Here is a 217,289-nt window from a genome sequence, read left to right as displayed (position 1 = left end):
GGAGTAGAAACCAGATATCTGGTTTTGGGAAAATAGCAGAGTCTCTGATAAATTCATGGTCTTCATGGCATCCATCTTTTCCAGTTTAGCAGCTACACCGTGAAAATTAGGAGGTAATACTAGCTTGAATACTCTCTGAACCTCTTTTATTATAATTTTATTAATATATTAATTATTATAAGTATTTAATAAAAATATAATAATTATTAAATAATAAATATTAAAATATATGAATTAACATTATAATTTTGTCATAATATTAAGCATTGATAAATCTACTTAATTCTACTGAATTTTATTCTTTTTTTTTTCGGTGCTCTACATTTCTGGCAAATGTAGAGTTCCCTAAGAGCTCAAACAAACAAACAAAACAAACAACAAAAACAAACAAAACACAAGCAATACTAACCAAACACCAAAAAAACCCCAAAACAAAACCCCAAACCAACAAAACAAACAAATCAAACAATGGCATATGAGTTTTACATCCATCAAAATACTTGTATGGGGAGTGTTTATTTTGTCAAGGAAAAAAAAACCTGATGTGTAGAAACTGGATAAAGAGAGGCTGTATTCTGACTAGAAGGAGAGCTTGTCTACAGCAGGCTGGGGATTATCCACCCCTGTGATGTGCAGTATACAGTATATTCTCTATGTTCAGGATAGAAAAAGTACAGAAGGTTTAGGCAAGTGAGGATAAAACCAGAGAAATATATTTAAAACATATATCTAGGAATTACATATATATATATGTATAAATTTTCCCTGTTCTGAATAAAAGAAATCAACCAGGCTCTTGTATCACCCCTACAGCTGTATCAGCCTGTATTGTGTAACTTTGAATCAGAATTTTTGAAAATTCACACCTTCTAGACTGATCTGAATTGCTCTTTCCCCCTTCTTCAACCGTATTTCCTATAAAGTTATTATATAGGATTAATAACAAAATTACCTTCTGGAGTTTAGAGATGGAAGCTTGTGCAATCCTGGGTTTCTGCAAAGCACACTGTGTGTTGTCAGGCACACCTTTTATGGGGAGCTCAGAAAATGTCTGACTTCTAGTAAAATCTCATCACAAGCTGTGCTCTTACAAATCAAAACCTAGATGAGGGATGATTTAAAAAGCCCAGCTGTTGAAACAAGGTAGGTATGCATTTTATATAATCAAACATTACTTATATGACAGTCTCGTGTGAACAACAGCTAATATCTCTCCTGATAATTATTGGAAGAAATTATTCACTGTGATAGATAAATTTAAAAATGGTGTAAGCAATCATCTGAAAATACGTCTTTTCATCTTTAATTTCCTAATTCTTACCTCATTAGGCTAGATGATTGGGTATTATTATGATTGACTGCTTTATTAGAGGGACATACAACAGTAAGGGCTTCTGTATGTCACAAGAACATGAAGTCTTCAGCTGCTCAGTTAAGTACATGAGTGAGATGAAATGACAGCAAAGTACTTCTGCAAAAAGATGTGATATGAAACCAGATTTATTTAGGACAATCTGATAGAGAAAATTGAATGTTGGGAGTTCCTCAAAAACTCTGTAAGCATTACTCTATGGGATTCAGGCTGCAAAATGGTAACAAGCTGTAAAGAATATTGGTTTTGACATTTCCTATAGCAGTGGTGAAGATAAAGGAGGTGAGCAGTCTGTGAGATCTGAGTGATTGTCACTAGCACTATCACAGTTGCTATTTATTATGGAGTGTGTTCAACAGTCATTGCTGGCAAACCATCAGCTGAAGTTTTGCCAGTGAAAGTCCTTATGTTTAGGATCAGAGCTAGTTGCAATTATGGAGGGATGACTGCACAGTCCCTTGACTTTCTGTCAGTAAGTGGATGTGTTACATTAAGTTGTATTCCTGTACTCAGTAGATCTGTGCATCATTAGGGCTACCCTTGAAAACATATTCATGGTCACATATTGGATGTATGCTAAAATAGGTGAGGCTATAAAAACAGTTCAAGCTTGTGGATGTGCCTTCAGTTTCCTGCTTTAAACAGTTTTTGAACTCTTCATAAATGTTATGAATGTTAATGTAGGTATTTGGGGAAATGACTGAAGTATTTCACTTTCAGGTATCTCAGATCTGCTGTTTCCTGGGTGTTAATTACTGTGTTTAGGAAACAAAGATTTTGCTTTGTTTTGCCCTTAGAACTTCTCATGAGAAGGGAGGTTAAGGATCAACTCTTGTTCTGTTCTTCCAACATAGGCCTTTAGCTGAATTTTCTCACCCTAGTGAGTTCAGTCCAAATCATTAGGTCAAATCTTTCCGTCTTTATTTCCCCACTTCTTTATGACTTTTCCCATTTCTCCCAACATCCCACCTCCTTCCCACTCTTTAACAAAGCAAAGAGTTTACTGACTGTAAATATGAGTAGATGCAGCAAATTTTCAGACTGCATCACAGGACCAAAGCAGGCAACAATTTGGATTTGCCCATACCATTTGAGGAGATTCAAAACCTGAGACTATGATTAGTGATGGACTATGGCAGGAAAACCTTGACACTTGCTCCACTATAACAGGAAGGAAATTTTGTCTAGTTAGACAAAACTTTTTTCTGTTAATCCTAATGTTGAGAGCAGTTTTTTGTATGTTTTGGAGCGAAAACCTTTGCTGATGAATACTTCTCAAAAATACTCTTTTTTTTATCACCAGAAATTGTAGTGTTAGTTAAACATAGATTTTTTTACAAGATAAATTAATTCCTGAAATTATTTGCTATAAATCTTACTTTGCAGCTTATATAAAAGTGTAGTGAATGGGAATATGGATGAGACTATGAAAGGCAAAATGGGGAAGTTAAGGATGTTCATATGTAAAATAAAAGTAAATTATGCAAGACCTTGAGTAGATGTTTATAAATGGTTTTTAGCTATTTTTAAGTGGTGTTCCTGAAACTACTTCATATTGGGTATATTAGATATAATTAAAAGTAAATTGCCTCTAAGAGAACAGGAGGAGAGTTAATTACTCTGGAGTATTCAAATACTTCTGCAAAACTCTTGGGTGTTATTGTATCAGACTTCCATATTCTTAACGCTTATGAAATATGCAATACACAAAAAAAAAAAAATCCTTTCTATACAAAATGGTCAGTGGAGACTGCTAGGAGTGACATGTCATTCTGTGGTGCTGTCAGCTTTGACTGTTTTCCAGATTGCCCCGCTGGGAGATGCTGACTGCTCTGTGTGATGAACTTTGTAGTTTTGAAAAACTGTCTGTCAAAGAGGTGCTCTACAGAAAGTGGTGAATTTACTTCCTCCATGGATGAGCTGGTTATTTCTTCCTTGTTCCTAGTCCTGGCTTGGGACTTAGGAGCTAAAAATGCCACATTCTGTGGCATACAGAAGGAGTGGGATGCATGGAGGGAAGTAAGAGATTTCAGGACATGCTGAGATCCTAGATTCCATCTCTTTAGTCCAAAGTCCACTGATCACAGTGGGAGTGTCCAGTGTCTGTGATCAGACAGGACTTGTGGACAGAGACTGAATGTGAGAGAAATGTTTCTTGAAGATAGTTTTGCAGGGGTAGGTAATGTTGGGGTTGTTTTATTTTAACGTGCCAGGTGCCTCAGGGCAGCACTGGAAGTGAGGTGTTCCATTTTAGCAGCAGATGAAGCAGCAATAATACAGGCTCCTCTCTGTTCCCTCCATGGTGTGCCTGACTGCTCACTGGGAGCAGCAGCAGTTCAGTGACCGTGCTAACTCAAACATGGGCCTCAAGCTGATGTGTGAAATAATCCTGGTCCTAGTGGGAAAACCTGTTTAGCCAGAAGGATATGAAAACATTAGGTAATTTGCCAAGGTTCTGATAGCTTTTTTTCGTTCTGGGTTTTGGTGTTGTGTTTTGTTTTTAGAGTTTTCACAGAGCTTTTATACTTTTCACAGAGGCACCAGAAAGAAATTTTTTAAGAGGAAGAAGTTTTCAATTTTTTGAAAAGGTACCTAAACTGTATAAAACCATTTCATGTTGGCATGACAAAAGTTCACTGTTATCACACAAGAACAAATATTGCAGAGATTTTGCATGGTCTAGAAAAACAAAACAGTCTGCAGTGTCATAAAAAAAGATCACTTAAGAGCAAAGGTGTGGCAATTTGGCTGCTTAAATATCTGAACCTCTGTGGTTGGGAAAGTCTGCCAAGTGGCAAAATACTGGAAGGAGAGGGGTGGTTTTTTTCTGTCATACAATAAGGCAGTTGGATTTTTCCTTGGCAGTTTATCTCAGCTTTGTGTCACTTGCCTAGAAGGCTGAGGCCATTTCAAGACATTTGAGAATTGCAACATAAAACTTGTTAGCTCTTTATTTATATATTTTGTATGTGTATATATAGCACGATATATATAAGTATAAAATTAGTAACTAGACCGGATTTTTCCCAAGGTAAATGACCAGTGCATTCCTGAAGAAAGGGGAACAAAAAAAGAAAGCAGCTTCAGTGCTGAGCTGCCCAGGCAAAGTGGAAAATTATGAGAAGCCCTGAGAGCTCACCTAAAACAAGGCACCTAGTCCAGATACACTCCTTTTTCTTACAGGAAGAAATGCATGGCTGTGTGTTGACTGTGTGACCTGCCACAGAGTTATCATTTGACCTGGAAAGAAGGAAACCTCTTAAGCTCTTCCCTGGCTTAATTCTGTTCTAAGCCCATGACTCCTGTATCCCAGACACATGCCCCCATCATCAGATTTGCTTAAGCTAGGGAGGTCATCTTTAATACACCAGTTGAAAAGCAAAATAATTTCTTGAATGTTGATTTCAATTGATGCTTAATCCACAAGGTTTTACATTTCCGGACAGGGATCATCTGGCTCGAGTGTCAAATCTCCCTGGCCCGGCCCACTTTAATTTGTTGTTCTTTTTCCTATGAACTGAAACCACTTCAGACTGCTGGCTATGACAAGCTTGCTCAGTGGTAAAAACCTGAAGTTAGTGACCATGTTTCCAGCAAGGGAGGAGACTTGAAAACAGCAGGTGTTTATTTCCAACAGGACTGAGCACACGTGCAGCCAGGTCTCCAGTTGCTTTGTCCCAGGCCTTACACAAAACCTGTCTAATGTGGGAGGTATGCTTTCACAAGCTGTACAGGGAACAGAATGAAAATGCTGCTGGACATTGGAGCAGCATTGCTCTTTTCAAGTGTGACTCTTGGCAGAAATTTAAGAGGCCACCGATTCAGGCACCACTGTGGTTAATGATTAGACTCAAGTTCCTCTGTAAATCCGGCCTTAAATCAAAACCCAGGAGGAATTTGAAATACCTGAGAAATGGGACCTCAGTTACAGTGGCCTGCTTTGTGCTATTTTGCTCTGATTTGAGTTTTGTGCTTTTAGATACATCAAATATAATTTCCTGTTTGAGACTATTCTGTTTTTTCCCAGGTTAGTAGAGAAATTCTTACTTGAAAGCAGTATCTTGGTTGTGTGGGAGAATGACTAAAAATTTTTTAGAAAGGAATAACTAACTCTCTTAGGAAGAATATTTTTGCTTTAGGGTGAGGAAAGACAGCTGTGTCATTTTGCACATTGTGGACAGGTTCCAAGTGTGTGTATACATGGTCACACAGACAGACATACAAGAATTATTAGCTTGTACGTTCACATTAATAGTAAGGCAGGCATAATAATGACCAGTATTGACCTAGCTGTTACAGATCTGGTCATGATAGATGGAACAGGTCTATCAGCTCAAGTTCTTGTATCAGCTACTGTTCCCCCAAAAGGGGAGGTAATCATTATGACACTGATCTATCTCTTGCACTCCACTAGCTTTATTGGGAAATCAGTGTGAATAAACTGGATCAGCTGAACTCTGCTTAATCTGATCTCATGATTTAACCAGGCATCTGGAAAAAAAAAGGCTTTGGCCAATGAATGAACATACATCTGGTTTTAAACACGAAGTTACTGAACAAGAATTAAACAGAATCTTGTCTGAACTTTTGAAAAAGATATTTGTCAACTATAACACACTTTAAAACCCCCACACTAAACTCATGCTTACTTCTGTCAGCAAAATCTTAAAATCTTAACAGTACAGGTCAGATTAGTCTTTAACTTTCTTACAAGGGTAGGTCAGCTGTATGGCTGAGGACACAGGTCAGAAATAAGGTAGTCATAATTACTTATAATTTTTTTCATTTAACTATAAGCATCATGTTGTAGAAGGACAGCAGCAGGCAGATTTTATTTTCTCTGCAGTATACGCATCTTCAGAAAACATCACTAAGGACCATTTTTTTGCACTCTATGTTACTTTGCTTGTAAGCTTCACTTGAAGAAAAAGCTATCCTGGTCCTTAATTATGCTAGGTACCAGAAGTCTTGGCCAGAGACTATTCTGAGTCACAGTCTCATCTGTCAGTGCCTTTTCTTCTTTAATACTGAGAGGCATCCAGGCTTTTTTGAGGCCTTCAGGCTTTCAGAATATGGCATGATTTGAAACATCATTGTACCACAAAATCTCATTCACTCTTTTGAAAAGAGCCACTTGCAATCTAAATATATTTGCCAAAAGAAACTAATTATCATAATAGCTTTTCTTGAGAATTTTATTTTTGTTAGAGATGCCCACCTGTCTGCCAATGCCTAAGTCTGTTTTTTTTTTTTCTATATGTAAGGAATAATCTGTGGAAGAAGAATCCCACATGCATAGAACTAATGCTATTAAATGCTCTACAGCTCCCCTGAAACACATATAATCTGAAATCCTGAAAAACACCTTACAAGTCAAAAGCAAGAACTGTATGTTTGCTCATAGAAACTCCAGCAGGATTTCAGCATATTACTCTGCAGAAAAATTATTATTTTTATTATTATTAATAACAACAATTTTTCTCAAAAAAATTCTGAAGCATACTCTTGTACAAAATTGTCATAGCTTTTGTTAGTATTCCTCAGAGGGTAAATTTACTCAGTGTGTGTGACTTAGTTAAGAGTCCACAGAAACCCCTCCAGCACATCACCAGACATGGATCATAACTGTAAACAGCATTACTGTTAGAACAGTTTTTTTAACATTAGTATTATTGCATATAATGAAATTTGCTTTGGTTCCTGAATAAGAACTCTCACAGATGCTTCTGTATTTTGGGCTTATCTACCTTAACGCTTTTGAAATTTAACTCTTCTGGTACAGTGAGACAGCATAGAAGATCCTTGGGATTTTTGGGGCAAGGGTAAGTGAAAATGAAACAAAATCCTGATTCATCTACTTGTTTGTATCTCTAGATGAAGCACACTTTTGTGCAGGAAACGGGTAACAAGGGCAGCACTGAGAGCTTCGGCTCCACGCCGGACACTGAAAAACGGAGCTGCAAAGCGGCAAGCGTGAGGTGAAAGCCGAGAGGCCTCTCGCGTGCCAGGCCGCTGAGGCCTGAGCCCCTCAGTGCCGTGCCGGGCCCCGTCCCGCCGCAGAGGCAGGGGAGCGCCCCGGGCCCGCCGCCCCGGCTCCTTCTGCCGCTGCAACCGGCGGCCGGTGCCCCCGGTGGTGACGTCAGGCCGCTCGCCGTGACGCCTGCGCTCAGCGCGGAGCGGAACCGGCCTGCCCGGGGAGGGACCCGCGCTCCGTGAGGGAAGCGAGCTGGCGGCCGGGAGGTACCGGAGCGCACGTGGAACGCGCTCCTCGCGTTCTGCTCCCGTGCCCGTGGCGGGGCGGCAGGCGCAGCCCGCGCCTGGCTCGGGGCAGGGGGGGGACAGCGCGGGGCGGCCGCGGGGACACGCAGGGACAGCGCGAAGCGGCCCCACTGCCACCGTGGCACCGGCGGCGCGCGGGCTGCGGTCCCGGCGTGCCCTGCGGGCGCCGCTTCCCGCTGTCCGTGCCGAGGGCTCCACCTGCAGCCGGGCCCGGGCGGCAGCCCAGCTGAGCCCCACCGCCGGCACGGACTGAGGAGGGAAGGAGGGATGGGCCGGGCTCGGCTGCGGGAACCCCGCTCGCCCTTGTTTAAAGGTGCCCTCCTTAGGTTGGCAGCCGGGCGCTCCGGGGCGGTGCCACCGGAGCCCCGGCCTCACGCTTTAGGTAGTTTGGCTCTGAAAGAAGAGCGAAGGTGATACAGGTGCCTGCGTGTGCCTGTTGCTCCAAGTATACCTGGTTTTCCCTTCCCTTATTTATCCAGGGAGCAGCGGGGCATTACTGCTGCTGTAGCTTTTCCCTCCTAAGTCCCAGCTGCAGGGAGCCTGTAGGGCGTTCCTGTGTTAAAGAACAAGTTATATATACTGTGTTGCAGGTAGGCCCTGTGCCCCAGCCTGGTTAGTCCACAAGGGGCTTTCTCTGCTCTGAGAACTTGCCAGGAAAGGCAGACGCATGGGTTGGTTTCAGGCACTTGTGTATACTTAAGGAAAAGGACAGACCGGCTGCTTGTTCTGTTTGGACTCTGTCACAGGAGACCAAAATCATCACGAGTTGGTGGTGGCCTGGCACACTTAGTACCACGTGCTTTTTTGATTATCACTCATCCAGAAGGATTTAATAGACCTCAGTGAGGCCAAGGGTAAGTTCTAAGGACTGGGACACTCTTTAGTGATTATTGAATAGCTTCCACATGTGTAGAAGTAACTGAATAGACCTGAAAGAGGATACAGGTGGAGAGTGAAATAGTGAGAGGAAGGGATGAGGAGAAATGCATAGAATTATCTAATCAGAAAGCAAATTAGGAACAAAAGGAAGTACTTTCCCACAAATAATAAAACTCGTTGCCTCGGGATGAAGACAGTATAATTGGGTTCCAAAAGGATTTATTCAAATGTATGGAAAAAAGATTCATTGTTACTGCTTAACTCTGCCTCTGTCTCCTCAGGAAATCCTGAAACAGCTGATTGGTTTCTAGAGCTTGCAGAATAAAAGATCATTCTACAGAAGTACTTTCTTTGTGTACTCCATTCTAAACATCAAAGCTAGCTACTTCAGAATCGTTTCATATTTCAAAAAGCTTTTTTTCTTCCTTCAAAAGCAGAAACAAAAAACCCCAGGCCAGTGGTAAAACACAGTCTGACAGTATTAAACCAGTGTAAATTCAATAGTTTCAAATCATACTCAGTAACATTTGCACTGGTGGGGTCCAACACAGATACTTTGGATGGAGTGAGACCTTGAGGCTAAATGACTTCAGCACAAGAATAGTGGTTGCAAGAACAATATAATTACAACCAGTACATCAGCTTTGAATAAGCAGCTGAACAATACATTACGGCCTTTAGGTATAAATCACGTAATTCATCAATTGAATAAGGATTGCCATAACTCTGGTATTGGAATGCTTGATTATGTGCGTGATTCTAAATTTTTTTTACTGGTTCATAAATATTTAAAAATTAACTTTCATTTGTAGAGGTGGTGTCTAGTTCAGCTGTTTATTTTGAATAAAAAAGGAATACAAATGAATGAATAAAAACCAAATCACTGATTTTGTGCTGTTACAAACTGCTGCAAACAGGTAAAGCCTGTGATGTTTACAAGAACAGCAGTTAATGTCTTGCTCTACTGGACACGAAGTTGTTGGTTTATTTGCAGTTTATGGATTATTTTGAAGATGGGCAAGGTCTGTGCTGTTTTTGGAGGATCCCGTGGGATAGGCAGAGCTGTGGCAGAGCTCCTGGCGCAGAAGGGCTGCCGCCTGGCCATCATTGCTAGGAACCTGGAGGTGGCCCAAAGCACTGCCCGTGACCTTGGTGGTACGTATGCTGCTGTGCCCTTCTCTCTGCTCCGTGCTTAGGTGAATTGTGAAAACAGCATTGTTAAAACCCCTCCTTGTTCAACTAGATGGAAAGGAAAATAAAGGCTGAGGAGTATTAAAAACTAGCTGTATTGCTTCGATTCTGTTTTCACAATGGTTGTTGAGAAAGCAGATTACCTTTTTTATCTGCATGATGGGAATTTTAAGATGGATGGAATTCTTTGGGGTCACAATAGAGGTGGTGTGAATGGAGTCATCCTCAGCTCCTGAAGAAGCCAGGATGGAGGCCAGTCTGCTCATGCTGAACTTCTGACTCCAAAAGGCAAAAAATATTAAACAAGGAATTGTCACATAACTAATGAATACAATACTTGAAAATAGTCTTTATTTAATTGCCTGGGGATTAAATAGGTTCCTTAAATTATAGCTAGTTCAATATCTGTTTTGCAATTGAGCTGATACATTCTGAAGAAGATTTATGAATTTTAAATACAGCTTTTATTGTGATGTTACAAAAATATTTCAATACAGCAGGACATCTGGCACTTAGCTGTGATGTATCCAGTGAAAAAGAAGTCCAGAAGGCTTTTGAGGAGATGCAGAGGAATTTGGGTCCTATTAACTACTTGGTTAATGCAGCTGGGATCAACAGGTTGGTTACTCCTTACAAGACTATAGGTAATTCTAAATGAACGCAGCCCACTGTAAGGTGCTCTGGCCCTTTGTGCTTGGTAAGAGTGTTGTTAATGAGCACATCTGAAAACAATATTAAGTGCTTGCCAATATTTTGTTCCTGATGGCAGTAAAATGCTAACAGATGATACAGCTTTCACTGTAGTTTCTGCATTCTGAGTTTGACTTCCCCCTCTATTCTTTCTTCCACTTTTTCCCCCCAGAATGGTCCAAAACAGTGCTTGATACTACTCTGCAAAGGAGGCTCTGTGTCCAGAAGCATGGCTAACTTGTTTTTTGCTACGTGTAGCTCTAGCAGCATTGTCATTTTGAATGCTCAAATGTGTGGAACCACATACACTCCCATTCATATTCTGTCCAATTTTTTTTTAATGAGTAAACATCATCGGGGGGTTTTTCATTGAATTCTTTGGGTTTTTTTGGTTTGTCAGAGATGGTTTGCTACTGAGAACCAAGACTGAAGATATGATAGCCCAGATTCACACTAACCTTTTGGGAACAATGCTGACATGCAAGGCTGCTCTAAAGGTCATGATTCAACAGCAGGGAGGTGCTATTGTCAATATTGGTAAGTTTCTTATGTAAGCCAGTGGAGTTCTGTGTACTAGTCTTCTGGAAATGTTTAGCAGGTGTAACATATTACATTGCTTGTTACAATTCACTTGTTTTCCTTTTCCTTGTATTTAGACAGTCTATATTTAGCCTTTCTTTTTAAATGCTTATTCTTTTGTGTAATTTCAGCAACTTCCAAATGGCTTTTTTAAAGTAATTAACACCTCAGAGTTTGTATTTTATTGAAAAAAGAAACTTTGCTATTCTTCACCAATTCTTTCAATATCTATATATACCAGATGCTGGCAATTAACTTAGAATTGATAGGTTCAGTCAGTTTCTTTCTTTCTTTCTTTAATCTGGGCAAGGATACTTTTTTTAGAAAAGTCTTAATTTTTCTCTCCTGGTGCTTGCTGGTCAACATAGATACATGAATTATACAAAAATCATAACTAATTGGGACATTTGCTTATCCTAGCAGGCTAAAGTGCATAAAGTCATGCATATTTCACTATTTCCTTGTGATTTCATTTTTCATTCCAGGTTTAAAACTAAAATGATAAAGATAGTACAATGTTTCAAGTTACCCATTTAATCTTCTCTTTGGTGTTTCTTTATTTTAGGGAGTATTGTAGGACTTAAAGGCAACTCTGGTCAAAGTGTGTATAGTGCTACCAAAGCAGGATTAGTTGGATTTTCACGCTCTCTTGCTAAAGAAGTAGCAAAAAAGCAAATTCGAGTCAACGTTGTTGCTCCAGGTTAGTTCTTGAGGAATTCCTGCCTCCTTGACTGTTGCAATTCATTAAGACTGTGGATATTTATTGTGCTCTGAATTAAGACTATTAATTTCTATTAATTTCTATTATTTTCTTCAGCTTTGTAAGCAAATATTTTTAGTATCTTTTGTTTGTTTGTTTAAAGCATAATACGTTCATTTAGAAAACGTTCAGTCTTATTAAGGGAACACCAAGAAATTTGGGAGAGTGAGTCTACCTATTCCTCTATCCATTATTACATAATGAATGTAGTTTTTCTTCTTTGATCCTTCTTCCAAACTTGCTGTCCTTGCAGAGGGAAGGATTAGATCTAATTAGAGATAGGGAGCTACCATTGTCTCCAGCTAGAGGATGCTTGTTTGGTATTAGGGAATCATGACAGACCATAAGAAAGCTGTCATAAAAGCACCCCTGTCTCCTGTAGTAAAAGGAGGAAGTCATGAAAGTTATTTCTGTAAGCAAAGGCTGTGATTTTGTAAGATGATCTAGTTCAAGCAAACTGCCACCCTTAAGGAAAAATCCCTTCTGTATTTTCTGAATTTTTCCACTCATAACTGTGTACACTGCAGCTCACCTTCTACTGCCTCTGATGCCTTTCAGAATCCTGCGTGAACCTGTTCAGCTTGTGAACTAGGCAGGAAAAATACTTTTATTCTTTAGTGAGTTAAGCAGCTCATCCACAACCATCATAAAGGGGCAGAGTATTACAGTAGAAAGCAAAAGGGAGGCTTTCCCTACTTGATGGCAGCTAGAAGGCAGGTAAGATCAGCTCTTTATAAAGCTGCAGCTTGTGTGTAGGGTTGTGCAGCCGTGGGAAAGCCAAATTTCAAATGATGGAAAACTGTAAAAAAAGGTCCTTCAAAAATGTCAAGAAATATTCTTCAAATGAGTGCTCTAATAAAAACTATGCAAGAACTGCCATAAGTTCTAAAATAGAATGCAAACACTTTAAAGTCTGAGAGGGTTTCCTGCCAGACATTTTGTGCTCATATTTTAATTGAGAACATTTTGGTGAAATGAGTATATTTTGTCTTTTAGAATAGTGATATTAAATATAGTTTTTTGATTGAATTTTAGTTACTCTTTCTTGTTTGGTTTTGTTTGGATTTTTTTAATGGACTTCTATAGATCTCTGCATTTTGGTTATTGCATCATTGCTTCCAAAAACGAAGCAATGATGCTATAACCAAAATGAGAAAGTGGTTTTGGCCATCAAATGATGTGGGCTGCTTTGGGAGACTTTGAAGAATGGTAACTGGTGCTGAATCCTGGTAATAGATTTCACTTTGTAAGATTCAGTGGGAAATCCACTAGATAAATTTAGTCAAAGGTTAGGTAACTCTTGATATATCTCTCTGCTCTTAGGCTTTATTCACACAGAGATGACAGCTCATTTGGAAGAAGATCAGTTGAAGAAAGCAATTCTCCTTGGAAGATTTGGAGAGCCTCATGAAGTTGCACAAGCTGTTGTCTTTCTTCTAGAAGCCTCATATATTACAGGGAGTGTTCTGGTTGTAGATGGAGGCTTGCAGCTTATGACCTAAGTACTGCCTTGGATAAATGACTGCTTTAATGTCATGATGGTCATATATAAATATGTATTAAATAAAGGGAGAGGGTTGGAAATCATTTGAAGATTGATGTACATAATTGGCTTGGTCTTTTTTAGTCAGAGGAGAAATTCAGCAGCAGTGAAGTGCAGCGTGTGTGTTTAGCTGCCTGAAAGAGTCTGTTTGGTGTTGCAAAGTCTGTGTATGAAACAATTTGAAAAAGATCTGGTTTTGATACAGTGATAGCTTTAATAATGTGCTGATGTGTTTTTAAAGCACTGTATTTTTATAAAGTCCTGTTTGTTAATTTGGGAGAGAATGCGATTTTATTTGAATTATCATGTTACACAAAGGTTAATAAAGTGCAAAGACATGTTTATTGGGTGGCAGGTATGATTGCATCAAGTTCTTCAAGTAGGGTAAAGATTGTGAACTGCATAGTTTTGCATTCTTATCAGTTAGTCCCTACAAAGTAGCAAGGAGTTTCCTTTGAGCTTTGTTTGTTTGTACCTAACACTATAAAGCTAGGAACTTCTAGATCTTCAGCATACCTGAATTGCCTTTAGAAGCTTTAATTATACAATGTGTTTTTATAAAGACAAAGCCTACTCGGTGCCATTCCTGAATGTCTGTACAGCACTCACTCAAGCCAGGGGCTCTTGTGTGTGCCCACTGAAGTATTGCTACAGCATTGGAGCTGCTAATCCTGTCGTGCTCTCAGCTTGAGCTGCACATGCACTGCTGAGCACTACAGCTGCAGACCTTGCTCTGTAAGACACTGCAAGGACTCAGTTGATGCTTAGAACATGGATCACTTCCAGAGCACCAAGTCAAGGCGTTTTGTGTTTTGCTCTGTATCTTCATGAACACTCAGTTCAGCTGTTGAGCTCCCTCATATGTGTGTATAGTCAATAAAATGGCCATTTATTTTATTCAAAGCAGCTTTTGAAGCAGAGTAATTATTCCGCTGTAAATGATTCTGAGTGTTCCTGTCTTGCTGAAAACTTACCAAATGTTTGACCTCAGGCTTTTCTATTGAGCTCAAGTAATTTTTGATAATTTATGTTTTTATTATCTCTGAAGAAAACTATGAATGTCATTCAGGACCTTCAATTCTTAGCTCTGGTGTTCATTGCATCATGATCCAGATGTTGATTCAGCTTTTGAAATTACTTTCCATCTTGGCTCACACCACAATACAGAAAGATCTCACTGATGATAACTGTGTCTTTAAAGTTGGAGATTTTCTTCATTTGTGCAGCTGAGAAATTTTGTCTTTGTGCCAGAAAACAATACATGTTCAAGCTTCTTGCAGGTATGTATTGAGAAATAATACAAAGAGTACTTATATGATCAGGAGATTTTACACTTGGTTGTGCTACTTACTTTGGAATATAAAATACCATGGAAGTAATCCTTCCAGAAGTCCTTATCTTCCTGTTATTGCTGTTATGTGTCATATGTGTCTTTGCACCAAAAATATAATTGCTAATTATGTTTTTCCTTGATAGAAGGAATTGGCGAGAGATGATGTGAAGTTTTTCCAAGGGCACTGAAGGTGAGGAAGGACAGCTGGTACATTTTCACTAGTCAAGTAGGAATATGTCAGTGACTTGGCTGCTGCCCATACCTGCCCTTGGTATTTTACAAACAAACCCTGTGTGACATTTCTTGACCAAAAGCCAAACCTAAGAAACTAGAAATAATTTCCTTTTAGTAAGTTCTGACCCTAATTATTATTATCCTTTTTTTTTTTTTTTTTTTGGTAAGGGAGTTGTTAAATAAGTTATTAGCAATGGAATTTTTAGTTTATATTTGCAATTAAAATCTGAAATAATGCTGTCCGAAAAATCTCAGCATGCCACAAAGTAATTTCTTTAAAAGCTTCCAGTACATACTATGTTTTTATTATTGCTGTTGCCATAGGGCCAGACTGAAGTGTTGGTAGCTTTAAATCATACTTTTAAAAAGCTTCCCCCCCACCCTTTTCTTTGAACTGGTAAATTAGAACTGAAAACTGGTTAACATAATCCTGAATCTGTCTGACCTGGTGTGATGTCTTGGACAGGGGAAGTAGGGACTGTGCAGGGTAGGTAGCAGATCAGGTGTGTGTCTCCTTAGAAGACTTTGGTATCTCCAGCAGTTTGTGCCTGGGATATTTGAACCCACCAGTGTGTATGTGTAGCTCTGGTTGAGGCCTGCAGGCATTAGAAACAGCCCTCAGGTGCTCTCTCTTTCGCTTTTGAGTTTGTAGACCTCTATCTGATCCTGCCTGCCTTAGTTGTTTCTGTTTCGTACTGAAGTGTCATATTTCTTTTAATTACTTGTTGCTGGAGAGCTGTTTTGTATCTTAAATTGTCTTTATTGAACTTTGCTTTACTCTTCCAGTTTCTTAAGGAAGAAGCACCAGGTAGAATTTTTTGCAGAATTCACAGTGGATCTATTAAAAAAATTAAATTATTTGATGTTTTGTTTTATATTGTGTTTAAAAATGATGCCTAGGTGTTTTGCTTTTTCCTAACCTTTGCACTTATATTTTCAGGACAATAACTCAGTCTTGAATAATTAATGGTCAACTTGGAGTTCCACATATATTACAAAAGTCTGAATTTTTGTTGTTTTTCGGCATAAATTGTTCTCAAATTTGAGTCTGGTTTGCTGATTCTAACACCTATTTCCTCATGGTTCTGCAATTTTTTAATTATTTAATCCCTTTGTGACTTTGACTGACTTAATGTTACTAGAGTACACTGTGGCATTCAGAAACTGCTGTCTCAGAGCCCTTAGAAATAGGTTGTACTTTACCTGCTCCACCAGGGGAACTATGGTGTTTTATTGGCACTGCACATCCTTAGGGGAGAGCATCTGCTGATTCATACCCTTTGTCTTCTATCTTTAAACAACATACTGATATGACAACTTCTTTTGGCAGCACAACATCTTTAGTAGTTTTTGGCAAGGGAATGTGTCAGATGCCTTTAGAATTTCAAGTATGCACCATTATTAGCTCTCAATACTCTCATCTCTTGCTTATCAAACATGATTTTCCTTTGCAAAAGCAGCTCTGTATGTTTATCCTGTTATTTTCTTGGCTTTAGAACAATTTCTGGCACTTTGCTATATACAGAAAAATATATTTAGGCTCAATTCCCTGGATCCCTCTGGAATCTCTTCTTAAAAAAAAAAGTGGTCCTTCCACCCACTAAAATCACAAGAACTTGCTGTCATACTGGTCAGCTTCTGGTCACTTGAGGCAGGTTTCACTCAGAAGTTTCCCACTGCAGTTACTTGGTTTCTTTTAGAACTGGGGAGTGAAAGCCCTCATCTATCCCCTTTGTCACTCTGTAACCTTTCCTGATGTAAAGGAAGGAGTAAAACCTTCAGCGAGGTGTCTGTAGAAGTTCTCCTCTAATTCCTTCATGGTACCAAAAACTGATCATAGAGATTTGTTCAGAGTCTGGGGATTTTTTTTCTCAGTGAGTTTTCCTTCTCTTCCTTCTCTGAGCTGTTTGTGTTTTACTTTAATCATCTGCTTGTCTTCTTCAGGCACAGTTCCTGTTCCTGAGGTGCCAATGCACTTCTGCAGATTATTCCTCTGCACTCTGATCTGGATGTAAATGTTACATTCAGTGACTGATTCCATTGGACTCCTAAAGCTAGATTGCTGGTTTTACAAAGGTTGATGTTTGAATGCTAGGAGCTTCCCCCTCTCCACAAAAGATTTAATTTGATGTGTGTGTTTAAAATTGTTGTACTGAAGTTCAGTATGTTCAATCTTAGTGTTGTCATTGGTCTGCATCTTAATTTTGACTTGTCTTTTTGGCTTCATTTTAATATTTTCTTATTATATGTTGCTTCTTTTTTACGGAAGTCTGAGGTAGTGGACTTCTGTCTTTATTAATAAACTTGGTCAATATAAATAAAAGTGAAATAAATGCAGAAATAAAAGTCACCATTCAAAAAAAAAAATCACTATTTGAAAGTAGCATTTTGGCTCAGGCCGTGTATGGCTGGGGTGACCACAGCCAGAGTTGGGTGGCCCTGATCAGTTGCATGAAAAAGAATATATTAAAAAAGTGATCTTGGCCTCTTCAGTGTGACATTTATCCAACATACTCATGACTTCTGTCTGTCATCACAGTTACATTGCTGGCCTTAGACGTCTCAGATATCATAGCTATGGCTATATATGTCCATCTTAATGGTGTGAGTACCAATATCATCTAATAACAGAGTTTACCTTGCTAGGTTTGGAAATTCAATCCATGTTTGATTGGATGATTTAATATGTTGATATTTATTTTTATATAAAAATATAAAAATATTCTTCTATATATTTTGTATCAATATCTTACTTTTTTATTTTGCTTCCATCATATTTCTGGTATGTCTGTTTTGTCACTGTCCTTGATTAAAAGCAGACATTTGGGCTTTACATCTTGTGCTGCTGGCATTTTTGCCAAGCTGTATATAAATGTTTGGGGTTTTTTGCATATGGGTGTTGGTGGGTCAGACTGCACTTGACTGACTTACAATGATTACTCAATTGAATTTTGAAAACTTCTCTGCACTATCATATTAGATACGGTTTCTGTGATTCCATTACTAATGGAAGTGAGAAAATGTGCTCTTATCCAGCTAATGTTTCTTTACCTGCTATGTTGCTTAAAAGTCTCCTATAATCTCTTAAACACTAGCATCTTTTTTCCTTTTTTTCTCTTTAAGAATATTTTATGGCTTCCCACTACTCCATGTTTCTGCAGTTTTTAAAGAATCTGTAGTCCTGTTCCTAGAACTTTTTTTCCAGGTGTGCATTGAAACTTTGCCTCATCCACCTAATTTTGGGAGCATTTAAAGAAGGCTGCAGTGCAAGTCTGGTCTTTAACGTACTCTGTGTTTTATTCCACATCTTTTCTCCTGCCCCACCCCATCTCACTGTTTTGTACATGGCCTTTCACTGCCATCACAGAATTTCTAAGGAGACCATCAAGGCAGGTTTTGAGGGTGGCTGCTTTTGCAGTTGTCATTTAATTCAGCATGCAGTCCTATTACACAGCAACCCTCTTTCTGACTCACCCATAATGATTGCTTTGAGTTTTTACTCAGCTGGGTTCCTGCTTCAGAGAGGATATCCTTGCTAAAAGAAGGTTGTGTAGCACAGTATTGTGACCTGCCTAGTCACTGCCAAGTTTGGAAACCTAAAATTGTTCTTCTGTTGGCTTTGAGTTTGATTCAGTTCAAAGTTCATAGGTAGTGTGATTTGCATGTTCTGGGGTTTAGTTGAAGCACATTGTAAACCTAGACAGTTAATTTTTTTGTATTCTTCTCTGCATTTTTCTAATGTTTGGGAAGATGATGGATTACTCTTGTTCATCTTTTGTCCTAGGTAGGACATGGAGCCTTACTTCTCCTTATCTCTTAAGAAATATGTTTGTAACTTAGAATTTGCTGTAGTGAGCTCACTGTCTAGCAGTCTTCTTGCTCTTGGGGCATCTGTTGCAATGGATGGGCTGGATGGCCTCTGAGCAAACCTGGTCTAGTGGGAGGTGTCCCTGCCCATGGCAGGGGGCTTGGAACTAGATAATCTTTAGGGTTCCTTCCAACCCAAGCCAACTGTGATTCTGTGATTATTGTCAGTAAAAGTTTGTAGCAGGACACATAAAATGTTCATGAGGTGGTTTTGGTTTGGGATTTTTTAAAAGATTGCAGCTGTAAGGAGGAGCTCTGGTGGGGAACAGCTTTTGCAGACTGTGGTAACAGAAGTATATGGTGTTGTCTGAGTTGGTGCATGCTGAGTAAGGGTTGTATCCCATGAAGAGATTTCACTGTGGCCTCCTGAGGGCAGTCTATCCTAAGGCATTATTGTATTGGTAATGACTTGGTGAGTAAACCTGTATTGTTTTAGGGAAGTAGCCTGTGTAGATGCTAAGCTGATGGCTGGCATCCCTGTTACTGGTTTTGTAAAATCCTGTTCCATATATCCTGAGCTGCTGGAAGTTGTAAGGCATGACTTTTAGAGATGGAAAGGATTTCATACTGTGATTAGTGAAATTTGGATAGGAAGTGGATATCTTAATCCCAGCCTGCAAAATCTCTTCGTTATAATAGCACCTACAATTAAATGATTATTTATTGCTGTAAGGCAAATTTTCCTGCCATAAAACCATACCTACCATATGTTGCACAGTGTGAGGTTGTATTACATGACCCTGAAATGTATATTGCCTGTTGCAATTATGGGACTTATTTTTTTTTGAAGAACAGTGTAGTTCATTTAAGTAAAGCAAATGAAAAATGAACTCTCCAAGGCCAGGTGCTCCCACTTGGTTCAGTTAATCAATATTTGAAAAGACAGGTCAAGTGTAGTTGTGGAGAGAAGTCATTGGGTGTGCTTAGTGCCTGAAGAAGTAAGAACTCTGGTAAGTCCCACGTTATATTTGATTTTCACACACACTGTTCAATATCAGATCATATGCTAAAAGCTTCTTTTTGCTGTGGATATGTCTGTTAGTAAAAAAATGCTACCTGTACCTTGCCAGACATCTTTGGATCAGCATGACTATAATCACAACTGGTCTGGTATTTTTTATGGTTTTATTTTTATGTTATCAGCTCATATCTGGTAAGGTCTGGGATATGTTTTGTTCATTGTATATAACAAAACTGCCGGTTTGAATATGTCAGTGTCAAATGCAGTGGGACAACACCCAAGTAAAAGCCACCAAAGCTTCCTTGGTATCATTACACACACACTAGGGCAGTGTTAGTGGGAGTGTAGGGGCAGATGTCACTGAACAAATGGAGTTGTGTGGATGTTTCTCAACTTTCCCAGGCTGCTGGCTGATGCTACTGAGGTGCCCTTGCATGTGTAGCACGGTGATGAGTTTGAAATTACTGCATGATTTTGAACAGTTTGTTTAAGAATAACTGCAAAGTGATTATATGTAATTGCTGAAGCTTCTTAATGAAGCAGTTTGATGTTTTGTGAATTCTGACTTGCAGATCTCCCAGCTCAGTATTTTTAATGCTGAATGCACTAAACTACATGTTCCAGCTCTGTGCTGGAGGCTGTACTGTCAACACTTGGATGCCAATGACCTGTTAAAAGCTCTCAGTTGCAGTTTTAATTCTGAGCCTCTCAATATGGCCTTCTATCCTAGTTTTTCAGATAGTTGGTAAATTTCTACTGCAGACTTCAGAGAAAAGAAGGGATATAGTAATTTCTCCTATTTTGTTTAGATGTCATTTAGTGCACATGCATGTTTTTTGATGGTGAGATGTCCCTTCCAGCAGCAGACTGGAACTGCATCCCTTCTTTGCAGGCTCTTGTAGCTCTGTTGTTGGAATGCATATATAGCACAGAGAGCAGCTATAATTTTATAGCTCACCATAATTTTCAGGATACCAACATGGGAGAGGTCCTTAATTTGCAATAGATTACAGGTGTATATGATTTATAGTATAGTATACTATACTATATAGGTATAGAAAATCTTATTTTCAGCAGCTTATGCAGTAGCTCAGAAAGGTCCTGTTTGACAGTCTGGATTTTGTAGCCTCAGTTCTCTACAAATACTCTGTGATATCTAGGCCAAGAGTTGTTCAAAAAAGCTTGATGACAATATGTTTCCCTGAAACTGTGTTGTTAAGCACACAGGAGAAAAGTGCTAATATAATCCATTTGGTGTGATGAGATTTGTAGAGCTCCTTCTGTAAGTGTTGTAATCATTCTTTGCAATGTCCATGCACTGTTACTTTTTTCTGCTTTCTTGTTCTGCAGCTGTTTCTGGACCAGTTATGCTACTACAGAACTAGAAAGTGATAGCAGTTACAAGACATGGCCAGTCCCCAGGGTTACCACCCTGGGGACTTTTACTGCTAAAGTGTGTCTGTTACACTGCAGTTGTTTTATAAAGCACAAAATTTCTCCTTCTAGGTAGTGTTGAACTGGAGTTTGTCTCCATCTGTATGGCTGCTGAAATCACTGCTGTGCAGGTACTGCTGCTCGTTGTCTGGCTTTTTTGCTCTAGACATGACTGAGCATTATGTTCCAAATACATTTTTAGTAGAGATGCAGTGCAGTATTAGATAAGTTTATGTTTTAATTACTTCTGTTAAAGAATGCAAAATGGCCTAATTTTGAGTTAGAGTTGCAAGCTTTAAGACAAGTCAAAGAATACTGTGTGCTCTCTGGAATACATTGTAAATTCCTTGGGGCAGGAACTGTGTTTCCATCTGCCTGATGTGTTTCACATGCTCATATTTCTGTTCAAACAGAAAATCTGTGCAGAGAGAAGGCTGTTTCTTTTAGTTCAGGAGAATGATATAAATGTCAGTAAATTCTATCCCTTGCATGTACATTTGAATGGTGAGGGAGTGAATTAGCCATTACTAGTCATATCCTGCACCAGAATAGTACTACCTTGTGTGCTAAATGCAACATGAATAATCCAAGCAGGCATTTCTAGTCTATGCTTGAATTTATCTATAGTGCACAGTGTGGGTTTGGCAGTTGGGTCATGCAGTCAGAGCATGCAGCTCATCCTCTCAGCATCATGCCATGTTGGATAATGTGAGCTCGTGAAGTACTTACATATGAAATCTGTTTGGGCTACTTGCAGAGGTGAGGATGTAGCAGTCCTGATGTGGAGAATCAAGGTGTTTCTTAGCATACACCCTAAGTGAATTAAAATAGACCTTAAAAGTGGTGATACAGAAAGAAATGATGATTTATAAGCTGGAGTTTCAAGCTGGACTGGTTTTGATCCCCAGCTCCCAGTTAGCTGTGATGGAAGCACATTGTGCTTGTTAACTAATGATTGCTGTTGCCTTAAAGCTGTAGGATAAAGGCTCTGTGTGCTAAGGTACCCCAGCTGATGGAACAACCTTCACACATGTGGAATTTTGCCCCTCACTCTTGGTATTCTTGACAGAAGTTTCTGTTGTCGTTCTGATGGTTGTTGTATTGAGTCTCTGATTGCTATGAATATGCTTGGACTGATCAGCTTCCTATATCATTAGAAGTCTTCCCATACCTAAACTGGAAGTCTTGAAAATGTCAAGGCTTGTTTTTTTAGTCTTAAAATATGCCAAAAGTACACTCTCAGGTCATACTATCTATCTTTGGACTATGTGGAAGAAGATTAAACTTCTGAAAGTTACTCTGATGCTTCCAAGAATATTTGCTTTTTGGCTTGAGAAGTTAACTTGCTTATGCCTCTCTTCTATCTCTGACTTTGTAAGCCCAAACAATCCTGGTAACTAAGTAACAGCACAGCTGAATGTTTTCATAAAAACAATGTTGCTGCTTAGAGATGTGATTTACTGCTAAAGTGTGTCTGTACATATATACAGAGGCAGAAAGTGATGATGACCTCATCTTCAACAAGTCTCAGTTTTTTAGTCCTCAAGCCAAAGCCAAACTTGCTGTGAGCAGACAGCTTCAGTGACTTCAGTTGCAAGATCGCCGTGAATGTCAGTGCTTGCTTAATTGCTGACATAAGCCTGTTTGCAGTGATCAATGCTTGAAATGTAAACCCAAAAGAAAAAATGGATAATGTTGCATCTTTCCTGGTATCTTCACATTGAAAAAAGGAGAAACTAGTTAATAGTCAGGATTTTGTAAGTAAATCTGACTTATTTTTTTAAATTCAATTTTGATATTGTGTTGTTATCAGGCTCTTAAATTAATTTCCCAGTGCTCAGACCATGTCTTTTGCTTAGAATCAGTTGTAAGTGATGACATATTGCAATTATTAGAAATACAAAACAGACCTGCATATTTTCTAGCCTATTAAAAAAAAAGTATCTTCCAGTTCCTCTATTTGGCAAAAGTTTCTCAGAATTTATGAGTAATTTTCCTCTGTGCTGTTCAAACAAGATTCCAGGTCACAAGCAGATTATTCTGATAAATTCTAGTAGTTTTTAGATGCTGCATATAGGCCTCATTTAATCTGTATTCATAATATTTAAATTTCCAAATCTTACACTTGAATGCTTGTACTGAAACAGTTATTAATCTTTACCAGAAGGAAAGCTTTCTATTTGTGTAATATTTATTGATGCTAAACCCACATTATATCAGCACAACAGTCCAAAGTAATGATAATACATTTTTATAAATACAAATAAAAAGTGGCAAAATAATGCTAGTGAAGCTAAACAAAAAAGTAAATTAGCATGTCACAGTTGAGGAAAATTTGGCAAAAGATATGACATACTTCTAGAATATTAGATTATTCCCACCTGACAGACTGATGTTAATCTAGATTAACCATCCCCATTACTAGTCATATCCTGCACCAGAATAGTACTACCTTGTGTGCTAAAGTTTATTAGTCACTAAAAAACAAAACAAACTTTGTGTACTTACAAAGCAATACACGTATAGCAGTAATGCAATATATGGTGTACACAATTACAAAATTAAAAAAAAACAACAACAAACAAAACCCTAAGTACAGGACTTCTGAATAAATGAACTGAGATAAAAGATTTCAACACTTTTATTATAAATAATGAAAGATACCATATATGTGCTTCATATAAGGAATACAGTGTTTTCCTTTCCTAGCAAAGTATCATAGCTCGTACCATCAAACACTCATTTTCCTTGTCAGGCCTAGTAATTTTTCCATCCATTCTCCCTCCCTCCCTCCCATTCAACTGAAATTCATTTGGTTCTAATTAAAAACTACCTAGTCAGGTGTGACTTAAGTGGGGCTCCACTTCCAGATGGATTTGCCTTGCATTCTGTAAGTAGCCTTCAGGCTTTTCACCTGTGGTGCACAGACTCTACCTCTCAAAAGAGTTGATGTTTTCCTGCAGTCAGGAGAAGGAAAAAATAAAATCTACCAGAGACATATTATGTTAAGAAGAAAAACAAAAAAGCAAATTGCATTTTTTTGCCTATCTTCATTTTCTACTTCCTCAGATTTGCAAACTGTCACCTGTGGTGTATACTTGTCACTTAAATCCATAGTGTAGTTTCAGTTTCAATCCATTTTTCACTTGCTATACATTTCTAAAATCCTCATACATATTACACAAGCTTTAAACAGTCAAACATTCCACACATACACTCCCTAGTTTTCAGCTCACCTTAGAATTTCAGAATCTTGAATGGGAGTATTACAAGGTTACACACTGCTGTCTGGAAATCCAGAGAGTTTCAATCTCTTGCCCAGTCCCCCTCCCACCCCTTGCAGTAACTCACTGCAGTGGTTTATACTATCAGCATTTTTTCCCATCTAGTTACCAATGTGTAATCTGGAGTAGATTGTTATTAGGTGTCAACTCTTCTTTGTTGGCCTGCAGAAGTAAAATTACTTCTGCTCAGACTGCCATTGCTATATGTTTGTAAATAAGCCTCCTCCAAGACGGCAAAAAGGAAAAACACAAATGAATTGAAAGTTAGGGTGTTGATGTCCATACTAACGGCATTGAAAGAAAGATTCTTTTTTCATGGTTGAATAGAAAGCAGTTTGCAGAGATACAGCATTTGCTTACATTTCTTTTCCTTGTCCCTTCCTGTTTCATTTTTATAGTATTGCACTTGTTCACCGTAGCTGTCAGAGTGTGTGTAGCCATTTTAGAACTGTTGATAACCCTTGAACAAAACATCTTGCACCACTAAGGCTGTGTAGCATCTACTTACTGCTTACAAAGGTATGTAGTGAAAAATCTTTCTCTCTGATGCATTTTGGCCTCTATGAAAAGGGTTATGAAGCAACATAGGTTAAAGAACTGGTGAATGTGATTTATTGTGCAATGTGTACATTTCTATTAATAATCTATCTATTCTTCTAATTTGGTATAATGAATAAGGAATATATGGTTACTGTGTTTGTTGTTTATCTTTTGTACATGAAGGTGTCTGCCCTTGCATAAAGTGACATAGGAATATCATTGGTCAAGGCAATGGCTTTCAGTGTTTCTGCTTTGAAAGAAAATGATGGAAGTGGCAGTTGAATTTACAGATCATCGCTCTCTACCAGGCCAGGCTGCATTGTCAGGTGCACTGGGTTTGCTTCTGGCTGGAAAGCTGCTTTGATGTCTAGTCCTTGGTCACAGAGAGCAGCGTATCGACTGGCTGAGGGCCGCACCTTCTTTGGCTTGGTCTGCTGAGGGGGTTGTTGCCACTGAGCTGTAGATTGAAAAGGAAAGAACAAGTGTTAGCCTTCCTGAGTGGTGCACCTAAGTGTGCCAGATGCTCACTCAACCCTTTGTGAAGCAGATAGTAATTTCTGAGAAGCAGAAAACCATTATATCAAAGGTAAATTTGTTTAATTTCTTTACATTGTTGTTTTCTGTTTTTTTTTTTTTTCTCAGCATCTAGTTTCACCTTCCAATGTGGTAAGTAAATACAACAGTCTGTGTTACTTTTTGGCATTGTTTTCTATTTCCTTGTGCCACTGAGAAGGGTGACAGCAAGGAGGTTGTTTCTGTGCACTCCTGTTACATTAACAGACCTGTTCTAAGGTGAGTTGCTGCATATAAAATGAAATTATCTGGTTGCCATTGCTACCCCTTGTATACTGAAGAATGCTGAGTCAAATCTCTTATTCTCAATTCCCACTTAGCAGCACCACCCCAGAAACCATCCTTTATCAGTCTCTCCCCTTCCCCCTCCAAGTTAATTCTTGCTATGAGAAGACTGGTAAGAGATACTTCTTTAAGAAAATATGGGTCTGCTTTGGAACAAACTGAGTAATTAAGCAGAAAGCCATAAAAACATCTACTACACTTTTGGTAGCTGTCACAGGTGTATTACAGACTAATGTACAAAAGAATACAAAAAGTTAGGGAAGTGCCAGCAAAACAATAGTAATAATGATCCACAAAAATCATACGATCATGCCATTATCTGTTGTTAATTAGCTATATTTAATGTACTACTTAGCAAAACCAGAAAGCATGCAAGCTTGTTTTGCTTTAGGTGTCTGAAAGATGGTGAAATATACTTTGACAGAGCATTTGTTGTCTTGAAGTGGATGTTTGCTATGATGAGAAACTATAAACAAAAGAAAGAGAGACCAATGTAAACCATTCTGTGAACAACCCAAAACTTACAGAACTGTTGCTTTTGGGGGGATTAATATGATCATGAAAATTGAAGCCACTTACTGTAAACATCCAACCTGGCAGTGCAAGACACTATTCCAGCCTCATTCTTAGCTGAAACAGTGTACCAGCCAGCATCCTCCTTTGTAGCTCCCTGAATAAGCAGGCAAATGTAGCCGTAGTTATCCTGGTGCATGCTAATCAAAAGAAAAGTAGAAAATTACTATTTAAATCATAAACTGGTGTAAGCTGTTTTAAAATGGCATTATAAACCGACCCAATCTTAGTTACAGATTGATTACAGTGTAACTTTAATTGAAGTTTTAATTAAAATGGAACTTCCTCTGAACTTAGCAAGTGGAAAATAAAGCCTTGAGTATGCTTGACAATTTGGCAGTTTAATACCCTGTATTGAAAACTAAGAACAAAAAACACTTGAAGTAACTTTTCTTTCACGATTATGGATTAAGACATCTGGAGTAGCAGGAACACCGGATCTTACCCAGACTTTTTGTGGAAAGGATAAAGAAACTCGAGGAAGGTCTTAAAATATAAAATACTGAATTGTAGTTGGTTAACTGTACAGCAGAATTATGAATCACAGTTTTCTGCTGAAAAGCACAGAGTGTTCCTTTGGAACCTTGATTTTCACTAGCAAATTTCTGTAGTTTTGATCCAGGAAGAGTAAAACTAATTCTCCTCTTGCTTAGAGTGCAAAGGTAGTTGTATAAGTCTAATGATGGAAAACAAGACACATTTTATTTCTGGTTCAGGCACCAGGCTGGATGCAAGTTTGAGTAAATGTCATAAATTATTACAATCTCTAGTTAATATTTATGAGATACCCTTTACACAAAGCGTTCATGTGACCTTTTAGGTTTTTATTTGTTTTACAGGATAAATCATTGAAGTTACACATGGGGAGGTTATTCTAAGTCAGTCTAACCTCACTCGGTCAGTGTTGTATGTGAGTGACTCGTTCTCTTTCTTCCAAAATATCTGAGGAGATGGCTCCCCCGAGATTCGACACTCCAGTCGCACTGGGAATCCCTCAGTCACACCTGTGTTTTGAAGCTTCTCTATAAATACAGGTGCTTTTTGTACTTCCTTAGCTGTGAAAATAAAGATTGCAGTTATGTTGACATTTGTCTATGAAAACATAGCCTTTCTTTCAGCAGTGTGCCAAAAACAATTATGAAAGACCTAAGTAGCAGGAAATGTAAGTGTTGTCTTCATTAATCATGAAGTTCAGTCCTGGTTCCTCTGAAGAAAACAGTCCCATCATTATTTTAATTGGGGGAAAAGTAAGTGCTAAAAAAGCTGATTCTGTCCTAAAATAATTGAAATGTAGAGCATGACAACTAGATAAACTGGCTGCACTATGCTTGATGAAAAGTGCTCCTTCATATTCCACAAAAGCACAGACTTTTAACTGAAGAAGGAACTGCTGTAGCAGAAGTCTGCAGTGGCATTAGTCTGATGTGCTGTGAAATGCACAAGGCATTCCCACTGGCTACCCAGGGGTAGACGTGGGTCTGCACAGATTGTCATTACAAAGAAACATCCAGGGAAATTGCCTGGTTTGTGGCCTCAAGGCCAGCAGCCCCCTTTTCTTAACTGTGTGCAAAGACATTACATGCCAGATAACTTATGCCACAATGTAACATGAATGGCTCACCTATAAATATACCATACTTCTGTTACTGCCAGGTTTCCTTTTCTTACCCTCCACCTCTCAATGTGTCTTTTGACATCATTCAAGTTTCCTTTTTTCACGCTATCCTGGCAGTGCTCAATCTGAAAGCTTAGCATGAAGAGTTACCTGCAACAGTGAGCTCCAGGCTGAATGAATTCTCACCAGCTCGATTGCTGGCAATGCACGTGTAGATTCCAGCATCTCTGGATGTGACGGGTTCTATGATCAAGGAGTGCACCCCGTTCTCGCGCACCAGCATTTTGTGAGAGCTGTCAGGCCGAATTGGTCTGCCATTAAGTTGCCAGCTTAAGTCTGGAGTTGGTAATCCACTAACCTTGAGTGTAAAGAGAACAGTGGGAAATTGTTTTAGCCACATGAAACGCTGGAAGAGTCCTGACTTGTTTCTTCAAGGAAGTTTGGTTTGCTTTGCTACTGCAAGTGTACCAAAAGATTTAAAGATCTAATTCTGTCCTGATTTACACATTGAGTCAGTTGTAGTCATTTACTTAACTTTCTGGCCAACTCCCTAAATTCCATGATGTCTTATGGGCGAGACTGAAAAAAGATCAATGTGTAGATAGGCTAGAAGTTAAATAACAATACATTGCAAAACAAAAGGGAGGGTGACACCTTTTGTCTTTTTTATTGTTTGCTCTTCAGGTGGAATGAGAAGATACTCCTTTCTAGATTAATTTCTTGTTGGAAAGCTTGCAGACAGAAGGATGTTAGCTGACTAACTACTGACCTCTGAAGTTGCATTCCACTGAGGTGTGCCCTAGTGACAGCACCACCTGCACTAGTTAATGCTTGGTCTGTGTGGACAAGTCTTGCACTCTTGAAAGCTGTGCCACTTGCTGTGGGGACTGCTTCAGAGCAAACAGCTTCTTCCAAATAGGTCAGCATAAAGTAAGCAGAAGTCACCCAAGCCTGATTTATTTCTGCTCAGCAGAGTCATAAATCAGGTTTATACTGTTTGAAACTTTTAATGGGGGCTCAAAACTCAAGTAGTAAAAAGACTTAAAATGTAGAAACACATTGTCTTTATAGTGCATGCTGCTTCCCTCCACACCCCTGAATTCTGTAAATCAGTTTACTGTGAGCTCCAAGATCTGCCTGAAGCACTTTCATTGGACGGGAGGGAAACTTTTACTGTCCACTTACTCACTCATAAGCAATGAGATTAATTACCCTGCTAACAGGAGCCGAAACTGCCAAAAGGCAAAATTGCTTTGAAAAGAAACCAATGTGGGTTTTGAGTCAGCTGATGTTATCAAAAGGCTGCTGCTACCCTTTGACTGACACTTGCCTTGCAGTCCATCCTGCACAGTTTTCCTTCTTGAACAGTCAGGTCTCCAGGAGCCTGCAGAAAATGAGGCCGGAAGAATCGTTCCTGAATTGGTTCATTTTCATCACCACTGTCCCTTGATCGAGATCGTGGTCTTAAAATAACATGAAATAAAGGTAAATTATTTTTTTTCTCTGCTAAATCAGAAGAACCATAATCACTTATAAGACTGGTTTGAATTTTAAACCACTTCTTTAACCTATACCATAATCACACCATATTTACACACATGCACTGGTAGCATTTGGCCCAGACTGAGTTAATTATGACACTGCAGTTATTTAATTACTTTCATTTAATTCACATCTTGTGACAAACTTGGACCTATAAAACAATATTGCTACAGAGAAATAGCTTGTAATATTAATTGATTTTATGAATTATAGTATTTTTGTTTAGTTTTTAACTCACTGAAATACAAATAAAACAAGTTGGCAGGGCTTGGCATGTAGCTTCAGTTCCCCATTTCTAGTGTCCTGTGTATTTAATCCCCTCGCTGCTGCTGATCACACCAGAAAGTACATGGACTGTTCATTAATCATGGTTCCCTTTCAGCAAATAGCAGCAGCTAAAAGCTAACTCATCTCAGTTGACAAGAGACCTTTCACATCAGTTATGTTCTCTTGTTCTGCACTACTGAAGACTGTACAGAAAATTCTGTGTATTGAATTGTTGTGGATATATTTATTCCTCGTTTAACAGGTTTTTTGTATGAGATACTCTTGAATATTTTCAATGCCACCAAATTGTGTAATTAAAACAATGAGAATTTCAATTGTGAGAAACAGAGAGAATAACTTTGGTTGCTAGTTTTTTTTTTTTTGTTTGTTTGATTTTTTTTTGGTTATAAAGGTGCCTTAAACAGTTTGAAAAATAATAAAAAGGAAAGAAAAATAGCTCCTGTCCCATACACAGTATCAATCACCTTAAGCTTCCATGGTATCGTTTAATCCATTTTCAGCACTGGCTATTCTTCGCTTTTAATTTAACCCATCAAATCTTTTTCTAAGTGATTCCTCATTTAACTGGATTTATGTTTCTATTGAAATTAGATGATTCCATTTGTTTGATTTAGTAATCAAATAATCTTGAAACAAAATTTTATGTCCATTTTTGTCCTTGCCTGATCAGCTCCAGTAGGTTCCATTCTGGAGCCAGCTGCTGCCTACAGTAACATCCTGTGTAAAGAAGAGGAGCTACTCAAATATCCTCCAAAGACCTCTTTTATCAATGACACATTACAGTGAAATTCTCCTATTTGAATCCCACATTCTGTTAACTTCTTGCCAGTGTTTTGTTTTGGCCACTGTTTGCAGTGTCCATGCTGCAGTACCAGTGCCCAGTACAAGTGCTTTTCTACTGCCCAAGGTCATTCTCCAAGTTAAAATAATTCACAACAAAAAAGAGCCTAAAACCCTCAATGGTCACATTTGGAAAACATGCTGTACTATTGCATGGGAGATAAACACTCCAGCTGCCTGCTGTGCTCCACTGAGGCTGCAGTTAGAGTTGCTTGTACTTGATTTATTTTGCCCTGCTCTGTTGTTGCCCTTTTTTCTGCTATTGCTGTGTTTGAATTGGCCAAGCATCAACTGTGCTATGGTATTCTCTTATTAATGCCTCAATGCCGACTTTTTAATGATCATCACAGTTGTCAGACAGCTATGACTGAAGGCAAATGGAGGGGCTGGGGGAGCTTGTGTAGATATCCATTCAATACTGCTTAATAATGTAGGGCTGGATACTGAAATGGGAAACAGACTGACATCCCTGCATGCACTAAGGGCTCATGTAACTCTCCAGGTGCCTAAATCCATGTCTGGAGCACCTCATAGGTTTTGCCACTTGAACATGTCTAAAGCTACTTCAGTAGGTCCAACATTGCAGCTCGTAAGCAACTCTGAGCTTTAATTGGTGAGCTCCTGATCAGTTTGGAGACATAGATGCCAGGTAGATGGGATAGAAGATGGAGAGCAAGGAACAAGTGTACTGCTATTGTTTGGTAATGAGTTCTGCAAGACCAAACAGAAATCATAGCATCTAGTCAAGTGAGTGCTGCACAGTGCAAACAACTTGAGCAAAATCTGCCTCCGCATTATTGATAAGCATCCTGTTGATAAGGTGCCAACAAAGTACAAGTAACTGATGCTTTGTAAGATTTTGCAAAGCTGAGCCAAACAGGTGAACTGGCATTACAAAAGTGTGAAAGCCACCGACTCACTGCTGCAGCTGCAGGAAAAGGCAGCACTGGTCAAAACTGGAAGGTGTGTCTGGGGAATTTATGTTACATAAAATGGAAAACAAAGAAGTTAAGAATTTGTGAACACAGATGTTGCATTTCTACCTCTTTGTAAGTTTACCCTAAAATCACAGACTCTTTTTTAAGCCTTTGCTTTGAGAGGTGAAACTAGGGTAATTTCAATTTTAAAATATTTTGTGGTTTTAAACAAATAATGAAATGAGTAGAGCCAAGTAGCTTCAGATGTCTAGGAATGACAAATTGCAAAAGACTGGAATAACTTTGATTCGTTGTGGGCTCTTTGGAGTTGCAATGTGGCCATCACGTTGCAGAGATTAGTTTCAGCAGAACTGACAGCATGTACTAAATGTGTCCATGGGAGACTCCATGGATTGGTACAATACAATGCACTGGAAATTTCAGTGAGTAAGAAGATGAAGACTTTATGACTGGCCATGTAGTAATGATCACTAATTTGGAATAAAGGAGATTAAGTTCAAATTAATCTCCTAATGGAGAGTAGGGCGATAGGAATATTTAGTTTTAAAATCTTCTTTAAATCTCATGTATTTTATGATTTATTTTGGACTCTGGCTACCATGCTTAGGTGACACAATGTTTGTTGAGCACCTTGTCATCAAGGGGATTGAGTCCAAGCTTTGTACACATCAAAAAATTCAAAAATGGCCACCCACATCAAGTGATACTAAGAAAATGATGTTTGTCAGCTAAGCAGATTTCAGAAAAATACGTTGAGAGTGAAATAAAACCCCAGAGTTCTGCGAAAACACATTCTGTAAGAGATTAAATATACTTCAGGAAAAAGCTTGTCAACAGTGTAACAAGTAATAAAATTCATTAAGCTAATAATTACACTTGTAATAAAAGAAGCAAAAAATGGTTTTGTTATTCTCAAGCAGAAAACCTTATAGAAATAATATCATGGTGCCATAGGAATATTATTTATCAAAAGTCAATGGCAATAGACATGACAAATACCACAGTATATGGGAGAACAGTAATTTGGGATGTTACATTAGAAAAGCCAATGGCAGGACTCTGTCTTAGGAAGGTTTTATGTGCTCCCATTTCATCAGTCTTGGGTTAACCCTCCCGTGGGCGTAGTGAGAACTGTCACTAAACAGAGATTCTGTGCTGAATGCTTACAGTAACTGCTCTTCCAGAGCAAAGATAATGGGATAAGCCCTTAACATGGTTGTTTTACAGGAACAAGAATCCCCAATAATTGCCCCAATTTTAATTAAACTGCTCTACAGAAATCCCTTATTTCTAATTCATTACCCATTACCACTGGATGCTCAACTCAAAGCAACAGTGGTTGCTTGAGTGCCTGTCTCCATTAGAAAATATAATACAGCCAGAAGTGGCCTTGGACCTTGAATGCATTTGGAGAGATTGAAAAGACCCTCCTCCATTATTACCTGAGGGTTCTGTCCCTCACAAAAAGAGAGACACACAGATTTTGTTCTTCAGGAAGCTGCAGGAGTGGCAGCAGCTTGATGCTTTCACCCCTACCTACATTCCCATAGTCGTTGCTTTTAAAGGTCTTTCTCCTTTGTCACCCTGTGTGCACTGACTTATTTAGCTGAAACCTGATTCTTCATGGCAGCTTTTCTCTTCAGGGGTAATGTGGACTTTCCATTTTTACCATTACCTGAAGGTGCTAAGTGCATTAGTGACTGGAGAGGCTACAGCAGGTGGTCCCAGTCTTTTCTGTGCTGTTCTCACAGTGCAGCCTGGCAGGATATTCCCCTCCAGAGGCACTCTAAGCTTTGGGCTTAACACAAGGTGACACACTCAGAGGGAGTTGGTGGCCATCTCAGAGAATTGCTGGGAAATGCTTTCAGGGTTCCAGTTTGTTCCTTGCAGGAATAAGACTGACAAGATCTTTTAACCAACCAGCCTCACTTCCTAACACTTTATGGCTACCAGAGGGGGAAGAGAGCCTGTTTTACATACAGCAGTTCTACATTACATACTAGTACCAGTACTAACTGTTACTTAAGTCCTTTCCTGGTTCTGTACTGACTGTGTAATTACATGTTCTCTGTTGGGCAATATTGAGATTCTATGACTGTTGAAAGCATTAAGCAAAACACGTCTTATTACAGCAGAATCCAGAAACCAGAGCCCTCCACTGCCTTGAAACAGTTCTGATTACCAAAATCAACTTTTTTATATAATCTAAAGTTGTCTAAGCTGTGCTAAACAGCCTCATAAATGCTTTAGGGCAAATAAAAAAATTATTTGAAAGGAAAAATTCCCTTCTATGGTCCAAACACATAACCCATCGCTTCATATGGGAAAAACTGTAAACTCACCAAAGATAAGTTTAATACTTTATTTCTGACTCATAATTCCTTATAAGAAACTGAACTGAAATATTAAATACTGAAATACTAAAGCATTTCTAATGTAAATCTGATAAACCTCTTTGGCATGCAGTTATTAAATGAACACTTCCTAGAAGCTGCAGAAGATGGAGGTTCCTGGTAGAATCCTAATCACATGAAATATTTTTAAAAAGTCTAAGTGGCAGGAGCCTTCCCAACAGCTGATAGTGTAATTTGAAATACAGAGTAACTAGTGAACACCACAGAGAAAGGAGGAGACAGGGAAATGTAAAGATATTTAAAATTCATATCATTTCAGAGGTTGCTTATACTTCTGAGTGTGCAAGTTCTGTAGCAATTTCAGACAGCAGAGGCCCCATTTCTTCCTGAATGCCATGCTTTTAGCTTATCTGCTTACCTCACATTCTTTACCTTACCACAGTTATTTTACAAAATCCTTATTATTAAAAGAAAAAAAAAAATCATCAAATACCTTCTTATGTGAGGCTGACCTGAAGGTGACCAAGGACTGCGGCCTCTTTGATTTACAGCTTGAACCATCAGCCTGCCCGTGCAGCTTACTCTGCCCTGTTCGGATGACAGAGAGAAGGAACATTAAAAGACTTAAAATATGTAATAATAAATGTTAAACCAAATCTGTTATTTTTTTTTCTAACCATTTTATCAGCTTCCAATCTAACGCAGAACAGACTGGAAGGACTGTGATTCATTCATGTTTGGTTTTTTTTTTTCAAAGACTGTTAATACCACTGGCAATCAAGTTCCAAGTTCTTATTGACTGTTATTGATCTGGGCAGGAGGTTTCCTCTGTGTGTGGCAAGTGGGCAGAAGATGGCCCATGATGATTGTTGGCAGTTACCAACAGAATTGCTGCCTCCAAAGTGGATTGATCTACTTGATCTGGTGGGCCCAAAAGTCAGAAAACCCCTCATTATTGTGAAAGCCAAAAGAATTTGACAGGTATGTAACAGGTCCTCTCTGCAGAGTGAATCTGGTTTGAGGAATTGCACTGAAAGGCACAGCTGTGCTGATGGACATTGGTGATAATTCAGGTTTTTTTCAATGAATGATAAATAAAACATGGCTCTGATGTATTTGGCCCCCTTTTTTCTTTTACTTTGTGTTTTAGAAGTCAGATTTTCCACCGGAAGCACTAGTCCTAACAGATTTGGGATGAGACTGCCCTGTAAAGGGTAAAAGCATCTGGTGGTCATAATAAATAACATCTCTGACCCCTGGGCTGGTAGCAGTAAAGCAACATCCACATCAGCTTTGCACTGTATTTCAGCTCTAAGCTGTGGGCTCCACACTCAAGTCTGCCAGCACAGAAGTGACAAATATTTTTATCACGGTACTTGTGGGGTTGCAAATAGCAGTTCTTTAAGAACTGTCTGAAGCCCATCAAAAAACAATTTCACCAGACTCACAAGCAGCCTTCAAATAGCAACAACTTTTGTGTTCCCTTAGAAATGAAGTCTGTGTTCCACTTTTATTCCCATGACCCATTTAGTCCGCAAGGAAAATCCCTGCATTAAAATAAACTATTGTGCAAGACCCACAGTAATTCTTTATGTAAAAGCCTTATTTTCCCCCTTATGTTACAAGACCATTGAAGACATCTGGAACAAATGAATTTCTATTTTGGGTACCACTGCATATTAATATTTTTCTGGCAGGTGATGAATTCACATAGTTTGGGATAATTTCTGCATATCTTAATAGATGATGGTGTCACAAATGGAAACACAAAGGGCAATAAGGAATTTGGATAGGGAAGATTAAGCAGGAAGCCAAAGACTTCAGAAAAGTCACAGGATGGAGAGGATGGAAACAATGAGTGGGAAGTAATTCACGAGATGATGCCCTAGAAACTAAGGGAACTCCAGCCTGACTGTGGGTGTGTAATGCAAAGAAGCCGAGGGAATGGGATAAAAAGAAAGATGAAAATAAGATCTTGATGTGAGCCCATACAGTTCATAGAAAGAGCTCAGTTAAGGGATATGATCTCTAACTAAAGGCCTAAACCAGGCAAGGTTTTGTGTTTGTCTAGGCCCAGGATCCATTTGCTCTGGATAAGCTTCTATGGCAAATTTTACAACAAACCCCAGTGGTGTGTCAGAACTTCAATTCCAGCTCACTGCACTTTATGCCGTGGGCAATGGGGCCTGCCGTGTTAACTACCATGGACTATCTCCAGGGTCTGTCAACAAGGCATTCTACACATAAATCCTATTATGTTAGCCCAGATCATGAGATGGCATCGACTGGCAGAGCTTTTATGGACTGAAACCTTTAATAAAACTGATTTCTATTAGCTGAGAGCATATTTTTTGCTTTAGAGTTTGGTGATTCCAATAGCAATGACCAAACACAGCAACAGCCTAGCAAATATCTACCAGTCCATCAGAGTTCTGATGTGAGCTCCCTTGTATTTACGTACTTTGCTCTCTTAAGAGAGCGAAGGTTGCCAAATCTGCTGAGTTTGTGATAGCTTTGAGATGTGGACAACTTTCCATTAGAATTGAGAAGACTTTGCCAAAATTATTTCCACTCAGGATGACTTAAAAGAATTGGAATCCAGATCTTTGAGTGTGAGAAGCCAGTACATAAACTCACAGCCCTTCTTTGCCTCCATTGTACTGTTAAATGCATAGTAAAAACAAGCAAATAGTGGAAGAGATAAGTATGTTTGCTTGGGAATTACACTGTAAAAAGGAGGATGCTTCTGGTTCTTCTCCAAAGAGGGGAAAAAAGCACAAGCACAGAATTTTATCATTTAACAAAGCTGCTTTTTCAAGCTCCAAGCTGGGAACCACACAAACCCAGCTCATTTTAGTACTTCCAAAAATCCACTAACAAAGTAGTGCCATCAATGACCAGAACTGGTAACCTGGGTCACTGTTGTGTCATTGAATGAACATTATCCTGAACAACAAATGCTCCAAAGTAGGCTGTAAATATTCAGGGACAGAGTACAGTGCCCAAACACAAAGGCACTTTGTTCACCAAGTTCTCCAAGACTTCGGATCACACTATAACACTACACAGCAAACCTCTGTGCATGCACTGAGACAACACTTAGAGGAAGATGAACAGGAGCATTTCTTACCTTGAGCATGCATATATTTTTAAACCTGTTGTGAAATTTCACAACTTAAATGGTACCTAGTATTGGTAACAATGTCATCTATGTGTATAAGCTCCCAGCTTGAACAATTCCATGGCCTGATGCTATTTCATTAATATTTCTTTTATTTTCTTTACTTTTCTACATATGTATAAACAATAATTAAACCACCTATATATTTAAGCACTGCAGTTCATAGAATTTTCCCAAAAGCTATATGTTGCCTGTGTGTACAACCCCTTGTATTCACAAGCCCTCTGCAGTATGAGCAGAACTGACAAGCTGAAGAGTGAGACAAAAATGGCAGCGTCATGCTGAGTAACCTAGCAACGTGCATAACAGAGCACAACACTCCTGCTTAGATTAAACTCTGTCTCAGTGATACAGTTTGTTATTCTACAGTGTGATTCTGCTTGCAGGCCTAGTCTTGGCAAGATATTTGGCACTACAGAAGAAAATAATTCATTACATCCCAAAAGTTGTGTTACTGCTTTGGTTTCTCACAAGCAACTCTTTCGCCTTAATTTGCTGTGGTGTAGGAAAAGTGGATTGAAGAAGCTACTCCCATAGGATGAGTGACCTGTAAGTTTGGCTGTGTCTAATGAACTAGTAGGTTTCTGCTGTGTACCTCAACTCTTGTATTAAATCTATAAAGAAAAGATGGCATTGCTAAACCAGTAACACTCAGTTTCAGAAAAGCACTGTTTAAGATGAACGCAGGACTACTACATAATAGTGCTAGATTTTTTTGCCTTACAGACTTGCAATCTGCCTGATGTAAGCATGTTGAGGTGTGATATACTCCCACTCATTTCAAAAAAATTTGCCTCAGTCAGTGAGCAGGGTGAACAAAAGAAAGTTAAATCTCTGGACTGGGTTACTTCTGCTGGTAAACTGGATCTTTTTCTCCCTTTATGTATATGTACTATCCATGCTCAGTTAGAATACTGAGGTGTTATCAGCTGAAACAACTAGTGTAAGACTAATTAAAAAATGATACCACTCCCCCTGAAATCTCAAACCATAGGAAAAAAACCTACTGTTGAGTTGCTAATCTCTTGGAGATAGAAAGGTCCCACCCTAATGATGCAAGATGAAAACAGAAATCTAACTTGCATACTTTATGGTGACTTCATCATTTAATTAAATCATGCATATGTGAGCTGAGATAGTTTTCTGAAGATTTATGTCCAGAAGGATGTTTGCTCTGGAGCCAAACCTTCATTTACCTGTGGGTTAGCAGCCATAATAGTGTAATTCCCATCATCATCCAGGGTGGAGGCTGCAGTATGCAGTGAGCAAGTTCCATCAGGTTCTCTTTGAATTCGGTAGTGATCACTTCGTTTGGAAATTTGCTTCCCATCTTTAAACCAATAAATCTACAGGAAAAAAAACAAAGCACAGCTGGTAAGAGGTGGGTGCTCATTGCCATAATTTCTCATTTAATAGCACTAACGAAATTAACTGCTGAAAAACTCTCGGGTAAGTAGTAAAAGAATACTGCTTTGATCAGCTCCTCATTCTATGAGTCACTTTCACTAACAGTTACAAGATTATCAGTGGTCCAAAGAGAAACAACAGCCTGAACGATTTCCAACAGAACGTACAGGTGCATAAAGGCTGAACATTTCAAGAACTGAAACTAAATGTAATTACAAAGAAGAGATTACTGATTTCAGAGATTACTAAATTTACATTTATTTTGCCTAAATCTGAAGAAGTTGCAGAAAAACCTTGAGAATGCTTTTGCTCTCTTTTCAGAAAATAAAAACATAAATAAAAAAACCCAAGATAATGATAGGCTTAATTAATTCAGTGATGAATAAAATAGAAGCAATGATCTCACTGTTGAAACACCCGTTTTGTCTCGTATCCGTTACGCTGAGTGGACTGGACCAAAATGCCAGAGGCGATAGAGCTGCTCAGCTGGCAGCGAGCAGCTCAGTGTGTGGAGGGGCCAGCTCAGTGTAGTGACATGACTGAAGCTAACAATGTCACCCCCGTGTGACAGGCCAGCTATGCAAGTGGACAGCTTTGCAAAGTCATAGGAAATACTTCAAAGCAAAGCAGCACGTGGACATCTGTTAATAACTGCATGCCAACACCAGCACAGGTCCAAGCTGCACAGAACTCTTAACCTGGCTATCAAACAGAGGGCTTTTCCAGTACTTTTGATACATAATTTTATTCTCTGGCTGACCCAAGATATACTTTCAGTGAGCCAAAAAAATGATGTATGCGGGATAATATCTTACAGTAATCCATGAATTACACACACAAAAAAATGTACTTTTAGTGTCTCAAATTTGAAAAAATGACCTAGCTTTCAGGAGGTTGTTTTTTCATTTTTTTTTTTTTAACATTATAATAATAAAGTAAAATCCCAAACTGATATCTGCTGGAATCAAAAGTAAATGTTGAATGCATAAACACACACAGAGGAATATCTGAAAAATGTTATACTAGGAAGGCTGTACTCAGCTGCCCAAATCCATATTTAAATAGAACATTATTTGCTTGTTGTTTCTGAAATGTGTACTACAGATGACATCAATTGTGTTCAGCTTTTGAGACAGCTGTGAAGATTCCTACATCATTTTTAGGAGGCCAACTCATTCAAAGTACAACTGTATTTGTCCTGGTCCTGCTGGGACTATTTTGCATGAGGAAAACACACACTTTGCTCAAGCTCATTCTTGAAGTGGGAATTTAAGGCTTAAGAGTGAGGAAAGGGTGCTGGCTCTCTAGTAAAAAATGAAGTGACAGAGCAATGTGCAATTCCATTCCTGATAGAGTTTAATCTGCTGGGTTCTTCATATGAGCCAACATTTCAAAGCTTGAAATTCACTCACTCGTGGCAAAGGGAAAACTTTTGAATTTAACAAAAAACAATGGAGGATTTTTTTGGTGAAAATCAGTGAAAATTTTCGTTAAACATTTAGTACTGTGTATGATTTTCATATTAACAAGCATTATGCGTAAGTTGAAATGATTTCATTTCCTCAATAGCTGGTTATACTTGTTTCCCATTTTGTCTGTCAGCAGCCTTGCAGAGGCTCTGTGGCCTGAACAAAAGGTTTAGTCATCTTCTTGTCTGCTGACAGAGCACTTACTGGAGATGTAAGAGATATTTGATCACTTATATACACATGCTAATGGCGCTAAAACAACATTGCTGCAAAAAATGAGTTTTAACTTGCATGCTTTACATGTGTCATAATGTTGCTTGGAAATCTACTGCATTAAGTAGTAACTATTTAATACCAGTACACTTATCAGAAATATCAGGAGAAATATCAGGCTCATGAAAATACACACAAATATTAAAGGAACCAGCTACCCAAACATCATGTATATGTTGTCCAAAACTTATATCAACTGAGCATTGGCATCCCATATGAGCAATAAATCCTTAATATTACCTTTATCTTACATGGAGTTAATAAGTGAAACAGAACCACTGCAGGAGACAATGGTCCTTGCAGTGAAGTATTTTCTTTCTAGAATAACTTTCAGTATATGTACCATTAAACTACGTAAGCACTGAACACTGCATCTGGATTGCTTTTATTTGCACCAGATTTTCAGAAACCAGTGTGCAATGACTGGGAATACAATGGTATACACAGTACAAAGGGGGGTTTGATCTTGGGCAGCACAAACATTTTTAATCACCAAGAATTATATTCAGCCATGTGAAGAGTGAGCAGTATGAGATTTATGTAACATTTATGCCTCAATTAACCTCCTGTATGGCATTGTCTTAATTCTGAGGAGAAATAATCCCTTAAAAAGAAGTATTGCATAGTCCCTCCTGTAGCACCACATTGGTGGAGGTTCTCATTTCAATGAGAAAATAGTTTTACATTATTGCAAAGGTTATAACAAAGAGTAGGCTCAGATTTAAAAAGTCATACATATGAAGACAGAATTTGCACATCAGTATTCAATTTATATGGCATGTTCAGGGGAAAAAATAATCAAGCCAATAACTCTGCTTAGAAAAATCCCTTGTAATGAATGCCAGATTTTAGAAACACTACAGTCCTTCCCAAAGTCATTCCTTGGCAGACCTGACAGAATACTTAGAAGGGAGGAGCTTCAAGTTAGTAAATTATTTCCAGCTTTTCATTTGCCAGAGTAAAAAAATTATTCACAAGCAACACTTCCAGCTTAACAAATGACAGTAGAAGGGCAGCCCTCAGCCACTGAGCTTTTCAAAACTGCTGTCTTGGAATGCTCTGGCAGATGAGGGGGAGACACTGCCTTGGACATTTGTGAAGCCTGGCTAACAAGCAGCCATACAACAGGACTGATATTGGTTCCATCCCAAGAAACTTAACAAATTACACAAAGCATCTGTGAGTGAGTGGAACAAAGGGCCAGAGTCCCAGGTGCAAGAGCAAATCACTTCCTAATGTGCATGCTTTGACACTGCAGGAATCACAGGGCATTCACATCAGATGCTCCTCTGTAAGGGCAGGCTTTAGGGGAAGTGCTAGGAATGTGGCTTCTTGCCTGTGCAATCCTTATCGCCCCAGTGGGGGAAAGAAGACATCCCCTTTCATCTGTCTTAAATCACACAGAGAAACTACACCTTAATTGGAAACTGTGGAAATTAGAGAACGGTGAAGTTGACTAAGGCTGACTCATAATAGGCCATCTAGCAACTTAGTCATAAGCCTCAGGCAGAAAGAATATCTCTGCACACACTGCACTTCTGTCAGCAATAGACCCAGTTGCATTCCACCCTTGTTCAGCACAACAGACTCTTACCTAGGGTCATCTCAGAAGTAAGGCTAGACATGAAAAGTTTGGTTTCAGTCAGACTGGGCTTATCTTCCCAGTGTATGTGTCTTCAGTTTGAAGTAGGAGTGCTTTTTTGATATAAATATACTGATCTACCCCGCTTACTTTGCAGTGGTTCACATCATGTTGTGCTCTTGGAGCACAGAACTGGATTCCTTTCAGATGAAACTAAGCCAGAAATGTGCTCCAAGAACTCATCTAGTGTGCATCTGCTTCAGTCTGTGGGACAGGATTAGAGCTAGCCTGGAGTAAAACCCTCTGACGTGTGTAGGGGTGGATATCGCATTCTAGAGATTTTCTTTTTCTGGTCTGCACTCTTTGCTGATGTAGATGTAGCCCTAATTCTCTGTTGTTCTTCCTCTGCTACCTCAAAAAGTCCTTTTTTTAAATTAACAGCTTGTACAATATCATACACTATCATTGGGCATATAAAGTCACTTGCATTTCTCTCTGTTTGAAATCCTAAGTACCCATAAAACTTACACTAGATGAGAGATTTGGATGTGAGTGCTTCCATGAAGGTCTTATGTATCAGACAGGGCAACGTTGATCTTGTCTAAGAAGATAAGAGCCCCTGTCCACGAGAGGTCACTGTGAGAGCTGTGAGGACTTCACAGGGAAGACACTGGCTTTGGCAGGGGAGCTGAAGAAGCTGCTGCTGTTTGCTTGCTGCATAATCAGACAGTTGATTGCCAAGCAATTTTTGAAATGGTTGTATGCAACCTATCCAAGGAGGGCATTCTTCCAGACTACTGACATCATGCAGCTGGTACTTTTATATTTGCTACAAGGAAATGCTTCCCAAGCCCAACCCTCCCTCAGAAGTTCATCATTAAAACCTCACCATCATGTCTCATCTTGCTGTTGGGATATATGGGAGCTTATGGTATTTTATTATGCCTTCTTCTACATTCCAGTAAAATCCAGTCTTGCTAGCATGTGTAGATGCTGAAGAATGAGAGATACCATGCTGGCTTCTCAACTAAAACCCACATACTTTTGCATTAGTATCTTTCCATGCCTGAACTAATTACCCATGCTAGCGAGATGAGGTGGCTTTTGGGACTCCTATGCCAGCTCATGTGGGGCTTTCTTAGCATTGCACTGCATTCTGTGCCACAAATGTACCCTGGAGGTAATTCTGAAAATGACAGAAGCTTTATTTCTAGATAAAATAATTGAGAAGAAATCTCAGGAGGGAGTAACTGAGAGCAGAAGCCGCATAGTAGCATTTTTTACTAGATTTGACTGAATAACTCCAGTTACCTCAAAAGAGATTCAGCAGTTTAAGCCAGATAGAACACTTTCTTGACAAGTGTGAATACCTCCTGTTCCTGTAAGATACAGCCCAAAGAGTCCAGAGCCTGATGGTAAAGGACGAACATAGAACTCTTCAGAGAAGTTCTAGAAAGATTTATTGTTTTTTCTTACCTTTGGCTTTGGATTTCCTGCCACTTTGCATGTAAATGTGACTGGCATTCCCTCAAAGATTTTGTAGTGCTTCAGCTTTATCTCAAAATATGGTGACATACTGTTATCAATAGGTTCATCTCCATGTTGCACTTCATCATCTGATTCTTCCACAGGAGATCTCTCCAGCCTGTATTCAATTTCACTGATCAGCCTTTGCTCAAAGCTGGAGACTTTATATTCCTGTCAAATGAGAGGTAGATATTAGTGTCCTGCTTCAACACATTGCTCAGGAAGATACGTTCTTAATGTTTGGATTTTTTTATTTTACCAATCTTCAACAAGCCATTAAGTTTTTACATATAAAAGGAAACTGTATCTTGTTGAAGAAAAACACTATAATCCATGTCTCCAATAGCTTCCCTATGAAACAATCAAGACATCTGGTATGAGGCAAAAACTGTATTTCATGTTGTCTTAAGGTCTAATTTATAAGGGGAAAGAAAGTCATTGGTTGCTTTCTTTCCATTAAAAAAATCCTATAAGAATAAAAGTATTCTGAGGCAGTTCATAAAGACAAAAGGAACACACTAATATTTCCTTGAGGGTACAGACAGATTTAGGGTGGGTTTTGTTTCCAGATGGCTAGAAGACCATATGGTTCACATCTGCTATTTGCATAGAACTCCACCAGAGGCTGAACCAGAAGGATAAAATTATTTTGTTTACAGTTGCCTGTAAAAATGAGGACAAAAATAAGAGAAAATTGCAACAGTGGCAGTCCATGATAGTTGTTTCCCTTTGCTCCTGTTGCTATGATCCCCTTTGTGTGGGATCCTCCCTTAGAAACAAAATTTACCATAACCGTATTGAAAATATAGCAAGAAGAGCAGAAAGGTTCATTGAGTGTAAAACACTCTGACTTGCTTGAATTTGTTATGATTTGCTGATATACACTGTTATTTGCTTTCTTGAACTGTTACTTTACTGAATTCCTGCTTGGAATCTTGATAAGAGCGATAATGTCAGGCTGTAAAACAGCTCAGAAGCAGAAAAAAATATTAGTCAATGCTCTTCTCAGTCAGCAGAAATTCAGACACTCTTTCAAATTACTTTGGCCATTGTCTCTGACTCTTGTTGTATTTAAGACAGAACATGCATCTCATGCAAAGTATCTTTTCACATCCCCATCCTCTGTTGCTGCCTCTGGTCTGAGAACAAGGTGGCATGTTTCTGTCATCAGTTACAGAACCAATCTTAACCCTTGATAATAGCAAAAAATGGAAGAGCAGAGGAATACACTGTAAACTGCAGATAGTTTTAAAATTTCTTTGTTTCCTGAAGTGCACCATAAAAGTAAACCATGAAGTATGTGACACAGTTAGTATCAGGTCAGTGTATGTTATTGTTACAGCACAAAGACAGTGGAGCACACGATGATTGCTGTTAAACTGTCTGCACTCCCACAGGCTTCTAGAACAACTTGAACATCCTCATAAATGGAGTGCAGCCCAGTTCTCCACAGTTATTAATGCTAGATGACCTCTTGTTATTAACTGAGAACAGCAGAATGGAAAGGGAAAAGAAAAAAAAAACAGACTTAAAAACAAGACAGAAAAAGGTGAAAATGATAACCTTTTGAATATCCATGGGACTCACTACAGAAGACCCAACAGAGCCAGCTTCCTGCAAGGGTAGAAGAAAAGATCAAGAGGCAGAAAGAAGACCAAGAGATATACATGACAGTTCCTCAGTTTTTATCAGGAGAATGTTCTTTGTGAAGCACTATAAGCAAACGAATGCTACACATTTCTGAATAGCAGCTCTGGCATCTGAACAATGGAGAGCGTCTACCTGGCCTTTCAAGCAGGCTTTCTGCTGTGGTTTTGGTCTGCACCCAAAAAGTGCCTATTACACAAATAAAGAGAAGATGGTTTCAAGACAGGAGATGCATTTCTGCCTTCAGAGACTTAAAGGTCAGGACAGAGCAGGATAAACGGAAGAGTTTAAAGCAGAAAGCAGACATTTGAGAAGTCTCAACCTTATGGAAAAACTGAGCAGTAGACATGTGATCCTCCAGTTTATTGCACTAATAGATAACATATGACTTCTGTAATCAATAACCATCCTATCTTGTGTATATTTGTTGTCTTATGTAGGACTTTATTTTAATGACAATCACAGTCAGTAAAAAAGAAAAGCTGAAAGGCATTTTTCCCTGTGAAATTGTAGAGTTATGTGGCACCTGTATAGCTGGATCTTCTTCTGGCTCCTGTATATTGAAGACAGTTGCAGCACTGTCTGCTCCCAGCAATCGACGAGCCATTTTTTCCTCATATGTTAATCTCTGAACAAAAAATAAGAAGGAGATGAGGGGCCAGGCAAAAGAAAGAAAAGATATTTCTCCAACTACAAAGCAGTACACAGTAAGCAATGCTTAAAGTAATGTTGATAAAAGAGAGCAGCAATATGTTTCTAACAGAAATTTTCTACCACAGTTTGTAATGCATTTTTTCAGTATTACAAGTGGCTCTTTTGGCTTAAGCAACCCTTACACTGACTCTGCCATTTGTTTCCATCCTCGTGCCAGGAACTTGGGTAGGAATGAGCAATAGGAACTGCTTAAATCGTGGCCATCAGAAGAGGGCATATCAAATCATCCCAAATCTTATCCAAGTCATTCTGCTCAGTTTTTACATTAGAATCACAAGGCAGAAAACAGTGCCAAAAAATGATAAGGAGATTCTACTCTACTTGAATATTTTGTCCAAAATACAGAAAAATGTATTCTTCAAGATTTTAAAATTTCTATTTCTTCTTACTCTTTCAGAAATTTAGGAGACAGCTTATAAAATACAATTTACACTGAAAAAACAAGTTCAAGGAAAATCTTAATGTATAACTCAATTATTTCATTATTAGTTTTCCTCCTGCATTTACAAATGCATTTCAGACACTTTCTTATAAATCAACATTGCAAAAAAATGCAAGTTTGTGGAAGACAAATTCATTTCATGGTGAAACACTTCATTTAAGGAGAAAAATGAAAAATGGATGAAGAATGGAAATTGTAAACATTACATCTACTGCATGTATGCTTTTAAAAAAAAAATCTCATGTAACTTATTTTTGTCTTAATGTCATATTGCAGCTAAACCAGCAGGCTGAAACTCATGACAACTAGGTAGCAGTGTTGTCTCAGTTACAAGTGTCTAAGGAAATCATGACCTTTTCTTCACTTTTATTTCTTCTGCAGTCAATCCAAGTGCCCACTGCCATGATTACACATACAGAATTTACCCAAGACAGGAATCTGCAAGGCAAAAGCCTCAAGGCAAGCACCAAACAGTTTATTTAGTTTAAGCTCCCACATCATCTGATCACAGTTGGTATTTTTTTTTTTTTACCTTGGGCCATGTGGGCATTCTCAGGACATTCCATACATTTGCCCAGGCCAAACATCTCCCTCACTTTCCAAAACAGGCATTGACAGTCATTCTCAGCCCACTTCCTTTGAAAAAACAGGAACTAATACACTATGGCAGTGATTTTGCTTAACTGCTACAGAAAACTGCCAAGTGCTGTGCAGTCAATGGAGAAAGGTAACAGAAGCAGCAAACACTCTGAACATTCTCCCTACTTCACTCCATTGACCTTATGAAGAACCAAAATTGAGCAATGTTGATAGACAGTCTAACTCAATGGGATTTCTTGAATTACACCCCACAGTTTACAGCTCAGACCTAGTAGCAAATTTAGTAAAATTCTGGGCATTGTCCTGAGAATCGCAAAATTCCACTTCCTTTCAAAGTGACACAAAGGGATACCAAGGTATTCAGATTTAAAAAAATATGTTATTGACAAAAGAGGGGTGACAATTTACATTTTTAAAATTACTTTCCCCTTAAAAGAAATTCCTGCTTCAAAGATAGTGTCTTAATAACTGCAAAAAATTCTTAGGGAAGTTGCTTCTCATCAACTCTGAGCAGGAAGAATTTGATATTTTATCTTTCATATGTATCTTAAGTGCATAAAAAGGAACAGAGCTCTTTGTGGCTGCGCATTTCCATTGCTTGATATGCTCATTTTACCTCATTTCTTGACTCCTCAAGCAGGTCATTAACCCTTGAGTCTGTAAGTTAGTACTATGGGTTATTTCTATTCTACTGGTGAAAATTCCATCAGTCAAAAGAATCTAATGATTCCCCAGCTGCAGAATCTAATGATACCCGATTCCTACTGGGTTGTTTTTCATAATGAACTGCCTTGTACCTCCTCTGATGTCCAGTTACCACCTACTGCTTCTCCCATCATCCAATGGCTGGGCACAAGGTAGAATGAGCCTGGACTGAAACAGAGCTGTGCATGTTCATCCACTCAGTAATGAAAAGTCAAAAGCAAATAGCCTTTGAGGCTCAAAAAGTCATGGAGGTGCAGACTGTGCAGGCTTCTTATGCAAATTCATCATTTTGGTGACCTCCATTGCTTTGTTAAGTCCAAGTAAAGTTGTCAAAGAGGAGATGGAATGATAGAACAAAACGTACACTCTCATTCATTTTGGAAATGCAGTTTTGAAAATTCAATTAAAAATTATAAATACATAAAAAGCAATCTACAACAATTATTTTATATGCAGCATATCTCAGAAACTACCAATGGTGCCCACGCTCACTCACTCCCATTCCCCAGGGTGTTTATGTTTTCATACCGGTTGCCCGTTGTTCAAAAGGTCTTCTTTGAAGCGAAGTTTTCTCTCCAGATCCTGAATTACAGCATCTTTTGACCCTTGAATCTCTTCATCTGATGCTATCCTAGCAGTTCTGCCTGTTTTCTTGGGAAATCCTCTGCAAAACAGTACCAAAAAAAATCATGACCTTTCCTGAAGTAATTTCTATTTAGCAATGTATCTGGAATCCCTGCTATTAATGAAGAAAACAACATTGTGTCCTTGAAACTAGAGGTCTGACATCTTTCTTTCTACCATCCCTCCTAACTCACACTACTGATTAAATGGTTAGTTTAAGGACAAAGATGAAACTATCCTTTATTTGGGCTTTAGTTAAAATAGCCCTCAGGATTGCTTGGCAATGGCTGTAAACACCGTACACTCACAGATGAGCAGTGGCAATAAAGCAAAATGAAAAGAAACATGAAAGAGAAAGCATGACTAGATAAGTGGGGATGGAAGATAAACCAGGTTCCTGTGGAGTACCAGAATAAAGATCAGGAAGATGTAAGACAAGGCAGTTAATTATTAATTTCATTTATTATTTATTAACTAATTCCTTGTACAACTTTGCAAAAACTGCATAACTTCATGTTTATTCTTCATATCTCAGTGAACACATACCCATAAGGCAACATATAAATGCTGTTGATCAAAGAAGAGCCATTCACAGCCTGGGGAACACTGGGAGAAAGAAAAGTCATCCTTGAGAAGCAGTTCTCAGCAGCAAGATTTCCCAGTGGAATAGCAACCATTTAGCAGTTCACATTCACAGAGTTAATTTATTCCTCTTATCAGCCTACAGGATAGAATTGCACTTTCAGCAATTTTCCTCCCATTTTCTTAAACAGTCCAGGAAATTTTATTTTTCCTGACTGCACTAATATTTAACACTTTTCAGTAATGTTATCATGGCTTTATTGCTGGAAATGCCCAACATGGGTGGTTTCTACAGGAGATCAGCTGTTCTTAACACAGTTGTGAAGAAATCAGCATTGCTATCATATTTAAAACTTGTAGCACACCCCATTTCTGCACTTATAACTGGTTCAATATTAGTTTACAGGGTCTTTAAACCTCTGTTGAGTAAATAGGGCTCAGCTGCATTACATGGGAATGACATGGAAAACATGGAATTGAATCATATAAATAAACAAACACAGATGACAGGGATAGGAAAAAAAAATCAGACTAGCATGTAATGGGCAAATTTATTTCCAATACTCAACTTAATATTTTAATTACCAGTGCCAAAATTCTAAACAAGAATCATACATAGATAACAAATTTTCTTGGATAATATTAAATTCTATGTTTTTATGGATAGAGAGACTTCATTCTTCAGCAAGTGCTTTGAATGGTAATTTCTAGCATTAGAAAATATGAAAAGACACACATATAATGTCAAAAGCCAAAAAGGAATTAAGTGAGTAGATGCAGAAGACAATAGTTGGAAACATTCCTAACTAAAACATTTCATATTCCATTGCTGTAACTAAATGTAAAATGTGAAAACAGTGAAATTCTTGTAAAAAGGACTGCATTTTTACATTAAATCACAGCAGAAGAGCAGACATTTGCCTAATTTCACAAAGAGACAGAGAACTACATCCTTTGCCCTAGAAATATTCATCTGTTAGCTGGTGACCACCAAGTAGAATAATTCCCTCAGCTTTCAGCTGGGGGTCTTCTCAGTCACGAATAAGAAAGCAAGTCTCCTCCACTCTGTTCTGGGGAAGAGATGGGAAAACTGTCCCATCTTCAGGGAGACAAGAGAATGTCAAGAGGCAGGGATAAGGTCTCTTCAAGAAAAAGATGCCTCAATAACTCCAGAAATTAGGTACAGTAAATGTAAAGGAAGACATGGAAAGAAAATGGACAGGAGAGAGTGGAAAGAGTGGATGAGAAGGGAATGTCACTCAGGTAGGCTTGAGATTTGCTGGAAGGCGAGTGGGCAGGTGCCATCTGCTTCTCCCCTTACAGTCCTTCCCTTCACCTCCCAGCCCTTAATCACCTAGGCCAGCATTGCCAGAAACCAAATTTTGTCACTTTTTAGGCTACCCCCTGCCAAAAAAAAAATAAATTGACAAACAAACAACGACACCCAAACAAAACAAAATAAAACCCAAGCCAAAAATCAGCCAACTTCAAGGCAGGAAATTTCAAGTTTGGCTTCACCTGTGCCAGCTTTTAATGGAGACATGCACCCTCCCTTGAAAATTCCAAGTGATACATTAAGAAACAGCTTTTATTTCTCATTCTCACAAATTTGATACTTGACTAATAAACAGAGTTTTACCAGAAAAAGGCCTGCTTATGCCTGGAACTCTCTCAATAAGCTGTGAAGGTGAAATGTACAGCTAACCCAAGTAAGTCACAACAGTGTATGAAAAAAAGAATGTGCTATGTGCTTGGGAGTGGATTTCAAGTAAAGGATTTTCTGAAGCACTATTGATTATGCCTGAAAACAAAAACCCCTAAGCAAATACACACATTTTTCACAGGGAAATGAGTACCCACAGAATTTAAAGTTAGTAAGTTCAACATCCACAGAAAAACAATATCACAGTCCATTTCTAAACAATGTTGGATAGTAAGAAAATGAAAATTGAATCATGTCAAACCTCATGTTTATCTCTCTGTCTGGCTGAAGGGCATGCAAACAGGCAACAAGAAGTAGCTTTAATACATTTCAGTTTATGGCTTCTGAGTTAGCCTTCAGGAGCTGCTGTAAGCTCCCCTAGTAAATCAGTGAAACAGAGCCTGGCTGAAGTTTCTATGATATGGCTGCATAAAGCTATTCAGTCTGAATATTCAGCTATTCAGAGATAACCAGTGATTTCTTTTTCTATCAAACCAAAATAATATAGTCCAATGAAGCATTTCAAAGAGCTCTGCATACTAATTTGAGCACTTAGGATTTTGGGCTTAATTGGAAAAGTGAAATAGAGAAACACATTTCTCAAATTGGCTGACACTTAATTTGCAGAGGCTGTAATTCATTTGCAGGTAACAACTGCCACTTATAATAATCTTCATGATTTGTCTAGAGGTATTCTAATGATGAAACTCAGGAAAATGTTCAAAGCATGATAGCAATGCTAATGGAAAATTAGCCTTAACATGTTAAGCAGCTCTTGAGAATCTATGAGATGAAAACTTGGAAAATAGCACTATTATTTCAAAAGGGAAAGAAATATAGTTCCAGGGCATGGCAGCATAAGACATGAAATGGAGCTGTTTTCCTGTATTCCTTGCTCTTAGACACTGAATCCAGTTTTACCACTGCATTTCAAGAAAAATACAGCAAACTGGAAAGTTTTAGAACAGGAAAACTACCCGATGGTTTTAAAAGCACAGCTTTTGTGACAAACTACGTCACACACAGAGAGGCAAAAATTCTTGTTTATTTCGTCAGGAAATTAGGAGAATGAAGAGAGACAGGCAAATCAAATGAAATGTCAGAAATCAGACTACAGCTGACATCAGAAAAAAGCTGGTATTTAATCATTCTTCATGTCCACTGAGGATGATAAGTCACAATAATTTGAAGAAGAACAGGCCTAGCTTAGACACAAACAATGTAGAACTCTCCTTCCTCCACTCTACAACAGTGACATTTAAACACTGAAGCAAGTTAGGTAGCAAAGTTACAGAGGAATTTTATTTAAGAACAAGGTATGCAAATATGACAACAATGGCCTGGGGATCCTGGGGAACTATTAATAAGAGAGACAGAGTCCTTAACAACCTCCCAGATCTCTGGTTTTGTGTCAGATGATCCTGAGCTCTGCACAGTCCATGTGGAAGTGTCACCCAAGACCTAGTCAAGGCAACTTGCCTGAAAAGTAGATTATCGTGCCTTTATTAAGTATTTAAGCAAGGAAGCAGTTAGTTTAAAAATTTAACTATAAAAGTGAGCACCGGTCAAAATTTCTTCAAATACCTTTGGAAAGATTCTCTCTTCTTCTTTTGGTACTATTTTAAACTGGGACAAAAAACTCCAAGCAGTGCATAAGGAAACACAGCTCTTCCTGCAGATGCTCTGTTTCCACCCCCTCTTCAGAATCTCTTTCTCTAAATATATACACTTTAAAAACTGTCCAAATAGATACATGTCTGCATATATATATATATATATTATATATATATATATATATATATATGCATACATACATACCCCACAGCAAGTTAACTCTTAAGACATACATTCTTGGGATGAATTTCAAAATGTCTACAAAGCAATGATAACAAATAGAAGGATTTTAGTAAATCTATCTTCCAAAGCACAGATCCTTTCAGCCTGAGTAATGGTTTACATGGCAAGACAGCCTGGCAGCAAACTTTCTTCAGCTGCTTTTGCAAATATTTTCCACCATCCTTACATGTCCTTATCTGGATGCATTTAGCTCCAAAGATTCGTGTCCTCAGTGACGCATTAGCTTTCTTTCTGTCTTCTCTCAGGGATAATATCAAACAAAAAAATCTGCCAATTCATTTATGTATTCATATGTTCATTCTTTGCCCAAGGCAAATTTCAGATTTGCTGCTTTAATCTAGCAAGAGACAACGTATTTCAGGCTATTGACAGCATCAGTCTCGAGCACATAACCATCACCACAAGTGTGCAGAGAAATGAACAGCCTGGGGAAGTAGGCTGCAACTCATATGGATTTTAAGCACCTCTGAAATACACATCACCTAAGTCAGTGGGGGCTTGAATCCAGGTGTAGATAAAAACAAAAAATGTCTGAATTTTTTGGTCAGAAAGGGTGCAATGAAATTTCCAAAACTGTCATCTTAATTCACACAGAGATTTTTGACAGCAAAGATTTTTGCAGCCTTGACTTGGCTCTCCTTAGTTTTGAATATTTGCCCTGACATTTATTTAGAATGAAAGCCAAACCAGCAGTACTTTTTATGTTTTAATTACACAGAGTGCATGCTGGATGCAATTCTCTCTTTTCCTACGTACCTTTTACAGTGTAAACAAGGGCAACAGGCTGGCTGTTGTTATCCTTCCAAGAACAAATTCCTGTTTGCAGCCAATATGGCTTAGTTTCACAGAAATCCAAATTAATTCTCTGGTACTGAGGTAATGAACAGTAACTTGATTTTTTTTTTCCTTTAAAACTAAAGCCTTCCAAAAATACAGCTAATTCCTGCTCACTTCACACTTTTTTTGCTTACTGTAAAAGCAAAGTTACTACAAGCACTGTAACAGGTCACAAACTTTGAAGCTGCAGCTGTATAATAAAATTTAGTCTGATCTTGTCATACATGCTGTGGAGACCAGGAGCTTCAGCTGTGTCCAGTAATGTGATGTTACATGCATCTGAATTAAGGCAATGCCTGAAGAACAGACCTGACTAAGGATGACTTCCAGAAAATGGAACAAATGTAACAAAGGTTCAATTATTTCTACTATGCAATGTTCTGAAACTGTGGTTGAAAAAAATAAATCATGTCTCAGCACTGGATATGTTAAGACAGAAATGAACAATATAAATTTCTGAACATCTTTGATCCCTCTTAATGTTTAGATAAAAAAGAGTACAACTCACCTACAAAGTGCTTGACTGCTACCACTTTTTTTCTCTAAAGCTTATGTTTAAAAATGCATTTGTACTCATGAAAAGAAGAATTACTACTTTTTCATTCCCCTGTTCAGTTCCTTCCCCTCCTGAGCATGCTATCTCTCTGCCTCATGCTGCACTGGTTACTGTAGCTACATAAGCACCATTTGCCTTTCAAAAGATGTGCATGTATTTTGTTATCAAATCAAAAATCAAATCCTTATTTTGTAATCTGCATTTTTTCTGATTGTTACCAGCAGTATGCTAGAACTGATGGTCAAGAAGAAATAACTAAAGCACCAACTGCTCCTGAATGTAGAAAAGGCTGGCACAATCCTCAAAGTCCTGAAATATTTAGAAGAACAGGCAACTGCGAGAAGCATGTGAAGAAAAAGCTACACTGGACTGGGAAAAGGTGTCATATCCAAAATATCAACTAATTCCAGTTGATGTGGTGTTACTGGTTAAGGTATCCACAACTATCAAGCACTGTACCTGGCTTTCACACTCACAGATGTTTTTGTGGTATTCAGATCTGTTTAAAATAAAGAAGTTATACAATTAAGTAGCCTGAAAAGAAAAACCTGCAGACTAAAACAAGCATCAAAGCCATGCTGTGAACAGCCTCTCTGTCTTTTCAATAGGGAAATACATGTACTAATTCTCTTAGTTAAGTTCACTGCCATCTTCAATATTCTTAAGTAGCTGCAAATACAATTTTAAAAAAGAATGGGATAATACATATCTTGAAAATTAATACTTCCAGATGCAATGATTGTCAGGATACTGTTATTTAGGCTTATGTCTGTGTGTCTCCATGTTACATCCTTGAGCTCTAATTTTGCACAGCTTTAATTGATTAGATCTGGGGCACAACCTGGATTTCTAAGTTCAAGTGGAACAAACATGCATTCATCATATCTCAGAAAAGTTGATATGGATGTATTTTATGATAAGCACTTGCAAACACAAAGTCCCAATATGAACTGTTTCTTAGCACGACCAACAAGAATTGGTGTGATATCACAGCTAAACCCCTCATGTGTTGGTATAACAGCCACAAGTAGTATCCAACCTATGGGAAAAGAAAATTTTCAATAAAATTTAAACAAAAATTGTTTAATGGGCAGGAGCAATAGCTTAACAAAATTGGAGGTTGAGAATGAATGCAAACACTGATATTTTCTGGAATTTTTCCAGTCACAGCAATACTTGCCTTTAGTTATATTTTCCCAATATGTTATCTGGGAATACCTCCAGGTATGACGGAATAGGCAGCAAAGAGAGATGAAGTCTCTCTCTCTCTCAGTAGCAAGGAAACACCCTGACCTGTCTTCTCAGTTTGATTCTGGAGTTCTTAATCAAGGTACTTCTTCCTACATAACCTCCATTCTTAAAAAGTTGTGACAAGCATAACTTAGAGAAACCGGAAAAGTATAAGTCCCATCTACATAAGAGAGCAATGCAGTTTACTCTAAAATGAAAGCTGGCTTTTGTGCTGGGAGAGTGTTGAAGGCTGTAAGACAATAAGATAGAGAAGTGTATTTTTCCTGAGAGTGGTCACCATCATTGCAGGTTGACTAAAAGGAACATGACGATTCCTAAAATATTTCTTTCAACTGCATTTGAGACAGAATGCAATGGACAAATCACAGTACACAGCTGCAAGAACAGATCAGCAGCTCTGATTCAAAGGGGAAAAAAGTGCAATCCCTTTCTGATATTGCTTTTCTCACGATTCTCACATAATCTCCTTTATGATTTGGATTTAATGTTCTAAAGGTCACTGAGACAGCAGTTAAATTTTGTGCAGAATGATAAAAGCAGCTTATTTAATTACCTTCTACAAGGTAATTTGGAATGCCTTGCATTCAAATAATGCTTTCTTTTCCATTTTCCATCCTTTTCCAGGAAATAGTAACTTATAATTCATGTTCTTTCACCAATTCTGTACAGTCATATTTTTTTCCTGTTTTTAACTAAGGTAGTATTACTGAAGGTATCTAACTTAAGAAAAGGTCTGTTTTAAGGAAAATAATTAATTTTTAATGTTGCCTTCAGAAGGATATATGTATAGCTAACAATATATATTTCTTACACTTAAAAAGAGATCCCATTTTCCAGGTTGGATAATTTCACACCCTTTAGTGGCAGGTGTTATACATTTTAAAACCAAATATTCACTAAATAAATAGTCAACCAATCCTTCTCACAGGATTATTTGTGCTTTCACAAATGCTCATGTAAACATATAATGTATGTGCTTGGCTAGAACTTTTAGGTATACTTATCTCTGTTCCTTCACATGTAACTTTTTGATTTCTTTTCTAGGAAGAGAGAAGATCAGTTTCTAGCTTCTACAAACTTAACTGTGAACTAACCCCCCTCAGTTGTATGTTTCTGTCACATTAACTCTCTTCCCTGAAAGTGTTTTGTAACTAAAAGCTAATGTGAATACAACAGATCCACCCACCCTGGAGTTTTCTTTAGGTAAAGAAGGAAAGAACTGAGATTTTTAAGAACAGTGTTCTACAAACTTACGCCAGCCAAGTTTTACCTCAGAAATTACTGACAAGGGCTCATAATTCCCTTAAGTACTTAATTATCTATGCAGTTCCACTAGCACTTCTCTTCTGCTGAATAACACAATGCTCTAGCAAGACACAAAGTCTACCAAATCTATTCAATTAATAAAAAAGGTTATTGCCAAATCTTGTTCAACTAACACCACCACAGCCACAGCTTGAAAATACTGGTCACTATAAAAAGTCTAGAGCTTACTGGAAAATCGAGATATAATTTATTCAAGGGAAACACTCACCATATTGTTGCAAATAAATGCTTAAAATATTTAAAGATTAATTAGTAGATATTAATGTCCAAATAAAATGTAGTAAATTCACAAGTAGGTATTCCCATAATACACGCAAGACTGTAAGACCACATGCTATTAAAAAAAAATCCAAAACAACCAAACCACAAAAAACTTCATTCCAAACAAATTAACAATTCCCACTGCAATGCTTCCAAATCCATCCAAATTTAACTGGAAAGAATATTCATTGGTTCAAACTGGTTTAGCTAATGCAGTCACTTCCACAGAATCTCAGGGTTCAAAACCAAGGAAAATGTTGAAACATTAGCATGGTATTTACTGTTCATAGTCCCACAGGACACAGGAATTGAAGAGAGCGTTAGAAATGTTCTTAGAGAACTACAGAATATTCTGAGTTGGAATAACTCAGAGAAAAACTGAATCCAACTCCTGGCCCCACAGAGGACACCCCAAGAGTTACGCTGTGTGCTTGGGAGCATTGTCCAAACACTCCTTGAACCCTGTGAGACTGGTGCTGTAATCACTTCTCTGGGGAGCCTGTTTGAGTGCCCAAATATCCAATCTTGCCCTAATATCCAACCTAAACCTGCCCTGACTCAGCATCAGACCATTCCCTCAGGTCCTGTCACTGGTCACGACAGAGGAGAGGTCAGTGCCTGCACCTACTCTTCCCCTCATGAGGAAGTAGCTGCAGTGAGGTCTCCCTTCAGTCTCCTTTTCCACAGGCTGAACAGACCAAGTGACCTCAGCCACTCTCCATTCAGCTTTCCCTCAAGGCCCTTCACTATCTTCATTGCCCTCCTCTTGACTCTCTCTAATGGCTGAATGTCTTTTGTGTACTGGGGTGTCCAAAACAGCACACAGGACTGGAGGTGAGGCCACGGAGTGCAGAGCAGAGCAGGACCATCCCCTCCCTTGCCTGGCTGGCAATGGTGTGCCTGATGCCCACCAGGGCACGGTTGGCTCTCCAGGCTGCCAGGGCACAATGACTTTCCATCAAGCAGGACCCCCAGTCCCTTTCCAAACAGCTGCTCTCAAGCCTCTCATCCCCCAGTCCTCTGGTATAGCCAGGATGGCCCTGTCCCAGGTGCCAAATCTAGCACTTGCCTTCATTAAATTTCATACTGGGGGTGATTGCTCAACTCTCTGATTTGTCAAGATCTCTCTGTAGGGTCTCTTTGCCCTCAAGGTAGCTGACAGTTCCCACCAGTTTAATAGCACCGGCAACCTTTGAGTTCTGCATCAAAATCATTTATGAAGAGCACTGGGCCTACAGTGGAGCTGTGTGGAACTCCACTGGTGACTCTCTGCCAGCCTGATGTAACTCTATGTACTGGAATTCTTTGCGCCTGACCCATGAGCCAGCTGAGCACCCATCATATGATGTGCTGATCCAGCTGAATGCTGGACATGTTGTCCAGAAGAACAGCATGAAAGACAACTGAAGTCCAAAGAGATTACATGAACCGGCTTCCTTTGCTCAGCTAGGAGGGTTACCTTGTTATAAATGGAAATTAAACTAGTCAAACAGGGCTTTTTCCTAATGAAGCCATTCTGGCAAATGACTGCATTATCCTTCAGGTGTTTTTCAATAAAAAGAGTAATCTTCTCCATAATTCTACCAGGCACTGAAATGAGACTGATAGACCTGTAGTTTCCTTCGTGCTGTTGTTGAAAACTGGGACAACGCTAGCAAGCACTGAGTCAAATGGCACCTCTCCAGATTCCCAAAACAGTTCAAAAAGTCATGGAGAGGAGTCTTGTAATGACATCAGCCAGCTCTTTGAGGATTCTTGGATGAATCCCATCAGGCCCCATAGACTTACAGGGATCCAGCTGGAGCAGTGATTCCCTCACAAGTTCAGAGCTGACTCTGAGTTTATAATTCTCAGAATCCTCATCTTTCAACTCAGGGCACTGGGACCCCCATAGTTCATGACTGGTGCTGAAGACTGAAGAGAGCATTAACCACCTCTGCCTTGTCTAGGTCCCTGTTCGTATGGTGAACACCCTCATAATTTAACAAGCCACTGGTTTTTTTTGGACTGCCTTTTGTAACAAGCATATTTTTAAAAGTTCCTTTTTATTGTGCTGCACAGTACTGGCTGGCTTCAGCTCTAACTGAGCTTTTGCCTCACAATTTTCTCCCTATGGAGGCAACCAGCATCTCTGTAGTCCTCCCATGTCACCTTGCTTCTGCTGGTCAAACATTTACTTTTTTTTGCATTACCTCTAGAAGAAGATTCCTCCCTAGACAAGTTGGCCTTCTGCCTTGCCTCCTTTTCCAACATTTTGGAATTGCCTGCTCCTGTGCCCATAGGAGGTGGTGCTTAAAAAGTCACCAGCATTGATGTACACCAGCATCATCAAAAAATATTTTCCCAGGGGACCTTACTCATTAGTTCCCTAAGCAGTCTGAAGTTTTAAATCCAATTGCTTTGTGGTAGCTGTGGCCAAGACAACCACCAATTTCCACTTCAGTCATAAGATTCTCTCTGTTAATGAGCAGCAGATCAAGGAGGGCATCTTACTGAGTTGGCTCTCTTAGTGTCTGCACCATGTAGTGATCATGTTTAGGACCCTCCTGGACCCACTTGTATTAGCTGTATGGTATTCTCAGTTAACATTTGCCAAGTTGAAGTCCCCGTAAGGATAAGAGTGGTTAACTTAGAGATGTTCCTTAGTTCCTTAAAGAATAACTCATCAGCATCACCATTCTGGATAGGAGGTCTATAGTAGACTCCCACGATGACCTCTGCATTACTTGTTTGTCCCTTAACCCTTATCCAGAGGCTTTTGACTGTGCCATTGCCAACTGTAAGCACCATTCACTCCAGATCCTCTATTACATACAGTGCCAACCTCCCTGCCTATCCCCCCTGAAGAGCCTGTAACCATCCCTCATGGCACACCAGGACTCAGTGCATTATGCCAAAGATGGGGCTGGGCCAAATCTTTGAGCTCCTCTTGCTTTGTCCTGCACCTCCATGGATAGATTTCTCTTTTAAGTAGAACAAATATGATAAGTGCATGGGAAAGGAAATGACCAAAGAAAGTTGATGAACAGAAGGTTTGACTCCAAGAGGAGTAACAAAGACTTTTGGTTTGAATACAGCCACAGAGAACTTTACTGGTGCTGCCTTTGTCCATTTTCAGAAAATAACTGCCTCCACCAGCAATGTTTATTACTTTACCTTTATTCTGTTCCTACCACAACACAAAAATGAAAAAAAAGATGCCTACCAAGTTCTGCTTTTGAGGAGCAGATCTGTGGTTGTGCCAAGATTTAGCAATGACAAAGTCTTTGAAGATAAATGGCTTGACTAATATTTCAGCTGCTGAGCAAAACTTTGAATGTTGCAATTTATTTCTTGCACCCAGTCTGTAAAGCACACTGTCAGGAAACAGCATCATCATTTTCAACCAATAGATCTTGGAGATCATGGCAAAATGGTGAGACCACAGAAGTTATGAAATAGTGTGTAGAGCTCAGAAACTATGTCTCAGAAAGATAATTGTGCTGAAGAGGACTTGTGAGGAACGAGCAAAAGACAAAGGAAAAGAAGCAAAAAGTGAAAGGGGCCAAAAAAAAGAATTAAGGCTACAGCACAAAGCAAAGAGACCTAAAGCTGAGGGGGAAATGGAGGCCAGGGGAACTGCTCAGGAGTGGTATTAGAATTATGGGAAACAGAGTAATTTACTCAGCAAGACACACCAGACATTAACCTACACAGTAACTTGAAAAAGGAGAAGCCAGGGAAAAATTGGCATCAAAGATACATAACAATAGATTATGGCTTTTCTGCATCACACAGTACATATTTTACCATGCTTTAATGTTATAATTCAGATGACAAATGCTCACTGTGTATGTATGTATACACACACACATATATATACACACATAAATTATACACACATACATTCAGTATAGTTAACACGATCCAGCTCCCATCTGGACTTTATTTCCTGAGGGAATGCAGAAAAACAGCCAACTACCTCATCCTCAGCTCAGACCCTGAGGTTGCTGCCTTGTTGGGGTGGGGGAGGGAGGAATATACATAGACACACCATCATGTGAATACCCAGACTGGCTGCTGCACTTGGGGAAGTGAGGGGCATGGTAAAGGAGGAAGAATCTTTTCAGAGTTGTTTCTCTGTCCAAAGATCAAAGGGAATGAGGAAGAGCACAACTAATGCCTCAAGTGAGAATGTGTACTCATAAGCACAGAGTAACAGGGAAAGAGGGACACAGCAGAGGCTCAAGCTGCTGCTATTACCCTCACAGCACACAGAGGTGAGCTCAAAAATGAATCCAGCTCTTGTCAGAGTTGTATTGCTGGACTAGAACCCTTTCTTGGAAAATCAAGGGTAATCGCAGGCTTCAGTAGGCTGTGCTTACTGGTCAAGCTGTCAGTAAATTAATCATGCAATTTTCAGTGCTCAGTATCAATGGTGAAACTCAGCCAGTGCAAAGGACACAGTAGGTAGAAAATCACAACTATTATGACTGCAAGGGCAAATTGTTCTATTTATTAATTTTTCTCCTAAAAATGTTTCATGGCCAGACTCCATAATGAGCTGTATGAAACAAATCAAGATAAAGAAATACTTTTTAAAACAGATACATGACTTATTACTTAGATATCTGTCCTCTTTCTTCTTTCTCTTCCTTTTCATATCTTGGATTGAAATAACAGAATTTCCCACTGCAACAGTATGTAGCTGAGCAAGTCACCTAGATACTGTAGATATGTTTAGTCAAACTTCTGGACAAAGTTATAAATAAGCCTTGGATACAGCTATTCTCATTTTTGTTCTTCAGCATGTCTTTTTGTTCTCTAAGGATGGAATGAGAGTCTAGTGCCAGTGGAAAAAAAAACTGATCTATGATGGGAGCTGACATGCTCCAAAATACTATTTTGGCCTTTAGAGAAGACAAAAGGGGAAAATAAGTGTGCAGAGTTGTTAGGGATGGGGATTCTGTTTGTTTTTACGCACTGCTATTTTAAATCCCTCCCTAAATGCTTTCCCAAACTTCCTCAGAACAAAATCTCTAGCCAAAGCCAATGAACTATAATGGCTGTTATATATATATATAACTGTTATACTTTGTTATCAGCTGTATACTTTAACACCTTGTATTTTCATTATCACAAAGCTATAGGGACTTCTGAAAGACACTCTCTTTACTTGACAGTGCTCTACCTGCAGATGTAATAGGAACACAAATTGCAAATATCACTGTAGATGTGACTGAAAGAATTGGGCCATGAGAAGAGTTTTCTCGGATCTGCTTCCACTGCTCTGGGCCTGCAGAGCCTTTTGCTCCTGCTTTCACATTTTCTTAAACTCCAGTTTAAAGCTTCAGCTTCTCATCTTTTGTGTTCCTACTGTAGGGCTCTTTCAGAATCTCACTTCTGTGAGGGTTAAAAAACTATCTCACATCTCTAGCACAGAAGCATTTGCAATTTATTCACACATCTCTCCCTCTCAGATAACCGCTAACAGCAAAGGGCCCCAGAAAAGTACAAATGAAGCAAGTGCAATAATCTTCATTACAATCTGCAGTACATCAAGGAGCTCATCAGCTGATACTTACGGAGGCGTCACTCCTTTCGGGAGGCCTAATGCGTTGACAGAAATGGGTGGTGGCTGGGATGGCAGCATGGAGCTGAGAAAAGCTGCTGGAGACTGGCTGGAATTAGGAAATCTTGGAGTTGGAGACAGGCTGTGGGAAGGTGAAGAAAGTGAAGGAAGAGGAGGGGGTGGAGGAGGTGGAAGTGGAAAGGAATCGCACACTGGATATGTTGCTGTTGGACTAAAGACAGGTGGAGGTGGGGGTGGAGGGGATGGAGAAGAAGGAGACCAGGCATATTCCCCTTCTGGAGCAAACTGCTGAGAGAAGGGAGGAACTGGCACTCTCCCAAACTGTTTCTGAGAAGCAGTTGGAGACATAGGAGAAGGAAGGCTAGATGTAGATGACCCAGAAGATGGAGTCACATAACCTGAAGCAGGGCTGATGTTCTGGGCAGCAATGAACTGCTTAGGCCGAGCATAGTTGAAGGAGCTGGAAGACTGCATGGTTGGGGAAGTATGAGAGTTAAGAATACTCATTGGCACGGGAGAGGTGGCAGACTGGCTGGACTCAAGCTCCTGGAAGGAGGGGGGAGGAGGAAAGGAAGGAGAAGAGGGAGGGTGCTGATGATGATCAGGTTGCTGTTGGTGACGATACCACTGTCCACTTTCTTGCTCCAGACGAATTTGGTTCTGCAGCTGCTGTATTTTTTGGGGGTCCCTGTGGGAAGGAAAAATAGACAAAAACATGATCAGACATGCAGCTCTGGCTGGGGAGGAGGTAAAAGTTCCACTGGTCTAGGGTCCAGGAAAATTGAAAGAGAGGGAAAGTTCAAAGCATTTACATATGTTGAATAGCCCTACTTCTTCAGAGTTAACACATGGCTACAAAAACCCATTTTTTGTCCTCAAGGTGAAGGAAAAAGGTATGCATAATAAAATTTAACAGAACCATCAAGTCTTCACAAAGGTAAATTATATGGCAATTTGAAGCACTTAGGATATTTTAAAGGCACAATCCAGATAATGAAATTAAAGGTAAAAGTACTGAAATTCTTAACAGGGTTTCTTTTTGTTTCCTGTGATTCTTTTTCAATGGCCCTGTTTCAATAATAAGGCTGAAATATTTACCTAACTTCAGCCTTAGCTGAATTTCTGCTGTAGACTCTGTGGGCCAATCAGGCAGACCTAATTACAGCCATACTTTTAAGGAGTACTTGGAGACAAGGGACCAACTTCTGTGTTAGAATCATCCATGTATGTAGATGAGCAAAGACTTCTGAGAAGCATCTGTAACCTAGGGAAGCTGTGAACTGAGCTTCCCCAGGTCTTTAGTCTCACTTTTTCTCCCCAGTTTTATTTTCAACTGTAGATCCTGAGACGAATCTTAGTAGATACTTAATATAGTTCTGAGGCATTGCAGTACTATCAGCTCAAATGGAAGTAAGAATTTTATTTAAAAATGCAGAAAATCACAGCAAGAAGAATAGAGACTAAAAAAGTTAATATGCAGGAGTGCTCAGAATCTTAATTAAGGGGAAAAAAAGACAGAAAAAAGTAAAATGTTCAGCAGTGAAGCAAATCAGAACTGGGGCTTTTTTTTTTGTCTCAATGCAGCTGTTTGAAAGACATTAAGCTCAAAATTAACTGTGTGGTCTATCATGTGACAATACATCAGACTGATTTGCTTGAAATTATCCTTTTTCATCTGGAAAACGTAACTTTATCTCAATACTCCAAATATCCACAAAGTTTCAGCATATGCACATATACCTTTTCTGTATATGTAATATATAAATACTTAGTTGTATACAACTATGTCATTGTTTATATATAATTTAGGTCATCTAAGCAGACATTTTAGAAGCAGTTTGCCTAAGGCATGGCATATGAATGTATGATTCTGGCACAACAATATACTTTTGTTGATAGCAACAAAATTAGAAATGGTAATAACATCATATTTTCCACTTGAAGATTAATTTTGATATTCCAGCCATCTACATTTCCCAGAAAATGTTTTCTGACAATAATTCTGCTTATGATCTCTGGCCAAAGGAGACTGCTTAGATAAGAAAAAGGGGAGCAAGCTGTTTTAGGGCAGAAAACCGAAAAATCAGTAACTTATACTTTACAGTTGCCTTTCTTTGGTATTGTTGTAAAGATGGTTCAATTCTAGCAATGTCTCACTAACAATACAAATTTCAGCAATTAAAAGGAGATTATGTTTTTTACTTAAATTAGCAACAAGAACATTTGGAAGTTACAGTTCACTTTGTAAATTTTATAATTCATTTTTTCATGTTGATAATAGAGATTCTAAATCCCTATCAGTTCAATTTTTCACTCCACAGGACACAGGCTGAAAATTATTCTTCTATTTTTGTGAACATACTTAACAGTCACCTTTATTTAAACCAGTTAAAACAACACAATTTTAGTTCCCGTCAACATTTGACTTGCTTAGTTGATGACAGCAACAGTTCAGGTCACTTCTGACTGGACAGAGAAAACCCTGTGAGATTATTACTTTCACCTCATTCTGCATCTTTGGCCTGAATATTTGCAGACCTACTGTCCAATACCTGTAAAATTATTAACAAATAATAGTTATTTTATTTTTCATCATAATCGCCCTCAATTTTTTTTGATTTATTACAGACAGACTAAGGTAAAAAAACAAAAAAGGGGAAAATTTAGCATTGTAAATGAGGTGTTGAATATAGAAGAAACTTAGCTGTCTCCAACACTACTATGTTTATCCAACATGTGCTGAAAGCAAGTAGGAGTGTCATGTCTTGAGACCTTTTTATTTGCATTTGCCAAGTCACATGGCGCTGCGCCCGGCCAGCAGCATCCCACAAATGCCCATCTATGGCCCTGTCAATGCAATACAGCACTGCAGCACTGCCCTGCACTGCTGCTGACCCTGCCAGGCAGAGGCAGAGACCAGATTCAGGGCATCTCTACAAAAGGGTGACAGGCAAAAATGCGGTTGTTTGACTCTCACACTAAGCTTGACTTGAGGCTGCAGGAATATGCATGCCTGTAAATCAGGGTCTATTAGCCCAGGACAGTACTGATTCTGGTTGAACAGCCTTTGGTCAGCTTAGAATCCATCTAAACTAAGTGTTTGCTTAAAAAATAGCATGCAAACACAACCATTATCACATCAATCCATGGGGCAAAAAACCACAAAGACCAGCTTAGAGTAAATTTTCATGCCAGTTGTAAAAGTGCACAATGCTTGTCTGCAAAGGAATGTTCTCTACCTCAGAGCTATTCTTTTAATAGCAGACACTGCCATATTATTTTCTTGAGGAGAGGTACCCTAGAGATGTGTCATTATGAAGGAGAACAGGAGAGGAAACAATAACAATTCATCAGTGTTTCTTTGGAATGACACCATCAGTGGTGGAAGTTCTACATAGGTAGATCCCTGAAAGATAATTCTGCTGTGACAAAGACAGGGAGAGCCCAGCTGCCAAAATTATGAAAATTATTAATTTCTCATTAGTAGGGAAACAAAGAAGGGAATTAAAAGAGTTTGGTTTTTGGATGAGATTACAAGGAAAACTAATTTAATTGTAATTACATCCTCTTTCCAATTAGTTGAAATATGTTTTGTAATTTAAAAGAGCACACATGCATTCAGGAAACACATCAAGCTTGTTTAAACAATAGAACATAAACTTATTTTTTCATGTGGAATTTTTTATTTTGCCAAATAATTATAACAATATAAGAATAAGCATTTAAAAGTACTTTTTTAGCAAATTCAATCTGTGAATGGTAAAGGTAAGTAATTAGAAAAAAAATCATAGCTAGGGTAAAATGAATATTGAGAAATTCCATGAACTCACTGAAAAGCAGGCCTAGTGTTACATAAATATGTTCAAAAGTTCTGCTTTAGAGTTTATAATGTTTTTCCAATACCAGATATTCTTAACCAAGATATTAAAATACATTTTCAGATGATGCAGTAGGTATGCTAAAACAGCTCCAAAATGCAAGCAGTAAGGCAGTAAGGTGTTAATGAAAGCAGACATTAGTTACAAGAGAGGCAAGGTTTCTGAGCCATGCTGCCTGTGAGAGCAGCTTCATGCCCGGGTTTGGTACTGGGCACTCAGAACATGCTGAAGAAGGTGATGCCTTTCAGAGCAAAGGGATAGCAAGAAACATTTGAAAACAGATGTTAAAAGCAAAGACGAGGGACATGAGACATTAGGTTTCTTGGTGGACAACAATGGTTGCCAATATATACACCACAGTTTAATAGCTACTAGAGAAATCATATTTTGAGGTATGCACTTGGTTTAAATCACAATAGGCTGGTTTATACTTTTATTCCATTTTCATAATGCTTTTTACTCGTGAAAACCCCTGTATCACATTGCTTTGAAAACACAGTAGTATGTGACTGAGAATTAAACTGGTAACAACCACCATCAGGAACTGTAACTCCAAGTCCTGAACACAGTGGAGTAAAGGAGGGACATAGGTAGTGGTTGCACATCTCTCCAAGTCTCCACAAGACCTGGCTGCTGAATTGCAGAGAACATTACAGCAGATGGCATTTCCAGGAATGCAATAAATCCTTCATACTTAACATCTCTCCTGGGCTCATTCACATATTTCCAGTAATAGGGTATGTACCAGCTTTACTTTTATCTTACATTACAAAGCTTATTTAGAGAAACAATGTCCCTCTTCTGGGAAGCATCCTACTGTTTGCAGTTTAATCATCAACTTTGTGTACCTTTAAACACAAAAGTTCATATGGAAGCTCTTCTATCCAAACAATCTCTCTTGGAAGGGGAAGTTCCCAAAAGGTAGAGAAATGCTGTTGTAGCCTTGAAGCCTTTGTATATGAAATGAACCCTACTGAGTTATGCCTACCACGAAGTATGCAAGGCCACTGGAATTTAGTCAGTGTTTTACAACACAGCACACAAAGGTAAATGGAAATAAATAACCACAGGTAAAGAACTAAGATTAAGTGATGTTTTCTATAATATTTTCAAATTCCAAATTTTGTCCCTCCTGATCGCAACAAAAGAAAATGGAAAGCAGACAAAGAAAGGTTTTTTTTTTTTTTTTTGAAAGAGAGTCCTATTTATCTCAGGTATGAAAGAATAGCGAGCTCCTTTCTGTCTGAAGTCATTCCTGAGCAAAAGCAGACCAGCTCCTTCACAATCCTATCAGTGACCTGCTCTTTGAGAAACAGATGGTCCAGTTCTACAGAAACATATAAAACATCCCACTGAAACGAAGGCACAAGAATATTTTAAATGAAAAATGATCCGAATTAAGCACAACTTTAAAATGTTGAGCTATTTTTCTAAGTTAAGATTCAAAAACAATACCAGAAAATGCCTGTATATTCAGGTAACAACGACTCATCTGTGTGAACTCTACTTTCCTAAGAAGATCTAGCTTCTAACTCAAGACTATTGCTTCAGATTTATGCCGGAGCATAAATCACTATCACACCGTATCAAATGGCAGGGGCTCTTCTCATGAAGTTCTGTGTCAGCAGCTCTTTATGTATAGATGTATTTTTTATATGTGTGCATTTAGATATATTTATCTCTAAACTTTGGTATTTATACAATAAAGTTTTCCCCATAATTTGTTTATTTATTAAAACTGGAATGTATCACATATATTTATATCTTTCTAGCTCCTGGGCAGCCAAACCAGATAACTGCTTCTGCATCTGTGGCTCCCAGCAGCTGGTAGGACAGATCTGCCAGGTAGCTCTTAAAGACATTTAATTTGCTTTCTACAAGTACAACATGGGTATTTTACTGATATAGTACCTCTTGAAAATTCTTAATTTTCTTAACTACTTCTGACAATTACTATTTAAGAAGCTAAAATGTACATGCCAACTTATCCAAAGTGTAATATGTAATCACTGATACCTGGAATTCTACTCTTGGCAAAATTCCTAATGCAATTTAAAATTTTCCACCACACTTATCAATTACTGAGTTGTTAAAAATGAAAAAAACCCCAAAACCTAACTTAATCTGCCAGTGAATTGAACTAACAGATGTACTGAAAAGAAATGCTCAGAATACAAAAGTAACTCATATGCACTGAAGAAATGTTTGCTTATTTTTAGAAATGTTAAAAACATACATATATGTCAAGGCAAGAATGTGAAGCAAAAAGAGAATAGTTGCCTCTTTTAACAAAAACTGCTATGTATTCAACACACAGACAGCCTCCAGGCTGTATCAATACAAATGCATTTAGACAAGCTTTAGGTTTTCCGAGACTGAACAGTCCCTCATATTGAGGGGGAGGGGAAAACAAAAAAGAGGACGGTTTTAAATGCTGCAAGGGTTCATATTTCTGTAAGACTAGAATTATCAGTTAAAAAAAAAATGGGGGGGAGACAGGTGATGGAGGGGACAGGATGGGGGAATAACAAGAACAACAACAACAACACTACCACACAAAAACCAGCACCAGTTTCGGTTCTAGCATGAAAATATTCAGAGGTATATTTTGTCTATAGTAACATTACAGGGAGGATGCAGGTTGTCATTACAATTTAAACCTCATTCTGGGTAACTTGATGGAGAGCTATAACTAGGAACCATCACCAGCAGCTGCAACCCTTCAATATTTTTATTACTTTCCCTTCAAAGCTTAACAATCTGAAAATGCAGATTTACACAAATATTTTCTGTCTTTCAGGTTGATATAGAGGAGCATTTATAATTAGTTTCAATGTAATCTAATACACTCCTAGAAGAAGAAATATGGTGCAAGAGCTAACACAGGGACTGTGTTATGAGCACTCTGTGAAACTGAGCTTAACTTTTCATCTAAGAAACTTCATACACCCAGATGAGAAGTGTAAACCATTTGCGTTCTTTGTGAACTCTCTCGTAAGGAAGTCCTGCTGTAATCTGGCTGTTAAAACCTTTCTATCTATCCTAAAAAAGTGGCCATTGTAGCTGTGCCCATTTTCCACTCTGGTTTGATTATCTGTCAAACACATCAAGGTAATTTCTGTGCCTAGGAAACCAGCAGTGGAGATGGTGCCAGTATTCAGCAAACACGAGCCATTCTTTCAGAGACAGGAACCATTTTTTACCCCTCAATACCACTGCAGGGACATTTTTCAAAACATGCACCAGTGAGATAACACATTTAGCTTGGGTACAGAAAGAGAGGAAATGGTGCTCTTGTGCACATTCATTGTTCCCAAAAATCATAAAGATACAAAACAGCTTTAGCAAAAATGCTAAACTTCGTATCTCTGGTAGGGTTAGATCATAAGAATTGGTCTGGTAGTCAAAAATCTGTCTGGCTTGGTAATTCAATTGTGTTGCACAAGTAGTGCACAGGCTATCCAGTGACAGATATACCAGTTAAAATATTACACAGGCAACAGGTTTTACTGAGAAAGGAAGCTAAAAGTGTTGTGTTATTAAAAGGTAAATTGCACTGAGACATTAATTACAATGCAGGTTCCAATTGGCAGTTGAATCAGCCCAAAGTGTAGGAAATCATTACTTGGAATGCAGGAATGAACTGGCCTGCAAACAGAAAAATAGCTCTTCTGACTCTGATTATGCTATACTACATAGAAGGTTGTGTTCTGTGCTGATTGGTGTATATTCCAAGAAAATATGGGGTGGAAAAAAAATAATCAAAGTATGAAAAACCGTGCTAGCCTAAAACCAAAAGTGAACAGAAGAAAAAGACATAGTACTATATGGAAAAACACATGTACAGTTGTCTTTTTTAATTTACATATTTATTTTAAGTTTAATATATTTGATTAACAAGATGCTGTATAAATCATCACATCTTATCTACTACTGACCACCAGATTTCTGAGATTTGCTTATTTTAATGCCACTCAATAACTGTTCCAGTGGGCTTAAAACTAGACTTCCAGGTCTTCAATATTAACATTCCATCTGTCAAGTGTGTTCTTGGGTTACATATAAAAATGACTGCTTTGTACTATTGAAAGAGATTTTATTCATGAGGAAGAATGGATAATATACTAAAAAGGGAAAAAAACTGAGTGGCTACTGGGTGTCCTGCCATTAAAGGGAGCACACAGTTGCTCACAATGTGTTCTTAGGAAAATTAAAATTTCAACTCTCTATTAAAAGTACTCACAAGACTAAGGTGCCTTTAAAACCTAAGTTCTAGGCCCTTTTTCAGCTATTCTGTATTCACAAACAGGTCTGACATTTGAGCAGGTAGCTGCCTCATGTAAAGCTGGAATATTACCAGCTGACATATCAGTAGTTAATGTTACTGAAACTCAGTGGAGGCACCCTATTCTTAACCCACCATATGAAAAGGAACAACTGAAAATGAAATAAATACATAAGAACTAGCATTTAAATGAAAAAATTATATACTTCTGCAATTCCATTACAATAACACGATAGACTTACTTCAGGTGTCAGCCCCATCTTAATGCCATAAGAGTTTAGTGCTATACCGTTCTTCCTGAAGTCCTTCTGTGCACACAAAAATAATCCCCTCAACAACATACACTAACTTTTATGGAAGGAGGAGATGTACCAGGAAGTAAGACCGACTGCTAAAAACAGTAATAATCTTTCAATCTTGTTGTCAGGAGCACTGGAAACTGAAAATAACATTGCAGCATTGCCCAGAAGTTTTGTGACATTTATTCATCCAATACAATCTTAACACAATTATAACTTAGGCTTGATACAGTAGAAGATGCTATATTCCCAAAAAAAAAAAATAATTTACAGGGCACTGTCACACCTTATTTAGCCAGACATGCACTTCAGAACTGTGAGTTTGGAGGCTGAACTTTGTTTGTTTTTAAAAGGTGTCATCCCCCATGTATAAAGAGACAAGAAAAATTATACCCAAAATGTTGTTAAAGCACCCTCAGATATGAAGAGCTGATACTTTTTGCAAGGGCATTGTAAACATAATTTCCCTGCTGCTTGGCTAAAACAAACAAACAAACCAACCAACCAACCTTTCAGCAGTATTACACAGATGTCACTGCTGCTTTTAAGGAGTCAGAATATATTATGTGCCTGAACATTTGACTAGACCTGACCAGTACTAATTACATTCCTTGTCACCACAAAGAGAAACAATGCATACTGTTGTTACGTGAATTTGGACACTGACATATAACCAGAATTAGTTTCTTGCAATGGCAACACATAATTTTAAACAGAATTTTGCTCATAAATAGATATAGTGATGTAATGGTGAGATTTTTTTTTTTAAACTGCTAGCTAAGTGTACAGTATATTGTTCTGGAAAGCTTAAATGGAATACTTTATGCATAAATGGCAGAGCAAATTATTTCTTTTGTACTTCAGGGTGAAAATACATTCCATAAAGATGATTCACTTCAGGTACTAGTTGTTTTTTACTATAGCAAACAACCTTGAGTATGGGAGACATATAGTAAAGACTTCTTCTCTGAATTAAACTCCACCTTAAGTGATGTATAATCACATAAAAAAGAAGGAATCACACAGGCAAACGTGTAATGATAAACACTTGTTATAGACAAATACTGTGCCAATGAGTATGAATGGCTGGCTCCTTCCCTAAAATTGTTTTGAATCTTGCTTAGCTTCCAGTGAAAGCAGCCAGGCATCTTATACAGAGAAAACAAAAGGAAGAAGTATATTTCATTTTTTCCCAAATGAAATTGTGACCAGCATGGTGACTAGCCAAAAACAAGGAACCTGACACTTCTCCTAAGGGAACAGTAAGGACACATCTGCATTTGGGTTTTCCCTTGGGTCAGAAATGTGCTTTTGAAACAAATTTCCAACCATTTCCCACTTCCTTTTTCTCTGGTTTGCATCCATGAGAAGCCTCTCAAGAACATGAACTCCTCCCCTATTAGGTGAAATGAACTAACCAACTTGAGCCACTTGAGTCCATGGAACAGACTGGAGCAAGTCCAAAAGGAAAAACCAAAATCCCAAGCTCAATGACCCTGAAGTGTGCAGATACAGCACCCTCAGCATGTTTCTTCACCCTATGGAGCCACCCTTGTCTCTGTGCACTATTTGCTAATGTAGGCTATACACTGAATAAACTACCATGAGGTGATAGCCAAACCATGCAATCTAAGAGGCTTTTAAAACTAAGTGTGTATACCACAAGAGGTTCTGGCTTCATATTTTGTGTGTCAATTTCTGGTAAGTCAAACACATTTCTTTCTAAATGAATATGCTGAAAATTAATTTATTTGATTTATAGGGTTTTCTTTATAGGGTTTCTTTACACTTTCAAAGTGTACAACATATTGATGTGTGCTATATGTCAAAAATAGGGTATCTTGCATATTATTTAACATCTACATATTCAGAGACAATGTATTGACCTATCCTAGTTAGCAATTTTACTATTTCGATGTTGTAGTATGGATTTTCCTATTTGATTACCTGCAGCTGACCTCCAGAAATCAATTCCACTCCTCACATCTGCCCTGCAGTAAAAAAACCTCCCAGACAAAACAAACGTGTCTTTTTTGCTTTCAGTCTGATCACAGAGTAGTTTGTAAAAAGCTAGTTACAAAGTGTATTTCTCAGGATTTAAAACCACTTTGTCTGACAATTATTAAGATTCTCTCTTTTTGGACTCTGTATTTTGATGACTCATGCACCTTCTTAGCCTGGAGCTGGACACTCTCTGAGAGAGAATATTAGAAACAGCACTTGTCTGATTTAAGGGTTCCAAGTTATATTTTTCCATATTTATTAAGATAAGATTTATGTTAAAATGAACATTCCAGAATGGATGACAAGAAGAGTGGTTTACCTACTCCTGTAGTAAAGTTCATTTGGTTTATCTTGACCAACAGCAGTTTGTTCTGACCTTATTGTCCCTGTGGTAGAAGGTTTTTACATTGTATATGCACTTTATTCCTGCCCACGTTCCTTGCCCACAGCAGGAAGGTTGGAACTAAATATTTTTTAAGGTCCCCTCCAACCCAAACTGTTACACGATTCTACATATAAATTGTTTCCTTCGCATAAGTAGACTACTAAAATTACTTTTGGAAACTATTGGTAAATCACTGTTAGTAAACTGAAATTAGAAAAAAGTAATCTATGCTTTGTTTCTACCACTCTAAGTGCTAGCAAGATGGAAAAAGTGCTATACATATCTCTCACAATTAATCCAACATTACTTGTGTGTAAACCTCCTCTACAAGTATCACAACAGCTTGGACTCCAAGTATCATTTACCTCAAAAACAGCTGAGATAGAGAAAGAGAAAAATTGGCCTGTGTTTTGATAAATAACCAATAGTTCCATATCAAATATGTCATTTAGGACTTCCAGGTCACTTCAAAGACAGAAGGATATTGACATTAACAATATTGGAAGCACTAAAGTCAGCATCACTGGGGATCATATGGTTCTTCCTTCTTTCCACTATGAGTTTCCACATCATCCTGTTCCTCTCAGCAATACTCAGATCATGGTATAATGCTGGTCTGCCTTCTCATCTGTCTCCCTGCCTCTTCCCTTGGGCTACCTGCACGTCTTCAGCAGCCCCTGTGAGCTTCAGAAGGCCTACCTAGGGTGTACCATACCAAAATTCATGACTTTACCTTCTTTCTCACTATATGTTCTAGCTTCTCTGGAAAACCATGCTTCATTCTCTGGAAATCCATGATTCATTGTTGGGAAAACACTGGTCTAAAATAACCTCATCTACTACAGTTTTATGCCATGAACTCAAGGAAAGTTATTTGAGGTGTTTGAACCTGCAAGACCCTTGGGTCTCTGAGCCTGTTTACTTCAGCTACTTAGCCACAAAGAAAATTTACCCAGTACACTGACCTTGCTTTTCACTTGAAGGATCCTCCTAGTTCTATTCCATTTCAGGTAGAAACCTCAAGCATGGCACTCAGTGCAAGTGTATACAATAACAAAAGCATTTGGATGATTTGAGGTCAGCTAATTGATTAGACAAATCATACAAAATATGCAGAAAAAGAGGTAAAAAGCCAAAAAACTAGAAAAAACCAAAAATAATTTAAAAAATTAGTAGTTCTTGTCATAAAGGTACAAAATATTTGTATTTGCTTTACAAATAAAGCAAGGACATTTAAGTTCTCCAACAAGTTGTGCTATGTATCAGGAAAAGTGAGCACCCAGAACTGCAGAAAGACTCTGCTGCTTAGTATTTCTGTTTGGAGGAAAACAAGTACATTCCCCTACAGTCATCCTCTTTCTCATGCCAAGACTGTAATGAGTCCATGCACTCAGACTTACCACACTAATTACATTCTCACGCCCTAAAGGCAGTGTTGTTTGAAGCTGTCCATTCTTTGGTCATTTCATAAACCTTCAGAGACTGCAGTTTTCCAAATGAATTTCAAGACTTCAACATTCAAGTTACTTAAATAATCAGTAATCCACTAGGCCTTAGTTTAAAAAATGGGGAAACAAACTTTGCTAAGCAAGAATTGATAGCACATAATTCTTGCTGTACACTGTCCAGGCAATTCTTCACAGATTAGTTATGTCTGATCTTCTACACTAGGGAGAACATTTGCCTGCAAAAGCCTAATACTAGAAATGGCATCTCATGATTCAAGATTTTTTGTTTGGTTTAAATTTGTCTAATTTTTAAAATCTAACATTTGAAATTAAGAGGAATCAGTAAGGCAAAAGTCCTTATGACTTATGAAATGTTTTGTGAAATTTCATAAGGACTTATGTCCTTATGAAATGTTTTTTGACCCTTGGTTGTCTCAAAATTTTTTCTCATGATTTTTAGCAGCATGATCTACTTCCCCAATGAATCACTCAAAATGAATGAGAAGAGATCTACATACTTGGAAATAGTAACAGAATCTCGTAATCATTTTCAAATCTTCTACACATTAGACAGCTTTATATTTCTGAAACAAGCTCCAGATGTGTACAACAGTAATATTTGATTTGTGATATGACTAAAAGATCATTTGCCTTTTTCTACTGGCCTTCAGTTTGATGTCATGTTGCTCTAATTCTTCTAGTCAAAAGGAGATACATAGGCAAATGTTCTCATCACTCCTCTTTGGCATCTCACATAACTAGTAGTACAGCCTCCTAGATAGTCAAGTAAACCTGCAGGGTGCTGTTCAGACTGTGTAAATTTGATGCCTAACGTCAGAATGTATGAAGACTCCCTCAAAGAGCATCTTTAGAAGTCATCCCAATAAACCACAGAATGAAGACAGAAGACTCAGATATGAGCACAAAACACATAAAATGTTCAACACATCCTCAGTAATGCAGATAAAAATAATACTACCCAAAATTCTTTTCCTCCACCCACAACTTAGTAGCTCATGAGACAACTGGTTTCACAATCACACTAAATTTAGCATTTAATTTATTAAAGTACCTTTTTTCCCATATACATTACAAGTTAGTTAATTAGTAGGACAGCTCTTATTTATCAATTAACAAATGTACTCAGTACTCTTGATGGGGAATATTCTTTTAGGTGGAATTAATATCAGGGAGGATCCATAGTTCCAACACTACCACACCCAGCTAGTGTCACCCTGTAGGAGTAGAATTAATAGAAAAGGTCAAATTGTTTAACAGCATTATGAAGTAACATTGTTAGAGTCAGGAAGAAATCTTGTGATTATTTATCAACACCATCAGCTGTAGAACAAAGAATTGAACAAAAGCCAGGAGGAAAAAAATCTACTTGTTTGAAAGGAGACTCATTTACTCATTTAAAAAGCAGTTCTAAAGAAAGTCAGAGAAGGTGATGAACAAAGATATGCCAAACTGATTTTAAACCTTGCCAGAAAAGCACAGTATCACACTGTATTCTGTATGAAGAGGAATGTGAATATTTCAGACCAGAAGATCAGACTGGAACAGGAATGTCAAGCTTAGTTTTAATCACATCAATCCTGCCAACTGGTTAAAAGTGAGACATCTGCAGTGCTTAGACTAAAAAGACTCGGATCAATGTAATTAACTTCCTTGTACTTTATGTTCCCTAAACAATCAGCAAAATAGTTCAATTAAAATGTTAAACAATGTTTTTCAGCACAGAAACATATCTTGGAAGCACAAACCTAAAAAAAACCACCCTAGTCTTTTTATGCACCAGGAGCAAATCTAGCATTTACTTTTCCCAAGTTCAACCACTTTTATTTCTGTAAGATGCCCCCAAATCTTTTTATAATTCTTTCAATTGCATATAAATATAATCTCCTGGTATTAGTATATTAGCTTGGCTAAATATAGAAAGGAGCACTCACTCGTGTTTTATGGAGCATTTTCTTTGGTATGCAGCTAATATAAATAAAATGAGCAGAGAGAAGCTGGCAGTGTTCCACTGACATTACATCACTTTTCCTTAATAGGAAACCTCTCTGCAACTTAACATCTTGCTTTAAACACTCAGAAGTGTCCACAAACTCTTCAGTGAGGATCATCATATAAGGCCAGGAGTTAGCTGCAAAAGGCTAGAACATGAAGCTGGATCCCCCAGTACAACACTGAAAAGAAGCTCTCTAGTGAAAACCACCTTTTAAATGTCACCAACCATGGAGAAAAGGAGTTGCTTAATGTCTAAGACATCTGTAAAATGTACATAATTCCTGTAAAAAGTAAAGGACAAAGCTCTAATTTCTATGATGCTACTTCTGTAGACTCAGAAATCCCTCAAGAAACCAACAGATTAAAAACAGAGGCCTAATCCAACAGACATAAATAGGACAGAGACACAAGTATCTATCACAGTTTCATTTTCTGCTTACTCTTTGTGTTTCTCAAAAAGACAAAATCTTCTATTTTGAAGAAATTATTGCTGTAAAATATTATATGATATTCATTTACTAAGAGACAGATGTTGCCACCCACATAGGTTGAGCTCTTCACCAAAACAATAGGACTTTTTGACTGTACACAAGGAAAATAAATTATATGTGCAGCAAAACCCAGTGGATCTACAAGATTCCTCTGAGAAAAAGACAAGACCTTGCACTCAGTTTTTCTCATCCATCACTGAGATTGCTACTTTTTATTGTGCCATACTTTGAGGCATGAAAAGCAATCCACATAGTGCATGAAGAAGAAAAGAGCCCAGAGAAATTTATGTTCATGTTGTAATTAACATAAATATAAATTCCTTTTATTGTATTTCTAATGTGCATATTGCCAAGCAAAAATCCAATTCCCCTTCAAGTCTGCATGCTGTACTTGCTGGCATGGAATTTTATTGAGAACATAATTTATTGAGGCACTGTCACACAGACACACACATGAACACAAAAATGTATTTATCACAGTACAAAAAGTCATGGTAGGTCATTTCGTCCTCTGCTTCGTCCTTTCCAAAAAAGTTTGAGAGAAGTTCACTGGGTGGCTCCTACTGCTTTTAGTTGCAGCTGTGCAGCAAACAGTCTTAAAAAATTTACAGTAATTGTTGCCATGTTTACATCAGTGGCTCTCAATAAAGAAAATACTTATCTAGTAAAGGTATGCAAAAAATAAATGTAAGCTGAGCTACACTGAATATCACTGTGATTGCTCTCACTTAGGAACCACCTGCTCTTACAATACCATGAACTCTCTGTTCCACTTAGTAAGGCATCTCTTAATACTTCTTTATGTCCAATCCTGTTCTTTCACTGTCATTTGTGCTGGCACAACAGCTCAGGACCCTAACAGAAAGGGCAAGTGAACTAAAAGTTGAAAGTCTACATAGGACTGGATAAATTGATGGTTTTGTTTGTTGGTTGGGGCTTTTGTGGCTTCGTTTTGGGTGATGGTTTTTTTTGTTTGGCTTTTTAAAGTCTTGAGTCTGTTCACTAATTCAGACTAAAGAGCAGCCACCCAAAGGGTTCTGCTGCTGCAGCAGCAAAGTGCTGCTTGTCCAGGACCAAGCACTGAAAGCTGGACCTCTCATAGCTCACACTGCCAAGGCAGGGCTTGCAAAGCCCATCTTTAGTTGGCAATTGTGAAGGGTAAGAATGAACTTCCACATCCATTCTTCTACGGATGACTTTGCTGTTTACTTTCTCAATGGCAATAACCAAATAAAATCATGAAGTTTTATTTCACATATACATTTTTAATTCAATTGCCCCAAAAATGAATGAAGTCTTTAATGGAGGTAAAGCCAAAATATAGTTTACAACAAGAGAAAAGTAATTTCAAACTGGTTAGTGTGCCCATTGAAAAATTGGAGAAAATTTTACTTCCATTGCTAGAACTATCTAAAGATTTCAAGTAGGGGTATTTGTGCAATATTACACTTTTACCAAGAACACAGTAAAGGCCTAAAAATGAGGACATGTAGATTAAGACTTGATTGCATGAATGACAAATGTATAACTAACAATATTCACTTGACCAGTTTCATCTTTGTGCATTTTTGTTGATCCATGAATTGGCTACTTCCTCCATAACTAGATTTTCTTTTTTCTAAAACAATATTAGAATTATTAGCATCAGCCAGTGTTAATTTTTCAAACTATCATTTTAGCAGGGGTTTCAACTAATGCCTAATTTTGAGAAAACATCAGGAAAAGCATAGGAATGAAGTTAAACTAAATAGAAAATAATAAAGCACTTATATTTATCTAACAGTAATTGAATCTTATTACAATAAAACTTCACCAAAAACAGAGGTTCTGCTAAGTAAGTTGCTATAACTCTTAGGTTTCAACTATCACACTGTGTTGCTGTGTTATTTTAAAATCAGAGAAAACATCTGCTAAAATTAGCTGTAATGGAAAAACATCAACTGCAAGTCTCTCACTCATTCATCCCACCACTGTTATTATGCAAGTTATCCTACTCTATACAGCAACCACAAGCAGAACTGATGTGCTAGCTGGCCACGTACATGTTGAATCTATCATCTTTTTGTTTTATCACAGAAAAATCAAGTTACAACTGATTTCCAAACTTGTGTAAATGAATTCAGGATCTCACATTAGTGGCTTGAGTGTTCAAGCACACAGACATACCATCGAAACCAACAGGAGCAACAGTAATTAGTAGCTCTGAAAATCAGGCAACTTTCATATGAATTTAACTTCATTCAAGTGAATTTGAAAATTTATGTTGAAAATTCATCCATGAATGGAAATACATTTAAAAATATTAGGTTTTGCTCTCAGAGTAATATTTTTTTAAAGAAGAATGAAGCTTCTCAGTAATTTTCTGTTACTTAAATATCACAGAAATTCTTGGAGATGTAAATGTTTAAGGTTAAGTCCAATCAAGTAGCAACAGAAAAGGAAAGCATCTGATCAGCATTTGTGACTGAAGTGAATCAGTCTCAATGCTCTTTCCAGAAAACTTGTTACAAGTTTTCTGGAAAGAGCATTGAGACTGATTCACTTCAGTCACAAATGAAATTATATCAGATAAATACTCTTACCACAAGTGCTCCTAACTACTTAGGCATGCATACTTATTATAGAACAGAAACAGAAAAGTTTAGAGTCAATGAAACACAACTAAGTAAACCTGACAGTTCCTAAAGGTAGCATCTGAATATGCTACCTTTTGCATCAACCTTTATTAGCTCATTTAAGCAGTGAAAATACCGAAATCTTTCTTTTGTCCCTGGAAGATGTCCCAATATACAAAGGAGTATGAGAATTTTTTTGGTGGATATTGACTCCCTACCTTCAGTGTAACTCTAGAGTTTTTTCCAAGATTTACTCAGACCGCAGAGAAGGCTTACCATGGCATAAAAATTCAGGTAGTCTGAATAACAGTGATGAATGACATCATCTGGTTCAAAAATTGGAATAAGTGGTATGGCAGAATTTCTCACAAGCTCAGGAAAAGTTTTTTTTGTTAAATGACCAAGGTAGCAATAATATATAACTCTTACAAGCTGTAAACTGGAACAGGCTGCCCAGGGAAGTGGTGGAACCACCATCCCTGGCAGTGTTCAAAAACTGTGGGGATATGGCACCTGAGGACATATTTTAATGGTGAACTTGGTGGAGGTGCTGGGTTAATGGTTAGATTTGATGATCTTAAAGGTCTTTTCTATGCAATATTGAGACACCTCAGACAATGAAGTTTCAGAAGACAAATCACGTTGAATAACAGTTGAATATTCACGTTGAATAACAGTTTAAAATGTTTAGAAATGTATAAATCAGAAGGTATCTCCTTCAATACCACCAAATTATCAATTAGTTAACTTTGGCTTAGCAACCAGTTGTACTAATTCTATGCAGTACTTTTCACCTAGTTTAGAAATGTTGCTTTTCCCTCTGTGTTGGGCAAGGAAACATGAAACTAGAGCTGAGGGAAGCAGTTGGGCTGGTGAAATTATATCAGATAAATACTCTTACCACAAGTGCTCCTAACTACTTAGGCATGCATACTTATTATAGAACAGAAACAGAAAAGTTTAGAGTCAATGAAACACAACTAAGTAAACCTGACAGTTCCTAAAGACTTTTATAACTCTGAGTTATTCCCAGCCATTGTCTGGCTTAGCCTGGATATGGTGTACAACACTATTATTTCTGATGGCTTACCTATCTTTCAGTATTTAGGCCAGTGAGTAAATTCACCAACAGCAGTAAATGAAATCCTTATTTTACTGGGGAACAAAAAATCCAAACATGCCACAGATAAACCCTAAGAGTTAGCACCTCAATGAGTATTTAAGTAGAAAGACAGTTATTCAAAAACATTGGACAATGTGTACTATCATAAGAGCAAAACTAATAATACTTTCTGAAAAAAAGACACTGAAATGGTTTCATTTAACCAAAAGCATGAGTTTAGTTTAAACATGTTCCTGTCCACACAACATGCCAACCTGCACATCAACGTGCAATACTCATATGAACGGAGTCTGTGCAATGCACGACCTGATTACAGACAACAAGACTATTAGGCACATTCAGCAATTTACAGGACAAACCATTAATTTAGACCTGAACAGGTACATCCAAAAGCATGCAAGGAAAACTCTGAAACGTTGAACACATTCCTCAATAAGGAAAACACATTTTTCATGTCCTTCAGTATCCAAAACACTATTTCACTACCTCCTTTCTGTCCCTAATGCATCATTTTGCAGTTAGGTTAAATTATTCTACAAACTTCACCATTGGTCAGTGATTTTAGCAAACCGTAGAGTTTTCAAAATGATGGGCAATTAATTGAGAAACTGATCATATTAGTACTTTCCTTCCTTTATAAGTAGCTCAACAAAGAAGTTTTCAAATTCATGTAAAACACTGACCCACTATATAACACAACTATAACACAACTTTTGAGGAATCTGAGGTTATTAAACAGAGGAAGCATCTGAGAACAATTTCAAAAACCAACCACTGAGAGTAACATCAGTAACTCAGGAAGCTTGACAGCAAATTTCCATTATTCTACCTCTATCAAAAAGACCAATGATGACAGAGAGAACTTCCATAACTCAGAAGCACAGTAAGTATTATTTAATTACGAATTTGTGAAAATTTTGATCTCTCAGACAAGCAGCTTCTGTTTTGTATCACTCTTTGTATGGGGCCCTGGCCTTTCCCTTAATTAGAAAGGTCCTATTCACACCTTTTACAACTCTCTCCCAGACATCCCAGTTACACTCTGATTAAATCCTACATTACCTGCATAATCAACTTTGCTCTGCCAATATTGGAAATTCTGGCATATATAATACATATTTTTGAAGAAAAGAGAGACTACTAAACAAAATTACTGGGCATCACAGAGCTCTGTATGTTAATACAAATTCACTCAACTCCCCCAGCTTTCATTTACTGCCGATCAGCTTCCTGCTTAAAAGCATTCCAATTCTATTCTGTTCTGCTCTTTATCAATGATCATGTTCCTTCAAATATTAGCATTGCAAACAGTTCCTCTGATCCAGTACTCTTACAGGAATTCACTCAGTAAACAGGGCCTGTCTCTTGCATTTGTAGGCAGTAATGCTTAAAGCACAAACATCTATCTTCTTAACCCAAAAAAGGACATAATGCAAGTGTTGTGTTTTAGTCACAAACGAACAATTAGCCTCAGTGGTCAACAGAGCTTTCTTGTAATTTATTATAATTAACTGTGCCTAGGTCACTCCTCTTTTCTAGTTACAGTCTACCACAAAAAAAGTCCAAAGTTTGTGCCCAACAGGAATGTTAACTTTACAAAGTTTCAAAAGAGTTTCAAAGACTGTTAAAAGTAAGGATGCAATAGCTCTGTCTGGCAACTTGTAGAAGGAGTAAACTGCAGCCAGAAGATGATGAAACCCTCATTTACAAATGCAGCCATTAACAAACCAAACATCCACAATTTCTGTGTGTGCTTCTGAGATCTAAATTTCCTGATACTTCTGTGATCCTGCAGAATCCCCGGGATCATCTGTTGAAGAAAACTTCCAGTGAGATACCACACACCAGCTGCATATTCTGAAACTCAGACAATCACAAACCCCTGCTCCTGTAAGATATCAGCTCCTGCTCCAAAAAGCACTGCCTCCTCCCCAAAAAGATTCCTTAGAGTTGAAACCAAGTCCTTGATTTTGGGCTAACTGCAATGCATGTGGCCAGTGCTAAGCCTCACTATGCCGGCAATGGTTCCAGCGCACCAGTTTGCACAGCACATGGCGCGCCTTTGACATCAGGACTAGAGTGGTGCAGTGTGCTTCCACCTAGGGCTGCAGAGAAGGCTCATGTGCTGCTTGCAGCTGGTTGCTGATGGCAGCCATGTAAATGGTAGGAGAGCAAGGGAAACCTGACAGAGATCCTGATTCTGGGCCTCCTCCTCCTTTTTCAGGGTATTTAATGTGATTCTGACAAATGTCATTATTGATATAAATTGTCTCTGTATATCCATCCATCAACATGACCATTAACTTTTGAAAAGACGGGAGACATGAGAACCTAGAGTTTTAGAATCAGTGTATAATTTTATTTCTGAAATCACAGAAGCACTTAAAGTTGCTGTGGTTTTTGGGTCAGAGATAACTGTAGATGTAACCTCAGAGTCAATAGCTGAAAGTTCATCCATTGTTTTAGAAAATGTTGACATATCATTTTGATTTTATCTTAACAGACACTCCTTTTTTTCTTTCCATCTATGTGGAAAATGTGCATGCAACAGTCATCTAATTCAGTTGCATATCCATTAAAGCAGTATCTAAGCATAAGTGTTCCTGAATTATAACTGATAGAAAAAAAAAATCCTTTCTTAAAAACAAACACAAACAAACAAACAAACAAAAAAGAAAGAAAAAATATAGAAGAGGCTTAGGTATTGTAATACAAAGCAGAAAACAGAAGCAATCATTTTCCAGAAATTCCTGATGAACCACTCAAGAAAATGTTAAACAGTTAATAACTGCAAAATCTCTAGCAGAAACTCTAAAAGTCACTAAAGATAAAGGAATGGAAACCACATGTAACATTCTAGAGACTCATAAGACAACACAATGTACTTTCAATATAGTGTGAACTTCCACAGTCTCACCTTATGGATTTCATATGCCTACAGACACTCATAGAAGAGGTGTCTCTCTTTTTTACATCACATATAGATCTCCAGATTTTAAAAAATATAGGAAAATTATAAAGTTTGATTTCCAATCAAGACTTTCTCCTAGAGCACAGCCAAGCAGTATGGCAATCTATTTGCTGCCTGAAAAAATTGCCTACAAATGTTATATGTGAAAAAATAAGCATTATTCAGCAAGGACATTGAACTCATGTACGTAAGTATTGCCATAGATATACAAAAATCATCAGGTGGCATTGGAAACACAAAAAGAGTAGAATTTGACCATGTCAGATGAGGAAGATATGTATTCTGAAAAAGAAAACAATCTGCAGTTTATAGAGAAAAATACAGTCTGGTAGCTGAGAAATACAGATGAACACTTCTGAAACCCAGGCAGTCTTTTCATTGAAATGCCTGAAAGGCATTTCTTTATATGCACCAACTCCTCTGTAGGTGTGGATATCAATATTCCCTTTAAATATTCTTTATGTAATTCAGGTTTTAGGCACCTCAGATTTGCACAGAAATAAACAGCATCATCTTGCTACAGGCTCACCATCAGTAATGCAATACCAAGTAACTCATGCCTTTATTAAATTCCCTAGAAATTTTAACAGGAAATACAAATCACACACAAACATAGACTGCATGAAAATACCCCATCCACAAAATATTATGATCACCCCTGGGATTTTCAAAGCTTCACTTCTACTAAAAATTTCACTAGATCTTGGGTCAGATCAAAAAAAACCATAAATTAGGTTGCCTTCCTGAAACCTTCAAACACTGCAAAGCAAGGCTTTGTATTTCAGAGCCAATGTAAGTAGAGTGAGGTTGGCTAAAATAAATAGAGCACCACTGGGTTTCTGAGCAAGGAAAATCTACTTTCATTTGTGCAAAACTTTCTATGTTGCCTTGGTAAATCTCCTTGCTGGCCAAAGTTGGCTATTAAAATAGTTTTTCACTTTAATAGCTGCTTTAAACAAAGCACCCCCATAAGTCAGGTAGAGATTTTATAGATGTGTCTGTGTAAGGACACACACACATACATATATTCACATACCATGAGATTCATATGCACACAGAAACAGAATTGCATTATCTTCTTTAATAAAAAAATCTGCATAATCTGCTCTTTGAAGTTAGAAACATTTTACACACATCTGGATGTACATACATACACACATGGCACTTAGAACTGAAAGAAATAATTGTGTTTCTAGCGAGTGCTTTCATACTGTGATTCAGCCTATTCAGAAGAACTAATTCAGCCGTAGAGTAATAATTTAAAAATACTTCAAAATCCAACTACAGAAAAGTAATTATGGTATTTCAAGGATAAGTCTTCCAAGTTGTGAGTAAGGTGCAAAATTGGGTAGGAGCAAACTCAGCTGAAAGCTTGGCCTAAGCCCAGCAGGTTGGCTCTCCTGAGAAAAGTTGCTATAACACATGTGGGTCTTGATTTAAAACAGATTTGTGTATTCAGTGTAGTTGGAGAAATACTTTTTAAATGGATCTGTAGCAGAAGTAAAAAAAAAAATCTAAATATTCCATTCTCTTATTCTATTCACTAGAGCCCAGGCAGGACCTCCTAATGCAGTTTGTCCTGTCTACCAGATACTGCCTGAATGCATTTCTTGCTCTCTGATGTACATTTCTTTTCATCACAGGAGAGGAATTCATTTTCATTTGCAATTTAAAAATTAAATCCAGCTGACTGAATCTTTATCACAGTTCAATATTTTGGAAGAGACCTTTAAGATCATCAAATCCAACCATCAACCCTGCACTACCACTGTTAACTTCTAAACCACTAAACATATAATGTTTTTTTTCCTGATGTCTAATCAGAATTTCCTCCTTCTCAGCTTGAGGCAATTAACTCTGATCCTCTTACTGCAGGTATGGAAGAATAGACTGATCCCCATCTCCACACGACCTCATTTCAGACACTTGTAGATAGCAATGAGGTCCCCCTGAGCTTCCTCTTCTCCAGGCTTAGCATCCCCAGCTCCCCCAGCCAATCTTCATGTTCTCCAGTCCTTTCACAAGCCTTGTTGCCCTTCTCTGGACATGCTGCAGCATCAAAATGCCACTCTTAAAGTGGGAGGCCCAAAACTGAATGCAATGCTCAAGGTGTGGCCTTGGCAGTGCAGAGTACAGGGGTACAGTCCCAGTGCTGGTCCTGCTGCCACACTATTGCTGACACAGGCCAGGATGCCATCAGCCTTCTTGGCCTTCTGTTTGAGAACAAACAAAATTTTGTAAATGCTAGGATTCAAACAAATCCACTTGAGATTGTAAAAGCTTAATATTAATGTTGTAAATGTAATACCTTGTGTTTTCCCATTATTTACACACACACCTCAGGTTCTGTGTTGTTGTAATAGGTACAGTAGCATACAAAACAAGTATCAGCCTTTACTGGGAATTCAATGGGGTAATAAGGTTGGTATAAACATTAATACCACTAAAACAGTGGTTTTTGTGTGCTAATCTATTTTTACATTTATGTCTGGAAAAAAAATGTAACCATGTTGCCAATGAAAACCAAAAAAATCTTTTCCTGTACATTTCTGCTGGCTGACACATCATGTCTGGAAATAATAGTCTTTTCTCTAAAAAACCTTTGCTTTAAACAATCCCAAAAGAAAAATAAGATATGAGCCATCTTATGAAAATTTACCAGAACTTGAACATTTTGTCAATGCAGTATAGATGCATAGATTCAACTCTTCAACTAAATAACTCTTCCATATTATTAAGGAAGAGATAGGAACTCAACCCCTCATTACCACTTTCTGCTTGAAATACACTATAGTGAACTGTGATACCACATTGGTTTCTCAAAGAGAATAACTAGAAGAATTATTTTTTCTTATCCTGTGTTATATTCTAGCACATATAATGTAGACCATCTTCTGAAATTGGTAAAAAACAAAGTCTGAAGCCCATTTTAAACAGAAATTTCAACAGGAACATATTTTGTTGATGTGAATGAATACAATTTCCCAGGCTAAGAAGAATGTCCTGGGGAGGACTGGAAAGAATTCTGAGTAACTGCTACAAACAATGGTTTAAGATAATCTAAGGTAATCAAAAGATTTCTTACTCAAATTATCACTGGAGAGATATGCACACTACGATAACTAGGGAAAGCAGATTCAGTTGCTTCTTGGCTCACCTCACACAGGTGAATAAGGCAGAAAAATCCCAGCAAGAAATTGAGCTCACTATATTTATTTATTTATATAAAAGTAAATGCTGTTTATCTTAAAATTCCTTCCCTTTGTGGAAGGGGGAAGTGCTGGGGAGTGCCATACACAATACACTAATTACAATCACTTTCTGCTTCAATAAAGGAAATACAAACTTCCTGCCTTGGCAAAGATTAGAATGTCTCAAGCAGGTGGGAAAAGGACCATGTAAGTGTCTAGACAGAAATGTGGAGGAAAAGTATTTCCTAACTTTTCTATTCATGTGCTAACCCAGAAAGTGGACTACACATGTAAAGAGAACTGCCTTAATTATTGGTTCTTCTACTTTGATAATTATGTTTTTAATTATGATAATTACATATTTAATATATGAATACCAAATGTTAAATTATCTATATCGCTCCAATAAGTTCTGACACTTGTGGTCACAAGACTCTTCACCTTCTGCAGGTAAGAGGTTAAAATGAGTCTTCTAGGCATACTATAATATGGTTAGTAATTATTCCATACATATTCTTCCAAATGAGTCTATTATTGCTATGAAATCATCATCATATTATTGCTATGAAATCAAGTATTTCTATTACTGAGTGGGCACTTTCTTCCAAAGGGAACTTCATTACTTAATCTAGCACTGAAATGCTATCTGTTAAGAAAGCAGGAATGTTTCCAATGGAAGATGATACATGAATACAAAAGTCCACAGGCATATTTTGATTAAATAATATTCCCAGTATAAAAGATTTCCAGTCAATTATTATGTTCTCAAGAATATAACTGGGACTATCAGTCAATTTATATGTTCTACATAATCCTGAAATTTTTATTGGGAAAACAAAACCATAGGGCCACCAACTCTTTGCAGCTCAGTAAAGGTCCAGTACAACCCCCAAATACTTGAAGACTGTGCTCTGTGCAGTTATCTACACATTTTTCAAATTAGAAACTCAGCTCTTTAAAACCAAAGGCCTTTATCTTCATGTCTTTCAGGTGTACTGACAACAAATATCCATAATCTATGGGAAATTATGCTCTGCACACAGAGAAAACCCACACATATGACATCACACTCACTGACAATCTACTCTGCTCGCAGGCACATGGATCCACATGAATGCTGGCATAAGTAAAATTGAAAAGCAGCTAATTTAAATAGAAGCAGATGAGAAATTAGGTTGTTGTTAGAAGAATACAGTATTTTCCATTAACTACATCATTTTACAAGTATGATTGGCTTGCTTTGCCCAGCTGAGAACCAGGTAAGTTCAATAAGGTATGTCTCTCATGGATCATTTTGAAACAAAGTAATAAGAAGAAATTCTGTAGAGGAGAAAAAGAAGAATTTCTTCACAGAATTTCTCTGAGCTGACCAGCATCCCACAGGTCAATTCCAGGCAGACTGCTTCCTTGGTCTTCCAATGCCTAAAGCCCAACAGCTGAACATTACTCATCAGATTTACCACTGTGTCCTTACAAAAAAGGAGGCATGCTGTTCTAACATAGCTATTAGAAATGGCTGCTGCAGTCACACAGACCACAAAGTGGATGACAAAACTGCAATCACGCTCCCGCTTGTGGAGTGTTAGATGCCCTCCACAACCATCATATCAGCTCAAAAAATTCTGCAGTGCAAAGTTTTATATGTTGCAATCATCACACAGTCTCTCCAAAGAGAAAACAGTAGGCTCAGGCTAATCAGTAGGCCCACAATAATTGCTGCTTGAGTGTCCAGCAATATGAGTTTTGCCAGTAATATAAACAAAAAAAAAAGAAGAAACTTAAGAACACTTTGAAGATAATAGAGAATTTTCTAGGATTCCAGTGTAACAGCACAAAAACATTTATCTTACATCAGTGGTTTTTAATTGTTAGTTAAAACACACTTAAAATTTTCAGGACTGAAAAAATTCAGAAAGCTGCAAGAAAAGTTATGTGATGTACATCTGCCAACTGCTAACAAACCTTTACCACATATCCACCACTGCAGTCTTAGGAAAAGTGCTACATCAGATTGCAGTGTGTGATAACTTGCTAAATTCTGACTTTGTGATTATCAGATTTCCACTATCTCAAAGATGAGAGAAATCTCATCTCAAAGAGGAGCTCCACTATCAGATTTCCCCTATCTCAAAGATGAGGATTTGTTTTATCCAAATGAGACACTCCCAATTCCAACAATATCCTACTTGCGTATTCCTACATGTTTCAAACATTGCAAGAACATCTGTCTATCTTCTACCCCATATTTCCAGTTTCTTTTATTCAAACTCTTATCACTCTCCCCCACCTTTTCCCACAGGGTTTCTCCTTCTGGCCAGGAAAATCAGTAAAAGAACATGATTTCACAGACAGTTCTTTCAGGTTTTGTTCCCCAACCAAAAGCAGGATGCAACACAATCTCTCTCAGAATCTTGTTCTCACAAGTATTTGCCCCATTTTCATAGTGAAATGGTTTAGATACAATCAGTGGACATGTGCTGAGAGTCATTTAACTTTTTCTATGATTTTTTTTCCATCCTCTTGTTATCAATTCTATATCTTAATCCTTTTATGTCTGGTATGCATTGTGAATCACAGACCAGCTCTGGATGTCTGGAAACTGCTGGGCTTTCTTAAAGAATGCCATCAAAACTTCTTCCATCCCAGAATGCCAGTGTACCTCTGTGCACACAAACCTGTGAGTGAACATAAAACTTTCTGCACAGCATGTAATCCATCTTACAAAGTTAATTTCAGAAATATAAGGTTTGTTCACAGGAATCAGGGTTTCAGTTCAATACAGCCAGAGAATACCATGGAAAAACAGTTTCTTGACCTCAAAGCCTAATGAAACTTCGACTGTGTCCACTCCTATTTTTAGATGTGTGCTCTGCAGTGCCATATTCCTTAATATAAAGCTGACCCAAATGTTCCAATAGCAGACGTTGGTTTTTCTTTGATAGCCAATGCATATCTCTGCTTTCCAAGTTTCTGTAAACACATCATTATAAAGAAGGCCAGTCTTACTTTTCCCAGCCTTCTTTCTAATTATGTGCCTACTGCCAGGAAACTTTTTTTTTTTTTTTTTTTTGTGTCTTGACTACAAAATTTTAAACAAATATCTTATGCGTGCTGCAGACTTGGAAAAGAAGGGGAAAAATATCTCCAAAGCCGTTACTGTTATAGGTTACAAAGTTACTAAGTAACACCAAATTCTTTTCAACAAGCAGTGATAAATATTAGACGAAAAAATTTAGCTACAAGAGTACATTAAGTTCTAGATGACCAAATATGTCTTCCTTATAGACGTATGAATTCCACAGAACAACCCAGAACTCCAATGTTTGGTTTCATTTGGGTAAGAAGCTGTGGCAAATCTTCTAAAAGATCAAGTCTCCCGCCCATTACCAATTCTCTTCATCCAAACTATCACTGGGTCCCTACAGATGTCTCGTACAAAGAAGACTGGGAAGGCACTCACAATTTACTGCCCTATCATGTTGTTTAAGGACTGACTTAGCAAGTCTTGGGTAACAGAGATGCACAGAGCCGCTGCCGCCACATCAGCATCCTTTTTTTGCCTATGGAAACATCAAGGGGACGGCCGGGGTCGGCAAATAAAGTGCATCAGCCAAACTCGAATGCGACTACAGACGATGGGGCAAACGAAAAGACCAAGAAAGAGTAGATCAAAAGTAGAAGTACTCGAAAGAAAGGCGGTCAGCCCGGTCCGATTACCGCATGATTTCATGTGTCCTGACCTTTCGCCTCCCATCACCGCTTCTGCCGTGAGGTAACCTCATCTGCAGAACACACGTCACCGCGAACTCCTGAAAGTACCCTGCCGTCTTACCTGGGCACGGCGGAGCGGGCAGCTCTCACATAGCCGAGCGCCGGTGTCCCGGGACGCGGCGAGCGGCGGCGGGCGCGGAGCGGAGCGGAGCGGCGCCCGCAGGTACCCGGGGCTATATAGGGCGGGCCCGGGGCGCCGCTCCGCGCCGTGACTCACTGAGGAGCCGCCGCCGCCGGCGCGTCCCACTCCGGCAGCTTCACGTTAAGAGTCCCGCGGCCGCCCCAGGCGCCCCGAGGCGTGCGGGAGGCGTTACCAGGCTGCCAGGAACGGCAGCGAGACGCGGGTTTCCCGCAGCGAGTCGCCATCGGGATGTTTCTATCCGCTGCCGCAGCCTAAGTCTTAGTTACTCCCTCGGAGCTGCAAGAATTGTAAGCCTGTGGTACACTTTTTGCCCAAAAATGCTCGGGTCCCAGGCTGGAAGTTCACTTTTTTTCCTTCCAGGAACATCCATAGCCAGCAGAAAAACTTAAGAAGGCGCTGCAACAGCCTAGGGAAACATCCCAGGCTCTCCCATATTGCCATACAGCTGCACAAAAGTGTTGCTACGAGAATTTACATGAGCTCTTCTGCTAGGCAAAAGTTTCCATGATTGCCACATCATCTTCCTCCGCATGACAGAGCGGGTGGGATGGCTACAAGTTTGATGTACAACTGCAAAAGTGATGTCTCAAGTTGTTCCTCTAAGCCCTTTAACATTTCTGTGTTCTTTTAAATTAACACTTATGCCACTACTCATTACTACCAAGACCTCAAGTATCCAGGTTAAACTGAATATAAAACTTTTTTCAGAAAAATATCGTGCTATTGCACTGTAGTCATCTGTTTTACAAATAGTCTCCTGTGCGTTCTTCACCTGCCAAAGAGTAGTAGCATCAGTGATCAGAAAAAATTTACCATATGATATAAAAGTCTAGTTGTTTTGTGATCTAACTATGTAAAACCTTCCTGAGTGTCACTTACTCTAAATACATAAATTACTACTACATATTCCACTAAGGCATTCATTTGAAGGTAGATAATTCTTCGTTTTTCCTCTTTTTTTTTTCTTCTTTTTTCCCCTCAAGGAGATAAAGAGTGTCAGATTTCTGTTGTTGACTTCTTACAGGTTCCATGCCAACATCAGTTTTATAAACAATTATAGTACACAACTAATGACTAGTAACACCTACTTCAACATCTGCTTAAAACAAGATGGATAATCTCAAAAGATACATCTATAAAATCACTATTCTCAATTCCATGCTTAGCCCATGGAGGTGATCAGTGGTATCACTTCCATTTACTACCTCACGAGCAGCAAGTAAGCGTATGAACATGCTGCCTTTTATCTCTGCTCAACATCCTGGACAACACTCAAAAAATTTAGGGCAGGTGAAAGCAAGGGTGATCCTCTTTCTTCTCTGAGCTCCAGTTTCCTATCAGTGTGTATTATAGATCAGCTCTGGATGCCTGGAAATCTGTTTGATTTACAAGAGCATCACCATAACTATTTTCTCCTAACTGGTATGAACCCCCAAAATGAGCAAGGCCTCTACCTGAGAAATTTTATTCCACAGTGGACAATGCAGAACAGGGTAGCACTGAAAATTTCTCTGCTTACTCAACCCCTGTCACACCTTTTCACCATTAAGCCCTCTTTAGGACTCAGAACTCACTCCACATCACTCAGTCCCTCCAGAACACAATAGGAAGAACAGAGGAATGCTGCCAATTAGGAAGAAGGGCGGGGAAAATGAAGCATCTCCCCATTGCTAGAACAGAGTGGCATGCCAGAACCTGGCAGTCAGAAGGCTGGCGCTGCACTAGCACCCTGTTTCCAATTCTGGTACATGACTCTGGGGAAGAAGCATGGCAGCTCATACACATAGTATTAAGATAGTACAAAGATAAAAGGAGTATCATTCATGGCTGGTCAGGTCTCTCTATGATTTTTGGTAGGTATGCTTGTCAAGAATTTTATCTAAAACTCAGAACACAGTTCTGTTATGGCCTGTAACAGGTGCAGATAATGTAACACACACAACAAAGAGCACACTGATGTACAGTAGGAAAAGTCAGTGATAGAAAAACATTACCTGGACTTCACATCTCTTAACTGCACTTTCTCTTTTGTATTTGATTATAACAGATTGAGATAATACTGTATCATAAATATGCATTAAGTTCTCCAACATTTTTTCTGTCACAGCTCTTAAAATTTTTGCATGTAGGAATTTTATGTCTGTGTGTGCATGCGTATGTTCAGTTCATGGGTTTGAAAGTTGAAAGCCGAGACAACTTGTGCACATCAGCTTAGTTCAAGATACTTGCTTGTCTCTGACTCCACAGCCTATTCGGGCATGGAAAGTGAAAATGAGGCTCAGCTTACTGGGAAACAAGCATAAGGCACATTGCAAGATCAAGATCCAAAGAGAAAAGAAGCAAAACCATATGCTTAACTTAATATGATCTGTGATTCTTTCTTGTAAACAACTTTGCCCTATAATTCTAGTCCCAGGAACATTTGTTTCTGATTTAAGGAGTTTCCAACTATCTCAACAGCATGACTAGCAAACTGAAATGAGGAAAACTAATTCACACATAAAAAGACAATTGCCTACAACTCCAATTATGTCCTAATATTTAAAAGAAATAATTAAAACATAATCATAATGTTAACAAACAGCTTTTGGAAAAATGAAGTAAATGAGCCCAAATATTAATTTCTGTGGACCAGGGAAGATAATGGTAGATGTCCCTAGCAAAGCAGGAAAACACCAAACTGCCTGAAGTTTTCTTGCTAGTGTTCATTCAGACTTTGAGAAGTTTCACAAAATTAAGATCTACTTTTCAAATCACCCCATAAATAAAATGAAATTAGTAATGTTTGGAGTACAAAAACTAAAAGGATTTCTTCAGGAAAGAAAAGCTGAAAATGCAGGAAGAAAACATTTAACAAAGTAATCACATCCCAGCAATGAGTGAAAATAAATGAAAATAACTCAATGGACGTCATGAGAGAGTCTGTCAAATTCTTAAACTATTACAGAATAATTTGTAGCATTTAAATACAATCTTTTTGCCTGCAGTGTATCTTCAGGGAAGGAAGTGTATTTTAATAGTGTACATATAGTTCTATAAATAAAAACAGCAGCTGTTTCTCAGGTGCTATAATACAAAAACCTACACTTTTGTTTCCTTTCTTATCTTTGCCCCCTTGATTTTCCCTCATTATGATATGTAAAAATTTAGCATTGTAGCTGCTGACTTAACTGACACATTTAAAGCTACACTGGAGTGTGCAATTCTGATCACAATAGTTAAGACCAGAAGTCTCAAATTTTTTAAATCAAGACAGAATGTTTTGACACAAGAAAAAAATCCAACAAATGAAACTTAAAATTAAAAAATTCTGAGATCTAGGAAGAAGTTGTGATTGAGATTCAAACGGTGTTTTCTAATGAGGGAGACACATGACATGAGATTCATTTGGTCTTAAAATCTGGAAATTAATGCAAGGATATAGGCATGCCTGTAAATCAACCCAAACAGTATTCAGCTAGCTACAATGCAGCTTTGCATCGCATTACAGTTCCAACATCATTAAACTCAGATGGAAATGTCAGTAAAGTAGGCCCGAAGGACTGACCAGAAGAGGGAATTGAAAGTTTACAAGTTTCCAAACTGATTCACATGCAGCTTACTGAATTCAATGATCTATGGAGGCCAGTCCAGCAATTTCCTTGTTTTTCCTACATAAGGGAAATGCATCCCATTTACACCAGCTGTGCAAAATAAGCTTTGGCATGCCAACCATTGCAGATTTTAAATTTTTTATTTAAAACAAAAAAACTATCTCCATAAAACTACATCACCTCTCATACTGTGGGACAAAACTTTGACAGAAAAGTCAAAGCTTTCCTGCATAGCTTTGAATGTGGATTCCTAAGCCCTGAACAGGACACCAGTTTTCTTGGAATGCATGAGAGTTTGAGATTTCTTTAGAAGGCCAGAATGCAAAATTAGGATTTCCCAAAACTAAAAAGTGACTGACGATACCTCTGACATGGTAGTTACCAAACATGTGCTGGTCCAAAGCATTTAGTACTATTTCAAGTATTCTGTTCTACCTAACTTGACTGGTGTTAGCCGACACTGAGGCAGTAACTGTAAATTGCTTTGTCTGGTCTTATTTCTGTTTGATGAAATTCACAATGTCTGAACTGGAAGTATCAAGCTATTTGTGGCTTTTGTTGTTCTTAGCACTTCTGGTAAATAAAAGATCACATGTGTGTTGCAAGAAAGAATATTTAGGCAAACATTTCCCATCACTTTCAACTCTGAAATACACACTATTAAAGTTATGTGCTTTGCAAAAAGGAAAACACAGCTAGGGTCAACGCTTGATAGCAAATCATACTGCAGTCTCTGATCTAGGAAAACAGGATTCAACAACAACAATGACAACAAGAATTTTGTCCACATTTCTAATAATACCAACAGAAAAACAAAAATTAGAAGTTTCTACTACTGAGTCAATTTTCATAAGGCAGCAGTTATCATTTTGTGGAAATACACTTATACTTGCATTTGTGCATACACATATAGTGATGAAGTGACTCCACTTAAGGTTTCTTTGTTATACCACAATTTCATCTTTCAGACTAAAACAGCAAAGGTCCTCAGGGTAAAAAATTAAATTATATTGATCAGACTTATTGTGCAGCCCCTATGACAGCACAGAGGAAAACTGTGGGTCTACTATGTAGGCACTTTCTAATAAGGAACTGGAACAGTGATGGTTGAACAACAAGCATATGGAGAAGTCAGGTATCCCAATGACTTACTTAAATTCCTAGATACTTCAGTACCCACATGATTGGTCTGTTTTATCCATGAGTAATCCATGAGATTTCCTGGCCTACAGAACTACTGATACTGCAATATGTGAGAGCTCTGGAAATTAAATATAACAAAATATAGCCTAGAAAAAAAGCCCATTCACTGCTCAGGCTTTACTTCATAGTAAAGCTGACATAACACTTTTCAGCTGTGACACTGAAACTCACTTTTACAAGCACTGCCACAGATTTATGAGAGGTCTACCTGCACTTCAGATGCTAAAATTGTTAGAAGGCTTAAAAAAAGTCACAGAGGGTCACAGCCGTTTGAATGCCACCTGAAAGTTCTTCCCAGTTCTGAACTCAAATCTCAACAGTACATTCCCTTCCTTAATAGCCCCAATATGGCAATAGTGAGCGTGTTGTATCTTTCAATTAGCTACACTTCAGTAACTTACAGCTGCTGTAATTGTAAGGCCTGTCAGGAAAGATAAAGAAGCTGTTTCTTCTGAACCAGACTTCCCTACAGTATTTAAAATGTTTTTCAGTAGCTGTTTATAAGCTGATCTTGTCACAATTTCAAGATCAAGGCAAAACTTACTTCCTTTCATTAGGATGTCAAGCTCACAGTGCATGTAATTGTTTGCTGTAAAGGCTGTGACTTTAGGACACATTCTGTTGCTTACACTTGCAAACCAGAGCAAACCAGGCCAGTACGTTAAACCTTACTGCTGAAGTTTGTGCCCACAGCTATTTAGTTTTCTCTGTTCTAGGTTCCACACACTCAGCAGAGATTATAGCTCTTCCTTCAGAATATTTGTTGTGTGGATTTTTCCTGCTTTCAGTCTGAAGTGAAAAAGTGAAAGGTGTACTTCCATGTGTACTTCCACCAGGAATAAGACCTTTTAACTTCAGCCCATATAAGTAGGTAAAACAACATGCCAAGACACTGGATCACAGGGCATGAATTTTACACCTATGTTTAAACCAGTACCTAACTTGCATTTCTGAAATTCCGTAACATTTTTCCATATGTTCTTATGAAATGCTTTTCTATCTGAATCGTCAGGACAGTTCTAGTGTTTTCTATTTTCTTTACTCTCTTTCTCTACTACTGCTCTTAACTGCAAAGACACCTCTGACTCTCAGGGGTGCCTGTGTAGCCTTTCTAGATGAATTTCTAAGTTTTCATTAGAACACTACAGTAGACAAAAACTTATAACATGTTTTCGTAATGCCTAAAATTATCTGCAATGGGACTCTTCTTTCCCCTTGGCAAAGGATGACTCATTTATCTTCAGCCTGCTAACCAACGGGCTTGCCAAAGACCCCCCCTTTCTAAACAAAAATCTGTAGAGAGCTTTCAGAAACATGAGAAAATATGACAAACACAGCTTGAGGCCGGCTGAAGATCACAGAAGGATACGGACAAGCCTCGATCCCCTGCATTCAGCGCTCGGCTGGTAACAGGAGAGAGCAGCTCCCTGCACACAGACTGCTTCTCCGGCTTCCCTGGCATCTCCCCCTCTGCTCCTATTCTGAAATCCTCCAGCTCCAACTTCCTTATTTGGTTGCCGGGACTGTTCTTTGTCTGGCTGAGCCCCCCGGGCCGCGCCGCCTCCGGCTGGGCCCGGCCCGGCTCCAGCGGGCCACCCCGCCCGGGCCCCGGGCGAGCCGCGGCCATGCCCATGTAAGGAGCAGCTCCCCGCGCCGGGCGGGCCGCGCCTCCGGCCGGGGCTCCGTGCGCTCGGCCCCGCAGCAGCCGCGGATCCCGCCGAGCAGCAGCGCTCCCCGAGCCGCCCCGGCTGCGTCTGCAAACCGCTGGCAACGAGACAAAGGAAAATGAAGCGATGAAGTTCCAGTGTAAAAACTCAGAGATTCCTGTCGTGTTTTCCATTGTTCTTTAGAACAGGTTACAGCGTGTCCTGTGGGGATTTCACTGCTCTGGTGTGCTTTCTGCAGGGAAAAGGAATCCCTCAACACTGCTACCTACTTTTTTAAAAGTTACTATTCTGTTATGCTACGTGAAGAAACAAAGCAAGACTAGCTTTACTCTCAAAATACCCCGAAACTTCTAAAAGTAGGGTTTCTAAAGAGGAGCTAACCTGCAGGAAGACAGTGAACACTCCCTACTGCTGCTACTGTTGCTTGATAGTCAGTTTTAGTAGCACTTCAGGTACTTCATGAGATAGAATTGACAGTCAGACTGGACATGTCTATATAAGAGCCACAGCAAGCAAGGAAGAACACTTAAATAAAAAACAAAAACCCAACCAAACTGTAGTCCTGCTAGTCACTGTATTTTTTTTGTTCACATCTTTTAGATTTAGTCTTTTTTAGTCGATTTTTTTTTAAACAAAGATCAAGGAATCCCGTAGGAAGTGATTTCTTTCTTTAAATTTAAATGAGAAAATGACAACACTTCAGGAGAATATATACTGAATATGTCCACACTGATAGCTGAAACAAAGGTTGATCCACAGAGATCTAGTTATCTAAGGAGCTTGTTGAGCTGTTACTCCTTAAAAGGAACACCCTTAACAAAGCAGTGATTTAAAATTAGTAGAAGTGTTCTGAGACAGTCCTTTCATGCAGTGTGACAAGAAACAACATTTTGAAAAAAATCAAAGAAGGTATAGCTAAATTTCAAACTTTATAATTCTGTCAGTGAATCTGAAAGCATTTCTGTATTTCTCAATATGGTTCCCTAGCATTAAGTTATGAAAACAAGTCAAGCTGGATGTTGGTTGAAGCTGAAAACAAGTAGTAAACTGGAACAGAGAGCACTGCTTTAAGACACTGATGTACAGGGTAATAGTGATTGCTCCTGGACACAAGTGCCTGAAAAAAATAATTACAGAGAATACAAAGGTGCATTTATAACCACCTTCCTGTAAGACTCCAGCTGCACCCAAGTCAGTTGTACTTTCGGTTCAACAGAAAACTGACTCTGGTATTTTTATACCACATTCTTGCCCTCAACAGAGGCCTGAACAAGTTTGTTTACTTGTGAGAAACTCTTGAACTAGAAAAACATAAAGAAACAGCTTAATAAAATAACAGAATAAATAGATTGACGACATCATAATTACATTACATATTTAAATTAGCATGCTAAAATTCACCTCAGAAAACAAACAAACAATTTCAGCAAAATAAGAAACGTATAGGAACAATTTAGGAGAATTTATGCCCAGAAAGATCAGGTTTCAAGTTGTCTGTTTCAAGAATAATGTAAATAAAACGTTCCTAACTGAAAAAAGAAAATGCTAAAATAAAAATCCAACTTACAGAAATATTTTAAGAATAAATTAAACTAAGGTCAATATAGCATTGTCAAATAGGAATTTAAAACAAAATGCGGTATCTTATGGAGCTCATCCTTTCTACTGCTAAAGGCTGCAGAAGTACCAGGTTATTTCAGAACTAGTCCATCATCTTCAGCAGGTGTTCAGGCTACTGACAAATAACTCACTGCTGATTCTGCATGCAATTTACTGTCCAGGCCCTGTCATCTGACATCAGTTCATCTGAATGGAACAAATGACACCACAAGAGACATGTTCAGGGTAGGAGGACATATCCTTTGACCTTTGATGTGCTGTTCTACATTTGCTCTTCTTCTGTTTCTGCTGCAACAGAAACTGGCAATGCTCTCAAGAAAGCTATCTAAAAATCTAAGATAAATGCATATGAAAGCTTAGGTTTCTACCCTTGCAGGAAGAGTGACCTCTCAGAGGTCTGGAAGTTACTACTCAACTGACTTTCAAAGAAAGTTCCAGTCCTCTCTCTGTCTGGTCAAACAGGTTTCAAAGTACAGGTTTTGTCTCTCTAAATATTGCAGATAGCTAAATTGCTGCCATTGGCCCCAGTCAACTTGCAATCTTTAATGTGTAAGTTTATTTCCATACAAGTAGAGCATATCTGCTCGCTGTGCCATCTTCTCTTTCCAGTACCTGCCAGTCTGTGTTTCCTTTACTTCCCCAAGTGGACCCCCTCACTCCAGCTATTCCACAGCTCACAGTAAATCCACAGGTGTAACTAGACTGAGCCATGGCAGCCTCCTTTTCACAGGTTTGAAGCACTGTCCTCAGAGAACATGACCATATCCTGTCTCTCCTTCACTTCTGCCAGAGGGTGCCTCATGCTGTCCAGCCCCACGTCCATGTTGTGGCAGTTTCTCATGTGGTCAAAAACTAGAAGGCTCTGCATGATGGTGGAACAGAAATGTGCCATAGAGGACCGCATCATTAACCCAACAGACTTGAACAGTTTTATCATATGAATATGAAAGTATTCAACACCAGTGCACAACCACTTACCAAGGTTAGAGTACTAGCAACAACTGTTTCAACCTGCTGCTTGGAAACACTGAATTAAAAAATTACAAAATCTTTACTATTATTAAAGGCATTATGAAAACAATGAAAAAAAAACTCAGCATTTTATCAGTAAATTAAAATAGATTTTCTTTGCTAATGTTCAGCTTTGTAATAAAAACTACTGGCATTGTAACATTAGTGTAACATTTAGTGATATTGTAAAACATATTCAATAACACAAAATCATATTTCTCAGACTAAACATCTTAACATAGTCTGAATGTATAGATACACACATTGATAATAATACATTTTAATACAGATCTTCAAAAAATTCCCTGCCAAAGCATGAGAGTGTGCATTAACTTAACTGATAAAACAGGCCCACTGTACAGTAGCCAGTTTGTTCATTAGCACAACTGTCCAACAATAAATTCTACACATCAGTTTATAGTTTCACCTAAATTATCATTTAATATTAATGTGTGTTTTTATGATTATAGACCCATGGTAGCAATATTAATTATATAAGAAACACGTGTGTAATCATATCAAAATAATATTGTCAGAACTTTCACTTAGAAGTGCTAAAACTTATGCTGGGAGAGACCTGTATGAAAGCTACCCTGAAATGTAAGGTAGTTATGAGTGGTCAAAAGTCATGCACTGAGTTATATTTAGAGCATCAGTCAAGGACAATGCACATGTCTGAGAGAGCTGGGCACAAATTCTTGGGAAGAGGAAGCACTATTCTCCATATTCATAGCTGGCAAGGCCCATTGCACTTAGACCTGGAAAAAATTTACCAACATGTTTCCATCAAAATGGAGAAAATACACAGAACAGCAGCAGAAACAACTGTCATCTGCAAGTAGATGACCATTTTTCAGTGTGGTTTTACAAAGAAATATATAATGCATGACTTTGTTACATAACTAGTGATATCTGCAAGTGGTAAATAGTAAATAAGCACAGAATGCTGTGAGGAGCAGCAGAATGAAATGAAGAAATGAAAAATTGAAGCTGATTAAAAATGGAAAACTTCTTAGTCTTATTCCATAGTTTGACTCATCTCAGTCTGTTGGGCAAAATAGAAGATCCATATATTAGACAGGGATAAACAGAGAATAAAGCAGCACAGTAACAAAAGCTACAATACAAAAGAATTTTAGCTCTCTTGGTGCAGTGTTTTAGTAAGATCTTCCTTTGTAGGATGCTTACAAGTTGAACAGGAATTTGAGGAACGAAAACCTCCCATTATGTATAACAAAAAGACATGAATCATGAAGACTGGGGATGTCAAAGCACAACATGCTAAAGACTTAATTTTGGTTTAGAAATTAGGTTTCTTCTTCTAGACATTTAAAAATATAAAACCAGAACTAAACAAAACAAAACAACCCTCAAAAAACTTCAATAGTAATTTGCAATAACTGATTTTATGGGTAATGTACTCCTTGTGGGAGTTCAGAATTACTTTTAGAAGATTTGTAGACAAGATTTTTATGCCCTGTTTACATTTTCTGGGAGCTTAAGAGAAAACAGTCTGAAATAAGCTGCAGCTAACATGCTACAGGAAATGAAGAAAGAGAACCAGACTTCTCAAGAAAGATTTACATTTATGTAATGGTGATGGCTATATTTTGGCTTAGAAAAAGGAATGCAATTGTTCTAAAATACACAGAAAAGCTGTTGACTAGTGTTTCTCCATACTTAGTGGATCATGAGCCACTCTAACACTGTACACTGCAACAAAATGCTTTTTAAGAGAGCTCTTTCACCATTGCACGATACTTTGATGTTTATAGACCAAAACATCTTGCATCAGCAATTCCTCTCTGTATGGCAACCAAAGGGACACTAAGCCAGCACAGCCCTCGCCTACACCAAATGTGTTGGTGCAAAACCCACCAGGACATTTTCCATGGTTTCCATGGAGGAAGCATTCAGTCTGTTGGTTAGCGGTAATGCGTTCCTGGAAGTGTAACATCATCTTTTGTGAAAGATGTCCACAGCACATTGATAGAATAACTTGCAATCAGCTTCTCACCACTTTGTAACATTTCCATTTGTGGGAATCAGGTGCCTTTGAAATTGAAGTTTAGAAGTTGAAATTAATTAAAGGGGTGTGCTTACTGCATCTTAAGGACATTATAGCATGCAAACACTTCTGTAGAGAAATAATTTATTTGACATTATCTGAATAGTGCCAGAAATCAGGCTTTTTCTCTGCACTAAACTATGCCTATATTTGGCTTGATCACAAGCTTTTTTATTCAAGAAACAAACAAAACCCCTTGCTACCAAAGATTCACCTTTGAAGTGTTCAGTATGACATCATTATTTCAGCCAGATTTTTTTCCATTGGGTCGAAAGTCCATGAATCACACAGGTTGAGTGGCCTTTGGGGGATCTCTGGACTGAGCCTGGCTTAGAAGGATGCTTCTCCACATCTTGTTCTGACTCACAGATAAAAGGCATAAGAACTGAAAGTAAGGGGTTTATCTTGCCTTCATTCCCAACATTTGTTCAAGATGACAGTAGGGCAAGTTGTGAGATGCTGTACAGTGAGAGAACAGAGATTAAAGGAACTTCTTGTAGCTGACTTTATAAACGCATTTTCCTGTAGTTTTTGAGATATGTTTGGGTAGAAATGGATGAACAAACTTGTCCAAATTAGTTTTAACTTTGGTTTTGACCCTGTCTTACATGTTCAACTTCCACAGAAATCCTTTGGAGAGTCTGCACCATGCATTTCTTTCTAGACTTTTTACTCTTATATTTGGGAAGCATCAAATTTTGGATACATCAGCTTTTCAGCTGAGTTGAAAATAAACTGCAAAGGGATATAGTATCATAAAACTTCATTTCAAGAAAGTACTGTAAGACAAATATGTTTAGACTGCAATAAGCCTGAATATTAAAAAGCTACATTTCATTCAAGCAGGATTATTGGAACAGTTTTGCAAAATCTGTGATGTTTGACATAAGCCTGCAGATTTGGATGCCTTCCTAAGATATATTTTTCTTAATCTAAATTACTTCACATTAATCACTTCATTTTTGCTATCTAGTTTCCAGTGAATGCTGTGCATGTTTTCCCATTTCTTTTTTTCCCATGACCATAAATGGTAAAAAGATTGTGCCATACTTTTAATTATTTCTGCTGTTTCATCTTGAATTTTGATAAAAACTTTACCACTCTTGCTATGCAATTCTATTTTTAAAAGGCAGTTTTCACTTTAAACTCAATTTAAACATGCAACAAAATGTCCACACTTCTGTAGTAGGATAGAAATATTAACCTGCAGATATCCAGAAGATTCTGAAGTATTCTACATATGTTTCTTCTCCAAAAGAGTATTTTTCATTGTTAAAGTGAAAATTTAAATAAAAACAAAACTGGAAGTATCTTTAAAAACAAGGTTGAACAGGTATCCTGTAGCAAAATGTCAATGAAGAAGCAGAAACATAGAGTTTCTTAAAAACATTGTTAAAAGCACAGAAATTCTGTTTATCTGTATAGGTACAAAAATTTTGCAAGTATGCAGTTTCCATGGGTTAAAAAGAACATGCTCTGTAAAAAACCAAAAATCCATGCTCAAAAGCCCCAAATTTTGGCAGTTTGTTGCGTTCTTTTGTCTTACATGAGTTGTTATGAATGACATTTTGCTTTCACATGGTTTTATTAGTTTTTAAGTTCCTACTTGAATTTTTACCTAGGCTTTAAAATTATAGGATTAATAAGGGTAATGGAGTAGATAACATAGGTGCTAAGGTGCTTTGATATTTTTCTTTTTACAGTGTTAGGCCGTGAGAGAGAGAGATGTCTCTTTGACAAAGCTAAACAACACACAACACCTGCTTTCAGAACATGACAAAGACTGTGATGTGAGGTTTGATTGAGGAGTACTTCATGCTCAGGGAGGCTGTATCTCAACTACAACTTTGAAAGCTCAAAGTTCTTTCGAGAAGATATACCCCAAAAGGAGTGCTGCAGGCCAGAGCCTAGAGGTGCTGAAAGTTTCATGAGCTTCTGCTTCTGCAGATACCCACTGTGAAGGCAAGTGCAACTGCAGCAGTCATCCTTAAGCAGCAAACTCAATTCATGGTATCACAGCTATCCTGCTGAATAATTATTTACACATTCACATTCTACTGATATCAATAAGTACAAACAACTCCAGAAACAGAAACCACACCAAAATGTGTCTTGACTTTTCAACGACTAAAGGAGCAAAGCTGAGCATGGACCTCTGAACTATTTGCTGCGCATAAACTCCCCTTATTACTAGCAGGTCTTTTCACTGGCACACAAGGAATTCATAATCTCATTATTACTCTAAATTACTTGCTCTTCCTTGCACTTTTTTTGGTGTGTTTTAAGGACCTTTTGTCCCCCCTCAGCCCACCCTAAAGAACTGCAATTCTTTTTTGAATTTTGGATACAGTCAGCTAGGTAACTACACCAGCTCACTCTTTAAAACCCTGCCTGTCTGACTGATTTATTTGCATCACTATTTCCTGGCTTGTTCATCTAAGAAATACTGTATAGCTTCCTTTACTCAAGTACACATTCCAGAGAATACAACACACAGAGAAGTGAGGAAAACAGTCCCACGTGTATATAAAAGGCAATACAGTATTTTTATTTCTTTCTAAATTTCCCAGTAACCTATGAGAAGAAACCTGCCCTAAATAGCACTGACAGGAGAATGATATTATCAGTAGTATGGTGTGATACATGATCTGGCATGTGATTCTCAAAAGATGAAATAAGTCTGATAAGTCTAATCACTAAATATACTTTCTTATCATACTTTAATCAGATATTGCCTGGACAGCATCCCATACATTCTACAATAAAACAACATATAAGTTAAAGTCTGGGCTTTTGAAATAAGGAGCTGCAATTCTGGTCACTGATCTGGGAAATGAAAACATTGAATCTCGTCAGAGAATGGGAAAAGAAAAAAAAACCCAAACCAATAGTCACCAAATAAAAGCTGAAAATTTTCAGAAAATGATAAAAGGAAAAGAAAAACCAACCCAACAAACACAAAGAGAAGGAAAAAAAAAACCCAACTCACACTTAGTAAAGCCTATAGGAATCAACTGGCTTCAGACCAAAAAAGGCTAATGGAACATAGATTACCTAAGGAGAAGTGAAATAAGTTTCCAAGAGCCATGGAAGTTGTTTAAGACAAGTACTCATTGTACAGGGAAAAGAAAACAATTCCACTGGACCATTTTCCAAATGCCTGATCTTGCACTCCTTGCACAGCCTAATTCCCTTGAAAGTTATGAGTTCAGGCTACGTGTTTGGGTTACATAACTATGTCTTAAAAGACAAATGCAAAGTAGTACAAAGCAAAATTACACACAAACCCAGGATTAGGGAAAAAAACCCATAGCTAGACAAAAACCCCTAGAAATCTGGAAAGAAAACTGCAATGAAAATAGCTAGAGGTGAGGTATATTTCTAATCCCTTTCCATAGAACTGGAAAAATACTGAGGAGGAAATTCAGAATAAAGGGGGTGAAACTGTGAAAGTTAAACAGTCTTGACAAAAAGAGAAATATTTGAGTAACATTTCCTAAACTACTTTAAAAGGGAGTAAACTAACCAAATGCCATCTGAAATTGGCTGTATGCCCACCACTTTGGTTGACTTTAGGGTCAGTAAGACAGAGGACAGACATAAGCTAGTATAGCTGAAAAATCGATACAAATACAGTTAAAACACAGATGGAATTAATTATAGAGCAGCTGGAAATGCAAAGAAATAGTTCTGTGGATCCATACCAATAGTATAACTTTGAAAAATATTCTCCAAGTATGAAAGTGCTTTACAAAACAAACAACTTTAAGAAGTGGTGTTAGATGTAGTCATACTACAGAAAACAGACTGTTCTACTCTGAATGTCTGGCATAATAGTTCTGATCAGTTTAATAATGTTACCTTTCAAACCAGTCCAAATAGACTTGCTAATGAAGATCAACAAATCCTTCACATGATTATATAGTGTGCATATGACAAGATCCACTGGACAGAAAACAACTGCATAAAATTAAATGGGAAATTTTAAGTGGTTTCTTTCCCCCTTGATTTTCTACTAATATGTATTCTGGGTAAATTTTTGAGGTATTTTTCAGTTTTAAAGAATTCCTGTAAACCTTTCAAGACATTCACCATCATCAAGATTTTTATTCTGCAGGGCTTCATGTCAGAATCAACACAATAAATGTTACCACGAAGTATTACTAGAGATTAATTGTTCAAGAAAGTTTCCCAAGGTACTACTGCACAGGACAACCAGTGATATCTTGTAAGTTTTACATTTCAACAGCCCCTATTCTAAAATACTCTGTACCAAGAGTGACATGTGAAAGATTTTTGTTAAGGATGTATCAAAGCAACCTTACACACACAAAAAATACAGTTTCACAGTTAATTTGGGCCAATACTGAAAGGGTAGTAATCTGGTGAAAAAATGAACTTTTTTTTTTTTGCTTATTTTTTGACTATATCAGCTACCTAATTGATCTAGTCATGTGGCTACATGATTGCTGGTGCCTTTGCAAGAGGAGAAGTTGTAAGGTGGGGGTTGAGGAATACAGGTTAATCCTTTTTGTGGCAAAGTATGGTCCTTGGTGCAGCATATTCCAGACAAAAAACTACCCACTGCAAACAACATGAAGGAACTCAATTCTGCCATGTATCTCCTTAAGGTGTATGTGGCATCTGAGACTTCAGATGAAGAGAATAAAAAACTGTGAATCTTCACACTTAGTGATTGGACAAACAAAGCATAAAGAATTTATAAAATACTTTTTAGAGAAAACTATGAAACTCAAAGAATAGCAAGTTGACTGAGAAGCAGGTTACAGGTATTTCATTGATAGGAACTCCACTTACTTCAGAATGCCAGGTCATTTCTGAACCACAGTATGATAACTACAGTGGCAGAGAGAAACCTGCCAGGGCACATACTGCCCAGCATCACCAGCTCTGTCCCTCTGCAGTCCCATTGAAAGGTCTGGCAACACCAGCTGCATAATGCAACCACAGGTTCCATCTACAAAGAGTTACTATTGAGTGGCTGGTGTCTTTAATTCATCTTTACTGAATAATGAATTTAAGCATACATTTGTTTCTAAAAGTGTTCATCTCAACTCAAAAAAATTTTACTCAGTCATGTAACTAAATTCATTTATGTGCAGTGGCCTTAAATCCAAACCACAGTTAGTTCAGCTTTGAGTCACTGGACCAAGAGATCTGTAGGGCAGTCTGTCTGGCTACATTTCCATGAGACAGGTTCTTGTCTCACTGCAAGGCAAGGGGGGAAGAGAAACTATATTGGAAGGTTTTCAAGAACTTCTCTAAGCCTTTCCAACTACATATCAACTGAGCCTTCAGGATACACTAAGACTAAACTGTAATCCTGAGACTGTTCATGAGAGTAATTCTGACCACAAATAAATGTCAGGAATATTCTTCATACTTGATCCAGAACATAGATTGATGTGATGTTGGTCTTGATATTCTGCAGGACACTGTCAAAGAGTTGTCTTGTTTAGATCCTTCCTTTGGGACCTTCAACTCTTCGATTTGTTTGTCTGATGTAAGCTAAAGCTCTCCTCTCCTCCCACCTCATGGCTGAAGTACATTGCTCCAAAATGTTTGTTGGTTTTGGGGTTTTTTTAAATAATGAAAAATAACTGAAGGAGATTTAGTAATTATTATATACGGCTGAAAATGGGACTGGATTAATAATTTTCAGTCTGAACCATTTCTTGATCCCTAGCATAGACAATAAGTTTGGGTAAAAAGTAAAAGGGAAATACATTAAAATAAATCCAATGTTACACAGGTTATATTAGTGAGATTGTTGTAGCCCAGCAAATGAACAGCCAAAGCTTAGAGCAGAAAATCCTCATGGCATGTTATGGTTACAACTGCAGTTTATAAAAAAAATCTACAGTTCCTGTGTAAACAGTTAATAAATCAAAATGTGGAGGTCACTAAAAATTGTGTTATTCCCTAGTTCTCTATTTACCCAATTTCACCAATCAGTATTTTGACATCGTTCCTTATTAAAAACTTCTACCAGCTTTTATAATCTACTAGATATTGGGTGAAAGTGAATGAATATGATTCCATGACTGCTTTTACTGAAAAGCAAATACTCCTCAGGATTTTTAAACTCCTGCCAATATATTTTTATAGCCATGAAAAGCAAGCAGCCTTGATTGAAATTTTTATGCAAAGATAGAAGCAGACATCCACAATCAACCAAGATAGGCACCAGCTTCCCTTTGAATGTGTAAGTAAGATTAATTAGAAAGTTAAAATAAATAAGCAAAACCAGTGGAACTGTCATTCTAGTTGCCTCATACATTTTTTCACATAACAGAAGGACAGCTTTACATGAAGATGGCATATTCCTAAATTCTCAGTATTCTCTCGAAAGAGCATACAGCAGGACACTTTCCTCATTATGGAAAATGTGATTACATATTCATTGTTTTAAGCAATATTTTTGGATTTTGACAGGAAGGAGATGCATAAACTATGCTGAAGTAGTCTGTATTGGTATTTCGGTTTTCAATTCAGATTTGTAGTAGTGGGAGCTACAGGCAACCTAGCATAGAAATTAGCAAATGTCCAATAGCACTGATTTGCAAGTTCTTCGACTTTGATAAAAAGTAGAAGAAAACCAAGAAAATCAATCTTCTTACATGGTAAAATAAAATTTGAGAAGAGCGAATAGTGCACCCTGAGTCTTTTCACGAGAAAAAATCATAACGTGTGTTGATGGGGCACCTGGACCCTGAAGTGCTCTTGGGCTCTGCAAACCAATTATCAAAACAACCACTGTAAGAACTTGCCCCTTACTAACAACATCAGTGATGTGTGAGCAGGCTCCTAATATAGCTTTCTTTGTGTGCCCTGAGCAGTGTGAACAACCCCTTGCCTTTGCAAGCAGCCTCTTGCACAGTGACTGGTAAGCATTTGCTTTATGTCAAACACTGGAACAGTTTTTCCGGTCACAATGCAATAGAATTCCAGTTTGTCAGGAGCTGTAATTGCCCTGTGTGCTTGCTAGATAGACCTGTATCCTGTGAAGCAACACAGTTTATATCAGACCTAACTAATGTTAAAGTCATAAGGTCATAACTTCAACAAACCAGTAAGTTCTTTCATGAGAAGTTAGCTGTTAAAATATTAAATTTAGTAAGTGAGCCATTGGTTTAAGAACTTTCAATTCTGGAAGCATTTGAATTTGTTACTTAAGTCCTAGCAATCAGACTAAGTCTGAAGTGCTTCATGTGTGAAAATAAAGAAGGAAAATAGCCTGACAGTCAAGAAACTACAAGCAAATAAGGGTTTCCTGAAATACCTCCCCTTAGGGAGCTTAAACTAGGAGACTGGGAGTTATAGCATGCTTCACTGTTAAACTGGAGCATGGAATTATCTGAAGGAAAGATGAACTAGCAACTCACACTGTGTGAAAATCAGTGGGATGAAGCGCCTCTACAGCCTCTTCCTAGTTTACAGTAAGTGGCTACAATCCTTCCTAGGATGCTTTTTTCCCCTAATACAATAACAAAAAAAGTTCCATTCAGATTCTTCTCTAAAAGGCAATGCATGAATGTTTCTCATTCTGTTTCCAAGCAGACTGATAAATATATGCAAACAAATACAGGCCCACAGGGAGAAGAGTCTGGTTCAGCAAGTTAGTATAATTCATTCTGAAATGCTCGATTGTTCTGGCTGGAGCACCCAGTGTTTTTAATCTGCCCAGGAAAATCCTTTTTCACATTGCCACTTCAGCAAAAGAAAGCCATCGTAGAAGCATTTTTATATTTTTTTTTTGTTTGTTTGTTTTCTTTTTCTTTGTGGACATAGTTTTAGAGTCATATCTTTAAAATGAGAAAAGCCAGCTGCAGCATACAGCTCATATCAATGCACATGGGTCCATGCTGCAGCCGCTCACAAATACCCAAACACTGATACCCTACAACCATTTCTATGGATGTTTAGACTAAGTGCTACTATAAACACTATATGCAATTGTACATTTACTTTAAAAATATATTAAAAAATGGTTTCCTTTTCTTCCCCCCTAAAGCAGAGAAATAGAAAAACACAGATACAGACCCAGTTTCAATGTTAGCCTTAAAACCTCAGACTATTGCATACTGGAGTCTGGCATTAAAAGCAAAAAATCCTTTGGTGATGGAATTTTGACAGCTAACAAAAAACCCATATTTTTGCATGTGGACCAGGCTTTAGATAAGAAGCTGGCATGACTGCATCCTAATTTATCTGATTTAGTTTACTTTTCTCTAATACTCAGAAAAACACCCAACTGCAAATATAAGTTGTAGAAAAGGAACTGTAACCATAAAATACAAATTATCCAGTTGTCGGGAAATAGAAATTGCCGTATTTTCTGACTACTTTAACTATTTTACCTCAGATTGTACTGTTTCGTGCAATTTTTGTTTTGCAATCTGATGTCTTACATAATTCTGTGAAGTGTCTCTATGGCTCTAAAATCATCATAATTCCATACAAATTATTACGATGCTCATAGAAGATAAATGTTTTCATTACACTGTAAAGAGGTTTCAGTGTCTCAGACATGTGCAGCTGGTCTTGGCACAATCTGATGGAGACCAACATGTAGCTGGGGACAAAGAATGGAAATGTTAAGTGGAACAGAAACATTTTCCATCAGTAATTTCAGGAATTTGAGTGTTCCCCTCCTATTCAGTCACTTCATCATCCCTCTAGGCACCACTGCTATAGTTTCCAACCTCTCTGTTGACACAATTGTTTGTGCAATTTGACTGCTGTGTAGCATAAATAATATTTCTAATAAACAATTAGGATTTATCTCTGTCACCTCAGAGACAAACAATTTATTTTTATTCTTCTCTCTCAAATAAATTACTAGTTGACCTATAAAGCAAAATTCACAGTTGCATTGCATAAATTTGGAAAAAAAATAACTTTTACTGAAGTACAAGATGCAAGATTCCCAGTAGCACTGCAACTGTACAACAGAAGGAAAGACAAGCCTACCCTGAAGAGGACCTACATTTGGCAATTTTCATAGTTAGGGTGCTTGTCTGATTTTGAGTAAATATGGAAAAATGGAAGGAATTTGGGGAGAGGCTACTATATTTGAAGAGACAAAAACTGGGGGGGAGGGAGACAGGACAGGGGATGGGCAGGAAAAGGGAAAAGAACAACAAAATAAGCGGAAAGGAGCAGCACTGGTCTGTCCCTGTGGAAGTTTTTACAACTCTCCAAATGACCTAGCATTCCCTCATACTTTTCTGAAGCCTAGGGTGAAACTAACAGAGAGTATAAATCAGTTGCAGGTGTTTCTTTGGAGTCTGATTTTCTAGGATACTTCTTACTGCAGCTTAATCTTTTCAGTTACCAAACCTCAAGGGACTGTAAATCCTCAACAAGACACAAAAAATCAGCAACATAAGGAACAGATGAACTCATGGATAAAAATCCTGGGACAGAAATCCTTCCTTACTTTTAAACTAAAAACCATTTATACTGTACTGTCATGAAACAGAAAAAATCAAAACGACAGAACAGAAATACCCAAGAGCAACAATAATGTTTCTTACAGTAGAATTAGTGAGCAGGAGAGCATCATTACAGGCAGGAGTTCTGAAGTCACAGCTTCACACAGAGATGTTTAAAGGTGTCACTGTTATTTAGAACCCACTGCCCACTGCTTCCACCCTGGTGCCAGCACAAGCATTTATGTAGGCATCTGCTGCATTTACTGCTTTTCACCTAGCATGGCATCCTGGGCTACTCTTTATCTGATCCAAGCAAAGAAGATCCATGGAACCAGCCTGGCAAAAGGAAAGCCAGAACAGAGTGATGGCAGCTTTGATTTATGCTTGTTGGAAGTGCATACATGAGACTACAGCCTAAACTAATCCTCTCACATCTTTCTGTACTAGTATGTTGAAAGTAGGCCAAAGCAGAAGAGGCCTCCTGGAATGCATATCACTAACATTATCTATTACTGAGAATCCATAAAAAAACCCTATGAAATAAAAAGGAATAGAAGCTACAGAAGACTGGAAATATTTCAGACTCTCATCCATCTAAGAAAACGATGTTTGCTACAGCAAGTTTAAAATACCTCCTTCACTTGCTATGACTGACTTGCTCTGAAATTATTCTTACCATAAAAGTTCTTTTAAAGATCACAGCTGTACAGTACACAGTAAAAATGTTCTTCAAACAGAATATTTTTCCTAAGGTTTCCATGGAGTATTTGTGGGTCATTTGGTTATTACAACCACCCACTAAAAACAGTAACCCAAAGTGTGCAATTAATTGGTATAGAAATAACTCCTGTCTTTCCTCCTTCCCAGACCATGCTTGCAGTTAACCTGCCTAGTTTTGGTAGGCTGTCTCTGACTGACCTGAACAAACCAGTTTTAAAGTGTCAGCCTCACTCTACCTGAAACATCTGGCATTTTGGTAAAAAAGAGCCTATCAAATGAAGTTTGCATTTAGAGTTACAGATTTTTTGTTTTATTTAAAAACAGTCATGTATAAAAATAACCTTGCAACTATGTACTGCCAAGAAACTCAAATTGTAAATGCCCTATCACCATTTTATATGTTCTGTGCTGCTTTAGCAGCCTTATTTTGTCATGAATAATGCTTATCTACATATATAAATTGACTTACATACAAAGTTGACTCCAGTTCCAGCAAGCTTAGATTAGATACCTAAAACCTGACTTCTGACAGATTGTGTGAACTCTGGGTGAAGACTGACCTCTAAATGACCATGTGAAATGAGCCTCACCAGTGAGACACATACTGTGCCCTACTGGAGAGATAGTAGGTTGTTCAGATTTGCTCCTGAAAGACAATGATGTAGAGAAGGTAATTGTAGGCACAGTTCTCAGCAATTAAAGCCAAGAGAAAAAGATCCAGTCTTAATAAGTTTGAATCTGTGAAGAATTAAAAGCACACAACATACTAATACTCTTGGAGTAGCAATATGCTGTATCTATTCCATCAATAAACATGCAACTATCTTGAGGGATGCATCTTCAGCACAACGGTCAAAAAAGGAAAAATCAAGAGCAACAGCTAAAAAACCTTTTCTAAAACTAAAATGAATGCAGAAGTATTTTCCAGGTAAACACCAGAAAATCAAAAGTGAACTCACATTTAGCACACCTTATGCCCAGCTCAATGACTATCATACACAGTTTCTAAATTGGAGAGACTAAGGTTTCCTTTTGAGTATATACTGCAAAATATTTTTTAAGTAAAGGAATCCTCAAAAAGGATTATCATGGGAATACACACACACATGTACATTACTACCCAATGTCATAACCATAGACCTAATCCAATTTCATTTGAGATAATTTTTATACATAGAAGGAAGGATCTGGTAACCCTATTATTCTCACATTCTACAAGCTATGTGTAACATCATTGCTCTGAGGACTGGTAAGGGGTATAGTTGGATTCTTCTCCAAGCAGAACAAGCCTGAATCATCTTTTGGGAGCTTAGAACTTACAAAAATTTACAATAGTTTGCAAACATTCAGAAGAGATGAAATTATTAGTATCTGAAAAACCCATTTTCTTTCTTTCTAATTTTCTAATTCTTTCATGTTAATATATACAGCTCATTTCAAAGGGTCATGTAGAAGTCTATACCTTAAAAAAAAAAAGAAAAGAAGAAGTATTATTTACTTGTATCAAACAAGAAGTAAATCCATTGGAATTTCTGGCTAAAATAAACTACAATATTACTGGGTTTTTAGATCTCTTTCCAAGAATCTCCACATACATGGGGTATTAAGTAGATACTCCAGTAAATCCAAGGAAAATCAGAGTCAAGTCATTGCAAATTAAAGTGGGGCTCTGAAAGGTTATGGTTTTGATATTTGTGAAGTTTGACCTTGATTATTATAACAAATTTACAAAAATACCTTTGGCTTCTCAAAATTGTTTTGGCATTTATAGCCGATATTTTATGTTTATAATACTTCTCATTATAGAGAGAATATTTCTCTCATTCACTTTTTCTGAAGTTTAGGTGAATAACCTTCTTTCTAACCACAAATTAAAGCTGTAAAATACTTGGGTTGAAAACCCAAACTGCTTTCTGCCACTTATGAGAAAGCCTTTGATCATATTAGAAGGAGTTTCTAATTCATGGAGGATACTAGGTAGCACAAAGCAACAACTATAACTGGTTACAATTTTTAAAAGTATATGGATTCTCTCACAAATAAGGGCAAATGGGTACAGAGTACTCACAGAATTTGTGCTAATTTTCAATAAGCTTAACAACCAACAGCCAACATCCAAAGCTGACAGAGTTACCATTGGAAATCTGGATTCCTAAAAAACTGTTTCTGTCCTTAAATAATGCTGTACTGCATTTGCCCTTGGCAAAAAGTTAATGTTTTCTCTGAAACATTCCAAGGGTGAATAAACATGAAATATACAAGTGGTATGCAACAATTTGAGTATAAACAGCTATTTCCTATCCCTAATATTTCCTTTAATAGATTACATTCATGGTGTCCAAATTCCCCCCGTCACTGATTTCACAATGTTTTCACTAAAATTATACTCGCACTTATCTGTTACTACATATTAACCTCCGTATAAAGCTTTACAGAATATCATTATCCACAGCACTGTTTCCAAATGTTTGAGTCCAAATATTGCCTGGTCAGGCTTGGCAATCCCGTGCTTGCTCTTTCACTGTTTGAGCATAAAATGGGATTTAGATGTGGCTTCAGGAGGGGTTCTTACCATGTGCATGCCTTTTCAGAAGAATTAGATTTAATCTTTCAAAACTGTTCTGTTTGTCCTCATTTTTGTCATAAAAGACATACTATACCAAGATTTATTACAGAGAGATAAATATTTTCTAAGAATTTATTTCTATGCATTACCGATAGCAGTACTGATTGTATGATTGTAGTAAAAGAATATAAAGAAACACATTTATGTACCTCACATTTTACCAGATTTTTTTTTCTTCAGCTATAAAATCTTAGGAATTATTATATGAATATTTTCAGTATTTCATCCTCTAGAAAAACTAAAGGATGACTTGAGAAATTATCATTTGTTATAGTAACTTGAAAGTTTGCTATTTATTCTGAATTATCCTTATCTCATTTTAGAAACAATGCCATCATTTATTTAATGACTTAAATCAATGTCTATTGTTAGAAGCATCATTTCAGTGAGCTACAATCTCTTTCCTTCTCTCAACTTACATAAAGTTATACTTTTCTTAAATAAGGGTTAACCTTGCCTTGCTTCAGTAAGGCTGGTTCTCTGGAAGAAATCAGAGAGGTTTGTTTAGAAAAGGATTTGACATGCATGCTCTATCCTGGTCAGAACTGGCAGAACAAACCTCTTATAAAAAGCCAGCTACATCAAAGCCTCCGAAGCTCATCCACTTGTATATTTAGCTTACTTTAAAAACAAAACCAAACCCAATTCCTTTTCTTTGTCATTTGGCTACTTTTGATGAACTATACTTTATGTTCCATAGCATTTCTTGCAGATAGTTCAGTTACTTACCAAGCAAAACACGTATGAGTCTGTATTTTCTCCAAGTTCCCATACTCATATTCTAAAGCATTTCTTAAATCTAAAGTTTCCAGCATTTTGAGTTTCAGTTTGACAAATTTACATAAAGCAATTAGGTACTTTAAACAAAGATGACTAAATTCTGTCTTTCACAATTTTGTGTCTAGTAACTTTCTCTTAACTTTTCTCATTCTGGCACTAGAACAACACACAGCAAGGCTATTTAGAGATGCCTTCAATGTCTCCTATTTAACACTTACAGAGAATTGGGAGGATATTTAAAATATCCCTTTACCAATCAGCACAGAGGATTACCCTGTTTTGGGTAACTTCTATCCCTGACTCAAGTTAAACTGAGATGCTTTTCTGAAAGTCACATGTGATTTTTTCTAATGAAATAATCCTGTCATCTGTATATTGATAACTTGTTAGAAATTTGTGTGTATCAAGGATAAAACAATTGTCCCATAATGGTCCTAGATCTCTTCACAACAGTCTTCTCTCCACAGAGAGAAGCAGAGTCTTAAATGAGGTGTTAAAAGCCACACTATAGGAGGATTCTGATAAAAAATGGAATCTGCAACCAGATACTACCTACAACAATGTGATAGGAAACAAGAGGGAACCTTGAACAAAAAATTGCTTGTTTATAAATGCCATGGGAGATGGACATGCAATATTCTGAGTGAAAGAAAAATCTGGACTATTCACTGTTTTATAGTTTTTATACAGAATCATTAGAATGTAAGTAATTACGTTAGGCATGAGAATACCGTGGAATAACTGATGATAATTCCGTAACATCTCTAATAACCTGCTTTAGCTCTTTCAGTACTTACCAAGAAGAGAGGAGTTGTTTCTCTCCAATTCTCCTCATTCTCAGAATACTGTGAGAATAGTATTTACTATTTGCCCTAGGGTGACTTTATGATGCTTGTATTCTCAATTGACTGTTCTGTTTATGCTGGGTATTAAGTTCTGCCCCTTTCAGGCTGGTTCCAAGAGCGAAGGGGGAAAAAAAGTGTTCAGTTTGTTTGCAGAAAGGGCACTTGCTCCTCTGCCTTCTCTCTCACCAACTGGGCTGTCTGCAACACTGAGTGAGAGAGAGCTCTCCTTCGCTTTTAGTCAGGGTTTTTTAGTTAGCTGAGGCCAGAAGTTTTTTGGAACTGTTCAATTGTTGTTCAATCCGAGAAGACCAGGACTATGGTACTGGGGGGGCCCCCAAGCTGCATTGTGGCTGGGACACTGGACCTGAGCCCCAGAGAGACTGAAAGAGAGCCAAGCTAGACCTCATGGAAAAGACTCTCTCTGAATTTGTCACCTCCTCATACAATTAAAGGTAACGTTGTTTAATATATAATTTTTTCATGTTTGTGAGTACTTTGCTTGTTAAATAAACAGTTTTTTCCACTTTTCTCCAAAGAGATCTTTCCCAAAACAATGAGAAAAAAGGCCTGCTTGAATTTGCTTTCCAAAAAAACCTCATTCAAAATTTTCCTTCCAAATTTGCCCTACACCAAGATAAATACCTTTTGGTGCCCAGTGTGCAGCTTGAGAAAATGGAAAAAGCCTGTACTGATTGCATTTTAGTTTCATTTATTCTGCAGTGGGATAAAGCAGTCAGTAGCCATATTGCCTAAATTTATAATGTCTCTCTGGGTATAAGCCTTCATGTGTTTCTGGTCCCTAGGCTTCTTTAAAGTTTTAATACCTTTCTGGTGCCTAGTCTTATTTTCTTATCTGGAGATAGCTCCAATGTTATCCCAGGTACATAGCTTTTACAATAGAGGGGCATGGGTTTTGGTTGCTATTGCGCTGAGAGTAGTAATCATGGTTTATAAGGAATTTAAAAAGTTTGTTCAAGATATGTATGGTTTATGGTTTCTTCATCCTACCCTGCGTCCTAGTTCCAATAGCATATTTTGGGAGTTTATTTGTAATTGCACTCAATTTGTTAGAAGAGGAGCAGGGACTTTTAACCCTTTCCTTTCCTTCCTGTCTTCTCCTTTGAATCTGTTATGTCACTTTTTGAGGATGTTCAATTTCCCCTGAATTTTAAAGAGACCACTTTCCTGGTATTTTATCTAATAAGCTTCCTCTATATAGTTTGCCACTTGTCTAAAATGAGGACTAATATGTCCAGAACTACTGAGATATCTGACCCTGGCGTGCACCAAAGCATAAAAAAATCCTTAGTGGTGTGGAGGATATGGGCCAAACCCTGAAAGAATTTTCTGACCCTATAACCTGGAACTTCCACATGATCCAATATAGAACCCAGCTGAAACGGGAAAATATCTGAAAGAAAAGTGATGATTCTAATAAAAAAGGCTCATTGCAATAAGCTGGCACATGCATATCGCACACTGCTAAATCCTATAGGGCAGCAGATAGAGGCAGGGAGGTAGGGAGATAAATCAAAAGCTATCCCAGTCACTCAGGCTGCAGCTAAACCAGAGAGTGAGCCTAAGCCCACAGCTAAACCAGACTGTGAGCCTCAACCAATGCCTGCTGCTCCTACCACGAGAGGTGGGAAACACAACCAAAACCAATCAGCCAGTGGACAATGATGATCCAGGGGAAGGACCCTCAAAGCCAGCTCCAGCAACTGACTCAAAATCAAAAGTCATATTGAGTCCTTTTCCCTGAAGGACCTTAGCAGCCTAAAAAAGGATTACACTCCATGACCTGATGAATCTGTAATAATCAGTTAATCTGTCTTTGGAATGCTGCAGGCAAGGCTACAATTCTGGATAATGCTGAAACGAGGCATTTGGGATCCCTGTCACATAATCCGATTATCGACCAAGGAATGAGGAGAGGGGCTAACCCTCACAATCTTTGAGCATGGATATTAAGAAGTGTGAGACAAAGATATCCATGTGCAAATGATCTCTATATGCAGCAACTACCACTTCATGATGAAAAGAAATCATAAAATATTTTTGGGGAACATAAAATTCAAAAATTTGTATCTGTAGCCTTCTGTAATAAAACACATTACTCCAGCTTCAGTCAATTATGAAGCCCTATGAGCTAGTGATAGAAAAACTCAAATGCTCTTGTGCTTCTTGTCTTTCTACTCCAAGAGATAAATATTCACATAGGAAAAATAAACTGGACAGAGCAAAAGTATCGGCATCAAAACTGCAGAGTCCTGTCTCAGGGACCTTCTGTTTTTAATTAAGTTATCAATTCTTTGTCTTTCATTTACACAAACACATAGAAGGGGGAAAAAAAAGAACACAATATTTACCTGTACTACAGCAATAGCTAGGCTGGACATTTATAAAGGTTTTTTTGCCCCCACCCCCCAAATATTTTGTTTTGACTCAGGTGTTCTGTATGCAGGACTACAGTCCCCTGCTGTGACACATCATCAAATTCCTCTGTGACTTTAATAAAGCAAGGAGGAGGCTCATTACATAATCCCAATGGCTGTGGCTGCTGAAAGCATGCTTCTGCACATTGAGTATTTTTTTATGCACTTTTCCAGAGTGTTTGTTCATAACCAGCATTATGTTATGTGTTTTAGTGGAAGCTGAAGTCACACAGCTCTGTCTTCAGGGGATGACTTGGCAACTTCACTCAGACAAGAATTTACTAGATAACAAAGTCTGGAAATATCACTAAAGTCCATTTTAGACTGTGTTGAGAGTTAAGTAAACATGATTAGCAAGGGAACCAAAAGGGTAGCTGTGAATTTCTGCTTCTGACAGAAAACACTCCTTATCTTACATTACTTCAGGGAGGAAGAGTTAATTCCCAGTGAGCATAATAAAAGCAAACAGAAGTTGAAGTATATCCAAAACTAAAAATGCTAAGCAATTTTAGCTACTGAATAACATCTAAGTCAATGTAACTATTTCCCTAAGTATTTAAAATACTACAGATATTAATTTCAAAAAAGACAACATGAAGCACTTCAGAGGACTTCTCACTTCTGTATAATCTCCAGTGACAATTTTACCCTGTAAGAAGTTATGAAAATTCATGAATTTTAAAGATGTAATTAACAAGCATGTTGGAGCAATTAGTTGTCAAAAAATAAAATCAGACTTTTACAGTAGTGTCTCCCATTTTATGTTTTGAATATTTAATTATAAAATAAAAAGCATTTTTCTCAAAAGTGACACAACAGAAAAAGTTACTAGTGAATTCTGAAAGCTGGAAAACAAAGATGCCTCCATCCTTTAGGTGAAATCAGAAGCAAACTGCTGAAATAAAGCTGTTGCCACTTATGACTGCTTGAGCTTTCTCTCTGTGAGTATTAACAGGTCATTTTCTCAAAAGTAGGGTGGTATCTAATAGACATTAAACTTTGCCTAAACTACAACAGCAGCAATCCATTCCATTATGCTTTACCTTTTGGAATGTGCTGTTGATGCTTCAATTTATTCACCTATCAGGGAGAATATTGCTACTAAACTACAAAATTGCATTCTTCGACCAGATCACCACTTGCATACCTACTGCTGTTCTTGAAACCTGGAGAGATTCTGCAGAGATACAAGATTTGCTTACACGATTCCTACCATAGAAGCTGAACTAGCAAGAGGTGGCATTCAAGTACTCTGAATGCTGGTTCTCATTAGGACTCTATGGGCTTTAAGCTTAGTCAAGCTTACTTCCCTCATTCTCTTCCAAACTGAAAAAAAAAGTAACATTGCGCTGTACTTGCCAGCACAAATAAAAAACCAAAGAAATCCTTAATTTAAGAAATCAGTTACCGGGGGAAATTAAAAAGGAAACAAGTACAGATAGGAATGGTGAAAAAATGCCAAAGGGCTTGCACAGTGCATTTACTGGCAAGGTACTTTATGAAAGTCCAGGAGATAAACTTAGATAAATTGCTATAAGATCAGTACCTGTTAAAGTTTTTTGCATATACTGCACACACACACAACAGTACAGAAGAGCATTTACTTCCAGGTTCTATGTCAGTCTCTAGCACCAACAGAATAAGCAGAAAATGGTATAATGAGAAAGTAACCTTCTGCAATCAGCAAGAAATTTTAAATATTCTCCCATATACCACTTGTAGGTTCAGATCTATTTCTAATGTTTTTCTACTTTATTTAGATATATTTAAAACTAGAATCAAAGTTTTGCATGTTAAACTCACACCTGCCACATTCACAAAATATTGTCAGTTTATAATTTGCATGGCAGGTCCTTGGGTAAACAGCTGGTTTGTCAATAAGAAAATATCTCACCTAGTAATTGATGAAATAGGAACTGCAAGTATACTTTTGTGTGTGTACATTGATATCATATCCATTTCTGAATGCAGTGGAGAGGGAGCTCTGCTTTTACTAAAAATTTAATCCCTATATGCCAGTTCCAAGAAGGCAGTAGACTTTATAGGTGCTATATGATGGTTTTCATATTAGGAAGCTGTAACAGATTATAAGCAATTCCACAGCTACGTGTACAGGTTTTTTAGATGGTCAACACACTTACTGTTTCACAGGCATGTATTAAAAATGTAATATTAAGACATAAAGAAATTATAAGCACTTGCACAAACTGAGAACCTCAGAACAGCCAATCAGAACATGGTTATGGAAGAACACCAGAAGTGAGATTAATAAAGAAACAGAATGGATTTTTCACTTAAATAGGTAAGAAAATGATTCAAACTCTAAGCATACTGTTAACACAGTAATTTCTAGAAAACTAAATACAGGGCCTTGTAATGCCAGTTCTATTAAAGAAAACCAGTAAAAACATATAATATTACAAAGAACTTACCGGTTATCAAAAAATAATTTCCCATAGTGTCTTTAATGAAACCTCCTTAATCAGAATTTTCACATTAAAAATGTAGGCTTCTACCCTGTCTTTCTCACCCGCTGAGAACTTAGGCAATTTGATCTGCATTTCATAAATCTGTCAGGATCATGCAAGTATTTAATTCCTTCAAGCAGGAAAATGAATGCAGCAGCTCAACAAAACCCACAGAAAAGGAATTTCTGCAGTAACTCTGACATTATTGTATTTGAAATGGAAAATCTGAGTTTTTCCTCTGATTGTACAAAGAACCCTTTGAGGCCTTGTGAAGACATGATAGTGCAATAAATGCAAAGCACTCCTTATGCTGAATTGGTGAAGTTTACGCTAACAGTGGTTCATCTGTCTGAATTGTAAAGACTTTTAATTGTTAAGACTTTCCATCAAAATGAAAGAAAGTGAGAGAGAGAAGTGAGAGCGTGTATGAGTGAGAAAGCATGAGCAACAGGAAGTGAGTGAAAGGGAATGAAAGAAAAGCTACTTGAAGCTCTAGTTCCTTCAACTTCTTTTTTTCTATCACAACTACTTTAAGAAAAGGTTTTGAAAAGAGAAATTTTAGGAAAGTCTTTCCTTTAATTGCACTTTTCTAATCCAAGAAAAGAGAAATTTTTCCTCCGAATTGTTATTGCTTCCATATCCACATGTCTCCCATTTCTATTTTTCACTGCAGAAATACATGAACAATTGCAACAGGATCTGAGTAAACTACTACCACTTGTACTAAATTGACTTTAATGAAATAAATAACAGTCAGAAAAAAGAAAATATTTCTAACAGTTAGTCAAAAGAAACAAAAATGCAGTGCCTTTGAGAGGTTATAGGAGGGTTGCCAAGATCTCATCCTGGAAGCAAAATTCTCAGTGTTTACCAGGTGTCCAATTCCATTAGCTTCATATATGCTAATTATTTTTCTTACTAAATACACTGCAGATTTTGGCAAGGGTATGTAAAGGCCTGACACAAGGTAACAGGGAGGAATTCTAGAACATACCAGATTTTAACCAAGTTAGGTTTTCATGAGTTTTTTGGTTTTTTTTTTAGACAAACAATACATATACACTATATACTGTCAAGTCTCTCAAATGATAAGAGACTGATTATATTTCTAGTAAACAACTGTTCTGCTTGGTACTAAGCCTAACCTTTCATAATCCTACACCAGTAGGCATTTCCTATACCAGTGGTGAAACTATTGTGTGTAAATACAGCTATTCTGGCCTTTAGCTTTGGGGTCTTTTCTGGCTTCCCTACGACTAATTTCAAACCAAATACTGAACTTCTTCTTTGCAACCAAATTATAGACTTGTGCTTCCAATTTGGTGTTTCTTATAGGATATAGACAGGGCCTCTGAAAGAGGTCCAGCCACTGTCTCTTACATGGTTTTCTTAGTGTTCTAGAAAGCACCAATTTATTTCTTTGACAGATATCTACTCCACCAACACGCTCCCTCCACTGGACAAGCCTTTTCCATTCCTACCTCCATAAAAACCTCTAAGAGAGAAATAAGGCTTCTTAAGACAAGGATAAGGCTGACAGAGCAGGACCTGAAGCACTTGCTCAATTTTTAGGTCTTCTTCAGTATACTTAGTTATCTCTATTGATTCTGTTTATGATAGAAAAAAAATAGCATATGTAAATTCTGTAGCTAAGTTTCATAGCATGTACATTGAACCAGAAAAAAGCAAATGCCACTGAGTTCCAACCTCTTACTTTCGTCACCAGAAAACATTTCTTAACACAGAAAATTTAAACATAGTTAATATAAGTACATGCAAGAGATAATGGCAGCTATACCTGAGAACAAAGATGAAAACTTGAAATGACATAGGAGAAAAATTTAGTAGTACAATCACAGATAGAAGAAGCATGGAAACAATTGCATAACTTTAATTAAAAACATAATCTGGCATATGTTAGGAGGGAAGAGAAAAATAATAAAATCAAGTAGCTATATAACTATGTGAGTTTATGATTAAACTTAATGAGCTAGCACCCTGTCCAGCAAGTCTCCTTACTCAAGGATGGGCTGACACTGCTGCAGAGCTTTTTAAAGCATGGGCATGACCAACTGCAGGTAGATGAGTAGGACTAATTGCAGATGGTTTCCATGATAAGGTAAATTCCAAGAACAAGTCTATTAAAGAGTAGGCACTGGGAGTTTGACTGTATCAAGCACCTTAACAAGTTTGTGTTTAGATAGTTTAGCTACTTTTTTTGCTATATGTTAAAAAGCATGCAGTAAATTAGCTATTCAGAAGTTATCCTTGCTAAAAAACATCCTCAAATTACCTTTTTTTTTTAAATTTCTTCAAGGAAAGAATAATAAAACAATTACTAATCAGTCCTCATAGTGTTGAAAATTTCAAGCTGAAGTCATGTAGCTTTGAAATCCGGCTCAAACATAATAACTATTTAACCCAACTACCAATCACATAATTATGCTTGTCTATCACAGAGAACTGTAGTGTCCAGAATTCTTTGAAGTTCATGTTATCAAAAGAAACTTTATATTTATCTATCCAGACTCTACCAAACATATTTTCCAAAGAAAGTGAGGATTGACAGAACAAGCTTTGGCCAGTTCCCCTCTCTGTCTCATAAACTGATATTGGTTGATCTTTTTATTTCAATTTTTTGACTAATTGAACATCATAAAAACTGTCAAAACCTGTACAAAAGAGACAAGTAGATTTCCTGAAATAAATATTGTATTTTTCAATACGAATCAATTTCTATGTCATATCTCAGTAAATCCTTACTCAGTTGAGTGAAGATTTCCAGTCTCTCATTTTGGATTAGAATACTAAGTGCTGTATGCAGAAGTTTTTTTTTAATTTCTCAACAGACCTGGGTGCCAAAGGAAGTGTCACTGCAATCTTCTGTTTTACTAGGTAAAAGTGCTTTGCCTGAATCAGATGGGACATTTCTCTAGGAAGTCACTCAGAAGGCAAAAATGAGAGATATACTATTACTGAGACTTTAAAATTTAGGTTTCCCTGAAAACCAAATCCAAAATTATGAACACCATCTGTTTCAGTTTTTCAGCTTCATCTTCTACCTTCTACAGTTGGAATGAGCAGTCCTGGCAAATGGGTTTAGCTCTATCCAGACAGAGTAAACAAAGGTGGTTCAAAACAAGAACTATATCCCTTCTCATCTACCTTTCTCCTCATAAGTTGATACATTTACAATTTCAAAATTATGTGCAGACTGGATATTTACATGGTCAGGGATGAAAGAATACCAAGGGAAATGTGGCTGCATGCCATATTCAAAGCCATGTAAAAATTAAGTACATATGATGATTAGGCTGCAAGGATTCGCATGCAAGGGAAGCATTTAATCATTTTGCTTGAGATTTCTATCCTGTGATGCCAAGAGAATCCTTGAATATTTCTGCAGGAACTCCCTATCCAAAAGCATGTTGAGAAATTCCCAGAAAAGGCTGCATTTTAGAAGAACTGACCACTTGGATTTCCTTTGCTTGAAAATTTCCATGTATTAAATCCACCCAGTTATTTAGACGAGAAGGAAAGAAGCAAACAAAAAACCCCAACAGAAATGTTTAAAAAATCAAAATGTTTCATTTGAATGCTTTTAGTTTATGATTACCAGAAAACTATCCATAAACCGTTTGCAGATGGATAGTACAACATTTCCTGCTATATTTTCTGGTTCAAAGGTGCATCATAAACTGTTGGCACAGTATTCTACTCAATCTTGTCACAGAAAAACAAATTGCTCTAAATACATAATCCACCCCCTAGCCCCAACATTTGCTGTCCTTTTCTTAGAAAAAAATCACACTCTTGGTACCTTGAGGGGCGTGTGGTGTTGGTAACAAAGGTATGAGAGAGGCAAACAGAGCTATAAAGCAATACTCAGTCAGAAAAGAGAGGGAGAACACTCTTGGAGGCACTAAAGACTTTTACAAGTTTAAAACCTGTGTTTAACTGAAAGCTTAAAATGCACAGGCTCCAGCAAGTAGCTTAACTTGTGCATTTGTAGCCCAGAAGACCAATCATATCCTAGGCAGCCCCAAAAAAAGCATAACCAGCAGCTTGAGGAACCTTAATCTCCCCACTCTTGTGAGCCCCCACCGGCAGTGCTGCATCCAGCTCTGGGATCCCCAACATAAGAAAGACATGGACCTCTTTGAACAAGTACAGAGAAGGCCACAAAGATGCTCAGAGGGATGGAGCACCTCTCCTGTGAAGGTGAGCTGAGAGAGCCAGGGTTGCTCAGCCTGGAGAAGGTTCTGGGATACCTTAGAGCAACTCTTCCAGTGCCTCAAGGGGGTCTGTGGAAACCTGGAGCAGACAGGACAAATAGGAGTAATGACAGTGATAGGACATGGAGCAATGGCTTTAAACTGAAAGGGGGTAGGTTTAGATTAGATATTAGGAAGAAATTATTTACTGTGAGGGTGGTGAGACCCTGGAAAAGGTTGCCCAGAGAAGCTGTTGCATGCACCATCCCTTGAAGTATTCAAGGCCAGGCTGGAAGGGGCTTTGAGCATCCTGGTGTAGTGGAAGCTGTCCCTCATCGGGGGACAGGAACTAGATAATCCTTAAGGGTCCTTCCAACTGAAACCAATCTATGATTCTATTAATTTCCGTCATAAACTGGATAATTTCCCTCATAAGCTTGTCCTATAAACTGGATTACTTTCAGTGTTAAAGTACAAATCTGAAAAAATGCCAGGGTCCTGTGTGCATACCATGAGGGCACAAATAGTATATGTATTTCATTGCTGTTTCAAGGATATTTGACTTTTCTGGTTAAAATACTGATTAGCTTTTATGTAGGCAGGATGTACACTTAGGTGTCTCCACCTACTTGGGTCAGAAAACATCAGTGCCAAAAGGAGAAAAAACAGAAAAAATAAATGTATCACCTTTAACCTCTCTTGTTTTCCACATCTATTGTTAGAAAGCTATTCAGACTTCTATTGCTGCAGATTTTAAAAGGCTTAAAGTTCATTTGTGATTACCCTTTGACACTATGTTAACAAAGACACAAGCAAAAAGGAAATTTCTCAGCAATAACTGCAGTTGGTTTTGTGTCATGCTATTCCTTGATCTGAAATAGGCAATGAAATGCGACTTTCAAACTATTTTACATAACACTTCCTATTTCCTCTCTTCTGTCTTCCCCTAGTCTCAGAGATTATAACAGTGATCCAAGATCACTAAAAAGACAACAAATGCCTTGTTTTAAACTTAATATTATCTACTGCATTCAGTCCACAAATGTACCAGGAGAAATTATTACACTTCATATTCCTTTCAGGATTTGCAACTTTTGCATAAGAAATGAGTCTGAGAAAATGGGGAAAAATCCTATTTATTAGTATATTCTCTCATAAAGCCTCCTCTATTTTCATATATTATTTGTTATTAGTAAATTAGTAAATAAACCCTGGTCCAAGTGCCTGATGATCACTAATTTTTTCCTTGTTTTAACTCCATTTCTGTTAAAAATATATTGTTATAGAATGAGAGGAAAAAAAGCATTACAAATGAAACATCCATATATTAATTGTAAAAACAGATGCAGAAAATGCTGTGGACTTGTATTATTATCAAGAGATTAACTTTATGTGCAGTTCTCCTGCTTTACATTTTAGCAAAGTTAGTTAGCATTAGTTATTTCTACTACAGTAGAAAATAGGTGTAGTTCAAGGTTTAATTGAGGGTAGACTTTAACAGCAAGATAAAGATACAAAGGTCCTTATCAACCTTGAATCAGCAGAGCAGATGAAACAAAAGAAATGGATATGGACAGACCTTTGCTCATAAATATAAAGCTACATGAATCATTGAACTGTTGCCTATTCTCACATATTGTTTTTCTATCCAGCTCTTCTCAATGTATTCTAAAAAGTTTCTTACTGCTTGCAGATATCAAATACAATTATTATGGAAATAATAAACTCCCTTTAAGCTTATACTCTTTGTGGTCATTGTATATGACAGACTTGGATAAAACTCCAACACAAAGAGGCTGAACATGAGACAATTGCAGCAGAGCTCTCTGGTCAGGCGTTAGAGTTCTAGACAGTCAGGAAGCTCTGGCACCACACTGTAGTTACACTGAGTCTATGAACTTTAAAATGATGGCTTGTTACAAAGCCAACAAACATCATGCAGGTACATCCAGTAACCATACGAACACCATCTTTTTTTCTCTTACCATTTTAACAGACACAGGGAAAAATAACAGTAATACCAAGCCACTTGAATGGAAGTTCCTAATTTGAAACTATAGACATGTTATATAAAGTCCTACAGGACAGCCTTATGTCATTTTTGCAGACATTCACCCTGAGAATTATAAGGGGTTTAAGGGAGAACCTTCATACGCAGACTTCACACTGAAATTACTATTAACACCATTTGCCTGATTTTGAGAGCTGCAAAATATCTTAACATACATTGCTGGGGAGCTTCTGAAACCTCATATGTGTATTACACCATTATGGACTGAAAAGTCCAAGGCACAGTAATAGCTCAGCCTCCTCAAATATGTCACTGAAGCAGAGATCAGAATCACAGAAATCAGGGGTTTTTGTCCCAGTTCAACACTCTACAGAAACTCATGTTGCAAACAAGACATAAAGAAATATTGTGCCTTTTAACCATATTTAGAATTATTGTCTTCTAGATTTCACTTTAGCAAAATATCTGGTGTTGATTACTTCCCCAATTAATTCTATATACATTTTTCCCAGAATTTTTTTATATTGTCATATTAAACTCTTTTAAATATTCTTAGTACCAGACTGAAGCAACAACTAATGATGCCTTAAGGATTACTAGACTGTCTGTAACCACAACCTGAATGGCTTTTAGGACTTTAAAAAACACTTTTCAAGCCTGAAAACAACTAGAGTAACTCTCTGCAGCATGTCCACTCTTGCATTAGATTGAATTGTGATAAATCATTATTTATAGGTGTTGGTTACAGCTATGCTGCCAAGATGCAAATTTATTTAATACTTCAAGAAGATACTCAGTCTCTCCCTCTTGTTAAATTAAAAATAATAATAAAAAACACAAAACCAAAACCAGCCTATCATTCCCAAACTCTTTGCAATTACTTTCAGTGTTGGCTGAAGAAACTGTTTTCAGAGAGTTCACAGATAAACCTGTTAAGTAATTTATAATTTATGATAAACTTGAAAACAAAAGATTATTTTGGAAATTTAAAACCAGTCTTCCTGAAAAATAAACCTGATAATGATTTTCAGAAGCTTAAAGCTCTCTCCATAGTTAACAATTTATAAGTTTAAATAACTTTTAAAAAAGGTTTTAAGTGCGCTTGCTTTTATTCACTGCTAGTATGTGCTGACTCTATCATCTCTATGAACAGATATACAATTCCATAGATGAGTTCTTTTCAAGAGAGAACATTCTCACGGTTGAGAGAGCTACTTTACTACTCAGCTAATTTTAATGTAATTATTTTGTTCACTTTTACTAAGGAAGAGTTTTCCAAATGCTGAAAGCTGATTTCAAGTGTCTGCAGTCAGGCATTTCTTTTTCTCCTCTTGTTGGCACTCTTTCCCTTCCTTATGCTATCACTGTGCTTGGGAGAAAAATACTTGGCTGAGGAGAAGGCAAGATTTCAAATTCTGACAGCAGCACAAACTTACACTTCCTTTGACCAAGCAGAACATGTATCCTGACTGCAGTCTTGATGCTCTTGTGCATCAAGTGTTGTTAATTGCAAAATAGAGGAACAAAGTGTAATTACACTAGGGATTCCAAGGTCATCAATTTGAACATCAGCAACTGAAGGGACTTTTGCAATAGCATCCCTCTCACGTTACTGTATTTTATGTTGACTCTGTGTTTAAAAACAAAACAAATTTTGCACACATATTATACAATGTTTACACCACATTCTTTCCCTTATCTCAGGCAACCTTGCTTCTGGGAAAGAAAGCTCTGGGGTGAAATTTCTTTTTTACTGCTCTGCTGGAGGCACTTTCTCCTTTCTTCACGAGTGGGTCTTGTAACAGATATGCATGCTGGGTACAGGACCACCTCCCCCCTATATGCACAACCACCACCATATACACTGTTTTTTCACTACTCTGTCTTTCTAGTTCCTCCACTCCTCCTTCCCTTCCACAGTTGCCAGAGACTGCTTAGAATGACAAAGAGCAACTGAAAGAAAAAGTGGTGAGTAGAAAGGGAATATGTTAGCTTGTTGTCTCAAATGTGTTTTTGTGCATGTGTTAAAACACACGTGTTTAAACACTCATGTGTTTAAATTCAACATGAGTGCTAAAATAACAGCATTTTTATATTTTGTAATTTTCCTGTGAAAACATGGAATAAAGCAAATGACCTAGCTTAAGCTTGAAGACCATGTTTCAGGCTTCTTCTTAAACACTTTTTTATTATTTATAATTCCTTCCAACTATTGATGCAAATTAAAGAAAGATTTAGTTAATCACATTCCAAATATTCTTGAGGGAGATGGAAAAGAGGAGTCTGTGCAATGTTAAAATCAAAGAGCATAATATCGCTTAAGCATAAGGTATCACCACTAAAAAAGGTAAAAATGTTACTGTAACTTTTTTGCCACTCATTTCTCTGTCCTTTCCTAGAGCTTTGCATTCTCAGATTTTTAGCTATAAGAGAGCTATTGTAATCTGGCTGAAAACAGGATGAGATATGTGTTATACATAAACATAAGAAATAATAAAAACATTAATCACCTGAATATCCAATGACTGCCCAAACTCAAGCACATGCAGAAAAAAACCCCAGACCTAACCAGTGCTGAAACAGAAATAGCTTCCAAAAATCTCAGGCCACTATGATCTTTAGGTACGGTGACTAGGGAAAAAAAGGCACAGAGCAACAGCCACGACAGTATTTCTCTGTTTGTGACTTTCTCTTAAACCTCTCTAAAGGCATTGGGATATAGAATGTACTTCCCTTTGATGTAGCACTATGTAAAGGAAACAAGTCTCTCCTCTGTTCAGCTCTTTGGCACATAAATCACAGCAGCAGGAAGACTGCTCAAGGGACAGGCACCATGACTGTCCGTTTGTCTAATGCTAAATTGCTTCAGGCAAAAATTTGCTGTCAACAAATATCAAGTTTATAGGAAACAAAAACACTCAAAAATACTCACAACTTTGGTTTGGCAAGCACAGGTGGTGGCTCCTTTGTGGGTGAAAGCAAGACAGCTGGAGGTGGGATGGATTTATCACCATTTGGCTTGCTGTTAGTCATTCCATTTACTCCATGAAGAGGATGAATGCCATTTGATTTTTCCTCAGACAAACTGAGCTGTTGTTGAAGGTCTATCACACCAGGTCTCAACTCAGTGTTGTTTGCTTGGTGGGTATCTGTAAGTTTCTTAGGAGGAAGCTCAAGAGAGCTAATTTCAACTGGAGGAAGTGGTGAGAAATGATGGAAATCATCACTAGAGCATTCCAAGTTGGCTAAAAGAAATCAAAAAGAATGTCTCTTCAACAAGTCATAGAAAAAGTACATGGTAAATACGGTGTATTTTCAGTTTTTTTATAGGCGAAATATCTTTGGTTTTATAAAGGTATTTTTCTAGTCCTTGGTTTTCTAGTCTTTGGTTTTATAAAGGTATTTTTCTAGTCCTCCTATTGACAATTTATGCCATAATTGATAATTATGACTCTAATTCAAGAGTCATGGATGGCTATTTATTTTCTGAGTGTGCCTCATGCAAAAGGCACAACTAGAAACCTTAGGAAACTCTCTAAATCTATTTCAGGAATATAGGCATTAACTGAGATTAACAAGTATGGACAACAACAGCTAAGACAGGACTTCCTCTTCCTGGAGTTTCAGGATCACTAAGGAAAAAATAATTAAAAAATGCTGAAGAATGCATGCATACATGGCAAGTTTGCAATGGCAGCTGGGTTAGTGCATCCCATGACAATATATATGGAAACACATCACAAAATTAAACATATCATGTCACAGTGTTTTATTTTACAGAAGGCCACCACTAGTAGCATAGTTACATCTCTTTAATTTTGCCTCTGCTGCCATCTAGTCTTGAACCCTAATGCTTAAGATATGCCAGGCTTGTGGCAAAACTTTAAAAATATATTTCACATAATAAAAATATTAAACCAGTAAATGAACATAAGAAACACTCAGTTTGCTTTATATGAATGCACTGAGGTTGACAAACCCCATGTCTTACAACAGCCATTTTCCACAAAGAAAGCAGACTGTCAACTTCACAGATAAAAGAATTATGTAAGATTTATGACTAAAAGCTCCTCTTTCTCTTTGTCACATACCTGAGCAGACAGTTAGTTGTGCACTGCTTGTTACTGAGCCATTCTCATTTGTTGCTGTGCAGGTGAAAATACCTGAATCTTCAGGAAAAGTTTCTGCTATTACAAGTGTACATATCTCTTCTGGAAATAGAAAAATAAAGTGCATCATAAACTATTTAAAGGACCATGGAGTGTTTTTTACACTGTATGTTAATAGGACACCAGAAAGTAGACTTTTACAAAGAAATACTGTGAGAACTGCAGAAGAACCTTCAACAGAAATGGCTTTAAGGAAAATAATTTTGCATCTGAAAAAAGTAAATTCATCAAGCTAAGTTTTCAAAACCAGCTTGAATAGTAATTTTGCAGTTACAAGTCTGTGCAGTCATTTTACACGTTATGTTTTTTTAATACAGGATAGTACTAATTAATCTGAATGATTGTAATGATTTCCAGAAACAATTATCTTTCCAGGCTCTTTTTGTGTCTCTAAATAACACCATCAGTACAAATGTGTACAATTCTTTCTTTCTTTCTCTGATTTTTTTTCCTATATTTAATGCAACTTCAGATCAAATCCCATTTCAAGTAAAACTAGAAAACATTTTATCACCACTTCCAATTAGCTCTTCTGTATATACTAACCAGAATTAAAAACTCCAGATGCATAAATATTCCTCTTATGCAGAGTTTGGGAAAATGATTTCTGTCTCTGTCTGCACAGCAGTGAGAATTGATACATTAAAAATATAATAAAACCAGTCTCCAAAACCTCTTCAGAATGCTGTGATAGATATATTCCATAGCTGTTTTAAATTTGTTAATTCTACCTTGATAAGCCATGGTATAGGCTTTGATTATACCAGGATTTCTGTCAGAAAATTTGTGTGAAGTATATTAGGTTGGGTCATACAGTAACTTTTACAAAATCAATTTTATCCATTTATAATGGGCACACTTAACTATTTAGGCATATTTTTTCCAATTATTCTAAGAAGTCACTTTATTTTATCTCTGCTTGTAATGGTACGTGATTTTTAAAGATGTGACAGTACAGATGATTTAAATAATCCTACTATTTATACAACATACAGATAAAATTTTATGCCTGGACAACGCTACATTGCAGGTTTCCTCAATTAATTCAGAGTTTCTTTTCTTTATGCTGATTTTTTAGTCTCAAAACCAAAACAGAGAAGTTTTATAACATTCAGTTTAATTAAAAAAAAAAAAATGCATTTTGCATTTTGGACACTTACACACAGTCCCAAATATTATCACAAAATCAGCTAATAAAAGCATATTGTAAAATGAGGAAAAGTACTTTAGAATCTAATAACTTCCATATGAAAATTATTCTGTTGGAGCAGTTCAGCAAGGTCAGGTTCACTTCTTATAGGTCAAATAGGAAAACATTTTCAAATAGTGGTTGTTTGTTTTTTTCTCCCCTGTGGAATGACTGACTACTGTCTCTTTTAGACAGTTAACAAAAAAGTTATGAATTTTTTCTAATTATAAATGACAATGTGTCCAAAAGCTTCCTGTACTGGAAATGGGCTAAAAATGAATGACTGACTAAATATTTGGCTCACAGTTGGTTTTCAGACAGCAGAACATGCCTTTATTTTGGCATCACAAACCAGTCATTCTGTGTAGCTGCAAGAGTCATGTCTGGTAACACTGTAGCACGTTGGATCTTATCTAACACAGATGAAGATTAATGACTCATGAAAGGTCTTATCAGGAAAGTAATGGGTAACACAAGCTAGTTTTTGAACTACTAAGATCAGTTTTTTTTAGAGCCTTGGTGTGTCATAAGCAGTTGAAGCTGTATTGTTAACCACACGTGCGTACTCCTGGACTGAACTGACCCTGGGGATGTAATGCTATACAGGCAGCATTCTAGTTTCCTGTTCATTTAACAGCAGAATGCTGAAAGCTGGATCTTTCAGGACTGCAAAAGAAGATCACTCCACCAGGCTGAGAACTGCTCTCTGAATGAGGTCAAAGGCAATATAAAACACAGCACCCAGCAGAAGTCCTATTTTTCAAACAGAAGAGCTAATTAATGCATAACATTCTTCCAGCTTTTTAAGTGTGTAAAATGATCACATGAGAAGAGCCAGTCTTCACTCTTCAGTGACAAAAGAATTCTAATGAATTCTACAATTATGTGCTTGGCTTACTGACAAGGTATGTTTTCAAATAATATATGGTAGATTGCAGGAATCTTTGTAAAAAATTTCAAAGTAAATTAATGATTAAAATAATCAGAGATTAAAATTCAGGCTTTTCAACCAGACAAATAAACTGCAACACATTTGTGATCAATCATAAGAAAACTGGCTAAACTGAAAACATGAAAATCCTAAGAACAAATCAAAAGGCAGCATGGGCAAAAAGCACATGTGAACAACACATTGCTATCTTCTTTATCGATTTTCCTCCTCCAAGCCAAGAATCACTCACCCCTTGCTAAAAGGCTTACTACTGTGGAACACATAGAAATGAAATACTAATTTGGCAAAAGAAAGGTTCTTTCAAGATTTCCATTACACACTCTGGATATGCTCAGTGTTCTGAGTATTTTTCTACCTTTACATCCTGACTTATGTAATTATTTTACTTTCTTGTACTGTGCAAAGCAGAATCAGAAGATTTGAGGGAAATAATGTCTGTTCTACTTCCTGGCATTCATCAGCTGACAAATAATTTCATCACAGAAATGTGTTCCAGAAAGCAGCTCTGAAATGCTGTTCTCAGGCCTTAAAACATATTTAACACTTGACTAAATGAATACAAAAGCATTTTGTTCACTGAAACATGTAAAATGCTTAGGCATGCAAGTACTTGACTGTTTTGTCAGTTATTTAGAAAGAACGATTACATTTTACACAGCAATTCTTTCCCTTTATGGCTCATGAGTCCATTAGGAAGAATAAACTTTGGTAAGAGAGAAAACTGTAGCGTTTTAACAAATTTTATTACTGGCAGCGTGTTTACTTCAGAATGTTTCTCTGTACTACATTAAAGGTAGAGCAGTTCTTATATCTGCAACTTCATCTCTGAATGTGACCATTAACTTCCTCCACTGTAATGCACACACAGCTGGGAAAATAAGTACAGTCCCTTGCTGGTAGCTGTTCATTCCCATGCAATAAACAGATCAATTTCCAGAGCTGTAGGTTCAGAGCTGTCAGTTTTCTGAAACACAGGGACAGTGGGAAATCACAGTTGTGGTTTCCTGGTAAAAAATCCAACAAAACAGAGCTCTTGTGTCTTGTTCTCCCTCATGTTCCACAAGTGTCTCACTCCAGTTAAACTCAAAGCAATAGGCCCATCAGGTTACTTCTCATATAGGTATCTGTGCATCTTTTATATAAAGAGAATGGAGAAGAGTGAAAATAGAAAAGAATATGCAGATTAGCCTAATAAATGGTAGCACAGCAGACCTGTAGATGCCTTAGCTTGCAATAACGTAACAAAAAATGTATTCAATTTGCCTGTTTCTGATGATTGCCATCCCATATACCTTTATCCAGTCAGACAGCCGTTCTGGCTTACTTAATAGGCTTTATGTCACTCAAGGAATGAAGAGTAAAGTTTTTAGAAGATGCACAAAACTGACTATGTTTGAAGATATCTCAAGCAGCACCTACAGAACACCGAGATGAAAACTGAACGACATCAAATGTGGTTGTGAGCAATAAAATGCAGTTTTAGGGCGGAGAGCCTAGGTTACTCAATATCTAATCAATAACCAAGACATCTGCTACCTAGCCAGATTGGGTACAATAAATGGGAACACAGCTATGGCAACAAAAACTTTAGCCCCCAAAACATTGTTCAGGTTTGAGGAGAAATTAATCCACTTATCACTGTCAAGGAAAAGTTTATGCTAAAGCTTACCCTAAGGCAGTTATGATACTGTAGATGCCTAAGCCACTTTGAAGTTAAGTTAGGTATAACCATGAATATTAATGCACTCCAAAAAGATTTAAATGTTTACAGTTGGGGAGGAATGACAGCGGTGGGGTTTTTTTAAATCACATAGTACAAAACAGATCAGTTGTTTCCTTTGAATTTTCCTTTGAAGCATCAACAAGCAAGGATAGTTGTAGCAGTCAGACTTAAGAGGAGGTCACTGACAGGGGCAGTAGGTATTAGATACCTAATTCTGTAGGTATCTTGGGAGCACAGAGTACAATTGAAAATTTAATTGACAAGCATTAATATGTAAACTGATCAGACCACCTTAAATGAAGGGGAATTTTAGCCTATTTTCAGTTTTTCTCTTAATCTGACTTCTTGAAATATGGCTCATAGAACATTGGTCTCTCCAAGCCCTTGCTTCTCAGCAGTGAAAGAAGACAAATCCTTAGTCTTAATTCTCTTGTTTTCACTAAAGAGTGCAAGGATCTGGCGTGCATGCTAACCTACCAAACCTCCTATGTTTTGAATTTCATCAGCTACCAGAAAGGTGATTTTCTTGCTGCAAGGAAGCAGTAAGGATTTCTCTAACATTTGCCATGTATTTTCAGTTTCAAATGTTATGTAGAAACAGGGGGGAATTTCTAAAGTAGTTATTTAGCTAGAGTGGAGACTCTGGAACACAGCAGCAAAACAGGAAACAAGAAAGCACAATCCAAGAGAAGTGATGACTATCTTTTGAGATGTGTTTTGTGAACATACACAGTATTGTGCTTAGGAAAAAAAAATTATGTATTTGTGGCAGTTCCTGGCAATTTAAGCAAAATTACTTCATACAGTTTTCTTCTTACATGCTGTTAGACAATTGTTCTAATGTAATTCAATACAGTTTGTGGCTGTCTCCAGACAGCTGAGTAATGGTCAAAATATCAACAGCTGGCAAGTGATTCCATGGGATTTTTCATTCTCAGGCAGCCTGTTTTTGAAGGATTCAATCAGTATAAAGTCAAAATGTCCAAGAAAGAAGTACAGAACAGGTAATTTGACAAACTGTGATGTTGGCTTTGAGTAATCTGACTAGCTATTAATTCACAAAGCAGTCTGGAGGGATTTGCAATGCAAACTGATTTCTGTCTAGACAGAAAAAGGAGTGCAAAACACATTAGAGTAGATAGAGCATAACCAAAAAAAGTAGCCAAAACCCCCCTTTGCTTCCTAATTTCTTACCTATGTGAGTTCATTGAATATTTTTCCTTTAAATCATTACTACTGACCTATCAAAGAACAACCAATGTTATTGAGTGCTATAGTGTTTATTGATGGTTGGATTTTGCTTGACAACCAGCAATTAAAGTGACACTATAGCTTGTTACAATTTATGTAAAATTCCATGGATGTTTTTCACTTTGAAAAATTTTTAGAAAACATGTCCGTCTTTCAAAATTCTGAATACTTATCTAGCATATGCACATTTCCATGTCAATCTTGCATATGTATTAACCATCTGCATTGAAGAGCAGTTATGTGTTTGCTCATGAAAAATTTCCTCTGAAGGCAGGAAAGTCTGGCTTCTAAGAGTTTGAATTACATCACAAATCAGTGCTGCATCTATTACATTTCTGATACCCATAGCCAGCTTCCTGTTGTACAAATTTTAAGATTTTTCATGACACCCTAAAACCCAGTGTTACTTATTACTAGTAGTACTACTAATATACAAAACATTGCTCATTATTTATGCCAAAAGGAAATATTTACATTTTGCCCAAACTTTATTTACATTCCCTTTGCACGCACATTGTCAATTCCTACACAAATAAGCCAGAAAGTGTACTGTCATTAATTTCTGTAGTATGTAAGACACTTCATTTTTAAGATACTACATTATTTAATAGGGTTTAGTAGGAAAAGATAAGTGCACAAATCTTAAGGGATAGTATAGTACTTAGCTCAATGATTCCAGGGAGAACAAACTACCCAAATGAAATTCTTTCACAGAACGCAAGCACAGGAAGGTTCTCATAAATACATATTGCAACATAATTACAAGCATGAAAAAAGAAATAATCCAACAACAAACCAGACAAACTGTATTCAGGCATTCACTACCATTATGTCTACAAAACTGCAACAGTTTTGTAGACAACTGTCTTTTCTTTTTAAGATATCAAGAAAACTTAAGATATCCCAGCTAAACTGGGAGACTTCATCTGTAATATGTATTACAGGAAAATGTTCTAAGAAAGATAGAGAATTAAACATTTCAAACCTATTATCCTTTATTTATTTTCATATCCAAAGGCTTGATATGAATGTATCAAACCTTTGGATATATATTGAAACTCTCTTCAAACTGTTTTGTACCCTAACCTACAATACTTAAACCCTAAAGTTTGTGTTATGACTATAAAATACTAATAGCCCATTGCTAGCACTTGGACATCTTTTAATTCCTCATGAGAGGTTAATTTGGTTTTCCAATACTCTTTTTAACTTCATATGGCTCACATTTCCAGCCTTCACAAATTAAATCATTCAGTCACACATATTCAGGGCATCAGCTAATACTAGAGTTGCACACTGTGAATAGCAGTATTGTTAGGATAGAGCATGCATACCTGTGTGTATGTGCTATCTATATATGTATAATGGACAAGAGGCAAAATAGGTATATAACAATTTTGTGAAGTAGCAAGAAAATTAGTGAATAGCTGAAAGAAAAGATTTTTCCCTCTTTCCTTCCTCTCATTTCCATGAAAATTAAAGGAAAGCTGCACTTTTCCTAGCCTGGATCTTTGAAATCACAGTGCTGCTTTACAAATATCTCTCCGCTGCTAGGTCTGTCCTGCCTGTCAATTCAACCCTCAGAGTTAAAACATCCCCCCACTGATAGCATCCTTCACAGGCACTCTTTGGAAGTACTCAAATCCAAGACAGAAACTTTTCTGTTTTCTTCAGTGTCATAATTAAAACTCTCTCCAAATTCAAGAATATTCAAGCACAACTGGCCACCCTCTTAAAGCAAAGTTCAGACTGTATTCCTGTCTTCTCTTCTATGTTTGACTTAGAAACATTAAAGAACGTTCTCAGTCTTTTAACATCCACTTGCTATTCAAGAATTTCCCCCAGTATATAATGATGTATAATGGGAACATGAAGCAGGCAGAGAAAACCTGCAGCTGGAAGAACACTTTTTACTTGTTGAAATCTAGGACTTTTATCTTGTGAATAGGCTAGAATAATTGAGTCAGTGCCTTTTAATTTTTTTAAGGATCAGGTTTTACTTGTGTTTAAGACACATCCCATCTGCCAAGCTGGATTGGTAAAACTAGCACTTAGTTGTTGGGTGTTATGTAATTCTTATGAGCACCATTTGGGTAATGGAATTTTGTGGGACTTGTCCTTTTTCCCTTCAGTAGCAAGCAAACCATTTACTCCCCTTGCTGGTCTAAATGGAATTTACTGTTTAACTAATAAAGGAATTGATGTAAAGGACAGAGTACAGTATGGGAGGTGTGATAAAGCAGCATTGTCTTTAAGGGGGTTTCAGTTTACCAATGTTCAGCAGAAACACTTTTCTATTTATGGCTTCAGTACAAACTCAAAGAGCTAGTGAATCAAGAGATTATTTTTTCATATGATTCTTACCAGGTTCAGTTGCAGATCGTGGCTCTGCATATCACATCACAGAAGGAAGGAAAACAAACAAAAAAAATTATTAGAGATTAAATTAATAAATATCAGTGTACTAAATGAACATATTATTCTGAAATACTGTAAATAAGTAGAGAACCTGTGCAGACATTACAAAATCAACAATATTTAAATTGTCAAATCAACAATATTTAATTGTAGCAGCAGTTCAGTTATTACTTCTAGCCATTAGCACTGAAATGGGAAGAGGAAAGGACTCTGTCCAAAACTGAATCCTGACAGACTAATTTCATGTTCTTTTTCCATCCTGTTTTAAAAACAGCCACTTCAGATTATTCCTGAGCTGATTTTGGCTGAGTGCAGCTGTGCCAGATGTGCTAGAACTTCAAGACAAACTGGAGTCAAAGGCAGCCAAGTGGGATGCCACAACTGTGTGGCATCACATCACTAATGTGTTTTTCCTCAGTCCCTTTGGCAGCAGAGTGCAGGCCAAGTTGGCTTTCACTTGGAGTGGTGTACAGTACCTTGGGAATTGACTGAGGTGAAGACAGCCAGAACCTCTTGTTGCTAGCCAGGCTAGAAACAAGTAGTGGAGTTAATTGCAATGTTAAATCCAATGCTAGGGTCCAGTGGGACCACGGATGAAGATTGTAATGGCAATACCTTTAAATTGTTGTAACCTGTGATTTGAGTTGCATGTTATAGGAATTACTGTACCAGGAACAATGTGAAACAATTGAGGAGAAGCCCTCACAAGAAGCAGTGCAAGGGCATTGATGGCTGGCTTTGGTGCTCAGCAAGTCCATGCAACACACCACCTCTCCTGTCCTGAGTATCGTCATAACAGATGGAGCCCAAAGATATGGACTAACTGAACTCAAAGTAGGTTTTGTGAGATTTTACAGGGATGATGCATGGACTAAGGGAATGGTATCTGTGTACTAGACCGAAGGATGAGAAGTGGTGGTTCATGAGCATCTCTTGGCTAGTGTGGGACCTGAGCATGACATAAATGGTATGGAATAAGGGAATGGAAAATGTCCTGTGTTTAAGCGGGATAGAGTAATTTTCTTCACAGTAGCTGGTATTGGGCCATATTTAAGATCTGTGCTTAAGACATTGTTGGCAATAAAGAGACTTTTTTTTATAAAGGCCTTTTCTGCTACATGTATCTTGCTGATAGTGAGGAGGCTGGGATGCACAAAGAATTGGGAGGGAACACAGCCAGGACAAACTGCAGTGATCAAAGTGATATTCCAAACCATATGACATCATGCTCAGCATATAGATCTGGGTGAAAAAGGAGGAAGGGGTAACCTTCAGAGTTAGGGCGTTTGTCTTCCCAAGCAACTTACAAATAATGGAACCTTTCCTCAGAATGGCTAAACACCTGCCTGCCCATAGGAAGGGGTGAAAAAATTCCTTGTTTTGCTTAACTTCTGATATTTTTGCTTTCCCTTTTAAACTGTATCTCAACCCATGAGTTCTCTCACTCTTACTGTTCCAATTGACTTTCCCAGCACACTGGGGGAGAGTGAATGAGGATCTGTGTGTCCTCAACTGCTGGCTGAAGTTAAACCTTGACATTGCCTTACTCTTTTGGAGAATCCTGAAGTCTGGCGAATCTTGAATTTCAATGCCCTGTCGAAACCACTTAACATGAATGGGAGGGGGTCCTCTGACCCTGCATTCCAATACTACGACTTGTCCTTCAGATGCTGTGGCATTTTGTAGCTCCTGAAATGTAAACATCACAATTAAAGCAGAAGCACTTTACATTCTTAAAAATAGTATTTTCTTCCCTTTGTAATTCAACTTTATTGTGTCATTACATTTTTGCAATGGACATTTTCTTTCATTCTGATTTAATTTATTATATCTTTATAGTTAAAAATTATTGGATAGGTTATTCACAAATACATTCCTAAAAACACCAAAGATTGGAAAAGTACAGAAGAATTTAATTCCTCAAATTAACACAAGCAGATCACTGCGGTTTGAGCTTTCTGTTTTTGTTCTTCCACAAACTGAAATGAAAATTCTGGAACTAACGACACATTAATTGACTTAATCCTGAGAGAGTAGCTGAGCTGCTTTTGGGTCCAGCTTTTGAAGGTGGAGCTGCTTTTCATCTGATCATGATGAACCACGGTCAAACCAAGCAAAATTAGATGACACCAATATGATTAGGCTATATTAACTAGTGTATGGATAGCTTCTGAGACAGTACTCTGGCTGTAATAAATCCTTGTAGACATGTGAAAGATTTTGGAAGACTCTAGATCTTTAATGAAGAGTTGCAAGAGGGAAACACAATATTTTAAGTAACAAAACTGACAGGTGATAGCCACTATTTTTATCTTTCTTATCTATTTTAAGATTATAAATCAAGGAGTCCTTTTTACTCTGCAGTGGCTGTCTCATTTCCTTTGCACTTTATTGACAAAGTTTTAGACCTTACTGCAGCAAAGCACTTGAAGTTAGGTCTAAGCTCAGAGTCATTCTAGTTTATATTCACAGATCTCTAGTTAATCAAATATTTAAGAATTTTGTTACATGGAAACCTGAAAATCTTTGAGCTGTTCCCTGAACTTTGCATGGGGAGAAAATTATGTCAGGATGCTGGATTAAGCTTATATTTTGTTGTTCATATCTGGTTTGTTTCTTCTTTAATTAGTTTTTTTGGTTTGGTATGTTCCAGCTGTCTTAAGCAAGTTAATAAAGAGTTTCAGGGACAAGAGATATGAGCACTAGGAAGAAACAGCAGAGTTTGGATTGCTTTGGTCATCTCTGGATGGGGTCATCTCCTGTTTCCCACTCTTACCTGGAAATTGCCTGCCTCCCAACCTTTCAGTAACCACATTCTCTAATCTCCTACACCTCCACTATTCACCCTCTTGTGACACCTGCAGTATGGCTGCAGAATAAGACCTTTCTAGACATGAGAAAGGAATATGTTGGAGCCAAGCGAGACAACTGCAGAGAGCAGGGCTTACTCTTACTCTTATCTCCAGGCAAAGCTATTTGCTGTCCATATTAATTTTTAATCAAATGTTTTCCTGAAGTAATAACCAGAAATACTTCATTTTGGCTTCAGCAAGTAGTGATTATATAATAATTACTACTATGGAAATCATTGTTTGAGGCAAACTGAAATAATATTTTCAATTAAAGCTGTATTTTATAGATAGGGAAGCATGTCATCCTTTCTTTGCTGCTACCTAATTCCCAGTTCTTAAGTTTGATTTGGGATGACCGTGAAGATAAATATTGACTTAAGTAATTACCTAAGAAATACTGAATAGAATTTTCTGAATAGAAACTTCTCATTTAAAAAGTAGGATCAGCAGAAGAAAGGATTGGCTCTTGTACTCAGCACTGGTGAGGCTGTACCTCGAATCCCATGCTGAGTTTCGGCCCCCTCAGGAAAAACATTGAAGTGCTGGAGCATGTCCAAAGAAGAGCAACAAAACTAGTAAAGGGTTTAGAGCACAAATCCTATGAGAAGCAGTTGAGAGAACTGGGGCTGTTTAGTCGTGAGAAACAGAGGCTTGGGGGGGATGTAATTGCTCTCTAGGAATTTGTAATGAAGTGGGGGTTGGGGTGTTCTCAAAAGTAACACAAAATTGGACAAGAGGAAATGGCCTCAGGGTGTGACAAGGAGGTTTAGATTGGGTATCAGAAAAAATTGTTTTCAGAGAAAGGGTTGCCAAGTACTGGCTACCCAGGGAAATCACCATCCATGAAGTTATTTAAAAGCCACTTATCAACATGGTTTAGCAGTGGGCTTAGTCGTGCTGGGTTAATGGTAGGGCTTGATGACCTTAAAGGTCTTTTCCAACCTAAGTGGTTCAATGATTTTTAACTTACAATTCTTTTTTCTAAATCAGAGTCAAAAAGTCTGTGCTATTTGTTCTTATCAGTAGATAAATTATTGTGAATGAAGCTTTGTCAAGACTATTATTAGTAATTGGTACTTGTTATATTTTACAAAGATTAATCAATGTAGAGCAGTCACAGGCATAAGAAAACTCATAAAGAATATTCATTTTAATCCACTAGTAGAATGCATTAGAACTTCATTGTTGCAATGGAAAAGTATTTTTTAGGAAGTCATTGATACTGAAAAGTTTGAACTTGATCAAGCCTTCCTGCATTAGGATATATAATTTTGATCGTTTCTTTTGGACTATAAGAGTAAGATATAAAAATCATGATGAAAACATACCTTTGTAAAAATAGGTGCAGAATAGATAGGCTTGGATCCATCCAGATGATGCAGGTATGAAGTAGGGCTTTGAACCTGCAAAGCAATGCAAGAATGCTGTGAAATGGAAAGAATAGTAGTTTCAATGGCCCCCGTGTATACGCAAAAATGCAAACTCTCACACGTGCAGTCTTATTGTTTTTCCTACCATACTTCTTGGAAGACATCACTATTTCACATCTGTTATATTCTGAAATAAAAATGCAAGCTTTGAAGGCTTCTATACTTCCAATGAGAATTTTGTGTACAATTGTCTTTGCCTGAAAGTGTTTTGAGAATTTGACTCCTGTTAATAGATTCAAGTGAATCTTTTGCACTGAATCATTTTTGCTTCTCCTGCTACTATATCCCTTCACTGATGCAGTGATAAATAAATCCAGGTACCTAAAAGCTTATCAAGGTTAGCTTAAGGAAGGGAAAAGAATTTACCATGTACAGGATGACAAAGATTTTTATTTTGTTTGTATTGTATGATTTACATGTAAACTCTAAGTCAGCACAGTGGCATTAAAGACATAATATGAGAGAATGAACAATGATATTCTATATTTAACATCTAGATAGTAAAATTTGTTTGTCTCTAAAAGGCCCAAAGAAATGACAGCAATATTAAATTTAGTAACAAAATTTAAAACTTTTGCTAAAAAATATTGCAGGCATTTATTTGTAGTACATTCTTTTGGGACTAGAATAAGTCACTATTACGTGATAAACTCTGTAATTTTCATCATCACCAGATCTGTCTGCTGCTTAAATGCTGTGTTGATACATGCTGTGTAAGAATCTATATGTATATTTACTTTTATGTCCTGTCCCCTTCAGTGGATAAATACTTAATTTTTAAAAATCATAATTCTTAATATAGTAATGCAAGTTTATACTTTAACAATATAATTCCTCAGAATGACAGAGTTTTTCAGATGTTGCAAATCTTGGAAGAAAATTTGAAATATTTTTACTAATTTAAAAATTGTCTAAAGATACCTGCTGACTGGGCATAGAGATAGGTTGAATTACAGCTGTGGTCACTCCTGATTTTGGTGTAGAAGATCCTATTGTCAAGGAAACAGAAGTGGTTTTCTTTTGGGCCCTAAAAAATAAAAACCCAGGAAGCATTTTATAGGATCTGAAATGAGAATGTCTTCGTTTTTAATACATAAGCCACTTTCTTTTTAACACATAAGTACTTTCTACATATTTAAATATGTCGTTATCAACTGAAAAGATCAACATGACTGCTGAAGATCAAGATGGATGAATGAAGCTTGAGTAGAACACAACCTTTGGCACTTCCTCACACAATAAAAAGTACTGAGAAAAGATGAAACTAAAATTTATTTTGTTTCTTTAATTGTAGTCCTCTACATATTTCTTGGGGGGCACTGGATTGGGTGACTCCAAATGAAAACTTGGTTAACTTGAGCTTACTTTTGAATATGAAAAGTTGGTATCAACAAATACGTTGTCAGAGTGAGGCCAGCCTTCTCTGACAGAATAAGAAAATTAATATGATTTTTAGTTATACTACACATTTATATCACATAAGAGAAATAGAAAAGACAAGACATACACAAGTGTACCCTAGATGCTTATTCAGATTGTAAAACTACCAAAGATTTTCCAGTATCCCTTATTAAGAACATTTACACAATATTGGTAATGCTTTAAACACTTACTGTGGCATAGCTCCAGATTTTAACTGGAAAATTAAACTTTCAGTCTCTGAATCTGTAGAACTGGCACCTGGAAAAGAAAGTTTTTTCAATAATCTCATATATTTTTATTGATTTATTTAATGTTTCAATTCCAAAGGAAAAACTATGATACTTTTGCATTTCACTTCAAGAATTGAGAACCCTCTCTAACAAACTGGCAGTTTTTTATCTGATAAAGATTGTAACTATGTACTTTAGACAGTTACAGAAATCATAATCATGCCAATTTAATTGCACACTGCTTTCTCTGGGCTCCTAGCTGTCTCCTTCATATTGAAACAAATATGGCCAAGACAGAAAAAAAAATGCTGAGTACTATTGCTCTATAGGAAATGTATAATTTTATTTACTTAAATTTTAAATTTGAAGCTTAAGCAAACATATGGCTTATACAGATAACAAATCTTCAAACTTTAGTAAGAGCAACTCAGTATACCAAGATATTTTCAGACTAAACTTGCTGCCCATGATGTCCACATTTCAGACTATTTACATTAACCTACACATAACATTTATGTACTGCTATTTCTTGCCAGTGGAAGTCTTGATACAATGTATGTGTTTGGCAATACCCCGAGCTTACTTAAAGAAAAAAAATATGAAAGCATTTATTCCCTTTGTCCTAATTTTTCCTAACAACAGATACTTTACACATTTATTCTAGACATTTATGCAGCATAAATAATATTATTCCTCAAGGAATTTGTGCATATATATGGATAGCTGTATGTTTAATGCAAACCATAAGCACTTCATAATCAATATGCATAGTATAGCATAGACAGATTCCAATGAAACAATGCTGGGACTAAAATACCCAAGTACCCTATTGATTTACAAAGTTTATGCTGTAAAAAAAAAAAAAAATCAAAGCAATAAATAGTATAGAACAGATGAGAAGAGAGAAGCAAATGTCCAGTCATCAAAGTGGGTCTACATGAAAGGATTTCTTAAGAACACAGAACAACCAGGTCTTGCATGGCTGGGCCTGCTGCACAAAAGAAAGTATGACGCATCAGTGTCATCAAGTCTATTAATGTACAAAGCACTGCTTGTGTGACAACCTGTTTCCCTTAAAAATGACAGGGCATGAGCCTAATGACTTGTACAAGTCTCTCTCCTTCAATGTAACATGTTATACAACTTCAAGATAGGACATCCACACAATAAGACTGGCAGATGTCAAAGAATGAATTCTTTTATTCACAGCATCTCTCTACCTAGCTGTTTCATCTTTTACTCTTGCTCCTGTCCCTATAACTTCACACAGCAGTGTGTATTTGAACTGTACCTGAGTATTTCTGAAATCATGATTACCACTGTAAAAAAACCTCCTGCTAGAATCTGTAAGATTCAGAAAAGTCTTGGGGATTTTGCTATTATATCCCAATGGCATATTAAAAAGTTCTGAGAATAAAGAGTATAATGAAAGAAATCCTATAAAGGCACATATGTCATGATTTAGCTTATTAAGAGCAAAGAGTTTTTTGTTTGGTTAATAAAAATCTATTTAATAATTTTGGCATATCATTATTTAGATTTCTTATGACTATTTCTTATGTTAATTTATGTTATGCTTTCAAGTGACCATTTAAATTCACTTTAATGAGTTAGGAAACTGGTGAAAGAATATACAGTACCCAATTTTTTGGGAGACGTATGAATTAAAATAAAAAATGGTATTCAGTCAAGATAATCTTGCCTGAAATACAGTTCTCTGCAAAAAAATAGCTTAATAATTTTACTTGTGGTCATCATTAACTTTTCTCAGAGAAAATAATACTTTATAATTACTAATTTTGCAGTCAGGAAATATTTTGACAGGAACTAGTAGCTGTTTGTGTACAAAACTAGTATGACTGACTTTAATCTGACTTAAAATCAGTATGCCAAAGATAATGGATTATAGTATTTTTACACATGACTAAAGACGACACTAAAGATGACTCATTTTGGGCAGCCACATATATTTGCACAGGGAGGCAAATATATCAAAACTGAGACAGGGACTACTGCTATCATGGAAATCATTATTATTATCACTAGTCAAATCTTTAACTAGTGATTTACAGAGGTACTGCTTAAAAGCTAATGATATGCCAAAGTTTTTGTTGGTTCCTTCCATTTCATTCTTTATCTCTTCTACCCTAAATCTGTGATTCCTGATACATCCCTTGAAATATCTGAATTAATATGATGTGATGCTCAAAATGTGTTGTGTTAAAGATAAGCAGAAGAACACCATAAAAATATCACCATATTGAATGTAATGTTTAGATAAAAACCAACAGTAAACTTCAGCTTAATTACCTTTTCTTATACGCATCAAGTATTTCATTATTTTATCTCTTACCTTCAATGAATATTTCAGCTGATGTGCTATCTGAACCAAAAGAATTTGAAGCCAGACAAGTATAGCGCCCAGTGTCGTCTTCAAAGGCTTCTACTATAATTAGTGAATGAAGTCCTCCACTTTCAGAATGGATCTGAATGTCAGGGGAATTCTGGAGTTCTTTTCCTTCACAGAACCATCTGCAGCCCACACACATTTAGAAAGACAAAGACAAAAAGAATATAAAGGATTGGTTCAGGCTCATCGCACACCAGAAGACATTACACTCTGCTGCAAAAATCTAAATTGCTACTGGAATCAGCACATGGTGCTTTGAAGTGTTTAACAAAGAAAGTATTTTACAAAGAAATGACTTGCTAGAATAAACTTTGTTTAAAAGGTAGGGAGACATTTCTGTATACTAAGAAAATTGTACATAACACACCTACATTTTAAAACTATCTCCTGTCCTGTTTTGGTAAATGAGATTTTCCTGCATAAATTGTGTATTGGCTTGTTTTGACCAGTCTATTCCATTTTGATATAATTTATCACTCCCATCTACCTAAGCCCCGCTGATTCTGCACAGAAAATTTGCAATCAGTAGCACAGGGTCTAGCTGGAGGCCTATCACTAGTGGTGTCCCCCAGGGGTCGTTTTTTGGCCTAGTATTATTCATCAATGGCTTGGCTGGATGAGAAGGTGCCTCCTCAGCAAGTTCACTGATGACACAAAGCTGGGAGGGGTGGCCATTACCCCAGAGTGCTGTGCAGCCCTTCAGAGGGACCTTGGCGGGTCGGAGAGATGGGCAGAGAGGAACCAGCTGAAATTCAGCAAAGGCAACTGCAGGATTCCACACCTGTGGAAGAATAATCATGCACCAGTATAGGCTGGAGGCTGGTGGACACTGAGCTATCCATGAGCCAGCAGTGTGACCTTGTGGCCAAGAGGCCAATAGTCTCCTAGGATGCATTAGGAAAACATTCCAGCAGGTCAAGGGAGGTGATCCTGCCCCTCTACTCAGCCCTGGTGAGACTTTGCCTGGAGTGCTGCGTCCTGTTTTGGGCTCCTCAGGACAAGAGAGACATGGAGCTTCTGGAGCTCCTGTTGAGAGGGCAACAAAGATAATTAAGAGACTGGAGCATCTTTTATTTAAGAAGAGGAGATGGGCCTGTTCAGCCTTGAGAAGAGGCAACTGAGACAGGACATCATGAATGTATGTAAGTATCTGAAGGGAGGGTAACAAAAGGACAGATCCAGGTTCTGCTCAGTGGTGTCAATAGGACAAGAGACAACAGGCAACTGATTCACAGAAAGTCCCACCAGGATATGAGGAAGAACTTTACTGTGTGGGTGACTGAGCACCAGAAGAGATTGCAGAGAGAGTGTGTGGGGTCTCCCACACTGGAGATACTCAAGAACTGTCTGGACACAATCCTGTGGCATGTGCTCTGCTTGAGCAGGGAGGCTGAGACAGATGACCCACTGCGGTCCCTTCCATCCTGACCTGTTCTAGGATTCTGGGATTTTTGTCCATCTTGCCCAGTCAACCTAACATAATCCCATGGTACAGGTTCCGCATTGGTATGCTTTAAATAGGTTTACTCTTCCTTTAGATCAAGAACATAAACTGGTCTCCCAGGGCTGGATTTTTATGGTTGTAAATAATACATCTTCCACTACCCAAAAGGTACGTCCCAACAAAAGGGATGGATTTAGGTACAGACAAAATAGACACTTATCTAGGGTGACTTATAAGTATGTAAAAGCACAGCATAATTTTGTTTACATCAGGTCAATCAAGTATTTGACAGTGTAAGCTATTCTGTGTTCTCAGCCCATACTGCTGCCATGAAAGTACCTGTTCCCATGTTTTTTCTGTTTGATGTCCTCATATCAGGTAGTCCTATTATCCTGGGCTATGCCCTGATTTATCTCCATCTCTGGCAACCCAGTAGGTATGAGAAGTCAGTAATTCTTGGTTTATAGTGTCTGCTGTGCACTTTTGCAGGGAGCAGAGGCAGATTGGAGAGTCATTAAAAGAAAATCACTCATGAGCAACCATTTTTCTGTTCTCAAATTGTCTCTGTATCCTGAAAAATACTTTTGCCAAGCCTTGCCAGGGCTGTTATTCCAATTCCAGTCCTGCAAACCCACTCTGATCTTTACCACTCTTTCTTCCCTTTTTCTCACTCCATAATCCTAATCTGGGTTTTTCCATGTCCTCTCCTTTCCCTCCTTTCCCTCTTCTTCCTCTGCCACCCCAATATTCTAATCTTGCTCTAATAAGAACAAAATGAGGAAATATTGACAGCAAGCTTCAAAATGGATCTTCCCCCCCAAACTTTTAGTTTGTTACTCTAGTTTTGTTTTTTTTTTTTTTTAATTAACAAATATAACCTCATAAATTTATGGATAGTCAATGCAAAATAAAATATGAACAAATTGTTAAAAATAATTTTTAAATATTTAAAATTTGCTGCAAAAATTTGGTATTTTTCCTTTAATTTGTATGTGTTGATGGGAGAATTTTTTGCGGTTACATCCCAGTAATACTTCAGAATTAAAATTTTTTTTCATTTTATCAGATGACTTCCCATTGCCCCCCAAAACCAAAATAACTACACGGAGTTCCTACCTATTTAGGAAAAGCATGCAACACTATAGGATGATAGATACTATTAAAATAACAATCAGTGAGGAGTCTTTAAAATTGAACTGCCTCACTTTTACTGTTCTTTTTAATTACAAACTTCATGTAATTAACATAAATAAAAAATGTTTTAAAGCATCCTTCTGAAAATATTGCATTGTAAAACTTGAAATGTCATGGTTATTACAGAATGTGGAGTTAAGAAACGTACCAGGTTTACACATACAATACCCCTTAATAACATAATAATTGTGGGCAAGCTCTCTGTGTTAATGAACAATAGATGTTTTATTCCTGAAGGCAAAATCCTCAGTTTATAGTAGCATTAAAGTTATATGAAATTGTCTTCAGTAATTAAAATGCTAACAAGTTCTTTTTCTGTCTTCTTTTACCTAGATAGTGCACAGAGAAAGTATCATTTTTGGAAGGAACTAACAAACTTCCATTTGTTTACTCAGCAGACCCCTTTGGCCTACTTTTACAACGATTTGCCTTGGAGACAAATCTATTCTGTCAGCTCTACTGCCAAAATTAACATTTCTCTTCACCCTCTTCCCCTCCTTTCCTCTTGTCACAAGTCCTCCCTTCTACCATGTGAGGACCTCTGCTACTATTTCTGATTATTAGACCTTCAGAGTACTAACCTCTGTGTAGCTTTCCTAAGCTGCATTTTAAACAATATGCACAAGAGAGAAGTTAATTCAATTTCTAGACAATCACAGACAAGAGCCTGTAATATGAGGCCCTACATAACCATTTGTTCTATTTTTCTTTCCTTTCCAGAAACATCCTGAAAAGGAAAACCTCTCCTCCAAGCCAAATTATTTTCTCAGACAGATCCCATTTTAGTTTTATGCAAGCTGTATGGCTTTCTATTGTTTCCTAAATTCTATGTTCACAAAATGCTTAAAGAAATTGTCTTAAGCATGAGAACCTAAAACAACAAAAAAATATTTTTATCAGATAATATTTAACAAGTAAACTTTTTTCTTAGGAGGATAAGTTCTATGTTGTCCCTTGATTTGTGCATACACATGGTCAGTCTCAAGTAGTGGGAGCTATTCCTCAGCACTAGCTGGGATTAAGACTTTTTGGATCACATCAGTGTCATACTGAAAACGAGTCCTGACCTGCTTCATCAGACACTGCCTGCCCAAGAGGAAAGCACATAAGTAAGCAATTCAATACCAAATTACCTCAGCTGTCATTAAGGCAATGTTTGATGCATGGGAAGCACACCTGGTGTGGGACTCCACTGTTTATTGTGGAAGAAGAATTCATTTTTACAATTGGCAAGAGCACAGGTATTTGAAATGATGAAAACTGGAAGAGGCTTAATTGTACTCTTTCCTTTTCTAATTGTATCTTCTTTTCTGTGAACGTGTTGATAAAAAAGGAGGATTACGTGTGAATTTCTTTTGGTGATTACATCAAAATTAGGTGAATAAGAAAATATTCAATTTAAATACTTATTCAGCAATAAATTTCCACTTGCCAGTTCAGTTCAAGAGAGTTTGTGAATTCAAAAAGGGGCCATCAAATAAAAATAAGTGAAGTAATTCACTTCCCTAACACTTTTTCATCTTTTTTATATATATAAACATATATATATATATATATATATATATATATTTATGCAGTCAGCCTTACTGCATTACAATCAGAATAATCATAGAGGAGAATTTTCTGCTCCTAAGAACTGAAAAAGATTCAAAGACAAATCTTTGAAGCATTCCCTCTTACTGTGAAGGGATCACTAAAGCAAGCAACAAATCACTATCAAAGGGAAACTGAGCCAAAGAAACCAGGACTCATCGCTAGACACAGAAAAATAACCACAAAGCAAGTCTTACAAGAAAATTCCAGTTTTATGCTAACTAGGGCAGCATTAACTCATGTCCAGTCTATTCCAGCCTACTGATCCTCTTGGGGATAAGAGGATTATTTTCTAGCCCAGAGAAGACAACAATACTTCTGGAGAGTTAAAACACCCCAAACCAAACTGAACCTGAGAGAAAATAACCCATAGGAACAAATGCACAGCAAATGCTTTGAGAAAAAGAAAATTTTCTACACAGAGACCATTGTTTTAAAAGATACCTCTTTCATTACTTCTGGATACCAAGTGTAAAATCATCAATTCATGATGATTTTCCCTATCCCCTTGCTGCAGGTTCTCTGTATGGCATTAAGTGTGCAAATAGGAAAAAACCAGACAGAAACACCAACAAAAGGGTTTGCAGATATGTGTACATATCAGTCCCCAGAATAAGTCTTCCAGCTTGCACTGTGAGTGCATTCCTGCAGGCCATGTTACAGTTCATGCAAATTTGTAGAGAACTGTACCATTGAAAAAGAACAGAAACTACTGTAAGATGTCAGATAATGGCTGGCCAATTAAAAAAAAAAAAAAAAAGGAACATACACTTTATATAACTGAAATCAATTTTATTAGTCATTCTCTATCTTGCCAAGTTTCAAATTGCACTGCATTTTTCTGCTCTTTTCTACTTTCTTCTTCATTCTCTTTCCACCATTTCTCTTGTGTGCATTTCCGCTCTTTGCCTTGCTTTTCTTCAACCATGCTTAGTTTACACCTACATTATATCTCCTGTATATTACAATTATAGCAATTAAATATTTACTGCAGACAGTGGAACAATCACTAGACTGGAAAGTCAACAGACAAGGAAGAGATATTTTGGTAGCAGGGGAACAATGATTAGGTACTCATTTTTCATGCTTCAAAGCCTCTTTGCATTTGTACTGGCTACACTGTGGCAAAACCAGAACGGCAAACAAAAAAGGACAGTCAGATGCCAGGTAAACAGCAGCTCATGCACACTGACATCAAGCAGCAAGCCACACAATGTGCCTTTCTATTCACTCCTCTTTTCTTTATGCCCTCACAATCCTCCATGCATGGAAATACATAGGAGCACGTGTGTCTGGGATTTTAATGACCCTGAACAAAATATAAACAGAGTTGAACAGACACTGACTAAGTAAGCACAAGGGTCTTAAGAGAAACAGTTCAAGGTTCTCTCTAATGCATAATCCTGCTGGAACTTATGTTTTTTGAGAGTCACTGAGGAATAGAGAGGTTTTCCTCTCTGCACACTCTTAAAGTTAATTTAAAATGGCAGCTGAAGTGAAACTTTAAGATATAGCCTTAGGGAGAAATTATAATAGGGAACTCTGACCACTACAGAAAGTGCAGAGAGATAAGTTGTAAATTAAAAAGTAATTTTATCCTTAGTGGTGTTAAGCAAGAAAAGTCAAAGTGAAATACTCTGACATTCTCATACTGGCAGCGTCAGCATTTCCATCACAATACTGTGTAACTCTTATTTTACTTTTCTCCATTGAAACTAAGCAGCCCAACACTTCCAGACTATAAAACATTACTACCTAAAGAACTGGAGCGGATTTTAAAAAGAAAACAGCTTTTTCATAAAAGATTTAGAGTACACTGCAGGAATCAAATTATTCAGATGTCTATAATTCTCTACCCACTGCCCAACTTTTGTGCAATAGATATTTCATTATTTGTATAGGTAATTTATAAGAGAGTCACAAATAACAACATAGATACTTTAAATATTTATTTAATGTAATTCTAAGGAAAAGAAAATCTGAATAGAATTGCTGGTGCTTTGGTTGAACCTTCAGTTAAGCAATTTAAAAATGTCTATATACTGAAAACCATAGAAGCCAATTTTATAATAAAATGTGTGTTACAGTATAAGCATTGTGCATTAATTTAACTGATTTAACTGAATCTTCAGGTATTGCACAGTGTTTTTCCAGCTCTCAAAAATTTCAGTTAGGACTTCACATCCAGCTGAGTAAACTGCACAATGAGGTACTTGGACACAAAAACTGTCCTCCTGAAGTGCCAAAGAAATGGCAAGAGAATACCAAAATTGTTGTATTTTCAAGACATGTATCAACATTTCAGTCTGCCATTTCCTACAGGCTAACTCTGTTTCCTCTGAAGAGAAGCTCTGCATCATATTTTGTGCAAGGATGAAGTGGAGGGGTACAGTAGTAACAGATGAGACCTGCCATCTGAGCCATGGGCAACAAAGCCCCCAAGAACAGTGAGCAATGGCCTCTGTCACTGATTGCAACCTGCAGTAACTCCAAAGATTATAATTTTAGCTTATTCCTGTCATTAGGAAAATTTCTTCCCTACCTTCTGTAGGTTTTCCAAGCCCCCTTCAGTTCACCTTATCCATGGAACAAGGATCCTACTCTGTTTCAGCTGAGGAAATAATCTGAAAGTTAGCTTGAGATTTTGATAGCTTTGGACAAGGTGCTCAGAGTTATAGCCTGTAGCTCATGTCATTCTCTCTGGGTACTGCAGTGTTCCACAGCCTTACATAGATGTCTACAGCTAAACAAAAGAAACACAGCATTGTCAGACTTGATTACAAAGTAATTGTTCTGTCTTAAAATCACAGAATCAGCTTAGAAATTCTTATTTTTTTTTCAAGATTGCATCTTGTCATTGACTTTGCAACTGGTGGCCTCATTTTGTAGATAGAAGTTTAAAAGAAAATATTTTTGATTGAAGCTTTTAGTTATCTGAATGAGAGTGATATTCACACAAGAAAACACAAAATCAATGCTAGAAAAGTATAAAAATTGAACACAACACTGGGCAAAGATTTCTAACTGTCCAGCTTTCCATATACTAAACCTTTTAGAGAAAATTTCTTTTACTTTTTAGATTAAGTGGATTTTAAATTATTTGCTCAACAGTTTCTACTGTTTATTTTGCATTTCTCTGGCAGTAGTAAAATGCATGTTGCTGATTTCAACTGTGCTGGTGCTAAACTATTCTTAGACACTAAGAATTTTTGATACAAAATGTATTTTTCTGAAGTTGCTGAATGTAATGAAATTCACTCTGAGGCAACTACCACTTATTTCCTCAGGTTCTTCAGTTTTATCTCAGCTTCCTATCATATTTTTAAAGGAGCATCATAGTCAAAACTACTGTGAGCATTATAATATGAACTGAAATACAAATTGGTATTTTTTATTAATTATTTTTTAAAGGAATGCTTACAGCTATATTTACATTAATACGTAGTTTTTGGAGCTTTTTTGGGTGTTTAGAAGTAGTTGCCTTGGTGTGAGAGAAACACAAACAGTAATTTAAATAAATAAACTGACTTTTTTAACACTATTCATAATTTGATTATGTACTATAAAAACTAAAAGAAAAGAATGAGTTTGTAAAAAAAACACATTCTAATTTAGTAAAATTTTATCACTATAAATTGCATGTCTCTGTGTTAATCCTGCAGTGTTACAAAAGTCGGAAGATATATCCATGCTGTCGGGCAACAATGTAATACCTGGATATGAAGGGAAAATTATGAGATTTAATGAATAAAACTGAACTACACATCATTCCTATAATACAGAAGTTTAATGCTAATCTTTCCTGTACATAACCAGAGACACTATACCATGTAGAAAAGAGGTACCTGCTGTATGACTTGCACGGAATCCAAATGTATTAATTTCTGATTAATATACGTTTCTGTAATAACAAGCTGTGTAGGAGGTTAAAGTAATGTTCACTACTTTCTACTCATCTTTTGCAGGAGTAAGTTTTTATAAAACTGGATATGCTTACTATTTTTTAGAACTCTGATTATAAGAAAGATACATAAATATTGAACATAAAACCAATGAAAATAGCAGCTTTGTTGTTAATCTGGCTTCAAAGTCTCACAGGTAAATTTATGCCATGCAGCAAAGAAAGCAGGGAAGTGACTCTTGTTGTTGGCTGCACTGTGGGGTTGGTGCCAATGATATTTCACAAATATATCAATGGTATCCAAATGAGATACCACATTTCAGGTAATCCTGTTTCATCATGTGGATCAAAGACATTTGTGCAGCTGTTTTTATTCAACAAGAACAGCAGGGAGATCATATTTCTTTAACTGGCCAAAAAGCAGGCAATATTAAAGGAAAAATCTGTATGCTTACCTTTCTAACCAGAATGAACAAATATCTCTTTAAGAAGTTTCTTCTAAAACATTGTTTATGTTATAGTCAACCTTCTGAAATAACAGAATACTGAAATGCATGCTGAATAACTTATTTTCCATTTTTAAAGCCCCAAGCTTAAACCCTACCTCACATCCTGTTTTGATCTAGCTTTACCCCTTTCAAAGATTTGTCTTTTTTTCCCATGTCTTTGTTCATTAACAAAACAAAAGTACTCATTATTCTTGATTTTAACAAGATGTTTTCTGAAGACAAAATCATTGTTCAGGTGTACGTGTAACCTGCAGATTTCACATTTCAGAAACATTTCACAGAACTTTATTTTCCCTCTTTGGCCACTAGCCTGAACAATAAAAATGTCACTTTCAGAAGCTGCAATTTAACTGAAAAATAGATATAGATAGATAATTCACTTTCTTCTATATTTTTGAAATCATCAGATCAAGAAAGAGTGAAAATTCTGTGCAATTTAAGGACTGCTTATGTCTTATGAACTGCAAACCACTTTTTCTACAGCAGGCATGCTGATTATTTGTGACAAATAAGCTAAATATTCAAAAATAATTCATTTAATCAAGCAGCTTTTTAATTAGTGAGTTTGGACGTATGTATAAATTTAAAAGCTACATGACCATGTTCATTCATGTGAAAAAAGCATGAATTAAAAATCCAGGAATAAATTACATGCAATTTAGGATAAGAAGTTTTCAACACTTCTATATGTAAGAAATTTTCAAGGGCTGTTGGACTCATTAGATAACTGCAAGCTAATTTAGTGAGATTCTTTACATCAGTTTTCTTCAGAATATTTAGAAAACTTATTGCATTCATGTCATTTACAATATTTAATGTATCAGTTTCCACACATCATCTCTTTTTTGGACAACTTATTCTCACTTCATTTTCTGGAGCACTATTTTGTACCTGACATCTAAATGTTTATAGAAGAATATTCTATATTATCTATTTGACTAAACCTGAGTTTCTGCCACACATATGCATACTACCACTGCTTCCAACTCAGCCATACATTTGGGATAAATCTGACAGGGGGTTTTGAGACCCAATGCAGTCTGGGCCAGCATAGCTAGAGCCTCTTTGTGAGTGCCTAAGCAACAACTCTGCTGTCTTCCAGGCTAGCTACACTAAAGAAGGATAAATTAGAATAACTGAAGAGAAAATTGCTATTCTCCTGAAAATTCAGAATATGTGCTTTCTGGCACAGCTGAAGAGTCAAAAGAAGTCTTTACTTCACTCCAGTTACCATTCTGTATTTCAGTAATGAATGTCATCACTCAACAACTTGGATGGCTGTGCTTGACAATATTTAATTTTTTTCAAGCTCCCATTACATATTGAAACTGAAATAAATTTCCTTCAGAGCACAGCCAATATTGTGTCACAACAAAATACTTTCAACTTCAGGTGGCTTTCCTTCACTAGAATTTGTTCTCCTCAGCTGTAAGATCCCAATACTTAATTATAAAAGCCTGCAAATATTGGGCAGAAAAAGGTATTGCATTGAATATACCTTCAATTTACAATAACTCAACATTTTTATAACATAGATATATATTTTTGAATATCATTAAATACGAGATATGGCAAAATAATTGAACAGTTGCCAGTTCCCACTTGTTCTTAGTCCCAAATGATACAATTTATTTTTGAAAAATGGTTGTTTGCTTCATAAATATAGTAGTAAATATATCTGTAATCTCTCTGGGTTTCATTGGTTTCAGACAAAAAAAAAAAATTATCACAAATCAAGACCTGCAGATTCTAAGGAGTTAGAATCTGGTCTACAATTTCCAAAATTAATTAAAATGCATAGAAAAGGAAAATTCTTTGGTCTTCTGACATATCTACAAATGCACTTCTCGATTATGACTCAGTAAAAACAAAAAAGAAAACAAGCAGAAGAAAGATACAGAAGAAAAATTCTCCCATACTAGTTTTGTGATATATTTACCTGCATTTCAGAAGTCTTTACACTGAAGTTGGTAGGTGATATAAGCAGGAAGTGACAGAAAGAATTAAGTGGAGTAAAAGATCAACTTACATTCATTTATAACCTTAACATTCCATGTAACTTTCTCATTTTGTATTTTTAGGTTTCATATTTCACTGCAAGTGTTTTTTCTTTTGAAATATCTTCTACATTTTGATCTCCACTGCAATAGCTTGCTTCCAATGCCAAAAAAACCTGGAAGCTGTTTCCATGTGTCAGAGCACAAAGAAAGAACAGTTTATAAATGTGATGAATGAGCAAGTATAGTCATAAAAAGTTTGATAATAGCTGGCTCTGCAGTTCTGTGCTTAATATTACTGTGGATGCTTTCATTAATTTTTAAATATAATTCAAGTTTAAATTATTAACAGATAAAGCCATTCATTTAACACCCTTTGAGAGTTTTATACTTTCAGAGGATTGTCACAGAGCTATGAAACATGTTACACAGAAGAATTCAGCACTGAAGAGAACAAAACCCCCAGCACTTGAAACACGCACTTATTGCATTCAACTAGCTACTACACAGGAGCTCCTATAGTTTTAGGGCATGAAAAGCCAGACACTGAGCAATAATTTCTTCCATTCTGACAGAGAATTAAATTGACTGGTTTTGTACAACTTCCTTCTGGGGCCTGGAACATCTTACCCTGAAGTCAAAGTGTGGCAGACATTATCTGCATTTCAAATTGTTCCACTAATTCATTTGTCAGTAAGTCAAGCAGACCCATTCTGCTTGTGTCTGTAGTTGTGCCAGCAAAAAAATTGATTGATCTACTGTTTTGTTTCATGCGAAGATTATCATCTCTTTCCCAAAAAATCAGAATGTTAGATTTCCAAAGTAGAGATGCTGCTCTATATTTTTTGCCCTGTAGCTAAAGGATTTTGCTCGGCATGGAAATACACAGATACAAATCTTCTCTCCAAAATGGACTTGAAAGTTAATTCAGAAAACTCTGCCTGTTTTATGTCCCATGAAGCGTCCTCAAATATTTGTTTAAACAGAGTTACAGAAAGATATCCCAAACATATTAAAAATTGTCCTCAAATGCATCAAGGCCTGTACTGAGAGTACAGTAGTGGTGCATAAAGCATATGAGAACAGAGTTAAAGTATAGTGCTTCAGAGAAAACACACATATGGCATTAGAAACAACATGCCTGGTTCCATTCAGATTGCCCTCAGCTTCAGAGCATGCTGGAAGAGCCCACTAGAGCAGCATAGCAGGCCTCCCTCATTTTATTCCACCATTTCCTCCTCCAAACATTCTTCCCATTCCAGTAGGTTGGGCATACTCTTATGTGTATTTTCAGTAAGGAAATTCACCATAATTTCCACAGTGTCTAGCACATGACACATCTTATAGAATATAAGCATTGGACTACCTGTTAACAACAGTCTACACAGAATCTAATTGCACAATGAATGTTCTTAGGTCTGCAGGAGCTGAATAAAAACGTGTCTCTAAAGAAAAGCTCAATAAATAGATCTTTAGGCACCGAAATAGTAATTGGACATGAGATAGTTAGGTATGTTTTACTACTGAGAAACTGAGGTTAAGCACTTTTTCCACTGTCTCCCAAGAAAGTAAGGGCCATCTTAGAACTCAGTTTCCACTGTCTTAACTAAAAGGCCACCTTCTATGTGTTGTCTCTAAAATATGAGCAGATTCTGACCTTGCATTAAAAGATGCAGTGCTAGCCATAAAATTATTCAATCTTTTTGGAAGCTAGAAGATTAGCTTGAAGAGGTGGATGTAAGTTATTATATAGCCCTGCATGCCAATGAAACACTGAAATTTCATTCTTAGGGGTCTGCTTACCTGTTGCAGAAAGATATTATGTAGCCACCTTCCATGAAGTTTGAAGGCAGTCATGCACCAAAGCCCCATAAATAGCTGTACATTTGTTCACTTAGATTGAAGATACCATCAATTGGTTTATGTCGACCAATGCTTAAATGAAATTACCTCTCCTGGTATTTGATAGGAAATTAAGAAGATCATGGAAGGGAGGGAAAATAAAAAAAATTAAAGGCAGTGAAGATGGTTAGAGTGGGTTAAAAAAAGTATTTAATAATCCCATGTGAAATGCTGAACATTTTTCAGACACAAAGAACTGTTGAGGCTTGTAGGATTAACATGATTCCTTGTCTAGCTGAAATGGAATGCATAGTGCCTATAACTGAAATGCCACTCTTAGGTATCTCTTATATTCCTTCAGCCAGAAAGAGATTTTCAAAAAGCATGCCATCATTATTTTGCCTTCATGGGGAAGAGCACCTATTACAGAATTGCCAGGCATAATCTTCCAGTGAAATACCATTTTGAACTTTGAGGGAAGAACTGTAAAGAGTTAGAAGTAAGAAAAAAGAAAGTTAGAAGGATGAAATTGCATTTATGCAATTTGAATTCTACATATAATTGCATTTATTATGATTGTGGTGAGTTAGTCAGAGGCAACTCAAGGCTGAAAACACATATGTCAGATGAAGAAGTAATAATTCTTCTCAAAACCATAATACTTAAAAAGGGGAAGAGGATGCAAACTGGTTGAGACCAATCACTCTATTCCACAGAAAACAAATCAACAATATTCAATTCCAAAACCTTAATAACTTGCAAATCAACAATAAGTAAAAGGAAATCTCCATTCAGAATGTATAGTCTTGTTCATACATATTGAACACATGGAAGTGGTAACCATGGAACTTGTTGGTTTACCTTGAAAACTGGAAAATATCTTCAGATGTTTGGAAAGGCAGAAAGCAATTACATCAACTGCAATATACATTGCCATCACTGTGCTTTTTATGGGCCAACTAAATGATGCCTATAGAAGACAGTTATCTCCATGATAGTAGCTAAATAAACTTCTAATTGACACCTGCAACATTAGCTAAACTAGATCAAATTAAATGCAAAATGAAACCCTACAAAGCCAATGCAAAAGGATTCCATTTTTATATAGGTACTATTCCTACTATCATCTCCCTTTTTCTTACTTCTTGATTATATCTAAGTTAGAGACAGTCAGTATAAGTTTGCTGAGCAGAAGCTAAAATACTTGATTCATTTGGGTCAGGTCAGCAACTTAGTAACTGACAACAATGCAAGGAAGCTGTCAGCAGTTTTGTCAGTGCCTCTCATTAAGTATGACAGCAGTCAAAATGACTCAGTGAGAATTTACTCAGCCTGCAGAGATTGGCATAACTCAGCTGAGTACCATAGGATGTAGAGAACAAGCACCTCAGTCCTGCTCTCACCATTGTTTTCAATACTGGAAACAGGTCTTGGAAGGCTGGGATATCAATGAAGGAAACTGTCATCATCAAAGAACTCAAGATTAGGATGATTTATACTCAAATGGATTAGGATGCCCTATATTCACAGACATTTGCACCTGTTGTTTATTTCATGTATTTATGGCTGGAAAAATCACCATTTTAACAAGTTCGTTTTTATGCCTACTAGTCTGTAGGAAACAGAAAGCTTTCTGAATTAAATTCCAACAAACTAGCAAAACAATATTGATAATACCTGTTCTGATTCATAATGTAATATTATCAAAGATAATTTTCACAGTTGCTCATGGAAAAAAAAGCTTCATCTCTACATAAACAGCCATCATATTTGCAAGTAATTGTACTTTTCTGTAGCATGCTATTTTCTTATATCCTACCTCAGAGGCAAATGGAATCATAGATATAGCAAAAAGTTACCCATTAAAAGACGTAAAATAAGATTCAATACTTTGGACTCTGGAATAACAACTGTGGTGTCCTAGGACATATTTAAAGTGTGCTGTATAAAAAGGTCTCATTGAAATATCAGATAGGAAAGAAAGGGTGGGAAAGGAAAATTACCTATCTTTGGAGCCTCAGTTCTCCCAAAATTAATGCCACATTTTCCTCAGCATCCTTCACAGAACATTCCTTTACTGAAATTACATTCCATTGATTTGCTCAGTTTATACAATGAGATACCTATCATTAGAGTTAACCACTGCAGAACTGTGCATTTTACAACACGCAAGCAATCTTCCTTAAGGGAGGATTACATTAGCTTCCTAAGCCAGGTCTGAGGACTAGCCATCACCTTTCTCTAAATAAGAATGACTGATTTATGCTATCTGTTCAGGTATCAGCTGAAGTGCCTTTACACACCTCATTAGCTGCAAGACACAGCCCAGCCCTTACTTCAGTCTTTAGTTTCAGCTTTATCAGGTGAGCTCACATCCATGTTTGACAGCTGTCAGTATGGTATGATCCTAGAGCATACATGTACCCATGTTTTATACTCTGGTGACTATTTGCAGATTTATGACTACTGCCTGCTTGCTCCAAAGACTCATTTCAAGATTATTTTCAAATTTTCAAGATTCTTCCGACCTATTGACATACACCAGCCTAGCCAGCCATGCCTCAAAGAATAACATGAGTATTTTTCACAACAATTCTGAAGCCTGAAATGTGGAACAATACCAAGAGCAGGTTTGAGTGGAAAATCAAAAATTCCCTAGGAATCCAACAGGTTGAGGGTCCACACTCAAGACTGCTTTAAGGTTTACTCTTCTTTGCAATGACTCGAGTTTATATATGCTTGCTGTGACCCCTGTAAATCCTTGAATTCCTTGATTCTTATTTCCTTTCCCAATGTGCCTCTCTCCATTAATTGAGAAACTGTCTGAAGAGAGGTTGTCTATTTAACATAGGCACAGTGCAATGTAGACTGCACCAGCATTACAGTCAAAAATTCTAAGTAGTCATAGTTTAGGAAGAATGACAGCTTTCAATCTAGTAACAGATGAATACCTGTATATGCACATACCCTATGAAAGTTGGCCTAAAGATGTTTCAAAGAACAGGATATTCTGGAATATATGTGAAGGCACAGGAATATTCCCACCTATACAACAGAGCAGAATCTTGTCATCTTTGCTTCACTCGATCTGTAAAGCACTGAGGGGCTCTGGAATTTGTCAAGGACTTCAGGCACAAGATAGATCTTTTAAGACTGGGCATCTTAAAGGCCATGCTTTCTTGTGTATTTGTAGGAAGACTGTACTGTTCTATCCACAGTACAATTAGGATTGTGTACTATAAAACCAAATCCAGTTGATTCTATGTATTTTATATGCATTAACTCAAAACTGAACACTGACACAACACATTAACATACCACAGGCAGGAACGTCAAGGCACTGTAGTATGTACTTTGACCTCTGATTAATTCTCACAGCAGATACTCAGAAATAATAATAGCTTTACCAGCTGCATTATGCACCTCAAAGTTAAAAAAAAATCTGCAAATAACTTTTAAACATTTACATTGTTAGTTTATGTGAGGCAGAAATTAACTAACAGTGATTCATGAACTTTGGTTAATGTTTGGGTTTTGCTGGGTTTTTTTCTTTAGATTTTAGCCTTTTTTAAAGTTAAGAACAAAGTTCATGCATGGTCTGTAAATTTGAGAGAGATGTAATGTTAAGCAAGGAACTACTTGAAAGGGATCTACACAGCTACATGACTGATATTTTCTTCTTTTTTTCCCATTTCCCCCTAGCTAAATAATAATCCCAATCCGTAAGACAGCAAAAAGCTCATAACTATTGTTTATTTGGTTTCCTGTTGTAGAATACTACTCCTGTATTATTTCTAGATGAATTACAGTGAATTAGTGTAAGAATTGACTTTTATCATTACTTCATCCTCCAAACAGATGCAAGAATAAACAGTGATTTTTCAGTGCTGTAACTTCTGATTTGCATTCTATGTTTGAAACACCTTGGAATTTTTTACTATTTTTTTTTACTAATTTCAATATTTTTTACTAATTTCTTTTTTTTACTAATTTCATAATTTTTTTACTAATTTCAAGTATCTGTACAAAATAACATTCATAATCTAATACTCTCATTTGAGGGAAATTTATTTGGATTAAAGTTTTACATCAGAGCTATGCACCAGTTTATGGGATAAATATTTAATTGAAAAGAAAGAAGTGAGAGCAGTGAAGGAAGAACTAAATTTTCAGAAAAAAAGAATACACATTAAAAGAATATAGATTATTACAATTTCATTCTTGATAGTAGGGATATACTCTATGGAGATAGTTACAACAATTTAAAGAGAGTTTACTTATATAAATTTTCAATCTTAAGAGCAGCACAAAATGCTGGGTAAGCAATTAATTTGTATGCAATAGAAAAAGGTCTTTCCTTTTTACTTTTGGTACTTTCCATAATATATTTGGAGTGGAACATATTTACTGTGATTTATGACAGGGCGATCTCCCTTTATCTCTTTCCTTCTCACTCTCAAATCAGGTCACCAATTAATCTGTAGTGTCCAAAAGAATTCCTGAGATACATTTGCTCTCATTTAAGAAAAGCATTTTTTCATCCCATGCAAAATATTAAAAAAAGTATTTTTCATTTATTCAAAGGAACACTAAAAACTATTTGTTTTAACCCTGACCTTACCATTAAATGCTATGACCCAAACTCTCAGCCTCTAGGCAATTAAAAAAAAATAAATCGTTTGAGTACATCCAGCCAATGATTTCCATGTTAAAAGAAAAGTCTAAGTTGGAGCCATGTGGTCTCAATCAGGCAGTAAAAACTCTGTATTTTCTTAAATGCACAACTGCAGTATGCCCATAACCTCTCTTTTAAATCATCTTAACCAGATCTGAATCACTCTCACCACAAATGATTCGGTGGCGCTGGAATGTGCTGGGGTAGACAGAGTTGCTCTGCAATGAACACTGAGATATTTCCCACTTTCCTAGTGTTAAGAGAATAGTCTGCAGGAAAAAAAAAATCCCAATTCTAAAAGGTTAAAGCCAAGACAAAAAGTGACATCATAGTTCAATCATTCAAGAAAAAAATGCATCTACTGCCTAATAAATCAGCGTTGTATGCCACAAAGCACAGTGAGCCAATGCAGCTAAAGAACAGCTTTTCTTGCTGAGGCAGGGATACCACAAGCAGCTGGCAGATGCATATGTAATTGTATTCAGAGAGCCACTAAATCCATTAAGCTAGCCAGAGAAGGAGAAGTTGATAAATTAAAAAAGCAGAATATACACCATTTCAGCAACAATTTGTGCAGCCTCCTACACCACATTACAGTTTTTCTTACCATAGGCCACCACAATTTTTTGCAGTTTAGTATATACATATATGACACTTTCTTAACAGCTTATAGGCAGATCACTTAGGATCAAAAACCATTTTGAGGTATCTGCATTATCTAAATGTATGCTGCTAGTCTTCTTCATCAGTCTCCTTAAGCAAATAGAAAGGACAGACACAAAACCACCTTAGCTTCCCCAGCACATCTCAGAAGGAGTTCCAAAATATTACTTACATCTAAAGTTATAATAGAGGAAAGGGAATGTAGGTCCATGGGGGCTCCTAAAAGTCACATTTAAACAGCAAATGAGCAAGCTTTGCTTAAATAACCGTAAGATTCTTAAATGCCATTTCCTCTTTAAAACTGTGTCTGGAGCCTGAAAGATTTCTTTCAGTCTTAATCACCTCAAAAAACAATTTAAACATGTGGCCAAAGCGATGTGCATTTAAAACAGGAATAGAGCAGAGCCAAGACATTTGGATCCAGTTATTAACCTTCTTATACTTCTTGGATGTAGGAATCCAGGGATTTTGGTACAGGCCCATCTCTGAACTCAACACTCATTGCCAAACCTCACAGTCAATAGAAAATATGCTTTAACATATCAAAGCAGGAAAAACAGCATAAAGATGTCAGATTTTTCCACCACATCAATGAGAAAAAATGTCATTATAGCACCCATGTAAATTGTGAAACTGAAAGCAGCTGCTGAGGCAACCTGACATGGTGTCATTGGCAGAGGGGGGTCCAACTGAGGAAAACAATATTCCATTTTTAGCTCTGAAACATAATCTTTGCGAGTTTTAGTGTGTAATTCCCATTCAGTGAATAACTTGCCATAAACAGAGCTAGTAACTACTATAGAAAGAAATGCCTTAGTACCTGGCAAGTAAAGTGTACTAAACATTCCCAACATCCTAACTAATTGCACACTGTGCTGCTGAGCACTATTTCACAGTCAATCCATAGAAACATAATTTAGCAGATAATTTTAACAATTACCACACCTGAGTATTCTCCCAAATGAAGGGTGAAATTTAGAATGACAAAGCTTTGGTTTTGAGTTTCCAAATTAGAAAAAACAAACACACAGACCTCAAACAAACAGTTAATTGACTATGTCTGCTATACTTCGCACAATCACATATTTGCCCATTCAGCATAATTTTCATGTGACTAGGTTCACCTTCACAAAGACTTGATCACCAGCAGTTAATAACTGGATAGAGGGAAGGGAACTCTCACTTTGTCAACAAAAAATATTTGAATAACTACTTGAAGTAACTGATGGAGCCAGAGTTAAGGCAAGAGAAAGGAATTTTTTGCCCCTTTTAAGATCTATTGTCACAGTAAGGTTTCTTTGGACTTTTAGCTTTAAAAGTATGTAAGTACATTCAGTCACCTGGTCTTTTCCCCTTTGTCAAATTTATTATACAGTTGACTTTCTGGACTTCAAGGGTTTCTTATTTATCACTTTATTAAGATAACCCACAGAGCAAGACATAATAGCATGCTGATAGCAGGGCTTATCAGTACTTTTAAAACAAATGGGTCCCTGCAGTGAACTTCCTTTGACAGCTAGATGGCATTTCTGAAAGCAATGCATTTGTATTAACCTGCCTCAGTTCTGACCATTATAAAACTTTTCCTAAAGACAACACTAAGAGATTAAATAAAAGGTCTTTGTAACAAAGCAAACCATTTTGCTAGTAAACTTATAAGGCAGCATTTCTAACACTTTGAAAAAGCAAGAACAGCTAAATCATTTAGCATATTGGAAGAAAGAAGTCTCTTCTGCAGGACTCCTGTCCTCTCTCAGAGTCATTTATTCAAGCCTACACTCTTTTTACACTGTATATCAGCTTTCACTTGCATGCCCTAGAACAGTAGACTCTCAAAGCTTTTTGTTTTTAAAAAGAGATTCACTTTGCTCCTAATAGCGAGAAAGGAAGGGGGAGGGGGTGTGCTCTGAATGAATGCCAGTCATTTAAAACAAACTTATTTTGGGTGCCTGTAAACTAGTCCTGGGATGCATATCATCCCTTTACCCTCCCCATCCTCCTCAACTTTAGTTCTACCCATATCCTCTTTGACGGAACACCTTTACTTCCCAGGTTCAGCCCTTGCACTTAAAACAAATTAGTTACTCTGCCAGTTAAAGTTACTCTGTAACACATATTGTTCAAAACAAAACAAGCTTGCAGAAAACCTAATAATAAAGCCATTTTGGAATGTTTTCCAAAGTTGCACAGACACTTATGAATTTTGTTAAAATAGATACATTCTTATAAAGCTTCTTGGAAAGGGAAAAATGAGAAACATTTTACTGCTAGCCACTGTTCCAAGACCACTGCAACAGCACACACTGTGTGATTCACTCGTACTTTCCCCCCCTCTCCTATTGTAGTAAGCTAAAGCACCTTATAGTTTCCTGCACCTTTATACACATTTAAGGCTGGCACTTACCGTTGTGGCACAGAGGGACCCCACCCCCGCAGAGAGGCTGAGAGCTGAGGGTCCTTGATTTCTTGACTAGCCCCGGCTCTTAGCTTTGCTGCTCTAAATTCATTCTAGTCCGCAAAGGAGCACAGAAAAATTTAATAGACAGCTGAGCTGCCAAATTCCAACCACCACGACCGGCAATGAAGACGTTCTCCCTAGTTCTGACTGAGTCCAAAGAACAAAGCCTGCTGGCAATGAGGAAGCGGAGTTTAAGTCCTCTGGCTGCAGTCCAACTGTTGCTCTTGCTGCTGCTGCAGAGTACGTGAGAGTGTTTGCATGAGCTTGTAACGCGTGTAAGAGATGGGGGCTGGGGGAAAAGAGGGTGTGTGTAAGGGGAGGAATGCTAGTCATATCCAAAAATAACATGAAGGAAGTCAAGTAGTGATCCGTCTCCCCTCATTCTCTCTCCTTATCGCATATACTCAGAGTGTCGCTACCCTAAGATTCTCATCTCAAGAGTAGGTAGAGAAAAAATTCCATTGTGACTTGCAGCTCATATGATTACGCTTTTAAATTGCAACTGGGGAGCTGTACACTTACAAGCACACGTCACAAAATGCATGATTTAGTAGCAATCCACTTGATGATACTGCAGCCAGCAGCATTTCACACTGTGTGTATTTGTTTGCAAACTGGAGAGAAAAACCAGAAACTACTAACGAAACTACTACACACCAGGAAAAACAGTGTCATGTTTGTTTGTCCAGAAGTTCCTAAATTCCAGTCCTAGGCATTTCCAGCTACTGTTAGTTTTGATTTTCAAGATAGCAAATGTTGCAAGTTTACAATATAATGCAGAAACAGAGATATAAAAATCTTTATATAATTTAAATTTGCCTGTTTTTTTGCAATTATTTTTAAAGAATTCCTCATACAGAAGAGTCAAAAAGAAAATCAACGCCTATGAGACAACACAAACAAAAAAACCCCACCCAAAAAAAAAAATCCTTCCTGAGTAATCAGAAAGCTATAATGTAACTATTGTGACTTTTCTTATTCTGTTAAAACCCTTGGAATATTGATTTCAATAATTGTGGGCTTTCAAAAATCTTAAAAATAGTCATTAACAAATGAAGAATAAATTTAAGGAAAAATATTATTAATCCATTAATCACAAAATCTTCTGAGTTGGAAGGGACCCATAAGGATCATCAAGTCCAACTCTGAAGTGAGTGACCCGTGGAGGGAATGAACCCACAATCTTGGCATGATTAGCACCATGCTCTGATCAACTGAGCTCATCTCATGATAGACCCAATATTCTTCTTAGTATTTGCATATAACCTGCTTTCTCTCAAATCAACTTGAGGACCTCTAAAACTCTTTATAAACTCAGGAAGAGCCTCTACGATCAGTTAACATTTCTGAAGAATCTTTACTCAGTCTAGTAGGACTTCAGTCTCAAGGAACTCCCTTCAAAATATTCTAAGATAACACAAGTCATACTTTTATTGTGATACTCTCCGTGCAGTGTTTAATTAAGTTTTAATTTAAACATTACAATATAAAGAAAGTTCAAAGCAATTTTGGGCTTAATTTAATCTCATGCAGATTAGTTTAGCCCATGATGCTGGTATGTTTGATGTGGTGCTGGGTATTTAGGAAAAACAAAACTGGTAAACTTCAACGATGAATGGTTTTGAAATACTGATTTTCACAACAGAAGTAACAGCTGTAAAGAAGGCAGAAACTAGTTAGAAAATAGACTCCAGTGTGCTGGTTTAAACAATGATGGCATAAACCAACCACCTATTTACACAAGGCTTTGTTCCTCAGTATGGGAGACAGTGTAGCTCAGACACAGTATTTCCATATCCAGGGTCAGTACTTGTGGACCTATCCCTGTTTTATCCTTTAGTAAAAATCATGAAGCTTTGGATAGGAGCTTAGGTTTTATAGAACAGATATAATACATTTCCCTTCATTCCCATTATATTAAAGAAATGACAGTTCTTTTCCAAAGCTACTAGTGGAAAATTTTTTATGATTAATTTTAAAACTACAAATAAATTTTATGTTGAAGGTAAATCTCAGAAGCCTATGGAAACCATCTGGAATGTAGGGAAGTTATAATGATTTAAGTTTGCCTTCCTGCATATTCCCTAGAGACTGAATTTCAATATATTAAAAGGCCATAAAAATTACAGTAAATCCAAGTGCTGCATCAGGAAGTTCAGTCCTACTGTGTGATGTACTTTCCTGTGGGTACTTGGTAGCATTACAAAGCTTGGCTTCCTTTGTTGTCTTGAAGTTTACCAGCCAAAATTTAACCCGACAAATTTCACACGTAAGGAAAGATCAAGAACAGATAAGATTACCTGAGGGCTTTTAGTCTACACCTCATCCTATCTTGAATATCAGCTGCACTGAATTTGCTGAACTGGCTAATTACAGTTCTAACTTGAAGAACACTCTTCAAGTGGACAACAATAAACCACATTTAGTTAGCTAAGCAGTCCAGACTCCACACATGAGAGATTAGTCTAAAACCCAGTTTTAGTCCAGACATTTGAATTTGTTTTGCCATTATGGAAAAGCACAGGCCTGAAAGAATACAAATTCAGCAAAATTACACAACATAAAGACAAAAAAAAAAAAAGCAAGTAAACAAAAGAACAGTGGGGAGCTGTCACCTTCTTTTCCTCTATCTGTTGTCATAACCAGACTCAAAGCTGTTTTCTGGAGAATTGAACCCAGACAACCCAAAATTCCAATATTATATGATAAATTAAGGTTGAGTATTTCAGTAGCTGATACTCCACAATGTTTATACAGCCAAACAATCATTACTAGCATGGATACTACATTCTTGTTATTCTCTGATGTCTCCGTAGATGAAAGACATGCAACCCATAAAAAAGCCCCAAACCCTGGATTTATTTGTTATTGGGTAATTACTAAACGAAAAGATTGAATTTTTTGGGGTCTACTTGTATAAACTATTACAACACAAATACTGCTGTTATTTAACTCAAATATAGGGGAACCATGTGACATTTAGGAAACTTACAATAACTGCATATTTGCTAAATTGCAGCTGATCAGCTCCAGGCAAGGTCTTATTTTCTGCCTACAAAAAATTTAGCTGCAAGATTCAAATTCTGATGAAGATCTACCAGAATTCAGCATTTTCCAACTGTTCACATTTCTAGCTAAAGAAAGAAGGAAGAAGAAAAGATATACATTAAAAATTCTTTGATTGAAATGTCATTCTTGTTACATGCAGAAATGAGACACTTTGTGTTAGCAATGCTTTGACTGGTAGGATATAGCCATCTCAAATTGATTGATGCTCAAACTAGATGGTTATAGTAATTTTTGAAACATTAAAAAATGCATCTAAATTATGAACAGCAAAAAATAAGAGATTTAAAAAACTCTTTAAGTGTTATCACCATGCTCTAACAAAATTATGAATTGAATGCTGGCAGTAGCATCAAGATTTTCTCATATTACTGTATGGGAAGGCCCATTCAGAAAGGTTATAGCAGACCCTTCTGGACTATTTGCATCAAGAAGCCATCATATTTTAGTGTTTTGGTCTCCCAAAAATAAAAGTATAATAAAATAGTAGCCATGTATCTAGATGAAAGAACCCATTTTACTGTCTTTTTTTTGAGCCCTTACTAGACACTGGTAAATAGGGCAATTTAACAGCTACAGTGTCATGTATTCTGTACACACAAATAAATGTGTTTCCAATATAGCTTATGCAAATTTGGCATTCAGCAGTAAAGGTTACACACTGTTTGGATGTAGGGAGTGCTTGCAAGACAACGGCTATAATCTAATAAAAGAGACAAGAGTGTTGAAAAATGCAAAAAAGATAGAAGACTGAGGTCAGACAGTTTGTATTTTCCTAAATCAACATTTTCCTTTCGGTATCTACATACTTAAATTGTTTAAATGATGACTCAGGCTGAATTTATCTTTGATTATAAAATATTTAAAGGCTTTGCTTTTTTTATCCATACATCCTTTTCATGGTTTCTGTGACTACTGACCCAGAGCCTGCTTTTTCATAATCTCCTTTGCTCTCTCCTCTCAAAAACTTATGTTCTTTTAAAAAGTGAAAAGTGGTTTGTGGCATAGTTTTATGGAGAAAGTTTTACCCTGTAAAGATAATGCCTGAAGTATTTTCATGTTCTGAAATCATTTAATGTAGAAATTTCATTCTCAAAAACTAAAAATGCCTAAAGAGCAATTAGGATTTTTTCAAAGTTAGACTTTTGTGTGTTTTTAAAGTAGTTTTTTGCTGCAGAGGTATAACTTAAGTTAATTTTTATTTCAGCTAACTATAACCTCGTTACTTCCCCATTTTTTTTTTCAATAAACTTTCACAGATAATATGGTTTGAATCAGAGGAAAACAAACTTTTCATAGTGTTTCCTTTGCATGAATATCTTCTTATTTTAAAAACAAAATATATACATAATTGTGTCTTTGGTGGTCCAGTGTTTCTATTTATTGTTAATTTGCTTTTAAGCAGTAGAGATGGAGAAGAAGAAGGTATTAGAAGCCACTGTGTAAGCTATGCATAAAAAGGCATGTATTCAGATATCTCAGAATAAGTAAATTAATGATATTTCTTCCACATAATCCAAGGCCAGAATCAACACCACACCTAAATGGGAGTTTTATAGAAATCACTAGATTTCCAAAGTCAGTAACTATTAAAAGGAATGGTATCTATAAGCAAAATGCTCTCCAGCTTTGTAACTATATCACACTAACTGTATATGATCAGACAAGTTTGGTTTTCCAAATGCTCCATAGTTGCATCATAACATAAACTAAGAGAAATACATATTTGCTACAATTACACAAATAAAAATCATCCTCATCTGTACTTAGGCCTGAATATTAGCCAAGTAGCATGACTGATATTTCAGAGTAAGAGAAGAATGTAGGAATGTGCCTTTTAAATGACAACAGGAATTCCCAAAGATCAAAATGCCCACAAACTGTTTTATTAACCATTAATGATTACTCACCAAATCAGAAGCTATATCTGATATCAATTGAAATTAATTTACATTTAAGGGTGATATATGCAGGCATCCCAAGCCCAAATAAGTCAAATGGCTTAAGTATTTGTTCCCAGAACCATCTACTTCTTTTTCCTTGTTTGTGGAATCCATTGTAATCTCAGGATAAGTATATAATAATTAGCACTGAAAGAGATTCAATTTTAATTGCTGAGTGATTAAATAAAAGCATTTTAAAAGGATGCATGGACTAGGATAATGGTAGGGTAGAGATGAGGGAATCAAACATTTCCAAAACTCAACTCATTTACTTGTTTAATTCATTCACTGTCCATATGATTAATAAAATTCAGATATTCTGCTTGAGATTATTGTTTGTAGAAATTATTCCTTTAATTGCTAACTAGTGTGAGAATCTTATGCCTTCTCTGATGCTTCTGTTTATCTGCAATTTTAGTTCACCTTCATTCTTGTATTGAGAGAAAATACAAACCCAGAGTCTGGAAATTCATAATGATTCTCCATTATATTCAGTCAGAAAATTAAAAAAATCAGCTGCATCTTTCTGGATATGGCATATATTCTCATTTAGAATTGAAGATTTTCACAAATAAGTGAATACTTCAAAAGATGTTAAAGAAAATTACATTCCTCCTTTCATAAGAAATTATAAATCCAGCACAGAAGTAGAAAAAAGCATCAGCTTTGGTTGTAAAAAATAAGGAGGTACACCTAAATATTGTTTCTAATCTTACAATATAATTTGCAGTGTTCTAGTTCTGCCCCTATTCCATTTCTTTTCCCCCCTTCATTTTATTTTCTGCCATTATCTGCTACGATTTACTAATGAAGATCTATGAAGAATAACAGAAAAAGATATTGCTTGAATAGAGTGTAGAAAATCCATAAAGAAACTGAAAACAGAAGCATTTCACAGTCTTTCTTTCCAGGCTGACAAGGCAAATGGTTGGGACAACTGACCAGACTCCAAGAAACATCAATGCAACTCTTGTGTTCTGTGGAAGCTGAGCAAATGCTATCAGTTCTTAAAATAAGGCTTCCAACACTACCAGTACATCCTTCTCTATGCAAACTGATGTCAGCAGATAATGCTGCTGCCAACTGACCACCAAATCCATTTTAGCTAAGAAACAAGGAGTCAAAGTAAGAAGAAGCCCATAAAAAATTTCTTTGAGTTTAAACTAAGGGGAAGTAGTTTTCCTTAAAATAACAATATTTTCACTAAATCCTCTACAATATACTCTTTTCCCCTTGTTCATTTGCAATTGTAAGAATCTTTGAAGAACACAGACTGTGAAGGAGAACTATTAATATTAGTTCTTTGCATAGTTTCTGGGTTTATTTAATGTGGTTTTATGTTTGGTTGGTTTTAGTATGAGCAATGCCAAAATTGTTATCTTATGATCTAGTAACTGTCAGGAGTTAAATAATAAATGTAGCAATACAGAAGAGGTTTGTGAGGACCAAACCCTTCCACCCACCACATATCTCATATACTGGTGGGATTTTTTGTTTGCTGGTTTATTTTTAAAATTACAGTTCTTTTCAAAAGTATAGGCATCATTTTATCCCATTTTAGTTGGTGCTTCAAAGAATACATTTCTGCAGCATCTGTTAGTGAAAGAAACAGTAAATGAAACAATCCAGCAACTGCTGCATTTCCACTTAAATAAAATTATATTTAACACTGAAACAACAAGTATTTTGTAAAAAATAGAATTAAATAAATGCAGCTGAAGCAGGAAATTTTTTCTTGCAAAGGTTCAGTTCTTGACCTATGATCAAGGCTTTAACTGACAGCAAGACATCTGCCATTCCCTGAAAGTCACATAACAGCTTTTAAAAAATAAGTTGCATTATTTAACACAAACCCATGCAAAATTATAACTATCCTGCCCCTCTCACCATAAAAGAATAACTCATTCTATTATCAGCAAACAGCATGTTGAGAACCAGCAACCAAAAAGCTTTTAAGCAGGAATAACAACCTTCTTTTAAAGAAACACAGTGATTAGCTTAAGCCAAGTGAAAAATGCTGCATTTTTCCAAGATGTGTTTACTAAGCAGTAGAAGAATTTAACAGATTTGATGGTTAGCCAGAATTTATAAATTGCCATAAAGAAAGCAGATAATTTGAAAGAAAAAAACCCCTTTATTGGATTCTGATGTTAAACTTAATCAATACTTGTGGAGTTCTTATAGTCAGAATACCAAGACTTAGATTTCAAAAAACCCAATTATTCTTGGGATTACTTTTAACAGAAAACATAAATTGTTTGTACAAATGCTTTTTGTTAGACAAGAGTAGAATTTAAGTAAGCCAAAAATCCATATCCAGCTGCTATGGTAAGAACAGTATTCATTTCTACTTACGTAGAAAGAACTATCACTACTGATCTTTTAAAAGCAAGTCACAAAAGTAGCCACAATTTTTCCTTCTCATACTTTTGTGACATTATATTTTGAAACATATTATATTAAAAAGTTGTATTTCCCGTTAAGGTTAGAATATTTTCATATCAAAGAAACAAAAAAACAGAAATTACATTTAGATATAGAGAATAAGGACTAGAAATAACTTAAGAATTAGCACTTGGCATAAAGGGAGCATTAATATCAACATTAAATGAAATTAAAAGTAAATTTAATAACATGCCAAAAGTATACCTTATTCATAAAAATTTTTTAAAATAAAATCTCATTCTTTGCATATTCACTTTTGAGTTGATGCATAATTTTTTTAAACAAACTATGCAATGTCTCAAAGGATGATTTCCAGAAAAGATATTTTGGCACAAACACTAAGGATTAGGCTTGGGTGGGTGGGGGGAACCTCCCAATAGATCACCTAGTAGAGACTGCTGACGGGATCCTAAGGGGGTCCCAGTTCATGCATCACCTGCAACAGACCTCACTTGAACATCAATCAATACTTTTTATATAGATTCAAGCTTGTTTTGGCTGTTTGGATAGCTGTGGAGTGAAGGCTGAGTTTTACCAGGCTGCTTGCTTCACCTACTTCTGGTACAAATCCCCTTTCATGATTTGAAAAAATCTTAAAAATGCTATTCAGATGGATTAACCGTGCAGCAGTAATTCTTCAAAAGTAACTTGAGGTAAACCACATATTTCTATTCCTAAATTCAGAGGAAAATGAGTTCAGGAAATTAACTCATAGGTAAATTGAAAAATAAAATTAAAACCCTCCAGAAAAATACTGAACATATGATGCTGTTTTCCTTCTAATGCATTACTTAAACTTTTGGTACATAAATGCTGACACCTGGATTTGATAGTGTTCCTAGCCAGGAGTAGCCAAAGCTGTACTTAAGATTCTTTTTGCCATTGTTAATTAACTTCAAAATTAAGGTTTTTCTGTAGTCCCTCAGTATCCCCACCAGTAACCAGTAACCAGAAATAAAAGCAGAGAGACTTGCATGGTAGAATCTGGTCACATTTTCCCATCATTCTACTGTGCAAGTTCTGACCTAATTGCATGACAAATAGGATTTATGGAGAAAAATGGATACTCCATGCATACACTCTCACAAATTTCTTAATCAGCAGATATCCTGCTGCTCTTCAGCGCAGTATCTGTGATCTTTGCATACCTTCAACAATAGCCTCACAAACTGGAGGGCAAACTGCCCAGGCATTTCTGGAAACACATTCTTTGAGTTTCCCTCTTGCAGCATGGCCAGCTGCTCTATAGCAGCTGATGAACAAATGCAGAAAGCATCCACGAAGCATTCGAACACTCCTGAACACTCGTTGCTCTCTCCCAGCTTCACTGTGCAGAAAAGGGTTAAGCTAGGCTGAAAGAACTAATGAGTAATGCAGCTGGCAAGACTGTTCTCCTTCCTCTCTCACTGGAAAACTGGCTTTTGTTTCTGCTTTCAGTGAATGAACTAATGCAGCAATACCTGTTGGCAAATCGAGGCTTGTTGTATTGTTAAGATACAGACAATGCTGCCAAGTCCTTGATGTCTTCACAGATCTTTGCTACACAGATCACTGTGCCAGGGACTCATCAGATGATCAAGCCTACACAGTGCCAGAAGTAACATCCAATTGCCACATACCAGTCAGAGCTCTCAGGACACAGACAGATCATCTCTTCTGCATATTCACAGGCTCCCCTCTGGATACCACTGAAAATGCCAAATTCTCATTTAAAATTAAAATCATTTAATTTTATGCACGTAGCGAAATAATGCAAAACTTCTAATTAGTTTTCCTTATATTTCCTCCTTACTATACTGAACACAGATATCATTAATGTTGATTTCTCACTACTTCTTGCAGTCATCCATGCATGTGGGGAATTAGAATAAATTTACACTTCTTTGCTTATCTATTTACACAATTACAAACACTGAGGCTCCTGACTTGCTGAAGGCAGCAAGATACTGCTATGCTCTAGCCTTACAAAGAAATTAAAGTTGTTAGGTAATAGTGCTCCATTTTCTATATGCAGTTTAACCACTTTGAAAATAGCCAAAAAGCACATAAACCAAGTAAAGTCTGTCTGTGCCACTGTGGTTCCATCAGCAGCTCTTCTGTTCCAAGGGCAGCTGTCTCTAGGAGATCCCACATAGTAAGTGCCTTTCAACAGAAATGTCTTTGGAAGGAAACCTGGGCATTTCTAAATCTGTCAAGCATGTAGCATGCTGAACCTTTCTAGTCTGGGGAGGAAGGGATCAGCCTAGCTGGGTCTAGATGGTTCACAGACAAGCACTTTGCATTCCCTCTCAGTTTACTGCTTTTTGGAAGAGTAGCAAGCTAATGAATGACAAGGAGAGTCAAGCGAATGTTGCTCCAAATGCAAGTTACTGGGGATATGAAATAATATTTTAATGTAAAGGGCAAGCAGATAAATACACACAAGCATAAACAATATTTTCATTAAAATTGCTAGTACATATCTAAAAGAATTTATATTAAAATGCATGCATTTCAAAATGCAACATTAAATTAAAATATGAGAATACTATCTTGTACAACTGAAGTACTAGGCAACACTATAGAGACTTTGAGCTACTTAGAGCTCATTATATGATTCATGTAAAGCACCTTAAACTGTGCAATCTCAATTTTGCCAGCATTATATTTTCTCTGTACTAAAATATTGAAGAACTTCCCTGTAAATATGCATTCAAAACCAAGAAACTTTTCTGGCTTCCTTTCCATGCCTATCAAATCTGAAAAGAGAGAAAAAATCCAAAACTAGATGCTAGCCAATAGGTAAGATAAATAGTCCACATCCATTATTGAACTCATGTCATGAAGTCAGAGGTTCAAGAACTTGCTTCTCTATAGCAAATTCCTGGTAGCAGCTCATAGTTAATGCTGCACTGCTTTTTAAAAGGAGAGCAAGAACTTTCCTTTAGATATATGTATATATTTTTAAATTGCCCAGAAGACTGAAATATTTCTAAGAAATATTTAAGTTACTTGCTTTCTGTTCATAGTGCTTATCAGACACAAAGCTTAAAGACTTTTTCTGATGAGAATTTCAGCTTTTTCCCTTTTGCAATCCTGCCTTTTGCTACCTGAAAAAAAAAATTAGAACAGAGAAGTGTATGCTCTGACGTGTTCACTAAAGAAAGACAGGTTTAATTAGGATTTAGTTTACTTTTTTAACAGCTAGTTGTATTCTAGGCAGAATTTGATTAGTACACAGAAGCCTGAATGATTGACACAGACTGGGCACACACAAAGCTATCTCCATCAGAAGAGATTACTTTTCTTAAGATTTTGCACCCCTTGTGTAATATGGATTCTCATGCAAATGTTCTGGCTGTCCCAGCTCAATGTCACCACGAAGTATATCTTGCACCATTGGCACCATTCCTTAGTCAAAGAAATGCAAAGATAAGCTACCCAAAGGTCAGATCCTTTTAAGCACCTAAGTACAGGCAACATTAATCAAAGTTAAGCAGGGAAATATTGAAATCTTCTTTCAGGTGACTCATTCTGAAAAGCTGCATTAGATCCCTGAAAGCATCAGCACGCAACTGAAAGCAGGCAGTTTGAACTTCCATTTGTTAACATAAGGTCCCTAAAAAGTCTTTTCAATAGATGGCAAATCTCAAAGGAGGAAGCAAAACACAGAATATTACATTTTGCTTTAATGTCTGTTATTTTGTATCGGAAACGAAGGAGGGGGAAAAAAACACCTTTAGACATCCAAAAGTCACTAGAATTTTGGAAGTACTGTGTGTTCGCACAGGATGGGGGAAATCTCCGGACAATACACTAGAGTGCAGTAGAGAGGCATCTGAGGGAGGCTCCGTCCTGCTGCTGACAAGGACAGCGTGGAATGAAGATGTTAAGCTTCGAGTAGTTTAATCTGGCAAAATGGTATCAACAAGGCTCTGAAAGTCAAGTCAAGTGAAATTTAAAAAGGGGATTAGGTATAAACAACAGTATGCCTACAGATATATTACACAGGACACAAAATCTAAGCTGCAGGAGCAGAAGCAATCTGCAAAGGGCTGACAATCTTTTTGCCAAAGACATCCTTTTAAAAGCATCCAAGATGAGACATCCTGCAACTGATTAAAAAATATAAACTGACATTTCCATTATTTAGTTAAAGTTTTTCCCATCACATTTAGTTATGAATACAAACTAACACAAAGGAGGATAAAACCAAGAATTGAGCCACACTTGAAGTACACCTGCTTGTAGCTTTCCTTTCTAAGAATGTGTATTTACATAACATTACCTAATGGCAGTGTTTTATAATGCTGGAGACTGGACTATCAGTTTTCAGTTATCACCAGAGAAAAGAGGCTGATACCACACCAGCTAGAAGGACAGTCACATGAAATGTGAGATTACGTCATTCTTCCCCCCAGTGAAAGGTGATGGAACTGATATTGATTAATTAGTATATTGTACAAGTTTCAGTTTAACATGTGGACTAAACACCAAAAGCTTCCACCAGCATCCTTGAAGTGCTCCTTAAAATGGGTGCTGTAATGTTTAAGAAAGAGTAGCAATCTGAGGCTTGCTAGTGTTAATATGCAGTCAACCAAAGATGTGACCATTGAGAAAGACTTGGCTAACAAATTATTTTGCTCTAAATTGGAATGCTACATGCATCTGCTGCTCTTACACCAAAAATGCTAATTTGTCCCCAATGTAAACACTCTTCATAAAATGAGACTCTAAGATATCACCTTCAAGTGTTTGGAACACTGACCGTCCTAAAAATTGTATAGCTTTTGCCCTCCCTGGCTGCAGTGGTATGTAACACGAAGTTGGTGGTACAGTCAGGTGTTTGAATTTTTTCCTTTACTGCAAGACCATTCCGAGAGAACAAAGTTCCTCAAATTAACACTTTTTTTTTTTCATGAGATGAAATTTCAGTATTATTTTCTCAGCTGTGCATACCAAAAATTAAATGCTTCCCTCATAATTTTTAGGTAGATGTGTAGAAAACTGGTATAACAAATCTCTATGCAAAACCTAATGGAAGATAAAATAGCATTTGCAGTGTCTCCAAAGTAATTTGACTTTACCTACACAGTCATTCCCTTGTAGCTTTCATCCACTCTTGATTGAACATATACTCTCACACCCACGTATTTACAAGAACCAAAACATGTATTTAGTGGTCTGGCCAGGATGACTCTTATGCAATGTGGAAAATAAGGGATGCTGGCTATCAAGCTCTTATGTTTTCTTGAAGTTTCTTCTTGTTCAGCAGCAATTTTTTTGTTATGGAAAGTCTTTTGCTAAAAGATTGCTTTTTTTTGGGGCTAACAGAAAAAGAAAAAGCACATACTACAATCATGTTTCCATCCTTCTGTTGTCAAAATGCAGTCTTCCACTGACAAAATGCTAAAGACCTATTGAGGCTTTTTGGTGTTATGATAGAAGTAACACAGCATTTCATATGATCAGCTGGGAATTATCTTCTTTATCATCATTTGAAGCTGTTTCTTCTGGTTATATACACATTTTTATTCATGCTTCATTCACAGCAATCTTAAAATTTGATACGAGTCTCTACAAAACCGTACTGATAATGCCAAGTCCCTACCACCTCTTACCCCGTGAGAAGATCCTAGGGCTACATTGCATAGGCCTTTGCCTAGTAGGATTCGTAAAAAACAAAAACAAAATTTGCTTTCAAAATCCTATGGGTATGGTTACTGCTGACTGATAAGTTTCCCAACCAGTCTGTGCAGTATGTTTTGAAAACACTTCTAGCCTTTATTGCCAGGTCAGGGTCAGGACTATAACAGATATCCCAAGTGACAACTTACTGTACATAAAAGTACTTACCAGACCATATTACATATATCCATAGAAAGAAGCACCCCGTTTACTATTCGTACATAATACAAAAGTAAGTAACTCCTGCTTGGTTCCCGCTTACCAGTTCAGCACTCTGCCTTACTCCCTGTACTCCTGGGAGTACTCCCTGTACAGAATGTGACATGGCCTTTCCTCCTTGATGGCTTTCTGAAGGCAGAGCTTTAAAGTCCTGGGCAGTCCCTCAGGCCCAGGACTTCCAACACTCTCTGGAAAAAAGAGGGATTTATTCATGGAGTGCAGTGCACATTGCTACTTTGGAAAAGCTAAATACAAAATAGATAATATTCAGTAGAGGTTACTGATGTTGATTGCACTTCTTCCCAATGAATGTACGTACTTCTAGGAATAAGATCATGGGAGCTCACTAGCACCTACTACTACTCTAATTTAGAGGGGATATCCAGGATAAATTACAGCTATCTGCCAATTTTCTTTCAAGCCCAAAAACTGCTTCCCCTGCATTTTCAAATATGGCAGCGTGATACGTACTCAAATCGTTGAAGTGCCCACAACTCCAAAAGACAAGTTGAATTCAAGAATCCTGAGATTATTTATTGCAATAAGTTTGGCTGAATTAGCTTATAAAATATAAACATTTTATCTGAAATGCTATTGCATACAATACAAATAGTTTTAGTCAGAAAGCGGAAAAAAAAAAAAGCCAAAGACCTAACTGCTTACTACAGAATTTTCATTCTGTGCATCTGTCCCAAGACTGAAATTGTTAGTAACTTCTCCTGAGCCTAGGGTAGATGTTACTTTATAATAGATAACTACCTATTAAAAAGCTGAATCAGCTTTTCATGATGCAGTTCTGCAAGCCTTTGGAGCTTAGAAAAAAAGCAGATAAGAATGTTTTGACTAAAAAAAAATAAGGGAATGAAAGAAGTTTTTAGGTGAAATATTTAGGTATGCAATCACACTCGCCTTTTTTTAGTTTTGGTAGCACTCAAGCTTTCTGCAGCTATGAAGCTAAAATGGTTCACAACAAGTCAAAAATCTAAGTTCCTAATGCATCCAAATCCAGAGGTAAACAATTAATAGCTTAAAAGAAATACCATGGAAGTTTGTTATTAAGACCTTTAATCTAAGAACATTCCATGATCAAATTCCTTTCTTCTTTTGTAACATTCAGGTTTAATAAAAACAGAAGTTTGTCTACCTTTTAATCTTATTTTATCACTCTGCTGGTATGCTACTCTGTCATCAAGATGTGGAAATCAGAGACTACAAATGTTAATTAAAATAACACAATTCAGTTTGGATCGAAAGGAAGCGTATAATTCAGGGCTTGAATTTCTCTAAGTGTTCTGTGGGAAGGTCAAGATCAAACATGTATAAATGCAATATAGAATGACATCATTTTGGTGTTGCCATAGTGAAGAGGGAAGGAATTACTGCTGTAAGATGACACACATTTCATATGAAAGGAAGCTCTTGCTCTCTTGGTACCACACAGACTAAATCTATTTTGTGTCCTATTGTGAGATATTTCAAACAAAATTTGTCTTACAGGGACCATATTTATGAAAATCTGGTACAAGTAACCAGCAGAATGATGACCCTTACAGAATTGAGTTCCTCGACGAAAGAACATGAAAACAAAACACTTTGTGACCAGTGCAAGGACGCTCACTGATTCTTTTTCTACATATTCCTAATTTTCATAGTCTTTAAACACTCATTTTACTCCTTTGTCTCCACAAAGTCAAGATTGTCATGGGGAAACATATGATAGAGAACTAATGTCAAATGATGGAATTGTCATAAATAGCAAGCATAAATGTTAGAATTTAAACACCCTAAATTTTATGCCAGTTTTGTTTTCTCTAAAAGCATCCAAAAATGCTTCAACCTATGATCTTCTCTTACACAGAACAGATAATATTGCTGGCAAGCCATTCAACAAAAAGTCTTCTGGATAGGGTAAGCATTACCTCACTGTAAATTCAGGGGTTGAACCAACAGAGGCAGAAACCATAGTGTGAAGACAAAACTTCATGGAAGTATTCAAGGCAAGAGACTTAAGTAAAATCAGTGTATTCCTATGCTTAGAAACATTTTCTACTAAAAAATCTGTTTAATATTCTTTGTCAGCAGTACAGCATGTTCATTGAAGTTTTAGACTTTAGATCCCAACCAATTTTAAATTTAACTATTAAACTAATTCATCTTTAAGGATCGAGCAGAAACCATTATATCACTGAGCTTTCTGGTCTTCAGATGCAGTTGATCCCTTGAAGTGACCTACTAAAATCACTAGGAAATCTGTACAATCAGCAGCAATCAGAACAAGGACATGGTTTATACACATACTCTATAAATGCATGAGTTTATGGCATAGGAAATTATTTTGTACTAAAAATTTGCATAAGCACATAAATGGACACTGCACATTTAAACAACTGTTCTTTCTGACTTCAAGAAAAAGCATCTGATAGACTGTACCTCCACAGTACTGATTGAAAGTGGTCCATAGCAGATAGCTTTTGAGAAGGCAATCCTACTGGTTTGGATTCATGTATGAAAAGTGTCAGGTTTTATTTCATGAATTTGAAATCATGACACCTACACTGAATGCTAAAAAATTTAAACTTCAAGTAACTCTTTAGATTCAAAATACCACAGCTTAAAATTTGAGCTTAGAATTTGGAAGAAAAACTACTTTTGTATTTTTGATATTTTTGGACCTTTATTCCTACTATCGGCATATACAATCTAATTTCACCTCTCTCCTCAAGTCAGAAAGAGTATCTTTAAAATATAAAATGACTGTATTTCTAAAAGAAAAATTAAACTGAAAGTAAAGGTAGCATTTTCCCTGTTCGCCCCAAAGGACTTAAAACCTAGATTCCCTACCATATATGCAAAAAGTTCAAGATATTATTATTTATCCTATTCAGTGGTGTAATATATACCTATTAAAACTTCTACTCAAAAAACTCAAATACTGGGTTTAAATTAAAATGGAGATGGAAGTCTCTATAATAGAAATTGTTTTTATATAGAAAACACCATTAAGTGAACAAAAACCTATAAAAGCCACCCATGTTAAATGTCCCAATACTTGTTGATTTATATAGTTCACCTCTTTGGATACATTAACTATTTCCTTTATAAAGATATATATTCCATAGTAAGAAAATATAAAAGGAAAAGGAGGCAATATAGTATTTCACAGATTATTCTTCTATTTGGAGTGAAGTAAGGGCATTTCAGCAACAAAATGAAGAATTTCCAAACAAAATGAAGGAGGCGTTACTAGATGGCAGATGTGCAAATCTTATAAATAACGCTAGCGAAAAGATTTCTTTTTCCCCGGTCACTGCCTGTTTATGAACAATAAAAAGTAGCTGAGTGCACTTCTACTAAGAGTCCCTAAGGACAATGAGGACTTGCAAACACTAAATACTGCACACACAAACTCTTACTGAAATTAGGAATAAGTTAGCATAATTATGATTTTTGATAAATATTTGTAAGTCATTAACAACAGAAAATTTAAATTGCTTCCTACCTAAATTCTTCATGAAGCAAGCCTCAGCACTTTGTAATACTTTCCTGTCATAAAACTGCCAAGTATTTGAGATTTTCAGATGAGATCATACTCAAAAATGTTCACATCCGTGAAGTGGGGAGGGGGTTGTCAGGAGGAGGAATTGCTGCACAGTGCTATGGGCATGAGTAAAGCTGCCCCAGAGTGCCCCGCCTCTCCCTGGCTGCTCTGGACCACTGGAACAATATTTGCTGGTTGCTATGTAGACAGAAGTCATTGCCAATTCATCCCATTAACAAGACTGAACCTGGTTCTGGTTGATAAGAACGGGTATTGTTTGAATAAAATGTGTTGATAAAATACTCCCCACAGGTAAAACTGGTAATTTTTATGTGCTTGGAGAAAGTCTCATGCCTCACAACCACACATTTAGTAGAAACTTTTATTTCCATAGCATTGTTGTTGACCTTTCTTTTTAGCAGATTTGGAGGAATGATACCTCATGTTGTTTCAAAAGGCACATTGAATTTATAGTGTATTTTAATCTTTTCCAACCACAGGTTAAACAATCATTCTAAAAATAATTTTACAGTTTATTGGGGTTTTTTAAAAGTCAGCTGGAGCAGCTGTATATCTGACAAGCTGACTTTGTGCATCTCATGAGTGATGACTGACAGAGGGTTCTGAGCTCTCGGTATTATATTTGGAAAGAAAAGGCATTGCATACAAGCCTAGTGCATTAAAAAGCATTGCTAAGAGGTTAAGCACTCAGATGCTAGGAAATTCCAAATAGCAAACACATACTCTGGAGAGAATCAGCTGAGCAGATAATGGGAGAGGAAAGGATGGGACTGTTCGTTACCAGGTTTTTTCCAACATATACTAATAGCAAAGAAGGGGCAAGAATAAAGATCTGAGAAATTGAAAGGAGCCTGTTCTCTCTCCATTTTCCTTAACTTTAAATATCCATGCCTATTCCTGTTCGATCTGCTTCAGAACCTTGATTTCATGAAACAACATTTGGACTTCTTTGCTACATAATATCTACCTACTTTTAAAACTATTATAAGTTGTCTTTTTATTTCCCTCTACATGAACAATTCATAAACAACTGCTTTTCATAATAAACAGTGATATAAAGAGCGCTATCACTGCTTAGCAAAGGGGATTGCAAAATTCAATATGAAATATTTAGGAACTGGTTTATTCAGAGAGCAAATATTGAAGAATGTATTTAGAGCAGAATTTCTATTTGTTTCAGTTACAGCTGAAAACACCGACCTCATTACCTAGAATAATGTGTAATCTTCAGTATTCATTCAATAACTGCATATTCATTCAATATCTAGTTTTCCAGATCCAGCAAAAAAAAAAAAAAAAAGCTATGAATCCCACAAAATTCCTTTCTTGATTTTACCCCTCTAATGTATCTGCTGAATAAGACCATCGGGGGGGGGTGGTGGAGGAATGTGGTTATATAACTACATCATGTAGTGTACTGTTTGAGTGACATTTGGTTTTTTACATTTTGAACCTTTAACTTTATAACTTCAATAATTATTCAGAACTTAAGACATTTTTATGCTTCTTGGAACAAGCCAGCAAGGTAAGTTCTATCATACAGCAGTACAAAAGGCATGAAATCACATCAGAATGTTTTGATCAACCATGAGAAATTCTTACTAAACAGCAAGTGAGAGTTGAAGGTTTTTGTCTCCACCCATCCTATTCCCATCTTTTTTCTAAACCATATACTTCACATTTCCTAGCACAGCCTCCTGACCTCTCATTCAGTTTTCTCTGTTTTCCATCTCCTCCATTTATCCTAACTGGACTGTGATTCCAGCATTCTTAACCAGGTACTCTGTCCTTCCCTCTTGCCCTGGTTTTCAAGAGCTTTTATGTGGCCAGTTCCCAGCTTGTTCACAGCTCCTGACAGTGGCCCCTTGCCATTCAGTGCTGATCCTAAGACCACCCTATACTCCCGGCCAAAGTTTCTCTTCAAACTGTCCCAGTCTCTTTAGCCTAATGGAGAGCATAGAAATCCACCAGCCTGTAAAGGTTTATGTTTCTTGGACTGGGTTCTGAGATGAACATAGCAAGTACAGTACATAATCTTTGCTTTAGGGCAAAATTCCTCAATCATGGAACTACATAAAAATCCAGAAAGAACTGCAGGTTGCAACTTGGCCAGGTCTGAGTGGATTTTCATAGGAGTGGCAAAAGGCACATCTCTAGCACAAAGGTTGCCCTGTATCAAATTTCAAAATATGCCCTAAAGAACTGGCAGGATAATATATATATTACCAGGCACCATTTTATTTTAATTCAGACAAACTAAACACCTAATTTTCTGCTCATTCCTCTGTTAAAAAGAAAAAAGACCTAAAAATCCCACACCCTTAGCAGTCACAAAATCCTTCCCAGAACTTTTTAATGGGTTGGGACTTCTGAAGTTAAGGGATAACGAAGCTGTAATCAGCAAGTCTTCAAAGGATAGAAACAATTAAGGGAGGTGTGGATGCCCCCAAAGAAATAACTTATGATGTGATGTCATTACAGTATCTGGAATTATGAACCAGAATGCACACTGAACTAGCAGGACTGAGGCTGATTCTTCCATGTTACCCATGGTAGAACTCCTGCACAAGACTGATAAAGAAGATGGAATCTCACATTTCCTCCAAGACACTTTCTGTTGCAACATCCATTCTGCTTGAGCAAGAGAGGGGATCAGGCTGCCTTGATGGAATAGAATGTTTGAGTCTAAGACTTAACTCCCTCTACTTCACCATGAAGTACATGAATATTGTGATTGCCTAATTATTCACTGAGACAAGAAATAATCACTACCACAATTCATATAACAAATGTAATACAGGTAGTGACATTTCAAAAGCACTATAAACTGGTGTGCTTCCTGAAACAGAACTTTTTTAGTACATGATGACATATTGTGGTAGCTTTGTCCCCACAAGCAGAATAGTAGTCAACAATTTTCAACTGTCTTGAGCAAAACCCTATTTCACTGATCAAATTTTAGCAGCATGAAGTTTTCTGTACAATAAATAACAGTTCTTTTGAAGGTTCAATCATTAACCAAAAGCCTTTCAAGACTGATTTGTAACCCCTCCAACTATCTACAGCCTTCCCCTTCATCCCTGTTTCTTCTCCTGCCTTAGTCCTGTAGAGATTCATTCATGCAATGGTCTTGTCACAAAGACTTTCAAAAAAGTGAACAGACTCACTTGGTAGAATAAACAGGAGAAGCAGAATATAATTGCAGGACCCATCACTGAACTTTTCAGAATTTATTTCTGACATTCACTGTGCCAAGAGTCAGTTCTCCTAAGTGAAATACTGCAAATATGGTATTGGAGTGTTTTACTTTATGGTGACACATTTGTACTATTGTAATGAATAATATATGCTATTCTCTAGTATACTTCCCAGTATTCTGCTATTCACTAGTAATAAAGGTTCTTGCTAAAACAATAGTATTCTGTAGTTTTTCCCCTCTTCCCTATCTAATTAAAGCATATTTTAATAAATACCAAAAAAGAGTTAGACTGCAGTTGACTTTTCAAACAAGAAGTTCTCTTCTTTAAGGTGACAATCTAATTCTAGAAAGCAGTGTGAAATGAAGTTAGTGTCTTTAAAAATATATTACTTTTCAAGTTACTTGATACCTTCACTCTCCTAGAGAAAATTTCCTGCTCTGGCTGATGGCCAAAGAGATTATTTAGTAAGAGGCCTTTTGCCTTTCATTATTTAGGCAATATTTCATACTACTACAATGTAATCAAAACACTTCCTTTCTAGCCAATATTTGGCCCTAACACAGATCAACATTTTTTCCATTGGTATTTTTTAGTAGCTGCACTGAAGAAAAACATCATTAAATCTCAGCATTTATTCATTTTGCCTTCATGCTGTGATAAATATCAAAAGTATTCTGTTAGATCTATGATGACTACTCTCAAAGGGTTCTCAGGCTATAAGGTTTCACAAAACATAAAATTAGAAAAGTGAAACAGATTCAAATATTAAGTGACGATAGTTTTATTTCTCTAATTCCAAAATCTATAAATAATATAACCACATGCAAATCAGAAAAACCATTCAGATACATTTTAAAAACTTGCAACAGTTGTAATTTGTTTTTCTCACATCAAGTTCCTTTCCTGATTCCTGCAGGAAAGCACCAAAAAAAGCAGTTTTGTTTTCAAACCAAGTCAAGAGAATCTCTACAGAACTTGCTGGGTTCAGTGAAATTACACAGAGCATCTCTAATTTGTCTTCCTGGAAGAAATGGGGTTCTTTGATAATCAAGGGGCCATTACAGAGGTTTGCATGAGAGACATGGGGTATGGTGAAAGCATGGTAGACCGTCAACGTTTCACAACAGTGTCTGTTCGTATGTGTGGGACAGACTTCAGCAGGCACAGGCAGATTTGTTAACAAGGAGCAGAATAAAGGGGTCAGGAGTTCTAAACTCTAATGGTAGCTCTGGAATGGGACTTGATGCTCTGGTTAGAACCACCACAGCCTTGTCATAGTCATTCTCTACAACAGAGTGACTTCATGAAATTCTATATCCCAGATGTGGGGTGGCTATAGTTAGGGAGCAGTAGAGCTACAAAAGTGCAGTAAAACTCAAGTCTGGTGCAAACACAACACTCTCACAAGATCAGGAGTAGTAGTAGTTAATAAAAATAATAATAATAGTAATATTGCAAATTCCAAGCTCCATCCAACCAGCTATGCCTTATTCTTACAGGCCAGAGTGATACTTGCCTTTCTTGCATCATGTGATATCTTTGTGGTACATTAGGAGAGTCAGTAACTGAGGGACCATAAGGTCTGTTCTACAGATTTCTTTAGTTCTGTAAGCTCATTACACCAGGGAGAAGTCAAAACTTTTTTCTGTTCACTAGCTTGCCTGCCCTACAGTTATCTCTCACTGGTGCCCCTGTTTCATTACAAGAGTTTAAGACTTGAGAAATAAGTGGAAAGTACGTTAATCTTTAAGACTCTTGAAATCAGTCTCCTAGCTTTCTGTTTATAGCACTCCTAGCTTTCTGTTTATGATAAAGGACATTTTGAAATTGGAACTAATTGTGCAATATACTTGCTTTGTTGAAGCTTTACAGTATGAAAGATTGTTAGAATACTGAAATAACAGGAAGGAGCCTTCCTCTCTCTTGCTTGCTCTCTTTAAACACTGACGGGCTTCAAAATCAATCTATCATGCAAATTCCTCTTGCTTTACTGTCACCGACATAGTTTATGAAAAATCCTTTACTTAGGAATTTTCCTTTCCTGAGAGCTGAGAAGCCTCAGGAACAACAGTAAACAATTCTTATCTGCTGCTGTGGAATGCCACGGGAAGATCTGTGATTGGCCCCGTCAGACTGTTTCCAATTAAGAGCCTATCACAATTCACCTGTTCGGCCCGTCTCGGGCTGAGAAGACTTCAGTTTACACATTCCTATTCTATTCTTAGCTTAGCTTTGTAGTGAAATCCTTCTCTTTATTCTTTTAGTATAGTTTTTATATCTTATATATCATATAATAATAAATCAAAGCCTTCTGATGCATGGAGTCAACGTTGTCGTCTCTTCCCTCATCCTGGGACCCCCAGAAAACCCCTGTAATACTTTACTTAACTACCAAATAAGAACTGGACACTTCCAAGCCATTGCAAAATATGAGTGCAGACTTATCATAGGCCTGAAACAAGTCCCTTTGCAATGGAGTCCTTCTCTACATATTGCACTTTTCTATTTATTCAGGACCTTGGGCTTAAGAGAACTTTTTAATACAAGAGCTTGCATTAAAGGCAGTACTAAAATAGTGCTTTCCTCCCCTCCCTGCCAAACTGTGAATAACTAGCAGTATAACTAGGAGGAATAATTTAAAACTTTCCCAGAGCTATCATGTAGAAGAACTGCATCTATCAGAAATTAATCTCCCTCGAGCCTAAATGGTCAATCTCAAAGATTTTTTCATTCCATTCTTCAGCAAGCTGAGAAATGATTTGGTTTTATTCTGTAAGATTCACTAAATAAACCTAGCAGAACATCTGATATAACTGATCTTATAGCTGAAGCTATCCTGCTTCAGCTTATGCAAGAAAGATTAATTTTAGAATACCAGCTGCCTGCAGTATTGTAGAAGCCTCAGAAATTCTCCTCCTCCTTTTCCCTTTGGCCCACAATACAAGGCTTTCTTGGAAGTCAAGATGATATGTGCCAGATTGAATATTTGATACTGTGTGTTAAGTAGTTTTGGTTTTTTTTTTTAAAAAACACAGTAGTTCTTTAAACTGCCTCATAGGACTTCAAATAGAGGACAATCTCATTTGCACTTATTCATATATTTTGTTTTGGTGGCATAAAGTCCAAATAATAGTGGTGATACACTAAGAATAATATGAAACCTACATTCACTGAAATAAACATGGAAAATGAATAATTAAAGTCCTCACAGAAACATCTGGTCTTAAAACTGAATAAATAACATCTTAAAATGGATTAGAAATATGCATCTTAAAATGGATTAGAAATATGCTCATGTATGTCAACCACTACTCCTTCATTTTAATTTCCATCATGTTTGTTTCAGTAATTTTCAATATACTGTGTAATTTGCTCCATTGTTGCTGGGTTTTATTGGTTTTTTGTTTTGGTTTGGTTTTTTTTTTGGTGGAGGAAAGTCTTTGTTGGTTTTTTTGTTGTTCTTGTTTGGCTGGCTGTTTTTTTTTTTTTTTTTTTTTTTTTTGTTTGTTTTGGGGCTTTGTTGTTGTTGTTATTTTTATTAAAGCAAGGAAAAGCAAAGCGCAGTTCTTTATGGTAAAAGAAGTGACTTTCCCTGAGATTGACAGTCATGTGTCTTCCCCCCGAGAAGATTATGTTAGCCCTTGATACACTGAAGACCAAAGAACCAACAAAGAAACTCCACATTTTAAATAGCCTACTTTCACTCTAAACAAAGGTGCAAAAAATTAATTATAACATTATTTCTAATTATTTCTAATTATTTCTAACAAAGATTACATGTGTGTTAAGTCACCACTGAAATCCCTTCTACTTCTGATAGTGGGTGTTAAGAATTATCATTACACTTTTCAAGACTGGAGTGAAAAGTTCAATGCCATGTTTGCACCTAAGATATACATGTAATATACATGGAATGAGTAATGGAGCAGTGTTAAAAACCCCCCACTAGCTCCCATGCTCCAGTACCCTTCAGAATTGATTTCACATATTCAAAGTTTTTGATGCTTCCATTTTTAATGTCCACATGGATCTTGTAATCTATACTTATTTTTAAGTCAGCCATGAATTTAGTCACAGGTTTTTAATGACCACTGAGGGAAAAAAGTATTTCTGCTCAAAGACTATTATTAGATGCCTCCTATATGACCAACTATTTTGAGGGAGATTATATAACTAACTAGATGGTTTCCATTTTGAGTACAGGGAAAGGTACTAAGAAACTGTATTTGTGCTACTTATTAGGAGTTAATGAGCAAGTAAGAAAATAGAATGAATGTAATATACAAGGCAAAAATAAAATGGTGTGAAGCTATGCCCTGTGCACTACTCACCAAACAGCAATCAAAAAAGAATTCAAAGGTTGAAAACTCACTAAGCAACTAAAAGAAACAGTTCTTCTAAAGAACAACAGAACAGCATTTTGATGAAAGTCTTAACACATTTCACATATCAAGAACTTCATACTGAGGGCGGACTTGTTCTGTTTGTGGGAAGACAAGAAAAATCAGCATCACTCTTTGGAAATGGAGGACAGCCTACGTTCCATGTAACTAAATGTACTAGCTCAGCTGAGGCAGTTAAAAAGAAACAAAAAGGCAGCAAGAGGCTAAAGAAGAGGCATAACTACTTAAAAGTCTTATTTGTATTCTAGTGGGAGCAGAATTAGCATCTTAGTAAAGTACTTTGCAACACATGTTGGAGCTTCCTTGCTCTAATCAATACATCTGCAGCTGAGTTTCCATAGCCTGGTTTGATCACCAAATTATATTTGAAAACCAGACCTAATCTGAGGAAGAAATATCCCTAGATTTAGATTCTGTATCCCATGCATGAGTGGAACTATTTTATACTGTGAAAGATAAAATTTTTTGAATACCTAAAGGAAAAAGTAGGGAGAGATGAAGACTCATGGTAGGCAGACATAGAGGGTTCTGAAGGCACTTCATTTCTCAGAGAAAATTGCCCTTCTGAGAAAAGAAATTGCTGTAACTTGAAATACAGGTTTTAGAAAAAGCAAAAAAAAGGATAGGCACAGAGAGCAGTATTAAATGCTTTATCACAAAAAGAAGGTATCTCTTTTTTTTTTTTTTTTTTTGTAAATTACTAAAATTTCAATTTCTGAAGCAGAATACTCCATTAGTAATATAGAAAAAAAGTATCCAATAAAACACTAGGAACTTCACCTGTTCTCTATGTCTATGTATCTTTATAATGTTCTACTCATGGTTTAATTAGTAGAAATGAATAAAGGATATTTCTATTGAAAGACAATGTGACTGGCAGAAAAGGAGTCAGATTGTAGTATTCCTTCTAAATCTGCTCCCAGTAACCTCAGCTTTATCACTTATGAGCAGGATGTAAGATTTTTGATTATAACAGTGGGAGTCCTAAAAGAGATGTCAAAACCAGATTGTACTAGCAAAGAAAAAATTCCAAGAAGGGCTGTGCCTTAGGCCTCTCTCTAGCATTCTTAAGTAGTGGCTGTTTCCTCAGTTCCTTCATTTCATTTGCATGCAGTGTAGTTTTCTTGCACTGCAAATTCACAGAATGCCTTAGTCATAGATGGGAAGAACCACACATAGGGTCTGTGGTTCCTCATATCTCCCACTGTCAGACATTTGCATTCCAAGAATCTTTATTAGCTGTGTGGAGAGCCTTTCTAAGGAATCAGGAGTTGCTTATTTTGTCTCTGACATTCCTTATCTAATGAAGCTATCGCATGGCTAAGCACAGATAGCTACCGAAAGTGTTGCCAGCCACCACTATGCAAATTTCAGTAAAAAAAGCAGACATTTCACTTTGAATTGCAGTAAGATGGATAAATTGTTCTAATCTATGTACCCTGGTATTAGTCCTACAGTTCCTGAGGCAGCAAAGGGCAACCTATTTTCAGAACAATGGTTTTGCCTTAGCTTGTTTCTCAAAACTCCTGTGGACTGGAAAAGCAAACTTAATAGAACACCATGTAAACTGGGTGTAGACAGAACTTTAACTTAAGTAAGGACTTCTGTTTCTAGACTGCTATGCTTTTGTTTGTCCCATGTTTGTTCTTGCAGCTGTATAAACCCTATTAAAACACTGAGTCAGGTTTCAGGTTGTAATAATCCTTACTGCAAATGTTAAGATTAGTAAGACTAGGGTTTTTTTTAAAGAAAAAAATAAAATAAATAAAAGAAACATACTTAGGTCTACTGAGATTACTGCAACTGCTAGTTTCATTGATGGTGGAGGGTAAGGAGATCTGGCAAGGCTCTGTACAAAACAGCGTCAATAATAGATTTATCAGGTAATGTGCTTCAATTGGAAAAGCGAATTCACTCAAGTTCATAGGAGATTCAAAACATGTCCCATAAAAATTGCCTGAATATGGGCCTTTCCCAAAAACCAAAACTGAATTTGGTTTTCACAAAGATTAGGATAAATTCTCTTAGTCTCATTTGAAAATGGGGAACCAGTAGTCTAGATTGAATAACTTGCTCTACAGAGCAATGTGCTCACATTCTCTGTGATATTAAAAGAGTTCACAGTTAGCAATAGGTGCTCATCAGTTGTACTGTAAATGAGAGATGGATTCTATTTGTCTAAACTTTTTCCCGTGGCCACCTGAAAAGCACAACTTTATCACATAAGAGGAGATCAAGAAAAGCTGTTCACATATTATACAAACTGTTTTATAAAGCACTGCAATGCTCACGTGAAAGGCACTGCATAACTGCGAAGTAAGCTATTTTTATAATGCTAATGTATGCATGAATTGCAAGTACATAGTATTAATAACATGAAACAATGAATCACTGTGATTTGAAGCAGCATGTTAGCATTAGACTAAAGGAAACATAACACCTATGTCTTGATAACAGATTTGTGGCAGAAAAATTTTAGTCGCCTAAAATTTATCCTGAATCTAATCCTAAATCTCCTAGTTCTGTTTTAACCTGCAGGTATCTGAAAAAAAAAAGAATCCCAGTATTTTAGGAGTCATTCTATCTGCTAATCCCAATCCCCAGGCATTTTAATTTATTTCCCTTTCCCACAGGAAGTCAGAGCTATTCAAGTTCATACTACTCCCAGTCCTAAGCTGTGTACTCATCCATGCTGAGTAGTATCACACCAACTGGCAGCACTCTACCTGAAGGCAATAAGGTTCTTGGAGACAGGTCAGTGACACACACTTTGAACATGCAGTAATTCAGTACCTCGGATGAGATACTTCTGTACAGGCGTTTGTGTACAACTTCCCCCTTGTAAATAGAGGTGAAATTATCTAGTTGAATTATTCCTCTTGATTTATTTAATAAAATCACACTTTTCTCTATCCAGATTAGCTACTTATTTAATAAGTATGCTAATTTCCTGATTTATAGAAAGATATCATATAGATATTGATTCAAGTTTTCAATACTTAAACAAGTCCCTCAGTGTTTCAGCTGTCTGCAATCTTTTCCTATACCTACTGATCAACCCCTTTTGTGAGTCTCTTCAGATAAGGCAACTTACAGAGGCACAGAAATAGAAATTAGGTACATTTCTTAAATTAATACATGTGAAAAATTTTCTTGGTGACAAAAGCTAAAAAACACCTAAATCTCTAAGGGGACAATATCTTAGTAAAAATTTATTCTGTAAAAATCTAAGCTTTCAATTTTTTTTCATTCTGTTATCTTACAGGAAATTCTATGTCCTCACTACATAACTACATCATTTTAAAATATCCCAAAGTGTAAAAATTTCAAGTAATCTTTTAATCTTCATTTTTCTCTAAAGCATGTGGAATGTGAAAACTCATGACAACATAAAATGTCTCCTTGATGTTCTTCACCCACCACACACCTCCAAATGTGAGCAAATTTGTACAAGGTATAAAAACCCCCCTAGCAAACTCCTTAACTTTCATGCTTTCTTTATATCTTTTTGCTCAGGGAAAGAAATATATGAAATATACTATGAGAAGGACTTGAACTTGGATGATCCTCATGGGTCCCTTCCAAATCAGGATATCCCATAATTCCAATACTTACTTGTTTATTTTCCTATGTTACAGGGAATAGGAGGACAAGGGAATTTCTTTTACTCCTTCTTTCACCATTGCATGGGCTGGAAAGGCAAGTCCATTTACTAGAAAATGAAACACGGTTCCAGCCCACTTAACAGAGCCCTATCAAACTATAACACTGGTTAGAAAAAACACACTTTCCAGATGGGTTCCAGAACCAATAAAATAAGCTCATTATTCACTGCTGTTTAACAATTTTTCTTCTATGTTTGTTCTATTATAAGCTTTTAGTCCATAGCTTTTCCTACCTCCCTCAAAGCCCTGCCAGCTCTAATAGCCCAAACTGAAGTTTAACATTTTCAGCTGTGAATGTTTGCAGAGAAGTCCTAGTTGTTCAATTTCATTGTCCATATCTTTAAAGGTAGCTTTCACATTGCCAAGAATGCATTTACACAACATATTTCAGACGTGACAGTTTTATTAAAAAGAATTTTTAAGGCATCAAGTTTCAAAGTTATACTTGTATTTAATAATTTATATTTATAAAGCAATGTATTGTGTTTTAAAAAGATATGTCCTGTTTAAGTAACATTAATAAACTGCTATAATTGCCCTTAAGAAGGCTTAAACAACCCAAGATGTGGTACTGCCTTTAGGCAAATGAGCAAGCATGTCAAAGTGTATTAAGCATGATATTTTAAATAGGATTTGGAATAGCACTTCATACCTGTTGAACACTGATAAGTAATGATGCCAGAATGACTTACTTCAAACACTACCCTGTGAAAAGCCTCACTACTCTTTTCTTTTCTTTCAGTACAAGTAAAATAGGCCTAAATCATGTTGGTTCATTCCTGCTTCTGTTCTACTTAGCCTCTGCATTTAGTTTTAATTTTCACAGATCACTTTCAATTAGCCCATGACAAGCAGATTGCTGATGAATTTCCTCACTGCCAGACTTCTTAACTGTTGATGCTTTGCACAATACTGGAAAGGCCCTGAGACAGCATATAAGATTTATACAAATAAATTCTGAAACATGAAGTAAAAGCAGCCTCTTGGAATTCTGCCTGTGGCACAGTTTCAGCCCCACTTTTGTGGAAAATCTGTATTTTAAAACTACTTCAATTAAACTTTGTTTTTAAACTAAAAATGTTTAACATGGACAAAGCTTGTGTAGTGAAAAAGCTTTCTGAAGACATGTGGTGCCACATTATTTTAAAGTTCATCCAAGCCTCATTCAATTCCTATGTAAATACAAGGCAAAATTCCTTTATGTTTTTTCTACTATGTAGATAGCAGCATAATTTTTATTACTTTACTTTTAAGCTTTTCATGTTAGCCATCAAGTATTTTGATAACATTTTCATCTAATCTTTGAGTCTTTTTATAAATACTAGACTACACGTTATTTATTTTGGGAGCATTAGCAAAGAACTTTAGATCTGCATTCTTTCACTGAGTTGCAGAAAAAGAAGAATAAAAGTGAACTGAGATGTTTTAAAAATGTCACTAATGCAATCAGAAAAACTAAACCAGAGACACTGGCATTCACGAACAGAGAAAAATAAAGTACTCAAGATGGAATTCTCTTCCTAATTCCAGTTTAAGAGAGTATTTCTAGTTCCAATAACTTTCTCTTTGTTTTTACAACTGCCTCTTGCACCACTCATTTTCAGGCACCTAACAGGCCTTATTCTTCCAATTTTCAGTTTGAAATAAGCCATGCACAAAACCAAAACAAAAGCATGACACTTTCAAACCCCAAAATTTACAAGAGCTATTTCCACATTCATGAAAAATGACAGCTCCAAAGAAAGAGATCCTGGTGATCCACAGAGCCTGTATAACAAAGATGAGGAAATGCTTACATCATGCAGTCAAAACTATTCTAGAGAGACAATAAATAAACGAAACATAAGAATAACCCCCACATCCAGAATTTTCAGATCCTCCTTGGGGTTTTTACAAAGCACAGCAAGTAAAGAGTTTGTGTCCCCATAGGCCACCTTCCCAACCATATCCACACATTCTTTTATATCTTTGAATATTCAGTCTGTAACATCAGTGGATTGCTCTGCCTGTTTTCTAGCAATTTGTTTATTTTATAAGACCTATATAAATGATCCTGTTATCACAATCTGAACTTTGTAAAGATCATTTCACAGAGGAAAGAGCTGTGCTTTCCAGGTACCTCTTTTAAATACTGTGCTCTATGGTGTTAGACAGGCAAGCAAGGGAAAAAAACCTCACCCTTTGAAACAAAACATTTGGTTATCATTATTGTGGGTTAGCTTCAGGAGGAAATTGAATTTTAAATAAGCCACTCCCCTTTCCCCTGCCCCTTCTGGGGATGGAGAGACAAAAGCCTCTATGGATTGAGATAACAATTTAGTGAAAGAGTGTTTTCTTACGATCTAAAGAGAATCCAAAATTTTCAAAATGTTTTGTTGCAGACCTAAGGAGGAGAAGGGAGTGGAAGGCTGGAGGAAATCCTCCTTCTCCGTTCCTCCTGTAGGCTGGGTATGATTATTTATGAATACCCAGAGGTATGGGACAAGACCAGGCCAGGTGAACAACACTAAATATACACATTCCTAATGACACTCGTTGCCCTTGACACTACCATGTCAGAAACCAATATCATGCAGTACATCAAAGCAATCCTAATACCTCTCCCTACTTGGAAAAACATCTTGACCAGCAGTGCATGTGGGTACATCCATGAACAGACCGAGCAAGGCAGAAACCAGTCATTCCTATACAATAACAACCTGCACAGCACTTAAGCTCTGCCCCTCTCTGCAACCAGACAATCACAAACAAGAGTATCCCAAATGCTGTTCTTAAGGAACACCATGGCAAATCTTTCCAAGTGGTGCTAAGGTTAAAGAACTATTATTTACAAGTTAAGAAAACTGATGCAGTACTAGCTAGCAGTGATAAGAGAGGCCACACTGTTTTTTAAAGCAAGTGGGTACATGACCTACACAGGCCTTTACTCCACTGCGTGTTTTTCCCAGATGCAGAAAATCCTGAGGGTGTGGCCTCTTATTGCCACAAAATGGATGGAGAATGGAAAAGGAAATATCTGAAAGATGCACTCTACCTACCTAATACCTGCAGGCCGCAAATCCCTCTGGGCAACCCCTGCAATAGTTTTACCATTTATGCTGGGTTATCACCCCTCGATTCCCCAGCAAAGCCCGCTAGTCCAGAGCATGGTTCTAAGACAAGTAGAATTAAGGAGAAGCTTCACAAGTCACTGAAGCAACTTTCAACACTACATTCCAGATCTGCTCTGAAAGAAAATTCAAACTCCAGGGATGCCCAGAGATAGCCAGACCTCACCTGAAAATCAGCAAAAGCAAGCAAACAAGAATAGCATGGTATGGTCCAATAAACAAAGAGTATAAAAGGAAATAAATGAGGAAGGAAGAAGAGCTAGAAGAATAATGAGGTCAACTGCAAATAGGTGTTGTGTTGACTTGTAAATGAAGAAAAAAGCCCAACAGAAATAAAGACATTTTTGGTGAAGAGAAATAAAAAATATTATTGTGACAGAAATCTACTGAGAATGCAGAAATATAATTTTCATATTGATATTAAAGGGAATGTTATTGAAGATATTTTATCTTCATTTGAGTGTAAATAAAATACTAAACAACAACATATTACTGTTGAGCAGATTTCTTAAAAGAGTGTACTACCAGATTAAAATGGCTAACAAAATGGCTAATTTCTATTTAATCTCAGCAATAAGAATGATGTTAACACTTTCAGATGGGTGTCAATGCTCCCTACATACACAGAAAAACATCCAGATCTGCAAACAGAACATTTTTGACCTAAGGAACTCCTTAGGTACAAGAATATTCTTCCATTCTTAACAAGCACCCTCTGTTTGCAAAAGGCTAGTAAGAAGACAGATTAGCAGGATTCTGCTCTGAAAAGGTTAATAGAGGAGTATGGGAGATTTGTGTAAAAAAGTATGTTTATTGAGAAAACATTTTAATAGACATAACTATGGGGAGAATATAAGAAAAATGTTTATATTTGTGAGCAATTTGACAACTAACTTAATGAATTATCACCCTTAGGAAATAAATGCAAGATATTCTGGAGACATTATTTACAAAAGGTTGCATAATAAGAAAACCACTATTTCTTGTTGCACTGTTCTAGATATTAATAAAGAATTCTAACAATACTGAAATAATGGAGCAGAAACAATTGCATACATTGTGGAAGTATTTTAGATTAATTCTAACAGCAAAATATGACATTTTGGGACTCAGGTAAGAATCACCTCAAAGCTCAATACAGGACTTGATTTTTTACTGTATAAGAATAATATATATAGGTGTTACTGATTTTCAAGTCACAAGAGCCCTCTCCTCCCACACAGAATATATCGTAATCTTTTTTATCTTTTATGAATTATTTATGTAGCTATCATAATGCTTGTAATCTACTGTACTCTGTTTTAAAGACACATTAAGCATTTCATTGTTCAGAAGCAAATTTTGGTCTGGGTCAAGCAAAGAATGGAATTATCAAATACTTTAAACAAGTTTATCATAAAATATCTTCACTAAAATTTCCATCTTGAATAACACAAGTATGTACATAAGCTAATGAGAATATTTTAAAAGCAGGACCTACACCCTCTAATTCTAAAATCTAACTTAAATAGTTAAGATTCTACATATAAAACAGTAACACAACAATGACTAATAAAGAGTTTTTTCTAGAAAGCAAGGAACTCACTCATGAAACAGGTTTTGTTTTTAACTAAGGACACCTAGAATGGTCAAATATATCCCATTACCACACATACATAAGTAACTATTCACATTTGATAAAAATAAGTAGTACTAAAGCCTTGCCATTATAGAATTAGTAGATCTTTATCTCCCACCAAGGCACTGGTGTTTCACTACAACTAGAAAATCTACTCATAAGAGACTTCAAGAAATAAAACTAAATTCTATCTCTAAACCACAGATTTTCCTACCTCAAATCAAGACCAGCAAAGAAGCAGGAACTACATCTGGGACACCTCTTCCCAAGACTTAAAACTACCAAATTTCCAAGACTTAAAACTACCAACTGCTGTGTAGGTAGTTTAATCACTGTTGTCCTGTACACTTGGGTTTTTGCACAGCTGTGTAGATTTGTGTTAAGCATGATTTAATCTGATGCTCAATTTTCTTTGCATCTATGCCTGGTGGGTGGACCATGGTGGTGCCACAGTTTTTTGTGTGTTTTTAGGCTTCAAAACCTTTAAAGACTGTAAAACTGGGTAAGATTTTGAAACTTAGAAGTCAATGTAATTTGGTTTTATTATAAATTTAAGTATTGTACTTTGCATTTGTTTCTGTATTTTCTAAGAGCAGTTCTGGGTTACATGCAAGTAATGGTTCTAGGAGGAGATTTTGGGTATTTGTTACAGTCAAATCTAGACAAACAGCACTTATGAGAATAAAAGGATTATAATGAGAGCAAATTATTTCCTTATAGCAAAGAAACCTTGTTCTTGTCATGTAGTATGTGGAAAGTGCCTTATTTTTTTCTTTGATTTGGATCTTTCTTTGTGTCAATTTGCTGTGGAAAGAGGAAAAGAATATATTTTGCACAAAAATTTCAATACCTCTTATGCTACAGAAGCTGGGTGAATGTCTGTAAATATTTTAATCACAGCTTACAACTCAAGGCAGACCTCAGAAAATACTTTAATCATGGCTTACAGCTTCAGGCTTTGAAGCAATTAAATATTCAGGTGGTGAGGCGAATGCTGAAGAGGTCTAAGTCACACCCAGCTGTTATTTGCTTTAGCTAGCTCAAGGCTAATATGAGTGTTTTAAACACAGCATTGCTGATACACTTTGAAGGACAGCTAGTGACTGATAAATTGGTTTTGAGAGTAACAGAAATTTTGTTTCAACTTATATTTTACATGTTTTAGAGCTTCTTTAAAAAGCAGATATCCTAGAACTTTTCTAATCATTCTGTACCTTCCTAGGTCTTGGGCTGGAATCTGGAATCTTACAGAAACATAAGAATTCTTCTGACCGGTGACAAAATACTCATTTTAAGAAATCTGATTTTCTGCTAGTAGAACTAGTAAGTTAGACACTGAACTTTGAAAGAAAAATTAATGATACTTGAAATGTAACTGATTATTTGCTTTTGGATTTCAACACTAAGATACTAGCTGTAAGTTCTTCTGTCAAAATATACTTTTTTTTCTATTTGTAGTACAAAGATACCTGGGTCAAGTTTTGTCACTCAAACCATAACACTTACTGTTTTACTTTCAGCTGTGTATGGCTTTGAACGTCTAAGGAATTTTCCTAGTGAAATAACCTTTAAATATACACCTTGTTCTTACACTACATTTGATGTTTTCTTCAATTATACTAAGGTTCTGCAGCATTGCTACATTTATCCTCATAAGAAATGTAGCTGGATAAAGAAGGATTCTAGCTCAGCTTTGTATAGGCTGAGGACTTAGAAAGTTTAGCTACAAAAAAAGCTATGAAAAGGGAAGAAAGCCAGTTATAAAGATTACTTGGGACAAAGATAAAATATAAGCTTGTTCCATTCTTTTGGCAATGCAATACAATGCTTTCCTAATATCCATTTCTACTTTCTTCCTATTCAGAAACCTTCACAAAAAGCTTAATAGCTTTTACACATTTCTGTTTCTGGCCAGTTTCTTCAGAAAACTGTAAATATTTTCAATTCATATGATTATGGTCTGAATATTGTTTTCCACATATGTTACAATCCAGAAACCCAGTCTAATGAAACAGTAGTCTAAGTAAAGTGGATTAGACAACTGGATAATTTTCATTACCAAAATACAAGAGAATGGTCAACTATTATTGTATCATTTATGTTTTGCTTTATTTTTAAACCACATAAAACTCCCATTTACAGAAAATACTTCTGAAAGTAGCACAGACATTCTTCACTTGCTCTGCAATATGTGGGTGGTTTTAAATAGGCTTGTCTTTTTCCACTGCAGCAAATTAACTATTTACTGGATATATATAGGATACACCATGAAACTCCTTTTCATATCCAGAAAGAAGGACAGTGATGTGCCTAGATGATACTATGCAAATGTTTAGAAGTTCCCAGTAATGGTTTTATAGATAAAAATCCACTATATATTTTTCTGCATGCTTTCTCATCTGGAAAGAACCTCCTCCTTTCCCCAATATTCAGACTTTGGAGTCTCACCCAAACCTCGCTCAAGTGTTTGCTGTCTCTTAACCCCTGAGCGAGCCTTGGTTTTCGCTCTCTTGGCTCCACAGCAGCGCTCACTTGAGGGCTCTGTGCCGCCCATGCTGTGTGTGAGTGACCTCTTCAGCCAAGTCGCTGTCACTACAGAAAGGACACGCAGAAGAAGCGCATGGACTTCTGAAATGAGTACTTTTTGAGGTGCAGCTGCCGTATTTTTCCACTCTTAAAGATCCATAATGAAATAAGACGAAGGGGGAAATTTGTTTTCGATTGAAACTTTGAAAGATTAATTTTTATTACTAACTTCTTTCAATTGCCAGGTGGAGAATTATTAATAATTATTTAATAAAACCAGTTTGGGAATGGACCATGAAAGTGTATTAATTTGACTGTTGGGGAGCTTTGCAAGAGCCCAAAAATTAACATGAATCACATTTGCCACAATGCAGTAGTGGCTGTATCTACAGACTGCTAACATAGCACGATTATGTGTGTCAAAAGGCAAAGAAGACAGAAGTTACAAATGAGTTTATACTGATGTGATTACTTAAAAGTATGCTTGATTTTACAATAAACAACTATTATGTCAGCAATGTTTCTCATTACTTATTTCCTCAGTCATTAAATGCCTTCTTATTTTATGATTCCGCCTGAGTTAAAATTAAGAAAAACAGTTTACATGGATCTTGGAGGCATTCTAATTAATCAGCATTAAAAACTGTATCTTCTTGAGATATGCTCTTTAGGAGCAAGCTGTCTCTCTTCTTTTACTCAGATTGATGAAGTAACAATCACATAGAATGTTGCTAGAACCAATTCTGTTTCTAATTTTGCCATGTGGCTCTTAAATCAAGAAGAATTTAACTTCCCAAGCAAACAGTGTGAAACATTCTAGTAAAATAAGGACATTAGAACGTGTTATTCTGTGTGCTTTGTAAAATTGCATGACTGACTGCACTTATGTGACCGCCTCTAAGCAAGTCAGTGTCATACCTGTCCTTAGGTATCTTCCAAAATCAGGTGACTCTATCTGGTGATTTAGCTCTTACCTGACATCAGGGACTGGGTTGCCAGCAACTCTGCACTCCAGCAATACTTTGTTTCCTTCGGCAACTTCCTGGCTCCGGAGCTTCTGAGTGAATAGAGGTGGTGAAAGTTCATGCTCTTCCATGTTGATAAAGGGACGGCACAGGACCATTTTGCTCTCCATGATGCTCCCCCTTCCAGAATAGTGTTCTCCATTCAGATGAAGTCCAGGTAATTTTTCCTCAGGCTCAGTCTCTTGATGTGGTTTGTCAAACTCCTGGTTCACCAAGGTACTTAAAGCTGGTTGTTTCTTATTAGGTGACAGGTATCCACTATCTGGAGAAGAAGAGTCCCCATCGGGACTACGGCCTCTTGTCTTTGCTGCCTGTCTAAATATAGATGATAGCTCCTCTATGAATGTGGCAGCTTTGTCACACAGCTTGTTCCTGACAGGAGCGTCTCCCTGTGATGTTGATTCAGAGTTCGGGCTTGTCTTAGGCATACATGGACCACCTTTTTCTGAATATTTCAGGCTTCTGACAAAACTGGGACTAGCAGGTAGAAAAGGTGAGGTGCTTGCTTGTCTCCTAGAAACTGTGACAAAACTCTCCTCTGTCTGAGGTGCAGTGGATTGCTCTTTCTGATTCCTTGGGAGAACATGACTTTCAGCAGATGAAGTCCAACTGCTTTCTGGAGGTGTCTGTACCGTGTCTTGCTCATGCAGGTCAGTGTCCATGAAAGAAGGGGTTTCTGAAGGGCTAGAAAGAGGGGTGTTGGGATAATGGGTAAAGTCTGGTGCTGTGTTCTCATCTTCCTCCATGGAATTGGCAATGGCTTCTCGAGCTATGTCAAGGCTCTTACTTATTTCCTCCTGGGTAAGGAAGGCAGAAAGTTCATTTGAAAATTCACCATTCTGTGTGTCTGACAGGGAATCACAGAAAAAGTCATGGTAAGATGAAGCTTCTGACATATTTTCAGGATATCCCGTACTGCTGCCTCTTTCTGGAGCGTAAGTCTCCTTCAGCATTAAAGAAAGAGGCAATGCCCGGCCACAGCTTCTGTCTTGCATCCTGGAAGACACAAGAACAATTCCTTAATAAAAAAAGTTATGTCCTAGTTCCCAGAAGCTAGACACAAAGCTGTAAGATAAGCAGAACAGAATGGTGTATGACATAATGTAAGCCTTGTTTTCTATTAGAATGAGCCAGGACTGCAAATTGTCTAGGTGGAAATGAGAGCACTTAGCAGTAATTTTTCTCATAAATCTTTCCTCAGAAGTGTGAAGATATCCTTTGCCTGTATATTGCCTAGCACAATCTTGATTCTGCTGGATCAATATGTATATATGCTGCTATTTCACATCTGAATCGTTATTTTGCATCAATTCTGTTATGCTTCATTTTTTTTTCTGGTTTTAGCCTTATGAAGATTTTGGGAATATATTTACTTTTCTCTTTCCCATAACATTGCCTTCCAGACACATCAAATTCTGAGAGAAGTGTTCAACTTGACACCATTATGAGGATACACACAAGAATATTTGGATTAGAAATTCCAAATTTTCCTTTCTGTTTAATGTTGATAATGTGTTTAATATTTATTTACTAATTTTGCTAACATTTTTAACTTGTTACCAATTTAGTAGCACTTTCCTCAACACAGAAAAATGAAATATCAAGCTACCACATGCTAGAAGTAAAGCACTGAAGAAATAGATTTCACAACCTATATATCATCCTGCTCAATGGAAGTGTATAATGTATATTTTGTACCAGTTTCACAAAGCAGAAAAGTGTTTAAAACTCTCCAGTTTCCCACTATGACTTCAGAATTAGGATGAGCATTCTCTTTAAAGTCAGCAAGAAACAAGACATCAGGGAAACCACACTTTCCACAAGGGAAGGACTGGCCTGAAACTCTCCTTGCTGAAATGTATTTGTCTAACTGGTCACTAGATTGTGGCTGATGAGATCTGAAACATAATTATTGTTTCTGCAGAGCATTTAATTGAGTTGAACATCAGTGGTTTTATTTACCCCCCAAAATTATCTTATTCTTATGATAATTTCTACAAGAAAAATTTTACATAAGATTTAAAAAGAAAAAATTTCCTTTAATTCTCTACTGATAGTGGAGAAATGACTTGACAATCATGCAATGCACTCGGATGTATTTTGCATCAGCTTGTGCAGGCTCCAATTACCTGTAGTCACTAAACCAGGGCTTACCCAGCATGTAGTCATTAAATGACTGATAGATTATTGGAATTCTTGGCTTAGCATATGTATCTCTTGATATGCCTTTTTGTCTTGCCAACAGATTACAACTCAATGCATAAAAGAGAAGTCTAAGAAACCCAAAGCATTTAGGGTTTGAGAAATGCTTTTACAGATTTCAGTGATAAGTTTATTATTTGCTGGGATTACGTTTTCCTTTCCTGTTATCTGTGTTTATAGGGAAACAAATTTAGCAACCATGCCAATCTCTTGTCAACAAAATCTAAAAAAGTATATACAGTATTACTGACTACCACATAGCAGCTTTAAAGAAAGAATCTGAGAAGCCCAGCAAACAGCTGGTCTAGAGGCTCAGCTGTTCGGCCATAAACTGGAGGAATGCCAGGGAAACAAGGGTTAAAACTGCAGAGTTTCTTCCTCCTTAATCTTAGATTTTTTTAAAAAACTTTGTATTCAAATGAACAAAAGTGCTATTTGGACAACATGTAAATATCTGTGCTTCAAAATATATCTTTAAATCTGACACACACTGGTTCCTAGCTTGTTCACATCTCAAAGTGAACATTACATACTCGGATAAACTTCCCTGACTTCCAACACCGAGCTGCTCTAATGTTTCAATGGGCTTTTTCATGGGTAGGAGGACAATTTTACTTATTGTTATCCACCCAACATGATGATTAAAATTAGTGTATTATGAATTAACATATTTCTTCCCAATACTCAGCTTTGTCATTAGAAAAATATAATGGCTACATATATAGTAATTTTCAAAGTCTGGTGTCTAAATTAAGTGAATCAGTCTATACCTGGATATTTAGATGAAGTTGATGGATTTAAATGTGCTGGTTTATTGGCAATTTCTAATGCTGATAAGCCTTCTTGGTGAGAAGGTTTCTGAAAATGAATTTATATGTCTAGCTGTAGGGGGCTGAATGGAAGCTTCCAGGAGAAAGACTTTTTTCAGCCATACTGTAATACATAAACTCACTATTCTTTTAGAGCAACTTGTAATTACAGTGAACTGGAGGTGAAGTATCACTAACCCTATCAAGTAGCTTATAAGATCATAATTAGAAATTTTGAATGCTATTTCTAGCTTCTCCAAGTTAGACTACAATGTATTTATAACAGTTTTCATCATCATTACTCATTAGGTAACCTGCAAAGCCATATACTGTATCATTTAAAGACACAAGCATAAATTACAATGTTGCATGCAGATCAACATTATTACATGCAGACTACTTATGGGGTCCTATTTGTATATATTTAAAAATTACGCCCAAGTAAAAACACATTTTTTATCATGCAGTTTAAACACCTATTCAAAACCCAATGCAGATGCTCTAAAGAATCATATGGCAAATATTAAATTTGAAATATATTGGATTATAATAATTTCAGAAAAAAATACAGTAACTAATCAAATTAAGGTTTTGTAGAGATATATAGTAAAATATGGAAAAACATAGAAAAATAAAGGACTCATTAAAAAATATATATAAACATCCTGAATTTGCAGAACCTGCCAAATAGGAAATTATGATTTAACATGACCCAGTTATTACTTCACAGGACCTATCTCTTCAAAATAATCGTATGAAGGATGAAATGTATCTAGTAAGATTTTTCAAACAAAAAAGGCACATAGTTTTTCTCTGAATTTTGAAATCCTGCAAAATTACTCCACAAACACAACAATTACGATCAGCAGAAAATATAAAACAGATCTTACAATGAGCAGGCCAATATGAAGAGTTCAAGTATAATTAATAGTAGGTAAAGTGGTTTTTCTCCTCTATCTGAATAGGCTCTAAGTTGCTCCAGCTCTTCACTGAAGCTTGCTTGGTCCTTAGTCGAGAAGAATGTGGCCTGTGCGTTACATCCGTCCTCTGTGACTATGAAATTCGTACCCCCCTCATCTATATTTGGTAACTGAACTCATGTTTCAGCAGACTGCCACTATCTGGAATTCCAGCAGAAGCAACGTTAGCCCTGGAAGTGGCACAAAGTTCTCTGTGCTTACTACTCACAAATTCAGAGAACTTAGCCATTCCCTTTTTATACCATTTTATGGTAATAGATTTTTAATTTTTTTCAACAGCATTATTTTCATGATAATAAATAAAATAATTGCCTTTTTCTAGTAAGAATATTTTAAAATCAATAGCTTCCTTGTGTACCTTAAAATCTTGTAGAAAGGAAAAATTAGAATCATTTAGGTTGGTAAAGACCCTTAACATTTTTGGATCTATGAGTAGAAAACAGCAACTTTTTAATTGATAAATAATTGAAAAATAATTTGTAACCATATACTACACTGTATAAATAAGTTAATCTACTGAATTTTCGCATCTCAAATGAAATAATAAAAGAAAAGAACTACCTCCCTCAGAAAAGACACAAAAAATCCCTGGAAAACATGTATGCTTTTAAAAATACCACAACTCTGACACATGTATTAACACTGAAACAATCAAAATACACTTTTGGTTTCTATAGCGTTGTAGAGCATAATGTGTAACAGAGTCAATTCTCCTTTACTGTCTCTGTTAAGGAAGTACTTTCACCTCATTAAAACTCCTGTGAGAATTTAGTTCCAGGAAAAAGAAAAAAAAAACTGTCCAAAAGCACTTTTTCAAGCACATAATTTCTGTTAAACCTCAGTGAAAGGAAGAAGTAAACATGAAGACTGTTGGTTTAATCTAGAGACTTTATCACATAGTTTCCAGAAATAAAAGCAATGTGTGGGCAACGTGGTTTCTGCCAGATTGCAACCTATTGGGAGTCACATGCTCCAGAGTGGATAGAAGAAATTATAGCTCCAAAGAGATGTTACAGACATCCGTCCCTTCTGCCAGCATCCATGATATTTGCTCTCAGATTTGAAATCATTTTGTACACTGGCATTTGCTCTTAGCTCAATGACTTCTAGATACTGCCTTGCATTTTTTACTAAAATTTGTTCCTTGGCAACAATGGAAGTGCAGTAGATGTACTCTTGTGACAGAAGAGCACAAGAGACTCAGAGCTCCTTACAGGATCCAGACCATCTTCATGTACGAACAAGTGCTAATACCACACATCCTATTTCAGTGGTTGACAGAACATCTTGGCATCTTCATACAGGCAATTACTGTCCCCTAATCACAGCTTGAACAGACTCACTGCTGGACTGGGAATGCTTCCCAATGTATACAAACCCCATTTTTGCAGCCTGAGATCCTTACCATGTTGTAATGAAATTAGTTAAAAGGAATTTATTTCAGGTCATTTTACAGTGATTTCAGTGTGTCAAATAAGAACAGAACCATGGTTCTAAAAATTTCAAGCGGAAAACTGTGCACAAAAAAGGAGCTGGTTATCCAAGAGTTAAACACTGTATGCCTAATTTTTAAGCAGTCACCCCACAAGGTAAAATCAAGGTCCTTTTTCAGGAACCCAGCATCTCCACTAAATACCCAGGACTTTGCCACCTTGGAATGGGAGTCAAAAATAGCCTGCATATAAACAGCAACAAGCTGCCTCGGGCTATCTTCAGCATTTTCTACAGGGAGTGGGTGGATGAAATTCTGATTCTTGCAATTATGTGTTTAAATTTTCACTTCTGGGAAGAAAATATATCTGCCTGTAGATATCTGCAGAGAAATTTTAAAAGAAATTTAGCTTTCTGAATACAAATAAAGTATTGTTTTGTGTAAATCAAGAATGCCCAACACTTTTTGTACAGCATGACAGAAATATTTGCCCACAAAGTGAAATATTTGTGTTCAATTAATTCCTCTTCAACTGTTAATGAAATATTCTTCATAACCTGAATTTAGGGCAAGGTTTTATAAAGCTCTATTAAGCTATGAGTAAATTTTCCCAACATTCTTCTTATTCTATGATGTCGTGAATGCTTATATTTTTTTGCTCTGTACTGAATATTTTGGAATCAAGATCTTCATTTTTATTGCAAAAACAATGTGTATTCTCCTTTATAAATGCAGTATAGGCAGTAAATCACTATGAAAAAATGGCAAACAGACTAAAACTTTGGAATAGTTACACATTTTGCAAGATAAACATGCTTTAATATGCAATGATGTAATAATTTAGCATTTGCATATAATATTTTAAAATTAATAATAGCATCAAAGAAGATTAGAGATATACAGCTAATATGCTCACTCCATTTATACTGCAGTATTATGGAAAATTCAGCTGATGAACAGAACTCCACGGAGATAACAGTTTTCACTACCAATAGATTTGATGGAATGCAGCTGCAATTTCCCTGAAACCTAAATAATAGTTTCTAACACTTGTCAGCTCGAGTCATTCCAAATCTCATCCCAAAAACCATAAAACTATTCTGGTTTAAGCTCACCATTTGATCTGATGAAGATGTTACATAATGCAAAAGATTTTCATCGTTAATTGTGTAAAACCAAAATACAGTAATAAGCTCTTTACCCTAATGAATAACTTACCTGAGAAAGCAGAGCACCTCTGTTACGGTCCTTGTTAATTGTTTCTTACTCTAAATAGCAACAAGATAAAATACAAGTAGATAAGCAATCTCCTTTCTAAGACCTGAAGTCAAACACCAGTATGCAAACTTCAAATAGAAATCTCTAAGAACTGCTTCTACTTTAAGCAGCAGGGAGAGATACAACCTCCTTTACCAGTTGCCACAGAAACCTCCAGTTATTTTGAGTTACCAACAGACATTTTTTTCCACCTCTGAAAGAGCAAAAAAACAATCTGGTTGCCTGTGCTTAAACAGATTGGGTCAATGTCGTGCTGTAGTTCGATGCCAAACATAGCTTTCTTCTTTAGATTTCCCTCAGTATGCCAAAACCTTTTAATTGTGCTTGTAAATACATAGTAAATGGGGTTTTTTACATAGCTAGAGCTAATCTATGTTTTCATAGAGTGTGTTTGAAGTATCTACCTGTCATATATATGTACGAAAGTGTCAAATGTAGCAAGCAGTGTCAATGGCATTCAAACACAATTTTTCCAAGTTTCTCTGAGGATCTTGGGAGTGCAGTAGGAAAGCTTATATACCTTCAGCTTTTGCTAGTAGTTGTATTGGTAACTGGTCTGGAAGAAATACAGCAACTGTTAAATTATACTAATAACAGAACAGTAATAATAACTCCCAGCCTTCTTTTACAGAATATTTCGTCCACAAAGAGATTGAAGGGCTGTAAGTAACAACACATCAATAAACTTTGAAAATAGTACAACTTGCTAGAATTACCACAGCTGTGAATAGGAAAGGAAAACCATAAAACAGAAAGGAAAGCTAAGTAACTCACAAAGAACTAATACCATTCTGTAAACTGGGAAATGAACACTTCTCAGTCCAAGATCTATAGCCTATTTAAGGTCTTGATGAGGCAAACTCCCCCCTACTGAGAAACTTGTCACCCTGCTTCCCTAATCTCAAGACCACTAGAACACTTGGAATATCATTCTGTCTCAAGATGCCATCCTCTTTATTAGCTGAACAGGTAATAATGGAACACATGTACAAACAGTTACTTGACTGGTGGTTTTCTTGGGTTTAAAGAGTCCGTGTCCTTCATTATTGCATTGTATATTAAAAATTTCCTTTTAGAGAGAAATCATGTAGCAAACAAACTGGCACCATCCCTTAAAATGCCAAAGGAATTTTGTCAGGAGTTTGCACTCCTGCGCACTGTGATTAATACACTTTTGCATCTGTGGCTGTGAAGCACAATGTGCCCTCACGGGTTTATCCCAAAGGCACGTAGGGCAAAGCTGTTTGATCTTGGCCTGCAAACACTGTGCCCAGGGTAGAGATATCTCTGCCCACCTTACCTGAGAGCGGGCGGTGCCCTGCGAAAGGCCATGCTGTCTCAGCCTGCCTCTCGCCAGGCCCTGTGTCCACCCGAGTCCCTTCAGGGCCCGGTCACCATGACACGCTGGTTCCTGAGCCTGCCTCGCTGCCTGCCCAGACTCTTCACTCACAGCCCCGCACACGCTCGGCTGCGTGAGGCGCTGAAGGGAAAACGCGGACGGCGTACGGGTTTGGAGAAGCCACTGGGCGCCGGTGAATGGCGACGGTTCTGGAGGTGAAGATGTGCCGGCCAGAGCCAGCGAGGGCGGCTGCTTAGGTGGGGCAGGCAGGGTGAGGCTCTGTGGTGAGGGACAGGGAACGTGGAGCCTGCCGCTCTGTGTGGCTGTGGCCGCAACGGGTGCCCACGGGCTGAGCTTGGCCTGCGGGATGTGTTGCTGTGCAGAGCACCATGGAAGTGCTGCCACACCGCACCGGCGGAGCTCACCGCCGTGCCATGGAGGTGCTGCCACACCGCCCCGGCGGAGCTCACCGCTGTGCCATGGAAGTGCTGCCACACCGCACCGGCGGAGCTCACCGCCGTGCCATGGAGGTGCTGCCACACCGCCCCGGCGGAGATCACCGCTGTGCCATGGAGGTGCTGCCACACCGCCCCGGTGGAGCTCACCGCCGTGCCATGACCTGGAGAAGGCCTTCCCACTGCCCGGTTCTGTTAAAATATTTAAGAAGTGTTATCTAGTGGTGTCAAAAAAGAGAAATGAGGTGTCCATAAGCTCTGAATTCAGAGTCTTCTGTGGTTCAAGTAGCAAGGCCGTTCCACTTTTTAGCATTTGGGAATGTATACAAATAAGAATTTAAGCAAGCAAGCCTGTGTTACAGTTTATTTTAGTACAAAAACTTAAATCATTTTCCTGTTGAATTAAGAAGCAAGAGGGAAATGAGTGAAAGTTTAAAAAGGCAGCACCAATGCCATCTCATAAGGATAGAGAAAGCAAGGATGGAATTTGTCAGTGTAGTACATGGCAATGTAATTGAAATTGTATAGTCTAGCATGTAAAGATTTCAAATTATATGATAAGTTTAGGAAATCTAAGCTGTATCAGGTCAGTATAGTCTTACATAATTTTCTAAAGAAAATAAGGGAAATAAATTAGAGTTAAAACACTTTAGTGGAAAACCTGTCACAAAAGTAACGCTGTAACTTAAGCTGTTTGAAAGAAGAAAAGCAACCCATTAATGTTAGATAGCTAATTTTTGTCCTGACTCTGTGTTATGAACAAAAAAAGGGTTACCGTTTTTTTTCCTAAGAGAAGGAGCAGCAGAGGAGTTTTTGAGTTGATCTGAGAGTTAACCGTTGGCCTAGAGTTCTTTGTTAGGGAAATGTTGTAACCGCCAGTAATTGTAGGAGATTCTTGTTTATTTCAGTACCACCCTAGTCTGCTGCCAAGAAGACAAGCCCCCCCCCCCCGGACGGTGAGAGGAGAGGGGGATATTTGCATCTCAGGAGACATGCAAATTTCCCCCAAACCCAGACTACCTTAGGACAGGACCTTTTACCAAATCCTGGAAAATACCCCAAAAGAGACAAGCCGAAACAGAATTAAAAGGTCAGAGTGGTGTCTGGACAGCAGGGCCGAGGTCCGAAGCTGGAAGAGACACTTGAAAACCTCCGTCACTCCTCGCCCTAACTACAAACGATGCCAGTCAGACCCAGGACCCGCTGGATTGATAATCCAAACGGAGACACCCTGAGTATACCCCACTGCTTTGGAAGGACAGGACTCCCGGCCCTGCCCCCTTGGGGACAGAGCTGCAAATCCTCCTCTTCTGAGTCACTGCTGGGAGCGGCGGCAGAACTCCGCGGATCTGCCAAAACCCCCATCTTCGAGCTGATCACTTTAATAAAGGCATTGAAAGGAGGAGAATCTCCTGCCCTGTTTATTTCACTCTGCAAAGGAGAGTTACCACTAGTCTCTTTCTTAAAGTTAAGTTTTTGTTAAAGAAGTCCATATACCAGACCTTAGCTCTAATTTTGTCCAGTTCTGTTTAACTTAAATGCTTTAAGTATTACTCTGCTCTGAGTTGATTTTGTCCTGTATGCTGTACACGTTAGTCATACTCATTATGGCTTTACCAATTCCTTTATTTTTAAATTAATTACATGTGTTATAACTACCTGTGCTGTATCTGAAATGTTAACTCATCCCTCTATGCCCTGTGGAGTATGGAACTACTTAATTCTAAGTGCTGCAGTCCTATTCACATTAGATATTACCTGTACCTCTGTGAAGATTATATTTCAAACAGAGGTGATTTTTACTTTTATATAAGAACTACTTGCACTTATGCATATCATAAAATTCCCATAGCTGGGCAGTGAAAAAAATGCTTTATAGCATCACATGTCATCCTTTAATGTTGTATGTGCTAAGATTTACTTTCCTCTTCGTGAGGAAAATGATCTCTATTAGATCAATTTTAGCTGCAAGCCTATAGTGCATATTTTACATGTTTATATTCACAGCCAGTCATGTATTTGGATTCCTTCTTAGCATGTGAAATGTTTTTGATCTGAGCAGGCACAGACAGAGCTGGAGTTCAATACCAGATAAAAGCTTCTTTCTTTACAAGGGGATTAACTTTGAAAATGGAATGTGCTTCTTTCAACAAAATGTGAGATGCTGATCTGTAGGAAAATAAATATTTACTTCTCTCTCCTTTTATCATAATACAGCTTTGCTTTGCTTTACCTTTGTAGCAGCTATTGCATGCTGCCTTTTGATTATGCCAAAAGTATTTCTGTGGCCTGTAGGAAGACTCCACCTGCCACCAAAAAACGTGTCTGATGCCAGATAGGGGTAGACAGCTGTGTATTGCTGCCAGAAGTCATAGCACTAACAAAGACAAATGTGCAGGAATGTGACATCCATACGTCTGGAAAGAGGAATGAATGCTGAAGGAGGAACATGGAGAGCAGCTGATTACTTCCACTGTTAGCTTCAGTAGAACTAAATTAAAAAAAAAAAAAAGTTGAAACACAGCTGGCTATTTAGAATGAACTGCTGAGAGATTTGTCAGTCAGTGGCTCCTGTTAGGGAGACACTTAGCTTGGGGATATTTTTGGAAAGAGTTTCCCTGGAGTTGGAGAGACTTCAGGCCTTTTGCTTTTTTCTGATTGGCCAACAGACAGGTGCTGAAGAAGGTGGTGGCAGAAATATTGCAGACGTGGTGAATAACACACAGACAAGCAACAGCAACTTACTTCTTGTTTTATAGTAGGCTATACCATGTAAAAATATAACAGAATTTTTCCTTTCTCTCTCTCTGTTGTGAAATGAAAAGAGATCAGACAAAGAACTGATTCATGTCAGATGAAAATACAACTGCCTGCATTTAGAGTTTGGGAGGGTTGTGTTCTACCATAGCAAATGTTTAACACCTTAAAACTAAAACCAGGTGGGTTTTCTTGTGTTTAAAGAGTCTGTGTCCTTCAAACAGAAATGTATTATTGCATTGTATATTAAAAATTTTCTTTTAGAGAGAAATCACATAGCAAACAAACTGTTTTTAAAAATAGGTGCTTTTAGGAATGACACAAAATAGGCCTCCAAACTTGTGAGAAGAAGGAGCCTTTCAGTGGCAGTGACAACTTGTGTGGCAGCACTGAGAATGCTTGTACGTCTTCATTTTGGAGTCAATTTCTAGAGCTTGGACCTCAAAATTGAATCCACTGGTTCCGTCAAAAGCAAAAATTTGAATTTTGACAGAGTACTGATCTTGTACTGATAAGTCCATCTCTCACTCTAGGCATTACAGCTTCAGAGCCAGTGATTAAACATTGATGGGGTACAATCCTGGTGCTTTGGCATTGACAGATTGGAAAAATTGAGAGCATTTTTTTAAGTTAAACAAGCTGTCAAACACAGTCTCTGTTTAGACAGGATCCAGCTTTTACTTTTTCCTAAAGGGTGATTATTTCTGGAGAAAAAAAATAAATTGCAGATACAAACTGAGTACATTTAGAAGGCAGTGATGAAAAATCATTTAAAATGCATTTCAGACAAAACATGATAATTTCTACTCACCATCAAACATGTAAAGTGCATTATAAGATGTGCACACCTCCTTTCTGTCCTGTTTGCTATCTTGATTAGAATCAAGATAAAGAGGCAAAGTATGCAGTCATTTGAAGATATGTTTTTACATGCTTTAAATTCTATCAGATGTGGACCTTGTATTGGTTTTTCTGTATCAAAGTAGGAAAAATTCATTTTAAATTCATGTATTTCAGAGTTGTTCAACAAGATGTCTTTTGAGTTTCAGTGGTTCTTCACACAGCAATTTTCTGGTCCTTACATGAGCCTGGTGGTCTAGAAAAGGGAGTCAGACTGATTGATCAGTGAACTAATGAATTCTCTTTAAAAAGTGAAATGTCACCAATAATCATGTTAAATATTCACCGAGTCAGAGAAAGAATGCAGATCTGGGAGGAAGCAGCCTAGAGAGCCAAGACAACCACCCTTTCGTGATGATGCAAGTATGCATTTGAGAGTTAAAAGCATGAGTGAGACAGCTGAGAGAACCACTGAAACAATGATTCATCTAAAAGATTACTGGAAACACCACTTTCAGACTGTTTGGAATACAATTTCTGGCTTTGTCATCAAAACCTGACTAATTCCAAAGAACCTGGCAGATGAAAGAGGAGGTTTTTTGTAATACTACCACAAAAGACTCTAAAATTCTAAGATGCTATATGAACAATCTAATACACATATTATTTGCTTTGAAATTTGGGCAATGGTAAAACCTGGCTATAACCCAGAGAATTTAGGCAATAAATCTGTTACTGAAAAACTTTTTGCAAAAGCATTAAATGTACTGTTGCACATGTGGTACAGATAGAAATAGAGGCATGTCTGGTGTGCAAGATTAGGATCCAACAGAACCAACCAATCTAGTTTTTTCTTTATATAACAAGGGAGAAGGAGGGGTGATCTAACACAAAAAAACCCCAAACAACAAGCTGTTTAATTCCCTTTGTTGCCACTCTCAGATCCAAACTGTCTGGAGAGTTAAAGTTTGTGTTGATATAAGCAGGTTTAGAAGAGGTGTTAGATACATTTTATATGGAATTGG

General features: G+C 37.1%; 2 protein-coding genes across 8 annotated transcripts; one reads left to right on the top strand and one right to left on the bottom strand.

The window, feature by feature from the left end:
• The first annotated feature begins 7,485 nt into the window (after positions 1-7,485).
• CBR4 (carbonyl reductase 4) lies at positions 7,486-13,637 on the top strand. 4 transcript variants are annotated; one of them, XM_030239538.2, is made up of 7 exons: positions 7,486-7,612; positions 8,398-8,505; positions 9,525-9,685; positions 10,222-10,339; positions 10,812-10,948; positions 11,556-11,690; positions 13,074-13,637. In XM_030239538.2, the coding sequence occupies exons 3-7, from the start codon at positions 9,544-9,546 to the stop codon at positions 13,250-13,252; spliced, it is 711 nt and encodes a 236-aa protein (XP_030095398.1). In that variant the 5' UTR covers positions 7,486-7,612; positions 8,398-8,505; positions 9,525-9,543; the 3' UTR covers positions 13,253-13,637. The 4 variants fall into 4 exon arrangements, with proteins under 4 accessions (XP_030095398.1, XP_030095395.1, XP_030095396.1 ...); XM_030239535.2 differs by having other exon boundaries at positions 10,219-10,339; XM_030239536.2 differs by lacking the exon at positions 8,398-8,505 and having other exon boundaries at positions 7,491-7,612; positions 10,219-10,339.
• A 10,110-nt stretch (positions 13,638-23,747) lies between these two features.
• On the bottom strand, positions 23,748-205,083 carry PALLD (palladin, cytoskeletal associated protein). 4 transcript variants are annotated; one of them, XM_050973493.1, is made up of 21 exons: positions 204,122-205,083; positions 147,394-147,572; positions 145,002-145,068; positions 144,310-144,415; positions 143,287-143,361; positions 140,654-140,795; positions 139,053-139,076; positions 131,496-131,615; positions 130,337-130,649; positions 62,062-62,757; positions 48,030-48,165; positions 45,567-45,668; positions 44,957-45,007; positions 43,343-43,564; positions 38,332-38,481; positions 34,448-34,542; positions 29,323-29,455; positions 28,143-28,350; positions 27,267-27,432; positions 26,384-26,517; positions 23,748-25,403 (listed from the first exon to the last, which is right to left on the bottom strand). In XM_050973493.1, the coding sequence occupies exons 1-21, from the start codon at positions 205,066-205,068 to the stop codon at positions 25,231-25,233; spliced, it is 4,239 nt and encodes a 1,412-aa protein (XP_050829450.1). In that variant the 5' UTR covers positions 205,069-205,083; the 3' UTR covers positions 23,748-25,230. The 4 variants fall into 4 exon arrangements, with proteins under 4 accessions (XP_050829450.1, XP_050829451.1, XP_030094901.2 ...); XM_050973494.1 differs by lacking the exon at positions 44,957-45,007; XM_030239041.2 differs by lacking the exons at positions 44,957-45,007; positions 204,122-205,083 and adding an exon at positions 167,673-168,151.
• Positions 205,084-217,289: the final 12,206 nt, after the last annotated feature.

This window comes from Serinus canaria, chromosome 4 (assembly GCF_022539315.1).
Source record: "Serinus canaria isolate serCan28SL12 chromosome 4, serCan2020, whole genome shotgun sequence".
Taxonomy (NCBI): Eukaryota; Metazoa; Chordata; class Aves; order Passeriformes; family Fringillidae; genus Serinus; species Serinus canaria.
This window is presented reverse-complemented; position numbering and strand designations above follow the sequence as displayed.

Bases quoted from the DNA above. Each gene is read 5' to 3' on its own strand.
- PALLD (XM_050973493.1), bottom strand. From the start codon at position 205,068: ATGTCAGAAGCTTCATCTTACCATGACTTTTTCTGTGATTCCCTGTCA. The intron at 130,650-131,495 runs GTATGTGACAAA...GATTTCTTTTAG, and splicing joins ACAACTAACTGTCTGCTCAG to CCAACTTGGAATGCTCTAGT. The intron at 28,351-29,322 runs GCAAGTGTCAGT...TTTACACTCAAG, and splicing joins TGTGCAGGATGGACTGCAAG to GTTAGTGGATTACCAACTCC.
- CBR4 (XM_030239535.2), top strand. From the start codon at position 9,544: ATGGGCAAGGTCTGTGCTGTTTTTGGAGGATCCCGTGGGATAGGCAGA. The intron at 10,340-10,811 runs GTTGGTTACTCC...TTGGTTTGTCAG, and splicing joins AATGCAGCTGGGATCAACAG to AGATGGTTTGCTACTGAGAA. The intron at 11,691-13,073 runs GTTAGTTCTTGA...CTCTGCTCTTAG, and splicing joins AGTCAACGTTGTTGCTCCAG to GCTTTATTCACACAGAGATG.